The sequence below is a fragment of the Ascaphus truei genome, chromosome 9 (assembly GCF_040206685.1).
Source record: "Ascaphus truei isolate aAscTru1 chromosome 9, aAscTru1.hap1, whole genome shotgun sequence".
In the NCBI taxonomy this organism is placed as follows: Eukaryota; Metazoa; Chordata; class Amphibia; order Anura; family Ascaphidae; genus Ascaphus; species Ascaphus truei.
The window spans coordinates 58,341,698-58,545,459 of NC_134491.1; the positions used below are offsets into that span (position 1 = coordinate 58,341,698).

The 203,762-nt window shown below is 44.6% G+C and overlaps 3 protein-coding genes across 16 annotated transcripts; 1 reads left to right on the forward strand and 2 right to left on the reverse strand.

Annotated features, from left to right (window-relative positions):
- The first annotated feature begins 902 nt into the window (after window positions 1–902).
- SLC25A29 (solute carrier family 25 member 29) lies at window positions 903–18,201 on the forward strand. Of its 4 annotated transcripts, none has more exons than XM_075615078.1 (4): window positions 903–1,304; window positions 10,316–10,359; window positions 14,943–15,026; window positions 15,543–18,201. In XM_075615078.1, the coding sequence occupies exons 1-4, from the start codon at window positions 1,277–1,279 to the stop codon at window positions 16,284–16,286; spliced, it is 900 nt and encodes a 299-aa protein (XP_075471193.1). In that variant the 5' UTR covers window positions 903–1,276; the 3' UTR covers window positions 16,287–18,201. The 4 variants fall into 4 exon arrangements, with proteins under 4 accessions (XP_075471193.1, XP_075471194.1, XP_075471196.1 ...); XM_075615079.1 differs by lacking the exon at window positions 903–1,304 and adding an exon at window positions 7,152–7,245; XM_075615081.1 differs by lacking the exons at window positions 903–1,304; window positions 10,316–10,359 and adding an exon at window positions 12,280–12,300.
- Window positions 18,202–23,575: 5,374 nt separating this feature from the next.
- On the reverse strand, window positions 23,576–48,555 carry YY1 (YY1 transcription factor). The gene is made up of 5 exons (XM_075615082.1): window positions 47,914–48,555; window positions 29,035–29,197; window positions 27,816–27,876; window positions 25,464–25,622; window positions 23,576–24,962 (listed from the first exon to the last, which is right to left on the reverse strand). The coding sequence occupies exons 1-5, from the start codon at window positions 48,461–48,463 to the stop codon at window positions 24,780–24,782; spliced, it is 1,116 nt and encodes a 371-aa protein (XP_075471197.1). The 5' UTR covers window positions 48,464–48,555; the 3' UTR covers window positions 23,576–24,779.
- A 12,924-nt stretch (window positions 48,556–61,479) lies between these two features.
- EVL (Enah/Vasp-like) lies at window positions 61,480–183,728 on the reverse strand. Of its 11 annotated transcripts, none has more exons than XM_075615088.1 (15): window positions 183,261–183,728; window positions 113,631–113,799; window positions 109,998–110,175; window positions 81,481–81,553; window positions 76,394–76,488; window positions 73,150–74,040; window positions 72,020–72,264; window positions 71,148–71,269; window positions 70,579–70,639; window positions 69,841–69,901; window positions 68,271–68,337; window positions 68,120–68,182; window positions 65,347–65,416; window positions 64,469–64,526; window positions 61,480–62,112 (listed from the first exon to the last, which is right to left on the reverse strand). In XM_075615088.1, exons 1-15 carry the CDS (start codon window positions 183,263–183,265, stop codon window positions 62,075–62,077), a joined length of 2,196 nt encoding a protein of 731 aa, XP_075471203.1. In that variant the 5' UTR covers window positions 183,266–183,728; the 3' UTR covers window positions 61,480–62,074. The 11 variants fall into 11 exon arrangements, with proteins under 11 accessions (XP_075471203.1, XP_075471199.1, XP_075471200.1 ...); XM_075615084.1 differs by lacking the exon at window positions 183,261–183,728 and adding an exon at window positions 174,671–174,776; XM_075615085.1 differs by lacking the exon at window positions 183,261–183,728 and adding an exon at window positions 159,582–159,805 and having other exon boundaries at window positions 65,347–65,413.
- Between the last annotated feature and the right edge of the window lie 20,034 nt (window positions 183,729–203,762).

The window sequence follows — 203,762 nt, forward strand, 5'->3', positions numbered from 1 at the left end:
ACCTTTCATGCGGTTTCTGCATAATACATCTGTGCCATTTCCTGCATATCCAGTTGGAGTGGTCTAGTTATTTGTGTGTGTGTTTACTTAAGTACTGGCAACATCTGTTTGTCATCTGTGTATTGACAGCAGAACACTATCAGTGCCACTCTCCTATACATTCAGTTGGAGTAGATTTGGTGGACTGTATGTATGTTCACTTGGGTACTCTTTTCTTTAGAGGTCTGACTACCTGCAGCATCTAGATTCTGTGGGTGAGATTGTATTTGTGCATTCATACATATTTAGAGCTGCCTGCGTTATCAGGACTGCACAGACAGAGTGGGCACAGACAGAGTGGGCACAGACAGAGTGGCACTATTTTTTTGTGTGTCCTGTTTTTTCCGGTGCATTGCGCTCCCTGACTTCTCTACACCAATCTAATATTGGTGCACGAGGCACAGGGAGATAAAGTGACTTACCCAAGGTCACAAGGCACCGACACCGGGAATAGAGCCAAGTTTCCCTGCTTCAAACTCAGTGTCTTTACTCACTGAGCCGCTCCTTCTCCCCTACACCTTGTATTTCCTTCTCCCCTACACCTTGTATTTCCGCTCTCCCCTACACCTTGTATTTCCACTCTCCCCATGACACTGCCCACATTTCCTGCTCTCACACAATCATCTTTCTTTGCCCACCTCTGATGCTCCTTCCCATTCTCTGCACTGATCACCTGCCTCTTATCACTCTCTTCCCTAATTTACATTCTCCTCTCGCTCTGTTCCCCCCTCCCCAGCTTCTCTTTCATTCCCCCCCTCCCCAGCCAGTCACATTTGAAGGCAGAGAAGGGGGTTGAGTCTGGGGGGTGTTGTCCTCACCTCCTCCTCTCATTGGACAGCCCGCCTCTCCTAAATAAGGACATTTGCACCTTCTTGGGTGTCGCCAGAAATAGCAGAGCCCTGATTAATCCTGCGCGGTGTGCACGGGCTCCAGAGACACGGAGGAAGGGGGCGGCGTGCACCAATATCATTCTCATTCGTAGTCACAAGGAAAACAAAACATCACACAACACATCACCTGAGACACAACACATCACACGGAGTCTTCACCGCCCCCTCTGATCGTCCCTCCTCACCCTGCAGGAGCTGGGGAGGGGGCTGTGTGACGGTGGATACAGCGTGTGTCTGGCAGCGGAGACTGGGCATTGACGTGCTGCTGCTGCTGCCTGCGCTGCTGCTGCCTGCGCTGCTACATTGTGTCCTCTCTCTCTCCCGTACATCTGTGGGGAGGAAGCGCTATGGATTTCCTGGCAGGATGCGCCGGAGGTGAGAATTCTCCATTATTATTATTATTATTATTATTATTCACTGGCTGCAGGCTGCTGTATTCCCCTGTGTCTGTGTGTGTATATGTGTGTGTGTGTGTGTGTGTGTGTGTCTCTGTGTGTGTGTGTGTCTGTGTGTGTCTGTGTGTCTCTGTGTGTCTCTGTGTGTCTCTGTGTGTCTCTGTGATGCAGAGGCGGCAGCAGGCTCAGTGCTGCCCGGGGGAGGCATGAATGTGTTTCTCAATGTGCTTTGCTGATGACACCGACTGCATTGGCTTAAGTGCAATATAAATCACTTCACATTGTAGTCATTTGTGTTCGAAAATCTCTGCCGGCAAGTACACCGGTTACAATCCCAGATGCTGGGCAGCACTGAGCTGTGTTCAGACCTCTGCAGTGTGTGCATGTGGGGAGCTGCAGTGTGTGCATGTGGGGAGCTGCAGTGTGTGCATGTGGGGAGCTGCAGTGTGTGCATGTGGGGAGCTGCTGCACTATGGTGAGAATACAGTCATGCTATTGGGCCAGACCAGAAAAAGGCCTTTCTGGGCTTGGAAAGGCAGCTTGAATGTGTCCTGCACAGGCTGTCGCGACCACACTCCTTGCACTTGGTGTGTGAATGAAATAATGTGGTACTGCTTTGTGTTAATACGGTAGCTAGCGAGTCAAATTAGCTTTCATTTTGCAGATGCACGTTTAAGCAATATGTCATTTGTTGCATGTCTCTAGCACTGACACCTACAACTGCTGACATCACTACTTGTAATAGGGATTACTGCCAGCCCAAAATATAATTCAAATAGCTGGGTCAATCTAGGACCTTTATATTAGCGTTAGGGACCCCTGACATGTGGTCTGCCTTGGCGTTGGCTCAGGGGCTTACAACAATTTTGGCCAAAAATGTCAAACTAAAAGACCATTTACTTATTAGATATTTGTCCATATATATTTAGGCACTGTACCGTGTATGAGTCTCACTAGATGTGCTATAAACTGAGCTTTGTCTGTGTTTTATGTTATGTCTCTGGTTTTAATGCATATTGCCATGCTCAGTAGCACTCTTCTGACGCTCATATGCTTATATATATGTTGTGGGTATTTTGGGGGTTGAATAGGAGCTTGTTAGGTGTCCAGTATGTTCTGTTCGTCAATCTAGGACCTGCAACTACATTGTGTGTGTGTGTGTGTGTGTGTGTGTGTGTGTGTGTGCGCACACAACCATCTACATGTGTACACACACACACCATCTACATATATACACTATATCGACATATATAGGTCGAAACAGCTGTGTCTGAGTGGGTTAACTGGCTTTGAATCTGATCCCAGGCAGTGTTTAAAAGCTGTTTAAAACGGTGAGCATTGGCTTAAGGGCCCCATGTAATAATGGATTTAAGGCAAAGGTGGCACTGTGTGCTCATTTGCATATCACTTCCCAGAATCCCTTGCTGCAGTGGAAGCACTGTATGCTAGGTGATAATGGTGAAAAGCAGGGTAGCAGACCTGTCTAAGACATGTGAATGTGCTCACAAGTAATTTTTATTTGCTATATACACACACCCTGTGTGTGTGTGTGTGTGTGTGTGTCCTATTTTGATGGCAGCCATCCTATATGTATAAGTGAATTATTGCGGTGACCGTTTTCTTGTGCATTGTTTAACCTGTTAATCTCTGAAGAATCCAGTAATGTATTTCTTCACAATTAATTGCAGGGATCATATGATAAACCAGCAGATGGCCCTGACTCATGCAGGCGTCGTACTTCCCCTTTATTCATGGATTAAAATATTCAGTTAACAGGTGGCCTAAAACATGAGCAGATAAGGGAGGTGTGGATTTTATTGATTTTTATGGGTAGTAGGGTATTTAGATTTGCATGAAAGAACCTTGCTGTTAAATCTAGTGTTTCCAAATCTGAATTACAACAATGCTACCATACTTGGAGCCCAAGCGACGTGTTCTCTGACTATAACTCGACGGATAGGAAATAAACTTGCATTGACACTTGCAAAGGGATTACTGTATAAGCTTTTTAAAAGCAGCAGTGAATGCTGCCCTTTTTTTCCATATTTTTATTTTTACCCTTTAATATGTGCATCAATACAATCTCCCCCCCCCCCCCCCCCCCTCCCCCAATAAGTAATTGGCTAAGTTGCCGATCCGTTCGGCTGGGGGGGTTCACTAAATGGCTGTCAGTGCAGCAGAAGAGGACAAAAGATGCAAAGTTCTATGGGGACGATCATGTGACCAGGCAGTCACTAGATACAATTGGTTCACTGCTAGAGAGAGGGCAGGGTTCAAAAAGGGGTGTGCCAAAGCCTGTTTTAAAAGCGGAAGGGGGTGTGACTTTGTAAATGGTTGCTATAGAAAAGAAAAAGATTGTTACATTATAATGCATTAAAAATGTAATTCAGATGTTTTTTTTTTTTTAAAAATGCTACAAATATGTTCTTACCGTACAGAACTGATTTTTTTTTTTTTTTTTAAAAAGCACACGTAGGATATTGCTTGGTCTGTAGCTTTAAACAATTTGAATTCTGGAGGTGCAATAGTCTAAATGTTGCGAAATCTGTTGCATTTAAACCCTGTTAAACTTTCAAATGTATGGCTGGGGGCGTTCCTTTGGTGTTATGTTTCCTGCACACCCCCAAAGCCACAACCACAAGAGCCCTAGTATACAGTATGTCAGCTGACATGGATAATGTTTTCTGCATATTTATAATTCTGTGCATATATCACAGAGGGTATTTAAGGCCTCTGTGTAATGTCTGTGCATACCTTCTGTTCATTTCTGTTTCATCCCTATCAGTATCAACAGTGATTGCATTGTTAGATTTGGCTTCTTTATATCCTGTTGGGATCATTCGATTATTCATGTTTGAATTAAAAAATCTTATTTTACCAATACCTTCGGTGACTGTAATATGAAGACTAGATCGGGGGAGGGGAACTCCAGTTCTCCAAGCTACCAACAGATCAGGTTTTCAGGATATCCCTACCTCGGCACAGGTGGCTCATTCAGAATGACTGACTGAGCCATCTGTGTTGAAGCAGGGATATTCTGACTTGTTGGTGGCCCTTGAGGACTCGAGTTGGCCACTCTTGCCTGTATATCTCAGGCACAGAAAAGGTGACTTCATATTTAACAAGCTTTCTGATCACATTATGTTTGGTTCAGATTCTTAGGCCGCGTCCATAGTTGAACGTGCTAGCTTCCTCCTCCCCGGCGCTGCGCATTCAAAACAAACTTGTTTGTATTGCGAAGCGCTGCTCTCCCTGTAGCGCGCACGCACACTACGCACATATGCATTGTCGTCCTAGTGTTTGATTCGGTGCGTGCTACGTAGCTCGTTCCATATCCTGCACTCTGGATACGGCCTTAACCAAAGCGGTTATTCCCAACCCCGGTTTCCTTGAGTTTTGGATGCAGAGGGAAAAGTAAGACATGAGCATAGTTTAATCCTTATGAGCTCTTTTATTGAAAATGAATTACCTAAGCTGCCGATAGATTTTGATTCTCCCATGATCGATCACCAAAATGCTGTTTCACTAAATGGCCACCTTTTTCAATTTCAAATCAATCCTTCAGTGAGTGTAACTCAGTAGCTACAATGTATTCTTATATTATGAAGGTAACAGTATCTATTGTTACAGTTTGCAGCTCAAACTGCTGGGAACATTGGCAACAAATTATCACAAACAGGAAAGTGTTACAAAGATCTTGCACTGCTGGGGAGGTGGGCTAAAGCCTGCTATAGAAATCAAAAGATGCTCAGTATATTAAAACTGGCATTGAGTTGAATTTTTAAAATAAAGGTAGTAATTAATGTAGTTAAAAAAGCACATGTTGGATGTTGCTTGGATTGCTCCTTTAACTCCCCTGAATACCACCTTATAATATTCTCCAAATCACAAGCCGACAGTGCAAAATACCTTGCTAACATGGTACATTGAAGGTCATTAATTAAACTGCAATAATGATGCCTCCTATTGATGCCACCAACTGGAGTTCCTGTGCTATAGTGCTCTATTCAGCATGATCACAGTTTAATGAAAAACCTTCATTGACATTTAAAAAAATAAATGGATATCCCTTTTTACATTTGCTCCACATGTGCCTTGATCTGTAGATCCCTGAATGTGCATTGTTTAGACGCTCAAGGGCATTATTGGGGTCAGAAATTACCCAGGGTATCCTTTTGATTTATGGATAGCGGTATGCAGTCATGCTCTGTTTTGCATTCTATTGCAGCATTAAAAAAAAAAAAAAAATTTAAACCAGAATTTCAAACAACTTTTTTTTTTTATATATATAAATGAAACCCTAGACCAGTGTTTCCTAAGAACCATTGAGTTCCCCGAGCATCCCTAAAGGGTTCCCTGTGATTTTTAAAATTGTACCAAATACAGAAGAATTTACAAGGCACCTGATCTCAGAAGCGCTATTAGAGATGGTTGGGGTTCCTTACAATGCATCTGATGTCAGGAGGCGCTGTTAGAGAGGGTTGGGGTTCCTCAGAATTTTACATAGGGATCCTTAACCAAAAAAGGTTGGAAACCACTTCCCTAAACAAACAAGTTGGTCAGTGTCACAATGAATAATCTCACATGAGATGCTGCAGGCTGCTATAGGTGTGATTACAATACAGTACAGCTCTGTCAGCCGATATTCCCCTCATACCCTGGAGGAATTATTATAAAATTTTTAAGGGAAGACTTCCAATGGACACACACTTATTCCCATGATGTGTTTGTATTTGTTATTTATATTATGTCGCGTAAAGCGCTGTGTACATTAATGGTGCTATATAAATAAAGACACACATTAGTATAACTAATGGTGGTGCTCAAGGATTAAGTATGAATGTAAGGAGCACTCCTTTTGGGTTCTTCTTTAAAACATCTCTATATCTAATCTATATCCCATAACAGGTACAGAAATGTATCTGCAAACAATGAACCAATGTGCTATACATTTTTAATTTTGAAAGTTTATTATGACTAACTTGTTTGCGTCTGGAGCTTATTCTGTCGCATAGAACAGGGGTGTTATAGATCAGGGGTGCTCAACTCCAGTCCTCGAGCCCCTCCCAACAGGTCAGGTTTTCAGGACATTCCTGCTGCAGAAGCAAGGACTGTTTGAGTGACCTTTGCTGAATCAGGGATATCCTGAACCTGCCCTGTTGAGGGGGGGGGGGGGGGTGATTGCTTGAGTTGAGCACCCTCGGCTTCGAATACACGAGGTAGAAAAGTACTAATAGCTCAGACGATGTAATTGCTGAAAGAAACTTAATGTGAAGATTGATAAGTTATAACCAGGCCCTGAGAGGTTGAATAATGTAATACACGTGCACTTCCGACTTAAAAGCAATTTGGCTCAAGCATACAAAGAGGAAATAATTCCTCCACACAAGATTTATCTAAAAGAAACCATTTGTGACGCCACATGGATCTACTGTACAGTTTTTACCAATGGGAGCTCACTTTGTCATAAAACAGTGGTTCCTTAACCAGGAAGATGTGTTGGGTTCTTTGTATGATCTCATAGGGTTAATGGCACTCGTGAAAACAGAAGTTCAAAGTAGCAGCACGACAGGAATGGTGTCCCGATATACGCAAACCGCTCTGTTTATTACACCGTATGCAGAGTTAGAAAAGCCAGCGTTATGTTTGAGGTTACAGCCTCCCTTCTGTAGAACGCACACTTCTACACCTGACAGGGCAGTTGTATTCCCCCCTCCCCCCTAAAACATAGCGCTTGTTTTTGTACTATACATATGATGTAATAAACAACACGGTTTGCGCATATTTGGACACCATTCCGGTCATGCTGCTGCTTTGAACGTCTTCTGTTCCATGAGTATGTGAAAGCAGCTGTTGCAAGATGCGGCGTTAAGGAAAATCTACACGGGGACCGAAAACTGAGTGCCTGACTTATACGTTCAGTAAGTAGAGTGCCTGACTTATACGTTCAGTAAGTAGAGTGCCTGACTTATACGTTCAGTAAGTAGAGTGCCTGACTTATACGTTCAGTAAGTAGAGTGCCTGACTTATACGTTCAGTAAGTAGAGTGCCTGACTTATACGTTCAGTAAGTAGAGTGCCTGACTTATACGTTCAGTAAGTAGAGTGCCTGACTTATACGTTCAGTAAGTAGAGTGCCTGACTTATACGTTCAGTAAGTAGAGTGCCTGACTTATATGTTCAGTAAGTAGAGTGCTGGCTTACATGTACTCGGGTTAACCGTACATTTTTCTAACAAACCTACAGTCTCTTCTTGATCATGTTGCACAGACTAAAAAAAAAAACAGTCCCTCTCAGGCAGTATCACATGATTTCCAGCGCTGAAGGAGTTAACGCCACTAATAGGATGCCTTCTGGCACCATGGGCTTTTTCCATTTGACTAGGCACCACGGTATAAAAATAGAAACTACGATTGTGTGGGATCAATTTTCACCCGTATCCTTTGGCTGAGCTTGATTCTGGGTTTAGTTATTCTCCATACACACTTATGTTAATAATACTTCACATCGTTACTGGAATTTAGTACACAAATGTTTTGTCTTCATTTTCAAGGTCTACATAAGCAATGCTGATTCAGCAAATTCTTCTGGGTATTTCGCGCTAATCACTTCTTTGCAAATGTACAAAAAAAAAACCACACAGTAGAGCCAACTATGCTATATCCCAGGGGTGCGCAAACCGAAGAGCGCAAGATTTTCCAGGGAGGCGCGGCGGTAGCAGAGGCCCTGCGCTCTTCCCCCAGGCATATAAATCAAATGCCGGTGGATCGCATGAGGCCTCTGCAACTTCCCTTACCTTGTCTTTGGTGACACGTTGCCATGGCAACGCGGCAGGCAACCTGATGTCACGTAACCCCCACGGTGTCATTTGATGCATAATGCAAGGTAAGGAAGGGAGGCGCGGGCAGGGAGAAGTTTGCGCACCCCTGCTATATTATATTTGAATGTTCCTGCATGAGCTCTTGTATGTGCCCATTAAATTGAGGACACCTTGATTGGCCCACCTGGCAGAAATACAATGGGGCTTTGAATGTAGGGACAATCTGCAGTTATCCCATTGAGCATTTTAACTCTAGCCTGAAAGTGGAACCGCTTAATATTAGAACGTTCAGATGTCTCCTTTCTGAGGTTTCACTGGATCTGAGCACCCGCTGCGTTTTCATCTGAAATACTCCGATTTACAGCACGAAATTGCATGCGAGGCAAGGTGCTAAAACCCCTCCACTGAACCCACAATCGTGTGTACAAAATAAATGCTCCTGCATTTCATCATGGGATGTAATTGTTATAAATGTGGGTACTTTTCCCACTTGTTGGACTGTGTGGACAGGACAGCTTCTGAATAACCTACCTCACAAAGTTACAAATGCCAAGTGAAAAACCTGTTGATATGCTATGAGCGTCTCTGTTTTTGCCATAAAATGCCGTAATACCCACCAGATTGTGGTACAGTAACGGTGCTTGACCTTTATTTAGAAAACCAAAAGTGTCACATTTGTGCTCGTGGATTTTTCTTGCGTGCCTTTGCTGTGTGATCACCCAGAATCCGTTTATTGTCTTGCTTGGCCCTGAGGTAATCACACACAGTGGAGTTGTTGGTTCTTTGAGCGGTAAGACTTGACGACAAATAATGCAAGTTGAAGTACTCGTATCCATGTAATATCGTCCGCATTCTGAAATCTGGGGAAAAAATGCAGCCCTGATTACAAGAATCATGGCTGAGTAATAGAGAAATGATTGCAATATTAGGGGTCGCAGCAATTCTAAATTTCCTACAAATAAATGCCAAATTATGCAAAAGATTAAAAAAAAAACTTTAGACAAAACTAATTTGTTGGCCTGTACTTTTTACATGACATCAATTTCCCCTTAAAAGAAAACACCTTCATTTAGTCCATGCTTAGCAACCTGGATTCCCTTTTCAATATATCACTGCTTCAGCACAGGTGTACTCCAGCACTGATTGAGCTACCTGTGCTGAAATGGATATCCTGAACCTGACCTTTTGGTGGCCCTTGAGAATGGGAGTAGGTCACCCGTGTCCTAAGGGGTAAACCTGCATCTGTGCTTTTTTTTTTTTTTTTTTTTTTTTTTGTGTCTTCTGTTTCTCTTGTTGATATGAAGATAACCATTTTTTGAAGGCCAACGAGTCTGTACAAAGGCAGCATTTTTTTGAGCCTCCTCACTGCTGGAGGAGATTGCGTTGCTTAATGCCCTTGACTTGGAACAATTGATTACACAAGAACATATGACAATAATAGGTTTATTGTGATTACATGATCACCGAGGGAAAACAACTTGGAGTGCATATAAACATTCATACAGGGTCCCGGAGGGGGATGGTGGCTAGACGGGGTGTGGGCGCCTCATTCATAAAGTAAGAAGATGCATAGAGTCTGGAATACTTACAATGGGAAGTTGCAGCACATCAATGAAGGTAACTGAGGAATAACTCTTATGGGAGCCCTAGCATAGGTGTCCCCCACATATAGCGTAATATCACTTCCACTAGATAATACATAATACATGGGAAAACATTCAGATGCAGGCAGACGTCCCGATGCATCTACTCAGTCCTGATATTCCAAGGTGTGCATCCATGAAGATCCAAATGGTAGTAAAAGGACCGCGCACTGACGCGACATGGAAAAAAGAGAAGGGATCAAGAGGTGGCTCTACTAAAAAAAGGCGTTTAATGAACCGCAGGGTAAAAACGCACCTACGCATTTCACGCTACTTGATAAAGCGCGTAGGTACGTTGTTTACCCTGTGATCCATGATTCATTAAACGCCTTTTTATTAGAGCCACCTCTTGATCCCTTCTAGGGTTTTTTTATTTTTTTATTATTTTTTTTCAACGTAGTGCTCTGTCCTTTTACCACCCTACAAACATTCAGAGAGACTATAGTGGCAGAAGAAATGTAAAGAAGTCTTTACAAGAAATGCCGTACTGTGCTGCTGGTTGTGACACGGGTCATGTTTTGTGTTGTAGGTGCTGCTGGTGTGTTGGTTGGGCATCCGTTTGACACTGTTAAGGTGAGTTGTACCTTTTCCAGATCTTCATTATAAAACCGTATTTTCGTTTGTCCAGCTCCGCCAATACCTTGATCATTTGTATCTGTAAGCAAAGATGACGACCATAATTAATGTAATCCTTTAACAAAAACAAATCGTGCTTATCACATGCACACCCAATACGGAATGGGACACTTTGGTGGCGGCCGTTTTGCCGTGGCCCAAATGACCACTCGCGTTCGACCGCAGATGGAACCTCTGCTGCAGCCGATCCGCCGCTGGAATTTTTGCTTCAGGCCACTTCTAGAAGGTAAGTTAGTGGTTGAGAGATGGGGTTAGTTTTAGGGGTCTTAGTGGTCAGGGTAGGGGCTTTTAGCGTAAGGGGTTAGGTTAAGGGGTTTTAGCACTCAATAAAGCGGCGGCAGGTTCCAGCAGTGGGGCGAGTTGTGGTGAAGCGAGGGCTGTCATTTGGTCGCGGCGAAACGGACGCAGATCAATGTCCTAGACCACACCCAATGCTGCCTCAAATGTCATGCACATATACAGCAATGTTTCCAAGTGGACTTGTAAACCTCTGTTTAAAAGGTTGCTCATAAAATTACAAAATTGCAAGGAAAACCAATACAACGCATGGATAAGGCGCATTGCTTTCCGTCTTGGTGAAGTGATTAAACCACATGAAATATGCAGTAACATTGCATGACACTTTGTTCTTATGAAGATTTAAAGTGATCTATCGGGGTGCACAGTAAGTGGTGCCACTGCATTAAATAAACAACATTATATTCAATGGTACTTTAAATACAGGTCTCCCCTTTAGTCTGAATATTGATATTTTTATTGTGTAAGGCTACAAAAGAACACTGAAAAGTTATTAGAAAAATAACCACCTTACAAAGGCCGGGCCCACTTTTTGCATTTGAAAGCGCTAAATATTAATGGCCAAACGTCGTGTCCCACAAACAAAAAAATAAATATCTATTGCAGTTGACATAATTAGGACTTTCAGGGGAAGAAGCTTTTTATTGTAGAGTATTTTCATGAATTGTTAGCTGACACAGCGTAGGTCAATGTAAGGTTCATGTTAGGAGTATCAGAGTATCAGTTACTACTACATTAGTAGCCAGACTGATATCGTCTTCCCTGAAACTCTTGTATTATGAATGATGTAGGGTGATTGACGGAGGTCCTTTTGAAAAAAATTACATAAGTCAATGTGTGGCTCTAGAAAGCGGGGGACCAAGTTGCATCTTGTTTTGATGTTCAGGACTGGCACTAGCTTCCTAATTGCACGTGTCCTGCTGGCCACAGCAAATGGTTGTTGCAAAGCAGATCGCATTTTTGAAGAAAACATACAATTTAATGGTATGTAACATATACAACAAAGTGTGTGTTTCCAAGAGAAGCCGCATGTAATAAAAGGAGGTTCTTGATTGCAATGGACAAAGACAAAAGAATATACAAATACTCTGCACTTCTAAAGAGGTTTAACATAAAATAAAAATCCGTTTCCCATACGATAATTTCAGTATGTGTTGATCTAGCATGACTGGGCTGTGAATTATGTTAAGTAGCTTTAATAGTCACAGTAATAAGTCACAGTAATAAAGTAATGGTAAAGAACACTTCTGAGCATTAACAGGCCTCCGAACCTGCCTTACCCCATAAACACACAAGTATACAGTGCTTGTCAGGGATTCTGGGTAATCCCATGCAAATGAGCACTCCTAGTGCATCGCTTCTTACCCACTTTGACATGTACACGACCTTCATTCTCTGAAGCCTAGCACCATGTCCATGATGCCAATATCACTGTTATGGTTTGTTGATGTATTGTGTTAAATTGCATTGTTTGCTTTTAACTGCCTTTACTTTTAGCGCTAGGGGCTGTCTTCATTAACAGCAAAAGTGTTACTTTGTTGTAGATGAGAGATAAGCCTCTTCCCGGAGAGTTACCTCCGAGTAAGTATAGACCAGGTGAATACTTCTGTTTCTCAGTCTGATTTATTCTAAATCGGTATATTCTGGACCAGTACAAAACTAAGCAGAAATAAACAATTTTTTAATTTTGTCTTTGCTTATATCACCAACAAATTTACACATCAGATCCACTGATTTAATCTCTTCTGGCTTTTTGGCCTACATTTTCTATTGGATATTTGTGTCCAGGCAAATCCGTGGCGCCCACTTGCTTTTATGCATGTACACATTGTCGTATTTGTTTTGTGTTTTGTCAAAATGCCTAATTATTTCATTTATAAAAAGTAAAAAAAAAAAAAAACTATTACATTAATTCTGTATATATTACACTTGCTTAAATGCAGTGGCTTTGTATTGTAAGCTTTCTGTGCCGTGAATGCCAATATATTGTTTCATCATCCAATTATTATTTTTAAACACTTAAAATAACGGTGAACTCTGCACTTAAGTCTAAACAAATATTAATACAATTCTGTAGCCTAATGCCTAGTCAAGTCCTCCAAGGGCCACCAACAAGCCAGGCTTTCAGGATAACCCTGCTTCAGCAGAAGTGGCTCATTCAGAATGACCGTTTGAGTCACCTGTGCTGAAGCAGGGAAATCCCCAATACCTGGCATGTTGGTGGCCCTTGAGGCCTTGAGTTGGCCACTCCTGGCCTAGGTGATATGAACAGCTCCCTCCTTTCTCTCCATTATATGAAATGAGTTTATGCTCTTGGATTTGATAAAGGTGGTTTATTCGCGGGAAGCTCCCCAGTTTCCTGAATGTGTGGGCAGAGTTCTTGCTACTTGTGTTTTTTTCATATGAAGTAGATGTAAGCCACCTATCCTTCATAAAACACTCAACATTTACAAGAAGGAATTTGCCTTGCGTGTGCGGTTGGTAAGGCCTGTAATATAGGGGGCGCGCTTGCTCCGGCGCGCGTGGCTGTGGTTAGCCAGCCGTCCTATACTATGGCCGTGCACGGCAGTGAGCGTGCAGCCGAACGATCGGGGGAAAGACTGTGAAAAAGTGTGTTTTTTGCGCCGCTCAGAGTGGGGTGTGTGTGTGTTTTATTATCACGTCTGTTTATTTATTCACACACACATTATTTATTCACACCACACACACAGAAGCTGTCGCTCACAGCAGCACGGACCGTACACACAAAGTGTGCATCACGTGCACGAGCGCCAACTATAAAACAAGCCTAAGAGGGGGAACAGGAGATGAAGGCAATAGTGACATGAAAAAGTCACTGATTTTGGCTTCATATGGTATGTTAATATGAAGTAGTTGAGGAAATAAGCATACAACACTGCATACTGGAGAACTATACAAAGTTTCTTCAGAGTATTTTATTTAGCTACATTGTAAAATAACATCGCTGGCCATAAATAAGACCTTGAGGTTGGATCCTACAACTGAGCATCAGGATCAAGGACAGAAGTCCGAGTTGCATGAATCCATCCCCCCAACCTCTTCAGCTTATGCTTTACAGACAGGGTTTACGGTTGTAAGTGCCGACTCTTCAGGGTCACGTCTTTCACTCCTGGAGGAACCATGAACTCTCGCGGGGTAATTGGTGCGATCAGCTAAAACTCCATTCAAGTCGATGGTTTTTCAATCGACTGCTTTGCAGTATATTGAATTATTCCCTTAGGCTAGGTCCCTGCTGCAGCGCGAACTATGGTGTGCGCTGCAGGGACAAGAACCGCCCTTCAATGGGGCCGGGCCTGCTCCCTACCTTGGCCGCCGCGCTGCCAGATTTTTCTGAAGACCGTAAAACTGTCTTTAGAACTGGCAACGGAGCGCTGGCCACGCCCCGGCGGTTCAGCCAATGAGGGTGAACCTGCCAGGTGACATTATGGCCCTGCCCCTCGTCTTTTTTCCTCCTGCAGCTCTGCACAGCCCGGAACAGAGCTGCGTGTGGTGCCGACACCGGGCCATAGCCTTACAGAGTAAAGGATCTAAAACATTCTGCATATAGTCCTGAAATGCAATGTATTGTGTTCGAATGCTGGAGGTGAATTACAGCTATGATACATATAGAAAAATATGACAAACATTGCGTTACTATCTGAAGGTGGCCTCAGGGAATTTCCATTGAATAGAACCCTCACAGCTTCCTCAGAATAGAGGGTATTATGCATAATATAAAAGTTGGTCCCTTGTTAATACAAATGTAGTGTATGTACTTGGCATACTCTAACTCTTTGCCCATGCAGTCGACAATAATTCAAATTGTAACATTTTGTCCTATGTTGTAAACGTCCTTCCATGTTGCGTGATGTATTTCATTTACTTACTGCAAATTTTTTGTGAGACTAGTATACTATTTGTAAAGTATAGTCCCTTTTTATATAAATGCTTCCACTTGTCAGCTATGATTAAAACAATTCCACTGTACTGTACATGTTTTTAATAGACTAGTGTTCATCTCCAAACACAACGTGCATGAACATTGTTAAATGTAGCTTATGGGGGCTCAAGAATGCATTCCTTTATTTTTGTAAATGTTCTTTCTGTGAACTGTGACTTGTCAGCATATGACAAGTTGTAGATTTATCATGAGGCATAGTTGAGCAGCAGTGTACCTCGATTCTTGGTGTATACTAACCCGTGTCTGTAAACCATTCTTGTAGGTGCGTCTTCAAGTTCAGAGCATCTCCAAGCCTCTGTATCGTGGGACCTACCACTGCTTCCAATCCATTATAAAGCAGGAATCTGTAAGTTGCATATCTCAAGTCTTCTTGCAATGTGAATTGAACGGTCCTGATGTGAATACTAAAAATAAATATAGATGGTTGAAGTCCAGGACATACATGGAATTAACTCTTTTTTTTCAAGTATTTGACACAGTGAAATATTTTATAAACTAATGAGCATTCTGTACACGTTGAGGTGCCATGAGAGAACATGTTCCATAAGTAATAAGCACTATCTCTATAACCATTTAAAAAAAAAAAGCAAAATCCATCTAATATGCTCTTTATAGCCTCACTGCATTTATACTTGAGAAAATCAGTTGTAGAATTAAACACCAGTCACTCATAATGCATGTCACATTTAAAAAAACATAATTCTAAATATTATTATTTTTGTTCAGTTATTAGTATATTAAGAATTAGAAGAGATGGAAGCCTACTTTATATTTTGCAGTTTTGATACGCCCAAGAATAATCTTATTTGGGATAAAATTTAACATTTTACAAATATCTCAATGCTATATTGTTTTCTTTCAGACCCTGGGATTGTACAAAGGGGTTGGATCACCTATGATGGGACTTACGTTCATCAACGCCCTTGTATTTGGTGTACAAGGCAATGCCCTAAGATACCTTGGAAAAGACACCCCATTCAATCAGTTTCTTGCAGGGTCCGCAGCTGGAGCCATTCAGTGTGTGATCTGCTGCCCCATGGAGTTGGCAAAAACCAGAATGCAGCTTCAGGGAACTGGTGAATACAAGTCCAAGTCTAAAACGTACAAGAATTCCCTGGACTGTCTTGTAAAAATACACCGTAAAGAGGGGTTGAGGGGTATCAATAGAGGGATGGTAACCACGTTCTTTAGGGAAACCCCAAGCTTTGGATTTTACTTCTTGACGTATGACTGTCTCACAAGATATCTTCATTGCGAATCCAACGATAGCTGGATTATACCCAAGCTGCTGTTTGCTGGAGGCATGTCTGGCATTGCGTCATGGTTATCAACCTACCCTATCGATGTCATCAAATCACGGCTGCAGGCAGATGGGATTGGAGGCGTAAATCATTACAATGGAATTGTGGACTGTGTGCGAAAAAGTTATGCGGTTGAAGGCTGGAGAGTGTTTACAAGAGGTCTCACGTCTACCCTGCTCCGGGCGTTCCCTGTTAACGCTGCTACCTTTGCCATAGTTACACTTTTCCTTATGTACATGAGAGCAGATGATACTATGAATGAATGCGAAGCCAGGCCATCGATACAACAGCCTACAAGCTTGTAAATGCTTTTTAGCATGTCTGAATTCAAACAAACATTGTAGAGCTATTTTTATAAATATATTGGCGCTGGATACATTTAATGTACATAAATTCTATGTATAAATTGGTTCATATGCATTTTAGTCAGGCTTTCATCTCATGAGTTGTAAAATAGATTGTGGCCTTATTTTAAAGTATTGTCATAATTGCAAATAATGTGATAACATAACTGGGATCAGTGTTTGGGGGTGTACTGTGCATACTTTATCAATGTATATCTATTTTTGGGTTCTAGATAATTGCTGGAAACAAGCCAGGAAAATTATTTTCTAAAATATGCAGAATATAATTTTTTAAAGTGCAAGAACAGGTCATGGGGCGCAGACTGCTTTCACATGGTCTAGGACTAACGTTTCCACCGGGGCCCCAACACACGTGTTGGTGGCCTTGCAAAACAACCTCCCTCCCCATTCCCGTTTTCTTACACTCCCCCCTTCTCACAAATACCTCCTCGCTCTCACCCGCCCATTACACTAATCAGTCACACTTTCCTTCCCCCCCTTACATCCCCACCTTTCTCAACCCATCCCCCCCACCTCACTCAACCCACCCATCCCCAATATACACGCATGCGCACACAATACAGTCCCAACCCCAAACACACACGTATCTCCTCCCCCTTTGGGATGGGCTTGCTGGAGCAGCATGGCTATTACAAGGTAGAGCCCAAGAGGCCTGCCAAGTTGAGGGAGGGATAGATGGGTGGTGTTGAGCAGAGGGGAGGGCCCTTCAATCCTGCAGGAGGGTGGCAGCAGCCAGGAAAGGGGAGGGCCTGGTTTACCTGTAGGGTTGCCGGAAGGGAGGCCAGGGCAGTAGTCCTGGCTGTCCCCCCAATCAGTGGCCCTGAACAGGTCCCCAAAATCCATATTAGTAGTTGGAAATAGTACAGAGAACATTTTACATAATACACTTTATTTTTTTTAATGTGCAGTCTTAATATTCATTATGTAAACTCCTGCAGTTGAAAGAAATGGTAAATGTTACATTACACACTATGCTGGCCTACAGCTTTTTACTGTGAGCTGACTGCTAAACTATTTGTGGCAGCAACACGATCATTCCTCTTTGGTGTATACAAGCATATGGTATATAGCACGGGCAAACCAGAGTCCTTCATTGCATGTTAAAAAAAACTGAACATGTTGGGTTTATTTTATTGTGAATACATGAACAATTTTTACAGTTATGCAAATGTGTGCATCTATTTCAGGGGGGGGGGGAGATTTTAAAATCAAATATTTATTTTATGTAAAGTATTATGTTCACTATTTTTTTTCAGTACTAAAACTTTTCATAGTTATGTTCTGTACAGGTTTTTTTTTTTTTAAAGATTTTATTGTTAACATACTATTTTAACCTTGGAGATGTTACATGTAATATTTGAAGCAAATGTTTGCATTGGTTAAAAATAATAAAAAAAAAAAAAGGATAATAGGAGTACTTCAGTGAGAAGGAAGAGGGTATATTTAATAGCATTAGGTGTTGAAAGTGGATACAAAAAGGGGAAAGTCCAATCAATGTCTTGTTAGAGTAAGTGGGCCAAATTAAAATGATCTGCTGACAATTGTTTTTGGTGTATGGTCCCGATGCGAGCTGGGGGGTGTCTGTCTGAATAAGGAGGTTCTTTTAGACTAATATTGGGGGGAGATTTTGTTTTGAATGGGAAAGGTGCAATAGGTATGGAGTCTCAATCGTGGTGGTTTATATTTTCCCTCCCTTTCATTTCTGGAAAACTGTTTTGATACCCATTTTGCTCAAATTAAAATGCTGCTTGTAAATGAGTTGGTTGATATACAGTATTCTAGAGCCACTTCACCACAAATGGAATAAGAATATTGTATGTTTGTATAATTAGAAATAAAGTTTTTTTTTTTTAAACCTTCTTGAATTTTGTGTAAAGCTATTGGCAATAATGCATACATGTATTACAAATGTATGTCTACCCTACCTGAAGAGGGATGCAAATGAACTACTTTTCTAATCTAGTCTGCCATCAAATTCCATATGGATGGAATTGTAAAAGTTGCTCGACCTTAATTTGACAAACCTCTCAGCCTAGTCTTAAAAAAACAAAGCACCTCTGGATTTTGTCAGACTATGCAAGTGCTAGTGATTATTTTTGAACAGTGCCAGTTTACAAGGATTGAACAAGAAAATTTTACCGTTAAGGGTTAACACATACAAAAGTTGTGCATATACATATCACAGAAGGTAGTAGCTGAAGCAGTCATTTATTTGCCATGTGCAATTCAACTACATTGTGCATGTAACTTTTGTAATTAATTTTGACATGGATACTGTTCAACTTGATACATGGATGAAGTTGGCCTTTTTGATCACTAATATCCATTGGTGAATAACAAATTCTGTGTCGCTCATTAAGCAAACTATTCTATATGAACATATGCACTGCGTTTAACTGAAGCTGCCCGTTTTACATAAAAATAAATAAATGTCTGCCACTCATGTCACATATTAGCCTACCAGGTACAACACCCAGTGCTCTACTTTCCACAGCACTATCAAGGGAGGGGGGGTGGTGTAAGGGGAGATCAGTGTGCACAAAGGTTAGGGAGAGGAGAGAGTGCAGAGGAGAGGGAGAGACAGCAAGGCATTAGAGGGAGGGGTGAAAACCGAGTAATGTTTCATTAATAACCTGGAATATCTGCTAGATTGGCATGTTATGCCAGGTACAGCTAGTTTAATAGTAATCACTCAACATGCAGCAGTACTTAAAAAATGTGCCTAATGCTGTATACAGTCCTATTTTACATAAGTAATGAGTCAACTTAACATCACTCTGCTATACTCGGTAGCAAAGAAGACTATCGATTTTGTAAATAAGCTGCTGTGGCTACAGCTGATGACATAAGGCCTTCGGAAGGAGAACTGTGTTTACAGCAGAGGAACCAGGAGGATATGAACTATACTTTTAGCCATTAAGGGCTTCTGTGAATGTATTTCACCACCTAATCAGTGATTTTTTCCATTAACCATTTTAGAGCACATTGTTGTACGTGGACAAGTTAAGCTCCAGCACTATTATATACTGTATCAGGGCTCCATATATATCTTGCTGAATTAAAAAAAAAATCTGCAGTCACCCGGTTCTGATACCTTTTAGTTTTAGGACAGTGTCACATTGTAGCCATACGCCCCTGTGCTTCATCGTGGCCACATTATGCTCTAACATTAAGGCAGCTAGCTAGGCTTGCATTTAGGGTTCTATTTCATGAAAGTGACACAGTAAGCGGATAGTGTTTAGGACACATTAAGGCAGAGTGCTGAAGGGGCAGACCACACAATGAGATGTTGCAGGGCCATCCAGCAATGCTACTGAATAACTAAGCTTAAAGAGAGCCTAAAATGTGGCACAATCACAGCCTAATGAAATCACTCAATTGTTTAAAAGCTTAAAATATTATGCACCTTTGCAAAACTGACTTTTTTTTTTACAAACCATTTTATTTAATCACAAAATATTAAAACAGTGAGAACATAGCCTGTTTAATGCTTTAAACAAATATTGTGAAGTGTTGAGTGCAAGCCCAGTTTCCATTAAAGTTTACTTTCCATTGTAAAGCTCTATATTCCGTTGTAAAGTTACTGTCACTTATGTATTAAGTCTAAGGCAATGACAACCAAATCTGTAGTTTAAAAAAAAAAAAAAATGTATATTGTCCAAGATTTATTTCTAGAGTAAACATATGATACGTTGCCGCTTTCTTTGTACTAACCAATGATACGTTGCCGCTTTCTTTGTACTAACCATTGCTTATGAGGTTCTGGTTCCTAGACATCAATTTTAACTGGTCTTGACTACAAACCACTTCTTCAAACTGTTTGCTACTTGCATTTTTCCATGATGTTGAAGTAGAAATATTTTACAAGAACATTTTTTGCATGCCGTTTTATTTTGCAAAAATCCTAACATATGTAGTTATGTATCAGTGCCATTATTTAAGCCAAATAAACTGCCTTGCTTTTTGCAGAATTAGGTTATTTGAATATTACCAACTATGAAGGCACAGCATTTATCCCAATTAAGTAGTACATCCTATTTTTCCTGAGACTTTTAGGCCGCGCTTATAGTGCTGGTGAAGCGACTGATGACATCACCTGTCGCAGTCAGCAAAAGTTATAATTTGATGTGATGTCACTAAAAAGGGGCAGGCCGCGCAATTTGATTGGTTTAGAGATAGTCACATGGCATATATATAGATATATATCTCTACACAAAAAAAAAATATCAAACTTACCTAGCGTCAATTTTTGGTCGCGACGTCGCGCTTACAAGAAACACTTGCGACGGAGTCAATGTATTTGTTTTGGAGCGTCGCCGTCGCAAGGCACTATAAGCGCAGCCTAAGATTTAAAGCTGCAATTAATCTTTGCTGCATCAGAAATAGAGGGAAGGGGTCTACAGAACGTAGCTCTTCTTAACCACGGCAGCCCTTTAACATGCCACTAGAACAAGAGAATATCAAGTGGCCACCATGCTCATCCAATAGAAAGCCACAATGTTAAGCATGGAAACCGTGGAGGCCTTCCTGAACCGAACCATGCTATTTTTAGTTCCATGGAACCCTCGTTTCCCAAGATTCTTACCGGTGTTCTCTCTGGACAGAGACAGAAAGTTCCAACGGATGACTTTGCAGTTTCTTATTTGGCAGACATATTTAATTCCCTGAAAGGGAAGAACACCAGCAAGTAACTTAATAACCAAGCATTTCCAATGCTGTAGAACAATAAAAAATAAAATGTTGGGGGGGGGGGGGGGGGGGCGGGACTGCTTTACAATAGTTTAGCTATACAAAACTAGTCCAAAGCTAGGAGTACGTTTCGTCTAAAAATTATTTTTTGGGCTATTTGCACCAATACATTTTATTGTGATTACAACATGAGCCGCAGAACTTTTACAATGTTAGCTTTTACAGCAACTTAAAATGCATAATGAACAATTGGAACAACTATTTTAATACTTTTGCAGTTCGCGTGGAACGCATGACAAAGTATTTACAGTGATGTCATACCCAAAATAGCAATACTGAGAACTAGATAACCAACTGCCATCATTTTAAGTTTTACCATATACATAGTGCAGATCTTAACAGACAACTTCCAGGTATAGCTTGGTGCAGGCAGGCCACACTGTAGAGACGTGTGTTGTTTCAACTGTTAATTTTGACTAATGTATGAGATTATAAAGGTTTCCTTAAAAGATTAACTGTGTGAGAAATGTACATGAACAAATTAGCTGCGTTTTATATTTAATGCAAATATGCCATTTAATCCTCTTCACAAGTCGCAAACCTCACCAGATACTTTTTTTCTGGTTAAACAAGTCACAAGCATAACAGAAGGATTCTTAAGCGATTGATAATAGTCCAAATATCGATTAGTAAAATGAACAGTTTCATCTTTTCTCAAGCTCGTTCCAGTAGCTTTGTAATGCACTGTATAGATTTCAGCAACTTCGGTAAAACCATGCTAAAGGCTAGTTCCCTGAGATATCTAAACGTGTCACACAGCAGTTTGTTTTAATGTTCAAAGGCTATATATATATTATTTACAGCAAGGCTCAGTTATTTCACAGAAAATGTACAATGAAAGACTGCAAAACATGAAATACTGCTGCAGTCCTTTTAGGTGGAATGAATGCGTTGAAATGTGAACCATTAGAAACAGAATGATGTTTGACACGAGTTCCATGTCGTGTGTCACCTTCCACCATGGAATTGGAAAGTGTCATACACTAGCTACAACTTATTGCACAATTTTGTTTGTGAATCGCCAAGTGTAAAAATGGATCTACGAGTAAAAATAAGCTAATTAAATTGGCCTTTCCAATAACTAAGTTTACATACCTAGATGAAGCAATTTGTAAAATTCAGCCACTTTTGATTGGAATGCCCAATTTCTACGCATATAGAATAAGCAAGTGCATGAGGAAGGGGTGAAGCAGTTTACCCATGAAGAATGAAATATAAATAAAGTGAAAACATGGGTGAGCATGCTTTGCTAAAAGAATGGTTAGCACACCGTTAAAAATACAAGAGTCTAACATACTGAGTGCTTAACTATTTTCTCATACCCTGCATAAAATCGGTTTTACATATATTTTTTAAAAAAGCAGACCACCAGTAATCAAAAATAGATGCCAAAGAAAGATCATTTAACGTACATAAAAATAATGAGACGTAATGTCTCAGCAGATAAGGCATTGCAATGACACAGGCGAAGTAGTTTCGCTGAAATTCACAGTTCAGTATGTTATACAATCTCACACACACCAGCTTCCCCAATTTTTTTTCCTTTTAAATTCAGCCGTCACTTATTCTCTGGCAAATAAAAATAGCATGTCACAAGCAAGAAATTTCGAGTAGGTGTTGATTAAATCCTGTTGATAAAACAAACTTTTAAAAGATAGAAACAAATACATTTTGGGAAATAAATGTATTTACAGTATTAAAATACAAAATGATGCCCAGTGTCTTGTGGAACACAGGTAGGAAACTTTCAAAAACTACTCATATGTATTCAGTCAAATTCCCATACTTGATAGAAAGCTCTTCAAAAAGGTGTAGACAGTCACAGTAAAACCTGGCAAGACTAGAAGTGAAGCCACATGCAGCAGTCAGAAGCAGAGTACCGCTTCTTCCAGAACCAACTTCAGTTGATGCTGGTTACTGTTCCACTTCACCCCCCAGCCTTAGGTAACTATCACAAATTATCTACTGCAGGGGTGGCAAACTCCAGTTCTCAAGGGCAACCAACAGGCCAGGTTTTAAAAGATATCCCCGCTTCAGCACAGGTGGCTCAATCAGAATGACTGAGCCATCAGTGCTGACGCAAGGATATCCCTAGTACATGGTCTGTTGGTGGCCCTTAAGCACTGGAATTGGCACCCCTGGTCTACAGCAAGATTGTACATTGAGAAAAAGAAAGCACACCAAAACCCTAATAGACATACAGCAAAGTGTATAATACTTGGTCTGCTGCATGGTCAGGGCAAACTATTCTGGGTTATAAACTTACATTTTATTAACCGCTACAATAATGTAAGCAATATCTGAGCATAGTGTCATAACATACATTTGATGACGCTATATATCAGGCCTGCACAACTCCAATCCTCGAGGGCCGCAAACCGGCCAGGTTTTCAGGATATCCCTACTTCAGCACAGCTGGCTCAATTAGTGGCTCAGTCACTGAGCCACTAATTGAGCCAGCTGTGCTGAAGTAGGGATATCCTGAAAACCTGGCCTGTTTGCGGCCCTCGAGGACTGGAGTTGTGCAGGCCTGATATATATTGTAACGTGACATTTTACTTTACAATTTGATTTGAATAATTGAAAAAGGGGTATTTTAAAAGTTTCGTTCTATTACTGCACAATCACTAGGATAGCCAGATACTTCTACCACAAAGGATCAAATCTTAAGACATTCTACCACAAATTGTACTTGAAAGCAAACTAATTGAAGGGGGGAAAAAATATATTTTGTTTCCAGTTTCTGGGAGGTTCAAAAAGTGTTGTTATAGTTCAGGTCAGCAAATAATAGTCTGTGCTTATATAGATAATGTTCTGATGTGTTCTGTCGAGGGATGCTGGTTTATTCTCCTTTCTATTACATGGCATGTATACATATAGTCACGTTAATAAAAAAGGTCAGTGTCTATACAATACATTCTACAACGGAGCACCAATCTCTGAAACTGAAATGTCAAATGGAATTACAATGAACAACCGGATCTGGCAGTATTTTTTCAAAGTGACTAAAATGGATTTAATTGATTAACACTAGTTTAACTCACGTCTAATATTTGATGCTACATGATTCCAATACAGCTAAACGATACAATACAAAAATGTGTTATCTAAAAAAAACAAAAAAAAACACAACCAAAATAAAGATAGCGAACAAAACCTATATAGTTTCTTTTACAGGAAAATACTTTTGAAGTATGCATGTAGTACAGTAACTGCCCATTCTTTTAAAGAAAATCTACTGCAAGCAAAGTTATCAACCTCCAGAATAATCACATCGCATTACTAAGCATAACCCCAAAAAGTGTACAATATGCACACTTGGAAAATACAAAATAAAAAATAAAAAAAAGCAACGGGTGAGATTCTATTTATAAGTGTGAAAAGTCCAATTTTAGTACTGTGGTAGAAAGTCTTGATGCAAATTCATGACATTGTTCTCCTGTTGGGGCGACATTACAAAAACACTTATGAAAACAGGATAACAGGGCAACAGCAACTTAAGCACTGTAATCTTATAGTTGTTTCTTTAATAATTATACTACAGTACGCTATCAAAACTGTCTTAGTAGAGTAGGATTCTTTTAAAATTCTTCCCTGGTAACCATATACAAAGGGGAGGCATATTTGTATCATATGCCTGTAAAGAAGCTCTGTAGGATAAGACGTCTTTCCATCTGTGGAGTTTCACTGGTTGTTTTTGGCTTTAGCATGTGTTAAAATGTGAGATTTCAGGTTGGTCGATTGAGCAAATTTTTTATTACAGCCATCAAAAGGGCACACATAGGGCCGGTCTCCGGTGTGAATTCGCACATGAGTGCGCAAATTGAAGTCCAATGAGAATCGCTTGCCACAGCCTTCAAATGTGCACTGTAAAGGAAAGAAAGGACGCTTTGAGCGAAAGAACTAGCACATACAGATCACTTAGTTGGTCGAATAGGAGCCACAGCTTTAGTGTATTATATCTTCTACAGTAAAAGTCAACTATGATGCCATCATACTGTAGCAAAAGCTTGAGCTTACAGACTATATTATTTGCGGCTTCCTTAAATAAAAGAAACAATTTATATTAAAAAAATAGACAGCTGTGCAATCAAAATGTAAATGATGTTGGTGTTACTATCGCTGCCTATTGTTTCTTGGTTGTTTCAACATTTGGTAATGGGTCTGGCTACCCCCTGCCCTATTTAAAGCAGGAACTGTATTATGATCAATCCAGCACTTTATCAACTATTCAGAGTCTAAAAACCCTACAATAAAAACCACTAAGATTTTAAGGCCAATAAAACGCAAAAAAAAAACAAAAACAAAAAAAAACCACACAGTTCTAAAGTACAAATGTCAAGTAGATTCATGGAGCCTATACATTACCTGAAATGGCTTCTCGCCAGTGTGAACCAGTTGATGTCTCTTAAGTTTTGAACTTTCAACGAAGGCTTTCCCACATTCTGCACAGACGTGTACTCTTGGACCATGTGTGTGTAAATGCTTCCTCATTGCAGAGTTATCCCTGAACATCTTGGTGCAACCCTGGGGGGGAAAAAAAAGGTAGAGAATTAGATAATCCTTAAGTACCCACACCTCCACAAATACATTATTATAAAAAAAAATTTAATCCATCAAGTTTGTACAGTGTGACCAGGGGAAATGACGCACACTTTTTAAAGCTAACCCATTGCCAGTTTTGGCTTAAACTCAGATTCTAAAGTATAGATGCACTAAAGGATCAGTTCCTCCTGCTTTGTTTACTTAGATCGACTATGTAACTTGCCTTCCTCCTGCCTTTTGCCTCTAAACTCCTTGAACGTCTTGTATTCCCTCGTTTGCTTCAATTTGCTCAACACGCATTCTCTCCTAGACCCTCTACAATCTGGCTTCCGCACTGCTCACTCAACTGAAACAGCCCCCACTAAAATAAGTAATGACCTCCATGCTTCCAAAGACATAGGTCATTACACTCTGCTCATATTACTCGACCTCTCTGCAGCATTTGACACCGTGGACCACCCTCTTCTCCTTCTCCATACTCTTGGTATTCGTACCAAAGCTCTGTCCTAGATCTCCTCTTACCTCTCCCATCGTACTTTCAGTGTCTCTTCTGCCAACACGCCCTCCTCTATCGATCTCTCTGTGCGGGTACCCCAGGGCTCTGTCAGGGGACTTCTCTTTTCTCTGTACACACTTTCTCTAGGTGACCTAATCCCATCTCTTGGGTTTAAAGATCACCTCTATGCGGACGACAGACAAATGTACTTTTCAGCCCCTGACCTTAGACCTGCTGTACAGACCAAAATGTCTGAATGTCTCTCTTCAATATCATCCTGGATGGCCCTACACCGACTTAAACTGAACATGGCAAAAACCAAGCTCCTCATACTTCCTCCCAAACCTGGTCCTACTACCTCCTTCCACATTACTGTTGTTATACCATCATTCACCCAGTAGCCCAAGCACGCTGCTTATGGGTCAAGCTCTACTCCTCTCTCACATTCAAAACATTTCTAAAACCGTTTCGTTTTATCTTCCGCAATATTAAAAAGATAGGCACTTTCCTGTTGCTCGACTGCTAAAACTGACTCAGGCCCTTATTCTCTCCAGTCTCGAGTACTGTAACCTCCTGCTGTCCGGCCTTCCTGCCTCTCACCTGTCTCCCCTACAATCTATCCTAAACGCTGCTGCCAGAATCACTCTACTCTTTCCTAAAATCTGTTTCAGCATCTCCCTTGCTGAAATCACTCTCCTGGCTTCCTATCAAATCCTGCATCTCGCACTCACTTCTCACTTTTAAAGCTATACACTCTTCTGCACTCCTTACATCTCAGCCCTAATTTCTTGCTATGCACCATCCCAACTCTTGCGTTCTGCTCAAGGATGTCTTCTCTCTACCCCCTTTGTATCTAAAGCCCACTCCCGCCTTAAACCTTTCTCACTGACTGCCCCACACCTCTGGAATGCCCTTCCCCTCAATACCCGACTAGCCCCCTCTCTATTCACCTTTAAGACCCACTTGCTTAAAGAAGCATATGAGTAGCACCATGGATAATACTAGACACGATACATAAAGCTTGGCCCCCTACAGACGCCCTTACCAGAATCCCCTCTTACTGTCTCTGTAGGTTCTTCCTACCTACCAATTAGATTGTAAGCTCCTCGGAGCAGGGACTCCTTTTCATAAATGTTACTTTTATGTCTGAAGCACTTATTCCCATGATCTGTTATTTGTATTATGTTATTTATAGGATTGTCACATGTATTATTACTGTGAAGCGCTATGTACACTAATGGCGCTATATAATAAAGACATACATACATAGGAAGCTGGGTATCTCCAGAGCTGAACCACTTTAATTTCAGCTCTGTCCTCAGTCCCCCAGGATAAATCGCCTTCAATTCAAGGGAAATAAAATGGACGTTTAACTCTTCCGCGTCACAAGGGCCAATAGGCAACCAAACGACTCGGGTAAGTATCACGGGGAGCAGGGAGTCCCTGGAGCGAAAATTAAACGCAGTTCAGGAGACACCCTGCTTCCTATACATGTCAAATACATACACGTGTGTTGCCAGGGAGGAACTGGTCCTCTAAGGGATCACTATCCTCTGCAGTGCAAGTTATTAGCAGGGTTCACCTGATCTTGCTTCTGAGGATATTGAATAAGACCAAGTCACCAAAAGTACTGACATTTGCCAAGTTTATATCAGAGATTTTAATCTAATTGTACATACTTTGTGTGGGCAGGCTATCGTTCTTGGAGCATCATCTTCTTTGATTTTTCTAGGCTTCATTCTTGGGAAAAAACAACAGTATGTATAAAAATATTGGATCAATTTGGACCTTTAGGATTCCAAAGCTGCTTTATTACCATATTATGGTGAAAATTCCAACAAATCTTTTGTTTTATACGTGAAAACAATGTGAATAAACTAGTGGTTTTCACCTATTTTTGGTTAAGGAAATCTAGAATTAGATTGTAAAGTTCTGGGGAACCCAAACCCCTCTCCCCCCCTCCTCCCCATGCACACGGGCCTGCACCAGTCAGCAACTCCCTTCTGTCAGCCGGAAGTTGAACACCACACCCGGCACCGACAGGAGGAGGGAGGAAGGATAGCAGTGACCGGGCGACTGCTGCTGCTGAGCTAGGGAGCCGCCGGGTCACTGCTGCGTGGGGTGCCACCGCCGTGCCTGGGACAGCGGAAACCCTGGTTGAAAAATGAACAAACATACTAGATGACAAAATGTTAAGTATCAATATTCAGTGACCAATACAGCTACCAGAACACACCCAATCTGAATGGAAAAAAACTAAATTAAGTAATTTTCTTTCCATGTCCATAGGTAACTTTTAGAAACAAATTAATGCATTATTTATTGCATAATGTACAATTAGATTTACAAGGCTTTAATAGTGTCACCTTTGCCAATAAAAAAAAAAACTACATTTATTTAAACATTTCTATATTTTGAATGAAGGTAAAAGAAAAGGACACTTAACATGGACCTGGAAGCAGCAATACATTCAAATTCCTGTGTTTTTAATAAATCATTTGTGTAATTTTAGATGATACTTACTGCATTTTCCTCCCCTTATTATGCCTCTTTTAATTAGTTTTAATGTATTAAGCTTCCTTGGTAGCTGTCCATTTACAAAAGGCACCCATATACTGTAGCAACCATTTACAAAGGCACAGTTCTTCCTTCTGAAATTGAGCAGCCATACTGTGAACCCGGGGAAGCAGGATCTTTGCCAATCGACCGACAGCTTAGGCAATTACATTTCTGTAAAGCTAAGCAACAGCTCCATCTACTAAAAAAATTAAATCAAACACAAACGGTATTGCCACTTTAACGGCAGAAAAGATCACTTGAAAAAAAAAAAAAAAACACAACACACTGTATAAACTTAAGAGAACATGGGGCAATAAAATGGTTTCCTCATACAATTACCTTGCAAATTCAGCCAACTGCTTGGGATCAGACAAATCAATGCCGGGAATTCCTCCTGGGGGAAGTTTCTTCCCTGTCATGTATTCAGAATAGTCGGGAGGAGAGTTTTCTCCAATAATCTGTTCTTCCACCACCGTTTCATGGTCAATATCCTTCTTATCATCTGAAAACATAAGAACCAAATGTTATGAATAGCCTAAAATTATTTTAAAGAAATATTACATTCACGGTGAGATCACACCCTTCTCTGCACATACATTTTGCAAATGTTTTTAACGCTAGTTTAAATGTATAACTTGTGTAACTAAACAAAAGTTCAATATCAATGCGAATTAATGTTTTTATGCTGTAGCAGCCACTGAAAGTTTTACATGATCCCAAAGCAACCACAATTCCAAGAATGTCAAAGCTCACGGGATGTATTACACATGTATGTTTAGGTGATACACAGTGCATGTGGCACCAATATAATGATGGTGAAGGAGGAACAGAACAAACATGATCCATATACCAAAATAGAATTGAAATTATAAAGTCCATATACCCAGTTATACACCATACACTACCAAAATGGATTTGGAAATACAATTTACAAAATGATTGAAAGAATACAAATCAGTGTGGTGTAAAAATTGTGAAACTAGCTTGTGTCATATTGAAAGAACATTTAGATCGTAACTGTAAAATGAACAATGTTTATCTAATGTGTGTACAGTATTTAACTTTTTCATTCTGATTTGTTGATTGAGATAAAGCTATACAAATGGTGTTGTAAGTTGTCAATGTTTTGCTTCACTCAAAGCCAGTCACTGGATTAGACTATGCTGGAGTACAATACACTCCTTGTCCAACACTTCTCTATATATGTCGTTGTAGAGGTAAAACTCGTGAAGTGCTTACTTATTAGTTCAGTTACAAAACAAAAAAAATAAATCAAGTACTATTTTGAAACAATGTCAAAAAGAACATTTATTCACATTTTCCTCAGTGCTCAAAGAATGTTGTTAGGGACTTTTACCTCTACTACGACAATATACAAGTCAGCCTCAAAAACAAAACACTTAAAGGGGCAGCCCCCTATTGCAGGTAAAAATTATAAAGCAGCTCTGTGTAGTTGACGACCTTAAAAAGATAGTTTTATTTATTTCTATACAAACGAGAGGATATACTCTGCGCCTAATGAAAATGTCCATATGTAGTGTGATAATGTCTCACTGATGTAATATACAACCGTTAGTTGTTGTAGACACATGTCCTGGTTGCTGCAGTCAGAATTCAGTGATGATTCCCAATGCATGAAACGAGATAAAAACATATAGCATAACACTGTAAGGTAGTTGGCAAGCGCAAAATATTGTGCTAGATAAGAACATCAGGGGATTTTAATAAAAGTGACAGGTAAGTGAAAAAGATACACTCTGTATCTCTCGAAACATGAGGGCTAACTCTATTTGACCCTGCACAGCAGAACTGTTCAGCATATTGAAGCTGAAGCTTACGGACTAACTCCAGTTGAGCTCCGGATACCGGAACCGGCTTCACTCTCTCGCGAGACGTGAGGGAACCTGTGTGGAGACTACAGGAGGCAGTAGGAACAATCAGTCGTCATCAGCAGGTCTGGGATGCGGCGCACCACGCGGACTATTGGGTTACCCTGACGTCTATGAGAGGGTTTACTCTCAGATTATCCACCTCGGCTATCCTACTTATGTCTAGTAAGTAGGGATCTATTTACTGCAGCGGATTGCCATTGGAAGCGGTCAATACGACTATTACTTTTGTCGTTATATTATATTGTCATTGTATTTTGTTCTATATTTTTTTAATAAATGTACCTTTCTTTCCCCCCCCCACTTACCTTGTCACTTTTATTCAAATCCTCTGATCTTATCTAGCACAATATTTTGTGCTTTCCAACTACCTTACAGTGTTATGCTATATATGTTTATCTCATTTCATGCATTGGGAATCATCCCTGAATTCTGACAGCAGCAACCAGGACATTTGTCTACAACAACTGACGGTTGTATATTACATCAGTGTGACCTTTAATCACACTACATATGGAGATTTTCATTAGGCACCGAGTATATCCTCTTTTGTTTGCATAATTGTTTATCAGACATAGTCAGTCTTATATACTTAATGGCAGCCACCCTTCACTAATTCACGCTGAACATTTAGGTCTTCACTTATATATATAGATATCTATATATATCTATATCTATATATATATATATATATATATATTTTATATAAATTTGTTTGCGCTACACTATCCCTTTTTTTTAAACTTATTTCTGTGCTTAAAAAAATAAAAGGAACACGCGCTCGATCAGCAGAATATAAGCATATCAACAACTTATGTTTATTTGTTTGACCAATGATGGCTTTGCAATTACTATACAAAAAATGGCATAGGAATATAAAAAATAAAACACAATTCTACAATCGTTTAAGGACTGAAACGGTTTAATCAACCAGAGGCATTAGATAAAGAGTTAAAACTGCCTAAAAGCATTTATCATTGAAAAGTGAAGTTTAATAAAATTAGTTATACTGGCCTAATTTTCTTTCAAAATAAATAAAAAAAAGTGCGTCAATCATCTATATTTAACCAGTTACATTTGCCCCTGCCCTTTGTTCACTTTCATCCTAGGAGGGACTGCCCCTTCAACCAGCACATTCATCACTGCTTTCTAACAAAAATAAAAAATGAGCTGCTCAGGATCTTGCTTTCACCCTGTGATGTGTTTTTAAACAATCAACTCTCCAATTACCCTCAGTTTTACTTAGCTGCATCCTATTAAAAATAAGTTTTTCTTTTTCTGTGTCTGCTGAATGTAAATAGTTACTTCTATTTATCCTTTTGAAGAATGATGGCTTCATAATAACTTTTCACTACAAATGCATCTTAATATATAAAATCGAATGGTTAGTGCTATCTGCGGTGAATCTGATTGGCCAGAGGCTGAGGACCAATCAGATTGTTGGGTGTGACGTCACCCAACTGCCACTCTCTTCCCCTAGGCTCGGCGCGCGCCACACACACACACACACACACACACACACACACACACACACACACACACACACACACACACACACACACACACACACACACACACACACACACACACACACACACACACACACACACACACACACACACACACACACACACACACACACACACACACACACACACCTCTCCCCAGCGGCGCTCCAACTCACCTCTCCCCCTCCACCTCACCTCTCCCCCTCCCCGCTCCAACTCACCTCTCCCCCTCCCCGCTCCCCCTCACCTCTCCCCGCTCCACCTCACCTCTCGCCCTCCCCGCTCCAACTCACCTCTCCCCCTCCCCAGCGGCACTCCAACTCACCTCTCCCCCTCCCCGCTCCAACTCACCTCTCCCCCTCCCCAGCGGCGCTCCAACTCACCTCTCCCCCTCCCTGCTCCAACTCACCTCTCTCCCTCCCCGCTCCAACTCACCTCTCCCCCTCCCAACTCACCTCTCCCCGCTCCAACTCACCTCTCCCAACTCACCTCTCCCCGCTCCAACTCACCTCTCCCCCTCCCCCTCCCCGCTCCAACTCACCTCTCCCCCTCCCCGCTCCAACTCACCTCTCCCCGCTCCACCTCACCTCTCGCCCTCCCCGCTCCAACTCACCTCTCCCCCTCCCCAGCGGCGCTCCAACTCACCTCTCCCCCTCCCCGCTCCAACTCACCTCTCCCCCTCCCCAGCGGCGCTCCAACTCACCTCTCCCCCTCCCCGCTCCAACTCACCTCTCTCCCTCCCCGCTCCAAATCACCTCTCCCCCTCCCCGGCGGCGCTCCAACTCACCTCTCCCCCTCCCCGCTCCAACTCACCTCTCCCCCTCCCCGCTCCAACTCACCTCTCCCCCTCCCCGCTCCAACTCACCTCTCCCCCTCCCCGCTCCAACTCACCTCTCCTCGCTCCAAATCACCTCTCCCCCTCCCCGGCGGCGCTCCAAATCACCTCTCCCCCTCCCCGGCGGCGCTCCAAATCACCTCTCCGCCTCCCCGGCGGCGCTCCAACTCACCTCTCCCCAGCGGCGCTCCAACTCACCTCTCCCCGCTCCAAATCCCCTCCCCCCCTCCCCGCTCCAAATCACCTCTCCCCCTCCCCGGCGGGGGAACAGGCAGGTTGCCACGCGGCGCCTAAGATGGCGGCGACCGGAAGGACCCCCTTCCTCCCTCGTGGCGCCGAGTGAGAAGATGGCGGCGTCCGGAAGTACAGGTAGGTGTCGCGTGTGTGTCGCTCCCCCACTTCCCCTCCCCCCCCACCTCCCAGAGCACCGATATGCACCATGGGCAAGATGGCACTGGTGCCAGGTCAGCCCAGCTAATCAGTAAATTGTTATTTCCTTTGGAAGCAACTTCGCCAACTATGCTACATAATGTGGTTTAGTGTACTTCCTCCTCAGAAGCTGCTGATATGGACACCAGTATAACGTAGAAGCGTATGCAAATGGTGCCAAAGAGTCAATTGCACGGATATCTGCAAAAAACTTACACGGAAGCCAATGCTACTTAGGGGATCGTTGAATTAATCCCACAGTTATAATACCTTGGAGCACCTTGCTATATCTCCTTATATTACCTGACCTTTCATATTGTCTACATATAACCACCACTAGCGAGACAGAATGGGTAAAACTAAAGTAGACAATACACCAAAATCCATCAAGGACTACCTTAAGGATAAAATCAGTTGATAACCAGGAACCCCCTAATCAGGTTGAATCTGAAATAGAAGACACTGACAACTCACAAGCAGTTGGAAATTCCGACTTTCAACACATTCTGCTAAAGGAACTCCGATCCAACCATACAGATCTCACTAAGTGGCCTGTTGATTCTAAATTAGACCAGCTCAAGAGAAACTAACTGAAATAGACCATAGTCACGGCAACTGAAATTCAACAGGAGGCAATACATAAATACCTTTCCATTGAAAGAGAGGTGACCAAAATTAGATAAATTGGAGGATTATGAGAATCAGGATGGGTTAACCCTAACGATTATTGGGGTACCTGAAGGATCATAAAAGGTTCGACGGTTGAATTTATCAGAGTCCTACTGAATGAGATTCTAGGAAAAGACTACCAAAATCCAGGTTTTGAACTCGAAAGAGCACACAGATCATTTGGTCCCAGACCAAACTCCAATGACAGAGTGAGACCTATCCTGATGAAATTGCAGCGAAACCAGGATAAAGAAACCATCTTTAAAGTGGCTCGGCAGAAACAACTATCCTACTATCAAAGTCAAATTATGATAACCCCCGACTTTAGTGCCAAAACCTCAAGGAAAAGGAGGAGATGCTTAAATGGCGAGAACCGCTGATGAAAGCGGGAGTTAAAATAGCCCTATGGTATCCAGCAAAACTTCTGCATGTCCAACAACGAAAATACATTTCTGTGTTCTAATGTCAAGGATTTTCTGGCTTCGCAAAAGAATGCCCCAACCGAAGGTTGTTAATAATATTAATAATAACAACAATAGCATGTTCTTGTATAGTGCTGCCCTGCCCCGTGGAGCTTACAAACTGTTTTTTTTGGTGCCTGAGGCACAGGGAGATAAATGACTTGCCCAAGGTCACAAGGAGCCAACACCGGGAATTGAACCAGACTCCCCTGTTTCAAACTCAGTGCCAGTCAGTGTTTTTACTCACTGAGCCACTCCTGGCAAAACTAGCTGGCTTTAAGACCTTTGTGCCAACTCTGCCAGGGACAGGGTCAGGGACAATACGCACACAACATGGGTTGATAATTATGGTGTTCTGATGGTCTAACAGTCACCAATATATCTACTTCATTGTTAGCCCCGTTCTGGGGTCATTCTATAGAAGGTTTCATGTTTTTATGATTATTGGTTGCTAATTCATTCTGTTGGATGGTCTATTCAGAGAGGTTTAATAATGCTATGGTCTGTTGGCCGGTGTAGTTCTTATACACACACACAAATGGGAGTGCTGCCACAAATTCTGGGTCCCCTGGGTTTGGAGGAAAGCCAGCAGGGGGGCGCAGAAAAAAAAAAAAAAAAAAAAAAGTTTGCGCGCCCCTGTTCTAGAGGACCCCATCTGTCACTGAAATAGCGGGTGCAATCACATCTCTTAATGTTAGAGCTGGGCGTTCCGGATGGGTATCCAAGCAAATGACAAATTCTTAGCTCCTGCATTATGTCCTCTTATGTAGTGTATTTAATGGGGTGTGGGAGTGGGGTTTGTTACCAGGATCAATGATGTATCCAAGTATAGAATAGCAAAGTATAGATAAAACAAAAGGTTTATCATTAGATGTTGAAAAATCATTTGACTGTGGAATGGCCATATCAATCAGCCACTTTGAAGAAGTTTGAATTTGGCCCTAAATTCTGTTCAATGATCCAGGCCCTTAATAACAACACGCCCAAATCTGCGTTCTTAAATAATGGGAATAAGACTCAGTATTTCACCCTGGCTATTGAACCGTTGGCACAGGGTATTAGGAACAACTACAAAATTATTGGAGCATCTCGTCTGGCCCCACTCACAAAGTTGCCCTCTTGACTTGATGCTCCAAATCTAAGGAGAAGACCAAGATTAATTATACAAAATCTAAACTAAGGTGGCTGGGCTCGCATCCCTAAAATCTATAGACAGGAATTACATTCCAGTAAGCAATAGATCATATTACTTACCTTGGGGTACAAGTCCCAGGTAATTTACAAAGATTCTATGAGTTGAATTATAGTAAAGCACTTACAGATTTAAGAACGTTGTTAGACACGTGGAAAGGGCTAATGCTAACCTGGTAGGGTAGAACAACGGCTATTAAAATGATGATATTGCCAAAATGTATTTATTTATTCACTTTACTGACCATCCCGGCTCCAAAACCCTTTTTTTTTTTACAAAATCAGTAGACATGAGATTTATTTGGAATGAAAAGTTTTTTTTATTTTTTTATTTATTAGATGGAAGATTTTATGCTCCCCCAAGGAACAATGAGGATTAGCCAGCCCTAACATTAAATTGTACCACTCTGCCCACATCGCTCAGAACACTAACATATTGGTACTCCACTGTCTGATGCCCACTAGATAGAATTGGAGGAAATTATTACAGAGGCAAGGCCTATAGCTATGCTACTTTCACCCTGATTGGGTCTATACTTGAGGGGTCTGAAAGCATATCCATTTATCCCAAACGCTCTCCATAACTGGAGCACTGAGCCTCTCCAAACTGCAGCTCTACAGTATGGTTTCACCGTTTACAAAAATTAAATGTTTAAACCCTATTACGGAATAGAATTCGAGCCACTTATCACTGCATTAAACACAGTGCCTATATTCAGATTTAAACATGTCTACCAACAAGGTGCAATCCATGCTACAACTGCAAAAACAAATAGATTGAATTCACTTCTACCAATACTTTCAGATACCACATGCCTCCAAACCAAACATTTCCATCCGCTTTAGAATAGATAATATATAATGAGGAGCCTAGACATGCCTCATCTAGGATTCAGAGGCAGCTATCCTATCTCTCTATACAGAAGACATGGCGCCTACACTAGAAGCCTGCCACTCTGACATAGGGAGGCGCTTAGTGAAGAGTGGCAGGACATTTGGGGGTAGTTACGCAAGGCCTCGGTTTCTGCCTCAATAACGGAAACAGGCAATAAAATGTTCTATAGAACGTACCAGACTCCTATTAAATTAGCCCGTATGCAACCCGGCCAAACAGACGTCTATGAGACTATGAGGGGCAGACAGCATTTGATCTGCACATAAGGTGGAGTTGCCCTAAAGTTACCTTTTTTTTTACAAAAAAGGTTTTCAGTGAGGTAAAGAATATCAAAGAGGTACATATCCCCTTCCAGCCCAAGAAGGTGCGGCTTGGGCTAAAATCGATACAGGTATCCCTAAACATATAAAGACTTTAATTAGACATCTCATCCATACCACCAAAAATATACCAGCAAGATCGTGGAAGAGTTCCAAAATACAGGCTCCCCATCATGAGTATAATGGCAACAGACTTTGGAGCTGGGATTTTAGCCTATAATACCAGGGTCCTTCATACACCGAACAAGGATCATTTGGAATTTAGGCAAATAATCTTATGTTAGAATTGTGTGATGATAGTTTGACTGACTATCAATACCACTGTAAAGTGTATCAAATCAATTTGAATGTTGATCTGATTGTTTTTCTTGGTTGTCTTTTACCTTGGAATATGGAATCTCTATTGTTACGTTGGAAGGACTGCAATATACAATGTACAAGTTTATTTATTTATAAAATATTTTACCAGGAAGTAATACATTGAGAGTTACCTCTCGTTTTCAAGTATGTCCTGGGCACAGAGTTAAGACAAATAATACATGTTTACAAATACAGTTACATAATGAGCAGGGTATACATTATACACAAGACATTGCATGCAAGTTAAAGATAATTTGTATTATGGGCCTATGAAACAGTTACAGACCACATTAAAATGTGTGACAGCCTTAGATTTGAAAGAACTTAGACTTGTGGTGGGAGTGAGAGTCTCCGGTAGGTTGTTCCAGTTTTGGGGTGCACGGTAAGAGAAGGAGGAGTGGCCGGATACTTTGTTGAGCCTTGGGACCATGAACAGTCTTTTGGAGTCTGATCTCAGGTGATAGGTGCTGCATGTGGTAGGGGTGAGGAGCTTGTTCAGGTAGCTGGGTAGCTTGCCCATAAAGAATTTGAAGGCAAAACAAGAAATGTGAACTTTGTGCCTAAACTCGAGTGATGACCAATCTAGTTCTTTGAGCATTTCGCAGTGATGTGTGTTATAGTTGCAAGTGATCTCAGAAAAAAGAATTGAATGTTGTGTCGACAATGTTTGATGGATCGTTTTTTTTTAGTTAGAATATAGCAGGGCCCCGCTTCTCGGCGATCCGCCGGTGCCAGGAAGGGTGCCACCCAGGGGTCGCGCATGTGCAAAACAGGCCAGCCCGGGGTCGCACATGCGCAGAACGGCGCATTGCCGGTCTGCGCATGCGCACCTAACGAAAATCACCGGTTCCACTTTCCGGCGGGTCCTCAGAACGGAACTCGCCGTATTAGTGGGGCCTTGCTGTATTGTATAAAGCCGCAATTGTCAACAAAAATTTAAAACAAAAACAAATAAAAACTCAAGAAAAGAAACACCGACTGAAAACAATGGACAGCGTTTTAATCAGTGGAGTGTGGTTTAATTCCCTTGTGTTATTGGACAAGGTACTCTATCCCCCTGTCCCTCAGACACCAAAAACAGTTTGTAAGCTCATCTGGACAAGTCCTGAGTCTGTAAAACTCCTATGTGCTGCGTACCGCGCACTATACTATAATTGTGATGTGTTGAGTCCCATTGGGAGAAAAGCACTATCTTTCTTTACTATATATTTCTGAAAGCATTGTATGTTTCTCTGTCTGTACTGTGTTCCCTGTCCGTAGCGGCAATCTCATTGGTCCCTTGGCCCACCCGCCCCCGCACACCTCTCATTGGCCTCACACTCACACCACTGCTTCAGGCCCCCTTGCAGCTCACCTTCCCCCCTCCCGGTGGCCATCACTCTCCCCCGTCACCCGGACCGCAGCTCACCTTCCCCCCTCCCGGTGGCCGTCACTCTCCCCCGTCACCCGGACCGCAGCTCACCTTCCCCCCTCCCGGTGGCCGTCACTACAGGCCCCGCACCTTCCCCCCTCCCGGTGGCCGTCACTCCCGTCACACGGACAGGCCCTGCACCTTCCCTGCGTTTCCCGCCGGCTCGCGCTCACAGGTGCAGAGAGGGGGCGCGTGCGCAGCGCTCACAGGCCCTGCACCTTCCCCCCTCCCGGTGGCCGTCACACGGACAGGCCCTGCACCTTCCCTGCGGCTCTGCAGAGAGGGGGCACGTGCGCAGCGCTCACAGGCCCTGCACCTTCCCCCCTCCCGGTGGCCGTCACACAGACAGGCCCTGCACCTTCCCTGCGTTTCCCGGCGGCTCTGCAGAAAGGGGGCGCGTGCGCAGCGCTCCCCGGACGGGAGGAGGGAGAGCAGAGAAGGGCCAGGCGCGCGACAATCGGAGGAGCGCGGGAGAGAGGAGCGGTGCTGTGAGTCCTGGCAGAGGTGAGGGGCCTTTGTGTGTGCGTGGGGAGAGGAGGGGGGGGGGAGGGGACAATGTGTGTGGGACACCGTGTGTGAGTGTGGGGGAGGGGGGGGACAGTGTGTGTGTGTGGGGGAGGGGGGGCACAGTGTGTGTGTGTGGGGGAGGGGGGGCACAGTGTGTGTGTGTGGGGGAGGGGGGGGCACAGTGTGTGTGTGGGGGAGGGGGGGCACAGTGTGTGTGTGGGGGAGGGGGGGCACAGTGTGTGTGTGGGGGAGGGGGGGGGCACAGTGTGTGTGTGGGGGAGGAGGGGACAGTGTGTGTGTGGGGGAGGAGGGGGACAGTGTGTGTGTGGGGGAGGGGGGGACAGTGTGTGTGTGGGGGAGGGGGGGACAGTGTGTGTGTGGGGGAGGGGGGGACAGTGTGTGTGTGGGGGAGGGGGGGACAGTGTGTGTGGGGGGGAGGGGGGGACAATGTGTGTGGGGGGGAGGGGGGGACAATGTGTGTGGGGGGGAGGGGGGGGACAGTGTGTGTGGGGGGAGGGGGGGACAGTGTGTGTGGGGGGGAGGGGGGGACAGTGTGTGTGGGGGGGAGGGGGGGGACAGTGTGTGTGTGGGGGAGGGGGGGGACAGTGTGTGTGTGGGGGAGGGGGGGGACAGTGTGTGTGTGGGGGAGGGGGGGGGACAGTGTGTGTGTGGGGAGGGGGGGGGGACAGTGTGTGTGTGGGGGAGGGGGTGGACAGTGTGTGTGTGGGGGAGGGGGGGGACAGTGTGTGTGTGGGGGAGGGGGGGGACAGTGTGTGTGTGGGGGAGGGGGGGGACAGTGTGTGTGTGGGGGAGGGGGGGGACAGTGTGTGTGTGGGGGAGGGGGGGGACAGTGTGTGTGTGGGGGAGGGGGGGGACAGTGTGTGTGTGGGGGAGGGGGGGACAGTGTGTGTGTGGGGGGAGGGGGGGACAGTGTGTGTGGGGGGGGGGGGGACAGTGTGTGTGTGGGGGAGGGGGGGGGACAGTGTGTGTGTGTGGGGGAGGGGGGGATAGTGTGTGTGTGTGGGGGAGGGGGGGATAGTGTGTGTGTGTGGGGGAGGGGGGGATAGTGTGTGTGTGTGGGGGAGGGGGGGATAGTGTGTGTGTGTGGGGGAGGGGGGGGATAGTGTGTGTGTGGGGGAGGGGGGGGGACAGTGTGTGTGGGAGGGGGGACAGTGTGTGTGGGGGGGGGGGACAGTGTGTGTGGGGGGGGGGACAGTGTGTGTGGGGGGGGGGACAGTGTGACTCCCGGGCAATGCCAGGTCTCTCAGCTAGTATTAAATAAAGACTAGTTATGATTGACCCGACTAGTTTAAATAGCATGAAGGCTGGTGCATGGTTGAGGCATTCTGAGTGCTTGCATGTTAGCTCAGACCCCTTTCCCCCCCCCCCACCTAGTAATTGAAGAGGGTCAGAGGTGGGGGAGAGAAGTTGAGTCATGCATATATGCCTTGAAACTGTGTACAGCCTCAAATACCATACTAAAAATGTGGCTACATGTCATAGACAACTACTTTGGATACTAGTAATAACCCCCACTATACACCCTTTTCCCATGCCTCGGATTGATGTTGAACGGCATCTGCTTTCAGGGGTAAGTAACCCTACTCTTTACTACACCCAGTGATTGTTCTGCTTTATCGATGTTCTGCTTTTAGCAGTCAGCCCGTCTCCTTTAATAGTGATCATTCTGGCATAGCCCTTCACTGTCCCTTTTCCCCTGCTTTTTCTCCTTCACCAACTTGCGTGCCAGACACGTTTCACCCTGTGCTACACTGCTTCACCCGCAAGACATACAAACTTTTCATACACTTCATGAAGCCAAGAACTATGGAAGCAGCCAGAAGATATTCCTGTGTGTTAATCGATACTACACAAGGATAAATTCTGATGCAGTTGATTATGGCACACACTATTTTCACTAGTTCGTCATTAGGCTATGTCCATAGTGACTTTAGCCGTGCAGAGGCGCACTGAGGCTGAGGGAAAGCGGGTGCTTTCCCTGGCCTTAGTTCGCGCGCTGTCCGGGGGCGGGCCAGTGGCGTCACGGAGCTGGTTTGCCCTCATTGGGCGAACCGCTCCCGTGAGTGCCGAAACTAAAATTGAATTCTCGGCTACGCTTCCGCACGCCTGCAGACGCGTGCGCGAGCCCCTGCTAAAGCCGCTCTCATTGCGGCTGCAGGGGCTCACTGCCGAGCGTGAGTGCGGGTCAGCGGATAAGTGCTGACTATGCCCGCGGGCTAAGGCCCCGCTCCCTCCATCAGCGCGCCAGCACTGCAGACAGACGGGGCGCTGACAGACACAGACCGCGATATGCGGTCTGTAGGGAGCGGGACGTGATTTAAGCAGGGGGGCGTGGTTTAAGCGGAGGGACTCGCTACCCCCCCCCACGGGCTCGGGCTGCCCTAGGTGTGTGATCGGCTGGGCTTGTACAGACAGCACTGGGAGAGGGACACTGTATCCGGCTGCAGCAGGAGACTAACTCACACGCTGACACACACGCGCACACACGCACTCAGACACACACACAGACAGGCACTCACGCTGCTTTCCCTCCACACTCTCCTCCCCGCTCCCCGAAGCCTCCCCTCCTCCCGAAGCCTCCCCTCCTCATTGGCTCACAGCCACACCACGTGACACGTTGACGCTAGGAATTACAATTGTCTTGAATCCCCTAGCGGCTGACACGTCACAGCGTGTAGTGAGCTGTGCCGTGAGGGGGGACCGGGACCGGCTCGGGAGGATTCCCATTCTGGTGGGGAAAGCTTGTGCAGCCGCCCGGGTCCCAGGCCTTAGACTTGCACATTTGAATGCAAACAGGAATCTTCTATAACAGTGGTGCGCAAAATGGGGAGGGGGCACACGGTTGCAGAGCCCTTGCGCTTTCCCCCCAGGCAAGTAAATTAAATGCCAGGGGAGGCGCGAGGCCTCTGCAACTTCACTTTCCTGCTCTCAGCCGGCTCTTCCCAGACACGTTGCCGTGACGCGTTGCCATGACATTTGACGCTGCGTGGTCAAAAGGCAAAGCGGCACGACATCATATGACGTGTGGAGCCCGAGAGCAGGTAAGGAGGGGGGGGGTGCGCATGTGAAAGTTTGCGCACCCCTGATCTAGAACAGGGATGGTCACTGGACTGGGAGTTGGAGCCAGAGTTTACCTGTCTCATTGTCAAGCAGCCACGATAAGAAAAAGATTAAAATGAATACCTGTATACACTGTCACGAGCATAACCCGACAATGCCAGTTTCATCTGGTGCCGTCAGGTTATACGCTGTGTCAGTGCGGAGTGTAATTTGACAGCACTACACTGACACAGGACGTAGCCAGCAGAGTACAAGTTGAAGGGGCGACATGTAGATGGGGCAGTTGGAGAGTGGGTAATTGGACAGCAAAGCAGGGACAGTCTCCACAGCCAGCATAACATGTAGCTCAAGCAGACAGGGATATATATTCACAAAACCCTGTGCTGCTTCATGGCCCACCAGGGGTTGCTGGTCCACAGGAGCTGGTTATGGGGCGCTCTGGCTTCTCTTCTATGTCTATGGTCTCTGCATTGTCTGCAGTCAGAGCGCACATTTTTTTCCCTTCAGGTGCTGCACATGAAGCACTGAAGGGCCGCATTCGGCCCTTAGACCATGGGTTGGCCACCCCTGATCTAGAAGGAATTTGTGGAATAAATTAGGTGTTCAAAACATTGGTTGAACAGTTATATTATACAAAAGGGAGTAGGTAAAGACAACCTACACTGTTACAAACTAGCTTCAAAACTCTTCTTGGTGTAAGAGACATATATAAACATACACAGAAAGTGAAACTTCTTTGCGTTTTGGCACTGAAATTGTATTTAGTTTTTATGATTTTGATTGAAAGACTGTGTACAGTATATATTTTTTTCCAGCAGAAATTACCATAGTATTAGTTGGAATACATGATACAATTGATATCTAACTAAATAATAATACATACATTTTGGATTTTAAAGTATCTAAATGGCGTTAGGCCTCGGGCATGGTCAGCGCTTAGGCGCTGACCCGTGCTGAGGCGCGCTCTTGCTTAACAGTGAGCCCCTGCAGCCGCAATGAGAGTGGCTTTAGCAGGGGCTCGCGCACGCTTCCGCAAGCGTGCGGAAGCGTAGGTCTTATCCAATTTTTAGTTTCAAGCGCTCAAGGGAGCGCAGGGCCGGTCACATGAGCGGTTCGCCCAATGAGGGCGACCAGCTCCGTGACATCACTGGCCCGCCCCCCGACGGAGTACGAACCAAGGCCAGGGAAAGCACCCGCTTTCCCTCAGCGCGCCTCCGCACGGCTGCTGCAACCCTGGACGCAGCCTTACTCTCAAAAGTTTTTTATTCAATCAAAATTATATAAATCAAAATACAATTTCAGTGACAAAATGCAAAGAAGTTTGAGTTACGTTAGTGCTCGGCACCCCCCTCGTTTGTTATAATCATTCGTGTTACTAGATTATAATAATCTATATAGAATTCATGTGTTATATGTTTACATACCTTGCATCTTTTGCACTTCTATTGTTTTTATTAGAAATGGTACATTTGTAAAAGGTTTGCTATTTGCACTTCTATATTTGTACTCACTGGGAATTCCTCTAATATCACTGTTCCTTTTGTTTGTTTGTGTGTGTGTACACACCCACTTGAGCAGAAGTGTGTGTCCATGCCTCGGCGCATTTGCTGGCGATGTCGGGCGCATCTGCGCATGCGCTGGCAGCAACTGCCGTTTCTGCACATGCAAGTGCGGCGGCCATTTCTACGCATGCGCTGTTGTCGGCGCCCGCTTCTGAGCATGCGCTGTCTGTCTATACGCCGGCAGCGTCATCCTCTTCTGCGCATGCGCTGCTGTTCGCTTGTGCAGTACTTAATGACTGCATATGCGCATGCTGAGTTGGCCATTTCTGTGTATGCGCGAACGGCGCAAATCTATGATGCGCATGCGCTGGAGCGTATGCGCATGTGACTGACAATCAGCATGCGCGGACGGCGCAAACAGATTCTGCACATGCGGAAGTGACTGACATTATCCCTCAAAAACCACACATGGCGTTTTTTATGTTTCCTGTTTTTATTCAATTTTTTTTTTTAAATGACAAATTTCACCTGGTTTGTGAACAATTAGACATCTCTAATGATGTCTGTTACTAAATGCTTGTTTTGTGTTTAGCCCTATTCATTGCCTAAAGCAGGGGTGTGCAACATTTTCAAAGGCTCTTCCCCAGAACACTTAAACTTACTGCCGGGGTAGAACGCTAGAGTTCGGGGATCATGGCCAGGTTATTGCTTCACTAGCGATCAAATGGTAATGACCCCACTACTTTTCTTGTGACTGCATTCACCTCTGAATGTGATCTCCCTTAGAAAACAAGCAACTGTAGCGTGCCATGCTCAGTATGGTACAAGGGACCCTGGCATGCCAGCACTCATGCCAGTTAGGCCAAAGACGGCAAGACAGAATGTTTCAAGAGGGACTGCATTTTCAATGCTTTGTTTTTAGGCAAAGAACACAAATGCACACAAAACAAATAATCTAATTGCATAACCATAATTGTAACAAAGCAACATTTTTTCACATTTTAGCTTAGGGGTGTTTGCCATAGAAAACAAAAAAGGCCAGCCACTACAAACAAAATTCTCAAAATATAACTATTACCAGGCAAATAAACCAGTCACACTTGGAACCATTAATCCAACATACATGAAAAACATTATAGCAGCAGAGTTGGACAGCTTAACAAGATGTCAGAAGACAAAAATTCTGCTTCATAAAAATATAAAAAGGCAAAAAATACAGATACACAAGGTAAAGCGTCATTTAAGCATACAAAAACAAACTGCCAGCAAAGGACCATAAGGTGGCGCTTATAGTGCCGACTACAGCGGCAAAACAAATGCATCGCGGTCGTCACATTCGCTTATAGTAAGCGTGACACGACTGTTTGGTCGCGATCGCTGGAAGTCATCTCTATTTGATTTTTCCAGTGACCGTAGCGTCGCCATCACCGCACTATAAGAGTAGCCTAAGGCCTGGGACCCGCTGCGCTCGTTGGCGCGGGCGGCAATGTCGCGAGTTCCCCACAAGCAGGGGAATCCTCGCGAGCCGGTCCCGGTCCCCCCTGGCGGCACAGCTGACTACACGCTGTGGCGCGTCAGCCGCTAGGAGACACAAGAGAATGGTGTTTCCTAGCTTCGACGCGTCACGTGGTGTGGCTGTGAGCCAATGGGGAGGGGAGGCTGCGGGAGGAGGAGAGGCTTCGGGGAGCGGGGAGGAGTGTGGAGTGAAAGCAGCGTGAGTGCCTGTCTGTGTGTGTGTCTGAGTGCGTGCGTGCCTGTCTCTGTCTGTGTGTGTGTGTGTGTGTGTGTGTGTGTATGAGTGCCTGCGTGTGTGTGTTTTTTTTACTTACCTGCAGCCCGTGGCAGCCCGTGGAGGGAGGGGGGGGGAAGAGTAGCGGGTCCCTCCGCTCAAGCCACGCCCCCCCCTCCCTGTCAATCCTCCCACTCCCGCCCACCTCCCGCTCCGGCCCCCCACGTCATGGCCGCGCCCCCTCACGTCATGGCCGCACCCCCACCGACCCGTTTGGCCACGCCCCCGCGACTACTGAAGTTTCCTGTAGACCGCAGTACAGCGAGTTGCACGCGCCGCCGGCAAGCAAGCCAGCCGTGCGGACGCGTGCAACGGGACCTTAGCCTAAGGCTGCGTCCCCGCTAGCCCGCGAGCAGACACAGGACACCCGCCACGCATGCTTTGAGCGCCAGCGCGCGCGGGGACTCAGCCGAAGTCTTAAAGGATACCTTAAAACCAGTGGTTTCCAACCTTTAAAAGAACATATTGTGAAATTCCGCTGAACCCCAACCCTCTCTAATAGCGCGATATCAACTGCACTGTAAAGAACCCCAACCCTCTCTAATAGCGCGATATCAACTGCACTGTAAAGAACCCCAACCATCTCTAATAGCACGATATCAACTGCACTGTAAAGAACCCCAACCCTCTCTAATAGCGCGATATCAACTGCACTGTAAAGAACCCCAACCCTCTCTAATAGCGCGATATCAACTGCACTGTAAAGAACCCCAACCCTCTCTAATAGCACGATATCAACTGCACTGTAAAGAACCCCAACCCTCTCTAATAGCGCGATATCAACTGCACTGTAAAGAACCCCAACCCTCTCTAATAGCGCGATATCAACTGCACTGTAAAGAACCCCAACCCTCTCTAATAGCGCAATATCAACTGCACTGTAAAGAACCCCAACCCTCTCTAATAGCGCGATATCAACTGCACTGTAAAGAAACCCAACCCTCTATAATTGCGTGTCTAAGATCAGATACATTGTACATTTTTCAAAACGACCAGAAAATTGCTTGGAACCCTTTTACAGATGCCTGCAGAACCCTGGTTGAAAAAACACTGCCCTAAGCTCTACTTAATATAGAAGGCTTATAAATATTTAAAAGAATATATATATATATATATATATATATATATATATATATATATATATATATATATATATATATCATGTTTATACTGAAATCAGAATGCAAGCGAACACCAACAAAAGGACTACAATAAAGGCAGTTGCGTTGACAATACACAGTCAAAACGCACTGCATTTGCATAAAATACAACATTATGTACAGTCAATTATAACCAACTATACTGCAATGACATGCCAGCTGCCAGATTTGGTGTTAGACAAGAATAGTTTATTTTTTATAAATGACAATGTACAACACTGTGCATGCCCCCCACCCCCACAGCATGTTCTACCTCCAAACTGCCACTCGGGATATTCTCTGCTGCAATATTCTGGCACAACTAGATGAATATGTTAAATAAAAAGAAAAAGCACACCTCCAATTCTTGGGTTACCAGCAAGAACACAAATAATCCATAAACCGGAATACGTATTTGCCCATGTAACCTAAACAACGACAGGGTTGGATCCTACATGAAGAAGCCGCTCATTAACAAAGCCCTTGCAATAAAGCTAGCAGGGGAACATTTCAGCTACAGAAACAGTATACAAATAAGCTTATACGTAGTTTGCCAAAGGTTGAGCATTGTGGAGGACTGGGTTATCTGTATATTATACACGCCTCCCCATGTAATAAATATATATATATATATAAAAAAAAAAACAATACTACCTAGAAATATAAACACACGAAATAGGTGGCAATCCCAAAGAGAAAGCGAGGTGAAAACATCCAGCAGAGGCAGAGAGCCCGCAAACACACCGGCGGTGTGCTGGGGCCGGGCGGCGGGCTGCGTGCCGGGAGAAGGCCGCTGTGAGCCCCGAGCTCAGGAGAGGGAGGAAATGTAACTCAAACAGGGGAAGAAAAACCCCGAGGTCCCGGCGGCTCTGCCGAGCAGAGACGGTGCATTCCCCTCCCCCCCGTTCCCCGAAGTGCGCCATTGCGGCCTAGTCCCCGAGCCAGCAGCAGCGCGCTCGCTCCCGCTCCGCCGCCATGTTCCCCGCCGCCATGTTCCCCCGGCCCCACACGCCATCTTTTTCGGGGCCGCCATACTGGCCAGCGAACATGGCGGCGCCCAGCACCACACCAAAAAAACATGGCTCCCTTTCAACACAAACAATTAGACCGTTTCGGGGGGGCAGCGTTGACTTTACCGGTGGGGGAATCGGTGCGCTGGGTAAAGGGACACGCCCTGGGGGCCTAGCGCTGCGCAATGCGGGAGCAGAAACAACAAGGAGCACAGCACTCACCCGAAGCCCACATCGTCACGGAAAACTCGCCCTCCAGGGTCTTGATCTGGACCTGCTTTTGCTCCCATTTCCTCCCGCTCGGTTCGGTCCCGCTCAGGTAACTCTTCTTGCTGCTGCTTTTCTTCCCGCCGCTTTTCTTCAGCCGCCCGCCCGAGCTTTTCCCGGCCACAGTCACCAACGTCTGCTCGATGTACTCGTCCTCCCCGCCGGGGGCCGGCACGGGGATGAGGATCTGATCTTCGTAACCGTCGTCGGCCCGCAGGTCCGAGTCGTCGCCGCCCACCACCTCCTCGCGGGTCTGCACCAGGATCACCTCCTGGTGGTGGTGGTGATGGACGTGGTTGGGGTCGTCGGGGTCCAGGGGCTGGAGGGCGATCATGGGCTGGTGGTGGTCATCGTCGTCATCGTCGTCGTCTTCGTCGTCCCCGACCACCGTGGTCTCGATGGTTTCCACCGGGATGGATTCTACCTCGATCTCGTGGAGCTCCACTATCTCCGCCGGCATCTCCGAGCCATCGGAGCCTATGTAGAGCGTGTCGCCCGATGCCATGTTGAATCCACCGCTTATTTCCCCCCCACCGTTGCTTTATTTATTAATTTTTCCCTTTGGATATCGGTGTAATTAAACTCTCTTCCCCCCCTCCCCCCCGGTCTCTTTATTTTTTTTTTTACCCCCCCCCTTTTCCTCCTCCTTCAATAACACAAATAGCAAGTCGACCCAGCAAATCTCGCCGCCGCTGTCCGCTCCGGCATTATCTCGCGAGACTTGGGATTTCAACGGCTGGACGGTGGGCGGCATCTTGGTTTTGGGGCTGGCGCGCGGCGTGCTGTCAACGTCAGAGAGAGAGAGAGCGGGGAAAGTGGGCGGGAGGGGGCGCTGCGAGGTTATCACGTGAGGGGTCGCTGCGAGGTGATCACGTGGGCGAGGGGGCGCGCTGCGAGGTGATCATGTGACTGGGGCGGGGCTTTTGTGGTGACAGGCAAGCATGATAGAGTTCAAGCTGAGGCCTGAGTGTCATCTTGTAGAATGTCATGCTGTAGAGTGAGTATGTTCATGGTGTGTAACTGTGTTTCTACTGCACTGTGAGTGGGTTACTGCTGTGTGAGTATTGTTCTGCGGTGTGAGTGGGTGTCGTGCTGCGGTGTGAGTGGGCTCCAGTATTCTGCGGTGTGTTGGTTCCAGTAGTGAGTGTCGTTCTTGCGGTGTGAGTGGGTTCTTGTGGTGTGTGTGTTCCTGCTGTGTGAGTGTCGTTCTGCAGTGTGACTGGGTTCTTGTGGTGTGAGTGTTCCTGCTGTGTGCGTGAGTGTCGTTCTGCAGTGTGAGTGTCGTTCTTGCGGTGTGAGTGGGTTCTTGCGGTGTGAGTGTGTTCTTGCGGTGTGAGTGTGTTCCTGCTGTGTGAGTGTGTGTCGTTCTGTGGTGTGTGTTCCTGCTGTGTGAGTGAGTGTCGTTCTTGCGGTGTGAGTGGGTTCTTGCGGTGTGAGTGTGTTCCTGCTGTGTGAGTGAGTGTCGTTCTGCGGTGTGAGTGGGTTCCAGTAGAGTGAGTGTTGTTCTGCGGTATGAGTGGGTTCCTGCTGTGTGAGTGGGTGTCGTGCTGCAGTCAGAGTGTGTTCTTGCGGTGTGAGTGTCGTGCTGCGAGAGAGGACAACCTCCAAGAGCTGAAGTCATTGAGTTTTGAGGCTCTTGACTGAAAGGAATTATATTTTGATGAGAGTACTTAAAAAAAAAATGATATCAGAGATTAAATGAATTCTATAAGAGATATTGTACTAAAAATCAGTGAGGTTTACAGAGATACCCTGGGACCTTAATCAAGCCCGGTCGTGTGTGTGTGTGTGTGTGTGTGTGTGTGTGTACGTGAGTGATCAGGGAGGGATAAATATTATCTATTTCTTACAGTGTATAGATAGAGCATTGTATGTAGAAAAGCTTACACTCTAATTTTTGGTGCGCTTGTCTGAGAAATTAGGTGGCTTCTCAAGGAGAGGTGACAGTATGATTCAAATAGGGTTGATGCACTTTAAAGACAGGGTTATTAGTCAATGACTGAGCCACTTGTACTGAAGCAGGTATATCGTTATACCTGGACCTGTTGGTGGCCCTTGAGGACTGGAGTGACAGCGCCTGAACTAGAATGAATCATTCTAGCTTTTTAGAGCCCAAAATAAGTAAAATAACGTAAGTGAAGTTTATAGTGACTCGTGTATCTGAGAATTACAAACAAACTCTGTTGTCATAGTATGTATGTATGTATGTCATACATTCGAGTGAATATAGCGCCATTAATGTACATAGCGCTTCGCGGCAGTGAAATACGTGACAATCATATAAATAACACATAAAGGGGAGAAGTGCTTCAGACATAAAGGCAACATTTAGGAAAAGGAGTCCCTGCTCCGAAGAGCTTACAATCTAATTTGTTGACAACAAAAGACAGGGGTGCCCAATGCTACATCCAATTGACAAAACATGGTAATAAGTATAAACTTTAAATACTTCAATAATAATATTTTCTTGGTTAGTTAAACCCTTTGGCCAAAACGTCATAAGCCTGCATACAAACGTCAAGGTATAAACAAATTTGCAGGTCCTAACACTAAACTGTGAACCTTTCCTTTTACTTCTCTATGAGGGGAAACAACCATAGTGAGTCCTGTCCATTCAGCAAAATCGCTAGAACCTCCCAAGTTAAAAAGGGTGGGAGGAGTGAGCGCTGGGAGGAGGGGCCGCTTCACACACATTCCCAGTTAGCTCAAACTCCAACACCCACCACATCATAATATATATCTATATATATCAAAAGGAGTGCTACTGAGCGGGGCAAATGTATACAACAAAAGACGGGGGTGCCCAATGCTACATCCAATTGACAAAACATATATGGTAATAAGTATAAAATTTAATTATATAATTATTGAAGTATTTAAACTTTATACTTAATACCATATATAAAAAGCAAGATACATACAGCGCAACTCCAAACAATAATCCAAAACAGTAATTAATACAAAAACTGTACCTGGCCAATTCAAAATAAAACGAGAGGTATTAACCCTTTATATACTGACTGACCCTGATAGATCTGCTGCCACTTAGGTCCACGGCTCCACAATTGCCAATAGTAAATGTACGAAGAAGAGTGACCTAGGCGCAAAGGGACCAGGGAAAGAAAGAGAAAAAGAACCATCATAGGGTAGTATGTCCAATATTCAGAATCATAGTATTGGTGAGATATGCACTTGCAGTGAGTTTGCTCAATGTCAGCCTTTTATCCACTCTGGTATCAGGAACTCAGCTTGAAGATTTCTTGTATTTCTGCCAGGGACTCGCTGCACTTCCAAGCAAATGTTTTCACAGTGCTTCACAACAGTTAGCGGTGTACTTTTGGTGTCGTGGTCAGCGTCTCCAGGGGTGTGTGTGTTATTACCATATATGTTTTGTCAATTGGATGTAGCATTGGGCACCCCTGTCTTTTGTTGTATACATTTGCCACGCTCAGTAGCACTCCTTTTGACATAAATATATATATGATGTGTTGGAGTTTGAGATAACTTGGAATGTGTGTGTTAATCTAATTTGTTGGTAGGAAGAATGTACAGAGACAGTAGCAGGGTGTTCTGGTAAGTGCGTCTGCAAGGGGCCAAGGTTAATGTATGAGGTGTATAGTATTAGCCATGGAGCTATTCATATGCTTCCTTAAGCAAGTGTGTTTTGAGGTGGGTCTTAAACGGGGATAGAGAGGGTGCTAGTCGGATATTGAGGGCAAGGGCATACCAGAGGGGAGGGGCAGTCAGTGAGAAAGGTTTAAGGCCTCGTTTAGGGTGCTGGCTTCGGAGGGAGGGCGTGCTTACGTGCGAGCTGCCGTAGGACACAATGTATTCAAATTGAATATTGGTTGTCAGGGTAGCAGCCGCCCTGTCTCCAAAGTACGGAGTTGACGCTGGCTACAGTTTCAATAAACAACCCAAGTCGTTTTTTGAAGCTGCAGCAGCGTCACTGGGACCTCGGTAGCCAATTAAATCATTCTTGAGAATGATTTCAAGACTGCAACTTGGATCCCTAAGCTCCCGTCTGTAGCCCCGCCCCCTCAACTCCTGAAAAAGTCTGCTGGGGAGGATGAACACACATCGCCCAGCAGACTGCCGCTCGCACACGCGAACACCCGCCATCCAACTCCTGCCTCTGGCACCCTGAACGAGGCCTAAACAACCCAAGTCGTTTTTTTAAAGCTGCAGCAGCGTCACTGGGACCTCGGCAGCCAATGAAATCATTCTTGAGAATGATTTCAAGACTGCAGCCTCGATCCCTAAGCTGAGGTCTGTAGCCCCGCCCCCTCCCCACCGCCTCAACTCTTGAAAAAGTCTGCTGGGGAGGATGAACACACATCGCCCAGCAGACTGCCGCTCGCACACGCGAACACCCGCCCTCCAACTCCTGCCTCTGGCACCCTGAACCAGGCCTAAGGCGGGTGAGGGCTTTATATACAAAAGGGGGTAGAGAGAAGACATTCTTGAGCAGAACGCAAGAGTCGGGATGGTGTATAGAGAGAAATTAGGGCTGAGATGTAAGGAGGAGCAGAAGAGTGTAATCCTTAAAAGTGAGGAGAATTGTGTGTGATACGGGATTTGATTGGAAGCCAGGAGAGGGTTTTCAGCAATGGAGACGCTGAGACAGATTTTGAAAGAGTAGAGTGATTCTGGCAGCAGCATTTAGGATAAATTGTAGGGGAGACAGGTGAGAGGCAGGAAGGCCGGACAGCAGGAAGTTACAGTAGTCGAGACGGGAGGGAATGAGGGCCTGAGTCAGAGTTTTAGCAGTCGAGCAACAGAGGAAAGGGCGTATCTTGGTAATATTGCAGAGGAAAAAGCGACAGTTGAATGTCAGAAGAGAATGTGAGAACGGATTCGAGTGTGACCCCTAGGCAGCGTGCTTGGGCTACTGGGTGAATGAGAATACTTCCAAGAGTAATGTGGAAGGAGGAAATAGGGCCAGGTTTGGGAGGAAGTATGAGTAGCTCTGTTTTTGCCATATTAAGTTTATGTCGACGAAGGGCCATCCAGGATGATATAGCAGAGAGACATTCTGAAATTTTAGTCCGTGCAGCAGGTGTTGCACATAATTCAGTAGTTCTGTATCTTTTTGTGTTCTGGCTTCTCTTCAGCACTAAAGCAAAAAGTTACTAAGCGTCTGATTCTACAAAGTCTAAAGCAGGGGAGCGCACACTTTTATTGCTGCGCCCCCCTGTCTGGTCTGCTCGGAGCTCGTGCCTCCCCTCCTACCTAGCAGCTGCGTCAAATGACACTCCGGGGTACCGTGACCCGCTGCGTCATTTGACCCCTGTGACGTCACATGACCACACTGCGTCATTTGATGCTGCGTTGCCATGGAGACGCGTAACAGCGTCTGAATCCCGGTAAGTTTTATTGTTGCAGGGGCCTCACGCGATCCCCCGGCATTTACTTTAAATGCCTTGGGGAAGAGTGCAGGACCTCTGCAGCCACCTGCGCCCCCCCCCCAAGACAAATCTCCCGTGCCCCCCCAGTTTGCGCACCCCTGGTCTGACGTGTTCTCGCTGCGATTGGCCAAAAAACTCCCGCAGCTGCAGCAGCAGTGAGACCAGACGTTTCAGACTTCATGGAATCAGACTGTAAATGTTGCTACACTTTATGAAACCTTTAAAGCAGCAATCCCCCCTCTCCCCTCTCAGAACTCAGCCTATATTTAACTCGTATGATAATGTATCTTGCCCCGGAGCATGTCCTGCTTTTTTTTAAAGGTTCCTTTTGTTAGTGTTAAACATAATTGTCTTAATTGCTGAAGTCTGAGATTATCATGGTAACCTTTAGAGTCCAGAGTTTCCCAACGTCAGTCAGGTTTTAAGGCTATCGTCTCATTAGCACAGGTACTGTAGCCCTATCATTTTGACTGAACCACCTGTGCTCAAGCAGGGGTATCTTTAAACCCTGCACCAGTGGTCCTTGAGAATGGAAGTTGGGAACCTCCTGCTCACTGCACTGGACTCTGGGGAGAGCTCCATTTTAACATTGTAGATTTAGTGGTTCCCAAACTTTTTTTTTCTTCCTCTCGGGGCAGCCCTAATCACAGTGCTCAGTTGCTATGGCACCCCCACAACAGTCTGTGACAGAAGACACAGTACAGAGACTATCCCAAAATCAAACAGACACCAAGCCTCCCCTCTCTCCTGCCTATCCTCCTCTGCTTGGCCACACACCCTCAGCTCCTGACACCTCCTCCTTAATTCTAGCCACTTATATGGGGAGTTCCGCCTGCTGTGGGATGCCTCCCCTCCCCCTCCTTTTTTTTGTATACAAGTTAAGGGAGCAGAGGGTCTCCTAAGCTGAATAGAGTTAATTTCCGAACTGGGAACCCCCTGACTTTTTAGATACTTACCTCAGAATGTGCCACCGGTATTGTCACCTCCAGGGGAAACAAAATGGAGGTTTAAAGAACCCACATCACGCAGGCCAATAGAAAAACTGCAACGTTATCCGTGATTTAAACCTGCATGAAGAACTGGCATCACTGTCTGCAGTAAGTATCTCGGAAAGCAGGGGGGACCCCAAGGCTGAAATGAACGCGGGTCTTCTCCGGGATCCCTCTGCTACCTATACATGGGGGGAAAAGGGGGGCCCAGAGGGACCTCTCACTGTAATATTTCTAAAACATCTCCTAAACAAAGCGTGATAATAAAAACAGTGTTGAAAAGGTCAAGAAGAGATTAAGTAAAAACATAAAATTCTGCTTTAAAGCCCAATCAGGTGATCTCTTATTCATGGTCTGGGTCAAGAGTGACCAGCTCCAGTCCTCAAGGGCCACCAACAGGTCAGGTTTTAAGGATATCCCTGCTTGAGCACAAGTAGCGACTGAGCCACCTGTGCTGTAGCAGAGATATCCTGACAGCCTGCTGGTGGCCCTTTGAGGACTTGAGTTGGCCACTCCTGATCCAGACCATGAATTACTATTTTTTTTCACAATGATTTTGACATTTATTGTTCAAAAAAAAAATAATAATGCTATTTTCCCCCCTTCTAATAAAGTCGTTTGTTAACCTTTTTGATGTACATTCTATATTTTTTGTGAGCTTACAACTCGTTGATTCAGGTTGTCTGTATTACTAGAGGCAAACCAGACGGGGGCGCTGTCTGAACCATACATCCCTAGGAAAAGTGCAACGCTAGAAGAACAAAAAGTGTGTACGCTATCAACCAGCAGGAGGAGCTCTTGCGTGTTTATATAATAAGGAAGGAATTCGAGACAATTTTCTTAGGGACTGCAGAATAGGTCTGTCATTTCCTTTGTAGAAATGAATAACTTTGCAGTTTTGAATGACGACATCTAATATGTTCCGTTGGGAGAAAACAATCTAAAATGTGGTGGAGCGTGTACTATTCTTTGTCTCAAACTTTCGGAGTATGATTGCGGATTTAAATTGTTATTTAATAGCTTTAGTTGTTATAGTACTACACAAATTGTATGAGGATAATTAACACCCTGTACGAACACAAAAGTATTTGCGGTTAAAGCAGCAAAACGTGAAAAATCCTGTGGGGGTTTTTTTTTTTTTTTTAATAAATCAGTTCTGTATTAGATAATACTGTCTGTATTTTGTTATAAAGTCATAATGTAATTTTTAATGCTTTTTTAATGTAATGATCATCCTTTGCTGCAAACAACCATTAGAAATTCATAGCCACTTCCTCTTTGGAAACAGGCTCTCACACACCTTTTTGAGCTCTGAACTTTGGCAACAAACTGTCACACACACATGACTATTACTCTGAAAGCTGAACAATGTATTACACTTATGTAACATTATATTACTATCAGCGGCAGCATTTCACAGACCGCAGCACTAAGTTAGGTCGCGATTATAGTTGCGGCGTGCGTGTGCGCTACATGCACTCTAGCTGGAGACGATCGGGAGGCGTGGCTGTGATGTCACGTGAGTTTTTCGCCCACATTGGCTGAACCGCTCACGTGACGCGGTCGTCGCACTGCAAACAAATCCAATGGGATTTTCAAAAATTGCACGCTCTATGGCCTGCCTCAAAAGTATGGCCTTTTGTTCGCGCGTGTGGTCGCGCAGAGTATGGACGCGGCCTTAGAAGGCGGCCATTATGTTAGGCACACAAGCAGGATTTTTACAGATCTATAACAGGAGCACCAAACGATTGCCAGCTTAGGTGAAAATGTAGAATTATACATTGTCATATGCGTTAAATATAAAAAGAAGGAAACAAAGAGGGGAAAGGAGTATTGCTGCTTTTAAATATTTAAAAAAAATCACATCATTAAAACAATGCTACAAATGACATATTTTTTCTTGTTTTTGTGTGTCAAGGGAACTACCTTCATCTTTCCCTTTGTATCCGTTTGTGCATCTGTCCTTATTTGTATTCGTATGTAACTCTGTTTATGTAATTATCATATCTCTGTACCCCCATTGTACCGCGCTGCGGAATATGTTGGTGCTTTACAAATAGGACCAAGTGCTACATCCAATGGCACAAATACACAGTGAAATACCTATATATTCTCTTGTAAAAAGGGTCATTTAGTTTAACCCTTTGGCCAAAGCATCTTAAGCCTGCTGCAACTTACAAGGCATGACCATAGCAGGGTCTAACACCGATTAAAATTCTTAATAACCTGTACAATACTAGGAAGAATGATCATATTTGATCTGTCATAATCAGCTGCATGGTTCTAAATCTGATTGAAATTCTTATTTACCTGGACAATTCCAGGAAGAATACTCTGTATTAAATCTGTCACAATTACCTGTCACAATGCAGGAACTAGGAGGCAAGCATGGAGGAGGGGGGCTGGGGCAATCACACTGAACTCAGCTGTGATGATATAGCGCGCAGCTCAGGGTCCCTCACCAACCACACTTCTGCAGAAAGGCTCACGGATGAGAGTCCTGCATTGTGAGATGTTACTTTCCATGCCTGCTCACCTCCAATATATAGTACATTAGGACTCCTTTGCTTGTATATCGATGGATTGCTGCAAACCCTGGTATTGACGACTCCACCATTGAGATTGTATCTCCTTTATGCTGTTATTATTGGATCTCTTGTGAGTGCAAGTCCAAGGGACATTTTTTTATTAAATTTCCTTACGGTATCACGCTATGGAGCTTGCGCTTCTTTTTGTCTTTCAATAGGTATGCCGGTGTGGCAACACCATTACGGAAGCTGCAGTTTGCTCCTGGTCGGATTGACTACCCCTCGTCTATGGACTCTAGTTATCCTTTTCGGCGTTTGGTTTGAATATATTATTTATTTTATTCTACATTGCATTGTTATTGTGTGCAGGTATAGGTGGGTTTTGACCTATTTCACCTGGTAAATTTTCATCTATGGTGCATTGTTTGCACAACAGATTCATTTTACAGCCCACCATTACAGCACGCATTAAGGGTTCATTTGTAGTGCTACTATATTGTCTGTATGTATATATATATATCTTCAAAACATGATACCTATACTGTTTTGCAATAGGATATTTTTGGGAGTCCTGTTAAATAGAGAAGGAGGAAGCATATTTGGGACAATCTTCTTTGGTGTTTTCCACTTGAGTTTCTTCTTCCACTCCCTGTGCTTCCAATGAGGATCGTGGTTTTTGGAACTGCGATGAGGACCCCTGGGTGCAAACATGCAGTTTAATGAGAACATCCCTGTTTTTATCATTGCTAAAATGTGCAATCCTTCCCTACTCTTGATCCTCTGGCAGCATAGGGGTTAAGAATAGATACAGGTGTTAACCCTTAACGGTAACCCCTACCCCAGGTAAAGCATCAGAATATTATAACAACCTTCCCCATCACTATTCATGGGGACTCCTTCTATGGGATTTCATAATTAAAGAATCTGTTGGCCCCTATTCAAGGATTAAAAGAACATGTGAATGGAAACTTGTGAATGAAAGCTAAACAAATAAAATAAACCAACTTCCATTGTGAGAATATTTTCTGCAATTTCTGTTATGGCGAAAATGATTTAATTCTGAGCTATTTTACAATTAGTAGATAATACAGTGAACACCGATTAATATTCTATGCTGTTAAAATAGCTAGTAATCTTTGTATTTGATATATTGTAATAGCAGCTTCTATATGTGTAAGTGCACATATGTATATATTTATACTAACAAGTATGTGTCTGTGTACGCACACACACACATGAAGCGCACATTAATTTTGTGTATTTGCTAAAGTGACAGTGATAAATTAACACAGGTGAGTGCAATAAAAGGAAGATACAAATGATCAAAAGGGGAGTGTGGAGTCTTCATTGTAGTGGGCCAGGATCTTCCGAGCGCAAACACTCTCTCTCACAGGAAACACAGGAAAAAAATAACAATTATGCATAATAAAGGTGCATGTGAATAATTTGTGGTGTGTTGGCTTCAGTAACGGTAATGAACTCACATGTTACTGTAAAAAAAATCAGGCGTTTTCATACACAGTATAAGGGGATCAACGGATCTTCACTTCCTCAGCAAAAAGAATGTAAAATACAAGGAGAGAAAATAGTGCAAGAGAGGGATAATGTAACTCACAAACAGTAACAGGCATGTGCATCATATAGGATCTCAGGAATCCAGGAAGCAGCGAATGTGGTCTGGATCATAAAACAAAGGGGGGGATAGGGAGTGAGCAACTAAGAGCCATACTAATTTAATGAGAAATCGATAATTAACAGGTGGGTGCAAAACGTTGAACTGAAGTGAATCAGGAAAAATGGAGAGCACACAAGACCGTGCACTCGATAGGGAACTCACTTAGATGCACACCACTTACATATAAAGTATAACCTTTATTGACATTACATAAAACATATATTACCGATAATGTAGGTGTAACCAAAATTTAAAAATGAGTTTGACGAACTGTCTGTCACCTGATCTAAATAGTTAACCACTTAATAGCACGTTAAACTAATGATCTAGGAGATACAAGGCAAATACAGCAGTGGTATTAGTAAACCACCTAGGACCAAAAACTAAATTGCACCAAGAAATGCCATATAATGATAGTATCAGGTTAGCTTGACGATCTCACAGCTGACCAATAGTTACATCAGATTAGGTAGATTTATTCGGGATTCACATACTGGCACTATCTTGTTGTGCCTGTGTCTGTATGTGTGGTGCTTAAGGCTTATTACACCTGCATCTATAGCTGTGCTATATACTGTAGGTGCTGTGTTGTTCTGTGATGTCAGGATTTTCCACACTTCACTTGACCATTAAGGGAGTTCCCTGTCCCTGATATATACCTCTATTAGATTTGATCTGAGATTACATTATACCTATGGTAGTAACTATATGCACCTAACCTGATACTATCATTATATGGCATTTCTTGGTGCAATTTAGTTTTTGGTCCTAGGTGGTTTACTAATACCACTGCTGTATTTGCCTTGTATCTCCTAGATCATTAGTTTAACGTGCAATTAAGTGGTTAACTATTTAGATCAGGTGACAGTTCGTCAAACTCATTTTTAAATTTTGGTTACACCTACATTATCTCTAATATATGTTTTATGTAATGTCAATAAAGGTTATATTGTAAATGTAAGTGGTGTGCATCTAAGTGAGTTCCCTATCGAGTGCACTGTCTTGTGTGCTTTCCATTTTTCCTGGTCTGGATCATGGAAAGGAGCGGAAGCGAGCAGCAGCCTGCATCGCTGTGCCCAGTGCAGGGGGTCTGTGGAGCTGAACCCCACTCATGTCAGCTCCGGGACCCCCCTGCATTCGGAGACACTTACCTCCATAGGGGATACTGGTAGCCGTTCCGCTGACTAGCAGGGATCATGTAAAGGGCGGCGTTTCAAATCTCCCGCGGGCCAATAGGGAGCCGTGACGTCAGCGGGTGCGTCTTCCTATTGGTCCACGTGACACGGGAGCGTTACAATATTACGAGATACTGGCACACCTTTTGGAGGTCTGCATCTCGGCAAGTAGGGGGTACCCGGAGCTGAAATTAATGGGGTTCATTTCTGGAGACCCCCCTGCTTCAATCCAATGTTAAAAAACAATAATTAAAAAAAACATGAATTGCTTCTTTTAAGTGAAAAAAAAGAGTGTATTTATTTTAACGGTCATCATTTGACCAGCTCAATATGTATTTGATAGTAATAATATTTTACTATTATAAAAAAAGACAATAGGAATATGCCGGCTAAGAGTATTATAAATGGTTCCTAAAGTAAAACTACTATAAACAAAGAAGCCCAATGCACATCTAATATACAGTAAGACAAATTATTTAGTACAGGTAGTCCTCGTTATCCAACGTTTCACTTTACAACAAATGGCATATCCAACGCTTTACTATGCAACTCTTAAGGAACGTTTTTCGACGCCGGAACGCGTTATCCAACGCTCACCGCCACTGATTAACATGGGACTCACTTTACAACGGATTCACTATCCAACGCTACTTCCAGAACGGATTCCGTTGGATAATCGAGGACTACCTGTGTATTATTATTATACATGACTATTTAGTATGTTTTTGATATATTGTTTCTTCCTAAGTATGGGTCATTTAGTTCAATTTTTTTTGGCCAAAACATTTTAAGCCTGCAACCACTTCTTGGTAAACCTATCTTGGCAGGTCATACACGGGCTACTTGTATACTGTGTCTGTTGGATTTCTTCCACTGGAAAGAGAGAAGATCAAATCAAATAATAGTAGATCCAATAGCTTGTGTGCGGTGTCTCAGGGGTTAACATTTAGCAACTCCAGTCCTTAAAAACCTCCAATAGGCCAGGTTTTAAGGATATCCCTGCTTTAGCACAGGTGGCTCAATCCATGTCTCAGTTATCTTGACTGAACCACCTGTACTGAAACAGGGATATCCTTAAAACCGGAACTACAGGAGGTTCTTGAGGGCTGGAGTTGGGAACCACTGGCCTTGAGTCAAACTTAAAGCACTTTCACCTGGATTCATGGATCAACGATAAGGTATCGGTTCTCGATAAGGGTTATCGTTCTCGATCTGGTGTTAACTGCCATTGACTTAAAAGCAGTTACCACCCATCTAGTTCCACGACTTCAAATGGCGCACAATACCATGACGTCACGGCGTCAAGTGGCCGTGACAACGGGACACCTTACAGCGCCGAGGTGTCACGTGATGTCCCGTTGTCATGGCAACGCGATGCTGCGTGATGCCGTGACGTCACATAGCACCCCGTTGTCATGGCACCTGGGCATCACATGATGCCGTGACGTCACGTAGCTTCCCGTTGTCATGGCAACACAGCGTCGTTTTACGTCACACAGCCACGTTGACGGGATTCGCAGGGGGAGATGCCGCCCCCCCCGGAGATTACTCAGCTCAACCCATAGCACCGAGGTAAGTGGCTGAAACCCGTAGTCTCCAGGTCAAACCCAGAGTGTTGGCAACCCTGGATGGGATGGATGGTCTTAAGCTTAGGAGGAAGGGCCACAGACCTCCCAAACAATTTACTATGAACCATGCACAACCATAGCAAGATCCAGACCCTAAAGTAAAACAACATCAGACGTGTTTGGACAATAAACATTTTATTACCATATGAATACAGTTACTGCTGTGCACTGACGTACCATTTTAATATTGTGATGAAGTAGAGACTTTTGTCACTGTACAATTTGGAACAGGTCTCTGGTTTTCTTGTGATTCTGCAATAAAATTCTGTTGGCAAAAAAGGGTCTTATCACTGCAGACTACCAGTAAAAGTACTCGGGAGTCACCCTATTAAAGCAAATGGTTCACATTTCTCGAACTACTACTAAAAGAAAAATAATACATTTAAATAAGCAAATATATCTTACAAAAAAAAAAGGCTGACAAATCCTGATGTGCGATGTCAGAGGAAATCTTTAAAAAATAAAATAACAATCCAGAAATGTTAAATGTTTGAATATTTTCTTTCATGTTAAGACTTTTTTTTTTTTTTTAAGTAAATGCAAATCCAAGGCAGAAAGCTTCAAAGTGTGCGGAGTCTGCTAATAAAAAGGTAATAGGAACAAAGACAGTGCAGGTTTCTTCCTTTGTCTTCAGTAACCGAACAACACTCAGAACTCATCCGTTCTACGTGGGATCCACCGTACATTCCTGGACTGCGGAGTCTGTGCCGCCATTATGTGGTACTGATTCGGCTCAGCTCCTGTCTGATGGCTGCAAGCAAACAAACACACTGTTATTACTATCGTTTATTTGTACAGAGCCAACGCATTCCGCAGCAGTGAACAGAGTTATGTATATTACATAAACAGTTGCACACAGGTGAGGAAGGACCTGCACAAACAGATACAGAAGGTAATGAGAGCCCTGCTCGTGGGAGCTTACTCTCCAGAGGGAATCAGGGACAATGTTGGAACAAGAAGGTGATTGTATTGTAGGATAAGGCAGGCGTGTCTGGGGGCGAGGGGGGGGGGTTATAGTTACAGAGGCCCCACGCTCTTCCCCCAAAGCATTTAAATGCCGGGGGAGAGCGCGCGAGGTCTCTGTAAGTTCCTTTACCTTAACTCCGGCGGCTTCTGGCAACGTGTCGCCATGGCATGCGGGGGTCACGTGACGTCAGAAAGCCGGAGTCAAGGTAAGGAGTGGGGGTGCGAGCCGGCAGGGGGGGGGGGCACAGGGGAAAAAGGTTGTGCACCCCTGGGATAAGTTGTGGCTCAGGATGGAATATGGCCCAGTCTGACAGCTGATGACTGAGCCACTGATTGAGCCACCTGTGCTGAAGCAGGGATATCCTAAAAACCTGGCCAGTTGTTGGCAGTTTCAGGACTGGAGTTAGCTACCCCTGAGAAATATATACATACACATTTACAGAATTTGAACTTGGGAGTTCTTTGGAGCTAAAAAGTGCTATTTTTAGGTCTGAGAAACCCCATCAGTTCCCGAGCTACTTACTTTTTTATATACTTCCTGGATTTTTAAAGATGGCGTCTACAGTCATCCCAACAAGAAGCCGCAACGTCATCCTTTGCAACTTCATATTGGCCTGCGAAATTTGGCGGCCTTTTTCACGACCAGAAGTTTTTGCACCGGACACTAAAATTGTCTCGGGAAATGAGGGGTCTCCAGAGCAAAAAAAGCGTGGTTCAACTTTAGAGGGTTCCTTCGCCTCCTCCCACGTGTGTAAATGATTATTTTATTTTTTTAAAGTAGGGTTACGGTTTTAAATTGTCCCTGACAACCATAACTAGAACTCATGAACCAGTATGTTCTAATTTGTACAATAGAAGCAACATCCACAATTAATTTCCATGGATTAAATTCCAATTATGAGCAGAGCCGGTGCAAGGGTATTAGGCACCATAGGCGAATCTTCAGCCATGCCCAACCCCCCAAAAAAGTTTCAATCTCTTGTATGTTGGCTGCACTTGCCCCGGTCCAACACGATACTCTCTAGCTTCTCCCACGTATGCTCCTCAGCAGCTCTCACTCACCCCACCCCTCTTTCTCTCACCCCCTCTCGCTCTCTCACCCACACCTCGCTCTCACCCCCACCTCGCTCTCACCCCCACCTCGCTCTCTCACCCACCTCTATCACACCCCCTCTCTGTCTCTCAACTCCCTCGCGCTCTCTCAACTCCCTCGAGCTCTCTCAACTCCCTCGCGCTCTCTCAACTCCCTCGCGCTCTCTCAACTCCCTCGCACTCTCTCACCCCCTCATGCTCTCAGCCACCACCCTCTCTATCACCCCTCCTTGCTCACCCCCTCTCGTTCTCTCACCCCCCCTCTCATCCCCCTCTCTCTCATCCCCCTCGCGTGCTCTCACCCCTTCTCTCTCACCCCCCTCTCTCTCTCATCCCCCTCTCTTATCCCCCTCTCTCACATCCCCATCTTTCTCTCATCCTCTCACCCCACTCTCCTCTCTCACCCCTCTCTCCTCTCTCTCACCCCTCTCTCTCTCTCACCCCTCTCTCTCTCACCCCTCTCTCTCTCTCACCCCTCTCTCTCATCCTCCTCTCACCCCCCGCTCTCTCTCATCCCCTCTCTCTATCATACCCCTCACTCTCTCTCATCCCCGTCTTTCTTTCATCCTCCTCTCTCACCCCCTCTCTCTCTGATCTCCCTCATCCCAGTCTCTCTCCTCCTCTCGCCCTCTCTCATTCTCAACTCTCTCACCCCCTCTATCACCCCCTCTCTCATCTCTCTTTCTCTCATCCCTGTCTTTCTCTCATCCTCCTCTCTCACCCCCTCACTCTCTCTCACCCCCCTAACTTTTGCTCACCCCCTTTCGCTCTCTCACCTCACTCACGTCCCTCGCGCTCTCTCACTCCCTCTCTCACTCCCTCTCTCTCACTCCCTCTCTTTCACCCCCTCTCTCTCACCCCCTCTCTCTCTCAACCCCCTCTCACCCCCCCTCTCTCTCTCTTACCCCCCAACTCTCTCTCACTCCATCTCCCTGCCTTCACCCCCCCCCCCCCGCCCAAAATGTGCCGCCCTGTTGCCTAGTGGTTGCACCGACCCTGGTTATGAGTAAGATATTTAAGATATATTTGTTAACGTGTTAATAACTTACCGTCAATAATCTCTTCCTTGACTTTATGCAACTCTCTGACAACTTCCTCTAGTATTTCCTAGTTGAGCAAAAAGGAAGAAACAGACATAGCAATTTGTATAAGCATTAAACGCTCTAGAGAAAACATAGGAAATCAGATTGCTCTATTCAACACTGGGTCATTTTTTGCCTTTTCAATTAACTCACAAATAGTAAAATAAACATTTATAGTAGCAATCCAAGCAATATCCGATGTGTATCCTCCCACCCCCCACTAAAACAGTTCAATAATATTAGATAATACTTACTACCTTTTTTATATTTTAAAATTCAACTCTTAATGACATTTTTAATGAGTTTTAATGTAACGAGCATCCTTTAATTTCTATAGCAGGCTTTAGCACATCTCCCCAGCAGTGCAAGATCATTGTAACACTTTCCTGTTTGTGAGAATGTGTTGCTAATATTCCCAGCAGTTTCAGCTGCAAACTGTAACAATACACAATGTTACCTTAGTAATATAAGAGTAAATTGTAGCTGCTGAGTTACACTGACTGAAGGATTGATTGAAACTGAATGACAGCCATTTAATGAACCCTGGGAAATAGGATTTTTCTGATCGATCACGGGAGTACAAATCGATCAACAGCTTAGGTAATTAGTTTTCTATTTATTAATTAGCATCTTTATTTAAGATGCTTGGATTGCCTCTTTAAAAAGAAAAGGATTGAGATGTATCAAGTTACCCTGGTTTGCTTTGGAAATTTCTTGAAGATTCCTAAAGTTTTGCAAAGCCATAAAGACGCACTTCATATTTTTATTTACATACAGAAATACTTCACCCATTGCATTTTTATTGTACATCAAAGTCCCACATGATCAACAACATCTGGACTTACCTGTTTCATTCGGTCAAAATCTAAGACATCCGTAGAGACATCGTTGCTGCTGTTCACAGGTTTCATCCTGCTTGGGATGTGGCAAAGTTTAAGTAAGGAGACAGACGTACTGTACAGAAAATGATATGAGCAATCACACAATACGTTTCTGTTCCTTCCATGGTCCAACAACTGGGCCTTTCTATTTGGAGATGAGAACTCCGAATGAGTTGTTTATACGAGTTGTGCCTGTGTATTATTTTTCATGGTCTCTGGCCCTTATTCTAAGAAACTGAGACAGCAGTGATCGCACGCTATGGCAGCCTTGCGTGCGCTATCTGAGTTTAGAGAAGAAGAGCCCTATGGGTGAAGACGTTTGGTGGAGAAGTGGATATCTCAACTACCTCCAGCTTCCTGATGCTGCCAAGAACATCAACTCAACTGTTTCTTTATTACGGGGTGTGCAGAACAACTAATACATTCTGTGAAACAGGATTTGAGCAGCCACAAGAATTCTGCAGTCAGATACTATAACTTTATATTACGCTACATATACCAGTTCAAGGTATCCTGTATTTTTGTATTTTCAGACCTTGTCTCATTTCTTGCTGGCATAGACCTATTGACCAACTTTAAATATCTAAAAATACATTATTTTCCTATTTCTCCCTTATTCTACTAATAGTAATGCTAGATGAAACGATGTGCATTGGTCAATATCGTTTTAGACCGTGCTGAAGTGTTTTATTCTCCTGTAGAGTAGTAATAAAGGAGGGAGAGGGAGTAGGGGGTATGATACCTTTCATTGATAGGCTGATACCTCGCAGGAGCCTTTATCGGGTTACCCTGACCCTGAGAGGTTGGAAAGCTTGTAACAAACATATCAACTACTTGTTGGTCCAATAAAAGGTGTCATATCCCCTACTCCCTTTCCCTCCTTTGTTACAACATGGATGAAAGGACCAACACGGCTACCCACCCTTCTTTGCCATTCCCCTGTAGAGGCAAATATACAGTTTAAAAAATTGGATTCCTGGAAACAATTCTTGCAAAACCCAGGAAAGTAATGTGTTTCAGGCAGTGAAGGGGTTATAGATATTGATGAAGGGCCTGAAAACTAATCATAGGTACTAGGCACTCAGTAGAATAGTAGATCAGATACTGAAACTCTTGCATTTGGCAATGCTGAGGTTTGTGTCCCGATGCCTGCTGTCTCCGCCCCTCTCCATCTCAATACTTAAGAATTTGCAATGTAGGGAGAAGAAGCGGCTCAGTGAGTAGACACTGGCTTTGTTAACAATGGCACTGAGTTTGAATCAGGGGAACCGGGTTCGGTTCCCAGTGTCAGCTCCTTGTGACCTTGGGTAAGTCACTTTATCTCCCTGTGCGTCTGGAGACAAAATCATAGATTGTAAGCTCACCTGGGCAGGAACTGTGTCTGTACAAATTCTTGTGTGCTGCATACCCTGCACTATACTGTTATTATTAAGCGCTTCAAGTCCCATTGGGAGAATAGCGCTATATGAAATAAAGTTATTATTAATATAATTTAGCAGTAAACAAGCTTCATTGCAAAGCTGAACTAATGCAAAGAAATCCAGTGCATCCAAGGGATACTTGTTACCTATATTTGTCCATTATTATTATTATTATTATTATTGTCATAATAATCTACATCTCGTGCTGTTTTGAGATCTCCATGTAGAAAGTTGGACAAAAAGTTCACAACGGAGTCATGGCCCCCAACCGTTACAAGGTTACCATTCAAGCATAAAGTGTATTCTCAATTATTACGTGGTATGCTCAGAACTTCATAACTTGCATATACAGCTCAACCCCGTTATAACGCGATCCTTTACAACGCGAATCCGCTTATAACGCGATGTAAGCGGGGCTCCCAATTTTCGTATTTATGAATACTTTACAACACAATTATTGGTATCTTAAATACTTTATTGTACAATGCATACAGTTGTACATTATTTCTAACGCGATCCGCTTATAACGCAATGTGATACTTTGGACCCCAAGCACAGCGTTATAAGGGGGTTGAGCTGTACTTCCTCTGAAGAGGATTGTTGTGAGTGTGTTGTAATTCTCCCCTCTGATCTTTAGGTTTATTGTTAACCTGTGAATCACGATTAATTAACAAAAAATTATCCGAGCTCAATGTGAGAGGTTGTGTGATAATACACAGATATTGGCAGGAAAACAACTACTTGTATATTCGTTTTCTTTCGTACAATCCAAAGGTAACTTGCTGTTAAATATCATTGTACAGAGAGAGGAACAAGAAGACAAGTAGGAATTTCACCTTTACCAAAGTAACACCTCCAACTAAGTCTAACAGACAAAACTCAATGTTATATGATCAACACTTCCTCAAACTATCGGTGAAGGTGACGCGTAGTCCTCCCTTGTCCATGTGAGTAGTGTCCTACTGTATTTTGCACAAGTTCTGTTTGGCAAAAGTACCCCTGACTATGCAATGAATCTCTTGAGTACTTTCATAGGACCCAATTTTATGACACACGTACCACAAATTGTATAACATTGCTATGCAGAATGAATATCTTACAGTAACACAATACTGCATATTTTCATGCTGCTCATGGAGAAGTTTTGTACAACTCAACAATATGACTGACTTACACAATGATGAAAAGAAATGAAGAACATGCTGTAAACACATAGCAACAACACCACAACAAATTGCGGACCACTGAACAAGGAATGACAGGAATTTTCACGGGACAAGCTGAAACAGTAATAGAGCTGCAGTTTGGTTTGGTACCTAGAGGGTGGTTGAGATTGTATGGGACTCTTAGCTTCAGGACTCTTCACCACTGGTGGAGTTCTATGGCAATGGAATGAGATAGCACATGAATTTAGCGCTCTACAGGTTTATTTCATGCATGAGCAGTTTAAACATAGATGTCGCTTACCTTGAAAGTAATGAGGCTACAGGCTTTTCAACAGAATTACTCCTCTCCCATGGCTTTTTACCCAGGTCTGTAAGATAGCATATCCAAGAATTTAATTGTATTGTATGTCTTTATTTATATAGTGCCAAAAGTGTACTCAGCGCTTCACAGATAATACAGTACAGGGAATTATAATAATACAATAAGTGCAGCAAAATCAGACAATAGGAAAGGAAATCCCTGCCCCGAAGAGCTTACAATCTAAGAGGTTAGATGGGGAACTTACAGAGACAGTAGGTGAGGGAATAAGTGCTGTAGATGGCAGTGCTTGGTCACAATGGGTGGTAGGAGTGACAGTGTGGGACAGTAACCATGAGTGCAGACTGTTGGGATGCTTGATTTGTGGGGCACGTTTTAAGGTTAGTCAAATAACTTAATGCATTGTATTACACCATAAACATGTTGCAGATTATAAGGGAGATTTAATAAGCGGCGGTCTGGACTGTTTTGGAAGATGCGGTATTGCAAGGCACTTACTAGAAGACACCCCACTGCTTAATTTGCTATGCTGCCATATTGAAATCAGACCTCATCTTGTGGTGATACATTTAAATACCCGGAAGGCGTCTTCTAGCCACATCGCCTCTCTAAATTACCTTCTAGAAGGAGTCTTCTAAACCTCTAGATGAACAAAATTGACTTAAAGCTGCATTACCACATGAGATTCATGTAAAACAATGAAAATGTAGGCCTAATAATGTATGATTTTCTGTAATATTGAATGTGTTAATATGTATTCAAATGAATATTATAACATAATTGCTGTGCTTTTATTATATTACACATGTATTTTACAAATGTACAAGTAGAAATGTATAACTGCACTTTCAACATATTTTAGTTGTTATAACAGTAAGTGATAGGAGTGACAGATTGTGTCAAGTCAGATGTTTCACGAGCTTGATACATACTGTTCCTACGTGAATGTATGTTACTTTGATTGTAATGTGGTGGGGGTGGAAGGCATTGCACTGGACACAGTGCTACTGCGGTTAGTTTCAAATATGCTTTCAGCTATCATCATGTTAGGAAATAAAAAGTAAAAGGTGAAACCCAAGCTCCACATCACATAGAGTGCATTAGTCAAACATACAGTACGAGACGAAGAACAAACCAAGTGTATACAGGCATACCCTGCATTAACGTATGCAATGGGACCGGAGCATGTATGTAAAGCGAAAATGTACTTAAAGTGAAGCACTACCTTTTCCCCACTTATAGATGCATGTACTGTACAGCAATCATTATATACGTGCATAACTGATGTAAATAATGCATGTATAACAGGCTCTATAGTCTCCCCGCTTGTGCACAGCTTCGGTACAGGTAGGGAGCTGGTATTGCTGTTCAGGACATGATGACAGGCGCATGCGTGAGCTGCCGTTTGCCTATTGGGCGATATGTACTTACTCGCGAGTGTACTTAAAGTGAGTGTACTTAAAGCGGGGTATGCCTGTAATGTATAATGTATACAGTACAGAGTTTTAATATTAGTTGGTGGGATAGAAATATGTTGTAGCTTCAGTTTTACCTGAAGAATTCTGTGGTGTAGGACCTCGAGTACTCGGAGAAGACGAAAGACTGGCTTCCTCCTACAAAAAGCAGTATATTAAGTATTTCAGAGGTGACCAATGGGATGTAATGAACGTTATTCTTCTTTTTTACATTCCGAAATGTAGATCTCAATGTAAAAGAGTTTGAATGAATAAATAAAAGCTGCCTACCTGCATACAAATGTACAGGTTTTTACAAAACTGTTCTATATTTAGGATTTCAGATTCTAGAGTAAATTAGCAGATCAGAAAAAATACCTCTTATTTTATGTAAGCCCAAGCGCATTTCGCACCCTTTGCCAGGATGGTTTTGTGCAGTATTGGTGGGATTCACTCGGCTCCAATAATTGGTATCGGAGCTCGATCAGCATTAATTGCCATTGATTTGAATAGCAGTTGATGTCGATCAGGCTTGGATACCTGTTGTCCGACCTTTGTGAAACCTCCCCATACATTATGACGATTTTATGACCACATTACTAATTCAAATACCTGGGGCGCAAGGTTTGGTTAACCAGTAGGTCACTAATGACCATGCTAGGGTTATAGGTCGCCTAACTTCTCCTGCACTTCAGCGAGATATTCTGCCAACTTCAGTAGGCTCTCAAAGATAACTTTCCATTAAAATGTACTGCATATTTTCTATTAAAAAAAACCCCCCAGATGTACAAAGTGTGATGAATCTCTTCGTAAGTTCAATAAAAACAAGGACTTACATTTTGGCATTCCTCTTCCTTTTTGTCACCTGGTTTGTCTGTCTGCGAGGCTGCTTTTCTTCTGTTTTGTAACAAAAACATGATCATATTATAATTTAATAAAGTATACAAGCAAAGTAATGCATCTATCTATCTGACTCGGAAAGAGCAGTGTGTGTATGTGTATTTCTTGCAGAATATTCTGCATTCTTGCCCCCCCCCCCCAAAAAAAAATGGCTCGGCTGAAAGGTGAAGGTCTATGGCAGGGGTGGCCAATGCCAGTCCTCAAGGGCCACGCACAGGTCAGGGTTTAAGGATATCCCTGCTTCACTCATCAAGACTGAGCCACTGATTGAGCCACCTATGCTGAAGCAGGGATATCCTTAAACCCTGACCTGTGCATGGCCCGTGACGACTGGAGTTGCCCACCCCCTGGTCTACTGTGTACATGTGCTCCTGTGAGTAGGACTTTTTTTTGTTAAATTCCCCCAGATAACTTCACTTAATTTTTATACACCAGCAACAATCCCCTTCCCCTCCCCGATTCCGAAGATGAGAACAGCGCGGCTGCCTTTAAAAGAGAAGCAAACCTTCTTGCCAGCAGTTTATTCATCTCCTCCATTAGCCCTCCTCCACCTCCACCGCTACTTGTTCGATTGGCATCGGTCTTGGTGGCCCCACAGGGACTAGAGCCTCCCGAGCTATCTTCTGGCTTTAAAAATAGAAGGTTTCCATGTGAAAGCTGCTCTCAGCCATTTAGCCCCTGATTTTAGTGATTTCTTAATCCCACTCTCCAATAGGGAACAAGACTGCGAAAACTAGAAATTCAAAGATCCCTGGTGGGGGGAGAGGGGAGGGGAGGGAGGTCGAGGGGGAGAAGGGGGGGTGGGAGGTCGAGGGGGAGAAGGGGGGGGGTGGGAGGTCGAGGGGGAGAAGGGGGCAGAGGTAGGAGAGGGAGGGGGAGGGGTAGGAGTGGGGGAAGAAGAGAGAGGGGTTCAGGACCTCTGAGCTGAAAGTAGCACGTTTCAACTCCGGGGGAACGCCCCACTCCGAATACTGTAAAGAAATTATTTTCAATTGTGGGCAGGATTGCTGCCTCAGGAAGCCTTTTTATACAAGCAGATTGCAGTATTAGCCGACACAAAAAGAAACAACTTTGAGGATCACATGTATTGCTTGAAGATGGTGTGAAAGCACACTCTGAAACATCAGCTAACTAGCAAAGGCGAATGTTCTCCAATGTTTTCCTTTCCTACTTTAATCTCCTGGTTTAAGGAAGACCCAGGCTTTTTTTGCGGTAAAATCTCAGATTGACAGCTCCTCAGAGAAGGGACTCATTCCCCGCCCCCTTCTTGTGTGTGGCTGATTCAAATCAATGGCTGCTTCTCCCTCTGGTGTGTTGTCCATGTCCCGGTTGCAATACCATTGGCTACACCTGCACAGACATGTATCTATGTCTTACCCGTTGTACTTTCCTCAATTTGGCACCGGCCAGAGCTGCAGCCAGCCCTGCTGCTGGGTTCTCTTCGTAGACGATTGCTTGGCTTCCTGCTGCCGGCAGAGGTGGGGCAGGAGGAGGTGTAGCTGCTGCTGGCGGTGGCGGCCCTGGTGGTGGTGGAGGTGGTGGACCACTAGCTGGAACCGGTGCTGCTCCTGCAGCAGCAACCATAGCCACAGAAGACGGGTGGCCTGCTGGAACCATAGGACCTTGGAGAACAAGGAGAAGCCTTGTATTAAAATATGGCAAGATATCATCCACCAGAAAATCCAAAAAAGACTGTTCATCAATGAAATCCCAATATTGACACGGCAGTGGACCAGCATGAGCTCCATCCATTATGTTCAAGTGTGTATGTGAGAAAATAGTACTAATAGTACTTACTATTATGCATCTTCAATGTGTAGCAATTTAAGGTGTTTTTAATCATTGCGGCTGAGAACGAATGTGCTGAAGCTATCTAAATTTGTATATATAAACACACAATGTATGTGTTGAGCTATACATAGGATATCAGACATAAATAGACTTGCACACTTCTGATTAAGTGATGGGCTCAGACTTCAGGGCTGAATGCCAGAACTCTACCTGTGACGGGGAAAGTGTGATATCATTAAACGTTCATCGGTGCCACTACTCTCAGTGGTCTGTGATGTCTCAAAAAGACAGGTCGAAGGCACTTGTCTGTTAGCAAATTAAAATAATATTGACAAGAAGCTATTTGTAGAATTTTGATCTTGTAAAGTATAAAGCATATATATATACCCCTGTTTGGTTCATTAATGTAGTTACAATTTAAATTTATCTGGGGGTTTTAATCAAAGTCTCTCGTCTGCCAAACTTGGGCAAGAAACATCACAATATGTACGTTATCAAAGATCTTGTTTGGTTTAATTGCACCAGTTTAACAGCAGAGAAATTGATAACCAGCCCACATTGTCTTTTCCAAATACCTGGAACTACTCATGTTGAGAAGTGTTAGATGTTGCTTTTCTCACCCGGTTTGAACCATTCACTTGAATGGCAGGAAAACGTCAGTCTGAATTATTTTTATTTTTTTTAAATGACGCACTCATTCAAAAACATGTACTTACTCAACTGGGAAATGGTTGATGATGTCATGTAAGGTGCGGTCCTCTTGGACAAATTCACCTCAGATACAGCAGCGTAAGGGGGAGGTAATGAAACAAAGTGTGACATGGATTGGTAAGATTGCTGGGGAGCATGAGGGGAAGACTGGAAGGAGGTCTGAGCAGAAGCAGGGGGCAGGGATCCAGCAGAGCTGGGTATAACTGGCAACTGAGCAATGGGTACAGTTTCTAAATATGATAGGTAAGAACGATCAACACTTTTAACCTGGGTTCTAGAGGAGTTTATGGGAATTGGTGTAGTTAGAGTTTCTTCTGCTTGGTCATCTGGGGCTATCTGAGGTACACTCAGTGAGGGCTTTTGGACCGTTTTATCGGTACATCCTCTGATCCTGCCATTCTGGACAGGAATCACAGGAAGGACCACTGGAATAAGCGACTGTGGCGACTCACTCTTCTGCGTTGGAGAGGACATTGAAACAAGAGGAGAAGAGGAGTGAGGAGAGTATGACACAGGGGGATGTCTTACAGACTGATGAGCGGTTAATGGAGAATGGGAAGCAGGAGCAGGCGGTGGGGATAAAGAGATTTGCTTGATGCTCCGGGATACAGTCCCATTGCTTGGCCATATTGGAGAAAAGGCAGAACCCTGGGATGCTGAAGGCTCTGATCCAGAATGTCTGTGCTGCAACTCTGGGGATTCGCTGGTTCTGTTACAGGACTTGTGAGTGGCTTTACTACTAGGTTCAGGGACAGTAGATGCTGAAGAGATAACTTTTGCATAAGAAGGCGGTGGGACAGCGCCGGCTGAAGGAGAAGCACTGTAGTTACTGTAGTCAGGAGGAGGAGACTGGCAGTGGGAAGGGGAGGAAGACACTTTTATCTGAAGGGTAGAAACTAAAAGAACAGAAGAGAAAATGAAAAGAATACAATGGGCATATATCAAGGAAAGCAAATAAGGCAGAGTGATTAGGAAAGCAGGAACCGAAAGACAGATGGAAACAGAAAATATAAAATGGAGCATGCACAGAATTCCATGATGTACAGGTGAAATAAAGGACTTTTTGCCTGCTTTGTTTCAAAACCATTATATTTAGGGGGCGGGGGGGATTGATTCATTGGTTTCGTATTGATGGCTTATCCAACCAAGCACTGCTCCTGTTCATAGTAAACAATGTGTTTGTTGGCACGGAAATCAGCAAACCTTTGTCAAATGCAGTAAGAATGAGAGTTTGTGGCATTCACATTACAATGAATGACAAATTCTACTTGTGTAAAGCAACACAAATCTCATGCAGCACTTGTGGCATTTCTAGATTATTTTCTTTTTGTGTTTTATTGGGTGACAATTAATACGTCCATATGCTGTAGGTAAGAGACAGCTGTTACCTTATTTTGGTATATATCGAGTAGTTCATGTAGTTATATTTATCATATAAAATAATTAAAGCTGCAGTCCATTTACAAAGAAACGTCAAAATATGTAATGATGCTTTAGGGCAGTATACAGTATATAGCGAACATAGGCAACATACATCTGAGGCATTACTAGGGTTTTATCCAAATCCGTCCCACAGAATCTGAGAAAATCTCCCAAAATCATAACATTGATCCTAACATTAGAGCAAAGTTTTTTTTTTGTTTAAAGAAAAAATGCATAAAACATGAATATTTGAATTCTCGTGATTATGGAGCTTGATCCTAAAAATAAATTATGTTTTTTTTAGTCAATAGTGGGCTAGATTTACTAAACAGAGTCTTAGATGCGCTGAGGCTTAGCATTGTTAAGTAAATCTGTGCCTATATAAAGAACGTTACCCAGTGTGCAAGCGAAGCAAAAAATCCTCTGCATTGGTTTCTTCCAAAAACATTATTTCAGGGAATTATCTAAAAGGGGATTTGGGAAGGAATCCATCAACCTTTAACCCATTCACCGGGCCTGACATTTGAGGCTGATTAAAAGCTAAAGTGATACTTAGTTGATAGGTGAAATCCTAACAATTCAGATGTATCAGTTAATAAAGGAAATCACTGTGAGCTTTAGGTCTCGGCATAACGTGGTACCCAGACTACGCCTGTGAGCTTAATAAGGACGCGGAAGTCCACTTTTCCAGTAGCCCTGCACGTTACATGGCAATACAGCAGAACACCATGCCCCCACATATCTTACACTGCAAGCCTCGTCCAGTCTCTTAAACATGATCCAGGGTTTCAAAAGTAGATATTAACATTCTGTATAGGAGCACACTAAGGCCAGATCTACTAAACGATGCTCAGCCATAACACATCTTTAGTCTTATCTTTGGGCTTAAGGTCCATAGTTAAAGTGCTGCCATTCCATAAGACACCTTACTGCCCGTTTGCCTAAATATTCTTCACACCATTTAATCCCTTTGAGCCACAAGTTGTCTTATGATATAGTGCAGGTGTGGCCAACTCTAGTCCCAAAGGGCCACCAACAAGTCAAGTTTTCTGAATATCCCTGCTTCAGCACAGGTGGCTCAAAGACTGAGCCACCTGTGCTGAAGCAGAGATATCATGAAAACCTGACCAGTTGGTGGCTCTTGAGGACTGGAATTGGCCACCCATGATATACAGTAGTACCTCTTAAATTCTATAAACTACATTCAAATAAAGTACTGATCACTAGCTTTTTTCTGGTATCCAAGTGACATTTCTTAGCAAAAGTGACCTTCCTTAATACTAATATCTTTGTCACATGCTGACCTAAGCCGTTTATAAGGTACAGATACATGATGTTAGCAAATTAAACATTCAGCACATAGGCTTGCATCCTCTGTATTGCTGTCTAGGGAAACGACACTGAATGAACTCCTGAATCTACCATATATGGACTACTGATGAAATGGTTAAAATGACTTCTTTTAATAAAACTATTTATTAGACAGCCCCTGTTCAATGATAGAGGAACCTGTACACTCTTTGAACGGCAATGCGTTGTATTTCAGCAATAAACTAGTAAAAGAATAAGCACCAATACAAGATCACTAATAACACTGTATCTCCCGCCCTGGCTGTAAATGGAATTGTTTTGTACCGTGGGATATGCGGATTATAAAACTATTTCTAAATGAGCCAGCAAGGAGGAACTAGGCAGAAGATGGTTACATTGAAGCTGTGGCCCCTTTTGTCATGTTTGTTAAAACACATTGAAATCAATACCAAAGCAGTGGCACATACAGGACACAGATAACAAGCACGGTTTTCTAGAAGAAACAAGCACACTTGCCTGTGGTAGAAGTCCTTCTTTCCAGGGTCTCTTGACGCTGCTGCTGCTGCTGCTGCTGCTGCTGCTGCTGCTGTTGTTGCTGCTCCATCATTTGCCTAGAATGTTCATACAACATTGTTACACAAATAAAAAATGCATAATTTTTTTCACAGTATGCTGTATATAAAAAGTCTCAATAATTCTAGAACCCACGCTTCCTATTGTTGTTACCGATAATGTGTTATAGTGCACTGTTGGCTTTTTTTTTATGACAATTTTAACTGTTATTGTACAAAGAAGTTGTCTCCAAAGTTCGTTATTTATTACTAGTCTTACTACAATGGAAAAATGTGGACATCCTGACATAACTCACCTCTTATTTCCATCTCAGGACTGATATTCTAGCACACAGTCCTTCTGTCAACTGGGTTTTCCCAAACAGCTACTGAGATGCCTCCCAGTTAAGAATATATACAAGACTTAAAATTGCCATCCCAATGGGTTACTGAGCATAGGGGGGAAAAGTGACGTGATTCTTCATTACCATTTGATCAATTATTGTAATGTCAGTGGAATGCGCTAGTGGAACGCATTGGGGATTCAGAATGTCAGGCTGCACTGTATAATAACACTGAGCACCTCTGCACATGTTCGCCCAGCAAATGTGCTCTTCTTTTAAAGAATATACAATATACTGTAAGGTAAGAATCAGAATGGTTAATTTTGTGTTAACATCCCAGTACCCTCTAACCCGCAGGAGATTGGAACGAGAGCCCCTTTCTCACCACAGTGGGGAATGAGTTTACATCATTAGGAGTTTTGGGGAGAACGATGTTTTAATGAACTCCATTCTCAAGTAAAAGAAGCTTCAGTGATGCGAGCCATACTCGGCACAGCTATATATTGCGTAATATTAATTTGACGAAGAAGGGACGTCGGATGTTAATTAAACATACAGTATATACTCCGTTTGTAGCTTTACCATGTTTCGTTCTTACCACTAGATGTCCTTCTTTTCCTTACATGAATAAATTAGCAATGTGTTTTTTTTTACCGAGACAAAGAGACACTGTGCTAAAAATACATACTTCCAATATGGGCTTCAGGATAACATTATATTGGTTAGGATCTAAACGGAAGCGGGTGTAAGAAAATGGCCCATTTATCTTTTGTGCACCACGATGGAAGGATTCCTCGAAGGGATATTTAGTAGATCAGGATGGAATTTTATTTCGTTGTGACACATCATTGGTAAATGTAGCACTGTTGTTTTATTTTGCTCGCCTTCTGGGGGTGGACATATGTCATTTCAGCCTTAAATGCTATGTTATGTATTATAATGTAAACTGTCTGTGAGTAGGGTTACTGGCTCTGCACTTCTTTAACCCAGGCTGTGCTGCAAAGCTGTGTAATGCGGCAGGCATAAGCATATAGGGGTCCACGTCAAAATGGATTTGAAGCTCATTTGCTTGTCATTTCCCAGAATTCCTTGCTGCTGTGGAAGAACTGTATGCTGGGAGATAAGGGGGAAAAGCAGGTTACAGACCTGTCTGATACATGTGAATGGGCTCACAAGTGTTATTTTCATTTGCTGTATTATAATATTAATGTTCCCATTTTTAAACAAAATAGTCTTCTTTGTATGTTACTTTGTCTAATATTTCTTGTATCCAAAAGAACCAGATATGCATGTCCTGAAGGGACTGAGACAAAAGATGTAACTAGTGTAGACTTGACACTCATTTCTGACCGGTCAGGAAAACCCAGCGATTATATTCAGGTACATTGTACAAATAATAATGTCACGGTTGCAACAATAGGTGACTGCTTTCACGTTATTGCAACGCCTATTTAGCCAAGTGGGGCTGTCGCTTTAAATCTCACGAAACGTGGGTGAACCCTGGCAGAGGCTCCTGGCTACTGACCCTCATTGCCCTTCCTGGGCTAGTCTCCCATTTGACACCTGCTGCAGATCATCAGAATAAAACAGAGAAGAGGCAGGGGGAGAAGAGGTCACATGGGGGGCATCTAAATGCACCCGTCCAACTTCTATGATGCAAAGAACAATCTTGTTAGCAGACACGTAAGGCTGGGGCGACAGTTATAATTCTGTTTTAGAACAGACACTTCCATGCTGTTTACCATAGGCTGCTCTACATACAGGACCAGACAGCGGACGTTTTGATACATGCATTATATTAATGATTGCTTGATTCTTTCATATTATTATTAAATAATTCAATTTACCACCAAAATAATTACAGTCTTTTTTTTTTTTAGAGTGAGTTTAAAGTTAAAGCTGCAGTTCAGTCTTTTTTTTTTTTATTATTTATTTTTTTACTTCAATAGTTTTATGTGTGCAATCTCTAATTACCTAAAGAACTGTATAGCTGCAGGTCAATTCGTTCTCCATGTATTGCTAGGTGAAATTTGGTGACATAATTAGTGAAGGGATCTGTTTTTCTTCTGCTTCTGTCTCTCAGTGGAAGCTCATAAATATTCATGAGCACTCCTGCACTGACATGTGCAAGAGGGAGGGCAGGGCTGACAAAGGGGTGTGCCAGGGCTTGTGACAGGACATGAAGGGGCAGTGCCTTAGCAAATGGCTGTTAAAATAGAATACAAGAAAATTGGTCTTTCAAAGTTGTTTTTTTAAAAACAGAAAATGCTAAAAGTATTTTTTCTTACTACAGAACTGATTTATTAAAAAAAACACACATGCAGGATATTGACTGAACTGCAGCTTTAAATGTTCCCCCTACACCCTCTATGTGCATGGGTCACATTAATGCATTACGTGAGCTGATAATGGCAGCCATGCTACTGGGCCTTATGACATTCAGGGAAGGGCATGACATTTTTGCTGGTTTGAAGGTGAGATTGTAGTCACTGCACACTAATGGGTGAAGGGGAGCTAGAGGAGTTACTCTTATGTTCATGTCATGGGGGAGAGGGTGAGAGTGGGGCAAGTGTCATAACCATGTGATCATTGCATGATTTTCGGATGTTGACTCATAAAATGGTGTTCCCTTCTTTTCCTGTCTCCATGTCCATTGTGTGAATCTCAATGCCAATTGAAACATTCACATGCCCAATCCTGGAAACCTACTGATTCCTGCTCACTGTTGATTTGTTGGCATCCAGTACTTGTGTTCTTTGAGGGGGCCTGATGGCATAAATCTACTATTACAGGATGAAATCCAGTGAGACACCAATATGGGGTACTCTGCCCCCAAATAGTAGCCATCATAATAAGCTGTTCATTGGCACTGCTACAAGTTTCATTACACCAATAAATCACTGTAGTGATTTCAATGTGTATGAGAGGAGTGGGCAACATGATATACTTAAAAGGCCACAACTGCGGCCAGGAAGCCCTCAAAAGGGCCACATATTGCCACTTTCTCCCTGGGACACAGGGAGACGGGGCGTTGCTGCCACGAGTAGGTGCTGCTCCTGTCTCCCTCCAGTCAGCTGCTTAATGGGGGTGCGCTGATGGACCCAATTCTGCTCCTCCTCTTACACTGGGCACGAGTCAATAGTACAGGGCAGTAATTATCAGCACATGGTCACCAAGCAGCTGGAGGAGAGAGGACTAGCTAAGATCTGCGGAACCAACGACCTTCCTGCGTTGGGTTTAAAGGGAGAGAGGTTGCTGGGGCAAGCAGCAGTTGGGGTTCACAGGTGAAGCCCCCCCATGCCATCTGTTGCCCACCAATGTTCTATAAGTATAGGAGGAAAGTGAACTGCAGTGTCAGAGGCCAGTTGCACATATCCGGGCAATTTAACAAAAGATGCAGAGTAAGAAGCGGAAAAACACACGTTCTCCGTCTCAGCAGTTTTACAGAACGTGCAAAATGAACCCTAAAAAGAATTTTGAACTCCACAAATCAGCGCTGCAGATGTCAAGTCAAGGGCAGATTCTGTGTGATCGTGCCCAGATCGGCACTATCTCAGTTGAATGAATAACCCCCATAGAATGAACTACAGTGAAAGAGTAATATTAACTCCTACCCTGCCAGATTGGACTGATAGGGGGCACTAGAGAGGGGGCACCAGAGAGGGTGTTTGTAGTCTCACAGGAAAGGGTTAGTTAACCAACTCCAGTCCTTAAATGCTACCAAGAGATCAAGTTTTCCGGATATCCCTGCTTCAGCACAGGTGGCTCAATCAGTCCCTGCTTCAGCAGGGTCAAAGACTGAGCCACTGATTGAGTCACCTGTGCTGAAGCAGGGATATCCGGAAAACCTGACCTGTTGGCAGCTGTTGAGGACTTGAGTTGGCCGCCCCTGCCTTATACATATACTTAATACTATCAAACTTAAAGTTTCTTTATTTCTATTGCACACAGCAGCAGAGCAAAGAGGGCTTTTTAAAAATCCGCTAACAAATGCGTCACGCAGGAAGGAAGAGGTTTAACCACTTCACCAAAGAGCTAAGTAACACTGCGTCGGAAAGTGACTGCAGCTGGTAATCTAATGTCACAGCACCCACACTATATATACTATACTACACAGCGAACATACTTGTGATGGGGTTTCAGTCGAGCATGTCCAACCAAAGGTTTTTTTTACCGCAACACGTACTTTCATGCTCATTTTGCACATTTTGCAAGTTCTTGCTCTTGTGTTTACCCCAACTCCTACAAATTGTGCTTTTGCAATAAATGAAATGCATAATGTAAACCTCTTATTTTGAAGCCACTTTGACCATTGAGTATTTCGTGTAGCGGCCTTCACAGAGACAGAACGCAATGACAGTCTCCAACAAGCAGACTGAAATAATGAAGACTTTGATCAGAGGTTCCTGACCGGGATGGGGGGCTGGCCCAGCTTTAGGGGCTATGGAAATTTACCAGGGGGCACCAGAGAGGCACAAGAGAGGCACAGGGGATACTCACCCTGAGACATTCCAGAGGCGGACACAGTGTCATAAGGATAAGAGGGTCAGAGACACAATAATAAATCCCCCTAACTAAAAAGAGGGGGCCCACTTTTGGTGGGCTCCGGTGTAAAACCAATGACTTAACCCATTCGCTGCCAGAGGGGTCAGCCATGCATTGGCCCCACCTGGCTGTGAAAGGGTTACACGGCCTTAATCATTTTTACCTTCGTTGTATTTCCATTTCGTCTGGTGAGGGTCCATTCTGAATATTCGGGGCTTGGCGCTGGGCTGCAGGACCTATGCAGAGTGAACACGGAGAGAAACAAAAAGGGGTCGGACTTGGAAAACAACACGGACTTAGATAAACCTCCTAAATGATGTTGTTCCAGCGACTGTCTGACAGAAAAGCAGATGGTCAGCGGCGTTTAATCATTTCAAAACACAACTCAAATACTGTATCTTCTCTCCACCACCTGTATGGACATCCAAACTCAGGGAACTCCTGGAAGTATAGGATTTCTTCAATGCCCATTCAATAACATATGCCACAATCCCATTAATACGTGTAACTATGTCTTGCTCCCTTTATCATTATATACTATATATTATTACTATCCTTTATTTGTAAAGCACCAACATATTGCACAGCGCGGTACAGTTTGACATCAATGACGTAAACTGAATGACATATAAATAAGGGCAAAGAGATACAGAAGGTGATGATAGCTCGCGAGAGCTTAAAAAATATATGTATATATATATATATATATATATATATAACATTTTAAACGCAAATCTAATCTAAATCTCAATTTTTGATGGAATAAATGAGACCATGGCTCAGAATTGGTACCAAATTTCAGCCCTATCTTTTGATTTTAAAAAGCCGGTGAATTCATAATTATGTATAAGCAATCATGCACACACAATGAGAGCGATGTATTAAGCTCTCACAGCTACAAAAAAAACTAGCACATAATGTGTCAAAATACAAATCCCAATGGTATTTTTCTCTGTGATAAATGTTAGGGTTTTGCAGTCAGCAGACTTTGACAAATCACCCTCAATAAACTCTTGAATAAATCCTGTGATACTTAGTAGCCCTTTAGATATCGCTTTTGAAATCCTGCTCACTAACCACACGTATTTCACCGAAATTATTGTAATATTTAAAATAATCTGATGTTTAGGAGATGTGCAATTTTAAACTTTGTCCTGGCGAGAGATAGGAAGCCAAATGTATTTATATAGGACACACATGTGTTATCATGTAGTAAGTAGTCCATCACATTGATTTTACGTGTTCAGCGGAATTTAAAACAGCTGCCCTAGTTAGCATGGCATTTCATCACTAATCATGCCAATAATTCTCCCAGCAGCCAGAGATTTTTTAGAATCAACTACAAAATGCTGCTCGTTCCATGAACCTTCTGCTAAACCATTACTGAGAGCTGTGTTACTGGAATGCGCTGTTAGAATTTCAGGTGTAATTGTAATGATCTTGCAGAAGTTGAGTTACAGTGAAGCAGACACTTTACGATCTGCTTGTTATACAGCAACACTTACTTTCTTATTGGCATTTCTTTGCAATGAGTTACTCCATCTGGCACTAAAGGGTCTGTAATGTAAAAATTTGAAGCTAAGAAGGTAACGCTTTGTTGATGACATCAGCGGTGAAATTGGTGGTCCAACATATAGATATGGTTTTGTTGCCTTGACTCACATTGGCCACATCCTATACATACATACGTGTCACATGTATGATGTATTTCTACAATGTCAGCACTATATACTGTATGAACAAACGACATGATAATACAGAGGTGGCCAACTGGAGTCCTCAATGGCCACCAACAGGTCACGTTTTCAGGATATCCCTGCTTCAACACATGGGGCTCAATCAGTGGCACAGTCACAGAGGCCCCACTCTCTTCCCCCCAACAATGAAACTGATTGCCGGGGGAGAGTGTGGGGCCTCTGTAAAGGTCTATTCCCTCCTCCTTATTACAATGTGCTGTCACATGGCATCCCATTGTCATGGAAACGCAATGCCACGTTACGCTGCAAGAGGAGGAGGCCAGGGCCGCGAAAGGGTAAGTGCCTATGGGCGAGAAAATTAGAAAACCGGCCCTACTTCCGGGTGGCGGAATGGTCAAGCCAGCCATCTTAAGGGTGCTGGGAAATGCTAGGAAGAAAGGTGCCAATGTATGTGGTAGGGCCTGTGGTTTGTCCCTAGAACAGATTGGACAGGCCAGAGGCACCAACTTGTACGCCTGCCCAAGTCTTACGTGGATAGGCCCAAGGTCCCAAAATGGGGGACTTTAGAGTGGAGCATTGCCGAGTGGGGTGGTGTGAGACCAGCCGGAAGTGGCGTAAGGGTCTCCCGTCTTACTACCTGCAGGACGCACGGGGTTGTCTGCATACAGGGACTAGTGGGATAGCTGACAGTTTGTTTTCATTGTTGTTAAAGAAATAAAAATGTGACCTTATTTTACTTTACAAAAAACGGTGTGGTCTCCATTCTTAGGTGGGGTAAAAGGTAGGCATGTTAAGCCTTTAATAACTTTGTTAGTTAAATCATGCCCAACTGTGATATTACAAAAATCTAGACCCAGTAAAAGCCCTATTTCAGGGTCTGAATAGGAGTAAAACCAAGCCTAGCTATGACTTAACGAACGTTAAGTTCTTGCGTATCCTTAACAGACTTTAGTGAGTATGTGATACTCTGATAACGCTTAATTTCTATACTATTTGCACGTTAATATTACTAATGTCTATTGTAGTTAGCGCTATGCTCCTTATGGGCGAAAACATGACCTCCTGTTATGTTATAATCCTTTAAGGATACACCGTTCATCTTAATGGGACTAAGTTAGGTTGCGTTAAAAGAACAATTCATGCTTTTTAAAAAAATTTAATTACTGTATTTTTTTAACATAGATTTGAAGCAGGGGGTCCCTGTAGCTGAACCCCATTAATTTCAGCTCTGGGTTCCCCCTGCTTCCAGACATACAGACCACCGTATGGGATGCCGGTATCTCTGCAAAGTTTAATGCTCCCGCGTCACACGGGCCAATAGCAAGCCGAACCTGATGACATCACGCCTTCTTATTGGTCCTCAAGGACCAGGAGCTTTGAATCTCCGCCATTACATGAAACCTTCTATCCGAGTGGAGCGGCTACCGGCACCCCCTATGGAGGTGAGTATCTCTGGAAGAATGGGGTTGCCAGAGCTGACATTGTTGGGGTTCAGTTTCGGAGACCCCCTTCTTCAATCCAATGTAAAAAAATTCTAAAAATATCATATAAATCTAAATCGCCAGCTTCAATGCCGCTTTAAGTAGCTTAACATAGCTTTCTGTATCTAACCCCAAGTCAGCTTAACAAAGCGACAAACTCACAGAAAACAGACAAAGACCACCTCGCTCACCCATTTCACTTCTGTAAAACCATAGACCTCAATTGTGTGTTTTTTTTTTTAAATTTAATTTTAATGCCTCTGAGAGGTTCCCTGCATCCACTACCCTTTCAGTAACAATGCGCTGATTGTTAGGATTTTCTTAACTGTCTACTACCAGCGCTTTGATGACCTGATGAGTGGAGAGCTGAGGGGAAATGTGAAGTACTTCTTCACTGAAAGAGTGGTGGATTCCAGGAAAAGCTTCCCAACAGAGATGGTAGAAGCTAACACAGTAAGGGAATTAAAAAAAATGCTTGGGATATTCTAATGAATATGTTACTATGGTCCCATGAAGGAAAAAAAAGCATTTATAGGTTTTTACTATAAAGAGCATGCGTATGTACCAAGAAGCATTTTTGTCAAATGAATTCCGACCAGCCTGATAGATGGGGGAGTTTATTCCCGCACTTCACGAACAAAAACGATCCAACCTCACGCTGCTGAAGTGCAGGATTATACCATAAATGAACAAGCGGAGACTTCAATAAGCCAAGTGATTTGTGGCAAGAATTAAGGGTAAAACGGTTTGTCATTAATCCGTGTTCTCCATATAAATGATTTTCAGCGTCTTCTGCAAAATGGAAATGAGTTACTCCAAAAAAAAAAAACCAGTAATGGGTTTTGCCAGGAAAATTGCTTTGGATGTATAATTGATGGTATTTTCTGCCGGCCGCGGGCTCAGCTCACTTGTCCTATTAAATTAGGGTGACCATATTTTCCCAGTGAAAAACCGGAACTGTCGCGCATAGGCAAACGACCCACATCAATCGGCGCATGCGCGGCTGGCAAGAGCTGGTTGCTCATGTTCGTCTGGCAAGAGCTGATCCGGCGCATACGCACATGCGCCAACGGCACACAAAAATTAGCAACTTTTTAGAATGTCAGCAGGACCCCGGGACACAATGCCAAAAACCGGGGTAATGCCGGAAAAAAGAGACCCTATATTAAATTCAATTATTATTTGAATCACTGGATTTAAAGTTCAGTCGATAGGGTGTGTAAAGCTGTGGCCCCTTACTTTCCTAATATCAGTTAGGTGGGGATGTATGTATGTAAGTATATCTCTATTTATATAGCGCTATGTACATAGCGCTTCACAGCAATAATACATAATACACGTGACATAATAATATAACACGGTTACATAGTTACATAGTAGATGTGGTTGAAAAAAGACGTACGTCCATCAAGTTCAACCTATGCTAAATTTAGACAACAGATACTTTATCCTATATCTATACTTACTTATTGATCCAGAGGAAGGCAAACAAAAAACCCCATTGTCATATCATCCAACGATATCTCATAAGGGGAAAAATAAATTCCTTCCCAACACATAAAGGGAATAAGCGCTTGAGACATAAAAGTAACATTAGGAAAAGGAGTCCCTGCCCCGAAGAGCTTACAATCTAAGTGTTAAGTAGGAAAAATGTAGAGAGATAGCAGGAGGGTGTTCTGGTAAATGAGGAGTATAGTATGTAAACCGGATCCATAAACTGTTCTGTTGAAAGCGAATTGTTCCTGGTTTAGTTCAAGCTTATGTAGCCCTGTTGATTTTGGGAGAACATGTGATTACTTCCATGCTGTGACACATTATGAGAGCCACGTGAAGACCATTTAGTAAACATTCTCTTTGAGCATCAATGTCCCTTTTACAGGCAGTCGCATCTGACACAAGATCAATTATAAGTCCCAATTCTTCATATATATATATATCTTTTCACTAACGTCTCCTGGCTGTGAGATCGGGGTATATCAAAGAAAATAAATCGTGTTAAAAACACTGGTTTTGGCCCAGTTTTGAGGCCTGGAGATTTTAGTTTAAAGAATGAAAGCTTTATCCCAGAAAAGAACATAATCAATAACATGACATACATGTACAACCAGTAACATGACATACATGTACAACCAGTAACACGACATACATGTACAACCAGTAACATGACATACATGTACAACCAAAACCATGACATATGTACAACACATAACATAACATGCATGTAGATCAAATAACATGACATATGTACAACCATTAACACGACATATATGTACATCCAATAACATGACATATGTACATCCAAAAGCATGACACATGTACAACCAGTAACATGACATACATCTACAACCAATAACATGACATGTACAACCAGTAACATTACATATATGCACAACCAATAACATGATATATATGTACAGCCAGTCACATTACATACATGTACACCAAGTAACATGACATACATGTACAGCCAAAACCATTACGTACATGTACAGCCACCAACACATCATATATGTACATCCAATAACATAATCTATATGTACCACCAGTAACATGACATATTTGTACAGCCAATAACATGGTATATACAGTATGTACAACCAATAACCTTGCATATATGTACAACCAGCAACATAACTTATGTACAACTAATAACATGATATACAGTATATGTACAAGTAACAGGACATACATGTTCTTCAAGTAACATGACATATGGACAACCAAAACCCATGCCATTTATGTACAACCAACAACACGACATACATGCACAACCAGTAACATTATAACATGAAACTTATGTACAACCAGTAAGATGATAACATGACATATGTACAACCAGCAGCACAGCATATATAATATATACTGTACTTTCTGTCTGCAATGATTCATACTGTATGTTTCCATGATTAAGTACTTACTGTAGAAGTCTTCACAAAATGCCATTAGACTAATAACATATGAAAAGCATATTACAGCATTATGCTCCCATTACAGAAATGTAGCAGAGGATCTCACAAGAGGTACGAGGATATGATTTAAGGAGGAAATGGGTAGGAACAATTCAGATTGTACACCATACATTGTTTTGGCCGAGTAAGTTGAACTACTTCCAGCACTGACGGGGTAAATATTATGGGACACAGGCATATAGAGGGGTGCAAATACATCATGTGATGTGGTTGGGGCAGGGGTGGGCTAGTCCAGTCCTCATGGGTCACCAACAGGTCAGGTTTTCAGGATCCCTGCTTCAGCACAGGTGGCTCAATCAGTGGCTCAGTCTTTGAGCCTCTGATTGAGCCACCTGTGCTGAAGCAGGGATATCCTGAAAACCTGACCTGCTGGTGGCCCTTGAAGACTGAAGTTGGCCACCTCTGGGTTAGAGCAGAAACAGCTTTGTCTTTAGATTTTCCTAAAAGTGAACCAAAGGTCACTGCACAGCTTCAGCGATATACACAGCGACCCTGCTGTTATTTACACACTGTCAGATTAACTTCCTCTGTAAAGGAAACATGGATTTGTCTTCTATAAAAAGGTCTCCACACCCGATCCCTATTACACAGGGGAGAGCTGCTTTGTGCTAAAACTGCACATTCAATGTATTCGATCCATTATATAAAGCTGACTGACATGCATTGCTCACTTTATTACCACATGCATGAGAACAACAGCAACTATTAATACTGCTCATGCAAGTTAAAGATCACACACGCACGCACACGCACACACACACACACACACCTATTTAAGGCGCAGTGCGGGATGGCAGACCGAGCTAAATTATAAATAGCCAAATTAGAGTCAGCACTTTGATTGAAAGACAAGAAAACCTAAAAAAAAAAAAAAAATTTAAAAAATGGAAAAAGAGAAAAATCGAGTGAGATTTCTCAACTATCGTCTGCCTGTTTCACACATTTCAGCTGCTCAACCATCAAATACCACAATTCAACAATAATATATTTTGTAACCATTTTTTTTTTAACCTATACAAATATGAGTATCACAGCTGGAGAGGAAACCTCATATAATTCAGCCGTTATTCATATGTATACAACAAAAAACAAACAAAGATGCCCAATGCTACTTCCAATGTGACAAAAATACACAGTGCATTATCTATATATTCTCTTGATGAAGGGTAATTTAGTTCAACCTTTTGGCCAAAGCGTCTTAAGCCTGCTAGCCACTTCAAGGCATGAGCGGTAGCAGGTCCTATTCATATGTACATTTAAGACAGAGAAGGCATTTACAGAGAAGATTATATGTAGTGAGAGAAGCCACGGCTATGCTTCTGATCACCTGTGCAACAGAAAACACATTAATATATGTATTTATCTACATATTTGCCTGCTCAGAACTCTTTAAAGATGATAAAGTTACATTCTGTCTCTGACTCAATACAGTAAACATACAATGAAACCACTTTTAAAGACCGTCAGCCAAACAAAATCTTACATTTTTTTAAACAGTTTCTAATATTAAAATGTATTACACGAGCACACACACACACACACACACACACACACGCACACATATATATATATATATATATATATATATATATATATTATATATATATATATATATATATATATACTCACTGTAATATAAATAGTACATGGAAACAAAAATAGATAAGCTAGTACAGAAAATTAATTGTCTTGCAAGATGTTAAATGAGCCTGTACTAACCTTACAGACCAAAAACATCCTTCAAAGATGTCATGTGCTTGGGTTCTATATATTGATTTATTCAATGAAACCATATTTAAAAACACATTCTAAATAAAGACAAACACACCACGGAACAATCTACTTCTCAGCCTGCGACTTCTCAATGTCAGATACATATACCAGAATACTATCCAACATGCAACAAGCACAGAGCAGGAAGAGGACATGTAAGCTATATGAGAAAATGTTCATCACCTACAAGACATTCTGCAAAGGATGAGACAGTCGCAGTGGCAGAAGCAAAAGCAATGAAAGACCCACTCTCTGCTGACCATATTATAACAAGGCCTGGCTAAGAACAATCCTCAATACAACCTTTCCATTCCCAGCACTTACCTGCCCTCCCAGAGAGTACCAGGTTACACAAAGTGTCATCAATACTTCTCCACCGAAGAGGAGGGCACCTCGGTGTGTAAATATTTCATCACAAATTCTTAATAATGTAGTCAACCCCGGGACTGAGCAATACAGAAAAACAGCTTTGCATGGAGTTACACGGCAGAAAATGTGCCCATCTAGCTGAGATCTGCTCAAATTAATGAGTATTTTGAATTATACGGCTATAAAAATGATCATTTATAGGGAACCAACAACATCTAGCAATTACCGGGGGGGAATTTGTCTTGTAAGGAAACATACGATAACAGCATCTGAAATACCAAGGTTTTGAAATTAAATATTAATTGCTTAAATTCTCCATCTGTTCTCTCTTAATTCTTATTCACATAATCTCTTTGCCTCTCATCGTCCAGGCTAATTTATCATTCTGACTGCGCCTCTCGACCGTTCCCTCACTTTTAGTTTCACTGTGGGGGGCCTCTTTTCCCTTGTTGCTGTTATTCCATTATTTCTTATCTGCTGGAACAGGACAGGCTCAGGTAGTACAGATACTGACTCTGTAAACAACGACTGAGTTTGAATCTGGCACCGGAAACAGATTGTAAGCTCTTCTGGGCAGGGACCGTGTCTTCCAACATACCTATGTGTGGCGTGCCGCGCACTATACTGTCATTTTGAAGTACTTTGAGTTCCACTGGGAGAAAAGCTCTATATGAAAAAATGTTATTATTATTAATTCTGCATTTTATAACATATATATGTTTAGCTCCAGGAAACCCCAGTTCCCGAGATACTTTCCGATGTCATTAATGGCGTTCTCCTTCCCTTTTGGTAGATCAATATGTCTCCCAAATTTTGTGGGTCCTGCATATGTCAATAGGAAGCCGCCACGTTATCTGCTGTTGCTTCCTATTGTAGCACTTTGCCTCCAGCCTGTTTGAATTAGCAGTGCCCGTCCCACTACCTTTTCCTTCGTTGCTTCCTATTGGATGGCTAGTTAAAGGTCCACGGAGAACACCAGTAACAATCTTGGCAATCGGGGTGTCCCCAGAGCGAAAAATAATGCGCTTCTCTAATACTGCGTATCAGATCAGACGCATTGTAAGGAACCCCGAACCCTCTCTAGTAGCATGTCTGAGATTCGATTCATTGTACTGAACCCCAATCCTATCTAATAGCATGTCTGAGATCAGATGCGTTGTAAGGAACCCCAACCCTCTCTAATAGCGTGTCTGAGAACAGATGCATTGTAAGGAACCCCAACCCTCTCTGATAGTGTGTCTGAGATCCGATTCATTGTACTGAACCTCAACCCTCTAATAGCGCGTCTGAGATTAGATGCATTGTAAGGAACCCCAACCCTCTCTAATAACGTGTCTGAGATTAGATGCATTGTAAGGAACCCCAACCCTCTCTAATAGCGCGTCGGAGATCAGATGCATTGTAAGGAACCCCAACTCTCTCTAATAGCGCGTCGGAGATCAGATGCATTGTAAGGAACCCCAGCCCTCTCTAATAGTGCGTCTGAGATCAGATGCATTGTAAGGAACCCCAACCCTCCCTAATATCGCATCTGAGATCAGATGTATTGTAAGGAACCCCAACTCTCTCTAATAGCGCGTCGGAGATCAGATGCATTGTAAGGAACCCCAGCCCTCTCTAATAGTGCGTCTGAGATCAGATGCATTGTAAATTCTTCTGTATTTGGTACAATTTTCCAATGAGCTTAAAATTGCAGGGAACCTTTTAGGGATCCAGGGGAGCACAAGGGTTCCTAAGAAACCCAGGTTGAAAAACCCTGTGTTAGGGGTATGCCAGATAGGCTTCATTGAAAAAGGTGAGTTTCTAAGGAGTTTTTAAATGTCTGAAAGCTGGGGCGAGTCTGATGGTGCATGGTAGGGAATTCCAGAGACAGAGGGCAGCACAGGGACTTTTGTTTTGCAAGTTTTGTAAGTGGGGAAAAAATTTAAGCAGATTGGTAATTCGGTGTCTTCCATTTGTCACAAGCTGTTAGTCCGAGGGGTTTATCCACCTATGAGTTTATCCACCTAGGGGTTTATTAATACAATGATACCCCAAAAAGATGACAGATTTAGGTTCTGTTACATTCCATGATCTCATTTTGAATCTCTTACTTCTATTAAAGCCGCAATCCAAGTTGCGTTTTTCTCCCTTTAATATGTGCATCAATACAATCCACACAATAATACGTAATTAGCTAAATTGCTGATCGATCCGTTCTCCAGTGATTGATCGGTGAAGATTCGGCTCGGGGGTTCACTAAATGGCTGTCAGTGCAGCAGAAGAGGACCAAAGATGCAAAGTTCTGTGGGGAAGATCATGTGACCAGGCAGTCAGTAGATACAATTGGTGCATTGCTAGAGAGAGGAAAGGGCTCAAAAAGGGGTGTGCCAGAGCCTGTTTCAGAAGAGAAAAGGGATGTGACTTTGTAATGGTATAATTCTACATTTTTACCTAAGCTGGCAATCGTTTGGTACTCCTGTTATAAATCTGTAAAAAAAATCCTGATTGTGTGCCTAACATAATGGCCGCCTTTCAGTTTAGGTGTAAGCAGCAGCTACAATGTATCTTACTAAGGTAAGTGTTACAGTTTGCAGCTCAAACTGCTGGGAACACTGGCAACAAATTATCATAGACAGGAAAGTGTTGCAAAGATCTTGCACTGCTTGGAGGTGGGTTAAAACCAGCTTTAGAAATGAAAGGATGCTTTAAAACTCATAAAAAGTGTATTAATAATAATAAAAAAAATAACAGTTACCTATTATCTAATACTACAGCACTGATTTTTATGTAATTTTTTTTTAAACATATAAGATTTCACATGCTTTGGTGCTTTAAATAGAACTCTGCAGTTATCACCAAGAGTTGCCTATAATTTCATGCACTTAAAAAAAAAAAAAACAGTGTTTTGAAGGGTTTTTATTTAGACTTATTGGTTGTTCCAAATGTGTTTCAGCCACCTCACATTTCTCACAATTCCGGAGGTCAGTTGTAACCCCATTCTGAGAACATTGCTGACTATTCACCCTTCCAAAGGTCAGCTCATCCGGTCAGTGTCAGAGGTCGCGGGTTCTTGAAAAGACAAACTGACCAAGATCAGATGACATTCTGCACTTATCACCTGACCTCTCTCTCGAGAGGACACGGATATCTATGTTGAAAATATATTTGTTTAAAACATTAAAAAAAATAGAACAAACATGCACTCACCCCGTCTACTATAATTCAGATGGAGGTGCTCGGATCCCACACCTATAGCGCTAGATCAGGGTTCTCAAACTCAGTCCTCAAGGGCCACTAACAGGCCAGCTTTTATGGATATCCCTGCTCCAGCACAGGTGGCTTGATCAGTGGCTCAGTTGAGGACTGACGAATGCCCACTGAGCCTATAGGGGGGAGAGCTGGGACAGGAGTTCCATGCCCGGCGACTGCGGGGGCCAGGCGGCAGGTGTGGGCAGTAGCACCCGACTCCTGGGCCTCCTCCTCCCCTGCTGGTGGGTATTATGGGGGAGGGGAGCTGGTGTCGGGGTATTGTGGTGGAGAACGGCTGGTGTGGGGCTATTGTGGGGAAGGTGGGCCATGAGTATTAATTGTAATGTTTATAGGTTTTATTACAAGAGTTTGTGAACATAATTAGTGGAGAACAGTACAATTGCGATAGTCACAATGGAAATATGTTGGATTATTCACCTCTGTAATTGTTTAATTTAACTTGCAGTTATTAAAAATTGCAAGAAGGTTATAGATCTCCATTCATGTTATCATGGCCAACACAAACGTCACAGAACATGAGTTAATGTCATGAATATCCATTACCATCTGATAATCTGTTACCCTTTTGCACTGCTGGATTGGCAAATGTAGGATTAAACAAAGTTATGCAAATTTACATGGCAGATAGACAGATACAGATCGGTAGATAGATAAATAGACACGGGGCTCTTATTCACTGTGATGCTGCCAGGGTTGCCGACAGATTTCCTGGGGCCCAAGACTACAGTTTCGACCGGGGGCCGCCAACGTATTGGAGGTCTTGTAAGCCCCCTCCTCTATCCCCCCCACCTCTCCCCATGTGTTTCTATCCCCCAATCTCACTCTTACCCCTCTCTCTTGCTCACTCACTCTCCCCCTCCATCCTTCTCTCTACCTCACTCCCTCTTATACCCCTCTCTCTTCCTCACTCCTTCTTATACCCCTCTCATTCTCCCCCCCTCCGCTATCACTCAATTACCTCCCTCTCACTCAATCCCGCTTCCTCCTCACACATTCCCTCCTCTCCCTCTGGCCACACACACAATTCCCCCCAATACCCATACATAACCCCCCTCCCCACAATAATTACCCCCCACACAATCCCCACCCCCCAATACATTCTTATACTCACCTTGGGGTGACCTCTCTCCCACGCTGCTGCGGGCCTCCCTCACTCTCCCAAGCTGGGCCTCTTCTGCCAGTGGATGCGAGGGGCCTGGCCAGCCAGAAGTCTGGCCCAACTTCTGCATTCCAGCCACTGGTTGCCCTCGGCCCAGGCTCTCCCACACTGCTTCCACAGGCCTTCCTCTCTCGCTCACTCCCTCGCACCGGGCCATGCATGGGACATTGAGGTAGGCCCACAGTTGGGAGAGCCTGACGGCAACCTGAGGCAGGAATGCAGAAGTTGGGACCAACTTCTGGCTGGGCCCAACTTCCAGCGCCGACCAGCCAGGCCCCCCACAGCCACCGGGCCCGGGACACCACCGGCCCCGACCTCCAGTCGCAGCCCTAGATACTGCTTTCCCATGTTGGTGAAGAGTTTATTTCAGTGCTCTTCAAGGGGGATGGAATTAACAATAAATCCATCTAGGGGGATGGAGGAGCAAGCAGGCCCCTACCTGGGGCCGTAGGCGGTCCATTCATGGGAGTCTGTAGGGGACTAACAGAGGCTAAGTGAGACTTGGGATCTGTGGGATATGTGAAGGGGCTGTAGGGAATATGGTGGGATCTGGGGGTTGTGGGTGAAATGGATGTGTCCCACACGCCCCCAGTTGAAAAGTCTGGGTTTAGTTCAATTCATTTGAATGGAGCTAAATCCTTCTCCAGCGTTTGGAAGGTATCATTACAGCATATTGAATAGGAGCCTATCTGACATACCTTAACATTTACCACCACCACTCCAACCCTGTTGGGACCAGCTTTGCGGCTGGACCAACTCCACACTATCTAACACCCCCTAACTTCCATACCCCCAAACCTTAATGGGATCAGCTGTGCGGCTGGACCATACCCCAACCTGAGGCACACTCCGTCCCACGATGAGCAGACCCTTTAACTTTTGTTTCAAAATTGCCCCTTATTCCCTGTAGATTGGACGCTCTCACGCGCAGGAGCCTCGTTAACTCCTGTATCTGCATGTTTGTCTTTATTTGGTATGTCATTCTGTTTATATAATTGACATAACTGGGTACTCTCATTGTACCGCACTATGGAATATGTTGGCACTTTACAAATAAACAATAATAATATAGATATCTTTAGCTAGGGTAAATCCTGTAATACTTTATTCAGATTCTACTCTAAGTGGAAAATCAGTGGTTCCAGATGACCCCTTAAGAAGCCAATATGCAAAAAGGACCATTACTCACTTAACCTTTAGTATTATAGTATATTGTAGTACTGGAAATGGAATCCCGTGGGGGAAGAAATAGGCGGTGCACTGCTGAATAAAGTAAGGCTGGATCGCTCAAAGATCAATTAAAAATATTTATTGGGCCGTAGCAGGCAACATGATAAAAAATGAGAGCTAGCGGATGCGAACTCTGATGCATTTCACGCATATGTGCTCTTTATCTCTTTCTTCCCCCACGGGATTCCATTTTCGGTTCCCAACTGTAAGCAGGGAGCACGCTATTGCCGGACACCCTCGATGATTGTGAGTAAAATGACTTTTATACATGTTGCTGTGTTTGATCTATATCGCAGGAGATTGTATCTTATAGGTTGTGAGGGGGTCAGAGTATGCCACATTCTGGTATTCTATTGACATCCCCTCTAGATACTGGGATTCAAGTACCTCTCTCCAAAATCGGGAATATCATTGATTATGGCACTTATCCTTTCTATTGGCGTTATGGATGATCCGGATTTACATACTCTATGCACATTACATAAACATATGACAATTATCAGTACACTCTGGAGCACCGATTTTTGGGAATCCTACTCCCCTGTTTTCTTATAGTATATTGTAGTAAGCTGCAAAACAGTTTGTCATTCCTACATTAGCAATGTTTGCTGCATGCTAAAAATAACAAATATATAAATAATCACTGGCGAACTATATTAGTCTCTATAAATGTGCTCTGCATTTAGTTGGCTAAATGAGGACACCAAACCATTAAAAAAAAAAAAAGAATTCACAAGGCCCTATCCATTATAACATTATCACTCAATCACTCAATCACCAATCTCCAGGGAGAGAAAATGCCATCTCTGGAGTGGCATTCTGCACACCATCCAAAGCAACGCTGCTCTGGGAAATGCCAGCCAAGATATTCCTTTACTAAAACTGCTCGCTGGACTGCTAATTAAATAGCTCGTTAAAAATAGGGCTTTATGGTCCTACCAATACTCGACTGTATGTCGTTAGAGGTTGAAATTCATTAATCTTACAATCTTGTGTTTCTGCAAATGTGACATTTGAAACCATCCAAAGCTCATGCCCATTCTCCTCCTAGCACCACCTCATAATATCAGCCCTTCCGTACAAAGGTAATTAGGGACAAATAAAAAAATGATGTAAATCACTCAAAGTGAATGGAGCTGTTATTTCAAATAAACAGACTGATTGATTTTTAAACAAATGTTGTAATTTATTTGGTAGTGGCGGGATCGTTAAAAGTACTTATAAATGTTATGCAGTAAAATTGACACTAAGGGCAGCATTATTAAAATGTGCATCAATGTATCAAAATACTTTGCCTCTATATTGTACCAAGAGGACTGGTGCGCAAATGGGGCGTAGTTATTTGAGGAGTTGAGGCTCCTTTTCAATATACACTGCTGTCAAGCTGTTTTTCCCTTGCTCGGAAGGATTTTATCTCCATACAGTTGAATTTTTCTTAGCACACAGCCATAGAATATATAGTAGTTACATAGAAATACACTAATGCGCCCATTACTGTGTGTGAAAAACATGCTCTTTAGCTTCCTACAGTAGTATGGTATTTGCTGGTTTCCAACCTACAAATTCTGTTATTAATATGCACAATCGGTACCAGAGGCCAGCACACTTAGGTTGTTGCTAAAATATGTTATGCCAAGCACCCTATGAAAGTGAAATATTGCTGCAATGTTTATTTCCCTTGTGTCCACCTAGACCAGGGGTGTGCAACTCCAGTCTTCAAGGGCCACCAACAGGTCAGGTTTTCAGGATATCCCTGCTTCAGCACAGGTGGCTCAATCAGTCCCTGCTTCAGAACCGGTCATCAATTAGTCTCTGCTTCAGCACAAGTGGCTCACTTTTTGACTGAGCCACTGATTGAGCCACCTGTGCTGAAGCAGGGATATCCTGAAACCCTGACCTATTGGTGGCCCTTGAAGACTGGAGTTGCCCACCCCTGATCTAAACCCTGATAAAGTGACATTTAACATAAGCACCATTATTTGATTAACTTCCAGCTTCTCTTCCACATATGTAGTGTAAATAATGCAATAATAAAACGGGAAACTATTCATATCGCACTGTACACCAGCCACCTTGCTCAGGGCTGCAGACAGATTTCCCGGAGCCCAAGACTAGAGTTCTGACCGGGGCTCCCCCCCCCCCGGGACCCTCCTCCCCCCCCCATCAGCAGTGTTGCGAGCCCCCGCATTTCACACCTCGCGAGCCCCCTCTATTTTCCTCCCTCTTCCCATGTATTTCTCCCGTCCGTCTCACCTCTCACACTCCCCCCTCCATCAACGACCCCACTTACTCAAACCCTGCCCCGCCTCACATGTATTTCTCTCCCCTGCGTCTCACTCTTACTCCTTTTCCTCACTAACTCCCTCTCTCCTCTCACTCTCCCCCCCTCCGTCAATTACCCCACTCTCCCTCAATCCCCTTCCTTACACTTATCCCCTCACACAATCCCCCCCCAGAAAATATAAGCCAAAAACCCCCACCCCCAATACAAAAACTTCCTACCCCCAAATACATACAAAATAAACCACCCCACCATACATATAAAAAAAAACAATACATATAACCCAAAACATAAAATTACAAAAACTTGATGCATATAAACCCCTCCCCCAATATATATATTAAAAAAATACATAACAAAAACAAATGTATAAAAAAAACAAATACATATAAACAAATGTATAAAAAAAAATACATATAAAACCCAATACATATAAAAAAACAATATATATATAAAAAAAAATACATTTATAAAACCCAAATACATATATAACACAGATTTACCTTGGGGATGGTCTCAGGTGTCAGGCCGGGCTCGGTGGCTGTGGGGGTCCTAGCTGCCGGTCCTCTAATTGCCTTTGAGCCCCGGCTCTCCCCAGCTCCGGTCCTCCCTCACTGCCCCAGGCCGAGCTCTGGCGTGCGCCGGGCTTCTCTGACGTCAGCATGCGCCGGAAGTAAGCTGGGCTGAGCTTCCGGCACGCACCGGCATGAGGGAGGCCCGGTGACGTGCTGACGTCAGAAGCATGGGACCGTCAGTGTGGAGGGAGGCCCGCAGCTGGAGAGAGCCGGGGCCCGGTGGCAACGAGAGGTCGGGCCCAACAGCTTTGTCCGGTCGCTGGGCCCCCCGCAGCCACTGGGCCTGGGACACTTGTCCCGGCTGTCCCCCCCTGTCAGCGGCCTCGCCGTGCTATCTGCCTACTAAAGTTAAAAACACTGCACGTTACCTCGCAGAGGTCCGCAGCAACTACATAGGGGTAAAACTGTCGCTTAAGTTTGCAAACCAAGGACATTTGCCCTTTTACAACCAGAAAAAAAAAAAAGAACAGAAACCTTTTCAGGGTTCCCAAGCGATTCGCCGAGCGTCCAGTCAATGGTGCATCGTGACTGCACTTTATACAGGGAGTCCTCGCTATCCAACGCTTCACTTTACAACGGATGGCATATCCAACACTTTACAATGCAACTCTGTCAGCCCTTTTTCAGCACCGGAATGCGTTATCCGACACCTGAATGCGTTATCCGACACCTGAATGCGTTATCCGACACCGGAATGCGTTATCCGACACCTGAATGCGTTATCCGACACCTGAATGCGTTATCCGACACCTGAATGCGTTATCCGACACCTGAATGCGTTATCCAACACCTGAATGCGTTATCCGACACCTGAATGCGTTATCCGACACCGGAATGCGTTATCCGACACCTGAATGCGTTATCCGACACCGGAATGCGTTATCCGACACCTGAATGCGTTATCCGACACCTGAATGCGTTATCCGACACCGGAATGCGTTATCCGACACCTGAGTGTGTTATCCGACGCTCACCGCCACTGATTAACATGGGACTCAGTTTACAACGGTTTCTCTATCCAACGCTACTCCCAGAACGGATTCCGTTGGATAACCGAGGACCGCCTATATGCTCATTTACTAAAAAATTCTCTAAAATCATTAGATTCACTTAATGTTGGGACTGCAATGAGGGAATAGAGCAACATCAACCCCACGGACTTAGCAAAAAGAGAGTTTTATTCCAGCCAAAGAACCTAACTTTTTGACTTTTTGACAGGCCCTCACCTTGACGAAGTCTGCGTGGCAGTCGAAACGTTGTTTTTTTTGTCTGCATTAAAACTCTCTTTTGCTAAGTCCGTGTGCCTTGATGTTCCTATATTCCTTCCTGATTCTTCGGGACTTGCAGGATTTTTCCTACATCTTGGAGCACCGCCATATTGAATTTTGAGACCGTTAGGAAGCGAGCCTGCAGAACTCTGCTTTCTTGACTACAAATATGGCCCACGCGCCATTTTCACTGGCTCTCTGGCAACATTTTGGTGAGGGCTATGGAAATGGCAAAATCTAAGACTCATTTTGTCACATTATTCACCCTTCGAGGCCCTGGCAAAACATTTTGCCAGGAAGGGATTGGCAGAAAATGCTACGACTGCATTTGGGATAGTTCCGCACATCACCAGTAACATTAGCCGGCGGTCCTGGAGCTGTGATACTCACTTGAATGATAGTTACCGCCACCAGTGGGTGCGATGTCCCGCATTGCGGCTTCATGACTTCCGCCCATTGTCTCTTCTGCTGGTGTACAACCAATGCTTAATTGGTCAGCACGACGGTAAAGGAACAGGTGATTCTACATTGAAGACAGGTACAACTAACACTTTTGGTTGACCGCTGTTCATCATGTGAGGGTCTGTGCTAATGAAGAAGCTGTGGTATAAAGGTGGAGGAAACTGCCCTAGGACCATAAATATATGTTGGTTTGCCACTTGCATAGAGTGAATGCCAGCCACAAATACATTTAATTCAGTGACTAAAGGGTTATGGGTCAATGTGAGAAGATAAGAATAGGCTCCGCACAATCAGTTGCCCCTGCACCATAACAGTAGGGCCCAGTTGTTTGTAATGCTGTAATTCCCAGTTTAATTGTAATTTTTACTAAGTTAAAAGCAACAATAATCATGTTTCACTGTAGTGATCAATATATTGTAATGATTTCATTATCGTGCGGATGATCATGAAATTACATGTTCACAAGGGGCTTTATTTTAGTAGCTCCGTAGTTGTAATTCACAAACCACACGGTTTGGCATGTACAGATGTAGCAGGATGAAATGTGAGAAAAAAACATATTCCCTATTGCAAATCGCATCTTCTAAACCGCGTCTATAAAAAGTGACAAACCGCCCAGTGTAACAGCCAAACCGGCCGGACTGTACGCGCTTTGGAAGCGGAATGACATGAGGGGCTAAGTCCCCAGTCTGACTTATGGGTTTCGCTCTCTCAGCCAAACCCATATTTCAGGCTCTGGATACCAATATCACAATACCAATCTCGCCACCGTGGGAACAAAATTGAGTTTTTAGAAGTGGTTTGCATAACGGAGCTACTAGAATCGCAGTTTTATTTTTAAAAAAATGCTAGTTGGAGATTTTTGCGACAAACCAATCAGATCCATTGTGAAACGGCTTCTACAAAAGCGTTTTAGACACAGATTGGACCTGCGAGAAGGGCTTGCAGAATAGCAAAGCATGCCTATCATATCGAAAAGGGCACTTTAGAAGCGATTTGTCACACTTCGGAGTTACTAGAATAGACCTCCGAGTATCTGTGAAATTTTTTATCTTCAAAGTTTCTATATACCACAAAATCAGTGATTATTGCTATAGTGCTATAACACTACAGTATTTTCATTGTGGAGGCAAACAGGAATGTCTGCTTTACTAAAAAGCATATTGTATTACTTCACTGCTCTTAATACAGAGAGGAACACTGGTAGGTAGAATTGCGCATGATTCGTCTTTAATGGGCTGTTATAAGCCTTGGATATGTTACATTTATCTAAAATAACCACACAGCGAAATGCGTAGGGAAAGGATAGTAGCAGGTGTAATAGGCACATCCGGGTTCCTGGGACAGTGATGAATTTCCAGTGAAAATCCCTGGATGAGGAGACAAGTGGCGCCTTGCGTGCTTACACACATGCTTGTATACATTTATCTGCTTGTACATAGTTTTGAAATATGAGTGCAATTTGGGCTTTTAAAATATTTTAAAGATTACAAATGATCTACACCATTTCTGTTTACTCTCTGTTTGCACACCATATTCATACACTATCTAGGTATGTATCTGGTTTGAATTATTCACACTGACAGCAAGACATACAGTATATACGGATGGGCACAGTACATAATAAATCAAAAATATGTAGTAGAAATTGAGATGCATTGTTGTACTGTTAGTTATAGGGTGTTGAGAATTTAAGTTTAAATGTGCGGGATCTGAAAGCTTCCTGAATGTTTACGAAGAAGGGCGGGGGGCCGTGTTGGTCCTTCCATGTAGTAACAAAGGAGGGAGAGGGAGTAGGGGGTATGATACCTTATATTTACCAACAAGTTGGTCAGTGGGCTGTGCAGTCGGTGCCATTGCACCGAGCTCCGTGGTTACAGAAGCCCCACGCTTTCTCCCACAACAATTAAACTGAATACCGGGGGAGAGCGTGGGGCCTCTGTAACTCTCTTACCTTCTCCTTCGCCATCTCCTCCTGCAGTATCCCTCACGATGGTGCCGTGACGTCAAAAGGCGTCACATTGCCATGACAACAGGACATCACTTGACGTTGCGATGTTGTGACGCAATGCGGCGTCACGTTGCCATGACAATGTGATGTGATGTGCTGTTCCATAGAAACGCGCCGGCGTTTGAAGTCGCGGCGCCATGATGAGGAACACCGCAGGAAGACATCGCGAAGGAGAAGGTAAGAGGCCTCACTAGTTCCCTGCTCCGAGACCCGCAATATTCCTAGCCGGGCCTTTACTCATTATAACATAGTACCATCTAGCTACTATAGCTCTTATTAGTAACATAGTGGCATATACTCCAGTATACTGATCATATACTGGGGAGACGGCAAACTTAGACTGAGATTGAGTTTGATAGTGATCTGAGACACCATTATCTCCACTCTTTTAAGTATTTTGGTATTATCTAAAGTTGACTCCAGTGAAATTGAACTGAAGTTATACCAACCAATACTCTTTTAATCTATCATAGAACAAGTCCCAAGGTCAGATGTTAATCTGTAATACTTACCTTTTAAGGAGTACGCTGCTCTCGTTACACTATTGCAATTTATGGGCAGAACATTGATTATGGAAATTTTACATTACTTTCATCATAACATATATGATTTAGACATCTAGTGAGGTTATTTATGTCTACTAGCCCTCTCAGCAAAAATGGAAACAGTGGTAGCTAAGAGGACAACTATATAAATATTTGTCACAAGACTAGAACAGTCTCTTAGGAAAAGAATCAATAAGTGAACACCACTACTTCTTAAGTATTAGTACCACTGACCATGGACACATAACTTTGCACTCGTCTTGTTTTGGTTTATACCCCTTTATTTTAATATAATTCTAATAAAATTATTTTAAGGCATCTAACTTTACATATCATATTAGGGTATCTGAGTGCTTTTGATAACCAGGTTCTTTTTCTTTGGTTCCCACATTATTGATATCCTGGGAACAGAACCATACCAAACTACTATTCAATAGATTTACAGTAGAGCTGAGCAGGGGTTACTTCCCCCCCCCCCCCGCATCCCCCTTAGCTCCCCCCCACAAGCTTCCCTCTAGGTTAACATTATAACATAGCCTGAAATGCACCATTACATCATAATATATTTAAGGGAATGAGCTACACAAATTAAAAACATAAACGGCAAATCTGACCCTTCAAACAGAGGAGTCAGATAAAAAAAAGAAAGAATTGATAGGTCCTTGTTTTCTGTACCCTTTAATACGTCTTGTAACTAATGCTTTAGAAACAAAACTTTTTTAACTGTTGGTAAAATTGACAAGAATGTTGACATTTTAACCATAATGTCTCATGGTAATTTTTTTATGCATCAGTCATTCAAATTAAGACAGCCTCCAATAAAAATCAATCCCAGACATTATTCTTCGCTTTTTACACAGGAATGAATTGAACATACCAGGGGGGGGGGTGGGGTGGGGGGGGGGGAAATGACCCATTGAAATAAACAAGAAAATGGGCCGTTGAATAGAAGTTATTTAGTGAGTGAGAGTGAGCAGGTTTTCATGGAAGTCCTCTATTAAAATGTGATCCTCTTCTACAGTTTCACTCCTTAAAATATAACCATCTATATTGGCGTTAGGGAGCTTATCGGAAAATAATGCTTTGTGACCGACTGCTACAGTTTTTAAAATACCTTGGGTCATATTTAATCAAAATCTTAGATTTTTTTTAAGTAAAAAATAAATAAATGCTATGCAACAACTTTTAATGAGAACCTTTTCTGATTATTTCCAGTGCTCAGATTTTCCCAGTGTATTCACTTCTGATGATGTTCAAGAAATATTTACGCTATTTAATGATATCACCCCAACAGTTATCTGTTATCTCATTGCTGAACCAAGCAGTTATACAGTACGGAAAATAGAGCCCACCCATTGTATGTTATAAATAGAGGAGATATGCCGGGGGGGGGGGCTTCCGTTTAAATTTGTGAACATTGCAAAATGTGACATTTTAATTCAAACTTTGGCAAAACTAACATTTTAAAATATTGGGGGATAGGGGGTCGAGATGCAACACACCGAGAGATACTGTGAACACACATGAGTAACAGGGGAAATAGGATAATTTGAATATGCCAAGTATATTCAAATGATTTAAATGACTATATTTCCAAGGTATCTCAGGTGTGTTCACAGGTATCTCTCCACATGTTGAAAATATGTGTGTCTCGGAAGTAAGTCTCTCCCACCCGCTTTCTCTCTTCAAGCAAAACCCCTTTTTCAGGGTACATTTCATCTCCGGCAAATCGTTCAAAATTTTACATTTTGCTTCAACTTGTTAATTGTGCACAATTTTTTGGGGAATTTTTGAGCTTTTTCAGGCGGAGCGTAGAGAACGTGAATTTGGGCAAGTTTGCACATATCTAGTTATCGCCTCTCACTTTACCCGGGTTCAGCTCCTTGTGACCTTTGGCAAGTCACCTTGTCTCCCTGTGCCTCAGGCACCAAAAACATAGATTGTAAGCTCACATGGGCAGGGACGGTGTCTGTAACATTCCTATGCGCTGTGTACCGCGCACTGTAATGTAATTGTGACGCGCTTTGAGTCTGATTATTATATTATTATTATGATATATAATATTTTTTGTTTTTTGTTTTTTTTATATTCTCACTGACAGTGTATGCAGCGCTGCATATTTTGCAGGCACAATGACTCCCAACCCTGCAGAGCTCACAATCTAATAAAGGTAAAAGTGACTTGTCCAAGGTCAAACAGAGCTGACACTGGGGGTTTGAACCAAGTTCACCTTACTGCCGGGGTTGTCAACTCCAGTCCTTAAGACCCCTCGATGGGTCAGGTTTTCAGGATATCCCTGCTTCAGCACAGGTGGCACAGTCTTAACCACTGATTGAGCCACCTGTGCTGACACAGGGATATCCTGAAAACCTGACCTGTTGGCAGCTCTTGAGGATTGGAGTCGAGAACCCCTGCCTTCCTGTAACTTCTCTCGTGCCTACTTTTCGAAACCAAAATGATGAAATGAGTTTGCACGCTCTGTTCACTTACCTCTAAGTGGTAGATTCATCAATCACCCACCTCAGAGCTTTCTAAATAAAATTTAAAACGTTCCTTTGTTTTTAGTTATTTTGCTGCCAGCGACCAGCAACATATTCGGGCATCAAAGGAATCCAAGATTATTACGGTGCATCAAATCAAGGTAATGCACTTTGCAACAGCATCTGAAACCAACTGCTCTAACAAATACTGTACAATCAATGAATCCATCAAGCCAGTGAGTATTTTAATGAAACTCTTTGCTGCCAGACAGAACGGCACCGTCACACAAAGTAACTTGTTGCAGGCTCTGGACAGTGCGGGGATTAAGTGCAACGTTTACTTACAGGTCAAGTTGATTGTTGCCCGGCTGACTCTTTTAAGATGACCCTGCCGAGCCCGATGGACGGGCATATTAAAGGAATCAAATTATCTCGCAGGTTCCACCATGAAAAATGACAAGTCAAATAGCCCTTTCGTTTGATTCCCACATAGGACAGGAAGGAAAATGCATCCAGATGACACATCGGGTTAAAGTGGACAGCCACGCAGAGACCAACTCAGTAATCAGAGCAACTGAGGAAATACCATGTGCAGCAAAACTCCAGGAAAAAAATACTCTGTTGAACTGAAGCCAAGAACCAAGAACCCAAGGGCTTCTTGGGATATTTTGGACCGCAAGTCCTCCAATCGGAGAAGCGGTGACAGGAAAAGCTAACACCAGCCCTCCTAGACCATATATGTATTACATTAGGCAGACCTTGGAGAGACTGAAACAGGAGATGTGCCTTCTAGAGCAGACATTGCCTCTCAATTGCCAGCATCACATGTCACTTGTCAGTGTGAAATACAGTAGGGTTAGGAAGTCCAGTACGAAAGGCAGGGGAGATGTGTGAAAAGGACATCACAGTTTAATCTCTAATGTGAAACACGACAGTGTAGCTGGTGTTCATGAAATGCTGAGGCTGCGCTTATAGTGCCCGGCGACGCGAAGTCGCACCAAAACAAATACATTGGATCCGTCGCATGCGCTTATAGTAAGCGCGACGGTGACGGAGCGATGAAAATTTTTGAAGCCATTGGAATTTGATTTTGGGAGAGACAGTCGCCACATGTGGCTGTCTCTACACCAATCACAGAGCGCCTACTGCACTCTGCCCGCCCCCTTCATGACGTCACTGGCCTTGTCGCCAGCGACGTCGCTCTAAACTAAAGTGCAACTTTCGCCAGTGGCGACGGCGACGTCATCGGTCGCGTCGCCGTCTCCGTCACTATAAACGCGGCCTGACGTCAGAGTTTATCATCTGAATGAGGCCATTCTGAAAGCCAACACGTTCTATCCCATTGATGACAGTGACGCCCAAGAGATCCGAAACTCAATATATATCAATGAAAAAAATAAATAAGGAGAGTTTGGTTTTTCTAAAATAAATACTTTTGGTTCTGGAAAAAAAGGAGGCAGCAAGCCGGGTCTTCAAATCAAATCGGCGAGGCGCCATCACGCTGACCACAGCGCCGATCACACATATATGAATGGGTTTGAAAAGAATAATGCTGAAGATCGATATGTGTTGGGGGTAGATTGGTTGCTAGTGGTAGAGATGGGAAGAGATGGGAGGACAGAGCGGGGGACAGAATAAGCGGTATTACTGGGGGGGTTGCTGGGATTTCCGGTAGGAGAAGTGTGATGACGCCACTAACGCCAGCATTCCCAGCACTCTCAGTTCTTGTGCACACGCAGAGTCTGAACCTACAAATGTAACAGGTGTCAGAGGCAATCAAAGTGGGCGATTTTTGGGGGTGATTGTTTTTTGTTTTTAACATAGGATTAAAGCAGGGGGGTCTCCGGAGCTGAACCCCGTTAATGTTCGCTCCGGGGACCCCCTGCTTCCTGAGATACTTACCTCCGTAGGGGGTGCCGGTGGCCGCTTCAGCTCGGCTAGCTGTGATCCTGTAATGGCCGCCTTTAAAGCTCCCGTGCACTGCGAGCCAATAGGAAGCCGTGACATCATCTGGTGCGGCTTCCTATTGGCTCACATGATGCGAGAGCGTTAAAAAGAAAACAGATACCGGCACCCCCTTTGAAGGTCTGTATCTCTGGAAGTAGGGGGTCCCCGGAGCTGAAATTAACGGGGTTCAGCTCCAGAGATCCCCTGCTTCTATCTTGTGTTTAAAAAAAATGGCAAAACAAATCGTCCGTTTAGATTGCTCCTTTAATAATGGCAAACACAAGAAATAACGCTGAAAAAGTGCGCGCGTTAGAAACAATGCTCGCGTTCCCATTCTTTTAAATGGAGCCATGGTATTTCCTGCTACATCTGTACACTTTCAGGCCTAGGGATCGGAGTCTCACAGGGCTTTTCTTACACTGAACCATCAGAACACGGGTATCAGCAGTGACATTACTAAAAGACACACAGTGCATTGTCCTGTGACACTAGTGCAAGTAGCAATCACTAGAAAGTTAACCCTTTCTCTACCAAAGGGGCCCCTGTGGCAACAAAATGGTTAAAATGCAGAGTATAAAGTCAACAATGACCAACATAACAGATTTAAACGGAGCGTCACAATACCCTGCACTCAGGGCTACTGTCCCACAGCCACTGTCACTCCTACCAACCATTGTAGCCAAGCTCTGACATCTACTGCACATTCCCTCACCTGCTGTCTCTATAAATCTCCCAACACACCATTTAGATTGTAAGCTCTCCGGGCCAAGATTTCCTTTCCTATTGTCTGACTTTGCTGCGCTCATTGTATTATAATTCCCTGTGCTGTATTAGCGTTGTAAAGCTCTGTGTACACTGTGGGCGCTATATAAATAAAGACATACACACATACATTTAGTTTGAGTGGGATACTTGTCAATGGCGATACCATGAAACATTAATGCAATAGCACGGTCAGGCAGCACATACTGTATATACCCTTATAGTCCTTATCTACAATGACATGTGCGTCTGCGAGCAGCAAAGTCCGGGCTGCTTATAATGTCATCAAGCTTCAAAGACAGTAAGTATCTAAATCTCTGCTTACTGACATGTTCCGGCAACTTGACTTTTTAAAGCCTTCTGTACATATTTGGCATCCTAACTAAAAATTGCCTTGTGAGCTCACCCGGAGCTTTAAACGATACAATACCCAAAACACTGTCCCAGAATTCACACCTTGTGGTGAGATTCATTTATATTTTCCTTCTTGAAGAACTTTATATGATTTATAAAGCACAAAAGTATTAAATCCTGCATCGAAAGTATACTTCTTAAATATATGAAGGTGAATAGTATGTACAGTAAAGAGTGTTAGGGGCATAGGTAACTTATCTAAAATAACCAGGTACGCTGTTGGGTGCGAACAACAGAACAAATACAGAATGCAGGTGCATATCTCAACCCTGAATAGTGCAGAAAACCATGACAATACATGCAGATCTGAACCCTTCCTGCTGCTTAACTAATCATAAAGGAAGGCGGGCCTGGCACGTCCTGGGCAAAATGTGTACCTTAAAGCAGGGGTATGCAAGCTTTCCCTGCTGCGCCCCCCCCGCCCCTCACCGCCTGCTTCCCTCCCTGCTCGTGCCCCTCCCTTACCTTGTCTCCGGCTCTCGGTGTCAAATGACGCCGCGGGGTCACGTGACATCACATAAGTGAAGTTGCAGGGGCCTCACGGCGATCCCCCGGCATTCATTTGAATGCCTTGGGGGAAGAGTACGGGGCCGCTGCAACCGCAGTGCCCCCCCCCCCCCCCCTGAAAAATCTTGTGCCCCCCCTGGGGGGTGCGCCCCCCAGTTTGCGCTCCCCTGCCTCAAAGGAACAATCCAAGCGCGGCTTTTTAAAAACAAAAAGCACACATAGGATAGAAGTAGGGGATCTCCGGAGCTGAACCCCATTAATTTCAGCTTCGGGGACCCTCTGCTTCTAGAGATACTTCCACACGGGGTGTCCCGGTATCTCTCTTCTGTTTAAAGATCCTGGTCATGCTGGCCAATAGGAATAGAGCCGCATCGGATGATGTCACGGCTTCTTATTGGTCAGCGTGACGCAGGATCTTTGTAGCCGCCATTACATGAACCCCAGCCAGAGCAGCTACCGCCACCCCATACAGAGGTAAGTAAAACAGGGTTCAGCAGAACTGAAATGAATGGGGTTCAGCTTGGGATACCCCCGGCTTCAATCCTGTGTAAAAAAAACCGAAATAACTACATTTAAAAAAAACCGCTGCGCTTGGATAGCCGCTATAAAACCCTTTATATTGTATTAATGAACTGCGCATTTTATGTTACTTTAATTGACTAATAACTCTTTCTATTTTTGTGATGGTTTACAACAAGAAGAGTTCACTTTATGGTGCAGTGGTTTAACTGATTGTAATATATATACACAGTATATAGGATGGAAAAGCCTGCTCATTCTAGTGCTGCGTTTATTCCATGTATTAGGTGTCTCCATGTCTACATAGTATAAGTTTTGTGAGTGAGTGACAAGTATTTGTTATTTTATAACACAAGCAGAGGACTCCTGTATTCCACGATCGGATCCCCAACTTCCTGCATTTAATATACAGCCAGATTTAAAGTGCCAGTTCAGCGCTTTTTTTTAAAATGACATTTATTTATTATTATTTTTTCACACGGGATTGAAACCGGGGGTCTCAGGAGCTGCCCTCCGTTCATTTCAGCTCCGGGGACCTCGGCTTCAGGAGATGAATACCTCCGTAGGGGATGATGGTAGCCGCTGGGTAGCAGGGTTCACATTACGGCCGCGTTTCAAAGCTTCCGCGGTCAGAGGGGCCAATAGGAAGCCATGGCGGCAATCGGCGCGGGTTCCTATTGGCCAACATGATGCGGGTGCTTTAAACTGCAGAAAGACATCGGCACCCTCTTCGAAGGTAAGCAGGAGGTCTCCGGATCTGAGGTTAATGGGGGTCAGCTCCGGAGACCCCCTGCTTCAATCCTATGTAAAAATAAATGTAAAAAAAAAGGACTTGGATTGCCTCTTTAATAACCCAGTTTCTTGTCCATTTTACCCCCCAAAAATAGGTAGAAACCTGCAAATAAATGATAACGTATATTACTTGTCTATGAGAACACCTCCACCCCCCTGTGAAAATGAATGAAAGTTCCCGGTTTACCTCCGTCTTGTGAATTCATGATATTAAGAGCAAACAGCATGGCGTTGGAGAAAGCGGTCGCTTCTTCTTTGCTTGCGAAGTTCAGGCCGTAGACCTGCCGCGCGTCCCGCCATTGATGGAAAGTCGGCGTGGCCTGGTTGTATTTCAGGCCTTTCACAATTGAATAGTTAATCACCACCTGCAAAGAAACGGGGGAATGTTTTATGCTGCAGGACAGCTGCTGGCAGAAGAAAAGTGAACCTGTCAAACCAAAAAGGTGGAATCCATACGTCAGAACATCCCCTCTGTTTCTTCCTCCCATCCTACACCTCTTCCTAGCTCTCCTCCTGCCTTCCTTGACTCTTTTTCCACTGTCTCAGAGGAGGATGTGTCACTGTTGATCTCCTCTTCTCTCTCTGCCACTTGCTCTCTTGACCCCATTGACTCCCATCTCCTAAAACCTCTTGGTCCTGGGACCTCTTCTCTTTTCTCTGTACACACTCTCGCTAGGTGACCCAATAACATCTCTTGGGTTTAAATATCACCTCTATACTGACGACACACAAATTTACTTTTCAACACCCGACCTTACACCTGCTGTACAAACCAAAGTTTCTGAATGTCTCTCTGCAATATCATCCTGGATGGCCCTCCGCCGCCTTAAACTCAACATGGCAAAAACAGAACTCCTCATACTTCCTCCCAAATCTGGCCCTACTACCTCCTTCCACATTACTGTTGGAAGTACGATCATTCACCCAGTAGCCCAAGCACGCTGCTTAGGGGTCACACTCGACTCCTCTCTCTCATTCTCCTCTCACATTCAAAACGTTTCTAAAACCTGTCGCTTTTTCCTCTGCAATATCACTAAGATACGCCCTTTCCTCTGTTGCTCGACTGCTAAAACTCTGTCTCAGGCCCTCATTCTCTCCCGTCTTTATTACTGTAACCTCCTGCTGTCCAGCCTTCCTACCTCTCACCTGTCTCCCCTACAATCTATCCTAAATGCTGCTGCCAGAATCGCTCTGCTCTTTCCTAAATCTGTCTCCGCGTCTCCCCTGCTGAAATCCCTCTCCTGGCTTCCAATCAAATCCCGCATCTCACACTCAATTCTCCTCCTCACTTTTAAAGCTTTACATTCTTCTGCCCCTCCTTACATCTCAGCCCTAATTTCTCGTTATGCACCATCCCGAATCTTGCGTTCTTCTCAAGGATGTCTTCTTTCTACCCCCTTTGTATCTAAAGCCCTCTCCCGCCTTAAACCTTTTTCACTGACTGCCTCGCACCTCTGGAATACCCTTCCCCTCAATAACTAGCACCCACTCTATCCACCTTTAAGACCCACCTTAAGACACACTTGCTTAAACAAGCATATGAATAGCACTGTGGATAATACTGGACACACGATACATAAAGCTTGGCCCCCTGCAGACGCACTTACCAGAACTCCCTCCTACTGTCTCTGTACGTTCTCCCTACCTACCAATTAGACTGTACGCTCCTCGGGGCAGGGACTCCACTTTTATGTCTGAAGCACTTCTTCCCATGATCTGTTATTTATATTATCTGTTATTTATTTGATGACCACATGTATTACTGCTGTGAAGCGCTATGTACACTAATGGCGCTATATAAATAAAGACATAGAATACAATACAAAAACCGGGTTAACGTCGCAACCGCGCGACAGACTCACTTTTCGTTGGCATACATGAGCGTTGCAATGAAGTGAACGTCCTTAGCCGTGCCATACCTTCTCTACGGCTCTGAACATCATTTAGGACAAGCTTAGCGACCTCGCAAATTTATCTTTACCCCTTCCGAAGGGGCTAGCAAAAGGTTTAAAGGACAATGTATATCTCTAGCGTCGCAATGATCAGGGCTGAATTATATACCCGCTATTGAAAAGACCCCACCATTTTCATTTTGACAGAATTATTTCTGTACTGTATGTATATATGTATTAATATTATTATTAGTAATAATAATAGTATTATTATTGTTTCCCATAAGTTAAAATGTGTGATATTTCATAATAAAAATATGTGATCGAAAAGTAAAAACATTTGTAAAAAAAACAAAAATTGTTTTTTCACCCAGTAAGTAGTAATGTTCTAGGACGGGGTGTTGATTACCACAAGTACAAGCAAAGTATTGTATCACAGTGGTATTGGCTTCTGGTTAAAAGGTTGACAAAATCTCACTTCGCCTTTAAAACTTCAATACCTAAATGATTCCATGAGCAAATTTGACAATATTTAACTCCATAACTCCATCCCCAGTCTGACTTATGGGCTTTGCTCTCAGCCAAAACCCATCTTTCCGGCTCTGGATGTAGCTCGCAACAAATCTCGCCACCCTTGAGGTGTTTTTAGAAGCGGTTTGCATAACGAAACTACAAGTTCCAAAGCACCGATCCGTTCAGAATGGGCTCTTTACAAGTAACCTGACACCCTTTGGAGCTCCCAGAATACCGGTAGTTCCCTATGTCTGAAGGTATCCTGACTTTGCTGTGTGCTTGGAACTGGGAATTGTTTGAAAGAAGAACGCGAGACCCAACTAATTTTCCAATTGATTTTTATTATTGTACAGTAGGGCCCCACTCATACAGCGGGTTCCGTTCTAGGCCGCCGCCGGAAAATGAAAATCGCTGAAAAGCGGAACATAGCATTTGCTATGTCCACCTGCGATTTTCCGTCTTTTCTAACCCTTCTGCGCATGCGCGAACTCAGCCGCTCCCCCCTTCTGCGCATGCGCGGACTCGGCCATCCACCCTTCTGCGCATGCGTGAACTCTGCCGTCTTCCTTCTGCGCATGCGTGGACATGGCGGCCCCCTTCTCGGTACCACCGTATTGGCAGATCGCCGAAAAGCGCAACGCAGAGAAGCGAGGCCCTACTGTATTTCAAATTGTCACCTCCTCCCTTTCCTGTTCTTCCTTACCCTAGAAAAGGGGTGTGCAAAGTTTCCTTAATGCGCCGCCCTGTCTTATCTCCCCGCAGGCTCGCTGCCCCCTCCCCTGCACGGCTCCAGAGTCAAATGACGTTATGCGGTCATGTGACGTCACATTGCCATAGCAACAAGACGTCACAAGACCCCGCGGCGTCATATTTATTTATTTATTTTAACACCAGCAATCTAATGGGCGGATTGTGCAATCCGCTGGTGGATTTTAACAAGCCAATCCGCGAGCGGACTGCAGAATCCGTGGATTCAATGGTTAAAATCCACCAGCAGATTGTATCCAGTAGCGGTTCGGGAATAACCCGCACGGATGGAAACTGGAACGGGATGTCACACCGCGGAATGGATCTTTCAATGCAAAGCTCGGGAAATTCCGCGAAACGGATTTTGACACTTTCGTCCCGTCTCTAGCGCCGTGTATATTTCTCCTCACCTGGACCAAGGAACTTGTACTCAAATAAGAAGGTGCCTCAGCTTCCTGATGTTTGGTTAATTGTCACCGCCCCTGATTTATAATGACAATGGGTTTTTTTTTGTTTTTTTTACAACGCCGGTTACATTGTGCCATTGAGTATTAATGCCCAGCCACTTGACAGGTAATGGTTATTGTACTTTAGTGAGCAGCCCAGATGTGTAAGCGGTGCACCATATTCATACCCGGGAAGTGAGAAGGAAAAGGACAGGCACTTACTTGTTGATCTTGAAGTTTAACCCCGACGACTCTGAAGGTGTTACTGGCAGTGTTCTGGTATATGTTAATCCGGCTGAATCCCTGCTGTCCAGGTTTGATTGGCACCCATTTTTTACTGGTGTCGTCATAGATCATGACTGAAGCTCGCGCTTGGCATATACTCTGTTCACTGAAAGCAAAGAGCAAGGAATGTGTTAATTGCAAAATAATTCTGAAGCTGGGACACAAACACGCCCCCCCCCCCATCCCCCTATGGAACATATATTGGAGCTGTAAAAGAAAAGCACTCACCCCAATAACAACTCTCTAGCATTTTGAAGTAGCAATTAATGCACTTTTCTTATTTATTATTATGTTGTTGTTTTTTTTTACATAGGATTGAAGCAGGGGGTCTCCGGAGCTGAACCCCATTCATTTCAGCTTCGGTGCCCCCCGTGCTTCCCCAGACACAGACCTCCGAAGGGGGTGCAGGTATCTCAGGAACGTTTTTAAAGCCCCCGGACACTTGGGCCAATAGGAAGCCGCACCGGATGACATCACGGCTTCCTATTGGCCCGCAGGACGCGGGAGCTTTGAAACGACGCCATTACGTGATCCCTGCTAGCCGAGTCAGAGCGGCTACCGGCACCCCCTATGGAGGTATCTCCGGAAGCAGGGGGTCCCAGTAGCTGAAATGAATGGGGGTCAGCTTCGGAGACCCTCTGCTTCAATCCTATGTGGAAAAAAAATATATAATCATATATATTTATTTTTTTAAAGCAGCACATGGATTGTCGCTTTGACACACGTTCCATGTTTAGCAGCTTTTAAAGGTTAGGTCTACTGCAATTGTATAAAGTACACAATGGGCAATACATAGAAAGGGCAAAATGTACTGCTTTGCTGCGGCCACAAGCACCGTTTGGGAAATAATGCTGCAGAGATCCCTATGCTGCAGTTACCGAGCCTGCTTAACAAGGCACTTTTGAGAACATTCTTAATAGTAACATGTTTTACTCTTCTCACCAAGGACTACATCCACATAGCACTGTTAAGTCAGGGCTCACGACGTTAGCTAAAAACAGGAATGGACATTATTTTCCCTGAGACGAACACGTATCCACAAAGCTAATTATATGCAAATACTACGGCTGTTGTATAGTTTATTAGAATGGGCTTCACATCACATTATTGTAGTGTAACATTGCATTAGCTTCCAATAATGTGACATTAAAGCAGCAAAGCATGAAGCACTGTGTGATTTGTGTAACATTTGTTTGTAGTTACAGGATTGAAGCAGGGGGTCTCCGCAGCTGAACTGTGTTCATTTCATCTCCGGGACCCCTGCCTCCAGAGATACTTACCTCCGTAGGGGATGGCAGTATCTCCTTCATGTTTAAATGTTCAGATCACGTGGGCCAATAGGAAGCCGCAAGGGGTGATGTCACGGGTTCCTATTGGCCTGCCTGACGCGGGACATTAAACCCGCCATTTTGTCAGGTACACAAGTTACCTGGTTGCAGATACCGGCACCCCCTTCTGAGGTTAGTATCTCTGGAAGCAGGGGGCCCCAGAGCTGAAATTAATGCAGTTCAGCCCCGGAGACCCCCTGCTTCAATCCTGTAATAAAAAAATAAATGTAAAAAAAATTGTGCAGTGCTACATGTGTTACTCCCAACCAGACACCGAAAAAAAACGTTTTTTAGGGAGAGAGAAAGAGCTACCCTCTGCTCTCCTGTCCAGAAAAAGCCCCTTTTCTGGGTCTCGATGAGAGTAATGAAAGTTTAGTTAAATCCTTGCTTTAACCTTAATGGACTTTAGTGCATATGCGATGTTAGGGTAAAAGGCGTCTTTTGCAAACAACTATCACGAACAGCTGTTACAGTTAAACGCAATGCTCTTTATGGGGGACAGATTACGTAATGGTACATTATTAGCCTTTGAAGATGGCGGTAAGGCTAAACGTTAACTTAGGCTGAAGCTGCGTTAGGTCACATAACTGAGCTTTGTGAATCTGGGCGCAACTATCATTTACGACCGTTATTCTCCTGTTTGCAACATTTCTGGAGCATAAAACAAAGTTAATTAATGTCATTAAATGATGCTTCAATGTCAGGCAGTTTACATGGTCACTGCAGGAGTAGGTTGAAATGCATTGTATGCAAAACCTGCAGTGATAACAATACACATTTTCATGCGGATAAAAAAAAAAACATTAAACATTCATGAGGAAACACCTTGAGGATTTATGGCTTAGGGACAGCTGAACTACCACAAGATGATGGATATATGGTTGTTCTTAACAGGCAGACCGCTGAGTGTTCTGGGAGTGTGGCTCTTTATATGTGTGTGTGAAACATTACAGAGGTTATATATAGGAACATCTGTTAATGCACTTCAGCAACTGTTCACCTACTGCTAGTATGTTATTTAACACCTTCATGGCTGGAAACACCTGCCGTGCAGTGCTACTAATTAGCAAGAAATAATATCTACTAGCCCAGGAGTGGCTAACACCAGTCCTCAAGGGCCACCAACAGGTCAGGATTTAGGGATATGCCTGCTTTAGCACAGGTGGCTTAATCAGTGGCGCAGTCATTATGGCAGCCACTGATTGAGCCATCTTTGCTGAAGCAGGGATATCCTGAAAACCTGACCTGTTGGTGGCCCTTGAGGACTGGAGTTGGCCACCCCTGGTCTACAGTATCTCAGGAGTCAGCATATAGACGACATTAAACACTGAAAGTCAATGTGTGTTCTTGGAAGCACAGACAGTTAAGGGGGTTATGCTTTAAGTACGTCAGTGCATGATCAGGGCTAACACACTTTGGAGCATAATCCCCATGTGGATACATTTTATATCTGCTGAAGAAGCCTTTCTGGACGTTTTCAGACCAAAATCCCCATTGAAGTCTATGGGGAATTTGGACCAAATATGGTCATATAAAATTGACCCCACAGTCTTTTACAGTTTCATGTGTGGCTAGTAATTAATTTACTGGCATTGTTTATCCAAAAGAAATCTGCAATTTAATTGTCTGATGCCATTGCTGCTTCTTATTGGCCAGTGGAAGTGAGGCTTGATTGGCAGCCATATTGATCTCCAAAAAGTTTCCAGAAACACCAGTATATAAAAGTTTAATATCTCAGAACCCGGGGGTAATGTGTTTACACTTAGTAATATAATGTTACATATCAGCTGCCGCAAATCACAGACTGCAGCACTAAGTCAGAAGGCGGCCATTATGTTAGGCACACAATCAGAATTTTTACAGATGTATAACAGGAGCACCAAATGATTGCCAGCTTAGGTAAAACTGTAGAATTATACATTGTCACATGCGTTAGATATAAAATTAAGAAGAAAAAAAGGCGAGGGGGATGTATTATTGCTGCTTTAAACTGTGGAGATATATAAATAAAATGATATATTCATACATACATACATACATACATACATACATACATACATACATATATATATATACATACATACATACATACATACATACATACATATATATACATACATACATACATACATACATACATATATATATATATATACATACATACATACATACATACATATATATATATACATACATACATATAGACATACATACATATATATACATACATACATACATACATACATACATACATACATACATACATATATATATATACATACATACATACATACATACATACATATATATACATACATACATACATGCATACATACACGAATTTAGGATTTTCACCACCACATTACAGTATCTGAAACAAACTGCAAGATGATATGAGATAGCTTTATAAATGCAAAAATTAATAACCGCAAGATAAAAACAATCAGTGACAAAATATTCATACAATAAACCTCTCCAGGGTGTACTAGGAGTGCTGCTCTCTCCGAAATACCCACACAACTCCTACACAGATCTCTTGACTTTGTAACCTTTGACCTTTCTTCCTCCCTACCCATACTCCACCCCCAGCATACCGACCCACATTAACACACCAGATGCAACACACACACAGCACGGAGCTGGAGGTACAACGGTCAAACATTTTATTAAACCATAAATATACGTTCAACATTCTCCAAGCCAACCAGTTACCCTGCCAGAGTACCCAACCTGTTATCCTGCCAGAGTACCCAACCTGTTACCCTGCCAGAGTACCCAACCTGTTACCCTGCCAGAGTACCCAACCTGTTAACCTGCCAGAGTATCCAACCTGTTACCCTGCCAGAGTACCCAACCTGTTACCCTGCCAGAGTATCCAACCTGTTACCCTGCCAGAGTACCCAACCAGTTACCCTGCCAGAGTATCCAACCTGTTACCCTGCCAGAGTATCCAACCAGTTACCCTGCCAGAGTATCCAACCTGTTACCCTGCCAGAGTACCCAACCTGTTACCCTGCCAGAGTACCCAACCTGTTACCCTGCCAGAGTACCCAACCTGTTACCCTGCCAGAGTATCCAACCTGTTACCCTGCCAGAGTATCCAACCAGTTACCCTGCCAGAGTATCCAACCTGTTACCCTGCCAGAGTATCCAACCTGTTACCCTGCCAGAGTACCCAACCAGTTACCCTGCCAGAGTATCCAACCTGTTACCCTGCCAGAGTACCCAACCAGTTACCCTGCCAGAGTATCCAACCTGTTACCCTGCCAGAGTATCCAACCAGTTACCCTGCCAGAGTATCCAACCTGTTACCCTGCCAGAGTATCCAACCAGTTACCCTGCCAGAGTATCCAACCTGTTACCCTGCCAGAGTATCCAACCAGTTACCCTGCCAGAGTATCCAACCTGTTACCCTGCCAGAGTATCCAACCAGTTACCCTGCCAGAGTATCCAACCTGTTACCCTGCCAGAGTACCCAACCTGTTACCCTGCCAGAGTACCCAACCTGTTACCCTGCCAGAGTATCCAACCAGTTACCCTGCCAGAGTACCCAACCTGTTACCCTGCCAGAGTATCCAACCAGTTACCCTGCCAGAGTATCCAACCTGTTACCCTGCCAGAGTATCCAACCTGTTACCCTGCCAGAGTACCCAACCTGTTACCCTGCCAGAGTACCCAACCTGTTACCCTGCCAGAGTACCCAACCTGTTACCCTGCCAGAGTACCCAACCTGTTACCCTGCCAGAGTACCCAACCTGTTACCCTGCCAGAGTACCCAACCTGTTACCCTGCCAGAGTACCCAACCTGTTACCCTGCCAGAGTACCCAACCTGTTACCCTGCCAGAGTACCCAACCTGTTACCCTGCCAGAGTACCCAACCTGTTACCCTGCCAGAGTACCCAACCTGTTACCCTGCCAGAGTACCCAACCAGTTACCCTGCCAGAGTACCCAACCTGTTACCCTGCCAGAGTACCCAACCAGTTACCCTGCCAGAGTACCCAACCTGTTACCCTGCCAGAGTACCCAACCTGTTACCCTGCCAGAGTACCCAACCTGTTACCCTGCCAGAGTACCCAACCAGTTACCCTGCCAGAGTACCCAACCTGTTACCCTGCCACAGTACCCAACCAGTTACCCTGCCACAGTACCCAACCTGTTACCCTGCCACAGTCCCCAACCAGTTACCCTGCCACAGTACCCAACCAGTTACCCTGCCACAGTACCCAACCTGTTACCAAATAAAAGCAGCCAAGTACCGCCCAGCACTCTGGCTTCTCGCACATTAACCAACCCCGGCTGAGGAAGCTCCCGATACCCCCCGCCCAGCGGTGCCCAATTGCCTGCCATAGCTAATATAACTCCAACTTCTCCAACAGGGTTTTATCCCACCCAATTTGCCAGCATTGCTGCAGCTGTGACACACATAATGACCACACTGAAAGCGTTATATAGCACATACCATTAATATTTACTTTGTAAACTTGTACCTTTTCCGTGGGAGTGCGAGAGATTTGTTTCCCAGCCTGTGCCCTCAGATCATTTCCACCCTCCTTTATGGGCTCCACAGCCCCACCTCCCACCCCCCTTCCATCACTAGCCACCCGCACCCAAGCCTCCCCCTTTCTAAAGTGAACCCACTCATGCTCCCCGGTGGGCCAGGAATAGGCTAACCTAATAGCCCCAAAGAGGGGAAAAGAGGGGGTCATGTCAACCAGAGAGAAGGGGCAGGGGGTCAGCTCGGTGCTGCGGTCATGCCACCTTCCCCAATGTGTATGTCAGGGCTTCCATAATCTGGTATCTGTCACACGTCTCCCATCTTACTCAGTATGTTCAGCTTCCTCTATAGTCTACAACAGGGGGCTTAACTCCAGACCTCAGGCCTCCTCCCTCCCCCACAGGTCAGGTTTTCAGGGTATCCCAGCTTCAGCACAGGTGGCTCAATTGAGCCAGCTGTGCTGATGCAGGGACTGATTGAGCCAGCTGTGCTGAAGCAAGGATATCCTGAAAACCTGACCTGTTAGGGGGCTTGAGTTGAGCCCCCCTGATCTATCATTTACCTTGCTAAATTCTTCAAACGCTTCCTTTGTTCTTATTGCTTTTAGTCCCGGATACAAACTTTTCATGTTTGTGTCTACATTTATACGATTATTCTCTTTGTGTTACTGCGGAGTGGTATTTTCACACACACTTTTCAGCTTTGTTGGGCCATCTCAGCTGGAAACAAACTAGTTTCAGCATTTTCTGATACAGTTCTCCAACAGTGTGGGCTGCGCTAGTATTTATTCTATGTAAACTGCAGCTGATATGTGTCATAACATTTATAGTTGTTGCAATTTAATAAAGACTTTTTTTTCAAAAACGTTTTATATCCTGGTTAGAAAGAGGGAATCCAAGTAATTTTTTTTTACACAGGATTGAAGCAGGGGGTCTCATTACCTAAACCCCATTCATTTTAGCTCTGGAGACCCCCTGCTTCAGGAGATATATATCTCCATAGGGGGTGCCGGTTACCACCCCGGCTGGAGAAGCAGGGGTTCACATACTGGACTCTTTTCAAAACTCGCGCACCCTGCCGGCCAATAGGAAGCTGTGACGCTCTCCGGTGCAGCTTCCTATTGGCCAGCATAACGTGGAGCTTTAAAAAGCAGAGGGATACCGGCACCCACTTTGGAGATAAGTATCTCTGGAAGCAGGGGGTCCCGGGAGTTGAAATGAATGGGGTTCAGCTCCGGAGACCCCCTGCTTTTATCATGTGTAAAAAATAAAAAGTGCTTGAATTGCCTCGTATAAGGCGATTGGACAGGAAATGAACACTGTTCGGTCACGTTAATTTAAAAGGTCCTTGGGCCATTCAGGGACAGATGCTTTGCACCCTCTGCTGTCTGAAATGAGAGGCCACATAACAGCTGTCACTTCACCTAATACCTTGAAAGGCTTTAGCATTATGGGCTTTGTAACGCTGCATTCACACATAGTCAGGTTTTCTATTACAAAGCACTGGGGAAATAAGAGAGGAACGTGAAAAATGAACATTGCAAATGACAAAATCTCAGAGGCCCCACCTCGGCCTAACTAGCAAAAGGAAAAGACTCTCTTGTATATAGTCACACTAGATGCCGCAAGTATCCCCAGAGAATCACATAGACCTAAAAAGTAACGCGTATTCATGTAACTGTATGATATCATTAGACTTCCGCCCCCATGGGGCGTTCCTCAGAAATAGAATAGTTGCAGAGTGCACTCGAGTGCAGGTTCTCTTGGATAATGGGGCTGGAATGTTGCAGTTTTATTGCGTTTACCTCTTTGTCAATTCAATGTCTCTGGCACTGTTCATTAATAAGCAATGCCCTGTAACCGTCATAAATAATACCAGTCCAATAGCTCCTTGCAAAATGTAAGGGTGGCAATCCTGCACAGAATGTCTGTTTTAACTACCACACTGGCAAGTCTTCCACATATTTGTCCCATATTGAAACGTTTTGATTTGATTTCAGGGTATACAATAATTACCAGCTTCCTGAGAAATCATGTAAAGATTCAGTTTATTTTCCTCCCTTGCACCTGTGTAGTCCCCTCTGGGGACTACTAAGTAATGTAAGGGGTTAACAGCCTTAATGGGTTAACCGAGTGGGATCACTGGTATTGCCCCCCCCCCCATCATGTGATATGTAGTGACTATGCAGAAGGGATTGTCACTACCCAGTATGTCTTGTGACAAGTGATGTCACCATAGGGAGATAGAAGGGTACATATCGCTCCACCCAATGTTCTAGAAGCAGGTTCCTCAGAGTTATGGCAGAGGGCCTCACTGTGAGTCCTGTATAAAGGTTTAAGTTTATAGTTATGTGAATTAAGGATGTCCTGTCACCATTTATTGTTGTTATTTAAGGCGCCCTATTTAGTTAGCACCCATAGTAGTGGCCCAAGATTGTTCTCATGCAGGAAGAGAAGTAAGCATGTGCTCAGCAGTTCTCAGAGTAGGAGCTCCAGAGCCTAATCGGAGCAGCCACACCAGAAGGTCAATAGTAAACTCCCAATAAGTATGGACAAAGAATGCCATACACAGTAATGGGATAATGATCCCAGAGAGTAGTGTGTGAGCCCCAACATGTGTCCATCTGCGATAGGGCATTATAGACGCTACGCAGGAGATTGTAAATCTAACCGATACTAATGGAACAAGCGTACATACCTCCCCAGCGTAGGAATGAGAGATACCAGTAGAAGAAGCACAGAGTAACCATAGTGTTTGCCACCAGTTCATGCCCGAAGTGAAGTCTGTCTGTTATATGGCGACCATTATAAAGGGATATGAATAAAGCTCTTGTTGTACTACAAAAATTCCTGGCGCCTGTGGCAGAGCCTTTCCCTGGTTTAAAAGAGCAGCACACATAGAGCCTGCCTGTAGGTAGAGTCAGTTATCCAGTCTCCACCTGGCTCATCAAGCAGCTTTAAATGTGTGCTACACAAGCTGCACAGATCTCTTGAGTACAGGGGTGCTGTGTTGCCAGAAGAGATTCACAGGACACTTGTCTTAAGCACAGGACTGTGCTGCCAGCAAGATACCTAGAAACCAGACCCGGTATTCCAGGGCACAGCAGACCCTGGCACCCGCCAGAGGGTGGCCTACAACAGACACCAACCCAGAGACTGACATACAGGGCCTTCTGCTTACAGGTACATCTTTGGACTTTGGGGTCAGAGGTTGGCAAGAGGCCTATCCTCCCAGCCCTGCAGAGAGGGACTGGGAACGTGAGTTAGCCCTTACAAAGGGTTTATTTGGTTTCTTAAATATGTATTGTTTGCAGCTACGGGCTAGGTAAAAACCATATTTCATTTTCCCCAATATGTTTCCCTGGTTGTACCTCTGCATTCATCTCCTAGAGCGCCCATCATTATTCTATCTGCATATCCACACCCAGCCTGCATCGACCCAGCTACCTGAACAGGTACTGTACGAGAGACTGAGCATTGCCATGTATATAGTTCAACACGACGTAAACGCCATTAGTGCCAAGCAAGGAGGGCTACATGTGTGGGTGGCTTGCTCAGGGTTTTAGTTTTCACTTGGTCCTTTTCGTTTTTGCCTCCAGTAAACCTCCATCTGTGGTGGGTTGTGTAGAACTTCCAATCACGACACTGCCAGAGGCCAAATACCTTCTATCAACTCCCAGCCAGACCACCGTCTCCAATTTATTTCCGGGATGCTCTACAAGACTTCTTCTATTTTCAAAACCCCACTCGTAGAGTAATAAAACTTAAGGTAAAATAGAGACTTTTTTAGACTTACTTTAATACATTTCTAATTAGGGTGTCACCATAAATCTAACCAAAGGCGCTGCAAAAGATTGACAGACTCACAGTATAAAGTATATTAAACAAACATGTATTTAACACAAGTGTAGCCCCCTGTAAACAGCACGGGCTATATATATCTTTTTCCTACTGTGGTAAGTCCTGTTAAGGGCAGGCGCCAGTAGTAATCATGGGTTTTCCCCCTTCACGCCCTGCCTTGAGTGATAGATGCAGGCCCCTGACTCTGCTGCAGGCATGAGACAGAGGGGAGGTCCTGCTGACATCATGAGAGGTGGGGCTGACTCTATTTAGTAGCCAGTTCCTGTGAGTGACAGGAGTTCGAGGTCTAGTTGGAGTCTGTCCTGGGAGTTGGAGGAGAGGAGTAGGTCGAGCTCTGTCCTGGTAGCAGGAGAGAGAGAGAGAGAGAGAACTCTGGCCTATTAGTTGGAGAGTGAACAGAGCTCCAGTGGACCAATGCCCCTCACCCTGATGCGGGGTTGATGGAGAGGATCTACCCCCACCCAGAGGATACCCTCTGAGGTGGGCATTGGGGTATTGAGGCCCCTCACAGACCATCCTGTCGGAGTGCATCTTGAAGGAAAGGAGAGGAGAGGAGAAGGCCTGTGCACCTTTGGAGTGCCTTGTGTGCTGCTGCTGCTGTGTGCTGCCAAGGCTGCTGTGTGCGAGCTAGAGACAATAAAGAGACATTGCTGATTTTACCAGAGACTGTGTGTGATTCTGGAGCATCCACCCTGGGACCAGGGTTATTTCTTCTATAAGGGTCCTACCCCATATCCCTGGGAAGGTATAGAGGGTGGAGGCGCTGCACCACCACTAAAGAATGAGGCAACTACCCCAGAATGATACAAAAGAGTGATCTGCGCTCATAAATAGTTAAAAAGTGATATTGTGACCCTTTAGGGAATTAAAACAACCTGATTAGGATGAGGTTTGTGCCGCTGTTCTGGTGGGATGGCTCAGCACTCCAAGCTAGTACAAAACAAAAGAAAAAATAGCGCAAAAAAACCTCATAGTGTAGTATATTAAAAGATAATTTTATATAACAAAGGTGAGTATTGCACGTACATCAGGATTAAAATAACACAGCATGACATGTTAGGGACATGTTACCACTCGGCGGGACAGCAGCACAGGAACACGGGATATAGGTTTTGATGACCTTCCTCTGGTAGCAGGGACCCAGGATCGAAGAGACCAGCTCGCAGTCGAAGTTCCTTCCTTAGCAATGGGGAGACCGCTGCCGTTGGTTCAGAGGAGGTAATTCTCCTGACCGGTTCCGGGTTAGTCCGCGTGTGCGTATGACGTCATCAAGTGGTCTCTCTCTACCGTCCACGTCGTGCTGCGCTGGATAATTAACCAGACAAGCGAGTGTCCCAAAAAGCAGCTGTTCAATCGGGAAATACCTCAATGGGTAGAAGAAAATCAGGAACGCGCCCTCTCCTACGCGTTTCGTATCGAAATACTTCTTCAGGGTATATTGGAGGAAGTTCCGGGGGCGCTTCATATACCCTCAGTTCTCCCGTGATTGGCCGCACTGAATTAACTCAACTCCCCCCACCTGGAGAGACATATACCCATCCAGGGGTGGGTCAGATTCAACACATAGACAATTCAGTATTCTCTTCTCTCTATATACTGAATTGTCTATGTGTTGATTTTTAGACTTAGACCTTATCATTTAAATATTTAACATTAGGTAGCAGTATTTTGTGTATTTATTATGTATTAGAATGTTACTAATTTTTGTCTCTTTACTTCTAGAGCAAATGCTATCGCTTTGTGATGTTTAAATAAAATTGTGACTTAGTAATGTTAAATGTTTTACGTTAACCCCTCATATCTCCAGGTGAGGGGCCGCCTGTCTTGAATCTGACCCACCCCTGGATGGGTATATGTCTCTCCAGGTGGGGGGAGTTGAGTTAATTCAGTGCGGCCAATCACGGGAGAACTGAGGGTATATGAAGCGCCCCCGGAACTTCCTCCAATATTCGCTGAAGAAGTATTTCGATACGAAACGCGTAGGAGAGGGCGCGTTCCTGATTTTCTTCTATCCATTTAGGTATTTCCCGATTGAGCAGCTGCTTTTTGGGACACTCGCTTGTCTGGTTAATTATCCAGCGCGACGCGACGTGGACGGTAGAGAGAGGCCACTTGATGACGTCATACGCACACACGGACTAACCCGGAACCGGTCAGGAGAATTACCTCCTCTGAACCAACGGCAGCGGTCTCCCCATTGCTAAGGAAGGAACTTCGACTGCGAGCTGGTCTCTTCGATCCTGGGTCCCTGCTACCAGAGGAAGGTCATCAAAACCTATATCCCGTGTTCCTGTGCTGCTGTCCCGCCGAGTGGTAACATGTCCCTAACATGTCATGCTGTGTTATTTTAATCCTGATGTACGTGCAATACTCACCTTTGTTATATAAAATTATCTTTTAATATACTACACTATGAGGTTTTTTTGCGCTGTTTTTTCTTTTGTTTTGTACTACCCCAGAAGCCTGGTCCTGTGTCCCCAACATCATAGCGGGAAGCTCAGGCCCTCCTGTTACCGGCAGGTTCGCACCACTCAAGCACATGTAGCCAGCCCTCACACACCCTAGAGATATAGCATCTGTGTCTGGGAGGGGGGGGGGAATATGGGTTACACAAGTTTTATTCTAAATAAGAAGGGAAGAGAACATAATAACGAAACCCCCAAAGAGAAAGCACAGTAAATTATGTTCAATAATTTATTCAATACTTTTGTTCATCTATTTATAGATTATAGTATATTTTGTTTAAATAATTTGTCCTCATTTTAATGATGTCCATTGGACAATATTACTGGCCATGCAAGGAGTTTCAGTGCAGCTGCTGATGATAAATGAAAGGGGTAATTCAATCCCATAACCCAATGCATTGTAGAAAGTGCCTTAAACAGCCAGGTGTCCACACTGACATTTTCAGTGTTCTAGTTACTGTATATGTTATACTATTACTGCGTAATAAACCAGGGGTATTTGAGCACTGCACTAGAACCAATAAACTGCGCCATTTATATTCCAGATAAAGGAAAAGTCATTTTATTAGCTGGAAAGACAACAGAAACCACCAAAAAGAGCCTGGTCTATTCATGCTGCACTGCAGACGTTACGTCACCAAAACAAGAGACTGGACATATACTGCATCGACACACTTTATTCGAGCAAATACCCAGTATGTACCTGGCAGATACCTGGAATGCGCCGCTCCTCCCCTCTGACAAGCCCCGTTGCGTTTGCCTTCCCAGCCTGGGTTCATGCCTGGCTGACGGGCGGCTGATCTGTTAAATGATAATGATTAGGATTTAATAGGCTGCAATGCTTCGCGTGTCTACCAGATGGCATAAATTCATGAATTGTAATGCAGTATATATATATATACTGTGCAGTATTGCAGCCAGCGGGAATAAAATGCTTCAATCCCTGCCTGGAAAATAACCCAATGCACTCGGGCAGAAAACAGTCACAAACCTCAATACACCCGGGTATACCCGAATTCATGGGACTAGCCGAGCTCGAATAAAGTGTGTCGCCAGTGTACAGAGGGGGCTCTTATCTCAAGATCTCATGCATGATAAATATCTATATATAAAAATGTTACGATAGTTGTATAAAAGCTGCAGAAATAGTGTTTATCGCTAGTCCAAATAATGCTTTTGGAAAAGAACCTTTTCATGGAAGTGTTTAATAGCCTCACATACCCCAGTGGTACCTGGCCTGCATGTCAGCCCTCACAGGGAAGAGAGAAGGGAACAGTGTGGTTATTATTAGCCAATTACAGGTCAGTAAGTTAAGGAGCTATGAATGGGGCTACAGTTCAATAAACTAGCTTGCATAAGCACCATATTTTAACCCAATATAAGTTTAAACCCATTGCTCTGGAGTTCTGCTCTACAAAACGAAAGAATGAGCCATCTCACAATACCTTGCTCCACTGAATTACTGATATCGTCAGACTGCACTGCATAGTTACACATTCCTATGTTTACTACGTAAATTCATGTCATGGTAGGAAGTCCTTTGGGGAAAGGCAGTAGGAGTTCAGAAGGCTTGCACTGGCAAAGCAGCAGATGCTGTTAAATCGCTTGGCTTGGCACTGGCAAAACCCGACTAGCATTAACTGGGAGAAACACTATTCATATATTATCAGCAGATGCTGCAACTGGCACCAAAGTTGAGCAGCCAAATACCAGGAAAAAAAATAGGATTTCCAGAGAATTTGAAAAACAAAAACCAATCAACATTTCAAAAACTTTGTAGCATATTCTCACTGTATTGTGATGTATTTATTGATTTGTTCTGTTCATGACCTAGAAAATATTCATACCCCTTAGAATACAGCGCCCCCTAAAGAGCTCTGTGAGTATGTTTTACTGGCTATGCAATTGTTTAACCCAGGCTCTGCTGAAAAGCTGTGTAATACGGCAGGCAGAAACTGAAATGGATTAGAAGCAAAAGGTGACACTGAGTGCTCATTTGTATGTCGTTACCCAGAATCCTTGGCTGCAGTGAAAGCATTGTATGCTAAGACCTCGGATATAGTCGACGTGCAACTGAGCGCCTCTGAGCGACAGTGTGAATCTGTGAACTGAGATCGCTCGCGACGGGGAGGCGTGTCAGAGGCGTGGTTGTGACATCACGAGGCTGGTTCACCCTCATTCGCTGAACCACTCACGTGACCCGGCCGTCACGCGACAAAATCAAATTGTTTTTTGTCGGCTCAAAATGTTGCCGCACAGTCACTCTTCATCGCGTGCATGCTCGCGCTCCCTATGGCCGGCCCTATAAAGAGTGCTGCATTTTGTTTGCACCACGCACACACACTTGCGCACACCGTCGCTCGCACTATGGCTGCAGAGATAATGGGGAGAGGCCGGGTTGCAGTCCTGTCTGAGACATGTTACCGTGCTCACAAGTGATGTTTTTCTTTGACTTGCCTTGTACTCATTTCCAATGTCTAGTTCTGAAGATTTTACGCCTTTCATTGGCACAGTGGCAAAGCAATGGCAACAAACAGGTTAAAAACAAGCAGACTTTTTTTTGAATAAGCTTCTCTAGTGAACAGATCTGCTAAATATGTGAGAAAGAAAACCTAATTGGGAATTATTTTTGACATTAAAGAGAAAGTAGTAATAGTTTGATATATGTATATGTTTGCTATATTTGCTGGAAGAGTATAGCACACATTAACTTAAATGACAGGTAGCGCTGTATCGGTGTGGTTACCCAGCGCTGAGTGAGACTCCCCCATTGGTTACTTAGCGTGTTGAGTACGGAGAACGCTTCCTGAATTACTTCCATGTGTGGATTAACTAGAAGAATAATACAATAAAAAGGCTGCTATGTTCTCTCATTTCTACCAATCTACACTACACGGCCTTCGGAGGGGCTGGTTTAGAACATCTTTATGTATCAGTACATCGTACAGCAGTCTCTTACCCCGCACGCCGCTGTGTAAATGGTATGTATGGATATCTTTATTTATATAGCACCATCCCGGTACATAGCACTTCACAGCAGTAATCCACATGACATAATAATATACAGTAACACATACAGCAGCTTGGAGCCCTTCAGTGATGGGTCACATGACCGCTGGGGCCAGGCAGCCCTCATCTTCCCACCTACCCCCCCTCCCCCTCCCTCCTCTTCCCACCTACCCCCCCCTGTCCCCCTCCCTCCCTTCCTCCCTCTGTGGGGTCCCCTCACTGGTAGTGCAAGGATGCGCATTGCCTCCCCGTCCCGGCCGGATACTGTTTCCCCTCCCCTCCCTTCCCCTCCCCTTCCCTCCCTTCCCCTCCCTTCCTCTCCCTTCCCCTCCCCTCCCTTCCCTCTGCCAACGGGCGCCCGGCTTGGTGGGTGTTTGGGCCATGGTTGGGGTGCCAACGGGCGCCCGGCCTGGTGGGAGTGCGGGCCATGGTTGGAGTGCCAACGGGCGCCCAGCTTGGTGGGTGTGCGGGCCGTGGTTGGGGTGCCAACGGGTGCCCGGCCTGGTGGGAGTGCGGGCCGTGGTTGGGGTGCCAACGGGCGCCCGGCCTGGTGGGAGTGCGGGCCATGGTTGGAGTGCCAACGGGCGCCCGGCTTGGTGGGAGTGCGGGCCATGGTTGGAGTGCCAACGGGCGCCCGGCTTGGTGGGTGTGCGGGCCGTGGTTGGGGTGCCAACGGGTGCCCGGCCTGGTGGGAGTGCAGGCCGTGGTTGGGGTGCCAACGGGTGCCCAGCTTGGTGGGTGTGTGGGCCGTGGTTGGGGTGCCAACGTGAGCCCGGCCTGGTGGGAGTGCGGGCCATGGTTGGAGTGCCAACGGGCGCCCGGCTTGGTGGGTGTGCGGGCCGTGGTTGGGGTGCCAACGGGTGCCCGGCCTGGTGGGAGTGCAGGCCGTGGTTGGGGTGCCAACGGGTGCCCGGCTTGGTGGGTGTGTGGGCCGTGGTTGGGGTGCCAACGTGAGCCCGGCCTGGTGGGAGTGCGGGCCATGGTTGGAGTGCCAACGGGCGCCCGGCTTGGTGGGTGTGCGGGCCGTGGTTGGGGTGCCAACGGGTGCCCGGCCTGGTGGGAGTGCAGGCCGTGGTTGGGGTGCCAACGGGTGCCCGACTTGGTGGGTGTGTGGGCCGTGGTTGGGGTGCCAACGTGCGCCCGGCTTGGTGGGTGTGCGGGCCGTGGTAGGGGTGCCAACGGGCGCCCGGCTTGGTGGGTGTGTGGGCCATGGTTGGGGTGCCAAGGGGCGCCCGGCCTGGTGGGAGTGCGGGCCGTGATTGGGGTGCCAATGGGCGCCCGGCTTGGTGGGTGTGTGGGCCGTGGTTGGGGTGCCAACGGGCGCCCGGCCTGGTGGGAGTGCGGGCCGTGGTTGGGGTGCCAACGGGAGCCCGGCTTGGTGGGTGTGTGGGCCATGGTTGGGGTGCCAACGGGCGCCCGGCTTGGTGGGTGTGTGGGCCATGGTTGGGGTGCCAATGTCCTTTACCCGGGGGGAGAGCACGCTGGCAGGGGTAGCACTCACCAAGGTTTATTACTATTTGTGTAAATAAAGCCGTGGCCCTTGAACCTCCAGACCTTTGTTGTGTGTTTATTTATGTGTGTTAGGGGGTGACGGGGCGGGATTAGAGGGGGAGCTTCCTCGCAGGCTCCGAGGTCATGGGAACAAGCGCTTCAAGGGGATCCCTGTCCCAAAAAGCTTAACAATCTAAGTACAGGTAGGTATGCGATGGTCCAGGAAAGACAGTGCCCTCCCCCCACAAACCATTTCACTGTCACAACATAGTATAGTTCAAAGAAATTAGGAGAATTGCAAACATCAAGTACGTGATGTTCTTCCTGAGAGCATTTATTTGATGTACAGTATAAAGAGATAAAAAGCTGCACAACATTTTGGGGATGCAACCCCCATTTATAAGGTCAGTAAAGCTGAAGGGAAAGCTTTTTCAAGAACCGCCCCAAGACATGGGATAAGCTCCCTGCTGCTTTAAGAAATCAGGGTGTTTGCTTCCATTCAGAAACAAAGCCTGGCAAACGGACCCTAATACCCTGGCAGCCATCTTTCCTGCTCCCTGTTCGTGTTTCCCGCCTTTCGTTGGTCTTCCTCGTCGTTCCCCTATATGTTTTCGGTAGGTGTGGGGTGGCTGTCCTCCCTCAGTTCCTACACGTGTTCTAGTACTGGGTTTCTTGGTGACTGAGCCTCTGATTGAGCCACTTGTGCGGAAGCAGGGATATCCTAAAAACCTGACCTGTTGGTGGCCCTTGAGGGCTGGAATGTCCACCCCTGGCCCAGACCTAGCATATAGGAGTTCATCCTATAACTTTATCTTATGCCATTCCACAGACCTGTTGAAATTCTAAATACAAGATGTATTTTTTCCTTTGCGTCTTAAAAAAAAGGTTTATTTCAAATATGATAAAGTGTTGACTTATGCCTGGAGAGGTTGCAATCGCAGGGGGCACTTTCTTCCATATATGTTAACGTGCCCATTTATCTCACAATTTCGGGCTGAGATCAAAAATCAATTTGAGCAAGTTCTCAATATCTCAGTCCCAAAACACCCAGGTATAATGTTTCCAAGTAAACCCATTCCAGATACATCCAAAGCGATAACTAAATTGGCTTCTCATCTTTTGGTAGCAGCCAAATGCTCAATCGCACAACCCTGGAAACAAACTCCCCCTCCAGCTATAAGCTTGTTCACTGTAAAAGGTCAGGCCTACCTTAGAGAGGGAGAAACTGACCACCTTCCCAAGCCATTCAATGCAGAAATGTCTTCAGATATGGTTTAAATTGGATTAGTACCTTCTCTCAGGACTTTCTGTTCTAGGAGTTATTGAATTCTTTAAGCAAAATCTTAAAATCACTTAATCCAAGGGTGCTCAACTCCAGTACTCAATACCCTCCAACAGGACAGGTTTTCAGTATATCCCAGCTTCAGCACAGGTGATTCAATCAGTGGCTGTCTGACTGAGCCTCTTATTGAGCCACCTGTGATGAAGCAGGGATATCCTGAAAACCTGTCCTGTTGGGGAGGCTTGAGGACTGGAGTTGAGCCCCCCTGACTTAACCCACAGAACATTAATGATGCATGTTTGAGCGCTTTTTCAAGTTGTGATATATCCTCATACTTACCTTTGTATAGTTGCAATTGTGACACCTCATGTATCAATATTAATTGATTTATACTCTCTTTCCCACCCCGCTTTATGCTTTATTTCTCTCTGTCCGTGAAAGACTGAATTTAAAAAAAAAAACAAGAAAAAAACATTGTCCCAAAATATTGTTGTATTGCAACAGCAGGTCCGTCCATTTATATTAACATGCTATGTATATGTTTATGTAGTCAATCAAAATAAGGTTCTCTTGTGGTAATTTTACACTGCATTGAAGCAAAAAAACATGTGAAATCGTATGTGGTTTTTTTTTTTTTAAATAAATCAGTTCTGTAGTATTAGATAATAGTGACTGTTTTACTTGTATTTATGCATTTCTCAATGCCATTTTTGTATGCGTTTTAAAGCCTCCTTTGATTTCTATAGCAGTGTAATTATATCTTTGCAACACTTTCCTGTTGGTGCTCATTTGCTGTCAATGTTCCCAGCTGTTTGAACTGTAACAGTAAATAATGCTGCCTTCGTAATATAAGGATATATTGTAGCTGCTGAGTTACACTGACTGAAGGATTGATTGAAACTGAAAGGCAGCCATTTAGTTAGGCACAACATCAGGATTTTTATAGATTTACAACAGGAGCACCAAACGATTGCCAGCGTAGGTAGGAATGTAGAATTCTACATTGTCACGTGCCTTACATGTAAAAATAAGGGGGAAAAGGGGGAATGTAGTAATGCTGCTTAAGGCCGTAATATAGTGGGGGCGCGCACGGCAGGGAGCGTGGAGACGGGCGATAGCAGGGAAGAATCCGAAAAGTAAGTATTCGCGCCGCTACCGCAGTGTGTATGTGTGTATGTGTGCAAAATATTAATAAATAATTTATTCTCACAGCATGTTTTTTTTTTTTAATATATATATATATATATATATTACACACACATACAGTGACACACACAGTACCTTCCAAGCCTGTCGCTCACAGCAGCATGGACCGTACACACACAAAAAGTGTGCGTCACGTGCACAAGCATTCGCACGAGCGTTCGCACACCCACTCTTTTACGGGCCATAAAATGTAAGTCTGCACAAAATGTATATTCTACATCATGTTTAAATCTACACGGATGTCGTTTTGTTAAACAACATCCTCTTCATTTGCCTAAATTATTTCCGTCCTTATGACTTCACACTATGTTTTAAAAAAAGTTGTAAAAAAAAGCTTTAAGCCACAATTTTTCTTATCATTGTATTGTATGTCTTTATTTATATAGCGCCATTAATGTACATAGCGCTTCACAGTCGTAATACATGTGACAATCATATAAATATGTCTTTCTTTTTTTTATTTATTCACCAGGACCCAACATGATGATATGTAGTGTATTTTTTTTTTTTTTTTTTTAAATAATTTGTTAGCTACATGACATGGCTCAATAAAATACAGAGTAATTAAACGCTTAGGCTTTGCTGACACACAAGGTATTTTATGTATACGTTTCAAAAAGACGACCAAAGAATTTTGGCCAAAATTAGCCGTGACAACACCAAACATGAACCTTCTCTGCGTCACGCTAAATGTGTCTCCATACAAGTGAAAGTGCGTAAATATGCAATACATTCCGTTCCTGAATACTGCAGTCTGCTGTGCTGATACAATAAATATCTTCAAAAAAAAGGTAGGACATCTTTTTAGAAAGGAAATATAAAAAATAGGGATATACAAAATAAGTAAACATGGGAAAGATGTTGATCCAGGGAGAAATCTGATTGCCATTATTGGAGTCGGGAAGGAATTTAATTTCTCCCTTAAGAGACATCATTGGATGATGTGTCAGTTTTAAAAAAAAAAAATATTTGCCTTTCTTTGGATCAAAATACTGTAAATAGAAATATAGGCTAAGTATCTGTCATCTAAATTTACCATAGGTTGCACTTGATGGACACACTGTATGTCTTTTTTCAACATCTACTATGAAACTATATGCTAGACAGTCCTAAGAAGTTTGTGTTAGTGCATTTTACAAAGTGTGTGTGTTTGTGTGTGTGTATATATATATTTACATTTTGCAAACAGCCGTTGGTTTAATTGGAACTGCTTTTGGCGCTAGGTGATAATTCTGGAAGATTGGTCAACACTTTATATTTATTTCAATATATCAGGATTTTCTTATGGAAAGAAATATATGTTGAATGATTTCCTAGATCATGTTTTACAAATCACAATATCGGTGGAAGCAGGAAATATAACATACATTTTTTGGTGAGAAAAGGTTTCTGAGACTACGCCTACCCAAGACTATGCATAAACAAGATGTGTGTTCTAAGTACAAGAGAGTATTTACCAAATATAGTTTGCTTGTATCATCATATCAACTTTAGCAATGTTTGAATAGTGTTTTGGTCTTTGGAAGCAACTAAGGAAAACACACTAAAAATGAGAAAAATACACGAGCAATTAAACAAAACTCAACACTGCACACACACTATTTGTTTTTTTTTTTCCAATAAAACATAGGAACAAGGTACAAATAAAACGGTCTTGAGCTGAACCTACTTCCACCTCTATGCAGCAATATGTAATCACAATAAAAACAGTCTGAATTAAGTCAGCTTCAATAAAACCTAGTGTTATATTTTATACGTAGTATTACGTCCCCTAGAGACGGAGGGTCCAGAAGACCATGTAAACATATTGCCGGTTATTACAGCATCGAAGTGGATTATTGATAAAGACATTTTACTGAACACTAAATCTTTCTCAACGTAAAACTATTCATTGTCTTAATTAAAACGTCAATTGCCCTTGTCATTCAGAAATCAGCACCTACTTCATTGGATTTAGTAAGATGCTATCTATCAGGTTTCAAAAATCCTTCCCCTTCTGTGTTAATGTGTTACTGTATGTGCTCACCTAGTAGCAGCTGCCATGGATGAAGCCAAGAAGCAAAACAAATTCCACACAAACACCCCTTGCCTGTTCAGCGTTCACTGTGCATGACGGTAAGGCTATGGTTGGGCTCGCTACGTTTGTAGGAGCTATAGGTTGTGTTCGGCTTTAGACACACTGGTAAACTTGAACAGGAAAAGGATGTTTTACCAGAACAGGAAATAGACCTTGGTTAAGATGTGAGCTATGGTAAAGAGAACCGAAACAACTCGCGCATGCTGATCACATATGGGACGTTCCTGTGAACGCAGCATTTTAACCCCTTAGGTGATGGCTAGGCCTGTACATGTATTGTGTGAGAGGCTACAGTCATTACGATGGGCCATATTCTATATGTGCCACAGTGGCCGGCCTGGGTATTTTCAGCCGAAAATCACCATACACTTCAATAGGGATTGCAGACCGAAAACAGCCTGATCAGCTGTCTCCGCATATATACCGTACAATAAAGCCCAAAGTCAATGGGACTTTTTCAGCTTGCCTTCCAATGCAAGCAACGTGTTACAAGCCCTTTGTAACTCTTGGCCCTCTAACTCTTTATAATAATAATAACTTTATTTCATATAGCGCTTTTCTTCCCAATGGGACTCAATGCGCGTCACACTTACCGTATAGCGCACGGTACACAGTGCATAGAATAGTGACAGAAAACAGAGTTGTAGGTAGGGATTTTAAGACCCTACAGTTAGGAGAGATAGCAGGTTTTAAAAAGGCAATTCAAGCTGTGAGGGTAAGGGTAAATGTGACTGCTTTTAATAAAGGTCAAGACCGCCATTACCCCTACCTGTCAATAATACATCTGTATTATGTATATATTGTCGTGCCCCCCCCCCCCCCCCAATCAAGGAATGGGTCTATTACAAACACTTGGGGGAAGGGAGACTCCTAGCCAGATGAGATAAGCTCATCTCAGTTTTAGTTGTAGAAGGGAATTCTTAACAAGGGATGAAGCTGGGAGAAGCTCAGTATCCACTCCAGTGCTGGTGCCATGCCTGGAATCCTTTTGCAGAGGACTGCAGGAAGGAGGAACAGGGTAAATCTCTTTAGGGAGGTCCCTGCACCCAAGTTTATAGGGTACCCCAGTTTCCCAGTTGTAAGTGTGTGTTGATTTACTGTAAATAGTTGTGTATATTTCTTTTTCCAATAAATTAATTAATATAAACTCTGTGTTTCTGTCTGGTGAATTGATCCCTGGTGTGTTCGTCCTGGTCTCCCATGACACAAGCAGCTTCATTTTTTTAATTAATTGTTTTAATATGCAGCATTTGCTTACCTTTTATTTAAAACTAATTCAACAAAGTATCCAGACGCTCCTCCTTCTCTTACTGTGCACCTCACACCTGGAACAATCTACCTGAGACTCTCAAAGAAGCCACCAGTCTAAGTTCTTTCAAAACTAAAGCGGTCTCACATTTTAATCTGGTCTGTAACTGTTTCATACGCCAAAGAGATACAATATGCTAAACTGTTCATGCAACATCATTATATATAATGTATAACCCTGTTCATTTAATGGAATTATATATTTGTAACCATGTATCTGTCATCATAACTCTGTGCCCAGGACAGACTTGAAAATGAGAGGTAACTCTCAGTGTATTACTTCCTGGTAAAACATTTTATAAATAAATAAAATTACCTAAGCTTCTGATCAATTGGTTCTCCTGTGATCGATCAGCAAAATCCTGTTTCCCAGCGTTCACTAAATGGGTGCCTTTCAGTTTCAAATCAATCCTTTAGTCAGTGTAACTCAACAGCTACAATGTATTCTTATATTACAGTTTGCATCTCAAACCACTGGGAGCATTAGCAACAAATGATCAAAACAGGAAAGTGTTGGAAACATCTTGCACTGGTTGGGAGGTGTGCTAAAACCTGCTACAGTATTTTAAAACTCATAAAAAGTGTCATTAAGAATTGAATTTTAAAATAAAAAAAGGTAGTAAGTATTATTTAATGCTACAGAACTGATTTTTTTTTTTTTACCCACACACATAGGATATTGCTTGGATTGCTCCTTTAAAAAGAGAGATACAGAATATACACAACATGAACAGCAAACAAGCTGCTGAGAAGTGGATCTATTTCAAACAGCAGATGATATAATGTAATAGTCACAGTAATGTGATAATAGAGACTAAAAGAACAAGAAGAGGTCTCAGTGTCCTGCAGAAAACATTTACAAAGGGCGGGATTGTAGGAAAATAAGTTACATACAGCAGAATGAGGAATATGTTTAACTCTCTGATCTATTACATTAAATATGGGAGTTTTCCCCCTAAAAACAAATATGGGGCACTGGACAAACTAAACATGGCATGCACCTTGTTATTTAAGTGGAATCTAATATTTGTTGAGTAGCAATTGGCAAAGATCTGTTTATTTAGGAAGATGCAAATTGATCATAGAAACAATACACAATTCCCCATTTCTTTCTCTGGTGGCCCCTTTTGTGATTCCTGGTAATGTACAGGAGGAGCAGTGGTTAAACGTGTCGGCTTCATGGGGGTCTGCAGCTCGGAAATAAGAGCCAATGACAGTCACAATGGGACACTGTTTAATATGGTGGAGAACTAGCAAGAGATGGAAGGATGATGGAAATGAAGTGGAGTATGTAGGTTTCCTGTTCCCTACTTTCCAGATCAGGGGTGGCCAATTCCAGTCCTCAAGAGCCACCAATACAGGCCAGGTATTAGGGATATTTCTGCTTCCGCACACGTGGCTGAATAGGTGGCTCAGTCACTGTTTATTTCTCAAGGGCAAAGAGGTAACACTAAAAGCAAAAATGATGCAAAAGTTATTCAGCCTTGAAAAAAAGTGATTCTGTAATAAACTTGATGAGATTATTTAACGTGACTTGTATGGCAGTTAATTCCGGCTCTGGGTGCAATACAGAACATCGTTATTTATTTATAAGAATGTTTTACCAGGAATTAATACATTGAGAGTTACCTCTCGTTTCCAAGTATGTCCTGGGCACAGAGTTATGATGACAGATACATGGTTACAAATACATAGTTACATTAGGGGAGCAGGGTTATACATTACATATAAAGACATTGCACGCACAGTTAAAGATAATATATGTTATAGTAAGTGTTACAGACCAGATTAAAATGTGAGACAGCTTTCATTTTGAAAGGACTTAGACTGGTGGCGGCTGTGAGAGTCTCGGGTAGATTGTTCCAGGTGTGAGGTGCATGGTAAGAGGAGGAGTTAATCTCAGTTTGTCAAATTAAGGTAATCTACCCCAAAGAGAAGGGTTATTTCAGAATGTTATTTGTGTTAAATGACCAGTGATACAAATCGGAGAAGTCAGTGGCTAACCTATTCCTATAATTAGGCTAATGCTGCTCTCATTCTGACATTTCTGTTGCATAAAGCAGACATATTTACAGCCAGAGGCTAAACTGTCAGATAATCTAAAGATCATTGAATATACAGGACTTTACACAGTAGCTTTAAAATGCTCATCAATTTTGGGTGTTGCAATGTGCTAATAATAATTGTTTGTTCTTGTATAGCGCTGCTAGTTTTACAGAGACATTTTTGCAGGCACAGGTCCCTGCTCCGTAGAGCTTACAATCTATGTTTTTGGTGCCTGAGGCACAGGGAGATAAATAGAATTGCCCGAGGTCACAAGGAGCTGACACCGGGAATTTAACCAGGTTCCCCTGCTTGAAACTCCAGTTCCAGTCAGTGGCGTTACTCACTGAGCCACTGATTCTCCCTATGTGTCATGTATGATCATCATCAAGAATAATATTGCTGTTGCAAAACAATTCTCCATTTAGATGTACAAAATTCTTCTGCCTTAGCAGTATTATGTTGCAATAACTTATTATCACAACAGTGTTAATGATATTAATGATATATTATCATAGAATGAAAATGAACCAATCAACAGTATTTCTAGTACTGCAAATGTTGCGTGCATATATTTCTTCTTCTTTATTTTTCATTCCACCCACAACATATACACGTGGTGGTTGGCTATTGTTGGGCAACATGCCTGCAGCCAAAGGGTGGAGTACAAGCGCTCTCGGGAGTAGACGCCGAACTTACTTTGACGCGTTGCCAAATGCCGGCTCTGGACAGAAGAGCAGCTGGCATCCTGTAGCCTTCCGAGCTGCTATAATTAAAAGGTAATTACATGTGAATGAATGTATTTGTTTCTGATAAACCAGTTATCATTGACTGTTGCGTAAGCAACATCGTCTTCTTTGTGATCACTGTGTAGCCGTGTCATCGAAAACCAGATGTTCAACAGGACAGGATGGTCACTAGCTTATTCCTGATGTTACCGCTGTGATCTTCACTGCCAAAGCCCACAGATTAGTTACTTTGTTGGAAGCTGCTAAGCATGAAAACGGCAGTCTATTTGTGAATAAACACAAATAACCATTGTGTTGTTAAAGTGAAGAGCGACAATTGCTCATGAGCCTGGTATTAAAGATATCCCTGCTTCAGCACAAGTGGCTCAATCAGTGGTTCAGTTACATAGTTACATAGTAACTAGGTTTAAAAAAAGACATACGTCCATCAAATTCAACCTATGCTAAATTTAGACAACAGATATGTTATCCTATATCTATACTTACTTATTGATCCAGAGGGGGGAGGGGGGAGGGGGGGGGGGTGGAGTTTAAGAACATACAGTAGCACTGACCTCACACAGACTGTGCAGCAGCCAGTTAATTTGATGGTTTACAGTGTAACTGTGCTAGAGTTATACAGTATAGTGCGTCATTATTCCATAATCCCATGGCTATTAATAGTAATAGCCACGGTCTAAAACTGTGCTGAGCATGTGAGCCGACTTATTACATTTATTAGATCTACACAGGGCTATTTTTGTAGTGGAACGCAGGGAAACTAAGTTCAAACGCCTTTTATTAGGGATCAGGAACAAACTCCCTACAGTGATTATGCAATCCTTAGTCCTGGGGCTGGTGTACTAACTGGGATGGGATACATTCTTTTTCTATCATATTCATGTATTTAAAGATGAATTATTTATTGTAGTTCAGATAATTATTTATTTTTTCTGGCTTATGGTTCAGGCAGCTTTAGCCATACAAAAAAAACTGAATATACACAATTGCAAACAGCAGTCCCGGTACAATATATATATATATACTAGCTGATATACCCGGCTTTGCCCGGGATTTCATTTTCCCGCTCCCCCTCGCTTTCCGCTGCCCCCCCCCCTTCACAGCTCCATTCCTCCCCCCCCCCCCATCCACAGCTGTGATTTCCCCCCTTCACATCTCCAATTCCCCCCGTCCCCCGCATTCATAGCTCGGTGGTGGCGGGTCACTGAGGGGGGCGGCCGGGATTCCCCCCCCCGCCTTGACAGCCGGCGGCGGTTAAGTGACAATTAATGTATCCTGCGGCCGCTTGCTCCCCCGGCCGGTTCGTTCACCCCTCCTCCCCCCAGAACCTTCCGTCTGCTGGGGATGTTCATCAGACGGAGGCGCGTGTACGCGGCGTGCGCTCCCCCACGGATCTGAAGTGGGAGGCAGCGTGTTGTATGGGTGAGGGGGGTGGTGTGGTACGGGTGAGGGGGGTGGTGTGGTACGGGTGAGGGGGGTGGTGTGGTACGGGTGAGGGGGGTGGGCTGCCCCCTCCCGGCCGTCAGTCCCGCCGCTTGGTCCCGGCCGGTTGAGGCGGGAGGCGCCGGGGTGTAAATCGGCGGCTCTGCGGCAGGGGTGTGGGCTGGGAGGCAAGGCGGGAAGGCGGGAAGGCGCAGGGGTTTGAGGCCCCGGCGGCAGGGGTGTGAGGCGGCGGTTTACTTACTTACCTGGGCGGGAGGTGGTGTGTGTGTGTGTGTGTGTGTGTGTGTGTGTGTGTGTGTGTGTGTGTGTGTGTGTGTGTGTGTGTGTGTGTGTGTGTGTGTGTGTGTGTGTGTGTGTGTGTGTGTGTGTGTGTGTGTGGTGTGTGTGTGTGTGGTGGTGTGTGTGTGGTGGTGTGTGTGTGTGTGCGTGGCAGTTGGGTGATGTCATAGAGCCACCAATCTGATTGGCCAGAGGCTGGGGACAAATCAGATTCACCACATCTACAACCCCACAAATTTCAATTTTATATATTAAGATTTAGGTTTTTTTTTTTTTTTTTTTTTACAAATGATTAGATAATCTCCTGTGTGTGTGATATGCACCTCTATTCAGGCACAAAGAACGCATGCACGTTTAATATTACAAAGACAAAGCTGATACACTTCCAAATTGTTGCAAAGGCTCCTGGGAAAGCGTGAGCAGCCCAGAACATTTGTAGTTTTCCTGTACTGTGGACTGCTCTAAATATCGGTTTAGCACATTTTCATTTTTTCGAAGTTAGGTGACCATTGCTAAAGAAATTATGTTTCAACCATTTTCTTTAGTGCCAGGGAATGCAGAGTTAAATGTCGACATTTATTGGACGAGCCTAAACATACTGTATATACATAGATTTGATATGAGTATACTAAGGGTGGGCACGTTCACTGGTATTTTGGTTCTAAGAATATTTGGTGTTTTGGTTTTGCCTGAACTCGAATTGGTTTTGGAGTTGTAAAAAAAAAAATGGGAACTGTAACAGGGGAGTAATCCCTGTTCAAGTAATGTGCCTTTAATCTAGCAGTGTGGTGGTTAACTGCTGGTAGTCAATTAATAAACACCACCTGCCTGATTTAGATTGCTTACAAAAGCCTGTCTGTTGAGACAGGAAGTGACTCCTTAGCTCACATGTGAGCTGACCTTTGGAGACAGAGCAGGGGTTCTTGAGTCTCCCAGGAGAGACTGACCAAGAGAACACAGATCTCTGGAGCTGACCATGTCTTGAGCTCTGCCAGAAGACACAGCAGAGCTGATTTCAAGACACAGGGAAAACTACTAAACCTGAAGCTGACACACCCTGAGAGAAGGGAGCTGAACCAGGAACTGAGAAGATTTTCCCTCCAAGAAACAGATAAGACTTTCATTCTTAAGAGACTTCTTATATCTGCTTATTTCATGCTATGTGTTTGGGGCTGGGAGAAATGCTTGACTAAGGGAGATGTGAATTAATTGCATAGTGTTTCACTAGAAATACTCCCAAGTGAATAGAAGCTTTGTTCCCCCCCCCCCCCCCTGTGTTTGGATGGTTTCCTGATAAAAAGGAAAAGGCACAATAAAGCCTTAAAAAAATAATTTCACCTTACAAAAAGTCTCCAATTGTGTACCTCTGTGAACGTCCGTCCGTCTACAGGAACAAAAATCAAAATATGCAGGAAAATGCTTAAAATCTCCGGGGACATGTGGAAAAATAGATTAAATATACATAGCGAAAAGGTGCTTTGCATGATGTATATTCTATCTGCTTTTCCACATGTAGCCTGAGATTCTTTTCACTTTGAATCTGTCACTTTCTTACTATATAGATCTTGGGAAACATATTTTGAAAAAGCTGCATTTTTCTCAAGGGGGATATCATTATTTCATTTGTGCCATTATTACTTTTCATTTACGTTTTATAGCACCTTCATAATATTTTCTCACAGCACTTCTATTTTCTGTCCTACTGTTGACTAACCATTAGCACTATAATGTAGATTAGTTTCTCCAACTGGATCTGATTATACTACAGTAAATGATAATAAGGGATCTTATTTTGTGCTTGTTTTTCTGTTCTGCATGTGAAAATGCTTATATATTAGTATAAACTCCTAAAAACAATTAGGAAACTAATATAATACAATGAATAACTTTAAATATTTGTAGTACCCTACACAAATAAAGTATTGACAGGGTTATGTATTGTATTATGTTAAAATATATACGATTTTAAAGTTGCGTGTGGATTTATGATGTATTATTGTATATATAATTGTAATGTTGAGTCATTGTAATAATGTTTGTGGGAAGTGGGTAATTTGACACAGGGAAGAGTGTAAACAACAGTGTGATCGCCAAAGGGTAAATTATTAAATTGGATCTTTCCTTTCCCTGCAGAGTTTAATAAAGGAGAGGATCAGTTTAGAAATTCTATATTTCGTAACACTTGCAATGAGCAGTGAGTAAGAAGATCTGGTACTATAGATTCCAAGGGAAACTCCAAGGATAAGAGCGTCTGCAGTTATACCCAGTGTGTTAGTTAGAAAAGTCAAGTGGCCATCAGACTTGTTGTTATTATACCATGGTGGGCAGGACTCCCAGAAACGTAATGCAGACCGCAGGCTTTATGTAGGTACTCCCTGTGACTCGAAAGAATAAAAGGAAGCGGCTAGTTCAAGCCTCTGCGGAAATACTTACCCACTTACCTTTGCCCTGCCCCTCAAAGTTTCAGTGCCCCTCTCAGGTGGGGACCTTGGTGACCCACATGCCCCTTGCTGAGCGGAGTGTACTATTTTTGTTCGTGTAGATTGCCTTGCTGGAGAATTATTGTTAGGGCCGTCAACAGGAGGGTAACGCCGGGACAACTGCCCCTGGCCCAGCGGCTGAGGAAGGCCTGCCTAGCCGATGTCACAGACATGAAGTTGGTCCAAACTTCTGGGATTGGCTGAGCGGCTGGGCCCCTTCCTGTGCCAGAACAAATGCAAGACGCTCCACCCCCTCCCCCCAGGCTGCACAAGCTATGAGTCCATTCCCCTGCTCATTCACTTTGGTCCCTGGGTTACATTTGTGTCCCAGGTCCCATATAAGCTAGTGGTGGGCCTGATTATTGCTGCCGTTTTTTAGAAAATTTTGAAGACTAATTCTTGCGGACTGATTCAATCTGACTTATGAGGGAGGCCAGCTAAGATTTATTTACATTAGAAAAGAGGGGATATAACATCTAGGGGATGTATAGGATGTAGGGGATGTATATAAATGTATATAAATAAATATATTTGGGGACAGTACAAGGAGCTTTCAAAAGAACTATTCATCCCAAGGGCAGTACAAAGGACTCGGGGCATCCCTTAAGGTTGGAGGAAAGGAGATTTCAACAGCAACAAAGAAAAGGGTTATTTACCGCAAGGACAGTTAAAATGTGGAATTCAATACCGATGGATAGACAGATATCTTCAAAAAAAGGCTGGACATTTTTGTTAGAAAGGAAAGGTGTACAGGGATATACAGTACCAAATAAGTAAACATGGGATCCCGGGAGAGATCTTGGAGTCAGGAAAAAATGAATTTTTCCCCTTATGAGATATCATTGGATGATATTTCACTGGGGTTTTTGTGTTTGCCTTCCTCTGGATCAAAATACTGTAAGTACGGATATAGGATAAAGTATCTGTCGTCTTAATTTAGCATAGGTTGAACTTGATGAACGTGTGTCTTTTTTTAAACCTCATCTACTATGAAACTATGATTAAAGAGACTTATTTATGTTTCAACTGGATTCAAAATAGTCCTTTTATTTGTAAGACTTACAATCTAACATGCCACTAACACCATCCTGCCCATAGCAGCTCACCGCCATCTTGCATCCACTTGTGTCCACCACCAACCCCATCATCAGTGCCAGTTGTCAACTTTCCAGTGGCATCATTAACGGCTTAGTTACTTTTTACTGTTTTGTAGGCGAAACAAACGTAGAGACCTCACTGACCTTGTGCAAATGTAGAGATGTAGGTGTGTGCTACCTGGGAGGTACGGAGAAGGCTGGAAGGGTACGAGCCGGGAACACAGAGATAGGAAATGCCAGGAATGGTGCAGTCCACTAAATTATTATCCAAATAATGCAAAATAAAAAAAATAAAGTATAAAACGTAACATTTAATTTACCGATGTTGCAAAAATGTGCATACTATAAAATACTTTCGATTGTATTTATTTTATACTATGCACATTTTTTGCAACATGGGTATATTAAATGTTACGTTTTATAGTTGATACATTTTTCATTATTTGGATAATAATGTGGTGGCGTGCAGCATTTCTGGGATTTATTTTCTCTGTGCACCCGGTTGGTTTGTAGGGGCACACACAATCTGCAAGTCCATGTAGTGTTGGTGGCCACAGATGTAACATGTGGTTAGGCTATTTATGTTCTAACTATTTCATCTCTAATGCAAGGTTGGGAGGGAAGACCAAAGGGCATACTCCTTTTATACTTATTATTATTATTACACTAGTGTCCATCACCACTACACTGTCATCATTAATAAAGAGCGATGTCCTTTTCCCTGAAACCGCTAGCAACCAACACCCACCCGCAACCACTAACACATGTGTCCGCTGTCCACTCCCCAACACCACCATTGTCATCAAGTGCAATGACATTTCTACCAAAACAGCCAGCTACAATGATTAAAACCTATAAAACTGTAAGAGCTTATAAAACTGTACAAACCAATAAAATTATCACTATACAAACTTATAAAACTATCACTATACAAACCTATAAAACTAACTCTTATAGTAGAGCTATATTTATAAAACAAACCAGAACTACTACTATAAATTATACCTATAGCTAGAATTATATCTATACTGATATATATACACACACACACACACACACACACACACACACACACACACACACACACACACACACACACGCTACCCCCAAGCAATCTCAGAGGGCGCACACTGGTGCTGCTGGACTTCCGGCAGTGACAAGATAAACTTCTTCATTGTTTTACAGCAAATAAAAAGATCCCTTGTGAGCACAGACACACAGCTCAGACAGGTCTGCTACAAAGAGCCAAGTCGTGTTTTCTGTGAGTGAGATGGTCTTTGATGTTTCTCGTGGCTATGGGGAGGGCATTCCATTCCCTGACGCCCGGTACCGGAGGGCCACGACCAACTGGGGACTTTTAGAAGTTGAAGGTTTTGGGATCGTAGATTATAGGCTCCCATTCACTATAGTGTGAAGCGGTTTCCCCTGCACAATGAATGGAGCTGACATTCTCATGAGCAAGTGGTTGGCAACGCCACAGAATATTGATTGACCATTCGAGCCGTGGTTAAGCAGAGGCGAAAATACCAACAGACGATTGGCACCAACAGATTATTTATGAAGGCTGTAGCAATAACTACAGGATAAAGATCACTTCAAAAGAACTGGTTTCCCCGCAAACACGGACATCGTTTCTGCTTTGTAAACGAATATTCTTTTTATTGAAGATTATTGCACTTTTTCTTAATGCATTTAAACCACCGGTTGTACGATAATTCAAGCAACCCGTTGGAGGCCCTTCCCTCGCTGAAGCAGAGAAGTACTACATTCTGTCTGTGCTGGAGCAAAACCTATTCATAAAACACCAAAGTGTACAGAGAATTCCAAACCCATTATAATCAGATCCAGCTGAATGTAGTAACAGCAAATGTGGCACAAAGCCAGTCAAAGTGTATAGTGAGACTCTGTTACAGCCGTCCGCACTCCGGAGAGTCATAGGGTTCAGAAGTCACCCCAGGTCCTTTGCTCCTGGCCTAAGGGATCTATCCTACCAAGAGGTTCTACACGTACTATCTTTGGTTCTTTAAAATGAGTCATACACGTATTTCATTTCATTGTCACTATTTCCCAGCTGCTTTGGGGAGGAGAGAATAAAGATAACGGTACTGTCCGGTACTGTCCGTACTGTGACTCTGCAGATACAGTATGTTTTCAAGTTGCAGGGTTTCCCACACCCCCTTGTTTACTTGGATGGGAGGCTGATCAATGTTCATTTCAGGCATCCCCAGGTCCCCTAGATACATAACACTAAAGGTAGCGCTCGTTCTCACCAGGGGAAACAAAATGGAAGTTGCATACCACTGGTTCAGCGCTTTCCTTCCATTTAAAAAAGAAACTCAAAATAAATCATTCATTTTATAAAACCTTGGCAGGCATAAAAAAAAGAAATAAGCAGCTTTACCAAATACTTCATTAAATCGGCCTTTTTATTATATGCCACTACCTGCTCTGCAAAATGTAGTTGCCACACTGGAGACCAAATGGTTAACCTTCTAGTGGTGGACGTGTAAAGGACAAAAGGGATTTGATATCTTTGTTGTTGTTTTAATTATTTACACTGAGATTATCTAGTGATGCTGCTTTAACTTTAAACCATGAGCTTTCCAAGCAGACTCCTGCCTATATACAGTATACCAGTGGTAATGCAGGAATCACAGGATGCCAATAATGCTGTTGAATAAATGTGGAATTAGGGAAAAAAATATAAAAAAAAATCAAAGCCTTGTGTATCTGATAGGGATGTTTTGATATAGAATCCTCATCTGATCAAAACAATTGCTTTTTATGAGACAAATGCCACGCATTATTCACTTTGTAAAGCAAACACATTACAATGCTCTAGAAAAGGGCAGGATGTTACAGGGACAACAAATAAAAAAACATTTTTTATATAAAAAAAAAATCTATAAAAAATGAGTTAAAGGAAAATGCAAACTGTCCCGATGCACCGCACATTGTAAAACCATGTAAAACTCATAGCTACAGTACACTTCTATCCTGTATGCACCTGTATGACTAATCTATTAGTTTTCTTTCCTCTTTTTGCATTTTTTAATGCAGCAAAGCATGTAGCACTGCACAATATTTTGTTTATTACAGGATTGAAGCAGTGGGGTCTCCGAAGCTGAACTGTGTTAATATCAGCTCCGGGGACCCCCGGCTTCCAGAGATTGTCACCTCTGTTGCGGTGCTGATATCTGCAGTCAGGGAACGGTGTGCCTAACATAATGGTGGCTTTAAATGTCCCGCCGGCCAATAGGAAGCCGTGACATCATCCGTTGTGGCTTCCTATTGGCCCACGTGACCGGGGCATTAAGCTGAAGACGGATACCACAGTGCTCCATGTTTTGCTGCTTCAGGGCTATGTAAACTTCTTGTCATTTGTTTGCTTAGCAGCTTCCTTGAAATAAAACAAAACTGAGCACATTTATGTCGGATACAATCTATTAATGTTCTTATGCAGATCTAAACAACTGGCTGTGATCCTCACAGGGAGAGAATTCTTAGCATGTGTTTGTCACACCACATTTCACATGTGTAAGATCTGGGCTCAGGCTTTATACCCAAATAAGCACTTGTTCTGTCATTTTTCACTGCTTTAGGCCACGATTATAGTGAGCGCGACGACGCATGCGCTGCGTGAACAAAGCACTGCAGCTCTATCGGGTCGGCCATAGTGCGTGCGGGCACCATGAAGAGCGGCCGCGCGGCAGATTTTTCAAAAGACAATACATTTTGGACTTTCGTGTGGCGGCTGCGTCACGAGAGCGGTTCAGCCAATGAGGGCGAACCAGCCTGCTGACGCATCTGCCACGCCTCCCCATCGCCTCCATCTAAGTGCACCCATCGCTCGGGCGAAAGGCGCACACGACGCCATGCGCTCCATCGCGCGCCTACTATAATCTGCGCCATAGCTTGAACCAGCCACAAAGAGAGGCAAAATATTAAATGGAAAGCCATACAAAGCTAGGCGGTGCGTGGCTCTCGGTATTAACACTGTGGGAATTCAGAGATGTGAAAGCCAAATTATTGTTCCTCTTTACTTTCTTTTCTTTGTTCCTCTTTACTATTACTATGAGGAAGCAACAAACCAAGTACTATATAATGTACAGTAAATGCACCGGAGGCATGAAATTGTATCATTAATAATGTGTTTATTCTCTAAGCATATTAAAGCAGCAGAACGGGTGACACTCCTTTGTGGTTTTTTTTTCCAAATAGGTTTGAAGCAGGGGGTCTCGGGAGCTGAAACACATTAATTTCAGCTCCGGGGACCGCCTGCTTCCTGAGATACTTACTTCGGAAGGTGGGTGCAGGTAGGGTCTCCAGCTGGGCTTGATGGGGTTATCAAAATGGCAGCTTAAATGTCCCGCGGGCCAATAGGAAGCCATGACATCATTCCTTGCTGCTTCCTATTGGCCCACGTAATGCGGGACATTTAAACTCTAAAGAGATACCGGTGCCCCCTTCCGAGGGAAGTATCTCAGGAAGCAGGGGGTCCCCAGAGCTGAAATTAATGGCGGTTCAGCTCCGGAGACCCCCTTCTTCAACTCTATTTAAAAAAAAAAAAAACACAAAAAAGTGTCACCAGTTATTCTGCTCTAAAGTCCTCCCCATAATTAACCCCTCTTTTTATTACGGGATTGAAAACGGGGGGCGGGAGGGGTGGTCCTCCGTAGCTGAATCACACTTTTATCAGCTCCGGGAGCCCCCCTGCTTACCGAGATACAGTGAAGTTACTGGCATCACTTCCTGATTTGTAAAGGGGATTTAAACCGATGATGTTGCGGCTTCTTATTGGCCAGATATTTGACAGCCATTTTGTTTCCTTTCACCGTTAGGTATCTCGGTAACCATGGGAAGGATAGGGGAAGGAATCAATGGAGCGGAAAACTGTACGGTTTGGGGCACCCACCAGCTCCAATGCCGAAAACAGGGGATACAAAAAAAAAGATAAAAGTAGGACGCACTGCTGCTTTAAATACCAATTTCTCCCTGCTCAATTTGAACGATTAGATAGGTGTGATCTGCAGTTATGTGGTTTCGTCTGGCCCTGTAACCTTTCTGCTTCTTGGAACTATCAGTCATTTGCATATTATAAATAATGGTTTCTTTTCGAAGTGCTATGTTAGAAATGCTGCTTGTTTCTAAGCCAATGTGTGAAGAGTGTTAGAGAAACGGAGCGTAAAGGCCCTTTAACTTACAGTATCTCAGCCTTTGGCAACGTCTATAGATTCTCCAAGGTAAGGACGTGTCTCCTGTACCTTTCCCCAGACCGAATCCTTCCCCAGACTGTAATGTATTAGGCCCTGTTCGGTTGAGAATAGAGAGCAGAGAGACTACTCATTTAACCTTTAGAATGGACTTTCAAGCAGTAAATGACATAATCGCTCAAAGACCTCTTTTTATGCTCATTAAAAAGGCCAAAAACTTGTGAAAAGTGTTATTTAAATAGCGATTTTTATGGGGTGTTTGAAAATTCATGCGATATGCAAGTGTAATACGTAAACGGGGAAAAACTCAAAATTAAGCATTCAATAAACTGCTACGGTATGAATTGACAGGTAAAATCTCACCAATTGTTTTCACCTACGAAAGTTACCTGTAAACAGGTTAGTGGAAAGCACAGCTCCTTTAGAAAAAATGGGGTCCCACAGGTTACTTGCTGATAAAGAAACAGGATTTATTTATAAGCCAGGGATAGCATGACAGCCAAAGGAAGCAGTAACACTACTCCCACATCTGCACCTGAATTTACTCTGTTTATTACACATTAAGTCCCCCTTGTCAGTGCATCAATATACTTCACAATTACTGGGAGCATGTTGGAAGATTCGTTTTTCTCCCTGAATCTAGTTCCTACTTGGAAGCACTGGTTTTGAACTTCGGTTCTATTTTTTCCATTTGTTTTCGCCTATGCCAGGCCGGTAAGATTGTTAACGCGGCTATGGTAATCTTTTACGTGCTACAAGTTAGCTCATGTAGTTATTGAAAGAGAGAAACGGACGGAAGCATGTCACGGATAATCTGTCTCCTGATACCGCGTTACCAAAGCGTGTTATCTCTCACAAACAAACCGCTCGTCACACAAATGGCATACAAATGTGTTTATTTAATAGCAGTATTTTTTCAGATATGTTTCGGATTGAATGCAGCGAGACCTCGGTTCTTCTCTACCTTCTGTCTTCCTTTATCAGGCGATTTGTCACTGATTATATTACCGTTTAATAAATAGGCCATTAGGAGTGAATCTCACTCACTGGTGAATCTCGTTCCGTCCCAGCGTCCCAGGGCTGCGTACACAGCATGCCGGCTCCAGACCAAACAAGACATCTCCATGCGATAATTCTTACATCAATAACGGAGACTGCACTGACTTCGTTGACTGAGTCACCTGTGCAGAAGCAGGGATATCCTTGAAACCTGACCTGTTGGCAGCCCTTGAGGACTGGGGTTGGCCACCCCATAGCTACATGAATGCTTTCTCTTTATTTACCATTATATTCACATACCATGAAAAAACCCCATAAGAAATGATATACAAGGTGTTACCTATCTGTGGGCTTTACATTTTTTACATGTGATTGAAGCAGGGGGTCTACTGAGCTGAACCACATAAATTCCAGCTCCGTGGACCCCTGCTTCCCGGAGATCCTTACTTCCATAGGGGGTAACGGTAGCAGCTCAGCTCGGCTACCAAGGGTTCACATTATGGAGGATTTTCAAAGCTCCCGCACCCAGCCGGCCAATAGGAAGCCGTGACATCATCAGGTGCGGCTTTCTATTGGCCCACGCGATTCTGAAGTTTTAAACTTTAAATCCCAGCTAGCTCAGCCGGAGCGGCTACCAGCACCTACTACGGAGATAAATATCTCCGGAAGCAGAGGGTCCCCAGAGCTGAAATGAACGGGGTTGCGCTGGGGAAGACCTCCTGCTTAAATCCGGTGTAAAAAATAATAAATAAATGTTTAATTAAAGAATTTTTTCCATTCTGTAAACGGAGTAAAAATGAGATGAGAACGATAATATCCGACTCTCTCTATCCTTGATGGAATTGTTTTCAACCACGAGTGGTAATTGAAGATTAAACATGAAATACCATTCTTGCTGCTATGTTGAAATCTGATCATGTAAGCTGCATATTCCATCTACTGGGAAATACTCTCTAATACAAAATCATAAATTAACAACTTCATGTTGTGACAGTGACACATTTTGCGTTAATATGTTCATTGGCCTATCTGCATTCTCTACAAAGAATAAATGTAAAAAGATCAATTAAGAGGTCCTTATCCATGGTGATTTATGTCATTTACTTTAGTGCATGTACAGCCCCAAAAATTAGTGAATTATGTTAAAAAGGCAATCCAAGCGACACTTAGAAAAATTGTTTTAATATATGCAGCTTTTAATTTCCTTTATTGAAAACGAATTACCTAAGCTGCCAATCGATTCATTCTACCGTAATCGATCAGCAAAGATCCTCCTTGCCAGGGTTCACTAAATGGCTGCCTTTCAGTTCAATTAATCCTTCAGTCAGTGCAACTCAGCAGCTACAATGTATTCTTATATTACTAAAGTAACATGATCTATTGTTACAGTTTGCAGCTCAAACTGCTGAGAACATTGGCAACAAATTATCACAAACAGGAAAGTGTTACAGAGATCTTGCACTGCTGTGGAGGTGTGCTAAAGCCTGCTATAGAAATCAAAGAATGCTCAGTATGTTAAAACTCGTCAAAAAATGTAATTAAGAGTTGAATATTAATAATAATAATAATAATAATAATAATAATCAGAATAAATGCAGTAAGTATGATCTAACTGATTTATTGGAGAAAAAAACACACATGTAGGATATTGCTTGGATTGCATCTTTAAAATGTAGCTAATGAAGTACATTATTGCTTGAACTGATAAAAGTGATACAGTGTATGTATCTGTAACAGTTCCATTGAATTGAGTTTGCACTAACAAACAGGGGTGTCTCAATGCAGGCTTAGCTGCACTTACATTGCATCCCTGCTCTGCTGCATCTCAGTACAGGTGAGGGCTAAACATCTGTTGGGAACTTGTTGTATTACCTGTATTTTACACATCAGAGACATGTACATCAATGCAAAAAGAAACAATTATTATTATTAGGAAGGAGTGGCTCAGTAAGTAAAGACACTGACTGCAAACAATGAGACCGTGCTTGAATTAGGGGAACCTGGTTCAACTCCCGCTGCGAGCCCCTTGTAACCTTGAGCAAGGCACTTTATCTCCATGTGCCTCAGGCACCAAAATCATAGATTGTAAGCTCATCTGGGCAGGGAGTGTGTCTGTAAAATTCTGATGTGCTGTGTACCGTTCACTGTACTGTAATTGTGATGCACTTTGTGTCCCATTGGGAGAAAATGCTATATGAAAAAAAATGTATTATATATATATATATATATATGATATTGTAAAGGGAAGATTCCAAGAGCAAAAAAAGAATTAGTCAATAGCTGTCACAAAAAGAAAATCTGTACTGTTTCCAACAGGTTAAAACTGAATCTTCATTGCATAATATACATTAATAAATTATCATAAGCATATGTGAAATATGTTTGCCATATTCATGTTTATTTCATCTTTTTTCATCAGTTATTATTACTAGTTTTAGTAAGTCATGCTTCAAGGAAGAGAAATGAAACAATATGTAGGCACACAACATCTGTAAGTGAAAAGTTCCCACATTAAGGGATATTTAATTGTCTAGTGTTTATTAGGGTTGGGATACATACGTGTTGATTGTTTATGTGACAGTGGTGAAAAAGAGATATTTATAACGGCAGAAAGAATGACAAAAAAAATAAACTGTTTATCAATTTAGCTATAATTCAACCATCCCCAAAACGAAAATGTTACTTTTATGAAAAATGAATGTGATTTATTGTCCTATATTCTTAGCCCTTTGGCGAATAATAGAATCATCGTTTACTTCTAAAGGCCAAGAAGTTGGGAAGACGAAGATGGATAATTTGAGAGTAAATATAAAGTAGATTTCTCTTAAGGCATTCCTTCCCGACATTTACTGTACCTAAATAAAGACACATAGTCCAGTTTATATTGGTGGTATCGTGCAAGGAAAATGGTATAATAAGTATTAAGGATGCAGTGTGCTTGTTCCAGCACATTACTAGATTTCAGGGGTTTCCAAAAAGACTTTGTTTTTATGCACAAAGGTAATTTTATTTTCATATTTTTCCTTCCCACTCCCAGTTGTACTAAAGCCATTTCCAGGAATAAAGTGCAGAAGTAATGACAATTCCATTCACATGAAGGTGGCAGAGAGAAACACATGTATAAACTCCTCAGCTTCACGCCCGCCAGTGCGGAAACTCCTCTGGTAGCCGGACTATACTTTACTATGAGTGTCACAAGCAGCAGCAATGCTGGATCAAAGCAGCACAGTGGCTCATTGAACACATTGCAATATATTTCATGTAAACCTTTGCTGGATACATAACTCCTGTCATTTGCTCTTCCGATAAATTTGGCATGGATCAATTTGCTATTTTTAAAAATAATTTGACACATATTTGCTATTTTTTTTTTTTTTAATCTTTATCGTGCTTTATTATTTTTTGCTGGGTTTTTCTGTGGGGTGTTGCTTGTCCCCTCTGATGTTGACAGGAAGTGACTATTACAGAAGTGCTGGCAACAGCGCTACCGCCAACTGAAATCTTGGGGCCCAGGACAAATGAAAGGAGCAGCCACCCCCCCCCCACCCCCCCATAGCTCACCTACTACAAAAAAAAATTTTAAGCGCGCAACTTTTACTTAACTGTTTTTTTCTTATTGTAATACGGAAAAAAAACATTACAATGCAATCTGTTTCTTTTTATATTTTCAACAAAAGACAAAGATGCCCAATGCTACATCCAATGTGACAAAAGGCCTGGGGGGGATTCAGTATGGGCCTGGGGGGGGGGGTTAGGTATGGGCCGGGGGGGAGGGGGGTAAAGTATGGGCCTGGGGGGGTTAAGTATGGGTGGGTGACTGACTGCCTTTGACTGACTGACTGCCTGGGTGGGTGACTGACTGCTTGGGTGACTGACTGCCAGGGTGGGTGACTGCCTTTGGCTGCCTGGGTGGGTGAGTGACTGCCTGAGTGGGTGACTGCGTGGGTGACTGCCTAGGTGGGTGGGTGACTGACTGGGTGGGTGACTAACTGCCAGGTTGGGTGGGTGGGTGACTGACTGCCAAAGTGGGCGACTGATTGCCAGGGTGGGTGTATGGGCGACTGACTGCCTGAGTGACTGACTGCCATTGACTGACTGCTAGGGTGGGTGCGTTGACTAACTCCCTTGTCTGACTGCCAGAGTTGACTGACTGACTGCCGGGGTGGGTGGGTGACTGACTGCCTTGGATGACTGACTGCCAGGGTAGGTGGGTGGGTGACTGAGTGACTGGGTGGGTGACTGAGTGACTGGGTGTGTGACAGGGTGGGTGAGTGACTGCCTGGGTGACTGACCTTGTGGGTGGGTGCTGCTTCTTGCTTCCTTGCCCTGCCAGATGCTTCCCTCCCCTGCCCCCCGCGGCTGCTGCCCGGGGCGGGATGTAGGCTGAGGGGGGGGGGGGGAGCAAGACTGGCGGGCTAATTCTGTGGCAGCTGCAGCCCGGGGCAGGAGGCTGGCGTGTGGGGAGCTGGGTTGGCGGGCGCAGGCTCGAACGGCGCTTCCCCTCTATCCCACGTTGGGAGAGGGGGGGGGAGCGGGCCCACAGGCAGCAGGCCGGACACCCTGCATGAGCACGGGGCCCGGGACACCAACCCGGGCAGACCCCCCCTGTTGGCGGCCCTGCCTGTCCCACACTGATGCACGTAATATGAGAAACATCCTGATTTATCTGCACACTAGGTGAAGCAATCCCTTATTTAAAGGAAGTTAATGCACATTCATACACGCACAATAGACATATAATGGTAAGTCACATTGGACAATTAATCTTCACAAATCCTAACAGTTCCTGGTGAGGAGAGAAGCTGACTTAGAACGGGCCAGTTTATGCACTATGGTTCTATCCCATGTGTCTTTAAGGAGTTGTGTGTTGTCAGTTTAAAAAGATGAAACGTGAAGCCCCCACACAGGACCAAACTGAGCTGACAACAAAGAAATGTTTATTTGCTTCACAAGGTAGTACATACAGACATATCTGATTAGTATGTATATATTTACATTATTTTTTTCAGTTTACCATGACAATAAGTATTAACATACAATTGATTTGTTCAAAAAAAGGTTGGACATCTTTTTTTTAGAAAGGATAGGTATACAGGGATATACCAAATAAGTAAATGTGGGAAGGATGTTGATCCAGGGAGTAATCTGATTGCCAATTATTGGAGTCAGGAAGGAATTTATTTTTCCCCTTATGAGATATCATTAGATGATATGACACTGGGGTTTTTTGTTTGCCTTCCTCTGGATCAATATACTGTAAGTACGGATATAGGATAAAGTATCTGTCGTCTTAATTTCGCATATCTTTATTCAACCTCATCTACTATGTAACTATGTAACATAGGGTAGATTTTGCAGCCCTTATCGCTACAGCAGGAGTGAGTGGCCAACTCCAGTCCTCAAGGTCAAGTTTTAAGGATATACCTGCTTCAGCACAGACATTGACTGAGCCACTGATTGAGCCCCCTGTGCTAAAGCTGGGATATCTCTAAAACCTGACCTGTTGGTGGCCCTTGTGGACTGGAGTTGGCCACCCCTGCCCTACAGTGTCTTGTCCATTCTGTTTAATGGCATGAAGCCTAGAAAAGGTTAAAGACGTGGGTACGTGAGCACCGCCTTTCTCATTCCTGACTCCTTACTTATTACTTCCTTATCATTGGAATGGGTACCTAACTATCCATACATCTGATTACTCTATTACTGGGACGCAGCAAATAGATGGGCAGTCTTACCCTATTCAGAATTTCCTTTAAAACAGAAAACAGATTTAAAAAAAAGTATTCAAGTTGGGTTACTGACTATGCACGTCCTTTAACCCAGGCAGTGCTGAAAAGCTGTGAATGCGGCAGGCATAAGCTTATAGGGGTCCAAGTAAAAATGGATGAGACGTAAAAAGTGACACACTGTGCTCATTTGCATGACATTACCCAGAGTCCCTGGCTGCAGTGGAAGCACTCTTTGATAAGCGATAATGGGGAAAGACAGGGCTGCAGACCTGTCTGAGACATGTGAATGCACCACCAGTGGGATTCTTATTTACTGAAGACTGATTTTAAAAAACTTAAATGTTTCTGTTTTTTAAAGAGCTGTCAACCACCTACGCTTAGGGGTTAATACTATATTGTGCAAAGTGCAATTGGCCGCTTCAGACAGTATAGAATTATTTCCTGTGAAACCTACAACTGTCGTTAGTATCTTTTGGTCCTCAGTGGGACTGCATCTTCAAAGTGTCATTAGAGACCCAGCACAATATATTCTGATGAAATAGACTTTGAATCTCATTGCCTTTGTTCGTTTAGGTTCAAGCTTAGCAGATAAAGATGTTTCACAAAAGGTATTTATCACAATTCTTACCACACACACCTGTATATATTATGTATCAAATGTTTTACCAGGAAGTAATCCATTGAGAGTTACCACTCGTTTTCTAGTATGTCCTGGGCACAGACTTATGATAACACATGGTTGCATTAAATGAGCAGAGGTTATACATTATATTTACAGACATTTCATGGACAGTTAGAGATAATATGTTAATAGGGGCGTATGTAACCGTTGCAGACAAGGTTATAATTGTGTTAGAAGAGGTAGGATATGTATGTATGTTCATATGCATACTTTTTACCCACCATAACTTAACTAAGTATGGTGAAACCTATCCCATACTTCATTTGGCAAAGCCAGTATAACCAACCCCACACTGATGAGACCCATTAAGGTCGAAACGGCTGTCTGTGGTGGGTTTACTGGCTATGCATCTTAACCCAGGCTGTGCTCAAAGCTGAGAAATGAAGCAAGCATAAGCTTATAGGGGACCATGTTATATGGCTGTGTTTCCCAACTCCAGTCCTCAGGGAACCTCAACAGGTCAGGTCTTAAGGATATCCCGGCTCCAGCACAGGTGGCTCAGTCAAAATCACTGAGCCGCTGATTGACCCACCTGTGCTGGAGCAGGGATATCCTTAAGACCTGACCTGTTGAGGTTCCCTGAGGACTGGAGTTGGGAAACACTGTTATATGGTGTTGAAGCAAAAGGTGGCACTGTGTGCTCATTTGCATGTAATTTCCCAGAATCCTGCTGCAGTGGAAGCACTGTGTGCTGGGGGATAATGGTGAAAGGCAAGGTTGCAGATCTGTCTAAGGCTAAGTCCCCGCTAGCGCTGATCGGGCTGAGCGGGCGGCGCTTGCGGAGGAGACTTACATATATAGATATATGTAAGTCCCTGCTCACGCAGTGCGCGTGGCGCTCGTGCACACACGCTCAGCCGCGATTGGCGCTTAGGTAAACAAAAAACTATACTTACCCGCGCGCTCAACTACCCGCAATGCCCCCCCCCCACCTTTCCCCCGTGCACGCGTACAAGTCGGACACCCGGCGTTCATGCTTGGAGAGCTCTCCAAGCATGAGCGTGCTCAGCGCCAGCGGGGACTTAGCCTAAGACATGCAAATGAGCATACAGTAATATTTCCATTTGATATATATATATATATATATATATATATATATACTGTATACATACACATCATAGATCAGTGGTCTCTCAACTCTTCATAGGACCTTGCGCTAGACCAGGGTTTGGAGGCAACCACCCGGCATTATATTGATATTTACATCAGGTGCATTCACCTACATGCAAGTGCATTGGTTTTAATAACAAACCTGGTGTGGTCGTTGAATACACAATTCTTGTTCTGTCTGCTTCTTTACTGGACAGTGTCCAGCAATTCTACGTTCCCTGTCTCCTGTATTTGATAAGCATGTTTACCATTGAACTAAACATGTCAGCATTTGGACACTTTCCCCCCCTAGAGACCTTTTCCTACAGCAGATCTCCTAACAAAGCTATAACTGTAATTCAACAACATGGGTGGTTTCTAGTCAAATCCTTTCACTGAGGCAGCAGTACTGTATGTTATAAATAGTGCTGTTCTATGTATTATTACCCTGTAATTCTCCTCCCTACACTTCTCCTACTCTACAAGCTGACTGCCTTTTCTGCATCCGAGATTACAACTGCTATTATTTTTATATGTATACAGAAATTGCTAAATATCTGGGATTATATCATTTTCTGTGTTCATTATCTAAATGCACGTTCTCGTTATGGATGTTGCTTTCAATTGGCGATGTATACATCATGTTATTGACCGCTGCAAGTGACAGGATATTGTCACCCTTCTCGTACAGCTGTTTATATGATCTACTTGACCCCCAAGAAACAATAAAGACCGCAGGCACAAGCAATATATTCCTTATGGCGGATTAAAAATACCAAAATACTCATTCTCTACACTGAAATAACTCGGAGCTAGCACATTAAATACATGTACTGTATATAGGGTAACGTCCTATTCATTAACATGCATAATCAAGGTTTAAGGTAAGGAATGTGCAGGGAATGCAGTTTTGCTTATTCATTCAAAATAAAGCTGCAATATATTTTAAAACACAACATGGACAGTTAAATGTCAGGAATTACAGAATGAATACGGAACATTTAATATATATTTTGTAGTACATTTTATAAATGTCCACCCACAGAAACACAACAATATAGGTCATTTTTTGCCCTACATACTACATGTTAAACATGTTATAAACGTGTACGTCTTTTGTTTTTTTATATATATATATATATATATATATATATATATATAAAACCAAAGGACGTACATGTTTTATTTTATATATATATATATATATATATATATATATATATATATATATATATATATTTCTGAGCTTGCAGGGGTTGTGTGTGTTTCATTCAAATGATCCTATGTATAATTGCAGCGTATGTTCACAGACACTGTTGCCAGACCAAATGTGGGTTTGAATAAAATCCAACATACTGTACAAAACGAAGTAATTTGATCAAAATACAAAAAGCTGCCATTTACGGGTGCCCTGCTGTCTTTCGGTTTTATGTATCCCATTTCCTGAGACACTGCCCCCTTTAATAGAGCAAGCTGACATTACACAGCAAAAAATCAGGCTGTAGGAACACCCCCCCTCCCCCCCCCCCCCCAAGCATATGGATGTCAGAGAGGAGAAATCCTACCTGAATTCTTCAAATGCAAACATGGCCTATTGCAGATTCCGATCCAGAATCATGGGGAAGAGGGCTCCTTGTGTACGGACATGGGAATGATGGTGTCGGATTGTGGAGTGGTGCATTTCCTACTTGCGGCGCGTTGGGAAAATAAAATCAGCAGAGGAAGGGTATGCAGTATACAGGCTCACTGGCATCCCTAGCAGCCTCTGGCTCAGCCAGCTGCTGAAGAGCAGGGGGAAAGAGGGAGAGGGAGAGAGCGAGGGAGAGGGAGAGGGAGAAGAGCAGCATGTGATCATTTCTGCAAGTCTGATTAATGCAGTAACGTAGGGGTTCTCAACTCCAGTCCACAAGAACCCCCCCACTCCCCAACAGGACAGGTTTTCAGGCTATCCTTTCTTCAGCACAGCTGGCTCAATCAAAGCAGGGATAGCCTGAAAACCTGACCTGTGGGGGGGTAGGGAGGAGGATCTTGAGGACTGGAGTTGAGAACCGTACAGTAACTGGTCTTCTACTCTGAAAATAAGGTTAAATATCTATCCTATACGGGCTAAACTACTCAGAAAAAGAAGGTTTATTGATGTGGCCTTTTAAAGTAGCAATCTGTGCTGTCCCACTCAGAAGCAGCCTTTCTAGTTATTCAGTACTCTGCTCCCACTCTCTTGAACCCTGTTTCGTCTCATTCCCTGTGATACCAAGCCCAGATCTGCAGGCCGGCAAGGATGGATTATTGGCCACGAAGGACCGCCACAGAGGCCAAATATACAGACAATTACCCACAACACTTTGCGTCTTTAACCCTATCGGAAAAGGGAAAGAAGCCGCATGGCGGGATTGCCTCCCAGCGACCCTCCAGTACAGGCGATCTTGTTCATGTCGCATTCTATATGTTAGTTATTGCACAGAGAAGAGCCGTGGCACACAAAGCCAGATGCACACGCTGGCTAAATAATAGTAATAATAATAATAACTTTATTTCTTATAGCGCTTTCCTCCCAATGGGCTCAAAGCATAGCGCGCAGAACGCAGCACACAGTACTGTTACAGACACCGTCCCTGCCCAGATGAGCTTACAATCTATGTTTCTGGTACTGAGGCACAGGGAGACAAAGTGACTTGCCCAAGGTCACAAGGAGCCGACATTTTTTACAGTCTGTGTCTACTGTACCATAATAAAGAGTTAACTTGTTGACATGCCTGATGTATTCCAAGTGTGACAGGAAGCCCTGTTATTTTGTGCTGCTATTATCTTTTGAAGTCCTCTCATTCCTGGAATGTCTCATGAAGACATATAATTAGGATGGGCTGCATCTGGTAATATATCTGGCAGCAGCTTTGCGATGGGATGTATTCTCTCACCATTTGCCCAATGAGTTTCTCTTGCACTATGTACTTTCGTAGCAGCGAACACAAAGTTTCCCGTGTTGAGCACAGCCGTTGTAACATAAAAAGGGGTTTATTATACCGCGTTCCCAAACCGGCACAGTCTTGTGATGCGCGTTAGTTGCTGCGTGATACTTGATCTTGGACAAATTGGGCTGTAGCCGCTGAGAACAAGCAATCCTGTGACATGTATACAGACGCTCCATATTCTCCCAGACTTAATAAACAAAATGTACGTATATTGCATTGATCTTTGGCTTGTTAGTGTCTGAGAGATACCACATTGCAAGGCAGCAGAAAGGACCCCCAGGCCTCTTGCTGCTCTCGCACAGGATCCCCAGGCCTCTTGCTGCTCTCGCACAGGATCCCCAGGCCTCTCCTGCTCTCACACAGGATCCCCTGGCCTCTCCTGCTCTCACACAGGATTCCCTGGCCTCTCCTGCTCTCACACAGGATCCCCAGGCCTCTCCTGCTCTCACACAGGATCCCCTGGCCTCTCCTGCTCTCACACAGGATTCCCTGGCCTCTCCTGCTCTCACACAGGATTCCCTGGCCTCTCCTGCTATCACACAGGATCCCCAGGCCTCTCCTGCTCTCACACAGGATTCCCCGGCCTCTCCTGCTCTCACACAGAATCCCCCGGCCTCTCCTGCTCTCACACAGGATCCCCCGGCCTCTCCTGCTCTCACACAGGATCCCCTGGCCTCTCCTGCTCTCACACAGGATCCCCCGGCCTCTCCTGCTCTCACACAGGATCCCCTGGCCTCTCCTGCACTCACACAGTATCCCCTGGCCTCTCCTGCTCTCACACAGGATCCCCTGGCCTCTCCTGCTCTCACACAGGATCCCCTGGCCTCTCCTGCTCTCACACAGGATCCCCTAGCCTCTCCTGATCTCACACAGGATCCCCTGGCCTCTCCTGCTCTCACACAGGATCCCCTGGCCTCTCCTGCTCTCACACAGGATCCCCTGGCCTCTCCTGCTCTCACACAGGATTCCCTGGCCTCTCCTGCTCTCACACAGGATCCCCAGGCCTCTCCTGCTCTTACACAGGATCCCCTGGCCTCTCCTGCTCTCACACAGGATCCCCTGGCCTCTCCTGCTCTCACACAGGATCCCCTGGCCTCTCCTGCTCTCACACAGGATCCCCTGGCCTCTCCTGCTCTCACACAGGATCCCCTGGCCTCTCCTGCTCTCACACAGGATTCCCTGGCCTCTCTTGCTCTCACACAGGATCCCCAGGCCTCTCCTGCTCTTACACAGGATCCCCTGGCCTCTCCTGCTCTCACACAGGATCCCCTGGCCTCTCCTGCTCTCACACAGGATCCCCTGGCCTCTCCTGCTCTCACACAGGATCCCCTGGCCTCTCCTGCTCTCACACAGGATCCCCTGGCCTCTCCTGCTCTCACACAGGATCCCCTGGCCTCTCCTGCTCTCACACTGGATTCCCTGGCCTCTCCTGCTCTCACACAGGATTCCCTGGCCTCTCCTGCTCTCACACAGGATCCCCAGGCCTCTCCTGCTCTTACACAATTCCCATTGGAATTTATTGTAGAAAATAAATGGGGCCTACTCGTGGAATTTGCGTGAGATGTGAAAACAGTCTAAAAACAACAAACCCCCTCAGGGAGCTGCCCCATAACAGCTTTAACTCTCCTTCTTCCTGACATGACAGAATTTGGAACTGGGAGCTCATTTTACTCCAATACTTTTATGAATTGGGTTTTACAAGTAAGGCTGCGTCCTCTGTGCCGCTGAGCGCGCTCATGCTTGAGAGCGGTGACGTCACCAACTCTCTAAGGGGGGGGGGGCATTGCCGGGTGCGTGGCTGAGAAGTGATTGGTGCTGATTGGTTGAGGAGGTCATGTGACCTCTCAGTGAGCCTGAAAGACAAATTAATCTGTCTCAGCAAGCGCCTAGAGCCCGCGAGGGCACGGGCGCGCAGTGTGAGCATGGTCGGACACCTTCCCATTCATTGTGCTGACCGCGCTAAGCGCCAAGGGCGGTCAGCAGCACAGAGGATGCAGCCTAATACTTTTACATCTGCTCCACGAAGGGTTAATGTGCCCAAATGCCAAACTGGAGTAACACTTTACAACCTTCCCACACTCCTTAGTATTTGTAGTGGCCAGATTGTGTGGAAGATTATGCACAAGAACTGAAAAGTACAGTATATGCCAGCGATTCCCAACCAGGGTTCCGTGGAAGCAGTCTCAGGGGTTCCTCCTATGGACCACATCCCCCCCAACCCCCCCCCCCCCCCACCTCCTGGGGGTGGGGTTTTTTGGTATGTATTTTGTAGGGTGGATTGAGAGAGAGTGGGGTAATTGACGGAAGGTAGGGGCGAGTGAGAGAAGAGAGGGGGGCAGGAGGGAGTGAGTGAGGAAAAGAGGGCGTAAGAGTGAGACGCAAGGGATAAATACATGCGAGGCGGGAGGGGGGAGAGTTAGTGAGATGGAGGGGAGAGAAATAGATGGGTAGAGGGTGGGAAATAGAGGGGGCTCGTGAGGTGTGAAATGTTGTGACTGACCCCTGTCGAACCTAATATGTATCCGCCAGATAGGAGTTCCCCGAGATTTTTCGAAATACTTCAAGGTTTCCTCCAAACAAAAAAGTTTGGAAATCACTGGTATATGCCATCTACAAGCTCTGAATCTGGATAATTTCTTTTCCGTGTCCCAGAAAAAACCTTGAGGTAATTATTCATTATAAACGCAGTAGAGGAGCTGTTACAGGACAATATCATTTACCTACTATATTTTAGGAAATGACCCCCAAATAGTTCATTTCTGTCATATGCCATAAATTCAAATAGCACTCGTGGTGCATGTGCCTGTCTCAGACTTGTCCCTGTCTTTCCCCATTATCGCATAGCCAACAGTGCTTCCAGTGCAGCCAGGGATTCTGGGTATGTCTGTCTTTATTGATATTGCGCCATTAATGTACATCGCGCTTCACAGCAGTAATACACGTGTGACAATCATATAAATAACAAATAACACATAATGGGAAGAAGTGCTTCAGACATAAAAGTAACATTTAGGAAAGGGAGTCCCTGCCCATCTAGAGCTTACAATCTAATTGGTACGTAGGAAGAACGGACAGAGAGAGTAGGAAGGTGTGCTGGTAAGTGTCTCTGCAGGGGGCCAAGGTCGATGTATGAGGTGTATAGCATCAGCCACGGAGCAACTCATATGCTTCGTTAAGCAGGTTGGTTTTAAGATGGGTCTTAAAGGTGGAGGGAGAGGGTGCTAGTCGGATATTGAGGGGAAGGGCATTCCAGAGGTGTGGGGCAGTCAGTGAGAAAGGTTTAAGGCAGGAGAAGGCTTTACTGTATATACAAAAGGGGGTAGAGAGAAGACACCCTTGAGCAGAACGCAAGAGTCGGGATGGTGCATAGAGAGAAATTAGGGCTGAGATGTAAGGAGGGGCAGAAGAGTGTAAAGCCTTAAAAGTGAGGAGGAGAATTGAGTGTGTGATACAGGGAGACACTGAGACAGATTTAGGAAAGAGTAAAGTGATTCTGGCAGCAGCATTTAGGATAGATTGTAGGGGAGACAGGTGAGAGGAAGGAAGGTCGGACAGCAGGAGGTTACAGTAGTTGAGACGGGAGAGAATGAGGGCCTGAGTCAGAGTTTTAGCAGTCGAGTAACAGAGGAAAGGGCGTATCTTTGTGATATTGCGGAGAAAAAAACGACGGGTTTTAGCTACCTTCTGAATGTGAGGGGCGAATGTGAGAGGAGAATGAGAGGAGAATGTGAGAGAGGAGTCGAGTGTGACCCCTAGGCAGCGTGCTTGTGATACTGGGTGTATGACAGTGCTTCCAACAGTAATGTAGAAGGAGGTAGTAGGTTTGGGAGGAAATAGAAGGAGCTCCGTTTATAGTTTGAGTAGGCGGAGGACCATCCAGGATGATATAGCGGAGAGACATTCAGAAACTTTGGTCTGTGCAGCAGGTGTAAGGTCAGGGGTTGAAAAGTAAATTTGTGTGTCGTCAGCATAGAGGTGATATGTGAACCCAAGAGGTGTGATTAGGTCACCTAGAGAGTGTGTAAAGAGAAGAGGTCCCAGGACAGAGCCCTGGGGTACCCCCACAGAGAGATCGATAGAGGAGGAGGTGTTCACAAATGAGACACTGAAAGTACAATGGGATAGGTAAGAGGAGATCCAGGACAGAGCTTTGTTACAGATAACAAGAGTATGGAGAATGTGAAGGGGAAGAGGCTGGTCCCCAGTGTCCAATGATGCAGTGTTTCACTCTTTACTTCTTATCCATTTTAACATGCGGCCCTATGCCCTATGCCCTCCGTATTACACAGCTTGTCACATGCCAAAATCCCGAGGCCGACAAAACAGGTATTGCTCCTTTTAATCGCACATTGTGGTCTAACTGCTAATTACCGAGTTCTCTGATTGGTAACTTGTCAGAGTTCAACTTGCCTTGTGCACAGACTTGTAAAAGCACTAGCACGGACGAGAGAATTCCTATCAGTTTGGTTGCTTGTTGCATTAAACAACATCCTAATTAGGGAAATAACATACTGTAATTACTTGGATTTGTGTCTAAAATAAGAACCTTAATGAATATCATTGGTGATGGAAGGTACTATGAAGCATGCTATTTTCAGTGTTTGCTTGCCTTGATACAGAAGCTGATCTCTTAGCTGGATTGTTTACTTTGAAACTTCATTTTTATATACCAATCCTGAAAAATTGCACTTTTTTGTTATTCATTCTAGTTCTGATAAGTATATAACATTTTGACAAAATTATCCCTTTTTTTTGCACTCGACTAAATGGCGAAGCCAAGCCTAGTATTCCAGACTTTTCTCTTGCTACGGGCACAGTAACATGTCCTAATAATGTGACATCACAGGAAAGACAATACAACATTTAAGATCCTAGCGCAGGGGTGCGCGAAGTGGGGCGCGCGCCGAGATTTTTCTAGGCTGGGCCTCTGATTGAGCTACCTGTGCTGAAGCAGGGACCGATTGAGCCACCTGTGCTGAAGTTGGGATATCCTGAAAACCTGACCTGTTTGAGGACTGGAGTTGAGCACCTCTGTGTTAGAGGACCACTTCCTGTGCCCAGGAGAAGGCCGTATACCCAGAATTCATTGCGACTCGGTGCTCTAGTCTGTGTGATGTACGCACTACAAAATAAATCATTCTGTTTGTCTCGTGTATTCCTCATTGAGGCTGTGCAGGGCGGGGTTTCTCTTTGCCTTATGTTGTCATTTACTTGTCACGCTTATCCCCATTGTGTGCAACGTCTTTACCTTGTGTTGTTATGTTGTACAGAGCTGTGTAAACTGTGGCGCAATATAAATACAATTATACATATATACAACCTTGTTCTAGATTACACTTAGAATTTAGGGATGCCAGGTGTCCAGTATTGAACCGGACTGTCCTGTATTTGGACACTGTGTCCAGTTAAATAATTGAGGGAATACTGGACATGTATGTGTATACCGGTGTTACCTCTCTGGACACAGTGACGTGACCGGCGTGGGGGGCCGCAGGATTTCCCCGACCAGGGAGAGAGCAGAGCTGTTACTAGGGGGCTGGGCAGCTTCCTCCATACTGATTGGCTGCGGCTGGGTAATGCAGCCAATCAGGAGGAGGTGTCAGGAACCTGAGGGTGGGGCCAAAGAGAGGAGGAAACCGCACGGAGTGGAGAGAGGTTTGCGTGTGTCGAACGTGTTGCACCTTTCACCATTCTGTCCAGTATTTTTGGAGAAGCCACCTGGCAACCCTAACTTACATAGAAATAATATGTATCTAAAAACAAGACAGGACATTTTCTTCTGCACAGTCTAATATGCGCAGTGCACATATGATGTGTCAACAAAACATGTCTCTGCCGGTGCATCTAAAGCCCTCAGAATGTGTCACTGTCCCAATAACAACCTGAGTGTTGTTCCTATTCCGTGTCATTCTAATGGATCATGTACAGTACAGCCTCAGTGCTTGAATGCAGCTATCAGTTATACAAGCAAAGACAACATTATACTGTATGTATGGAAACTGTACAACTGAAAACAAACTGCAGTGGGAGACATTTGCTTTTGTCAGACGTGTCTCCATAGTTTTCTATTAGTGTAGCTATTTTTGGGAGGCATTAGTCAAAAAAAAAGCCAGCTGCAGATAAACTGTCAACAGAAATGAAAGGATTATTAAAATATGTACGGCCTTTGTCTCAATTCATGTTATCCAGACTCCCTCAGAGAAGCATTTCATGCTGAAGACCCACCAATAAAAATTTTACAATATAACTCTATACTGACTTGGACTAGATCAGTGGTTAACAACCTTTTTTTGTTAAGGAAACCTGTAATTATATTGCGAAATTCTGCGTGACCTCAACCCTCTCTAATAGCACGTCTGAGATCAGATGCATTGTAAGGAACCCCAACCCTCTCTAATAGCACGTCTGAGATCAGATGCATTGTAAGGAACCCCAACCCTCTCTAATAGCGCGTCTGAGATCTGATGCATTGAAAGGAACCCCAACCCTCTCTAGTAGCGCGTCTGAGATCAGATGCATTGTAAGGAACCCCATCCCTCTGTAATATTGCATCTGAGATCAGATGTATTGTAAGGAACCCCAACCCTCTCTAATAGCGTGACTGAGATCAGATGTATTGTAAGGAACCCCAACCCTCTCTAATAGCATGACTGAGATCAGATACATTGTAAGGAACCCCAACCCTCTCTAATAGCGTGCCTGATATCAGATACATTATAAGGAACCCCAACCCTCTCTAATAGCGTGACTGAAATCAGATACATTGTAAGGAACCCCAACCCTCTCTAATAGCGTGCCTGAGATCAGATACATTGTAAGGAACCCCAACCCTCTCTAATAGCGCGTCTGAGATCAGATACATTGGAAGGAACCCCAACCCTCTCTAATAGCGCGTCTGAGATCAGATGCATTGTAAGGAACCCCAACCCTCTCTAATAGCGCGTCTGAGATCAGATACATTGTAAGGAACCCCAACCCTCTCTAATAGCGCGTCTGAGATCAGATGCATTGTAAGGAGGAACCCCAACCCTCTCTAATAGTGCATCTGATATCAGAGAACCCCAACCCTCTCTAATAGCGTGTCTGAGATCAGATGCATTGTAAGGAACCCCAACCCTCTCTAATAGCGCGTCTGAAATCTGATGCATTGTAAATTCTTCTATACTTGGTACAATTTTCAAATGAGCTGAAAATTGCAAACCCATAAACATTATCACAGAACTCAAATGTTTACGAAGGGCAACTCCCACTGCCCTCCAAAGCCTCCCAAACCCATGGCATGGGATGCCAAGGGTTAATGTTCATGACTCATACTGTTGATGAGCAAGTGGATAAATAAAAACTTACGTCAGAGCTTCTTTCCCACTAAATGTCACAAAATGTCCTTTATAAATTACATGTTAGCTCTAGTAGTGGTAGCAACATCCCACACAAACACGCAACTGAGCACACAGGTGCCCGATTAATCTTTGCTGCTAGATCAGCGGTGCGCAAGCTGGGGAGATTTGTCTGGGGGGGGGGGGGGCGCGGGCGGTTGTAGAGGTCCCAGGCTCTCCTCACAGGCATTTAAGTTAAATGCCGGGGGACCGCGCGAGGCCTCTGCAACCTCTACTTAATGGGATTCAGCCGGCTTCAGGACGCGTGACCATTGCAACGCGGCGTCACAGTTGCCTTGGTAAGGAGGGAGGGTGCACAACGGAGGGAAGCAGGTGGGGGTGGGGGGCGCAGCAAAAAAAGTTTGCGCGCCCCTGTGTTAGATGATAGTTGAACTGTTTTCGTGATTGCATTTGTCCTGAAGAACATTAACCTCCTGTGATATATACTTTCTTGAGCCAAAACAGGAGCGCTCTTCATAGATGTAATTTTGACAGAATACAACACACGAGAACAGACTTGTCCTGTCTCCAAAGCTCCCGCACAAGCACATCTTCTCTTAAGTGGAATCCTATTCAAATGCATTACAACATGGAACAAACCTGTTAGATAAGAAAACATATTGTTATTCTGACTAGTTATCGGAAACTCCCATGCTTAGTGTCAAAGTGTCATTCACAATTCTAAAACCTGTATTGCTCTTGGAAGAGTGTAGATTTGCTGTTGGCTGTAATGCTTTCAATAGACCGACATTCAAGTTCTTCATAGATACAATTATAGTGCGCTGAGCTTATAAGTCCTCACAGGCAGGGCCGGTTTTAGAATTTTGCCACCCTGGCCTCCTCCTTTTGCAGACGTCATTGGTCGACGCGTTTCTATGACAACAGGATGCCATGAGACGTCGTGTTTTTATGGCAACGCGGCATCTGACGCCTCGACATTGCGGAAGGAGGAGGGCGTCGTTGCAGTGGAGGTAAGAGACCTTTGCAGAGACCCCATGCTTTCCCCCGGTAATCAGTTTAATGTTTGCGGGGAAACGAGCGGGGCCTTCCCACTTCCACAAAAATATCTGAATCTTTTGTATGTTGGCTGGACTTGCCCCAGCCCAACACAATCCTCCCTCAAACCCTTCATTCTCATACCCCCTTTTTCGTCCTCTCACCCCTGTTAATCCCATCTTCATCCTCTCTCAACCCATCTCACCGCTCCATTCCCCCCCACCCATACTTCTCACTATCTTCCCCACTACCCCACTCCTCTTTCCCACCCCTCACTCTCTCCACAGCCCTGTCTCCCACCACCCACCTCTCTGCCCACCTCTGTCTCTCCCGCTCCTAAACTTCCCCTCCCCCCTCTCCACCACCCACCTCTCTTTCTCCCCCCCTCTCTCCCCTCTGTCCCCCACCCATCACCACCTTCTCTCCCCACCCCTCTGCCCTTCCCTCTATCTCTCTCTCCCCCAAATTCTCTCCCCCTCCCCCCTCTCTCTCTCCCCCTCCATCTCTCTCCCCTCTGCCACACTCCCCCACCTCCCTCTCCTTCCCCCTTTTCCCTCCATCTTTCTCTCCCCTCCCATCCCTCTCTCTCCCACCACAAACTCTCCCCCTCTCCACCCCTCTCCCCACAATCTCTCTCCCCCCACCCCTCACCCATCTCTCTCCCCCCCACCCATCTCTCTCCCCCTCCATTCCCCCTCTCCCTTCTATGCCCTCCCCCACCCATTCCTCCCTCACCATCCCTCTCTCTCACTCCCTCCCCCCATCCCTTTGTCTCTCCCCCCACCGCTCTCACACACCGCTCTCACCCACCGCTTTCTCCCCCCCAACCCTCTCCGCTCTCTCATCCCCTCTCTCTCTCACTCCCCTTCTCTCTCAATCCCCCTCTCTTTCACCCTCCTACTCCTCTCACCCTCTCTCACTCCCCCCCCCATGCCTCTCTCCCCCACCCACCACTTTCTCTCTCTCTCCACCCCCTGCCTCTGTCTTTGCACTCACCCACCCACCCCCCCTCCATTTTTGTACCCCCCCCACCCACCCTCAATAGTGTTGTGCAAAAGGGAGAGCATGTTATAGCTTCTCCACAGTGGAGAGTAGCAGCAACGTGGGAAAGCAGCCTGCTCTGCTCCTGGCCTCCCACACGCTTCCTTTGCCGATCCCCAAAATATGCTGCCCAAGGCAGCTGCCTAACTCGTCTAGGGGTTGCACAGGCCCTTCCATCACCTATTATTATTTTTACAAAAAAAGCGCTGCTTACACCACAGGGTGTTTCATACATGACTGCAATATATATGGACACAATAATAACTAACTCACTGGGGAGTAATGCATGACAGTTCCCCAGCACGGAAGGTTTAAAAGAAAGTGAAGCAGACAAAAATCTGAAAAGAGGTGAGAAATAACAATGGTTCGTTAAAAAAATACCCTGACTTAAAAGTCACATTGTACGGCTGCGATAGTGAAGAATCAGCCCAGGGTTGGTTACTGTGGAAACAGAGATGTTTCTGTTGTATGGTGTGTTACTGAAGGAAAACTCGGAGAAGACAACTTACAGGTCTGAAGTGACAGATTCTTATCTCATTTATCGTGCCTCATATGACTTCACCTTTGCACTACATCACCCATCATACAGCGGGTGAGGGCCACGTCTAACTTTACGGCAGCAGTGCGAGCTAGCGCACCAGCTACTGTACAATCATTCTCTCATTTCTGCAGAGCTGGTATATGAACTCACGCCGCCCCTGCCAGCACCGAGCCCAAACCCACCGCAACATATATATTTGTGTTAAAAGAAGTGCTACTGGGGTACTCACCAGCTTCTTGTCCATGCACCTCCACGGCAACGTGGCGTCAAATGACGCCCGTTACAGTGGAGACGTGACTTCAAATGACGCCCATTACCGTGGAGACGTGACTTCAAATGACGCCGCGAGACACGTGATGTCATATGACCCCGCAGCGTCATTTGACGCTTCGTTGATTGTAAGGGGGGGGCGCGATCGAGCACAAGAGCAGGCAGAGGGGGGGTGGGCGCAGGGCAAGAAGTTAGCGCACCCCGGCGCTAATTGATGGAAGAGAAATTAACATTTTCTTTAACCTACTGTAAAGGAAGTCCATTATTCCAAGAAACACCGTATAACAGTAAAAACAACACAATATAACATGTTCATGCAACACATTTTTGGACACTAATATTTAAGTAAGAGGGGTTGAATTTACAACATTATTATTAAATATGTACCTATTTTGTATTTTCTGTGTCCTATCTCTACTTTTCTTGCTCTATGGAAACCCAGGACCTTAGTCCTTTATAAACGGTTAAGATGTTGAATATTGCCAGATGGCGTTACCAAATACACTTATGGCAACAGTACAGGATTCGCTTTTTTACATTCTTTCTCAAAGCCTGACGTCGGTGAGCTCCAGACGCCGGGCTCAGCTTCCGGCGCGAGCCGACATGAGAGAGAGGCCAGGCGCGGGACAGTGAGGGAGAGAGGCAGGCCCGCGGCAGCAGCGTGGGAGAGCCAGGGCCTGGTGGCAACCAGAGGTCTGGCAGCCAGGCGCACAAGTTAGGCCAGACTTTTGGCCTAACGGTGCGGGAGTGTGAGAGAGGCCTGTAGCAGCGTGGGAGACAGGCCCGTCCCAAGGTGTGTAAGAATGTATTTGGGGAGGGGTGTGGGGGGAGAGGGGTAGTGTAATGTATTTGGGGGAGGTAGTGTAAGAATGCTTTGGAGGGGTAGTGTAAGTACTGTATGTATTTGGGGGGATAGTGTAAGTATGTATTTGGGGGGTGGTGTAAGTATGTATATGGGGGGTAGTGTAAGTATGTATTTGGGGGGTGGTGTAAGTATGTATATGGGGGGTAGTGTAAGTATGTATTTGGGGGGGATAGTGTTAGTATGTATTTGGGGGGTAGTGTAAGAATGTATTTTGTGGGAGTGGGGGGGGGGTTGTGTTTGGGTATTGGGGGGAATTGTGTGTGTGGCCAGGGAGGGAGGAGGGAACAAGTGTGAGTAGTGAGCGATGGTGGAGGGGGGAGTGAGAGAGGGGTGAGGGGTCGGAGGGTGAGTGAGGAAGAGAGGGAGATAAGAGTGAGATGGGGAGAGACATACATGGTCTGAGGGGGGGATAGAGAAGGAGGCTTGCAAGACGGGGGGGGCTGACACAGGGGGAGGGAGGTCAAACTAGACTTGATCGATCTGTCCCACCAACTTAAATCCATTTGACATTACCAGAGTTCCTATAAACACCTGTGGGTATTTCACCACGATTCACTAAGCTCCCATGCTTGGTACTTCACTGCTATCCTGCCATTCACTTGAATGGAATTTAACTCAGAATCACAGTGTCATACCAGGATCTTACTGAATCGTCCCCTTTGTATCAAGTCAAAAGCTCTTTGAAACACCTGATACAAACCTCCAAAATTGTACCATTTTTGCCTGGATACATGGATGCATGGACCTCATAATGATGTGTATATATAACTCTTTATAAAATATTTTTAATCTCTATTTGAATATATTCAAACAGACCCAATAAAGGTCTGTGTGTAATAATTTGGCTTCAGCATTGCTTGGAACATATAGTACACAATTAGAGTTTAAAGATGCTTGTCCTACAGTATCTCATACAGATCATATCTTTTGTTGTGGATTCTTCAATTACTACTTTTCAATATCAATTAAACATAGATGTACAAGATAAGTACATTTGGACAGGACTGGGATTTTTCCTAGTCCTGATTTTCCTGTCCTGATCACTGTAGCATTATAATTACTGAAACATTTTTTCCTCAGTTTTGAAGTAGCAAAAAACATTTTTATTCTATTTACATATTTCATTGTGAAATTCTCCAAAAGCTTTTTAGTTCAAGAAAATGTTGACGAATGAATGTTAAAGATACTGTGGCAACCTCTGTGTACCTAGTATGGTATGATTTCCTAACACCATGGTGGTGTTGCCAGGTGTCCGGTATTGAACTAGACTGTCCTGTATTTGAACACTTTGTCCAGTAAAAATATAATACTGGACATGTATGTGCCTGGTATTACCTCTCTGGACATAGTGACCTGACCAGTTTGGGAGGCCGTGGGATTTCTCTGAGCAGGGAGAGAGATGGGCTGTTGCTAGGGGATGGGCAGCTACCTACATCCTGATTGGCTGCTGCTGAGTAATGCTGCCAACAGGAGGAGGTGTCAGGAGCCTGAGGGTGGGGCCAAGGAGAGAAGGAAACAGCATGGAGCAGAGAGAGGCCTGCGAGTGTCTCGAGCATGGGTTTCTCGAGAGCGTCGCACCTTTCACCATTGTGTCCACTAGTATTGGAGAAGCCACCTGGCATCCCTAACAACATCAGTATATATTCTGTACACCCAAATACACTTGTCAAAGTGATTTTCATGGTTACACTGAATTAGTGGTACTACACTGACTTTTAGAGCCTACATTTACATGTAGGCACATTAATTACAATAATATCAAACAGAGGGTTTCATGCCCGAGTCCTTTCACCAACCGATGCTTCTACGCGGGACTCCATCTATATAGAAAACAGTATCTAGCACTCTGTTGTATTTTGACCTCGTGGTTTTTAGATGAGCATTTTAAGTTTACATTTTGAAAGCTATTCAACATATTTTAATAAAGATACGGCTATAAAAAAAATGTGAATAAAGGGTCACTTAGGTGAGTAACAGCTCCTTTCACCACGGGAGAGGTTAAAAAGACCTCAAGATGCTCAATCTTTGGCACTGACACAGCTGAAATACATGGCGGTCCATGGAAAACCTAATGTGCCATTTTTTATCTGAAGTTTACGCGTGACCTTGCGAGGGAACATTCCTGTACAGAAGAGCTCATTCATGTTTATGTATTTATACCTCTACTGTATACTGAAGAGTGTCAGAATATCATCTTCCCCTGTGTCTAGTCTTTAGTTTAAAACTGTTTAAACACCCGTGGAACTCTGCCCAGACACTCTTGGCTGCACGCACAGGCTGGGGGATTAAAAGTGTTATAAATCTTTTCAAAACGGCACCCTTTGTGTCTTTGTGTAAGGACCTTGCTTTTACTGCAGGGGTGTGTCGCACACAAAGTCTGGGGATTCTTTATGACTGGGAACCCAACAGGTTAATTTTATTCGGACATGTAATACAAGGAAGGTAACACCTTCTCTACTATTCTAAAATTCAGTCTATGGGATATTCCTTTCTTTGGACACCATGTAAGACACGTTTCGTAGGTCACATTACATCTGATTACATTATTCCATAAATAAAAACAATTTATTTGCACCAAAGTAATCCAACTACTTACAAGTGTAGCTGGTATATAAGCATAGAACAAAAATGGGATAATTCCTCGGGTGCCAGTTGAGACCAGTATCAGGAACACTGCTTCCTAGCCAGGCTGATGACGCGTGTCCGCTTCCGGTCACGATCACATGGTGGGCCCACTGAGCTCTTCCTCTGGAATGGAGTACACAGCTTACAGTTCCTAGGCTCCCTGGTTTCCCCAGTAACAAAAGCATACCGACTTTTAGGAATGTCCAAACACCCTACGCGTTTCGTCGCCAGGGTTCCGACTTCATCAGGGGTGAAACATGGAAGCACTACACTCCCTTATATACTCCCTGGTAATTATGCTACTCTATAGCACATTTAGGATTAACCCTTCAAATAGGGTACTTCAGGGATAAGGGTATTAAAGTGAGAAGCTTTGGTGTTTTTTTTCTATTTTGGTGGTTGTTGTGGTGGGGGGGGGGGTTGTTTGTCTTTTGGTGACTGTTTTTTTCCCTTTGTTTCCTTTCCCCTCTCCTTCCCTACCTTCCTTTTGTACAGCATCTGCTGTCCTTTGTTTGTTTGTTCATTTTGTCTTTTTGTCTCATTGTTTGTATGTTTCTTGGCCATTTGTTGTAGATCTGGTGGTATCTTTTTTCATTCACCACCTCCACAGCATTGGTTTAGGTTTATTCTTCTTAGGGATTTCATCTTCTCTATTCATAGATACTTATTTTGATTGTTATTAATTATTTTCTAATATTTTGCATATTTTATTTTTGTTTTTTTGTTATTACACCCTCTACAATTCAATATGCCGTTTTGTTCTCCAATGCAACTACAACACACATCACTGCGAAATGCTCAAAGAACTAGATTGGTCATCACTCGAGTCTAGGCGCAAAGTTCACCTTTCCTGTCTTGCCTTCAAATACTTTCTGGGCAAGCTACCCACCCCTACCACATGCAGCACTTATCATCTGAGATCTGACTCCAAAAGACTGTTCATGGTCACACGGTTCAACAAAGTATCCGGCCGCTCCTCCTTCTCTTACCGTGCACCCCAAAACTGGAACAACCTACCGGAGACTCTCACATCCACCACCAGTTTAAGTCTCACATATTAATCTGGTCTGTAACTGTTACATAAGCCTATAATATACATCTTCTCTAACTGTGCATGCAATGTATTGTATATAATGTATACCCTGTTCATTTATGTAACTGTATTTGTAACCATGTATTATTTGTCATATTAACTATGCCCAGGACATACTTGAAAACGAGAGGTAACTCTCAATGTATTACTTCCTGGTAAAACATTTTATAAATAAATAAATCGCGTTATAGTATGTTGTGATATTCTATGTTATCAGTAAGTAAGATAAAGCATCTGTATCTGGATTGTGTGAGAACATATTACTTTCACAGGGCATTAGCATGCAAGTGAACAAGCATCACAGCCATGAACTAACAGTCTTATTGTCCTGCTTGTGGACATGTCAGCTGCTGTAGCAGTTTATATTTTGGTAAGTGCTTTGCAGACCTCTCTGGCAATGAATGGGTCACACAGAAAAAAGCAGCAATAAACTGAAAGTGAATGTAACATCTTACCTAGGGGCAAAAGTATTTCTGTAAGTGAGAATAACGAACATATTGGCACAGATTCCGCTTTGGTAGGGGGCCAGTGAGGGGGTTTTCACATCCCCATGTAAAACTCCTGCGTGCTTATTTAGCTTGGGAAGTAAGAATACAGAGGGCACAATATTTGAGGCTTCTGCGGCCCTTTCATCAAGACTTCATTGTGCGGGGTTTGTATCAATAGCCTCACAATTAAATATATATCTCCTGCACCTGCACACTGCCTGTGGGCCCAGAGTAGGTTTGCCAGGTGGCGTCACCAAAAACACTGGACACAATGGTGACAGGGGCGATGCGCTCGACACACACACCTCTCTCCGCTCCATGCTGTTTCTTCCTCTCCTTGGCCCCACCCCCAGGCATTTGAAACCACCTCCTGATTGGCTTCTGCTGGCTAGTGCAGCCAATCAGGATGGTGGAAGCTGCCCAGCCCCTTACCAACAGCCCTGTCCTCTCCCTGCTCAGGGAAATCCTTCGGCCCCCGAAGCTGGTCAGGTCACTATGTCCAGAGAGGTAATACTGGTATACACATACATGTCCTGTATTACCTCTAACGCTTTACTAGACAGTGTCCAAATATAGGGCAGTTTGGTTCAATACGGAACACCTGGCAACCCTAAAGAGGATGACTAGCCCCTCTGGAAATTAAGGGGTTAAGGACTTTACCAGGTTCACTGGAAGAAATTAGGAAGATAAAGATGACTAAATAAATGTCTACATACCACAGAGACTTCCAAACAGTGGACACTGTTATGTAAGTCTACTGGGTTTTATCTCTACAAAAGTGCCTGTAGAAGATTCAAAACACACCCAGATCGCCTCAGACGTCTGCCTTAATTAGTGTTATATCAGTAGCTTCTCACGATACAGAGGTTCCTTCTGGACCAAGGACGTCCTGGAGAGGAGGCAGGTGCTGCTTTGGGTGTTTGTGGTTGGGAAATCCTTCAAAACTCCCTGTGAAGAGTTTTCCTTCCTTGTTCAAACCCTGTAAGTACTCCTACCTTCTGTCCCAGAGGGGCATTGCAAAATATCACGTCTGGTGGAAACATGACAAGCAAAGTACTAATATGTTAAACAGTACACACTGAGCACACCAAAGTTCAAGGAATATATACGACTTAAAGTAAACCGAGTCTTTGCCAGGTCTGCTATGTTGTGCATGGTGTTAACCAACCAGCACACTAAGCCACATTTATAATCCATATGACAGTCTTTTCTCGCCATAGTGGTTTTTGTATTGCCAATTGGAGGATATTCACAGCAGGCATATGAAATCAATAGCTATTATGTTGCAGAAATAATGTTGCTGTGATTAACGCAGAAAAACACCATACTCTACATCTTTTTTTCTTTCTTTTTTTTTGCTCTAGGGATGAAGCAGGGGGTCTCCGCAGCTCAACTGCGTTAATGTCAGCTCCAGGGACCCCCTGCTTCTAGCGATACTTACCTCCTGTAGGGGTTGGTGGTATCTCTGTGGAATTGAAACGTGGAGGCCAATAGGAAAGCTGCGAGAGATGATGCCACGGCTTCCTACTGGCTCGCGTGACGCCATTTTGTTAGGCACACAAGCTCCCTGGCTGCAGATACCGGCATTGCTAGGGAGGTAAGTATCTCTGGAAGCAGGGGGTCTCCGGAGCTGTAATTAACACTGTTCAGCTCCGGAGACCCCCTGATTCAACCCTAGAACAACTAAAAGAAGATGTAGTACATGGTGTTTTGCTGCTTTAAACAAGAAAATCCTTTGGCTCGCAGAAATGAGTACCAGTGCTGAGCATTCATTTATACGGCAGGCTGCACATTCTCCTGGAGAGAATCCTGAATATCCAAAATATAGGATTAGTAGAATTGTAAATCAGAAGACAGAGACAGAAACATATGGCAGGAGCCCTAATAATCTAGCACGCCTAAGCAGGAAAGAATTCATGTTTTATAAATCACGCTTTGTAGCATCTGTAACCTGCTATGCACAATGTACTAGCATCTTAACCACATTAATACCGTCACTATTTATACATTCTTTAACTGTGTATAAACATGCAGTTGCTCAAAGTTCTGCGCCGACAACCATATAAAGTATCCCAGGCAAAATGTATTTTATTAATACCCCAAATCTTCCCTTTAAAGGAAGTTACTGGCTCAGCTGAATGTTTTAAAAAGTCACCATTAATGTTCCGAAACCACTTGGCCTCCAAAGGAGCGAGACACACATTGCTCTGCTTGTTCCTTTTAACGGTTTGGCGCTGTTTAATAAATCATCTGTGTTATCCGTTCATGTGACGATCAGATTTAGGGGCAGTGAAAGGCCTTGGAAGAACCAAGCGTCGCCTCAGTTTCCCGGAGTCGTATCATCATTATTTCCCGTGTAACATACATAAGCCATTGTAGAGTTGGGCTACGTACAGATACGCTAGGAATAGCATGATAATCAAATAATGACGCGGTCAGTATTCATATTTGTTATGACTGTGATATTGAAGCAGCCATCGACCCTGACTAACCTCAATTACAGTATTGGATTTGAGAGGAGTCCCCTAGAACTGAAATGCACTATTTTGAACTCCCCCCCTCCCCCCCCCCCTCCAGCTCCTGAGATATTTACTGGTGAAGTTACCGGCATTACTTCCTGTTGTTTTTTTTTGTTAAAGGGGATTTAAATTACCATCCAATAGGAAGCCACGACCGATGATGTTGCCGCTGCCTATTGGCCCAACATTTGGCAGTTATTTTCTTTCCTCTTTGGGAAAATGGTTGTTGTTGCCCAACTCAAAGCCGCTGTATATATTTTTCAGACCAGATGATGGTCCAAGTTCACAAGCTCTATGCTTCATACGGGATAATATTTTTGCGTTAACGCGGCATCTACAGTATGTTTTGTGTATTTTTATTTCATTCGTTTTTGTTTTTTTTAATTACCAGAACAGAAGAGTCCCCCCACCGAGCTGACCCGTTCTACTTACAGCTCCAAGGAGACCCAGTTCCCAAGATTTTAGCATGTTTTTACGTTATGTCTGGGGGGGTTGGGGGCGGAAGTAGGCCTGCTAACGTCAGCCTCACTACAGCGAGCCAATGGGAAGCTGTGATGTCATCAGTACATATACATTAGCAGCTTTTTTATTGGTTGACACTGGTATCACCACGAGGCTGTTAATACACTATCACTTACCCCTGTTACAATCAATTCTTCTCCAGTGCAGTATTCACCAGTATTTTTAGCAGTGATTACAATTAATTGTGACTTTTCGTTTTCTGTAATATTTGACAAACAGAGATACAATATAAAACCCTATAACTAGCAGTGATATCAGGCATATAATAAGTAGGCTAAATAAGTACACAGGGCCCCAGGCCACTCAATGGGAACACAAATCTCAAGTAGTTTTACTCTAGGAATGGCTGCTTTACTTTTGTACTAATTTAATGATATGCTGAATTACTGTACATTACCATTACATACAAATATTTAGCAGGTTAGTCCATGCACACAATATAAACCGATCAAAATAAAATCACAATGACTCATTGTGCCTAAAGTAGTTTTAACACCTTCGCTGGCAACATAGGAGTTAAATGTTTCATACCAAAGTGAGAAAAGAAAATGTAAGCACAAACTGCTCCCAATATAACAAATAGTGCACACTAAGTGATACAATATACCTTTAAACACAGTATAGTCCCAAATGAAATACTGCTCTTTAAAGGACCTTGCAACGTGTCCAAAATGATTTCCAAGACAACAAATAAGCCCCTGAGGAAGTGGAGTCTACAGCGAAACGCGTAGGACGTAAGATAAGAACGACAGAGGCAGAGAGGAACACGTGAAGACTCCCTTCACGACCGCAGACGTGACGTCACCAGACCCACATCGGGAGGTTATGTAGCCAAACCGAGGATGCCAAGAAAGATCTAAGGCAGTGAGGGTCTGACACAGGGGTCTCAAACCCAGTCCTCAAGGGCCACCAGATTTTATGGATATCCCAACTTCAGCACAGGTGGCTTCGACTGAGCTACCTGTGCTGAAGCAGGGATATCCATAAAAACTGGCATGTTTGTGGCCCTTGAGGGCTGAGTTTCGGACCCCTGGTCTAACACTACTGTGTGGTTTCCATGTGGGAACATCGTCCGCATGCGACTCTTTTTGCCTGTATTATAGAATCGGTTTATGTGTGTTCCTGATCTAGTTTCAAATATTTGATAGTAAATACGTTTCTGCACCATCTCTGTTCCTTTGTCTTTTGAATCCAAACAAGAAGACCTAAGGCTGTTCCACACACCGTATTTTACTGAAAAGGCTTGAATATCATCTACACTTGTTAAAAGAAAATCTAATCACTGAAAGAATGAATCTTTAAATGAAGGCCCTTAAAGCAGCAGCTGCATTTATTTATTTATAAAATATTTTACCAGGAAGTAATACATTGAGAGTTACCTCTCATTTTCAAGTATGTCCTGGGCACAGAGTAAAACAAATAATACATGGTTACAAGTACATGGAGTTTATCATGTCATTTTTTTATTACAGGTTTGAAGCAGGTCGTCTCCGGAGCAGAACTGTGTTAATATCAGCTCTGGGGACCCCTGCTTCCAGAGATACTTACCTTTGTAGGGGGTGCCGTATGCCTGTGAAGTTTACATCACGGCTACCTATTGGCCCGCATGACACAGGACATTTAAAGCCACCATTATGTTAGGCACACAGTTCCCTACCTGCACCGCTATGGAGGTAAGTATCTCTGGAAGCAGTGGGTCCCGGAGCTGAAATTAGCACTCTTCAGCTCGGGAGACCCCCTGCTTCCAACCTATATTTAAAAAAAATTAATTCAACGCAATGCAGCCGATTTATGCTACTTTAAGGTTTTATAAAGATCCAGCTTCATTTTAGTACAGTCTGATATTTATCATTGGGAACAAGAAAATAAGAGCATGTCAGGCCACCCTGCATTGCTACGCAAATGGGGCTTTCAGAAATACTAACTTTATTCCTGATAAGGATTTTAGTCATCATAATAAAACATGTGATGGCGGATACAATAGATATCTTCCAAAAAAGGTTGGGCATCTTTTTAGAAAGGGAAGATATACAGGAAAATACCAAATAAGTAAACATGGGAAGGATGTTAATCCAGGGAGTAATCTGATTGCTATTATTTGGAGTCAGGAAGGAATGTATATCCCCCCTTATGAGATATCATTGGATGATGTGTCACTAGGGTTTTTTGTTTGCCTTCCTCTGTATCAAAATACTGTAAATACAAATATAGGGTAAAGTATCTGTTGTCTAAATTTAGCATAGGTTGAACTTAATGGACGCATGTCTTTTTTCAACCTCATCTACTATGTAACTATGTCCAGAGCAACTCTGTACTTAATAGAATGAGAGTACGTAAGGACCACCAGGGAAACCTCTACAAGAGTGGGTTTGTGTGTAAGGGAAGCTGTCACAGAAAGCTATCGGATGGTGGAATGATTCATCAATGGCCCGTGCAGAATATGTGAATCATTTTCAGTGTATTTTCCGTAACAAGTTGATGCAAACGTCCAAAAACATGACCCATCTAAAATGGAGATCTATGCGTCTTCAAACACAGGCAAGTCACAATAGGAGCAATATGTGTACGTTTAGCGTCGGCGACTCTCCCCGGTTCATGACCAAATAACCCCAACTGTGGCTGACAAGACGTAGAGGCTTATGGGAGTTTCTGTGCGGTCCCTGATTCTATCGCGTTTAATGAATAACCTTCAAATGGCCTCAGAACTCAGGGAGCATGGGGCAAATGTAGGCCTTCCGCAGCCCCAGTGAAAGGATATTGTATTACCCATCCATATAATTTTAGTAAAGCGATATACACAACACAGGTCTATATCCAGAAAATGGTGCTACGCTTTAGCAAACCTTTACTCACACTGAAATCAATGCCAAAGCTTAGCACCCTTGTGTGGGTCTGGACCACTGGGAGGTATTCTCAAAGTTGTAGGATGCTTGAATAAAAAGATCCACTGGGCCTGGGTAGCCTATTTTAAGTATGGCTGCCTTGTACCTTGTAAAATGAAAGAGCCAATCCATAAATAATGAGCAGACAGTCTGCTTCATGAGCTACAGTAACGTGTGTCTGTCACTCAAACATAGGGCCGCCCAAGGGAGGTTGTAATGCTTTCCAAGAGAGCCTGTCCATGCTACAATAACCCCGTTCCTGAAGCCCTAAATCCAACTGTTTTATTATTTACATGACAATAGCTGTTAGGCCATTATATGGCTTCAAAAAGGAGCCGGCGCCTGTAGCATGGTATCCAAACAATAGGTAGCAGTCAGTTCATTAATGGGAGACATGTAAATTATTTATATAACACTACAGCACAAAAGGGGTTAATTATATGGTGTCTTCAGTCCCCCCCCCACCCCCCTTCAGAAATATGTACCATATACACTCCATCTAATGGTGATAATATGGGTGGCATATTTTAAAATCATTGATGATGATGACGATGATGATGATGACTTTTCTTAACCCCTTCCTTGTCACAGGGCAAAGCTGGCAGCTCAGCACTTACCCAATGGCATTACTTAAGCATCTATCTTAGGGGTTAACTCTATCACCTTGTCATCAAAGGGAATAATACATATGTAAACGACTTAGTAAGAGGCATACTATAAGATCCCCCCTTGTTTGTGCCATCATGAGAACCCCCCCCCCCCTTGTTTGTGGCATCATGAGAACCCCCCCCCCCCCCTTGTCATGTGCCAGCTGCATTGTGTGCACAATGAATGCAGCATAGGTGGGAGTATAATACAGACATGTTAATGCATCACTGGAGCCCAGCACTTGCAGGGACACTGAGACACGGCTCCCACACCCACCTCCACTGACCAGAGGCACAATGAATGGAGCTCACCTCTCAATCAGTGCAGACAGCCACGCTGTGTGCAGGATCCCTGCACCCAGGCACGACATGCCCCCCCATTATAACACACACCCCACTCCCCCTCTCACCTCATTCTTGTAGGAAAGGATTGCTACCCCCCTCTCTTTCTCCTTAGGGTGGCTGGTTTATTATAGGGCTGAGCCTTGCAGCTGTGCTGTCAGATTAGTGAAGGATCTGCTTCTCCGGGTAGTGCTGATCATGCATCTGCTGGATAATAATAACCGGTGGAGGGATCTGCTGCTCGCTGTCCTCGGTCCTGGACGTGCTGCTGCTAATACTCTCACTCCAGGGTCCCCTGCAGCTCATGTTTGGGTCCAGGCTAGCGGCTGAGATGGTCCTTCCCGGCTGACAGCTGTTTTAGAGGCGCTGCCATCTTTTTCTCAGCCGAGGAGGTGAGGCTGCTGCAGAAGCAGACACAGAATCAGCTGAGCTCTGCTGCCCACTGCTGACAGACTGGCTCCAGCGTGCTGCTTCCCCCTCTCTCTCCCTTCCCATAGCAAGACTCAGGAGGAGCACAGCACTGCACACAGCACAGAACTGCACTGGGCAGCGCACAGCACACAACTGCACTGGGCAGCGCACAGCACACAACTGCACTGGGCAGCGCACAGCACACAACTGCACTGGGCAGCGCACAGCACACAACTGCACTGGGCAGCGCACAGCACACAACTGCACTGGGCAGCGCACAGCACACAACTGCACTGGACAGCGCACAGCACAGAACTGCACTGGGCAGCACTGCACACAGCACAGAATTGCACTGGGGAGCGCACAGCACTGCACACAGCACACAGCACTGCACAGCACTGCACACAGCACAGCACAGAACTGCACTGGGCAGCGCACAGCACAGAACTGCACTGGGCAGCACTGCACACAGCACAGAACTGCACAGCACTGCACACAGCACAGAACTGCACTGGGCAGCGCACAGCACAGAACTGCACAGCACACAACTGCACTGCACAGCACTGCACACAGCACAGAACTGCACAGCACTGCACACAGCACAGAACTGCACTGGGCAGCGCACAGCACAGCACCGCACAGCACTGCACACAGCACACAGCACACAGCACACAGCACTGCACACAGCACACAGCACACAGCACACAGCACTGCACACAGCACTGCACACAGCACACAGCACACAGCACTGCACAGCACTGGGGCACCTGCAAAAGCCCTGGGCGCAGTCCATTTAAGGTAACCCCTTCGTTTCCAGGGAGGCGGCCCCTCTGGCAAAGAAAGGGTTAAAATACTGCCTATTTTCACTATTGTTTTAATTTATTTATTATTGTTTTAAACCCCCCTTTGCAAGGCATTGGTGGCACAGACGGGGTTACAGGGCAAATAGGAAAGGTCTTGCTGGCCCCCTCTGGCAGTGAACTGGTTAAAATTCCGAGCGCAAATCCTATAAGTATATTGTGAAATTCTGGGGAACCCCTGCCCTCTCTTTCTCCCATCTCTTTCTTCCCCCTTACACTCCCCTCTCTCCCCAACCCTTACACTTCCCCTCTCTCTTCCCCCTTACACTTCCCCCTCTCTTTCCCCATTACAATCCCTCTCTTTCTCTTCCCCCCCTTACACCCCCTCTCTCTTCCCTTACACTCCCCCTCTCTCTCTTTCCCCCGCTTACACTCCCCATCCCTCTTCCCCCTTACACTCCCCCACTCTCTCCCCCCTTACACTCCCCCTCTCTCTCCTCCCTTACACTCCCCTCTCTCTTTCCCCCCTTACACTTCCCATCCCTCTTCCCCTTATTCTCCCCTCTTTCCCCCTTACACTCCCCCTCTCTCTTCCCCCTTACACACCCCCTCTCTCTCCCCCTTACACTCCCCCTCTCTCCCCACCTTACACTCCCCATCCCTCTTACCCTCCCCCTCTCGATTCCCCCTTACACTCCCCCCTTACACTCCCCCTCTCTTCCCCCTTACACTGCCCCCTCTCAAACTCCCCTTACACTCCCCCTCTCTCTTTCTCCCTTACACTCCCCCTCTCTTTCCCCCCTTACACTCACCATTCCTCTTCCCCCCTTACTCCTCTGCTCTCTCTCTTCCCCCTTACACTCCCCCCTTTCTCATTACACTCCCCCCTTCTCTCTCTTTTACCTTTATAGTCTCCCCTCTCTCTCTTCCCCTCACTCCTCCACCTCTCACTCCCCCTCCTCCCCCCCCCACCCCGCCCCCAAACAATCTTACCTTGAGGTGAGGACATCTTTAGTGCTTCTCCAGTCTTGAGTCTTTGCAGCTCCCTCCTCTGGTCAGGCAGAAGTTGGACGCAACTTCCAGCACCAACAGGAGGAAGGAGAGGTTTGCAGTACCCGCCAGGCTGCTGCATGGGGAGCTGGGGAGCTGATGGCCGCCGCTGCTGGGGAGGTTTTTAGGGGTGCCCACAAAACTCTAGTCCTGAGCCCCCGGGAAATCTGTCGGTGGCCCTGGGTCTGTCAGAGGGGTACTGTCAGAGGGTGTCTGCGGAGGTGCCTGTCAGTTTTACTGGCCTCCAGCAGGCCCCCACCTCAAAAGATCTGGCACGTTAGGATCACCGTCAGGGTGCCCGTCTCCCTGACTCTCTGGGCCCTGGACAGAAGTACCAGCTGTCGTCCCCCTCCCACCCCACCTCGTCATTGACCCTACTGCTACATGGAATCACCAGTTTTTTGCCACCCCACAAATTGTGTCGCTTTAGGCGGCCGCCTAGTTTGCCTAGTGGTTAAACCGGCCCTGCACTGAGATACAAACCGGCCCTGCACTGAGATACAAACCAGTCCTGCACTGAGATACAAACCGGCCCTGCACTGAGATACAAACTGGCCCTGCACTGAGATACAAACCGGCCCTGCACTGAGATACAAACCGGCCCTGCACTGAGATACAAACCGGTCCTGCACTGAGATACAAACCGGCCCTGCACTGAGGTACAAACCGGCCCTGCACTGAGATACAAACCGGCCCTGCACCGAGATACAAACCGGCCCTGCACTGAGATACAAACCGGCCCTGCACTGAGATACAAACCGGCCCTGCACTGAGATACAAACCGGCCCTGCACTGAGATACAAACCGGCCCTGCACCGAGATACAAACCGGCCCTGCACCGAGATACAAACTGGCCCTGCACCGAGATACAAACCGGCCTTGCACCGAGATACAAACCGGCCCTGCACCGAGATACAAACCGGCCCTGCACCGAGATACAAACCGGCCCTGCACTGGGATACAAAACGGCCCTGCACTGGGATACAAACCGGCCCTGCACAGAGATACAAACCGGCCCTGCACTGTGATACAAACCGGCCCTGCACTGAGATACAAACCGGCCCTGCACTGGGATACAAACCGGCCCTGCATTGAGATACAATCCGGCCCTGCACTGTCATACAAACCGGCCCTGCACTGAGATACAAACCGGCCCTACACTGAGATACAAACCGGCCCTGCACTGTGATACAAACCGGCCCTGCACTGAGATACAATCCGGCCCTGCACTGAGATACAAACCGGCCCTGCACTGAGATACAAACCGGCCCTACACTGAGATACAAACCGGCCCTGCACTGTGATACAAACCGGCCCTGCACTGAGATACAAACCGGCCCTACACTGAGATACAAACCGGCCCTACACTGAGATACAAACCGGCCCTGCACTGAGATACAAACCGGCCCTGCACTGTGATACAAACCGGCCCTGCACTGTGATACAAACCGGCCCTGCATTGAGATACAATCCGGCCCTGCACTGTCATACAAACCGGCCCTGCACTGAGATACAAACCGGCCCTGCACTGTGATACAAACCGGCCCTGCATTGAGATACAATCCGGCCCTGCACTGTCATACAAACCGGCCCTGCACCGAGATACAAACCGGCCCTGCACTGTGATACAAACCGGCCCTGTATTGAGATACAATCCGGCCCTGCACTGAGATACAAACCGGCCCTGCACCGAGATACAAACCGGCCTTGCACCGAGATACAAACCGGCCCTGCACTGTGATACAAACCGGCCCTGCATTGAGATACAATCCGGCCCTGCACTGTCATACAAACCGGCCCTGCACCGAGATACAAACCGGCCCTGCACTGTGATACAAACCGGCCCTGCATTGAGATACAATCCGGCCCTGCACTGAGATACAAACCGGCCCTGCACCGAGATACAAACCGGCCTTGCACCGAGATACAAACCGGCCCTGCACTGTGATACAAACCGGCCCTGCATTGAGATACAATCCGGCCCTGCACTGAGATACAAACCGGCCCTGCACCGAGATACAAACCGGCCTTGCACCGAGATACAAACCGGCCCTGCACCGAGATACAAACTGGCCCTGCACTGTGATACAAACCGGCCCTGCACTGAGATACAAACCGGCCCTGCACTGAGATACAAACCGGCCCTGCACTGAGATACAAACCGGCCCTGCACCGAGATACAAACCGGCCCTGCACTGAGATACAAACCGGCCCTGCATTGAGATACAATCCGGCCCTGCACTGTCATACAAACCGGCCCTGCACTGAGATACAAACCGGCCCTGCACCGAGATACAAACCGGCCCTGCACTGTGATACAAACCGGCCCTGCATTGAGATACAATCCGGCCCTGCACTGAGATACAAACCGGCCCTGCACCGAGATACAAACTGGCCCTGCACTGTGATACAAACCGGCCCTGCACTGAGATACAAACCGGCCCTGCACTGAGATACAAACCGGCCCTGCACTGAGATACAAACCGGCCCTGCACCGAGATACAAACCGGCCCTGCACTGAGATACAAACCGGCCCTGCATTGAGATACAATCCGGCCCTGCACTGTCATACAAACCGGCCCTGCACTGAGATACAAACCGGCCCTGCACCGAGATACAAACCGGCCCTGCACTGTGATACAAACCGGCCCTGCATTGAGATACAATCCGGCCCTGCACTGAGATACAAACCGGCCCTGCACCGAGATACAAACCGGCCTTGCACCGAGATACAAACCGGCCCTGCACCGAGATACAAACTGGCCCTGCACTGTGATACAAACCGGCCCTGCACTGAGATACAAACCGGCCCTGCACTGAGATACAAACCGGCCCTGCACTGAGATACAAACCGGCCCTGCACCGAGATACAAACTGGCCCTGCACTGTGATACAAACCGGCCCTGCACTGAGATACAAACCGGCCCTGCACCGATATACAATCCGGCCCTGCACCGAGATACAATCCGGCCCTGCACTGAGATACAAACCGGCCCTGCACCGAGATACAAACCGGCCCTGCACTGTGATACAAACCGGCCCTGCACTGAGATACAAACCGGCCCTGCACTGAGATACAAACCGGCCCTGCACTGAGATACAAACCGGCCCTGCACTGTGATACAAACCGGCCCTGCACCGAGATACAAACCGGCCTTGCACCGAGATACAAACCGGCCCTGCACTGAGATACAAACCGGCCCTGCACCGAGATACAAACCGGCCTTGCACCGAGATACAAACCGGCCCTGCACTGAGATACAAACCGGCCCTGCACTGAGATACAAACCGGCCCTGCACAGAGATACAAACCGGCCCTGCACAGAGATACAAACCGGCCCTGCATTGAGATACAATCCGGCCCTGCACCGAGATACAAACCGGCCCTGCACCGAGATACAAACCGGCCCTGCACTGAGATACAAACCGGCCCTGCATTGAGATACAATCCGGCCCTGCACCGAGATACAAACCGGCCCTGCACTGAGATACAAACCGGTCCTGCACTGAGATACAAACCGGCCCTGCAGTGAGATACAAAACGGCCCTGCACCGAGATACAAACCGGCCCTGCACTGAGATACAAACCGGCCCTGCACTGTGATACAAACCGGCCCTGCACTGAGATACAAACCGGTCCTGCACCGAGATACAAACCGGCCCTGCACCCAGATACAAACCGGCCCTGCACTGAGATACAAACCGGCCCTGCACCGAGATACAAACCGGCCCTGCACTGTGATACAAACCGGCCCTGCACTGAGATACAAACCGGCCCTGCACCGAGATACAAACCGGCCCTGCACCGTGATACAAACCGGCCCTGCACCGTGATACAAACCGGCCCTGCACTGAGATACAAACCGGCCCTGCACTGAGATACAAACCGGCCCTGCACTGAGATACAAACCGGCCCTGCACCGAGATACAAACCGGCCCTGCACTGAGATACAAACCGGCCCTGCACCGAGATACAAACCGGCCCTGCACTGAGATACAAACCGGCCCTGCACTGAGATACAAACCGGCCCTGCACAGAGATACAAACCGGCCCTGCACCGAGATACAAACCGGCCCTGCACCGAGATACAAACCGGCCCTGCACCGAGATACAAACTGGCCCTGCACTGAGATACAAACCGGCCCTGCACCGAGATACAAACCGGCCCTGCACCGAGATACAAACCGGCCCTGCACCGAGATACAAACCGGCCCTGCACTGAGATACAAACCGGCCCTGCACTGTGATACAAACCGGCCCTGCACTGTGATACAAACCGGCCCTGCACTGAGATACAAAACGGCCCTGCACTGAGATACAAACCGGCCCTGCACTGAGATACAAACCGGCCCTGCACTGAGATACAAACCGGCCCTGCACCGAGATACAAACCGGCCCTGCACCGAGATACAAACCGGCCCTGCACTGTGATACAAACCGGCCCTGCACTGAGATACAAACCGGCCCTGCACTGAGATACAAACCGGCCCTGCACTGAGATACAAACCGGCCCTGCAGTGAGATACAATACGGCCATATTTTTTTGCATATAATTAGCTTTGTGGATATGCGGTAACCTCAAGGAAAATAACACCTGTTACTGATTTTGCTAACGTGGCGTTCTGAGCCCTGAGATAACAGACCTCTGTAGATCAGGCCCTCAGTCCTAAATCAACAAATTTGTCAAATGCAATTTAGGCCTAGATGCACTAAGCTCTGTTTAATCAGGGTAACAAAATAGGTTTAATGTCACGTTATTGCAGGATAACATTGCGTAATCTTCCAGTAACGTGACGCTTTGTAAGTTTTTACTTCCGTAAGTCGGTACAAGTATGCAGACCCTGCAACAGGGCTTCTACGGAGGCGTTACACAGATCCCTATACTGCACAAACTCTAGTCAGGGTCTAGATGGAGGTAACGCCAAGTGAAGCTATGACTTAAATAAAGTAACATTAAGTAACATTAAGTCACCGTGTTAACCGTAAAGGACATTAGTGAATAGGAAATTATATGATACCTAGTTTGCATCTCATTATCACTCATGTCCGTTGTAGGCAACGGTGCTCTCAACGGTAGACAACTTGGCTTAACGTAAATACAGTGTTACCATTAATGTGACGATAACTTACAGTAGGTAGTATAACGGATCTTAGTGCATTTAGGCCAGGAGTGTCAGATCGCGTATGAGCGCAGAACGCGATATCCGCTAAAAAAACGAGCACAAACAGGGCACGACGTGGTCACTAGGACAGGGGTGCACAAAGTTTCCTACAAACGCCTCCTATCTCGCATACACCCCCCCCCCCCACCCCGGCTCCTGCGTCAAATGACGTCGCAGGGCCATGTGGAACCTCAGCGTCATTTGACACCGGGTTGCCATGAAGACGCGTCACTGGAAGGGAAGTAAAAATTACAGAGGCCTCAAGCGACCCCCGGCATTTATTTTCAATGCTTTTGGGGAAGCGCTGTGCCTCTGTAACAACCGCACCCTCTCCAGAAAATCTCCTCCATTTTGCGCCCCCTGCACTAAGCCATGGCATCCTAGGAGTGCAAGATCCTATGATGTAGTGCAAGAGTGGTCAACTCCAGTCCTGAAGGGCCACCAACAGGTCAGTCAACGACTGAGGCACTGATTGAGCCACCTGTGCTGAAGCAGGGATATTCTTAAAACCTGACCTGTTGGTGGCTCTTGAGGTCTGGAGTTGGCCACCCCTGCTCTAGGCCTAATTTTTAATTGATGAACAACAGTGTTTAAATCAGACAGGCTGTGCAATGCAACCCAAAATATCCTGCTCATATTATTGGTAATGTAACAGCTTGTACCATGCATGTATTTAACAGAGACACAACATGGATAATGTGATAGATCTTGTCTTTATTCCGGGTTGATATGCAGAATGCCATTTCGGCAAGGTTTATGCATTGAATAATTTCTTGCTGTGCATTAAGATTTGCAAGCTGCATGGATGGGGGCTTTGTGCTGTATGCTTCATTACTTCACGGCTCACAAAACAAATAGGGTAGACTGTTCCCTTCAGATATTCAGCAGGATTAGAAGTGCATTGATAAAGATTATACTGCGTTTTGGTTCTGTTTTGCATACAATAACTCATTTGCTGTATTTTACTCTTTTACTAACAGCCTGCATTGTAGGCTCTCTGGGAAAGGGTTTGATGAAACACTGTCAGCTCACATTTAGAAAGCCCGCTTTTTCCCTGGCCATTTGATGTTAGTGCAGCCAAGATACCCTTTAACTTTTGTAAGACAAGTAAAACAACAAAGGAAAATATTTCAGATACTGCTGTTTTTTTTTTTTTTTTTTTTTTTTTTACAGGCATATTTTGGGGTGTAACACCCTTGCCAAATATAGCATTAATCATTGTGATCTAAGATAAGAAATGTTAATTTATTCCATGAGATGCGTGGGCGATATGTACCTAGTGACAGTCACGTACACTGGTTCTTAGGCCTTCAAGCTTCACTACAAAATCTCATCAGGTTGAACCAATTTAAATGCCATATAAGACAGGCCATTCTGACACCAACAAGGCTAAACTACCCCAAGGCAATCGTGGGAGGAATTAATGAACAGATTCCACTGTGAGAAAGAAAGTGATAATGCATTTTGTCCTGTTTGAAAAATATAGCAGCATATTTATTAATGCGTGGCAATAACACAAGACAAGGCGAAAACCAGCTCATTTGCACAATCGCAGAACAACCTTTCAGACTGGACCGGTCATGTTTCTTTAGCAACTAGTTCAGGGGTCTCCAGTCCTCCAACAGGCCGGCTTTTATGGATATCCCTGTTTCAGCACAGGTCAAAGACTGAGCCACTGGGAGACTTCCGGTGACGTCACAGCCGATGGTCTGCTAGGGGAAGAGCTCCCGGCACCCTCACCAATCTACACACTAGAATAAGCTGACTCTACATCCCAACCCCCCCGAAAACTGATCCCACAGCAGGAATAAGCACCGGAGAGATGGCAGGGAAGCCGCAGAAAAAAAACCAATGCCCCGTCACCAAGTTCTTCCCTCCGGCGCAACGCCATGCTGAAATCAGCTCCGAGGAGCAAGATGGCGTCGGGGGAGAACCAGAGCACGAGGTGCGCAGCGGCAGACACAGCCCGATTGACTCGGACCCCCCCGTCCTAAATAAAGACTTTTTCGATGCCCTAATTACCAAAATGAGGAAGGGAGTCCAGGAGGACACAGAAAAGGCCCTCCAAACCATCCGGGCAGAGGTGGAAGCGCTGACGGAGCGGACGGAAGATCTGGAGGTGAAGATGGAGGGAATCTCAAATGAACAGGCTGAGACCCACGAGGAAGTACTGAGATGCGGAGAGGCGATCCGACATATACAAGATAAACTGGAAGATATGGAGAACAGGGAGCGGAGGCAGAACATCCGCCTCAAAAATATACCTGAATCCATCACCCACGAAGAACTCCAACCATACCTCCGCAGACTCTTCCTGCAGCTCGTTCCTGACCTCTCAGAGCATGACCTGCACACAGATCGTGCCCACAGAGCCCTGGCCCAGAAATCAGCAGACCCAAACCGACACAGAGATGTGGTGCTGAGAATGCACGCATACTCTGCTAAAGACCGCATCATGACAGCGGCTAGGGAATTGAGGTCTGTGACTATGGATGGAGTGCAAATTCAACTCTACAACGATCTCTCCCAATTAACAATAAATAAAAGAAATGCACTGCGTCCACTCACCTCCTACCTCAGAGACCAGGGGGTGAAATACCGCTGGGGATTCCCCTTCAAACTAGTGGTGCTGCGCAATGGCCGCCACTACACAGCAACAACCCCTGAAGACGCCAAGAACTTCCTGAAGGCGTTAGGAATCCCGCTCCCACCGCAGAAGAACACCCGCCCCAGTACTGAGGAGACGCCAGAGATGACCCCCCAAGAAACTCCCCGCACATCGGAAAGACTAGCGAGCCAACGCCTCCGGTGAACCCCGACGAGCCAGCCAGCTGTGAGACCCAAGGAAACTACACGCGGCCTCTACAGTCTTCCCACGAAGTTCCAGAGGCCTTAAAGACCACAACATACACCCAACACAAGAACCCACAATAAACAAAACATACCCCTGACCCCGAGCCCCCCTGGCCTACATCCCACGAAATTCCCCCCCCCTTCCCTTCCCCCCCGATTCCCCCCCCCCCCCCTCCTGTCCTCCCCCCCCAACCCTACCCCCCCCCCCCTCCCCTTCCCACTATCTCCCTATGTTCCCCCCCTCCCCTCCTCCCCCCCCCCCACACACGCTAAACGCCTACTTACCTTCACCGCTCCCACCTGAGACCGAGAGGAACCGAGATCCCACTCGGGGCGTCTCGGGCAGCAACGGGAGGAATCGGCAACCAAGCTGCTCCTCTCCGGGCGCGGTCCTACTGTGGGCCACTCACGTGCTCCAGAGCTGCACCAGCGGAGACACAGACACCCGAGCCGCGGACCTGCTGCTACACTCCCCCACAAGCACCTCCGGTTGGCGCTCCCGATGATCAAGAGATGCCCGAGATCCCCAACCTAAAGAGCCCTCACACCAGGACATCAGGCCCGGAGACCCCACACTTGGACTCAGCACCCCGTGAACCGCCCCCGGTGGCAACCACCACCCCCCCCTCCCTTCCCGCAAGTGGCAGGTTGTATGAACAAAAAACCTCCCTCCCTCTCCCCTCTCCTATCCTAATGGTAAAATTGCTGTACCCCGATACCCCCCAAAGTAAGCCCCATGTCTCCAGACTACCGCGCTCCCCCCGAACTATCCCCCCATCTCTCCCCCTTGCTCTCAAACCGTAAAATACGTATGTCCAAAGCCTTAAATCAACTGAGCACCCATACCGAGGCTCATTCCCAGAATCATAGGGCCCCCCAACTGATCCCGCAAGTGTACGCCCCCCCCCCCTCTGAATCCCCCTCCTCCCCCCTCCATCCCATACACCCCCCCCCCGCCACCCCCCCTACCCCCCCCCCCCGGATCTGAGCCGGAGTGGTACTGGATACTGCAGCCCACCTCACAACAACTGTCCCACTACTAAAGTCTCAGCTATTCTCCTCCAAACACCCCTCCAGACCAAAACTAAGCCCCCTTCAAAGCCTAGCCCCAAGCACTCGAGTAGACCAGATGTCTCCCCCCCCTCCCCCCCCCCCATTTTTTCCTCTCCCTACCCCCCCCCCCCACTAGTCAAAGTAAAGACCAAGTTAAACTGCCCCCCAAAAGATCTCCCCGCCCCCCTCCCTGCCGCGGACAGCTTTCCCCCCCCCCCCGACCTGCCCCCCCCCCCTGACCTGCCCCCCCCCCCCCACAGAAACAGAGATCCGGAATATGTTTACCCAATGTGTATAGCTATATGCCAATGTATGAATAACTAACGATGTTCTAATTTAAAGTGGTGCTATGTAAGAGATCTCCCGTCCTAAGAATGTGACAATGTGTAAAATGTTTAAACTCCTTGCTGAACTCTGCTATAATATCCGCTCCCACTCCCCCCCCCAATGTGCCCCCCCCTCCCCCCCCCCCCAGAGGAGAAATGCGCCATGTTACGCCAAAACGCAGTGCTATATACCAATGTTTGAACGCATCCCAATGAGCAGCTGCTAACAGCAAAACACAGGAGAAACCTAGGCTCGAGATGAGAGCTCCCCCCCCTACCCCCCCCCCCCCCCGAGCACAAGGTTCCAACCCCCTGCTAACTAGGTGTATACTAGATGCTACCACCCCCCCCCCCTTCCTCCCCGTCCCCCCCCCCACCCTCTTTTTTTTTTTTTTTTTTGATAAATCTGACAATATCAGGACACAAGGGAAGCCTCAACCATAGACTGAGATTCCCCCCGAGAGCAATGATTACCCTATGTGCTATCTAGGTGTACCCCGCATGCCCCCCCCCCCTCCCTCCCCCACCCTACTCCCAGATGCCCCCCCTCCCCCACCAGATGCCCCCCCTTCTCACCCCCCCCCCTCTCCCCCACACCCACCCCCCCCCCCTCTCCATCCCCCCCCCTCTTCCCCCCCCCATCCTCCCCCTCCACCCCCCCCCCCCCACCCTTCCCCCCCCCCCCATCCCCCCCCCCTCCTCTCCACACCCCCCCCCTTTTTCTTCACCCCTCCAACCCCCCCCACCCCCCCCCTCCACCCCCTACCCCCCCCTCTCCACTCCCCCTCCCCCCCCCCACCCACCCCCCCTCCTCCCCCCCCCCCCCAGCACCCATAAAGAACACCCAGACAAGGACTTAACATAAGGGAAGAAAACAATGTGTACTAAGGATGTACAAGATCATCTATGGCCCAAACCAAAGGAGAGTTAGGCCTCCACCAGCCAGAGGTGCCCCTCCTTACCAGGGACTCCCCCCCCCCCCCTCCCATAAGCAATGGGATGGGGGTGCTGGACCCTTCTCTCTGGCTACGGTCCGTGAGTGACGCCCCGAAAGTTCTCCCAAGGGTGCTTCATACACCCCATCCCCTTGACACCACAATGTCAAGAGGAACCTTTTTCGGGCTCCAAGATAGCCCATTCTCTTTCTTGTCCTCCTGTGTCCTCCCCCCTCCCCTTCCCTCCCCCTCCACCCCACCCTCCCCCCGTCGGCCACCCCCCAATATCCCTGGCGGGACCACCAAGGACTACCCCCCACATACTCTACCCGACGCACGAACCAGCCCTGACATGGGAATAACTCAGGGACAGGGGCCTATCCCCGAGACACCCCCTCCCCACTGATGGCGACGATCAAAATAATTTCCCTGAATGTCAAAGGCCTTAATTCGGTTCGCAAACGTAAACTAGCCCTTCAAGAATTTAAAAAAACTAAAGGGGATATAATTTGTATCCAAGAGACCCATTATAACAACGCAGACCCGCCAAACACATTTAAACACGTGTACCCCCAAGCGTACTTCGCTTCCTCCCCCAGTAAAAAAAGAGGAGTGGCCGTCCTGATTAAAAACAACATACCATTTGCTCTGACGAAGGTAACCAAAGACCCCGAGGGACGGTACATCCTCCTCCAAGGTACGCTCTCAGGCTCCCCCTTAGCCATCCTAAATATTTACTCCCCAAACGCCAACCAAACCCATTTTCTACAAAACCTCCTTAGCACCCTAGACCAACCGACGCTCTCTTCCCTCCTCCTAGTCGGAGACGTAAATATGGTACTTAACCCAGCCCACGACAGATCAGGCCAAACTACTACCCCATACTCCATCCAACTACAGACAAAAGCCCAAAAATTCCAAGATATCCTCAGGGAGTACTCCCTGACAGATATCTGGCGGGCCCAGCACGTGGGTCAGCGGGACTACTCTTTCTATTCAACCCCCCATCAGTCTTACTCGAGGATCGACTATTTTCTGGGCACCAATAATGTACTCCAGGCATCCTCCCACTCCGAAATAGGCCCAATAACGTGGTCCGACCATGCCCCTATCGTACTCACCCTCTCTCTACCTTTCGTCAAGTCCTTAACATACAATTGGAAACTCGACGACTCGCTTCTCAACGATCCACTAGTAGTCAAAACAGTGAAACAAAAACTGTTCACCTTCTTCCAAATAAACAAAGGTTCAGTGCCCTCAGCAGCAACTCTGTGGGAGGCCCACAAAGCCACCATCAGAGGGGAACTTATATCAATAGCCTCCTACAAGAGGAAACTTAAACAGAGAGCCCAGAAGGAACTCACAGATAAAATCCTAGCGCTAGAGCACTCACACAAACAATCCCTATCAAAAAAGGTGTTCAGAACACTTGAGAAAGCGAGATCCGACCTAAAAGTGTTGCAACTTGACGAGGTGGAGAGAGCCCTGAAATGGACCAAACAGCGGTTCTACGATAGGGGCAACAAAGCGGACAAACTTCTGGCCTCCAAATTAAGAGGCTTGAAGACAAAGTCCCAGATCACAAAGATCAGAACTAAAAGCGGCCTAGTCTCCTATAACGAGAAGGACATCGCGAATGAGTTCGCAGAGTTCTACACAGATCTTTACAATCTCCACCCAACTAGCATGCCAAAAGATATCGCCAAAAATACATCCGACTATCTATCCAAATGCAACCTCCCATCTCTCACTCAAGAAGAACTTGAGTTCTTAAACAAGAAAATAACCCTAGAGGAACTAAAAAAAGCGATATCCTCACTTAAATTAGCTAAAACCCCCGGACCCGACGGATTTTCCAACGGGTACTATAAAAAATTTGTAGGCCCCCTGTCCCCCCACCTCCTAGAAATGTACAACTCCTTTATGCAAGACCAACAGATCCCAGACACTATGTCAGCAGCCAATCTGGCTATTATTCATAAAGAGGGTAGAGACCCCCTTCAATGCGCCAGCTACCGCCCAATATCCCTCCTAAACTCTGACCTCAAACTTTTCAGCAAAATCCTAGCAAACAGGCTGAATCCTATTCTCCCAAGGCTAATTCATATAGACCAGGTGGGATTTGTGTCAGGAAGACAGGCCTCTGACAACACCCGCAAAATTATTGATATTATAGACCACGTGCACCTCAAACAATCCCGGGCCCTGATACTAAGTCTCGACGCGGAGAAGGCCTTTGACCGCATCAGATGGTCCTATCTAGACCAAACGATGCGCCAATTCGGCTTCTCCGGACCATTTCTTACCGGCGTCCGGGCCCTCTATACTAATCCAACAGCCCTACTAAAACTCCCAGGAGGCCGCTCCAACCCAATAAAAATTCAAAACGGCACCAGACAAGGCTGCCCCCTCTCCCCTTTACTATTTGCCCTATCCATAGAGCCCCTGGCCGCCCGAATTCGAACTGAACCCACTATTAAAGGTATCCCAATCGGAGACAGGGAATACAAAATATCCCTGTTCGCCGACGACATAATTCTCACTCTGTCAGACCCCCTCACCTCCCTCCCTAACTTAGAAAAACTCCTTGACGAATTTGGCCAACTATCAGACTATAAAGTCAATACTGACAAGTCAGAGGCGCTTAGCATCTCCCTCCCGAACCCCGTATGGTCAGCCCTACAACAGAAATTTAAATATAAATGGAACACCTCCCACATCAAGTACCTCGGAATCAAAATAGCAAGTTCATATAACTCGCTGTATCAAATTAACTACCCCCCCCTCTTCCGCCAGATCTTAAAAGATCTTGAGACCTGGCTATCCCACCAGATCTCCTGGTTCGGAAGGATAGTATCTACCAAAATGAACATCCTACCCCGCTTGCTCTACTTTTTTCAGACCCTCCCCGTCCCTGTTCCACTAGCAGAACTAAGGAATATCCAGGCCCATATATTAAAATTTATATGGCAACAACGTAGAGCCAGGGTCCCACGATCGGTCCTATTAACCTCAAGGTCGAGAGGTGGTCTGGGGGCCCCGGACATACTCCGATACTACCTTTCGGCCCAACTGAGGCAGGCGGTAGTATGGAACAGCTCCCCCGACACCAATTGCTGGCTGGAGATCGAGACACACCACGCTTTCCCGAACCCCCTCCCGACCCTACTGTGGTCCCCAGCTCTCAAAAACAGGAAATCGTTGAGACTTGGTCTCGGGGCAATGAGATGCACGAGGTCGACATGGTTAAAAACCAAAGGGAAATATGGCCTAGCTTCAACCCCCTCTCAACTGACCCCCATATTCGGGAACCCGGACTTCCCACCCGGATGCGCCCGATTCCAATTCAGCCAATTTCAAGGCTTAAACATCAGAGTGGTTGCGGATTTGCTGGAAAAAGATGAGGCCATGTCCCTCCCAGAATTAAGAACCACATTCACGTCCCCCAACTTGCCCATTTTCCAATACCTCCAGATCCGACATTTCCTAAGAACCCAATCCCCTACTCTCAAGTTCCCGCCGCGTTCTAGATTCGAGACACTCTGCCTCAAAGGCAAATACCAAAAGGGCCTCATATCAGAAATTTATAAAACGCTCGAAGCATCTCAGCCCCCCCCTAACCACCAATACATGCAGAAATGGAATGCAGACCTAAACACCAACTTGGACCTTGAGGATTGGGAGGATATTTGGGAGGCAGCCACCAAAACCTCAATTTGTTCCGTCACGAAAGAAAACATCTATAAAATATTATTCCACTGGTACCTGACCCCGAGTAGACTGAGCCAAATCTACCCAGGCACTTCAGACGAATGCTGGAGAGGTTGTGGTCAAAGGGGGGACATGCCCCATATTTGGTGGACATGTCCGGAGATCCAAAGATTCTGGTCCCGGATCCAGGGCCTCCTGACCGAGACCCTGGATATAGAGATACCCCTGGACCCGCTGACCTACGTGCTGGGAAAACCAATTGACGACCTTCCTGCCCCGGCGGCCAGACTCGCGGCAGCAATACTGACAGCTGCGAGATGCTGTATCGCGGCGGCATGGAAGAAAATTAAAGCCCCCTCCAGAAGAACTGTGATTACAAGAATAGACGGAATTATGAACATGGAAAAATTGACGGCAATGTTAAAGCAAAAAACCCCACAATTTTATTCCACCTGGGAACCCTGGATAGGACTACCAACCCCCACATAAACCCCCCAGCTACCCCTCGCCCCCCCCCCCCCCCACGGCCGACGAACCCTAACCCCCCCCCCCTCTCTTTCCAAAGTCGTTCCCAACTATCCACCTTTCCTTCGTCTCCCCCTCTCTTTTTCATTATTGAAAGAAGGAAAAAGGGTTTATTGTGTGTCATTTACCTCCTTTATGCCTTGTACATGCACTGCGCCGTATTTACAAGTTGGCCTGTGAGCCAGTGTCGATAATATGTACCCCCGTGATGTATGACACCAATAAAGGAAAAATAGTTACAAAAAAAAAAAAAAAAAAGACTGAGCCACTGATTGAGCCACCTGTGCTGAAACAGGGATATCCATAAAAGTCGGCCTGTTGGCAGCCCTTGAGGACTGAGTTTGGAGACCCCTGAACAATATGATAGATTCCCCATTTTTGGGGGGGGGTAGGGGGTGGGGGGAGAGGGGGTGGTCACACACTGCAGTGATATACCATGAGTTGTTGCCAGGTGTCCAGTATTGAACCGGACTGTCCTGTATTTGGACACTGTCCAGTAAAAATATAATTTGAGTTAATACTGGACATGTACGTGAATACCTGTATTACCTCTGACCTGACCGGCTAGGGGAGCTGCAGCATTTCCCTGAGCAGGAAGAGAACAAGGCTGCTGCTAGGGGGTTGGGCAGCTTCTTCCATCCTGATTGGCTGCTGTTGGGTAATGCAGCCAATCAGACCGAGGTGTCAGGAGGCTGGGGGTGGAGCCAAAGAGGAGGCAACAGCATGGAGAGGTGTGGGTGTGTGGGTGTCATGCGCGTCGTACCCTTCACCATTGTGTCCAGTATTTTTGGAGAAGCCACCTGGCAACCCTACATGTATCACTCATACAATAGTACAGTTCCAAAGTATGGGGAAACAGCTTCCGGCGATGAAAGGTCCATATGGGGCCTGTAACGTTATTTCTCCTCTCTTCTTGGCTGTCACAATAAATGAAGACTTGCATTGTGAACTTGTGAGTAGAGCTCTGCTTTGTACCTCTGTCCTAGACGAGACCGGCACTTTGAGGAATTTGTTTTACTCATAATATAGTGCAGTGTTTCCCAACCGGTGAACGCCAAGGATTAGACAGGGTCTGAAGTTTTTACGATAAATAGGACAACGAGCAGATTAGACGGCCAAGAGGCTCTTATCTGCCGTTACATTCTAGGTTTCTATGTTATAGAACATATAGAACATTCTGCTGAGCCTATTATAATAATACATTTATCAAAAGTATAATAATTAAATATCCCTCAAAATGTTCTCAATGGGGTTTAGTAAGTAATCCCTCCCCCCCCTTAGAGATGATGCTAACTGCATGTACACCCCAATCATGTAAAAAGAAAAAAAAGGCATTGAACTGGAGTTGCAGTAAAAACAGTTATGTATTTCATTTTTGGAATTCACTCAGAGTGGGGATAAAAAAATAAAAATTACAGTAAGATGTATCTTATGAAAAATATCAACATTTATTATATAAAATATATATACTGGTGATTATTTCATCAAATCCACAACAATTAAGCATAGCCTGGAGTGACCCTATCACACATAACCTGCACATAGAGTAATGATGATGATAAAATAAAAACATTGAATCTCTTCTCGTGGCCACGAGATTACATACTGCCCCTCTATTGTACCAAACGTCTTTTAACGTTATTGACCAGTATAATATCTTTTAGGAGGTGAAGTAACAATCCTGCTCAGCCTAATTATAATATTCAATGTATCTAAGGTATCACCATTGAATTTCAAAGAAGTTAAACATTAAAAGACGTTTGGTACAATAGAGCAGGGCTGCTCAACTCCAATACTCAAGCCCACCCTCAACCCCCAAACAGGTCAGGTTTTCAGGATATCCTTGCTTCAGCAAAGGTGGCTTAATCATTCTCTGCTTCCACACAGGTGGCTCAATCAGAGACCCAGTCAGCGACTGAGCTTCTGATTGAGCCACATATGCTGAAACTGGGATATCCGGAAAACCTGACCTGTTGGGCTTGAGGCTTGAGGACTGGTGTTGATCCCCCCTGCAATAGAGGGGCAGTATATGACCTCATGGCCACAAGCAGAGATTCAGGGTTTTGTTTTTATCATTGTGTGTAGGTTATATAATATGTGTGATAGGGTCAATTAGGATTATGCTTATTTTTTTGTCTATATTTGATTAAATGACCACCAATACATATTTAATATAATAAATGTTGGGAAAAAATATATATATATATATATATTTTTAGATCAGGAGTATCTCCCTATTTTTCTCCCAACTAGGAGCAAGTATTTGATATTTCCCATGTTGCCTGCAAAACCAAGGGAAAAATAAATAAAGGATTAAAAACATAACTTAGAGGTGGAAAATGTACCTAGTGGCAGACTTATTCCTTCCTTTAAAAAAAAAAAAAAAAATGTTTAGATTTTTTTATTAACATTATCAAATGTATTATTGGAAGTGCGAGTAAGTACAGCATGTAAACCATTCTGCAATCCCATTGTCAGCTCGCTGTGATGACAACATTACGAACATATTATAAATAAGGTCTGGTGCAGGAAATATGAAGGGTAAAAAAAAAATGTCCATGTACATGAACATTTTTTTTTTTTATGCATAAATCTGCACAAAAAAAAAAATGTTCAAGTGTAAATGGCAAATTTTAAATGGAAACTTTCAAAAAAGCTCAAAATCGAAAACACCAACAATTTATTCAGGGATTCAATTTAGTCAATAAAATTTGCACATCTTACTGCAAATAAAAATGATCACTTGTGAGCACATTCACTTCTCAGGCAGGTCGGCAGCCCTGTTTTTCTCCATTATCGCTTCGCATACAGTGCTTCCACTGCAGCCTGGGATTCTGGGTAATGGTCACCAACAGGTGGGCAGAGCCAGGACAAGTGTCCCAGGCCGGGTGGCTGTAGGGGGCCCGGCTGCCGGTCCTCTAGTTGCCGCCAGGGCCCGGCTCTCCTCAGCTGCGGGCCTCACTCACTGACTGACTGTCCCACGCCGAGCTTCTGATGCTGGTGCGCAGGCATTCACTTATAGTGCTCCATGTTCCAATTGATCAAAAGTAAAAAAAGGTGCTCATTTGCATGTCATTGCCCAGAATCCCTGGCTGCAGTGGCGGATATTCCATTAGGCCCAGGGCGGCAAAATTTTGGGGCGGCAAAAAATGTCCGCCCCATATACATTTGCCGCGTGCTCTCAGGCCTAATGGGAAGTCACTTGCATACGCGGGGCACCTCCTTGCTGCTGCCCTCTTCCTCCCAATTTGCAGCATCAAATGGCGTCACACGGCGTCTCATTGCCATGGTAACATCGAGGCGCCATAATGATGCGTTACCATGGCAACGAGACGCCGTGCGACGGCACGTCCGCGGTGTAATTTGACGCTGTGAATTGGGAGGAGGGCAGCAGCAAGGAGGCGGCCGCCACAGCAAAGTGCCCCGGGGTGGCAGATTTCTAAATCCGCCGCCGAGTGGAAGCATTGCATGCCAAGGGATCGTGGTGAAATGCAGAGCTGCAGACCTGTCTCACACACGTGAACGTGCTCACAGGTGATATCTTTAGTTACTTTACAGTGGAGAGTTTGTCACTTTGTATCCACCAAAACGTATTTTATTGGCACTTCACAAAATCCTCCATATTTCTTTTTCTTTTGTACCACGGTTTGTGCAATAAAACGTTTGCGGAATTTGAAACTGCGCAGAACATTTCTTCATTTAAAAAAAAAAAAATGTTCACACAACTTGTGGAATTTAATTAA

Coding starts and splice junctions, on each gene's coding strand:
- EVL (XM_075615084.1), bottom strand. CDS start 174,693: ATGCTTATATACCAGCTACACTT. Junction 113,800..174,670: donor CTTATATACCAGCTACACTT/GTAAGTAGTTGG, acceptor CTTTGCTTTCAG/TGAACAGAGTATATGCCAAG. Junction 81,554..109,997: donor CATGAATTCACAAGACGGAG/GTAAACCGGGAA, acceptor CACTCTGCATAG/GTCCTGCAGCCCAGCGCCAA.
- SLC25A29 (XM_075615078.1), top strand. CDS start 1,277: ATGGATTTCCTGGCAGGATGCGCCGGAG. Junction 1,305..10,315: donor CCTGGCAGGATGCGCCGGAG/GTGAGAATTCTC, acceptor TTTGTGTTGTAG/GTGCTGCTGGTGTGTTGGTT. Junction 15,027..15,542: donor CCATTATAAAGCAGGAATCT/GTAAGTTGCATA, acceptor GTTTTCTTTCAG/ACCCTGGGATTGTACAAAGG.
- YY1 (XM_075615082.1), bottom strand. CDS start 48,463: ATGGCATCGGGCGACACGCTCTACATAGGCTCCGATGGCTCGGAGATG. Junction 29,198..47,913: donor CGTGACGATGTGGGCTTCGG/GTGAGTGCTGTG, acceptor TTATGTTTTCAG/ATGATAAGAAGGATATTGAC. Junction 27,877..29,034: donor CAGTTGGCTGAATTTGCAAG/GTAATTGTATGA, acceptor TTTTTTCCCAAG/AATGAAGCCTAGAAAAATCA.